This window comes from Maniola hyperantus, chromosome 8 (genome assembly GCF_902806685.2).
Source record: "Maniola hyperantus chromosome 8, iAphHyp1.2, whole genome shotgun sequence".
NCBI classification, from domain to species: Eukaryota; Metazoa; Arthropoda; class Insecta; order Lepidoptera; family Nymphalidae; genus Maniola; species Maniola hyperantus.
This window is the reverse complement of record NC_048543.1, coordinates 10,989,156-11,277,513: the sequence shown is the minus strand read 5'-3', so window position 1 is coordinate 11,277,513 and position 288,358 is coordinate 10,989,156. Positions and strand designations below refer to the sequence as shown.

Sequence of the window (288,358 nt, the reverse complement as noted above, 5' to 3'; positions counted from 1 at the left end):
TTATTTTCAACTCCCATCGGCGGTGTTCCCACTAGATTACAACATGGGGTTATTCAAGGGGCGGACCAACAGATTCCTAAAAGGCCGGCAATGCATCGGCGGTTCCTCTGGTGCTGCAAATGTTCATGGGCGGCGGCACTTAACATCAGGTGACCCGCCTGCTCGTTTGCTCGCTATCTATATTTAAAAAAAACGTATTTGTCTTAATCTCTTAGGAAGTTCGGTTGACAGCGAGCTATTGTTCCCGTCCGTACCCACCGTATTGGTTTAATTTCTCGACCCCGTAGATCCAAAAACATTGTTCTTTTTACATTTTGCAAATTCAAAGAAGAGATTGAGATTTTAGTTTTCGGAGTAGATACCTACTTACAATTTTTGCATCAGTTATTCTTACAGAAATACAGCCTTGCCAATAATTCTAATGGGTAAAAAATTTAATTACTTACAGGAAGTTATAAAAGGAATAAAGAAGGCCTGCCTGTGCGAATAGAGTCAATAGAGTATACATATATCTGCCTCCCTTCAAGTCAAGAGTGAATAGGCATCTTCTAGGCAGGCGCGCTCCATCTTAGGCTGCATCATCACTTGCCACCAGGTCTGATTGCAGCCAAGCGCAATTCTATTAAAAATCCCCGTAGTTGGAATCCCAGTCCAAAACTGCGTCAAAGTAGGCGTTCTACTACTTATTTATACGACTACTATGATTAATACTACCATTTCTCGAACAGAAGAGCCGGTTGTAATTTGTTAGTTAGAATTTTTAGTTTGATGAATGCTCAACACTGTCTCGTCTTAAAAATAATTTGTTTTTTGAACAGAATTTATTGCAGCAATTCATTACACTTTCAATTTACTCTGTAATGGTAAGAAATGTTATCAAGCATATAATCAGTGTTTCACGACTGAGACAGGGTGAACAATGAACATGAATGAGATGACTTATAAGTTTAAATGTTTACCTACATTTTGTTTAAGGATTTCATTCAAAAACTTTATTGGTTTGATCAATGATTTACAGTAACAAAATAAGGCAGGTTAGTTTCCTGATTATTGTAACTAATTCTTTATTTTTACATATTTTTTATCGATAAATTTTAGTTATATTAACATAATATTCTCTATTTATAATTTTATTTGTTATAAAGAAGTTTTTTTAACTTAAATAATTAAAGTAATTATTAAATAATTTGGATGAAAAAATAAATATTAAGGCTAACAAACAAAGTTATTTATCATAAATTATCGCTAAAAAATAAGGTAAAAAAGAACTACTTTTGGGCGCTCAAAACCTTTTTCAAAGCTGCCAATTTATCACAGATATATTATTAGTGTAACTTACATAATATATTATACTTACTAAAGTCTATAAATTTACTCGATCTGATTTACAGCGCCCCTTTTATAGAGTACGGTTACTTTCCCGGAAAAAGGTAAAACTCTTTGTAACGTTGTATACTAGTGAGCTCTGACCCACTAAATATTTGGGGTAGAAAACTCTTTCTTATAAACACTATTATATTACAACTCTTATTAGAACTAGTAAAGCAACCAGATTTTTATATTTTTTGCTAAATAATAATTTAAGTAATGGAATTCAACAAAGGTGAAATCTTCATCTGAAATCCATTGTCAGCCCGTCTCAAAAAGTCCTTTTTATTTAGGTTCATAACTTTAGGTTTGCTCCCATTACAACGATATTAAGTAAGTATATCAAAGCAAAGACACAAATATGTGACGGTAGTTTTTATCTTCGTTAACTTATGGACTTCATTTTTACATAGACGTATGTAGGTATACTACTCGTAGGTATATAATCTCGTTGTTGTTCAGCCGTGATATCAGTGGTTACGACATCCGCCTCCTATTGTGAGTTCTCCATAATGTTCTTAAAGGAGTGTGAAGTTTGCCATTCCGCACTTGCGTGCCCCAGCGTGGTGTACCATGGCCACCATACCCTTCTCATACTGAGAGCAGATCCGTGCTCTGTAGTGAGCCAGCTATACGTTGCTCATGATGACTTTATAAAAAAAACGGAAGCATTAACTATTAATATGCAAAGTAAACCACATTCACATAATATTAGAGTCTAGAAAGATGTTAGCGTTAAATGTGGTTTGGTGTTTAGTGAAATTCAACTAGGAAATAATATAAAGTAGAATAAATTTAATGCTAGAGACATTTCTTTTGTAAAGTAAAATGTGAGCGTTGGTTGTACCTCCATTTCTGAATACCAGTGTAGGAAATTTGGCAATTCGCCCGCTCGCAAATCATCAGGTTTGCGCGGTGCACTTGAAATCATAGATTAGGTGGTGTTTGTGTGTTTAGGATTTCTTTTGTACTCGTATTTTCTTAATAGGATTAGGCGGGTAGTTTTATAATAAACGCGAATGCATCAATTCTCGTGTCATCCATTGTACCTGTACGCACGACGGAGCGCTGACTTGTTTCGAGGAACGATGCAAAAGTTAGCAGAATTTTGAGCCGATCTTTATAATTTTATACATACATAGACCGTAACTATAATAATTTTTGATCTTCTAGATTTAAAAGCTTTATCATCATTAAATCTTCCTCAACCTGGTTGCTTGGTAGACATTGCTTCAAAGCGATAAGGTCGCCAATTGTGTTTCTATTTTTGTTGTTTATTGTTTTACTTTCTTGTCCTTCTTTTTATATTGGTGTATAATAAAGCATATTTCATTCATTCATTTCATTTATTCATTCATCATATTATAAGTATTTCCATTGCTTCTTTATTTCACTTTTATGAACACCTAGCCGTGTAACCTGTGAATTCGCCTGGTTGGATTAGATTTTCCGAGATAAAAATATCCTAGGTCCTTTTTTAGGATACAACCTATCTTTGTGCTTATCGCCAAGGTCGGTGCAGTGGTTGAGTTGTGGTTCATCATCATCATCATCATCATCATCAACCGATAGACATCCACTGCTGAACATAGGTCTACTGTAGGGACTTCCACACGCCACAGTCTTGCGCCGCCTGAATCCAGCGGCTCCCTACGATCGTCTGATGTCCTCCATCCACCTTGTGGAGGGTCTTCCAACGCTGCGTCTTCCGGTGCGAAGTCGCCATTCCAGATTGGGACCCATAACGTTTATCGGTTTTCCGAACTATGCCACTTCAGCTTTGCAACCCGTTGAGCTATGTCGGTTACTCTAGTTCTCCTACGGATCCTCATTTCTGATTTGATCACGTAGAGAAACTCCAAGCATAGCTGTCTCCATCGCCCGACTCTGAGTGACTCTGAGCTTTCTTATGCTGTGGTTATTATGTGCATAATAATATAGGCCCACTAAAAAACCGATATGGAAATATAGGGCGGGGTGGTGGTAAATTTTATACAATGCTTTGTGATACGCTTTATGGTCGTCCGTTTACAATCTGCAAGTCGTAAACGCGCCGATCCTAACATTAACTGCCATTTTATTATTATTGACGCCCCAGCGAAGAACTGAAAAAAATGGTGCACGTACGACTACTTAAATGTTTTAATAACATTTAGTAAAATAAATAATTTTTGGGCTTTACAGAAATCTGCTTACTTACCTGTTTATTTAGCTTTCTTTGAAGGGAGCTCCACACCGTTATTTAACCGACTTCAAAAAAAGAGGTTATGACGTAAACGTTTTCTTTCTTTCTATTCGGATCGTATATACAATACGCGACATGTCGAGATGATAATCGGTGTGGGGACGCCCCGCACACCCGTACAGCCCGGTGCGGAATAGTGCGGGCGCTGTGCGAGTGTGCGAGGTGTCCTCTCGCCTCATACCCCGATTGTCATCTTGACCTGTCGCGAACTATAATATGTGTGCACTGAGCATGTTCACGATTATCACAATATCCAATGAATTTGATATTTTTTTCAGTATCGTAGTTTACATACATACAGAAAGATTTTACACCTAGGCGAGTTCTACATGAAAATTATTGAGTCGAATGGGGAATAAGACCTTATGACTTTGACTCCGATGTCTCGTTCGTATATAATTTTATCGTGGCTTGCGAGGCAAGGCACTAACATTAACAGTCAGTTACGTTCTTAAATAGTCGTATATTTAAATTATGCGACAGTGAATGAAGCAGCCATGAACCTACGAAATTATAACGTCAATTAAACGTTCGCTATGTTGGCTGCAATGATTCTCAGTTGTAGTAAAATACAACTTAATTTTTTATTTTTATTTTGGAATTAAAAATAAAGTGAAAAACTGTATTTATTTCATGTAGGATACTGTGACGCTTATAATATGTCATGGACTAAGAGCCAGCGCGTTCCAGAGTCCAGACCTTTGTAAATAACAAAGGTCTGGAACGCGTTGGCTCTTGGCTGAATTTAGGCAAAAGTGTGTTTGTTCTTCTTTCACGTATCAACGTAAAAACAGATCGACGTGATTTTATCCTACTGTATAACCTAAACATACGCTGTTACAAATTCCCCTGTACTCTCCAACAAAGCATAAAGCTTATGCTTAGAGTAGGTATTGTACATTATATTGTTTGGGATTGGCTTATTCCGTTCATCCACCCTAAAAGAACCACCCTAGGGTGTCAACTCGGAATCGCGTGACCATCTATCTATGCCGGACAGGGTGGATTAAAAGAATTTGTTTTTTTTGTCAGGGGTGGATTGTACTCACGTTTCCGAGTAGTCACCATATGGAGTCTGTTTTGGGGTGGATGAACGGTATAAGCGGTGACATCTGCCAATTTGCACTAGTCCACCACGCTGGACAAGTGTAAAATTGGCAGACGTCACACACCTTTGTGAACAAGGTGAACTCTCAGACGTGCAGGCTTCTTGACGATATTTTCCTTTACTTCACGGTCAAAGTAAGTGATATTTAACTGCCCCACATAATATGTAACTCAAATTTGGAGGAGAGAGACGTGCCCCGAATCAAACTCCCTATCTCCCAAATAGGAGACCGATCAATTAATAGCTGTATCCTCATCACTCACGTACTAACTCACTCACAGAGAATTCAACCTCAAAAGTACACATAATATGCAAGGTTTTGTATTAAAAAAAAATATCGAAAAATAATGGTGGGGGACAGGAGAGAAGCTTTGTTGTGATTGGTGGACGTAAAAGTCACGTATTCAAGACAATGTGCGGAATGAGGGTACCAAACGGGCGTGGGTCGACTTTTATGCTAAGCAACTGCCTAAGCTTGGCGATCGGGGGTGTGCGGCTATTAGGCGTCTATAGGTGGAGGTCTGTGGACTCACTTCATCTCCTAAAACATTGACATAGGTACAGATTCTTGGAATCTTATTCACTACAAGTGAAGGTTCGTGTACTCACTTAAAAGTTGATGTAACTCAATTTTCACAGCTACAAAGTAGTTTAAGCAAAACGTAGACATTGGCTAAATGCCAGCAAACTGGTTGGTCGAGAAGCTTCAAATCTGCTCACTATTAGCAGGGTTCAAGTTACCTACACTAACTTAAAACTTGCTCAAAGAAGATAAAAAACCTAGATGTTCCTAATTAACTTTGACGCCTCGGGCCTCAATTAATTCGGTCTTATCTTCTCGTTTTAAATTGCTCAGTGTGTTAAGCTTTATGTAAGTATTACAAATACCTTTTACTATTGCCCCTTTTCTGTGTTAAGCTGAGTTAATACTGCATGATTCGTTCTAACATTATCCCGGTATTTAAGTAGGGTCTACTCGTTTGTAGGTAGGTACTTGCAAGGATCTAGGAGCTCATTGTATACTTATCTCAAGAAACCCCCTATTATTACGCGATTAATGAAAGTAGTCACAACACTCAGCATTGTGGACAATGACACAGTGGAAGAATCGTACCCGTAAAACCTTTCACGCGCTACGTAGGTAGGTACCTACTACCTACGTATATACAGATACAATCGTATACATAAATACATAAATAGGCTAATTTAAGAGTGGACTCTCTGTCACCTCCATACAATCGTAGTTGTAGTTTGTATTTACATCTCAAAATCGTTAAGCTGCTGCCAAGTGAATTCCTCTTAAACATCAATCTTTACAACTACTTACAACCAAAGACTTGTCACTGAGTACAAATCAAAAGAGCTTATCGACTTTTCCTTGTCCTACTTTTCGCTTCTCGTAAAATAAATTGCCGTAAACTTTTGTACAAATGTAAAGATTAACTACTCTTGGACTAAGTTTGTAATTTATTAAGCGGTTTTAAGTTAGTCTAAACTCAAAAGAGTCACAAACTATTTCACTTAAAACTCAACGCAACGTTTTTATTTAAGGGATTAATTTGGCTTAACAGTTCTGGTTTGAGACTTGAGTTTAAATTAATTAATGTAGTGCTAGTATAGTCAGGTCGGGATATTCAGTGTAAAATATTCATTTTATTAAATGTGACTTTACATTAATAAATTAAAATACAAACGTTGGCTGGTTTTGACTTTGTCTTTTAGAAAAACTTAAAGGGAACGGACAGTAATTTAATTTGTTTCTCTATTAAATGGAAAACAAACATTGGCGGCGAAGTGTCATTCAGTCATTTATCTCTTAGTTCATTACAATGTCCACGGCTTGTCTGAGGCATTGATAAATATTTAACAGTGAAACATAATTCATTTAAATTAATTGTCAATAGCTTAGCAGTTGGTAGTTAATCGCCTATTTTTGAACAATGTATGTAAAATTAAATTTCAATGAAAGTGATAAATACTTACACTAATAATTAATGTATGTCTAGACGTGTGCTGCGCGTTATCATAATAGGTACAACGCAATTACGCGATCATCGCAAGTTCGCGCGAATTTGACTCGTACGAACGCGCGATCAAACATATCTCGAATAGGTGTGGCATTCGCGCAATGATCGCGTATTCGCGTACTATAGACGCAAGCACGCGATGGTCGCATCGCTCACTCGCACGATATAAGGCGTGTTCCTAATACAACGCAAGTAACCGATGCGACCATTGCGTGTTTGTGTCAAAAAGAACGAGAATACGTGATAATCGCGCTTATGCCTATTCGATATCAGTATGTTTGATAGCGCGTTCGCACGAGTAAAACTCGCGTGATCTTGCGATGATCGCGTAATCGCGTTGTATCAGGACAACACCTGAAGACGACGCCTAGGCCGTCCATCCGAGCGGGAGTAATCGCCCGTTGCCTTCGCTAACTAGCTCATAGTCCAGTGACAAACTATCCTACCTACATACTTACTTGTTTCTCGTTCGTTCGTTTCCGTTCGAATTTCCGAAATTCAATACCTTGGTGTATTTAAAAAAATTGAAAGATTACAAATTAGCTTGTTTGCGTAACATTTCTGTCTTATCGATTTGCCGTCAAAGCCCCAGGTGTACAGGTGCCGAACACCTAAAATTATCTTGACGTTTTATTGGCGTATCATTCCCCTTAATTGGTACGTGCCCGAAACTGCCAAAACTAAGCCGGGGCTGAATTAATTAAGTATGGAAATTGTGTTGTATTTTATTTATTAATAATATTGTCAATGAAATAGTCAAAGTTACATTATCAAACTTTGAATATATTAAGTTGCGGTTACAATTAAAAGTTTCAATATAATATATTAAGTTGCAGGTATAACTAGATATTTTTATTCCGAGTAATATTAATGGTCAAATAGCTGTTCTAAGATCGAATCTTTTAACTAAAATATCTGGAAATATACTTACATAACTACCACTCGAAAAAACAATTAGTTCAGTAGAACAATTTAAAAATATTTTTTCAGAAAGAAAATATTTTTCCTTTAACATAATATTATCCGTGAAAGCATGTTTGTTAGATACCTACGAGAATTGCCTTACCCGTAGGTCAGACCGCTTTTATCTTAACTAGGTAACATCATCACATACTTCAAGTACGTCAGTACTATGATATTATTATATTCTGTGCTTCAAGTCATAACCAGGTTAGATCGCAGTCATGAGCTTATGGTACCTACATCAAATAAAGTAAAATATCGGCAAAAGTTATTGAGTGAATAAAAAGGCAAAAGTAATTGAAAACTCCATTCATGCGTATAATTCACCAATTTTCGGCTTCCGTGCAGCTAAAAATGTGTACAGATTGTATTTGAGGGTTAACAACTGGTTTCATTTGTTTCCACGCATTGAATTGAAGCATTTTGTTGGTAAAGAAATATAATTAATCTGAACAAATCTTCGAATGAATTAAATTATAATGAAATTGACAGAAAATAAAATGTTACATATATTAATCACTATGCATGTTGTCTCGATGAATTAATAGTTAAAATAATGCAACTTTTTTATTTTTAAACTTTTTGATTTTGATGCCTACTGGTTAAGACGTTGGCTTTCTTTCCCCGGAAGGACGGGGATTCGATCCTGGCTACGTACCTGTGATTTTTCGGAACTATGTGTTCGGAATTATATATAACTTAGGTACTTAAACGGTGAAAGAAAACCTTGCGAGGAAACCTGCACGCCTGAGAGTTTTCCATAATGATGTGTGATCCAGCGTGGCAGACTGTGCCTAAATACTTCTCGGTCTTCGGCACACCGGTTCTCAGTAGTGGAACGGGTTGATCATGATGATGATGACTGTACTTTTTGTTTGATTAGACTTTTACGGTAGGTACGTTATACGATCATGTATGTGGTGGTATACCATGAGAAATCCCACAAAAGCCATGATAACTTGCCATATTCGCAAGAAGTGAAAGACCACGCATTTTTCAATACGTAAAGGCGTAAATATTATACTTACACCTCGAAACCCAACCCAATTGACTCGTGTAGAGTCAAAGAACATCGCAGTATTTTGTATGACCTGAACCAAATATAAACAATCGATGCGACGTGGCTTCGCGTCGCGTGGCATCAGATCTAGTCGCGAGTTATGATTATGTATTCGCCCTTACTTTTAAGAGTTCCGTAAGTAAAAGATGTCAACGGGAGTCTCCGCTGTCCGTCCAACCGTCCGTTCATCCATCCGTTCATCCACCCGTCCGTCCATCCGTCTGTCCGTCTGTTAGTGGGCCGTCTCGTGAACCATATACAACCCTCCACCTTCCATAGGGGCACCAATCTCTCGGTTATATGGGCCAAATCGCGAGAGGGCTTTTCGTTACTTGCTCTTGACGTTTTCCCGGGGTGTCTTCTTGACTTCCTACAAATTATTTTATGTCTCCTCCTTGTCCCTTATCCTCACTGTTATTGTCTCGTAAACCGTAAGAGGTAGAGGTTTGAAATTTTCAGATATGGTGTATTTCTATTACCGCTATAACAACGAATAATAAATATTCCAAAATGGCCGCCATGAAAATTAAAAAAAAATTTGAAAAGTTTAATTTCTTGTACGATGGTATGGACTATGGAACCCCTCGTGTGCGAGTCCGGCTCGCACTAGACAGTTTTTTTATATCATTGACATTACAACCCCCATAAGGAATCGTGAATCAAGGAAATGGGTACCGTTTCCGTTCAAGCCATTCGCAAAAGCTGTGTTTTGTTAAAAGCCTTTCTTCGTTGCCTCGCTTACGTGGTTTCACCTCCGCTTTTATAAGCGAAAGGAAAAAGCGAATAAATCAAACCGAATGGTTTTCATTCCGAACATTTTGCCTATACTTTGCCTATTAGGTGTATGGCAACTAGATAAAATTACTGGTTCCGTATCGGAAGTCAACATGCTTGATAAAGTTTAGGAGGTATAAGTAGATAAAGATACTTATAAGTGCGGTCTCATGTTCGAAGTCTTCCAGTGCCTACCAGGGTAGACACCGAGATTGCAATCAACAAATTTAAGTAGATATTTAAATCATCAAACTAGAAATAAAATCTTGTATCTGCGCTACAGCCTACACCAGAAAGACAGTAGGGTGGAACAGAATATCTACAGTAAGTAGGTATAAAGATGCCGATTAGAGGTGTTCATAAATTAACTTTTTAATGTAAGTTTTTGCCAAGGCTTTTTATTTTTCTTTGTTATATTTTACTGATAAGATTCTTACAGCACGTGATGATGCCATAAATAAAGGAATTAGATATAATCATACCACTCACTCACTCCTTAGGGGGTGAAATGAGGGTTGAAAGGTTATATTTGAAAGTCCTGTTTTTGAAGTTACAATACGCTTAGTATAAGATTTTACGTATCACCAAACGTTTCTAGAATTCCAGAGTCGAAACACAATACCGTCAAAGTAAAATGGACCTAAAGAACCTTGAATTGAAGTCAAAAATTCAATGGCACTGATTTTGGTTTGTCGTTTCCACTTGGAGCGCTGGCTGTAGATATGTAGACAAACTTGAACTTTAAAACAATGTCATTAAGATCCAGTTTACTATAACTCGGAAATGTTTTGACACTCGAATATTATCATCGTTGTTGAGACGTAAAATCTTATACTAAGCGTACCTACTGATATAAAAAGCAAATTTAGGTATTCTGGGTTATGGGCCTTAAGGTGAGACTGAGTGAGTAGGTAAGTGAGGCCTTTTGCACCGTGAAAATTTCTAATCTCATGAGAAACCAGAAATTTTACGCTGATGAAGTCGCGGGCAACTGCTATAAATAAAACTTCAAATACGATATGGTGACACTGCATTTAGTGCACTTTATTATTAAGTACATCATTATTGTGGATTCCTCTATCGCATAACGTAACCATAGTGTAGCATGGAGATACAGGGTGTAAAGAACATGTTAACGAAAACTTTGTGAACGCACTTGGTGCCTATCACGAAATCACAAATAGATACCTAATAATAATATAATCTTGAATTTGATGGGTAACTGATAATATTATAATAACTATAATATGACCCTTACAATTATTGTAAGGGTCATATTCCAATTTTTGAGCACGTTATGTATCCCAAAAATACGATCACATAACATCAACTACCGTTCGCTGTCCGCCTGAGCTTCATAGTGGGTACGGTATCCATACTTAGACCGAGTCATGTCCCTTCCTGAACTCTTGACAGACAGCTGATAGGGCGGGCGAGAAAGTTTAAAATAATTACATACATACATTGCTATTTTGTGTCAAATATCACCATTTTGTGTTGTTTTTATATAATAACAAGTTGAGATAGATTACATAGACAAAAGTCATGTAAAGATCGATGAAAAATTCTAACACTGAGGGACTCAGAATCATGTTCTGAATCCCTGGTTTAAGTTTTCGTTAGCATGTCCTTCACACCCTTTATATCAAAGCCAGTGGCTTTCGATTATTCGCACAGTAATCGAAAGCCAGCGACCTTTTGCAATGATGATAAGCTGCTGGCTTTGGTGACTCTTTTTCACATACCGGGATTGAAAATCTTTTGCTTTTTTGTGAGTGGCTACACAAGTTTGTTTTTGCTTACATTTCAACTTTTTTTTTATTAATTTAATTTTGTTATTTTTAATCTTTATCAAGTGTGGCAAGTGTAAATAGTAAACTTCAGAAACCAAACTTTATATACCTACCGCTTATTAAATTTATTACACATATTATTTTATGGTTACGTTATGACTTATGTTACAAAATGGAACGTATATTTTTGATGTCACATAATTTTAACAATCCATCGACAATATTTTTATTAGATAGGTACTATAACTACATTAAAAATCGTGTATATATATCACATGAAGTATGTTATATTTTGATATCATATATTGTAACTATTTTGTGTTCACTATTAACATTATATTGATTTCCACGGCATTGCCGGCAACAAAATTCAGAAACACATCAAATAAAACATAAGATTATAAAAACTCATAAAATGCTTTTTCACTAAGTAGTAAGTACCTATTTGAAAGTTAGAGAGAGTAGGTAGTTACTAACTGCTAGTTACTGCTTGAATTTTATATGCTTCAATTATAAATTATATAAAAAAACGAATCATTTTTTTCAGTTTTTTTTTACTTTGAAACTGGACTTTTCCATAAATAAGATATTTTGGTCAAGGAGCATGTTGAGTAAAACGACCCAAAAGTTTGGAACACATGTTTTACATTAAAACTTGACTCTTAACAAAGTGGAATGTATTTTGTAAAAGAAACATTTGCGTTTAATATCTTACATACACATCAAACATTGTTCAGTCCTAACTAAATACTCATTAGGCATTTCTTATTCTACTTCTAACAAAGAGTTAGTATATAATATAATCTACTGAACGAAATAACAGAGTTCATAATCGTGGGTATTTATTTTACAAAAGTGTTAAAATTATTATGTATTTTGTTGTATTATGTTACCTCAAGTTTCCAAGATTTCTCTTGCTTAGCCTTATCCCGGATTTGAAATTTCGAAATTATCTTTAATGTGTATGTAATATTCAAAGCATTTCGGGTTTGAAGGTAAGTTAACGTAAGTGAAGAAAACGTACGTGTAGGTTTTATTAAACTTTACAAAAGTTTAATAATACTTTACGATAATATTCATGATACACAATATTTTATTAATAATAATTTATGCATGCATAGGCACGATTTAATTGCCAGCGAATCAAAGGGAATTTCCAAAGTCTACGAGGGTGGAGAATGGAAATAGACGTCAATATTCTATGTAAAATTTTAGAAATTCTCTTCGTTTCGCTGGAAGCTTAAATCAACCTTTAGGAGCTTACTAGAAAAAAATAAATAAAAAACGAAATAAATTATTTTATCCAATACAATACAAATTTTATTTATACAACAGTTTTAACACTTTTGTAAAATATATTCGACTTAAGTTTTACATATTTTTAACAAATTTTTGATTTATATAATATTATATCAACTTAAAAATACCATTTATCAAAAAATGATATGAGAAATTATCGTAATACAGATACGTATTGTCTTTTCATTATTATAGTAGGTATGCATTATCCTAATAATTCTAATATTAAGTATACAACTATTGCTAACTATAGTAGCTCAGTTTCTATTGTACGATTTGTTTGACTTAACTAACTAATAAATAATAAAGTCTGATAAGTATAAAATTATGTGTCTACACCATGGTAGTGAGAGTGTGTTAATCTTTTTTTAATACTAACTACAAATAAATTTTGTATAGCTACTATACATACATTTAGGTATATATTATAACAATAATTTTACCTATTATTCAGTCACATCCATATTAAATAAGAATTTACAAAAGTATTTGAATTAAAATCAAAATTTCCTGTATTTACTACTACAAATTTACAAATTATATGACATAACTATATAAATAAACTTTTCATTGGCTAAAATTTGTGTAAAATATAATTTAAAATACATAAATTAACATACATCAACTTTCTTTGTCATCATTTATGATATAATTTAATTGAGTTATTTATTAACCAAATTCTACATCATACAACATTATAACAATTTTATATCGCTTTTTAATCTATGTACGTTTATAACTTATTTTTATTAAAAGTTCTCTTCATATCCTCTCAGCTAGTTACCGTCACTTGAGTCCCGTGTTTTCACCGTTTTAGTCTTACCATATGAAATTTAATTAAATCTGACTAATTGGTAAAAAATCACTACGTTTTTTGACATCTACAATTTCATAAGGCTTCTTTGTAATAAACTCCTACGTTGATCTGAAACAAATGAAGTTGATGTATATTATTAGTAACATACCATTACCAAGTATTCTTGCATAATTATGTTATTTTACACAATTTGGTGGGTGCGAGCTGTGATAGCCAAGTGGTTAGGGCGTCCACCTTCTAAGCGGAGGTAGGAGGTTCGATCCCGGGCACGCACCTCTAACTTTTCGGAGTTATGTGCGTTTTTAAGTAATTAAATATCACTTGCTTTAACGGTGAAGGAAAACATCGTTAGGAAACCTGCATGCCTGAGAGTTTTCCATAATGGCGTGGTAGACTATAGCCAAAAACCCTTCTCACTCTGAGAGGAGACCCGTACTCAGTGGTGAGCCGGTCATGGGTTGATCATGATGATGATAGTGGGTGGGAAAAACTATTGTTTCACAGATCAGTATGGCATACATAAATGTGATTTTGATTGACAAGATGACTCTTGCAACGTTGTCCGCTTCCGCTTAGATTTTGATTTTATTTAATCCCGTGGGAACGCTTTGATTTTCCGGGATAAAGAGTGGCCTATGTCCTTCTCCGGGATACCAGTTATCTCTGTATCTATTAGATTTCTTCAAAATTGATTAAACGGATGAGCTGTGATAAGCTATAACACACTTTACCATTTATAATATTAATATCATAGGAATACAAAATATGGATTGCTACTGATGCTACTATGCTACTGATATTTTGTATACTTTGCCGTGTTCGGTTCGTACCACGAACGGGCCTTCCACCCTACCACCTGTGTGTAACAATGAAGAGACTTGGACGCTTTAAGTTGGTTAGAAGAAAATTCAAATTGTAAACTTACATATCAGTACGTGTATACTAAACGACGTGTATTGGACATCCATCCTTCGACCTAACATTGTGCAGTGGCGGCGGTATAACCACGTATGTATCCCGACTGGTACATGCCTGTTCGTCATCACCCGCGAACAGTGGAGGCGGAGGAATAACGTCACTGTCTACTTCTTCCTCTGTCACCTCTTGCCGTCTCCTTCCAGGCATGTAGTTCATTATACAGGTTACAGCGATTAGAAAGAGAAAGAACACGAAAACCACGTCAAACATGATGAGAAAGTTCACCATTACTAGTTGCATCACGTCTGGACACTCCGGTCATATTATGCGCCTTCATACATACAGCGTTGTAACTTGTATCCTTCTTGTTTTTTCAGGACATTTTAGGTGTTCGTGTGGGAATTTTATTGACCTGTAACAAAATGATACAAAATTAAATAGTGGCATCTGCATGTAACTGATGTGGGTACCTTTAAGTGAAGAGTGAATTGGCATTTTCTACGCAAGCGTTCTCCATCTTAGGCTGCCTCATCACTTGCCAGCAGGTCTGATTGCAGCCAAGCGCTAGTCTAGATATATTAAAAAATAAGACATCACACTTCCAACTCCCAATTAATATTGATTTCTAAATAGAATGTAATTTTAATAACGAAGGGAGATCTTAAGTATAGTCAGCAATTTCTTTGGTAATGATTGAATAACGGATTTTTGTACAACAAGGTGGGATATTTAACCAGCAAAGCCAAAAGTAATCATGAATCATTGAGCTCGTACCGTAAAGAAGCACTAATATAATAAATAGACTTGTTTATATTTGAAACTTTTTTGTTTATATTAATTTTGTGAAGAATAATAATTTATATTAAGGTATATTTTAAAGTAAGTAGAATAATGAAGTTGAAATTCAAAATTGTATACAAATTTCGTTTTACTCTCAGTTTAAGTTTGTATGCGAAAGTCACTGTTTATTTCCCAGTCCCTTTGTTCCTGAAAACCTCATAACTAAGCAAATTCATTGCCCGCTCTACAAATACTTTTGGTCCAAGATCCCAGTGCCGCCAGATTTTCTGTGTACTTTTAATAATATTATTGGCTAGCTTGTGTCGAGGCCAATATGAAGATATCAGCTGCTAAATGTACGTAAAAATATTACTCACTTTTTTTTAAAGTCTGAGTGCTATTACTAACAGCAGAGAATTACTAGCACTCCTCTATCCCATACATGTTTCTCAGAAAATATGTGAAATCTGGCGGTCCTGGGATCTTGCTCTATTTATGTAAGTACCACGATGGAATCAGTCCGTATTGAAGGAAAGCCGCCTCGATTCGTCGTATGGCAATTTATATGAGTGCGTTTTATACGAAAAATTATAAAGTGTTTAAAGTAAAACAGAACAAATTAAAAAACAAACCGTTTTTAAGTTTAATTAAGCTTTATTACGTCCCTACAAGAGACCTATGTCCAGCAGTGGATGTCTATTGGTTGATGATGATGATGATGAAGCTTTATTACAAAAAATCTACCTACAAAAATTCAATGACGTAAAAGTTCCAATAAAAGTAAGAGAAATTACAAAACATCCAGTGACGCAAATGTTTCAAAGTAAAACGGATAAAAGTAAAGAGAATTTCTAAACTTGAAATCTGTTTAGTGGATTACATTTTCTGCCAGAACAGACCGCGACTTTTAGAGCTTGAGATTGGTTTAAAAGACACAAATGGTTGCCTATTGTGTTGGAAATTACAATCATAGAAACTTTACTAACTTTAAATTACTTCGAATATTAAAACAGGCTTTGCTGAGTATAATGATGGGTTTCTTGATAAATAAAATATATGATAAAAAACCGGCCAAGTGCGAGGCGGGCTCGCGCAACGAGGGTTCCGTATTACAGTCGTATTTTTTCGACATTTTGCACGATAATTCAAAAACATCATACACGTAAACATAAAAATAAATAAAAAATCTGTTTTAGAATGCACAGGTGAAGACCTTTCATATGATACCCCACTTGATATAGTTATCTTACTTCGAAAATTGAAAATACTAATTATTAGTTCATGACCACAATTTTTTTTTTGTGTGATATTACCACAATTTCACGTTTTTCAGATTTTTCCCCTACAAGACCTATACCTACCTACCAAATTTCATGATTCTAGGTCAACGGGAAGTACCCTGTAGGTTTCTTGACTGACAGACAGACAACAAAGTAGTCCTATAAGGGTTCCGTTTTTCCTTTTGAGGTACGGAACCCTAAAAAAAGCATTTGTGACAAAATAGTATAAAATAGTATACCTATCAAATCCGGCCCGGAAATAGCTTGGAGACTGAAGAGGGTTCCGTTCCATACGATGAATATGTATGTTACAATATTTTCTAATTAAAAGTAAAAGTAATAAATCTGAATAAAATTATTCACACAGTCCATTCTGAACCATAATACTTAAAAACGTTTCAACTGTAGTAATCATGAAAAAAATGAGCACATAATAATATATAAACAGAATATTTTCCGATGTTAAACATAAAGATTTATCTCTAAACGTTGAACGGCCTCTCCTTTTAAATTCGCGGCGTAATATCCGCCAAAAACTCGTTTCACTGAAATGTGGCCTAAAAATCTGGGACGAACTTTGTTCTGAAATCAAAACCGTTTTTTATTGCCTCTGATTTGTTTTGAATGACTTGATACTTCTTCAATTTTTGCGTTTTCCCTAAACTAAGCTTTGTTTACTTCCTTAATATTATTTATTCATTTTTTTTTAGAAAATTCGAGGTATTTTTATAATCATTGAAGCATACGAGGAAAATAATATTACACAAAATACATACCTATATATAAAACATAAGTTTCTAACTACATACTTAATCGCTATACATTGTACCGTGCTATTTTATTTTCCAAGCTTCCTACATTCTCTAGTGTTTAAAGAAACGGGCTCCATTATAATAATTTAACTTTACACTAAGAACAAGAGCTTGTACTTATTTATTTAGGTACATATTCAACATGTTATGCGTGACCGAATTTTTCCTGAAGGTAAGTAACATTCATAAATTTTGACTTGTTTAGTTTCATAAAAACGACAGTACGCGTTTGTTATTTAAATCGCTGGGTTATCTTATTTGACGCAATTATTAGTATATATTAGGTATTATTCTGAAGCACGTTCCAGTTCAGAGTTCCAGGCGGAAATAATGTGAACCAGCGTTTTACCACACGAGTAGATAGTGGTTTTACTTTAAGTATAATAAGTACTGAATCCATTTAGCAATCTAATCATGGTCTACTGGATTAAACTAAATGCATTGAATTAATTAATAGGGTCTTGGACTGCAGTAAATAATAAAATGATGTGATTTTTTGGATAGCGGTAGCTTATGGGGCTAGAATTCATTATTAAAAAGTGATTTTAAAAATCATGATTTTTAACATAATTCATTGTTAAGGTTACGCTATACGGAAAGCGAATAATGACGTCACAATACGTACACAACAAATACGGCGATGGGTTGAGATGATGACGATCATAATTTGTAGAAAGACTTTGTATAGATGTGTGGTAATTGTGCAAATTCATGTCAATCAATTGCGATTCAGGAACTGGATAGGTGACCGATTTTCGAGGTTCAAATTCAGCCTTTTCGTTTCCTCCGTACCTCGGAGAGCATGCTAAGCCGTAGGTCCCAATTACTATAAAGACCTTAGAGTTGAAATTCTGTTCTTTTAGTTGAGTTCTATGTGGAAGGATCTGGCAACCCACCTCATTATTTTCCCAAGAAAACTCCAACTATTATGTGATTAATGGAAAGGGTCGCGACGCTCAACGATGAGGAATACGACGAACAGAGATAATTGCAAGTCACCGACGGTTTCTATATTGTGATAAATTGCCGGAGCGATAGGCGCAGCCATTAGAGGGAATTTGTATAGTTTCCATCCTAGAGGAGGGCGAAGCGGTTTAACACAAAGCTGATGATTCAATTTAACAACTTTTGGGCTTGCACGGCCTTCCGGTGGGCGTTTATTGAATAGCCTATTAATAATTCTGGTTTGGTTATAATAACAAAGTTGGATACATATTATCAGCTGTTAGATAGTTAAGGAATAATAAATGAATCAAAATACTTTATTAACTATCCCTTTACAAAGTAGGTACTAGCTGATACGATTTTACAATGTAAAATATCTCCTTGTTTTTTGCTATTGTATCGAGTGGGATGTCAACATGTCAAATGAAAGAGGAAATATACTTAGTTCATAAATATAAATATAAATATAATTCAATATTATAATATACCAAGCGACAGAAATTAAATTTTACTATATTTCAGCGTTTATTAAGAGGATCGTAGTTGGGTTTTAGTTTTGTTTATAAAAAAGTATAGAAGTATTAGATATAGAGTTAGATTTATTTCACTGCCATCTCTTGTTAATTCATATCGCGCCTTATCACAACGAGACAAGAAAAGAATTAGTAGTTAAAGGTCAAATTGCACAATATTCTCTTTGGCACATTTTGCGCGCCAACTGGAGCATCCCTCGGATGTGGACCTACGGAAGATTGCAAACTTTGTGTCTTCACTCTTTGCACTCAAAGGCGCTGAAACTTGTAGAGCGACGACCCTAACTTTTTGCATAATATAAGCCTTCTTGTATGTACCTATTTTTATTAAAAAGATTTTCAGAGAAAAAATTTCAAGATGAAAGTGATAGAAAAGTTTCAGTCAGTCGGAAGAAGTCAATCAATGCATAGATTGCATCAAAAGTTGGACAATACCTACATATTGCCTAACTTTGAGAAGGGTCTGCATAAAAGAAGTTTCTGGAAACACCAAATTGAGAAGCTGGCGAATAAAATAAGTTTCTTGAAGCACCATATTAAGGAGATGGCAAAAAAAATCATGCAATAACACCAACATGAAATAAACTTTTACAGGTGGACCCAAAGTTTCAGTGAAAATTATTGACACTTTACTGTTATTGTACCGTTATGATCGAAATCACGAACTTTTGACTCAACTTCCGTAAAATTTTAAGCTGTTCTGCTTGGAAATGAGTTTAGATTTGTATTCAGTTTGCCAAAAAGTCTGGATTAAAGCAAAAAATAAAATCAGAAGTGTAATTACACCGTTTTACTCGCCAGCTCTTCAATTTATTTCTCTCATTATATTACTAACTAGCTTATGCTCGCGACTTCGTCCGCATGGAGTACACAAGTTTCAAACCCCTATTTCACCCCCTTAGGGGTTGAATTCTCAAAAATCCTCTCTTAGCGGATGCTTACGTCATAATAAATATCTGCACGCCAAATTTCAGCCCGATCCGTCTAATAGTTTGAGCTGTGCGTTGATAGATCAGTCAGTCAGTCAATCCTTTTATATATTTAGATTATGATAAAAGGGATATTGATACAACCAGTTTGCTTAGTATGAGATTTTACATCTGGGTGAGATGTAAAATCACAAACTTAGCACACAGTATAGTGATGTATATTATATTATGTATATCGAGAATGTAAGTGTACAAACTACTATGTTGATTTTAATAGTTTTATACTTTTAATGACTATACCTTCCTATCAAACATCTGATAAACTCGTTAAGAAACTTCGATAAAAGTCGGCGAAAGGAGGAAACGGGAAATTTTCTTCTTTAACGCAGAAGTCCCGCAGAAAAAAAAGTAGCTTTAAGTACCAATGGCGGTTCATTTAGGTCGCCTCGTCGTTCTACGTAGTAACATAATAAGTGGAACTGGATTTATTTACTATTTCCTCTACTGTAGCCCAAGCAAAATCGCATTCTCGCAGGTTTTTCATCGACAAAGCCGCAAGAGAGATTTGTCACACTGGTTCTGTACCCGTAGTACAAGATTTTACGTCTCACCACACCAAACCAAATTCGAGAGTCGAAATACTTCCGCGTTACAGTAAAATGGACCTAAACAGCCTTGAATTGAAGTCAAATATTCAATGCCACTGATTTTAATTTCGCAATGTTTCCGCTTGGAGCGCTGGCTGTAGAAGTGTAGACAAACTTGAGCTTTAAAACAAGGCATTTACGATCCAGTTTACTGTAACGCGGAAGTATTTCGACTCTCGAATTTGGTTTGGTTTGGTGAGACGTAAAATCTTGTACTACGGGTACTGTCCGATACCCGAGCTAAAGGTATCGAGCGTATGGACGTTCTATTTCACGATGACCGCTCAGCCTTGATTGTAGCTTAGTGAGTGTACCTACTGCCAAGCTAGTATGCATTTTTGTGCGTTATATAAGCCGCATCCCGGTCGAAATTGAACGCAACGCACACATAATATGTACGTGTGCACTCACAGAAAAATAGCCAAACAGTCTTCGTGAAATAGAACATCTATACCAATGTGGCTAAAAATTCCATGTGAACCCCTGAATGTTTATTGTGTTCTTACTAGTAGTTACAGTGCTATGAACTTAAAAAGTTGAAAGTAAGTACTTTTTCCTCTATGCAAAAATTATACTAAATTACAACCTGGAAATTCTGCCATTATGAAAAATCAAATTCCCGTATGTAAAATCTTCCGCTCCATGGCATTTTTCTAACGAGACTCCATTACAATGTGAGGAAAAATGTAGAGATTGCATGACCTAAGCATTTTTATAATTGTTACCCATTCGTTGCCCCATAACTCCAACAGAATGTTACCAGAATGTGTGCCGAACTGAGTGGAGTGTACGGTCGTTAACTTTTCAACAGGATTTAAAAAGCTAATTTGACTTCTATGTACCTACTGTTCACTATACCTCTAAGGGATGAGAAGTAAATATGTCTACTATTTACTGATGATCCAGTTCCGTCTACATTCAGAGCAGATTTCATCAGATCTTCCATAACCTACTGAATAAAACAATATACCTAACCATTCAAATTGTCACAGATAAAATTTTATGCGTGAACATCAGCGAAACATAGCCGTATCTGGCTACAGACATACATATATGGGGTAAAAACTATGTAAATAATAAGTACCTACTTTCTATTCATACCTAACTTTCTGTTCAGGTACAGGTTTAATTAAAATAATATAATCCGCATTAGGCCAGCGTGGCAGACTATGGCCTAAATGGCTTCTCACTCTGAGAGGAGACCCGACCTCAGTAGTGAGCCTGTAATGGATTGATCATAATGATGAATATTATTGTAAGGCAACTTTATAGTAGCGATTTTTTAAAACGTTTAATCCAGTCACAAATACGAGAGAGATCTACGTAGGATATTTTCATCAAAACTCAAAAACTTTCTTCCCACTTGTCAGACAATCATCATTCATAAATATTGGACAGGGTTGGGCTAAAGTCATTACAAGAAAATAGGTCAACAAAATATTTTAATCATCGAGAAAAGTATTGGAAATAAACCGGTAGTCTCGAAATGCATTTTAAAATATTTTGCTTTTTATTTCTTTTAGAGAGGTTAAAGTTTTAGTTTAGTGAACAAAACAGGAAAAGGGAGGAGGAAACTTCATTGTTGAGAACAATTATTAACGATCCGGAGTTTTGTAAAGGTGGAGAACTTTAAAGCTTTAAACAAGTCGCTTCGTCCCTGAGAGATTTTATTATGATTATTTTAAAACACTTTTTGTTTACTTATGTGCAAAGTCGTGGCGGAATCATTATATTTTTTTGGGATATAATAAAACGTTCGGAAAGCAAATAAGTTGGTGGTTGGTGAATGGGATAGGTTAATATTAAAGCGAGCGGTGTTCAAATATGTTTGCGAAAAATTGACATATCCGGCGATAACCCATAGAGTACATGAAATAAGTAAAATGTGGTCATGAAAGTGGGAAATAATTAATCTAATCTTGTAATGAAAATTTCAAGTGAATGAATTAAAAACTAAAGCGTCCGAAAAAAATAAGAAGTGGGCGAAAACGATACAAGTAAATAACTGCATAATCAGTTTGAGTAATTAATATATGAAGCATTTAAAAAAAACCTTTTGGGATATTTTTTGTACTGCGGTAATAATATTATTTGAGAATCTTTTTCTATTTTATGTAGGTTCAATTTGTGAATCACCAGAATGGTTTCCAAACGAGATAAATTGTCTACACCTTCTTTAGTCATCATCATACACTAAATCTAGATTTTCACAGGGTTTGAGTTTCAATTTTAGGAGTGTGATAAAATGAAATACTAGCTTTATTGCAATTCCAACGAAATCGTTTCTTTGAAGCAAAAGTTTCGACGTTCTGAAGAGTGAACGACATATTGACATGATCTTGTCTTGTAATAAAGTTCAGCTATGAGTGGATGTGTAGAACGTACATGGTACCTATTTAACTAGCTTATTTCCCTGACTTCGTCCGCGTGATCACGACACTTTCAAACCTCTATTTCACACCTTTAGTGAGTTGAATTTTCAAAAATTATTTCTTATTGGATGTCTACGTTATAATAGCTATGGGCATGCCAAATTTTAGCCCGATCCGCTTAGTAGTTTGAGCTGTACGTTGATAGATCAGTCAGTCAGTCAGTCACCTTTGCCTTTTATATATATAGATATAGTAGCGCTAGCTTTAAATGCTAGCGACTTATATCAAACCTCTATTCCACCACTTTAGGAGTTTAATTTTCAAATATCATTTCGTAGCGCATGTCTAGTGTCTACGTCATAATAGTTATGGGCAATGGTCATACCAAATTTTTACCTCATCCGTCCAGTAGTTTGAGCTGTGTGTTGATAGATCAGCCAGTCAGTCAGTCTGTCAATCGGCTTTTTTATATATTTAGACTATTCAATGTTAATTAACAAATCGTTGTACTATTTCTGTCTCAAAATTGTCGGTGGGTAAATTCTGAAGAGGTGAAGTTTCCGCCCGTACAAGGTTGACATTTCGCCACCTTGTTTGCTATTCCGCTGAAATTGGGGCATGATAGGGTTCTGAGTTCCAATTTTAGGAGTATTACAAAATTGAATACCGGCTGTATTGCAATTTCTCGTACCTTTGAAGGCAATTTTCGATCGTACACAAGATGAAAGTGTTCGTGTGATGTGAATGAAGTCAAGCTACGAATGGGTGAAACGTACTTAGCTGCAAAGAGATTTTCTGCTATATCTCTCAAGTCATACTATAAAGCTCAAGATACTTGGGCGTTGAGTCGAAGTAATAAGTGTATATTTGTATTTGCATATTTTAATTTCTAAAATAGTAATTATATCTTTAACTCCACTAGTACCTTGGTATTTTTAACCAGCGGAAAAAAGGTACCACCTCATAAAAATACAAAGTAATAAAAAATTCTTCCTTTATTAAAAGGGTACCAGAAGCGAGTTAAAAATCAGACAGAAAGGCAGGGCATTATAAGCTATTTTTGGATTGGTTACTGGAATGTCGTCTCTTTTAAAACTTGCGCACATTGATCACACGCGTAGAGGTTCACTGAGAGGTTTAATCTTTATACTAACCTAACTACTATATTAAACCTGATCAGGCACAAGATTACTATTACATCCAATCAATTAAAATGGCGACCTAAACACAAAAGCATTTAACAGTCGAATGAGACTGCGGTTGAACGCAGGCTGGCTTTAAAACCATGAACAACCCGTATTTATACCTTTGACACAAGATGCTGACGCAACGGATCACGTGATTTCTGTCAGAGATAATAAATTATAAGTGCTATCATCAATCATCATATATATATATATATATATATATATATACTTATAATAAAACTGTAACAGGTCAAATTCTGTACATTGAAGATATTTTGAAATTTTTTTTTCGAGGGCACTCTATAATCGATACTGAACCCAAAACTGTAGTTTTTTTCATTTTTGTCTGTCTGTCTGTCTGTCTGTCTGTCTGTCTGTCTGTCTGTCTGTCTGTATCACGGCCGCGCATCACGCTGAAACTACTGAATGGATTCCAATGAAACTTGGTACGATTTGAGGTCATACTAATTTCTTTAATTTCTGATAGTGAATTGATATTTAAAAAAAAATTAAAAAATTTGAATCGACTGTTAGGCGGAACGAAGTTCGCAGGGTCAGCTAGTAACAATATAAAACCTAATTTTTGTATACCTAGTGGTTAGATTTGGACACTGGCAATATTATTAATGGAAGATCGATCCATTAGGGACATAAATTGAATTAACCTCAATCGGAAATTTACGATCTCGTCGCGAGCAGGTGTCGGTAATCGTGTTGCTGGTTGTGTCATCTTGGTAATATATTAATTTGTGGAACCGCTCACCGTAATGTTTGGCGACCCCTGGCTTAAAAGCAATTAGACTGAATTCAATTCTCATTTGAGTTCATTGCCCGATAGCCGATAGTTCAGGGAATTTAAGCAAACAGTCGCAAATTCGAAAAACTTTTAATTCGAAAATTATTGAAAGCGAAAAGCTGTTATATTAACTTAGTTCAGTATTATAATTTTGAATAGAATTTTTTATGGTATCTGTATCATAGTCAAAATTTGGCACACACCCTTGAATGGGTTAAATAAACTTAGAAATCAGCCGTTTTTCGAAAAAACTATCGTTTACGAAATTGGAGACCAAAGTTTCAGTATTAAGTGAGTTGCATACTGTCCTCCTCCCTAACTCCCAATCTATGAGAACTAAATTCATACTTTGATACTAATATTATAATTAATACTAATGAATAGTTATAATAATGAATAATTTGACATAATTTATCATGATGCCCTTCATCAGTCAGCTTGAGAGAATTTATCACGATATCCATACCAAACTGTTGGACCGTGAAAAGATAGCAGACAGACACACTTTCGTATTTATAATATTAGTATGGATTTAAAAACATACAAATATATGTAGGTAAATTTACTACTATATACCATATTATATACTATAAATCATATTTATAAATATATATTTTATAATTTATGATTTATTTATAATTATGTAGATAGAAATTTTACCACGCGTGTGAAGTAGGTACCAATATCCGAGCGCGTAGATTGCAGCTTTAATTAATACATAATTAATTTCACTTATCGCTAATTGAGTATAATTTAATCTTAATAATTATCATCATCATCATCATGATCAGCCATCGTCGGCTCACTACTGAACACCGGTCTCCTCTCAGAATGTGTGGGTTTGGCCATAGTCTACCACGCTCCAGCTCGGCTATCATCCAGTGTTAGACATTACATTAGTGAATCGGTAGGCAGGTTAACCCGCTTTCATCTTAGACTGCATCCTCACTTAGGTATCACTCGAAGAGATTACAATCATGGGTTAAATTTAATCCGAATTAAAAAATATAAAATGAAATATATATTTAACATTTATAATTATATTTTCAAAGTACCTACTTCTCTTAAAACTCATTAGTCTCCCTTAAAACTATTTTAAAACTCATAAACTTAAAAAAAAAAAATCTTTAAAAATAATAGCGAAATTTAAAACCAAAAGCTCTTAAATCGTATGTTATTACCTTCGCAAAAGGTCCAACAAAACAAAGTCACTGAAACATTTTCCAATCGTCAACACGCGAAGTTTCTGTACCGTAATGTGCGAAACACCGGGCGATCACGCCGGCCGGCGTCGAGCGGCTGACTGACTGAGCCCCGCACCCTTACCCACGACACCCCTAGTCTTCATTCAGCGTGGGGTCACATCAGCTACAAGCCCCTTGGCAAAATGTCGCTGCACCCACCCCAATACTTATGAAAGCCGACTGAAAAACAGTATCAACGAACATAACAGCTAAAGCTAAAAGTCTATTTGGTATTTCAGTGGATATGTATAGGTACTTACTCTTAAATTAGCTGTACCTGAAATGCAAATTATCCAACAAATAAATTCTTCTAATGTGCTACTCTGTGGACTAACCAAGTGATGGCATTTCCTGTTTCTCTTTTATATTTTTAACTAGATGATGCCCGCGACTTCGTCCGCGTTGATTTAGGTTTTTAAATATCCCGTGGGAACTCTTTGATTTTCCGCGATAAAAAGTTGCCTATGTCCCATGGCATGCAAGCTATCTCTGTACCAAATTTCATGAAAACCGGTTGAATGGATGGATCGTGAAAAGTAAGCAGACAGACAGACACACTTTCGCATTTATAATATTAGTATGGACGAAAGTAGTGCTAAGCTAAACGCTCTGGAGGCAAGCGGAGCGGATATTATTGCCGCCTACGTAATTTGCAAAACATCCGGTTTTTACATGATCGACATAGTTATAAAGTTATATCTTATTATACTTATAGATATATTATAAGTATAATATTAGTATAGTAGTGATAATAAAGGCGTAAAGTGTTAAAATTGCCTTTAAATACCTAGATTTGATTCCTACAGAGCTACACGTAGGTGCACAAGGTCGGGAGCAGTCGCAATCGTAACGGATATTGTTTCCGCCTACGTGAGTGGAAAACGTCCGGTTTGGAGAGTTTTATGAAAGCGAAGTGGACTTGTGTAATATAAAATGAACTCATTTCCACGTCCAGTATCATCTAAAACTCTCTGTAAACAAGTGTTAATAGGTTTCTTTCACTGCAGTTTGATATTTGCAATTGCGATAGCTTGACCTTAGATTTTATAAAACTATACTTATTACGAAAGACACGAAGATCTATCGGTAGGCCAAAACTGTGCTACATAGATGGAGTTAATCGAAATGCTAATATCATCGTATTCATGATTTTAAGCTTATTTCGTGGTTTAACGAAATAATATAATGTAGATATTGTAATGTAGATGTCGATGTTTGCCGGACAGCTCGTGAAGTTCCAGCGATAAGAACAAGAAAGAGGGTAGTTCGCTACTGTCCTTGCCAGCTCAAACTTCATCTCTCTCAGCACATGCCGCTTGCTTCCAAATCCTGCTAACATTCCTAGTTGCATTGGGATTTGAGATCGGTATGTACCTAACGTGCCAGTGGGACAGGAGTGGAGAAGGCGGGTAGAGAGGTGCGAGGGGTGCAACAGATCGACATGATTTTTTCATGGATATAGTTAAAGTAATGGAGAGTGAGATAAGCTACTTTTATTACGGAAAATCAAAGAGTACCCACGGGATTTTTAATAACCTAAATCTACGTGGACGAAGTCGCGGGCATCAGCTACTCATCATTCTATAATATACTCCATAATATTATTAAAGATGTCTGTGTATTAAAGTGACCTAGCATACGATATTTATAAGACTAAAAGGAATATGAAAAAAATATCAGGACACTGCATTAATTATTATTGTTGAAACCGCCTTCGTCCATAAAATGCTGGAAAAATTCTGTAAGATGCGATTTTCGTTTTAGTTAACTGCGTAGTATGTACCTTATCATCTCGACGTTTCTACCTTTATCGGAAACTGAATCAACCTTTTACATTGCAATATTTTGATACGGCCTCTTTCGTGTTTCGCCTTATCTTCACGTGCAAAACTTATTTTTTTAAAGCTTCCAATTTTAATACATTGTTTGGCTTCGCTCTCGTTTAATGAACTTGTACCTATTCATCTTCCTTTAAGTAGAATCTTTTCTATTGTCAAGGGTCATCGGTAGAGAGAGATCTCATAAAGAGATGTGCTTTCCTGTCCACTTCTTACTCTTTTTCTATTTTAAACTGACTTCCAAAAAGGAGGTGGTTCTCAATTCGGCCCGTTTTTTCTATTGAAAGTAATAACGGTAATAACGGAAAATTCGATTTCTTACTTTAGTATGAAATCGAATTTTTCTGTAGGTTAAATTAAAAACTAAAATTTTCTTAGTAAAATAAATATTTATTTAATCAAAGTAAGTGCCGAAACTGCCGAAAGTGCAGAGCTCTGTGATACAGAAGTAATAAAGTTTGTAAAGGCATATACTATTGCTTATTTTTTTTCTTGTAGGATGTTTTTTTTGTAGGTATCTTCTAATTATTAGGGTCAACGTTTTCAGAAAATTACTCGCAATATCTCAAGTCTGGATACGCGTTAAGATTTAAGAATAGACTATAGAAGAATTTTGAGAATCATAGGATTCTCAAAATTCTTCAATAGCGTGCTGTTTGAACTACAGTTTATCTGAGTTTATCTTATTGTGTACGAAGAGGATATTATATGTAGTTTGTAGCACCGGTTTGTAAAGGTTGTCTGAAAATCCGATGTTGTAATCAATTTGAGATAGATAACAATAGAGCAGACAGTTCAAAAGGAGATAGAACAATAGCAACAAGTGTCAACAAAATGACCTGAGGTTCCCTCTTTGATGCGTCGCTTATTGTTTAGCTGTTTCGTATTCATTGTGCTTTTGATAAGGTTTTCTTTGACAATGAATTTCTGCGACTTCATTATTTATTAATTAAGATTTATAAATTTTGAGCTTCTGCACCAAAATTATTATTATTTGTACGCTTTTAGCATTTTACCTACATTAATAATATTATTTTACTTACTTAACAAAATGATTTTGAAGTTACAGTCGATAAGTTTTCCTTTCAAGTAGGATTTTATAACAGATTTTGAGAGTCCATAGTCTAGACTCTAGTCATATACGAAACCATTTTGCACGCAGAATAGCTCTTATTTTGGAACTTTTCTCTTAAAAAAAATATACTAGACATATTGTATCCTAAATAAATAAAATTTATTATTTTGACTACAATAAAATTTTGTTGCTCTTATAAATTGTTGTGAATATTTATCATTAATTTGATAGAAATATATTTAATCAAAATGTGATATAGAACAAAGAGAATTCACTGGGTTCAAAGGAGAAGAAACAAAAGCAACAAGTGCCTATAAAGACCCTCATCTGTTCGTTAGATGCCCTCTTTTTATGTGACGCGTTTTATTTAGTACCTAGTTTATTTCAGTCTTCATTATACTTTTGAGGATATTCTTGCCTTCATTATATTCTTTTAAGAATACTTGGCAATCGTCGTGAGCTGTGAACTTTTGCGATTCGGCAAGATATTAGAGTCGGTAGGTAGGTAGGTAACTAATCCGTACAAAACAATTAGATTTCTGCGTGAATAATTTATTTCTTAGGAGAAATACTCCATTCCAGTCTATGAAAAGTTTAATTGATTAGAGTAAAGGGCCTACACTCTACACGTCAAAATATTATACTTATTTACTTATTTTGAGAGAGATTTGCGTGACCAGCAATATTTAATTTAGCGTTTAAACCATCGTGAGTGATTTCCATTATACATATATCACACAACGGCTTAACTCACGAGCTTATAAGTCGACAAAAAAATAACTTTAATTTTGTATTGCACCCCTCTGCGAGTGTAAGTACTTACTTGTATATGCCCATTTCAATGTAGGCGTTGAAAAATATTTGTTTTGTCGCTAGAAATAGGCAACAATAACACTGTGGTATTTGCTTGGCTGTGATAAAGCTTTCGAATAGGGGAAGGAGTCAGAAAACACGTTTATTCTATTTTTCTTACCTAGTAAATTGAAAAAAGTTGTATTAGCAGACAGATAGACACACTTTCGCATTTATAATATTAGTATGGAAGTATGGCTATGGATTATTAGGATTTGGACTAGGTATCAGTTGCTACTAAGCTCCATGCATTTGAAACATAGAGATAGTACTTATTAAATACTCATACTATTCATGCATTTCCGTTGAAATTTCTATAAGTAGGTTAAATGCTTATCTCTGTTTGGAGATAAGCATTTCCAATGTAACTTAATTTATTATTACTTTGTAAATACAATTTTGGTACATGAAAAATCAAAATAAATAAATAAATAGGTATTTCACATTAATACATAACTCGCACATTCCGAAAGAAAGTTTACATGCAGTCTAAGGTTTTAGTAGAAAATTGTTGATCGAAGACGAAATTAGTTTGTTTGTTGTATTTATCCCGATTTTCATTTTGTGTCATGCATTGTTCGTGAAATTTAATGAAATGCTGTTTGCAATACTGCTGGGCCACATTTGTGTCCCATTGAGCCTAAGGCCAAGAAGTGGCGCTATTCTCTATCTAGCATTCGCTTCCATTCATAAATTATTATAAGTTATATAACTATAAACGATTTATATAATCTCGCGTGTTAAAAATGTTGAAAGATAAATATAAAATATTCGCGAAAACTTCTTTTTATATTTCGTTCCAAGCTGTTTTACGCCGGAGCAACAACATGCGACAATACGACATGCTACATAATATAGAAACATTATTTTTGCGAACTGAAGCAGCATGTGGCAGTCTATTTTATGGCGAGACAACATCGTGCTGTATAATCTTGCTTAATTGTACTACTTATGCAGCCCTGTTGCAAGCTGCAATGTTGTAATCGCTGGTATGTTGTATGCGGCTACGAGTATTTTGATCTGGCGTAAATGAAGCTTTAGAGTTAGGTTCAAGTAAAATGTATGCCAAGCAGCGAGCGACAGTTATTTGTATCATGCGAGCACAATATGTGATGAATGCTGCAGCACGTATGTACCCTTGTCTGCGTTTTGATGTATCAGCTTTAGATCTCATACTTGTGTATATTTTATAAAATATGCGTCTATTTCGCTGAGCTTAAAAAACTGTAATGCGTATAATAAAGTGTGCAAACATTAATATGCGTCAGCTTTTATTAATGTTGTGTCCCAAAAGCTGATCCACGCGTCAGGTGACCCCAGAGCTGGCGCTAATATAACTCAACGACTAAACCTAGCCATCCAGTAGTGGGCAATAGAGTCTAGAGAGACTCTAGACTCTAGTATTAGAGGGTGTATTGGGTATAAACTAGCTTATTCTCGAAACTTCGTCCGCGTGGACTACATAAATTTCAAACCCCTATTTCACCCCCATAGGGATTGAATTTTAAAAAATCCTTTCTTAGCGGATGCCTACGTCATAATAGCTACCTACCTGCATGCCAAATTTCAGCCCGATCCGTCCCGTAGTTTGAGCTGGAAAAGGTGACTGACTGACTGACTGACTGATCTATCAACGCACAGCTCAAACTACTGGACGGATCGGGCTGAAATTTGGCATGCAGATAGCTATTATGACGTAGGCATCCGCTAAGAAAGGATTTTTGAAAATACTACCCCTAAGGGGGTGAAATAGGGATTTGAAATTTGAGTAGTCCACGCGGACGAAGTCGCGAGCATAAGCTAGTACATAACAAAACAGCAGAATTATTTATTTGCATAATGTGTGTAGGCACATAAAGTGTTAAATTTAATAAACATAGTCCAGCACATTAGCCATGTCAGCCTACAAGTATAGTAGACAGTTGAGAGTAAATAAAAAAAATTAGCATAAATAAAAAAATTATAAGATACAGGCAAATCATAAAATTAAACTTAGTATGAGTAATTAGTATACCATAACATTTTACATTTTTGATAAAAAACAATAATTGTAAATGTCAAAAGCCAAGCGAAACATTGTTTCAAATAATATAGGTACGTACAGGTAAGTAGTTCCAATAAAACGTTAGAGCTTTATATTATACCTTGAGTCTAGACAATCAAAGAACTTTTCTTAAATCCTATAATAAAAGTTACTTATTTCTTTATCTGACCTAGAACTGTATTTAAAAACCTTTTAAAGAATATCCAATCAAGTAAATATGTACTTTGCCTGCGAAATGTAGCTGCACATTTTCAGTACAAAATTATAGACGACACTACGTAATGTAAACTAAATGTAATTTATCAACACACAGAAAGCGGATTTACTGGAAAATTCAGTTTGCATTTTTAAAAATCTCGTGGGAACTCTTTGATTTTCTGGGATAAAAAGTAACCAAAGTCACTCTCCAGGTCTTGACCTATAAGTACCTACCTATGCAAAACATCACGTCAATCTGTTGCTCCGTTGCGCCGCGATTGTAGGACAAACTAACAAACCAATAAACCAACAAACATACATCCGCATTTATAGTATGGGTAGTGATAACATGATTGAAAGAGCAACCGCCGAGTTTCTTGCTGGTTCTTCTCGGTAGGAAAGGCATTCCAAACCAGTGGTAGATGCATCCGACTATTCGTAAGTACTTGTAAAAGTTTATACGAATAAAAAAGTTTTTTTTTTATTGCTCAAAAAAGGAGTATAATGTTTTCAGGCTTCATGCACGTGATTTTTTTTATTCCTCCACAACTTCTAAATGCCTGAACAGATTTTAAAACATAACATAAACATTTTACTCGCAAACAATAATACGTTATCATAGGTAGATATCCAAAATATGATCCATTTCCAACTGTTGTGTTGATTATTAAAACGGAAACCTTCAGCACGTGACTTCCGCCTGTTTCTGAAATTGGGTCGCTCTCGATGCTCTATAGATAACATTAAAAAGCTCTTCCAATTTTATTTTATCGATAAATTTTCGACAGCTTTGGCGATTTTATTATTTTGTCGTGTTATATTTTGACTGACACAACCCAAATGGCGAAAGGTCACTTATCAGCAATTTAGTTTACTACATTTTATAAATCCCTACCAGAGTGTACTAGAGTGAGGGAACTCTCGGTTTGATTCTGAATCGATGATATGTCAAATATTAGGCCAAGTGCGAGTCAGACTCGCTCACCGAGGGTTCCGTATTGCAGTCGTATTTTTTCGACATTTTGCACGATAACTCAAAAACTATTATTTATAAAAATATATAAAAATCCGTTTTTGAATGCACAAGTAAAGCGCTTTTATATGATACCCCACTTGGTATAGTTATCTAACTTTGAAAATTGTAAATACTAATATTTGTTCATGAACACATTTTAAATAATTTTTTCTGTAAATTAACCACAAATTTACGGTTTTCGGATTTATTCCTTTACTTGTGCTATACTAAGAGCTACCTACCTACCAAATTTCATGATTCTAGGTCCACGGGAAGTACCCCATAGGTTTTCTTGACAGACACGACGGACAGACAGACAACAAAGTGGTTAAGGGTTCCTTTTTTCCTTTTGAGGTGCGGAACCCTAAAAATAGGGATACTTTAGGCCTACCTACCTGAAGTAAATTGAGTGTACATACTTACATTTAACGCCTGCCAGTGACGTCGAAAACTCTACGTTTTGTTTGAAGTTCCGTAACTGTGGTGAACTGTGTACCTACTAATATTTTAAATGCGAAAGTGTGATTGTTTGAAAAGATAGATGTAATTTTTTGCATGGATTTAGTTGAAGATCTTAGAGTCTAGACAGAGACATAGGCCACTTTATATCCTGGGAATTAGTATCCATTTGGTGTTACTTAAAATAACGAAATAGGTAGATCTTATCCATTTACCAGCGGCGAAGAGTCAATATAACACGATTCCTATCGGCTTCCCTTTAAGAATTGGCATAATATAGCGTAAGTAGGTACTATTCACATAAATTCCGTAATACATTCGTAAATACAAAGGTTCGATCGTCACAAATGCTAATTTTTTTTTTGTTGTTATTAAGTACTAATTTAAGTTAAAAACATAACAGCTAATGTAAGTAACATACACCTACAGTCCTACACCGTACAAGCCGTAAAATATCGGATTCCCTAGTTAGATTTTTGCTTAGTATTTATCTCTTTCATTTCCCTAGCGAAAGCGGAAGGAACGAACTAGGTCTGTCTCGCTCTACGGTCGACTAATAAAGAGCACACCAATTTAGTCTGGCCCAGTAGCGAATACGAATTTGGAACTCTGACAGGTCAGACAAATTTGACGTAAATAACTCGGTTGGATCCGAGTTACCCTATAATACCTCCAAATTAAAAATTATATTAATACTATTGTTTTAACAGGTACATGCTACTATTTTGAGTATTTTGTATTTTGAAGGGTGATTTGATATTGATACATTTGTTTTTGTGAAGCGGCCATGCTTGTTTGTTTAAGTTGTTAGTGGTGTTTTATTTTGATATAATAAATTGGGGATGTGATTAATAACTTATAAGTGGTAAGTTCACGGTAATTTTGATTCAGTTTGGTAAGCCAAAATCAGAAATGGCCTTAATTCACATAGATTGTTGTTTAACAGATTTCTTGTTACGTAACGATAGTAATTTTTCTAAATTAAGTTTTGAAAACAAAAATCGAACAGCTGATATATATAGTTTGTTGATAGTTTAGTTGTTTGCGTATTTTATTTTTATAATATACTGTACTAGGTAAATCGTCCGTGACTTCACTTGTTAAGGCTCCCACTGAAAACCAGCGCTGCAGCTTGCTGCAGCATGATGCTGAGTGGGAGACCTATATTTGGTCACACGTACTTGTATATATATAGGTATTATTTTTTATTATTATATTTTTTTGTTATTAGTTTAATTATGTAGATTAACTTAATTAGCTTTTAAGGTTTATTGTAGTAGGTATTGTGATCAAATAAAAGTTTTCTTTCTTTCTTTCTTTCTTTCTGATATTCTTTTAGGTAAGTACGTTTCCGGCTTCCCTTTATCAGATTTTCACCCTTCGCCACTGCCATTTACCCACATTTATCTAAGTATTAAGACGTTCTAAAGTACAGAGAAAAATCGCTGAAAAGATTGGTAAATAAAAAAGCATTTCAGGAATTTTTCATACACTATACTTTAAAAATTTTGAAACCTTTATGAAACCGGCCGGAATGGGTATAAAAGTTCTAAAAACGCGTGTTATTTTTTAACTTTAAACTTTAAATACTAGAAACAAACAATCTAGAAATTACTGCAGGTAATGCTTTTCTGTGTGTTGTAGTCGGTTTACTATTTTTCAATTTTTTTTCAAAAAAGAGGCATCCATTTTCACAGTTTTGATACTTGTAACGTAGTAGAAATGCCATGCTTCCGTACGTGGTTCTAATGAATGGCAACATAAATCCTGTAAGATATTTTCATTAAAATTTTGAAGGGATCATATTACCTGCTCTGAAAGTATGTAACTTTAATGAAAGGCATTCCACAACGCGTGACCCATTCAGAAGTGTAGGAAGTATTTTTGTATAATGTTGGTCGTAGACCTGTACTAGGTATTCATTTTCAGACAGATTTTGACGACCCCCTGACGCAGTGGTAAGCGCTGTAGTCTTGTTAGGGGGAGGGCCCGGGTTCGATTCCCGGCAGGGGTTTGGAATTTAATAATTTCCAAATTTTTGGTTTGGACTGGTGGGCTTTGGCCGTTGCTAGTTACCACCCTACCAGTAAAGCCGTACCGCAAAGCGATTAATCGTTCCTGTACGATGCCGTGTAGCAACCAAAGGCATCCCCTTCCAGGTTAGCCCGCATCCATCTTAGATTGCATCATCACTTACCACCAGGTAAGATTGCAGTCAAGGGCTAACTTGTATTTGAATAGTAAAAAAACTATTATCTATAGTTTAGGTTAGTTAGGTTCTAGTTATGTAGTACATATATAATTAGAAACAGTTCATATTGGTACACCATAATTATCTTCATAAACGTGAATCAGTAGGTATCGAGTTAGTAGGTAAAAAGGATAAACGGACAGGCTAACACATCAATGTACCTACAGTTAGAAAAACTTGAGATGTTGTATAATTAATTATAAATTTTCTTTACGAAGACCCCGACTAAGAAAGAATTTTGTAGAAATTCTACCCGACCCAAGCGGGGCAGGGTCAGCCATTTTGTAAGGGCCCTCGATGTCCTTTTATTTATTTCTATTTAAGAAGAAATTTAAAATTTGGCAGTGAAGTCCCTGATATGGTACTCTTAACTAACGTCTCCCCGTCCGAAGGTCTCTACTCCTATCTGACAGCTGCCTTAGTCATGCACTTATGTGGGAGAACTAGCGCAACCCTCAAGTGACGACCTCCCTGGCGCAGTGGTGAGCATTGTGGTCTTATAGGTGGGAGGCTCCAGGTTTGAATCCCAGCAGCGGTACGTTGGGAATTTATTTATATTTTCTAGACGGGCTCTGGTCCGGTCTGGTGGGAGGCTACGGCTGTGACTAGTTACCACCCTACCGGCAAAGCCGTGCCGCCAAGAGATTTAGCGTGCCGGTACAATGCCACGTAGAAACCCAACCAGGGGTATGAAAACTGCTGTAACCCTTCCACGTTAGCTCCCTACCATCTTAGACTGCATTTTCGTTTACCACCAGGTGAAATCGGAGTCAAGGGCTAACTTGTATAGGAATATTAAAAAAAAAAAAAATCTGTTCATCTCAAGGAAAATCTGCCGCTTGCTACCCACAGTATTTCTTTCTTGAACTATTTGAGATTCAACGAAAACGTCGTCAAATCTGAATATGTGCTTAAATAAAACGAGAGCTCAAGCATCTCAAATTAATTTAGCAATAATCTTGAGCACGTGTTGAGCACCTTCCTAAAATCCATTTTGATCAAGACATAGGTAACTTTGAGCACAGTCAAAAATACACCGAACCTTTGTCATAAAATCCTAATATTCAGGTGGCTGTGCACAAATAAAACGCGATGCTTTTAGTGTGATTATGTCGTTGAATCTTTGCTTTCTGCTCGGCGCGAGCGTTATTAGAAGTCATTCCATCCGTATTCCGAAAGGGAGAAATGCGCTGTAATGACGAAGTAACCGTAGTGCTCATCACGCGTAGGCAGGCTTAGTACAATACGCGGCAGAAAATATTGTACATCGACCTTTAGAAAGAGATAGCGGTTTCGTAGAGCGTTGTCTCTTAAGTTTAACTTAAATTTTTAAACTTTGAGGTTGTCTGGCAGGGGGTTGCCGTGATTTCTAATAATATTCCGAAGAAAATATAAAAAAATATACTTCATACTTTGTCGTCAGATTTTTTACACCTTTATTCCCTGATATCTTCCAAAGCCACCATGATCCAAAAAAAAGAGTTTTAGGGGCAATACGCAGAGAAACTTTCAGCTTTTATAAAATAACGAAGGTATGACACGCGCTGCCTCTTAGTCCACAAGGATAACAGTGTGGCTAATTCCGTTGTACACAATCTCTAAACTAAACTAAAATGGAACGTCTAAATCTATTGCTATCCCTTTCATAATTTTGCCTGCAGAAAAGGATAGCACTAGACACTATATATTTAGACCTGTTAATTTAGTTTAGTTTAGAGATTGTTGACAAGGGAATCCCCCATAAATACCTAGGTAACTTTAACTTAAAGAAGAATATAAAAAATAATTATGTAGGTACTCTTATCAGTGTTAAGTTCAAACTTTTTGATGTAAATAATATCAAAATTGCTAAATTATTCGGATAATTAGTGCGAATAGGCGGCAATGATGTAATTTCGCAAATTATTAACTGTTGCCCGTTTTCATTAATTCAAAATTGGGCGCCTCGCTGAAATTGTAAGTGGAATATATTTTAGTGTTTATTGCTCGTGTATTGCACCAGGCGTTTGTTATTTCTGACATTATTAACTTTCAAGTTTCAAGTTTGTTTCAAGTTCAACAAATAAATAATACCAGTGCGTGTCAGACCTTCGTTAATTTATAAAAGCTGAAAGTTTATCAGCGTATTGTCCCCAGCACAGGGAGGAACGATCAGCGACTATGAAGTTTGGAATTTGGATCATGGGTGGCTTTGGGAGATACCAGGTAATAAAGGCGCAAAAGTCTTACCTTACGTCAAAGAAAAAGTTTTATATTTTCTTCGGAATAGTATTAGAAATCACGTCATGCATTGCCAGACTCTTGTGTCGTGGCCACGGAGTAGGATCGTAGCTACCTTCTGCCAGAAGACCTGAGTGTCCTTATCCTAGCCTAGATGTTGCTTTTTGAAAACGATACCCAGACCCACTGTCCAGATACTTAACTACTGATTTTCTGATAGTAGAGTCATGTTGTTAATTTTTTTTTTGACTAAGTACCTACTTCATCATCATCATCATCATGATCCATCCATCACCGACTCACCAAGGGTTTTGGCCATAGTCTACCACGCTGGCCATGTGCGGATTGGTAGAGTTCACACAACTTTGAGAACATTATGGAGAACTCTCAGGCATGCAGGTTTCCTCACGTTTTCCATATTTAATTACATAACCTTAGTATGACTTAAAAAAACTTCAATCATATTTTGAAAATACGAAATGATTTTCGTCATAGATACCTTAGCACATACCTATCCGTGAACCGATAGATAGTCTGGTCTGACATATTGCTAATGCCAGTCGTATTAATTAGCGGAAATAATTCCATTGCTGGTGCGAATCGGCTAAATGGCGGCCAGGTCGGCGCCAGGGATACGAATCTAACATGGCTAGACGATTGACCGCCGACCCCGGGACCGTTCTAGCAAATAATCACTGTTTACTTTTGTAGCTAAATGTTAATTATTTACTTGAAAAATACTATACAGACTTATCCGTAAGATATGGTATAAATGTAACCTCTTTACAATAGGTATATTTACATAAATGGCTGACAATTGTATAATTAAAACGCAAACTCATCGCAAACTGAACGTCTCCGAACAGACGAAGTCTATATACTCGTTATGGTGGAAACGAAACTGGAGCGTGATGCTCGACAGTGGTGTGTCTGTCTTGATATGAAAGAAGTGAATGACGCTCTCGGAGTTCCACGAGATCAGCAGGATTTTCGACTGCATTCCAAATTTGATTCCGAGTGGCTGCTGCAATATTTTCTTAACAGCTGCCAGCCTTAGAAGAGGCCGTATGCCTCTACACCTCATTCATCCATTCCACTTGTCCGTCCATCCATCTTTATGACAACACTTTTTTTATAAGTAGGTATATTACGCGACAGGTCAAGATGGCAATCAGCTATAATAACAACACAGCTATGTGCCTGCACCATAAACTCCTGATACACAGGTCGTCATTGTTTGCCCTTCAGAACAGTATTCGCTCCAAACATGCCCCCGTCCTGTCTAAGCAATAAACCTCCGTAATTACGAAATAGCTTCGTACCTGGACCACGGGACTATTTATTTAATCACTTTGACGGGAAAATAATAGGCCCCGCTGGCCTCCCATCAAAATTGTTCGAGAGCAATCTATCGCATATTGTAGCCGCCACGATGGAATTGTGCTTTCCGCGTTTAATAATTTCGATACTTTGACCTGTTATTAGAATATTGCATGTATGTGTAAACTTGCACTTAGAGCTTCAGTGTAAGTTTTTATGTTAAAAAACGTGACACCTAATCATACAGTATGTATAGTTTATTGTTGGCTCTTCTCAGACGGCGCGATTGGAACCCTCGTAGCTTTAGTTTTGAGATCGCGTAAAAATTATCACCGACCATTAAAAAGTGTAATTTATTACCTATTTTGAATAAATTATTTGACTATTTGACTATATCCTAGGAAGGCCTAAGTAAGAACGGATGATGAAGTGATTTTTATTTGTATTTTACTTCTAAGATGCTCGAATAGCGACGAAAAAGTGCAGTGTTGGTAGACCGCTCATTAGTTGGAGACGACATCAGGTGACTTTGGGCACAAGAGGGCTGGGCACCTACCTACTACATCTACTTAGTGTGGAAATAACTACAAGAGATAATATGCCTACTCACCTAGTAATATCTACTTAACTGGTTCATCATCATCAACCCATCGCCGACTCATTACTGAGTACGGAAAGAGTTTCCTCTCAGAATGAGAAGAGTTTGGTCATAGTCCACTACGCTGACCAAGTGCATGCAGATAGCTACGATAGCTCAACAGTTAAAGGAGCGGACTGAAAACAAACCGAAAGGTCGCCGGTTCAAATCCCACCCGATGCACTATTGTCGTACCTACTCCCCGCACAAGCTTTACGCTTAATTGGAAAGGAAAGGGGAATATTAGTCAGCAATTAACTTGGCTAATATTCTTTAAAAAAAATGTAAGTGAATTAGCAGAATAACCGATTACGCACAGCAGATAACTAAAAAGTTACCGAGAGCTTCTAGGTCGCTCCAAAATACCGGAAGAAATGTCACCATACGACTGCAACTACGGGTATAGTGAGTATTCTTTTACATAGATTCTCATCGAACACACAGTGGGTATAGACAACACGACGTCCTTTAAATATTTATGTTCGGTTCGTTAATAGCCGCGAGTGGGTCCGCGTCCCTACAAGGATAACGATGCAGTGTACCGTGATTGGAGCTATGTTCTTTTTGATTCCTTCGCGATCGTGCCTTGCTATCTTGCTTAGGAGATTCAATTTATTAGAGCGAGTTCACACTATCGACAAAAATTAAATTATATTACCTACTAAGACAGTTTGTTTTGACCGCGTTACTGTGATGGCGTATGGCGCTGAGACGTGGACACTGACAGTTGGCCTTGTCCAGAAGCTCAAAGTCGCTCAGCGTGCTATGGAGCGGGCTATGTTGGGTGTCCCTCCGAGGAAATCCGTCGGAGAACCAAAGTGACTGACATAGCTCAACGAATTAGCCAGCTAAAGTGACAGTGGGCAGGCCACGTCTGCCGCAGAACCGATGGCCGCCGGGGCAGACGAGTTCTGGAGTGGAGACCGCGTATCGGCAAGCGCAGTGTGCGACGACCTCCAATCCGCTGGACTGACGACCTTAAGAACGTACCGGGAAGTGGATGAGGAAGGCAGAGGATCGTGTGTGGTGGCGCGCTCTTGGGAAGGCCTATGTCCAGCAGTGGACGCAAACAGGCTGATTGATTGATTGATGTATCAATTATTAATTAATTAGTATTCGATGAACATATTACAATAAAACTTAAAGCTAGCCTTATCTAATTACATACAAATAATGCCTGCGTGGAATGATGCTAAGTATACTGGCTGCATTTCCGCGCTGGAAAAGCCAGGCTGATCCGTTGCACAAACAAAGAGCCAGCCCTTCTGTCACCAGATGAGGCTATTAATCGCGGTGAAATGTCTTGTATTATTTTAAACACTAAGACTCCATGGCCCTAGGGTCTCCACGTCAAACAGAATAAAGTTGTAACTCTCGATAAGAGAAGCATACTTACGAATTAGGATTTGTATTTATTCATATTATTTTCCTTTTGTATTCAATTCAAACTGTGTCGTGTCGTCACGGCAGCACGGCATGCGTGTAAAGAAGGTAAGGGCAAACAGTTTTAAAACAAAAAGTCTCTAGTGTGGTCTTTATCCTTGGCATGGTATATCTTTCGATAGAAAACATTCAATTTTGCGCTTTATTGACTTGAGCTACGTTTGAATTTTGTTTAAATAATTTAAGATATGTAGGTATAATTGAAATTATTTTTATGACTGTAGTCCATAAACACGTTATATGATATTATGTCCATGGAGGCTTATGCAAAAAATCCTTTGCAACATAACACCTTGATTGATTGGCGCCATGAATGCGAGAAGGCTCTCCTTTGTTTTTGTTCGAAGGATCGTCGTTTTTTGCATGACAAATCTTTTAGAAGTCTTTATCAATCAATGCGATACCTTACATCTAAGTATTATTATGATAGATATATAATCATACTATGTATACATTGTAGGTGAGTACGCTAAAATAATATGCGATTGACGACGATTTTTTCCTTGAGCAAAAACCAAAAGAAGAAGAAGCAAACTTGATCATCGCCATTTTGGCGCTGATCATCAGTCATATGAGCGTACTCGGAACTCTCGAATAATGTTGATGAGGATGTTAACGCCATATTCACTACTATCAAGTGCGGATTGGCAAACTTTACACACCTTTAAAAAGAAGAAAACATTAATTAAATGGATATTTCACAGGCAAGCTGGTTTCCTCGCGAAGTTTTTGTTCACCGAGCAAGTGATATCATAACTCAGAAAAGTTAAAGGTCCTACCCGGATCCTACCCGGGATCCAACCATGGACCACTCGACTAGAAGGCCGACGACGTATTTACCATTATAATAATATCACCTATTTAGATGTTTTTGGGTACCATTGTACACTTTTTGATTGCCAATTGTGGAATTTGGAAGATGTATCTAATGATTAATGGTGATAATTAATTACGTAGACTTAAAACTAAAGCTACGAGGGTTCCAAACGCGCTTCCCTATTGAGAAATATTTTACTTCCATACTAATATTATAAATGCAAAAGTCTGTCTGTCTGTCATCAAATTTCATCAAAATCAGAGATTTTGATGAAATTTGATGAAGAGATAGTTTGCATCCCGGGGAAGGATACAGGCTACTTTTGATCCTGGAAAATCAAAGAGTTCCAACGGGATTTTAAAATCCTTTAAATCCACGCGGATGAAATCGCGGGCCTCATCTAGTAGGATATTAATTTTTTTGACGCACGGTACCTATTTTTGGCGGAGTCGCATGAAATAACTGGCTACAAAATTAGTCAATGTTATGATGGTAAATTACCGTAGGTAGTTAATGTTAATAATATTAGTTAGTACCAAAACTCTAATCTTAATAGAGATTACACTCTACAGTAATTAAAATCTGTAGTAAAATTTAACAGCCGACCTTAAAATCAGTTAGTTAATGAGTTAATGATAATTTATTATTATTCACTTGGCATCTTTTATCTCATATTATTTACGAGCAATAATTTACAATAGAGCTGTCGAACTAATTCCCTCGAAGCCCGTAAACTATTGTTGTAGTTAATGAACTGTTTTGTGCTTAATTATGTTTTTTAATGATTTAAAGGTAGATGATGAACGTGTGAGCAAACGAAGCGGTGATAACCTAGTGGTTAAGACACCGGTCTCCTATTCGGGGGTCGGGGTTTAGAAAAGCGGTTGTTTCTATAAAAGTTTGCTACGTAGGACCAAACAAAAGCTCTGGTCCTTCTTTTTTAGAAAAAAATAAATTTTTAAACTTCCTACGTTTTTGGCGATAACTCAAAAACTACTTTTTGCAGTTATCTGCTTTAAAAAAAGAAGGTTCTGTTCAATTTTATGAACACATAAGTAACATTAATTGGGTTATGAATTTTTTTTAAACACATGGTAGCACCTAGGTACTAGACCTGCATAAAAGGAGGTACTTACATACCTACACCTACATCTATAATAAAAGTATTGGCCAAAAATAAACTAAGTAGGTACTTAGTGAGTTAACTTTGCTAGGTATATAAGTACAATCTATTTGAAACATAAATAAGCAAAAACAACATTATTTTTAGAAAAGCCCAGAATAAAGTAGGAATAGGAAATAGATGTAGCGTATAAATTTCTGTTACCGCTACGAAGGATTTGTTTTACCATCGGTAATCGATTTATAGTTCGACGCTGTAAAAATAAACGAGTAGGTAGGTATAAATACAAGAAAAAAGACATCCTCTTCTTATTTGGAGGTCGGGGGTTCGATCCCGGGCACGCATCTCTAACTTTTCAGAGTTGTGTGCGTTTTAAGTAAATTAAAATATCACTTGCCTTTTAAGGTGAAGGAAAACATCGTGAGGAAATCTGCACACCTGAGAGTTTGCAGTTGCAGTGTGACTTTATAATGTTCTCAAAGGTCTGCCAATCCGCACTTGGCCAGCGTGGAAGACTATGGCCAAACCCCTTCGCATTCTGAAAGGAGATCCGTGCTCTGTAGTGAGCCGGCCTGGAGGTCTTCCCGCATGTTTTTATGGGTCCAACTAATACACACAATACGTACCTACTACCTTGTAGATTTCCCAAGATAGTGATAGAATACGTGGGTAGAATACAATAGTAGAAGCTTTGCAAGCCTGTCAAAACTACATTATCGGAACAACGGCAATGATAAATACACCACCCCGTAGCACGAGTAGGTATCTCTACATTTCAAGCGATTTAAGCGCTTTGTAAATGTATAATGGCAGTCGTTAGTGTTAGTTGTAAGCACTGCAGCACTGCTTAGTGCTTGCACCTGTGCCTTGTTATACAGCGTGATCATCAATCGTTCATGTAAATTGACTGCGCTTATTTCTCAGACGGATGTAAAGAGCTGTGAGATGTGCCATTATTTTGGTGCCCGAGAGGTTATGATTTTACTTATATAATATTATCTTCAAAGGTGCATATAATAACGTGTTTTTAACTGGTTTAGACCTCGGCCTCCTATTCAGGGGTCCGTGGTTAATATGGGATATAAATAAAATATTACCTATATCACTTGCTTTACAAGAAAAACATCGCGAGGGAACCTACATGTCTGAGCGTTCTCCATAATATTTTCAAAGATGTGTAGCCTGCTTAATGTCATCCGTAATCGGCCGCATCCTAATCCACAATTTGTTTTTTGTTGTCCTAGGGCGTTTGTGCACTTATCCGTATTCGGTTCGTATCCGTGGCTCTTCGAAGGGGCCTTCATACAAATACGTACATTCGATTCGTATTTTTTGATGGATCCGTCAAATCACGGATGAATCATGGATCACAAACGCCCTTGGGGCGATTACGCACTACATCGGTAGTCATAGAACTATTTGTATGGTAGCTTACGCACTAGATCCGACTTCCATCATCCGAGTACCTACTCTCCGTCAACCGTGAGAATATCTCGGATGTGCCTCGGGTTGAAATCGGACATAATATGCCTACTGAATAGCTTCGATTTGGATCAGAGATCTGATTAGTGTGTAAACAATACCCGAGTTCGATCCGAGTTTTTTATAACAGTATTCGGATTGGATGAGTGCGTAACCGCTCTAAGAATATTGTTATTATACTAACCGGTTTTGTCATAATTAGTGATAAAGAATGTTTGACTATCCTAACTATTATTTGCTTTTCGAGTTAGCGGCTGAGTAAATAGCGTTTGAATAGAATATTCTCTAATTGTCCCTTGACTCCGCTATAACATATTCAAATAGATCTTAAGTTTATTGGATTAAGAGTTTTAATGCAGCATCCATTTTAGTGAGTTCTTCTAAGAGAGCTTCCAAGGACCCTTACAGGTAGAGAGAATTATTATGTAGTTATGCATAATTAAATCTTTTTGTAGTGCCGTTTATTATTGTAAGAGCAGTACTTAATGTGCACCGTGGTCACAGAAGGTCCTGGGTTCAATTGCCAGCTGGGTTAAGTGATTTATAATTTATTGTCCCAGGTCTAGTACCTATCTATGGTAGGACGCTTCGGCCGCGGCTATCTATCTAACCGGCAAATAAAATACGGACGACTTAGTTATCTAGCGTTCCGATACGATATTATTTCCAAGTTAGAGGCAAAACAGCTGGGTTGGGCTTTTTTGCAATAGTAATTCGTATCGATTCTAATATTTTTTATTTATACGGACTCGTAAAAATAAGCTTCAAAATTGTTGCAAATCACAAAATACCTATAGTACGCGACAGATCGAAATAGCAATCGGGGAGAGAACGCCCCGCACACCCGCACAGCCCCCGCGCTAACCCGGTGCGGGCGAGCGCGGGTGACTTGTGGATGTGCGGGATGTCCCCTCCTCTTATACTTCGATTGCCATCTCGACCTGTAGAGGACTATAAGTGCTCTTATACATAGGTACATTGATTCGATTCGTAATAAATACGAAACTAAATTAGTAGATACATTTTGTATGACGACCACTTTTCCTATTTTTAAAATACGATGCGATGTAGCCGTCATTATATATACGAACTAGCGTCCCACGCCGGTTTCGCATGGGTGCAATGTAACTACTAATGTGGTGACAGTGAGGAGTGATTAAAAATTCATACCTATCAGTTGACAAACCAATATCAAACTATACCTATAAACCTTCCTCTTGAATCACTCTATCGATTGGTGAAAACTGGTTAAAATCCGTTGCGTAGTTTAAAAGATCTGCGCATTCATACATACATACAGCGGGAAGCGACTTTATTTTATACTATGTAGAGATATGAACCGGAGTGCACAAAAGCACTTTGGCAAAACAATTTCTGAAAAAGTAATAAGTACATACAAGTACAAGTAGTACATTGACATTACATTACTGGTCGTTACATTGCAAGTAGCCCAAACTGAGGCGACTTCGAAGTAATCTCAAGTTGACATCATGGCAGGCAGCAAGCAGGCTCCAATAAAAGTCGCCGGTGTTGATTAACAGGCGCGTTTCGTTTTTAACGATGTCGTCGTCATTCCCTAACTCCAAATAGTTTCGAATGACACCGATTTCAGTGCGCCTACCATGAACCTCAAAATCGATCACTTGCAGTTGCAGTGTTCCTTAGTTTTCTAACTTTCATTCGTATCTACTTTTTGTTTCGTCTGCAAGCAGGGCTTATCCCCTAGTTATTTATCTTCTTCATTTTCCCTTTTTTAGTTATTTAGTTTGTACCGAAAACTATAAAATATATCTTTTGTTGTATTTCTCAAGTCGCGTCTGCAGGTTCTAATTAAATTAATGGTGATTACTTTATGAGTGACAGTACCTACCTACTATGAGTTAAACTTTATGCCGAGAGTTTTAGCTTTTAAACTTAGGTATAAATATATCTTGACGGCTAAACTCAACTTTATGAAAGATACTTCCTTGACGCCGCGTCGCGAGCGGATCCAAAGGCCCTTTGGAAAAGGACCTCGAACGAGTCGAAACTAGTCAGACATAATATTCCAACTAATAACGTGAGTTTATATTTATATCGAGAGTTCATGGTAGGTCTCCAAGCAGTACAAATGAGCCGTGTTGGCAATCGCTCTTTATTAACGGTTTGTTTTTAAATTCAAGGAATGTCGTATAAATTGGAATTCCTGAGGATGTTCCATATGGAACATTTTCTTGGTAATAAAGTCTTGTATAAGATCTATTACGAACTTGTTAAGGTGTGATGTTCAAGTAGGTAATGTAGTGGTTGAACTCAATTTTACCTTTCGCAGATTTTCATACTTGTGATAGCCTACTGGTTAAGATATTGGCCTCCTATTCGGAGGGTCATGGGTTTGATCCCGAGTACGTACCTCTAACTTTAAAATTCTGTGCGTTTTTAGGCAATGCTTTAACGGGGAAGAAAAATATCGTGAGGAAACCTGCATGCCTCAAAGTATAATAATCTCAGAGGTGTGTGAAGTCTGCCAATCCAAACTTTGGAGCGTGGAGGACAATGGCCTAAACCCTTCTAATTCTGAGAGGAAACTTAGTAGTGGGCCGGTGGGTGGGAGGAAACTTAGTAGTGGTGGTTTTTTGTGGCACTTTGGCCTCTGCTAGTTACCTACCGTCAAATTCAATGAAATTTTGTAAAGATACCAGATAATCTGCTTTGTGATTGTCCCGATTTCCGCATCAGGTTAACGTGGGTGCTGCCCACCCCGATTGCCATCTCGACCTGTCGCGGACTATAGGTAGGTACTCTTAAACGACCTCGTTTATTTAAGTATGCGGACAGACGTCTGATATGGTTACGTTATTAATTGTTATTAATATAGACAATGTGAGCCCATGACAATTAGGATCAAATGTTGCGGTCGTGATAGTCAAGCTTTCACTCTCGTGCCTGCCTCGCGCATCTGGTTCTTGCATAATATGATACGTACCTACTTGACGGACAGGGCACGTGGCTCAATACAAAGCAATAGCTACGAATATAATATGACTATTTATTAATGACTGTGCCTCATTAGTGTAGTGTAGTGGTCAGCATGGACTTCGGATGACAAAGTTCTGGGTTGGACTAAAAATATTTACTGGGCTTTTGTGTCAAGACCACTCAAGGGACAGTCTCAGTAGGTCGCACAGAGTTAGGAAGTTCGGTGTTTTGTGCCTCCAGTCGTGTCGGGCTGCTGTCCCATCAGACTACAATGGAAGAATATAGGGTGATATCTGTTTTTGCGCATACTTTTGCACTGTCAATTTTCCCACGCAGATGGCTTATTTCTGTGCGAAATCACCACCGCGCCACGACCGCGCCCGTGGCAAAAATTCGGTCGAAACTAAAAAGGGTAGGTATTATTATCTATGAGTAAAGGAAGAAACTGACTAACAGACACATTAACGTACCCACAGCTCTAACTACTGGGTCTAAGCTATTTGGAACATCTAGGTATAACGTAGATTTCTACAACGAAAGGATTTTAAAATTTTAAAAAATCTAAACCCACGCGGTTAAAGTAGCAGGAAAAGGCTAGTAAACGTATGCTGGTGTATTTATAGGTGTTGATAATCTAAGTGGGTAAGTTGCTTGAAGCAATCTCCAAAGTAAATACCGATTTGATAGTATCGATCAAATCAATTATTACTCACGGTGCATAATTATAATAGTGATGGGGAGATAAGTTTCAAAACTAATAGTTGGCACCTCCATTATAATATACACGTTTTCCAATATTTGTTTTGTTATTTTAAATGTTTCTAACCGCTTGATTGCGATAGGAATAAATTATTACCATTTTTTAAATAAATTGTTAGGTAGGTACCGAGATTAGGTATCTACAAAAGTTTTATTAGAGGGAAGGTACCTACTAAATATTATTTGTCTGAACTGGGCAGAGACGATAAATACTCGTAAGTGGGAGTATAAAGAATAATGCTCAGAAGCTGAGTTACTTTTCGAGTCCAAAACGTGATACTGGAGTTGCTCATGTGCCAAAACCGTATGGATGAAAGATCTACATTTACCCCTTCATACAAAAATGTCGGCTTTACGTGACACACATGTCACGTTAGTTGACTGAAAATTTACACTAGGGCCATTTTATAGCCTAAGGGCGTTTGTGCACTCATCGGTGAAATCACGGATTGCGTAAAAATACGAATCGAATGAGTAGGTACGTATTTGTAAAACAGCCACTTCGAAGAATCACGGATACGAACCGAATACGGATGAGTGCACAAACGCCCTTTGATTCGAGTACCTAAACAAACTCGTTACCGAAGTTACCTCTAATAAAGTGATTTGGTGCAAGTCTTATATCTGATTGAGAAAATGCGGATTTCTTTCAAAAAAGTTTTCAAATAACCCCTTACTGCGGTTTGCACTGCATCTTTTTCAGTCCGCACATCCACCATTTTGACTTTATAGAATCTTATGTATGGGTAGTGACACTCGTGCCAAGACGAATCTAATAACGTATTTTTATCAAAATCAGTTGAGCCGTTGAGTAGTTACGAGCGGACATAAGAATATACAGAGCGGTCAAAAATATAACCTTCCTTTTGGGCTTCATCGCAGTCGGGTAAACAAGAGAGCTTTAAGCTAGCTTTAATTTTTTACGTGTTTACTTACTCAAAAACTTTACTCTCAACTCTCAAGATGCTCTCAAGATTCTGACCTAATACGAGTAAGTAGGTACCTACTTACTTAGAATTTAATCACGGATCGAATTAGTCATGTTTTTTGGCCAATACCTGTCACTAAAAATAAGGCAAGGTACGCTCTTGTTTCCGGACAATGTTTGATACGCTGATTTAGATGCTCAAGCGAGAGTCCCAATTATGTGAAAGAATTCTACAGTGACAATTGTTTTGCTTCACCAATTGCAGGACGGCCGTGACAGTTGACTATTGTCAAGGCCCCAAGGGAATCAAACCTGAACCAAGACACCCGAATTCAATCCGGCTAATGCTACAAAAAACCCTACAAAAACTGATAGAATTATTCATGCTTTACAATTTAGGTGACAACTTTGAAGTGCATGACAAAAAATGAAAAAGAAGAAAGAAAAGACAACAAAAATCAGTAATTAAAATTAAATGAAAAGGGGCCACAACATCTCAGTTTTTTAATGTCTTTCAAAAATGCTAAATTTATACCTAACACTTACACTGATAATATTATAAAGAGGTAAAGTTTGTGAGTTTGTTTGTAGGGGTAATCTCTGGAACTACTGAACCGATTTTGAATATTCTTTCACCAGTAGAAAGCTACATTATTCCTGAGGGGCATCTAGGCATAGTGACATATTTTATTAAAAATTAGGTAAATTAGGTAGGAAATTTGTAGGTAATAAGCAACCCGTGCGAAGTCGGGGCGGGTTGCTAGTTATTAATAAAATAAATCTTAAAAATAAATTGTGAATTTTTCAAAATATACATGAAGTTTCTGTTGTAGTGCCTATCCTATTGTAGTTTAGCTGCGGGTAATTTATATTGTAATGTAATTTTTTCTCTCAATTATAGGTCTCATTAGTGAATAACTCTCTCAAAATATTTTGATCCAATTAGCTGTATTGTAATCTATTACCACCAGCCCAAGCATTATCTGTGTGACAGTAATTTTTTGCAGTTGTATATTCAGAAACGGTTGCAAAAACAGTGAGAGAGGTTTGTCACACTGATTGTGCTAATCCTGCTGCCATAATAAGGTAAAACAAGCAAAAGCTTATGCATCCTTGTTAGTATCAGATGTGTAACGAAGCCCCATTTAAATCATCTCGTGTCTGAAGCCGGGTACAGACGAGTGTAACATGTAATGTAATCCACCGTGTAATGTAACACGAATTCTACGTGTGGACGGCACTACGAACATATCATGTAACGCTCGCACCGGCGCACTGTGGAAAATCGAGGTCTGTTTCGGATCAAAAATCGATAACTTTTTTATTATAAAAGATTATACTGTGAAATTTTGCACTAATATAGATTAGTATATAAGGCTTCAAATGTAATGTGTTTTTCATATAATTCATTTTTATAAAATATATTAAAAATTAAAATAAAATTCAGAGTACAAAAATTACCTTTATTTTTCTTTTTTAAACTATCAATACAAGTTATAATGTGCACGAAACCTAATTATTTTATTCTTAATTTCAAAATACAAATCAATACTAAAGAAAAATATAAAATATATTGCTCTAATGTTAAAATTATTATTTATAACTCTTAAACAAAAACTGAAAGAAATAAATTGAAAATAAATTAACATGAATTTAAAACATTATATTTTTGTCGTAAAACTGCATAGTATAGTATTGCACTACATTTTATTTTGTAAACTTCGGGATCTGAAATTAATTAGCTCACTTTCAAAAAACACTTTCAAATAATCTTCACGTTTTACGGTTTTATTATGTTGGTTATGTAGGTACGGATTATAAATAGCATTCTTTCTTTTTTTGCTGGATTATGACGAGTCTGTATAAGATATGCCCGGTCTTCCACGTTTTCCAGAAGAACTAGAAGGTGTGGAGTCACTTGTAATATCTTTTGATATTGATAAAGTTATTACATATTCTGAGTCTAACCAGTTACTGTTGTTATTCATTAAAACTCATATAAGTAAAAGTCGATCCTTTTTCCATCATTTACTAAAAGCAGGAATAACATGTCTTTAAATAACACTGATGATAAAACATAATACTATTATGCTGTCATCAGACGATATTTTCTTTCGAAATTATTGATCATGCCTCAAAAGTTTTTCTCCTTGAATATAGGAAAGTAATTTTTTTTCGAATACCTACTTGATACATTGAAAAGAATTAACAAAAAACGTAAGTATATCATATTTGTAACAACTAAACGTCTCGTCTGTTTAATTATAATTAATAATTACAAACTGTAAATAAAGAAATACATGTCTCTTTATATATATTATTTGAAAAATTGTAGTGTGCATTTTGATTAAATTTGACACTCGTAAATAAGTTCAAAATATGTTAAAAGTACTAATATAAATATTTTTTTTATTATAAGATACAAAAAAAGACCGCAAACTATTGATATAAAAAGTCTACATTCTAAGCCGCAATAGAGAAAGGGTTTCCGTTTTCTGACTTTTGTCACATTTTTATCGATAACTTCGAAAAGCGCAAATATGCGCAGCTAATTTTAATAAATGTTTTTTATGATTAACTAAGCTACAAATCAACATCAAATGTAAAGCGTGGGGAAACGTGGGTAACTATTAAAAGTCTCAACGAACCTAAAAAAATCCTTTTTTTTTACGTTATTTTATTTTACAATTATTTTAACGTTAACGTTAACATAAAATTATAAAAATATTAGTTGTTTAAAAATGTTCAAATAATGAGCTTTTCAGAAATGTATAATACTTTACATATATTCCTACAAAGTTTAACTTTAAAATCACTTTGAATGTGATGAAGTGAACTGGCTTAACATGGACGTCCGTAAAAATAAAAAAGTTTGTGGCCTTACAAATAAAAAACTTTATATTATTAGTGCAAAATTTCTACATTATAGTATAGTTAGACTCTTAAACTAATAAATAAACTAAAAAAAATATGAAAATTGCGACATTGACAAAAACGATTTTTGATATGGCGTTGTACTACCATTTTCCACAGTGCGGCGCCCGGACTGATCCATCGGCTGTCGGTTTTTTGCGCGAACACAAAGGCGCTCGCAGTGCTCGCAGTGCTCGTTTGCTGCAGTTTCGTGTGCCGTCCACACTGTTGACACTAAATTACAAGTAATCTTACATTACACGTTACACTCGTCTGGACCCAGCTTTACTTTACAGGTAATATTATGTTACAGATGTCACATAAGGATGCCGAGTGTGTTTTCAAGCTTATTTGACACTACGGGATATAAATTATATAATTGTCGTTTCCAATGTACGAATGTTGGGAACGCCAATTTTTAACGCCAATTTTTGGGGAACGCAAATTGACGGGACTATTATATCATGTATATCCCGTATTTTGAAACATACTGAATGCTTATTTTACTTATTCGAAGATTTAAACACAGAAAAGTTTGCGCTCTTATGACACGTAAACTGATTTGTTGCATAATTAATTTTTCTGTGTTGTATTTACGGACATGCGATCGTCATTCCAGCTTTTTTGGATCTTAAGGTCTGAGCTATGTCCCATTAGTGTGGGTCCCAATGTTGGAGACTTAGTGGGCGGACCTTGAACAGACGACATCACTCTGCCCTACGTTTTCTGAAAAAGCGGTTAATTTGGTACTTCAAAAAGTAGTTATTGAGCTATCGTCAAAAAACATGAGAATTTTTAAAAACTTATGATTCTAAAAAAGTTTTTTTTGAAACAATTTTTTAAGAAATATCAATTGTTTTCTAAATTTCCATGTTTTTGAGCCAGACTCTTTTACTCCATGAAAGATTTCATCGAGATTGCTCGAATAAGAATGATAGATAGGTTCGAAGAAGAAGAAAAGGACTACATTTTTCGTGTCACGAAGGGCGCGTGAAATCTACCGACCGCGTGTATAGTTTGCGACAGGCGACATGGCAATCGGAGTGGGGACGCCCCCCAATTAGTCACAAACACAAATATTTAATTATTATTATAAGTCGACTAAATATTGTCCTTTAGCCAAAGCAATTATAAAAGGTCCTGTAGAGATGTTTACAATGTTAAATAATTAACCTAGAGACATATTATACATAATTATCCAACTAATGCGGTAATTCTCACTCCTGCTCTATTCGCGCAATTATGTCACTCCTAAAGTCCTTTCACATTACATTTGTGAACGCGCGGTAAAAATTCGGGAAGAATCTGATTACGATACGATATGCGTCAGATTTATCCCAAAGAGACATAAAATATAATATTTAACATTAGCTACATATTAGATATTATATTTTTATATTATTTATATGTAAAAAGTAAACAATTAATCACCCACATAAAACGGCCATTTAAAGGTGTAATACTGCCCAGCATATTGGAAAATTTGCTTTGACACCAACTTTGCAGAGAATTGGATGATGTTTTTGGTATAAGTAAAATTTTATTTTTATATTACTGATTCTTCAACATTGTAAGAATAAGTATATTTTGTAAGAAGAAATATTATTCTCATAATAAGGTTCACTTGCACCAACTACTTGTTTATGTTGCATTTTCTGTATCTGTCCTTTTCTTTCTTTTCTTGTAAACCCTGGAATAAACTTGTCAAAGAGTGATATCATTACAAAATTTTACTAAATGTAAAAAAAGTATGGTCCTCGTAGGCGTTACAGTTTAAACAGTACAGTAACATACATTTTTTACATTATAATTCTAAAAATCTACGCACAATGTAAATGAAAACAAGTTATATAAAATAGCTTATGAATAGAAGTTAATAATAGATAATAAGAAAATAAATTTTGCATGCCCACTGTATGGCGGATTGTAACTGTAAATAAACCAATGTAACACCATCATTGTACCTGCAATCGTGCAAATAAATGATTTGATTTGATTTGATTTGAAACTTGGTTTGTAAAAAATATTGTAAAAATATAAGGTCATTTAGAGAAATATTGAACCAATTAAAAAAAAGTCGCATGCAGGCGTATGTATGTATGACACAGCTTTTTGATGTTGTAGTTAAACTTTCTCGGATGTATTGCCACTCTAGTTTGACACCATTAACAAAGGTGAAACTTTGTAATAGAACATTTTAGACACCACTAAACTACTGCTGCCGGGAGCAGTTTATTGTGAACTATGACGTAGTCGAGAATTAGGTTTAGTTGATACTCTGTCAGTTAAAGATCATAGTACTCGAATTTAACTACCAGAGGAACTAACTAACTAAGTTAAGATTAGCATATTGCTATAATCGCAAGTGTTGTAATTGGCGGAAGAAATGACAGTTTTGCTACACTTTAATAGGTACCTTCTAGCTTGTGAATAACAATATCTATGCGTAGTTTCTAGCCAATAGTGATAGAGTGTCATGGTGTTAGTCAATCAATAGCACGGTACGCGGCAGAAAGTAATATACATCGGCCTTTAGAATGACATTTCGGCTTTGTAGAGCGTTGTCTCTGTCACTCATACCTTAGATAAAAAGCCAGTTTCATTTCATTTTCACACAGATATCGAATTCGCAAAAAAAACGCTCAAACCGTACCTATATAACGACATCTGACTTGTTTTACCTTTTAAAGAATTTTGTTTTACTTTGAAGTTATCGCAGTATTAAGATCAATAACTTTAGAAGATAATTTAATGCCCTATTAGTAAATTGCTTCGGTAGCTTTGAACAGTTTTACGTAGTAAATTACACGCTTATATGGTAAAGTTTGACAACAATTATGTTGGTTAGGACAAAATTACAACGAATAGTACAAAGTTACGATAATAAGTATGATGATTGACGAATCTCGAGATCAGAAATCCAATTTATAGGTATTGGTACTAATTACTATAGACTAACTTCCCTGTGTGTTCTTCGTAGTTCAGTACGCAGATGACATGCATGGCATGAAATTTGGCATGCAGATAGCTATTATGACGTAGGCATTCGCTAATAAGGATTTTTTGAAAATTCAACCACTGAGGGAGTAAAATAGGGGGTTAAATATTATGAAGTCCACGCCGACGTAGTCGCGAGCATAAACTAGTATACAATAAGGAATTAGATGTATAAAATATTATGTAATCTAGTTGCTATCAAGTATTACCTCCTTATTATCTTTTGTATCTGTGTAGATTAGGGAAATATGATGAGAAAAGATAGAGTTGTTACCCAGCTTTTGCGATCAAGTTCATAGGTATTTGATATTATAATAAATAAATAATAATAATAAATAATTTTTATTTCAGGCAATGAAAATACAATCCATAACAATATACACAGTATGAAGCGGATTAAATTAATATTAAAATTAAATAGAATAGAATGTAAATGTAAAAAAAAATGGAGCTAACAATTTAAAAAACTAATCTAAGTAAAGGTGTTATTGTCACACCGATGCAGGTTGGATTATTATGTAAAGTGAAATTGTTTGTACATACTTGAACAGAGTTTTGTCCTAAGAATGTTACAAAGTCAAAACTTGGCAAATATATTATTATAGCGTTCAAAATTGAAATGACTGCAGGGTTCGTGAATAAAATAACTAGGTATGCTTTCTTGGCATGTGATTCTTTGTATTATCGATACTAGGGATAAGTACGGTAATCAATAAAGACAAGTTCTAAAAGGTTACCGTGTTTTCATCCCAAACTGCATTATTACCCGTACCCACCGATGTACCGACAACCATGTCGTATAATTGATACCATTATGTCAGACGACAGTCTAGCGCTACCTACCATTTTATCTGGAAGATACATATAAGTCATTGTCTGGAAGTGTGAATTTGATCAACCTTAAATAGAAACAAAATCAATTTAGATCGCCAACAAAAACTAGTTGCAAAATACCAATCGAGTTGAGAACAAAATACTGCTGAGGATTTCACAACAACTACTGACAGACAAAATAAAACAAAGGTAAAAGTAAGGAACGGAACTGTGTAGAGGTTATTGAGGCAGTTAGTGTAACATGTAACTAGCCCTACAATTGCGTGAACGCAACAAAGATGGCTCCCATAAAGCCCCTTTATAACGTCCGATGGAGCCGAAATAATTTCAGTTTTTGCGAAAATTACGAAAATTATTATAAATATTATTTATTAACGAGCCGTTCTCCATCTTTGTTGGCACTAATCAATACTAATATTATAAATGCGAAAGTGTGTCTGTCCGTCTGTCTGTCTGTCTGTCTGCTAGCCTTTCACGGCCCAACCGTTAGACCGATTTTGACGAAATTTGGTACAGCGGTAGCTTACATCCCGGGGAAGGACATAGGCTACTTTTTATCCCGGAAAATTAATGAGTTCCCACGAGATTTTAAAAAACCTAAATCTACGCGGACGAAATCGCGGGCATCATCTAGTATCTATATAAGTTCGTAATGCGTGGATCTAAAAATTTTAAATTAATATACGATAAGTGGTTTTAGGTTATGATGCGAGGATAACATGATTAGACCAACTTTCCCTATAGAAAATAAATCAGAAGTTCAGACTTGAAGACTAAAGTCTCCGAACAGTGCGTGTTGCCAGTGATGACATAAAATGTATCCGAGACATAGTCGCTGACTATGGGCTCATAAGAAAGTTCAGCGGGCAATGGAGAGAGCTATGCTTGGAGTCTCTCTACATGATCAGAATTGATAAAAATTCTTGACGAATTGAAAAGTATGTGTGTACGGTAGTGTAAATGGACTTTCCCTAGTGGAAACGACCTCTGGGAACTCATCCGGGCGATGTAATAAGGAAATCGTTGTGCCCCGCTCGAAAATCGCTCCACCGTGAGTGCAACTTTGGGCTTAGAGTTGAGGCCTAATAGTACTTAGGTACCTACTTTTTATTTTCAGAGTTAATCAAAGCATAATAAATAATAAACATAAAATCATAAACCAACTAACTAATATAAATTGTAAACCACTTTTAAATTGATTAAGATAATGAGAATGAAAATTAAATTTTTATTTTAGTAGTCAACACTTTATTTCAATTTTTGCCATATCAATACTGTTATGAGAGTTTTCGCATAGGTCAGTATACACGGTAGCTAATTGTGTTCACGGCATCCATTATCATATTACATCGTTATGTTTATAGCATAAACATCGTTAGTGTCCTCTTCAATTGAATTAAATTGTAATTATGCAGCCGTAGGATCTGCCTGTATGTTTGTTTCATTGATATCTATTAGAGAGGGAGCCAGCGCGTACCAGACCTTTGTTATTTTATAAAAGCTGAAAGATTTTCTGCATATTGTCCCCAACATTGGGAAAATCATGGTGGCTTTGGGAGATAACAGATAATAAAGGTGTAAAAAATCTTTCTTGATTTGAAGGATTTGAAGGAAGGAAGGAAAACTGATGCTGGAAGGTCCTAATATATCATATCCTAATTCCTAATGATTTGAATTAGAAACGGGGAAGCAAATCGCTTCGTAACGTGTTTAATTTCGACTACGTATGGATGCAGACCGTGACGATGACTTGCAGTTCCTATACGATAGCAGAAAAGTGAGGGAGGAACCAAACGTTCCTGGGCACACTCGTTATTTGCTTTGAGTGATTAGTTTCGTGTTTCATATTATGGACACAAATATTTTAATTAACTACTGAGGAGAATTTACTTTTAGATGTTTCAAAGTTATTACTACTTTTTCTTTAAACAGTGGCGCAATGTGGCTGTCGGCGATTATATCAGGACTAACACCATTTTTGTGTCAAATATTTCATTTGAATTCACGGAATTGGCCTTTGACTTGTTAGCGAAGAGGCTTTCCTAGAACCTGATAGCAGCGCAACGGGAGGGGTTAACAGTGAAATATAGTTAAAGAAGTCCCTGATTCAAATCCTAAAGTATATGTTAATGAGCCATATATACTTCTGTGGGCATGTTAGGCTGTTAGTATTATTCGTATAGGTGCCATGATATCGCCTTATATTGCAAGGCGGTGGCATTGCCACCAGAATGTTGACGAGGACTTTTCGAAAAAGGACTTTAATGTTTTCATTATAAGATCGAAAAACTACTGTTTTGCATGCACAATAGGACATGATGCCGGAACTTTGACGCCTGAAGAGGCGATGCGGTGAAGGAAGCCTACAAACAGTCTCGATCTGCGCGTCCCTTCCCGTCGTGGGAAACGGCATTTGAATAGATAGGCACTTGATCTATGATTATCATTTGCATGTTTACTAGCAAATTTTTTTGAACTCATATAAAATTACAAACAACTACAATTTCCATTCGGTTGAACGATTTTCACACGTTTTATTTGCGTCTTTACATAAATATGTTTTAATAATTTAATATTGGTGCACCCTATTCATCTGTGGTTATGTACAATTAGCCACCATTCGATGTATTTAAATACGATTGATTTTAATTGCCTATTGATTCAAAATAATTAAAGTAGTTGCACTCCAATGATCCATGAGTTTAAATGAATCTAAATCCATTCTTCCATACTAATATTATAAATGCGAAAGTGTGTCTGTCTGTCTGCTAGCTTTTCACGGCTCAACCGTTCAACCGTTTTTGACGAAATTTGGTACACAGATAGCTTGCACCCCGGCGAAGGACATAGGCTACTTTTTATCCCGGAAAATTGAAGAGTTCTCACAGGATTTTTAAAAACCTAAATCCACGCGTACGAAGTCGCGGGCATCAGCTAGTAATATATAAAAAGAAAAGTTCTGACTCATTGCCTTAGTCATCAAAGCCTATCTCAAATCATTGGACCTAGAAAGCTGAAATGCGCATAGTTTTTTTTATAATATCGACAAGGAATAAGCCCGGATTTTTTTTAATTCCCACGGAAGTGAAGTTGCAGTCGGTCACTAGTAAAAGAAGAAAGAAGAAGAAAGAAATGCATTTATTTGTTGTTGGTGTCACAGATAAAAACTAAGTAATAACTAAAAAATAAATTGTTGAAGCAAAATAGAGTTATTTTTCGCAATAAAACTTTTAGTCTACCCAATTAGGTTTGGTCAATCAAGTCTGGGGAGATGTTAGTCTAAGAAAGTTTCAAGGCTATCTTTTCATAGCCTAGAAAGAGGTCAGGGTCGACGTCCGTACAGATGCGACTTATCAATTCAGACGGATGAACAAACAGCGGTTTTGGAGTCAGAATGTCTATAACTTATATACTTAGTGATGCCTGAAGCGGTAGTTTTTCTTGATCTTTGTCTAGCTCTATTTTTGACAGTAAGATAAGATAATGACCTTGCTATTTTTAAAGTTTTTCATTTAAAAAATCATATCATATCATTTTCACCCATCGTCGGCCCATTACTGAGCACGGATCTCCTCTCAGAATGAGGAAGGCCTAGACTCTAGAGTCTAGTTCGTAGCCCGCCACGCTTGCCAAGTGCGGATTGACAGTCTTCACACACCTTTAAGAACATTATTGAGATTTCTCAGGCATGCAGGTTTCCTCACAATGTTTTCCTTCACTGTTAAAGCAAGTTATAATATTTAATTGCTAAAAACGGATATAGGTAACTCGGAAAAGTTAGAGGTTTAGAGGCCACTAGGCTATCACGACAGGGGTTGAGTTGAGATGGCAAGTAAGCTCCTGTCTTCAGCAGAACCTGGATCTTTTCGAACCAATGGTTAGTACGGATGCAAGGTAAGTTAAGATTTTTTGTAAAAAAATTGTAAGTAATAGTATGCTACGCTAAGTTTACCTACTGAAATAAGATTGCGCCTTTAAAAAACTACTTAGAAAGAAAAACTCAAATGGAAAATGAAATATCCCTGTCATAGTAAAGATACATTGAGAAATGAAAAAGCTGCGAACGCTCGAGGCATCTTCCGAGGGTACTCAGACCCCAATATCACTTGTTTGCTTATTCATCTGAGTTGAGCTTTGTATTCACGACACATTACACTGGCCTTGACCTGAAGGTGAGCTCTAAGAAACTGGCGCTAGAACCACTAGAACTTGTATTATCTCAGTAGCTTATTCCCGCGACTTCGTCTATATGGACTATACAAATGTCAAACCCCTATTTTACTTCCTTAGGGGTAAAATTTTCAAAAGTCATTTCTTAGAGGATGTCTACGTCATAATATCCGTCCGATCCGTCCAGTAGTTTGAGCTATGTGCGTTGATAGAACAGTCAGTCAGTCAGTCACCTTACGTCGTACAGTCGTAGTACAGATCATTGTTACAATACACGTGGATCGTGGGTTCCTATGTACGGTATCCATGACTTTGTTTGCGTGGAGTTTTTCTTTGTGAGGGTCTACGTTGTCGGGAGAACTTAATAAAACATCTAAAAACTCAAGTTTCTAGACACAATTTGTGATGTAGATAGGAGTACCTACCTATACGGTACGTTGATATGTCAGTCAGTCAGTTTTCTTTTGTAATGTAAAATGTGACTTATTCTGCTGTGCGCAATTTTTGAACTAGGTAAACTAAATTGACAGATCTAAATCTAGTGATATCCTATTCTGCAAGGAGTATTCCTAAATGGATAGAAATACATGTTACACAAGCTTAGAGATTGTGAACAACAGAATAAGTCACAATAAAAAATTGAATGGTGATGATTCAATGACATTTTGAATTCCAAATTAAAATATTGACTGTAAAAGTGTTCTTGTTTAATTGTGTTTAATTAAGATACATTCAGCAATAATAAATATAGTTAGGTACCTAGAACATTCTAAATAATACATAAATCAATTATTATTATTATTATACGCATTGAAAGACCGATCGGAATCGGTATCAACATCTAATTCGATTGTCAAACAAGTTGATACATCTATCGGAATCGGAATCGCATTTAATTGCAATCAGCTGACAGCGCCGCAGGTTTGTTGATTGTCAAAGAGTTACTGTAATTTGTTTTACAATAAAATTTGGTAACTGAACAAGCCTAGTATGTTTATTACCTCTGAAATCTAGAATAGAGCTTTATAGAGTTGATTCTAAATTTAGTCAAAGTGCACGAGCTTTGAATTTCGAAAGCTCTAAACAAAGCAATTTTGAAATTGAATACTAATAAATAATTGAATACTTAAGTAGACCTTGAATAGAATCTTGTGTTGAGTAATTATTATTTATTTTATACATACATACACCATAAGTACATACACAATTATGTCGATTTAAGTCGTACCTAGTTTTAACTTTTAAGATGTAATGGTTTACTATCCCAAATAAAAAAACACAAAATAAGTTTCGTTAAATACGTGCAGATCTTATTTAATTTTAATTACGCAAAAATAACGTATAACTTAATAGGAAATATACCAAATGCTTCACCATCTTTACTGTAGGTATTCTGTTCAATCTTACCACTCCTCATTAAGCATCATCCAAACCTGCGCGACCAAAGCTGCTACTTAGCGCAGCGCGGCGCGCGGCGGTCGCCTTTCACGATATATTTTAATGGCACCTCAAACCTTCGCGACCACTATACCTGTACCCGTAGTATAAGATTTTACGTCTCACCAAACGTTGTTAGAATTCGAGAATCGAAACACTTCCGCGTTATAGTAAACTGGATCTTAACAGCCTTGTTTTAAAGTTTGTCTACACATCTACAGCCAGCGCTCCAAACGGAAACTTTGCGAAATTAAAATCATTGGCATTGAATTTTTGACTTAAATTCAAGGCAGTTTAGATCCATTTTACTTTGATGTTATTGTGTTTCGACTCTCGAATTCTAGCGACGATTGGTGAGACGTAAAATCTTATACTACGGGTACTGCACGTAAAGATTCACGTCGTGGACTCTCCCCCATCGCGTTCTGCATCCCGTGTTCATGACGCGCAGGTGTGGCCATAGCTTACTTAAAAGATTGATTTTTAGTACATGTTGCCGTATAGCAATAACAGTAAAAGAATTACACTTTAGGTAGGTATATTATTATTTATTTTCCATCTTTTAGTACCTACTACTCCTTCCGCTTTATTTTAAAGTATTCTGTGCTCTTTAAGGTTGCCTGGAAGAGTTTATTACTGTAAAAACTATCTCTGTATGTTGTATAGTAAAGTATAAGTATGTTATTTCATTTTACTTTACTTTACTATCTAGGTAAATGACATTAAACTAAAGTGACTTAAGTCGATATAACACCTTTATCAAACAATGGTTAGTCCTAAAGTAAATTTCTCGTGTCGGTCGTTTCCATTAAGGTGCCTACGCTTTACTGAACTTATGTTAAGAGATAGAGGAATTATTAACAAATATCTATAATATGTACCTGAGTTTATGTGCTTCGAAAGACAATTGCACATTTAAATCAATATCATTGAGTCTAAATTTATTTTGAAGTTCATTCTCTATTTCGAACCGCAATAGGTATACCTATTGCATAGGTACCTCCAAATCAAGAACAATTAGTATTTTTAAATGCAATTTGAGCTCTTCCTTAGCCGTCATCAATATTTGATTACTTGCCAGCAGGTGATTTCAGCCAAGCGCTGGTCTATTAATACATAGATTTGAAAAATATAATAGAATAAACTGATAGAGTACATGTCAAAAAAAATCCACACAAAGAAAAATATTACATGTTAAAATTCTGCTAATAAATAAATATTAGGTATACAGTTAGTTAGAGTGCCTATTCACCAGCAATTAGTCTTTTCATAATTGAAACCACAATCTTCATAGGAATCTCTTATTAATTTTAATCTATATTTAGCAGATATACAAAGCAATTGACTCCCCGACCTTTGACCACCAAGGATAATTACGTAACACGTTAGAACGAATTTATGAACTGATCAATAGAATTATGGTACAAGAGCTGGTCGAAACGTCTGAGGAGCTACTTAATAAAAGCTGAAAGTTTCACTTCACCTAGCTCTCCGATAACTTTATACTCAGGTAGGTAAACTTTGTCTACTAGGTGGACGGACGATATCAGGTGAGTCGCAGGGAACCGCTGGATTCAGGTGGGCGCAAGACCGTGATGTGTGGAAATCCCTACAAGAGACCTATGTCCAGCAGTGGATGTTTATTGGTTGATGATGATGATAATGATGAATCTTTGTAAAGTCCCCGCGATGCAGTTTCCTTTGTGTAGAGAAAATGATTACCTACTTCTCAATAAAAATATTTTTTATTATTTTATTGTCAACACACAAAACACAAGAGAAACATAAATCCATCCTATTTAATCTGTCTATTTCCTTATCTCATCCATTTAACCGATTTGATGAAAGATTCAGAAATAGCGTTCATTCCGGAGACCAACAATGGCTTCTCCTATCCCGTAAAAACGAAGTACATCAGCTATTTATCTATATACCTACTAACTAATATAATAAATGCGAAAGTGTCTATCTGTCTGTTACCTTTTCCTCCGTCTATTTAGGTAACCGATTTTGACGTCGAAGTAGACGAAAATTTTGATCAATTATCTAGCTCGAAAATTCCCACCAGTTCTCCTCGTATAATTGATTTTATAAGTTATTCCTTTTGTATTGTTTAGCTTCAGGCAATATTGGCGGAATAAATCATAGAAAAATTTGTTTTTTGTTACAAGGCTACGATTGTATATGTAGAAAAACGTAAATCTTGATAATTCATACTATTGGATTATGAATAATGGCTTAACAGATAGATTTACGATAGCCAGGTACTTAATTGTTTGTGCGCGTTGGTTATTTTAATTTCATAAAGTCATGGCCTGACACCCAATAAAATTTATACTTATTATCATTACTATCATCATAGAGTCCACCAAATCTCAATTTAAAATAAAAAATCTGTCTTTTCAAAATCTCAAAATAGGACGTTTAAAAGAGGATGCACCGAGGAATTACCGTTCAGCTCGCAGGTGTTATGTTGAAATTGGCTGCTCAACTATATTCACGTAGGTACACACCTGTGAGCTGAACGACTCATAAACACTCCCTTTAGCTCACAGGTGTGGATCCTACTTAGGAGTCAACTCAAATTGGTGAAGAGTCGAAGAAAACCACTTAATGCGCCTTCCCAAAAACAAAAAAAATAAAATATGCCGAAGTGTTTAGCAAAACTTTAGAAAAAGTAGGTAAGTAAAGTAACAGAACCAGGTACATTACCTAGTACATTACGTAGATAGCTATGGAGTTAAAGTTCAGTTTACTTCCAATCCAATCCAATCCATCAGCCTGTTTGCGTCCACTGCTATACATAGGCCTTTCCAAGAGCGCGCCAAATTGGCGCTGCTCATTAGAAGTAGTGGCCATACTGACCACGCTGGGCAGGCGGGTTGGTCAGCGCAGGGCTGTAGGCTATTTCGCACCAGTGACGCTGCTGCCCGTCTCTGGTCTGTATTATTTAAAGCCAAGCCATATGGAATGGTTATCCCGCCATTCTTTGGTCGTCACATCCTCGTCCGCTGATTCGCAGGGGGCACCACGTGCAGGTGAGGTTGACATTTGGGGTGCTAAGATGTTAGCGCACCCCCTTACCCCCCTTCAGTTTACTTAAAGAAACGTATTTAAAAAAAGACTCATTACAACGTTTCGATTCTGCGCTAATATACCTTGAGCTTAAGGCATTTTCCCAGCAGTAGGTAAAAAAATGTCTATCATTGTCTGCATCCATTCTCCATCAGGCGAGATGTCAAGCTTTGGTCTGTTACATTAATAAAAATAAAAACTGAAGATTCTTAAAAATGACATCTGGATGTTATATATTTTAAATAATGTGTCTATAAAACTAAAAAGCATAAGTAGTTGACCCGAGTTTATTTTACTTACAAATTATGGTAATTCAGCATCTATGTGTAAGCGTGGTGAATGTAACGACGCCCCCTATTGTAATTTTATACAAATTTTTATTTTTACGATTGGCCGTAACGTTGAGGTGACGATACTGTAACGTTTGTTTCATTTTATTACACACGGGATATAAAAAATATAAACCTATTTCGATATAAAAAGACACATCAAATGCGATGGCTTAGATACTTAACCTTATCTACTCTATAACATCGAATAGGAAAACGTGAGGAAACCTGCATGCCTGAGAGTTTTCCATAATGTTCTCAAAGGTAAGTGAAGTCTGCCAATCCACACTTGGCCAGCGTGGCGGACTATGGCCTAAACTCTTATCATGCTGAGAGGAGACCGTGTTCAGGAGTGCGCCGGCGATGGATTGTGTAAGTGTGGTAAATTGGGCGGAATAGAAATATACCCGGATACGGAATAATCTACCACCTTACAAAGATTAGAGGAAAAAAAAATAATTTACTTACTTGATCTATCTACCTAGTAAAGAATAGAAGCTAGCCGTCGACTCCCTTGTAATGTATATGAGGTGTTATAAATGAAATTTGCTAGATGTTAGGCAAAATTGTTTTTAATGTAACTTTTACCGGGGTCGCTTAATACATAGTGATGGCTAATAATGCTTAGTTATTCTAGCTTAATGCCAAGACTTAATTTAGATACATTAGAATGCCTTAGGTAGATAGTACATAAAATCTATGTTTTAAATTTAAGATGCCATTGGCATGGAATAGACAATGACACAGTAAAATTCATAAAATTGTTTCAAAATAAAAGCTCAGTAGTAAAGACAGGGTTCTTACTGTACACATACACTAAGAAGGTTCACTAAACTGTTCCAGGATACAAACATTTGCTTACTTGTAGGTGCGAAGACTGCAATGTAGCTGGACGGCATCGGCCAAGATCCAAAACTCAATTTAACTTGATTCTTCACAACCGAAATGTTTCCTTACAAAGATTTTCACCAAGTCTTATCCATAGAAATTAAGTTGCCAACGTGAATGTGCAAAAGAAATAAATACGGAAAACGAAAGCAAAAAAAACGGAAAACCGAAAACTAAAAACGGAAACGCAAACGGAAACGCAAACGGAAACGCAAACGGAAACGCAAACGGAAACCCTGCAACAAAGAAAAAAAACAAGATTATAATTTGTGCTGTGTGAAAATTTCGACACGTGGAATTTTCCCGATCAAACACAACTCACCTATTGAACTCCTGGCCACCAATGGTTTTCAGGAGTCCACCCACAACCCATTATCCTCATTTATTTGGGAAGGTAAAATAACTGGAACTGAAAGGGAAATCATGAAATTAGGATTTTCTCTAACCAAACCGCCATTTTGTCGAATCCACATTACTTGATTTTTCACTCACCATAATTGATGAAACATTGAAATACGTTAGGATGACTAAATTTATAACTATTGTATTTTCCCAGGCGAAGCCATGGGCGAAAAGGAGTGAGATTTTCCTGGAACGAAAAAATTCGTCTTCACATGTTGACTCCAGAAAAATTCTAAATCTCACCAATCGGTGTTGCCAGACGCAACCCGAGTGTGGCCGCTCTCAGTTAGATTGATCATGAAGCCAATTCATTTTTGAATATTTGCGGAACCTAAGGATATATTATAAGAACCGTTTTGTTAATGACTTAACAATAAACAAATGATATTATGGTTTTATTTAATTATTTTGTTTTATTTTTACGACAATTGACAACGAAGCAAACGCCATCTATTGTGGCTCGAATGAACTCTGAACATCGACCCACGCGTAGTTCTGCACCTTGATGCTAGGTGGCACCAACATACTTTGAACAAAATTGATTTTTATTAAAAGCGAAACGCTAGTTAGTAGTTCAAAATTTACAACGTCACAATACTTCCCCTCCTACGAAAAGGTTCAACAGGTTGAACCACGCTGCCCTCAGCGTCATCCAACAACTACTAACAATTTGCCTGAAACAAACAAAAAAAACACAGAAGTTACGCGTGAACGCACATCTACTACTAACAAGGAAAATTGTCTAACAAAATAAATATACTGAAAACAGTGTAAGGTTTTATACGTTATACTTAACTACACAACCCTAACTTCTAAAAAGAATATATACAAAAAAACTTCATGGTGTCTAAGACACTTGAGTGGAAACATCTTGGCATCATTCTTCAGCTGACTGATAGAATGCGTCTAGGCCTACGGTGGTTCACTCTTTTAAACTACCATCGTAATATTTGTTACTCAACAAATACGGAAAATCTGGTTGTGAACGGGTCCATCTGATATGGCAACCGTTCTCTATCCCATTCGGAAAAATAAAACCGAATCACAATCGGAATATGAGAAAAAAAAACGAAATAACTCTCCTAGAAAATAGATCTCGGAACAGAATCGGAAAAATAACAGAAATGATCCATTATCTAGAAGGAAAACGAAAACAAAACACAAAACCCCCCCCTTTTCGTTATCCCCAAAGTACGATATTTGCATTTTTACTTTCTCAACCGGTTGGTCTACCACAAGCATTCCAATCATCACATATTCATCCCTACATACATCCACTACATTCCTCCTCAACTGAACCATGGTAATGTAACTGTTAACTCAGAACATCACTACACTCATTCAAATTCCTAATTGAATATTGATAACTTAAATATTCAAACAGTTTAGACCAAACTAAGTAATGGCAAATATCTACTTCTTAATATCCTTAATATGCCAAGTGCCTATTGGGTGGTTGTCAGCTACTCTAACTAGTTCGTAAACCAAAGGTGACAAAACCTTGACAACCCTGCACTTTTCATACTTAGGTGCCAGCTTAGCTGCGAAAAAATTTGTAGCGTCGCTTTGTGGATAGGTCTTTTTCCACACTATATCCCCAACAGAATAGCTTGCAGACCTACGCCTTAAGTTGTAATGCGTTGCATACTCTGCATGAGCCTGAAACAAATTTCTCCTAACCTGACCAAATATGTCCTCCAAAGATCCAAACTTTCCTGCGTATTCCTCCCTTGGAATTCCGGCCTCGTACTCCTTATCCGTGTCCTTATAGAAGGAACCATTTAAGACCGGTTCTCTAGCGTGGACAAGGAAGAACGGGGAGAATCCAGTGGATTCATTAACCGCACTGTTTATGGCGAACTGGACCTTGTACAGGTTTTCGTCCCAGGACCTGTGGTTATCTTTCACAAAAGCGGCTACAGCAGTCATAACAACCTTATTGTACCTCTCAACAAGGTTAACTTGCGGAGTGTACAGTGGTGTGTAGTGTAATTTCGGAATATTATAACGCTTAATGAGATTACGGAATTCAGATCCTGTAAATTGGGACCCATTGTCCACAATCACAGTCTCTGGAACACTATGGTTCAAAAATACAAAATTCTCTAGCGCTTTAACAACAGCGGCACCTGTGGCACGCCGTAACGGAAACAACATTGTATATTTCGAAAAACAACACGTCACCACAAAAAGAAATGTAAATCCTGATTTAGACCTAGGCAAAGGTCCGACTAAATCAGCCGAAATGACCTGAAAAGGTCTCTCGCAGACTTTAGGCTTCCCAAGCAGACCTGGAGTGGCTGATGTCGTGTGTTTATACGCAGAGCAAGTATCACAATTCTTAACGTACTCAACCACGTCCTTATACATACCACGCCAAAAATATCTGAGGGATAATCTGCGATGAGTTTTGAACACACCAAAATGACCTGCAGTTGCATCTGCATGGTTTTGTTGCATAATTCTAAGGATGTCGTTCTTGTGGACTACCTCTTTCCAGTCGAACTCACTGAGAAGCTGGTATTTACATTTACTGTAACGATATAGTTTATCGTTCAAAATACAAAAATTCGGAAAATTTGCTGGATTGATTTTACAGCCATTAAATGTTTTGTCATACCAGTCATCTACCAAAACTTGTTGACTAGAGTTATCATTACGATCACCAACTACATCTACGTGTATGAGTCTCGACAAGGTATCCGGAACTACATTATCACAACCCTTCCTATGTTCGATAACAAAATTATACTGTGATAATCTACAACCCCATCTGGCGAGTCGTCCTGAGGGATTTTCTAAATTTAAGAACCACTTTAGGGATGCATGGTCTGTGATAATTGTGACTGGCTTGGAACCAAAATAAGCCTGAAATTTCTCCACTGCAAAAATCACAGCTAGAGCCTCGCGTTCCGTCGCGCTGTAATTCCTTTCGTTTTTATTTAGGCTCCTACTGACATACGCAATGGGATGATCGCAACCATCGGTTTCTTGCGTCAGCATACCGCCAACACCATATGCAGAAGCATCACAATGTATTTTGAATGGTTTTTCAAAATTCGGTACCGCAAGAACAGGTGCGGTTACCAACGCATTCTTCAATGTATTAAATGCTACCTCTGCCTGTTCGCTCCACTCAAATTTAGGTGCGTTCTTTCCTTTACTCGTTAGTCTATTGAGTGGTGCAGCGATGGTTGAAAAATTCCTAATAAAGCGCCTGTACCAAGAACAAGTGCCTAGGAAAATCTTTACCTCCTGTGCAGTTTTTGGGGTCGGAAAGTTCAAAACTGCGGCAACTTTTCCAGGATCTGTGCGTAAACCAAATTCATCCACTATATACCCTAAATATTTCAAAGAGTTTCGAAAAAAATTACATTTATCAAAATTTATGGATAGTTGAGCCATTTTTAGTTTATCCAGAACTCTGTTTAATAAAATTAAATGGGTTTCAAAATCAGCAGAACAAATAACAATATCATCTATATAACAAAATACTATTCCATTTTCAATATCACTACAAAAATTTTGATTAAATAACTGGTCCATTAACCTCTGCTGTCGTGCTGGTGCACCGCATAGGCCAAACGGCATGACTTTAAATTTGAATAACCCTCTACCAGGAACTGTAAAACTGGTTTTTTCCTGAGAGTCGTTAGCTAACTGGAATTTGCCAGAAACTTGAACTTAAATCAATCGATGATAAAAACCTTGCCTCTTTCAAGCTATCTAGAATTTGTGGAATGTACGGTATTGAGTATGAATCCCCCTTTGTCACTGAATTTAGTTTCCTGCAATCTAGGCAAAATCTCCAGTCTCCATTTGCCTTTTTCACTAAAATTGCTGGATTATTCCAAGGGCTTTCACTCGGAGTAACTACGTCCATTTCCAGCATCCTATCTAACTCTTTACTTAAAGCTTCCTTCTTTTCGGGAGAAAGTGGATATTGTTTTATTTTTATTGGCAAGGCATCACCGGTGTCAATAACATGTTCAATTAATTTTGTTCTACCCAATCCAATTTTCTCTGAAGAAATATTTAAAAATTTATTTACTACAGATTGGGCTAATTCTTTCTGTTGAGATGATAAGTTTTCAAAAGAAGTGATGGTATGAATTTGTTCATTATCAATCGCACAAATATTGTAAAATTGAGAAGGTGCCTTAATTAATTCTAAATTATCAAAAATGCCAGGGGCTAACTGAAATGTTTTCCAAAAGTCACAACCAAAAATAACATCCGCTATTATAGAGGGTACTACAAAAAATTTTATTATGTGAGTTACGGAATTATAAGTAATCGGAATAAACATATAACCCATGCAATCAAGTTTGTCTCCATTTGCCACTGAAAATGTGGTATCAATACTGCTATGCAATTTATAACCGAATCTCAAAAAAACCTTGTGCGCCTGGTTACCCAAAATTGACGCGCAAGCACCGGAATCTAGTAAACCTGTAATCTCAAAACCGTCAACAAAAACCTTTAAATGTGGCCTAAAGTCTCGTTTATCCACTGAATACAGAACTGTGTCAGGTAAAAGGGATGTTTTGTTGTTAATGACCAAGTTCTTTACTTGTGTCTCTGCACAGTTCTTACTAATTAGTTTTTTGAATTTTTGTCCGGAGCGGGTTTACTAATCGCCTTTTTACTACAACTTGGACATGTCTTTACTGTAAAGTTCTGACGTCCACACGAAAAACATCTAATAAATTTCGGAACTGTCCTGCAAAATTTAAAGGAATGGTTACCCTTGCCGCACTTGTAACATAGTTGTTTATTTGTTTTCGTAAAATCAGTGCCTTTACTTGTATCAACCTTAGGTGCAGGTGTGACTGAAAGTGTGTTTATCTGTTTTGTCACTTGTTTGTAAGCAAACTCTGAACTTAAAGTTGCCTTACTGTTAGTAGGCTCAGAAAATAAGGCGGAACGCTGCCTCGCAGCCTCTAGTTTGCGACACTTTTCCTTCAACATTGCGACAGACTTAATGTCAACAAGAGCTAATTGTTCTGAGTAAAAAGGGCGAATATTATGTAATAAAATTTGTAACTTTTGTTCTTCGGAAAGTGGTGTTGACAACCTTGAAAACATGCCAAACATTACAGCGAAATAGATAGACACAGGTTCTTCAGAGCCTTGTGTTCTTGCTCGAATTTCACCTAGCAACCTGTAGTCATAATCTACTGCATCAAATTCCTCTAAAAATAAAGTTCTCAATTCTGACCAAGACGAAACTTGACATTTGTTGCCTCTGTACCATAACAATGCTCGGCCTGTAAAAAGATGAAATGCAGAAACAAATAATTTTCCATCTGAAACGCCATACGATCTTTTATATTCCTCAACGCGTTCGATGAAACTGCGCGGATCACCCTGTCCGTTGAAATTTAACTTCCACTTGGCCACATTTTTATCACCAGTGCAGTCAACGGCGGTACTCTCGGAATCCAGTGATTCGTCGTGAGACGACTCATTGTCAGCATCTAATCTGGAAATCAAACTCTGCAACTTTGTATGTAATTCACTCTTCCTACTTATTAAGCTGAGTTCGGAACACTGTATTCTCAAAATTCTAAAGTACAAATGTGAAGCTAAAGCTTTAGACCTACAGAGGGCATGTCTATCTTTAGTGTCAGAACACTTTTTTAATAAATCTTCTAAGTCTTGAAGTTTTTTAGTAATAACCCCTAACTCACTTTCAGAAGAGAAATCTGTCTCTAAAATTGATTCAGAAGGAATTTCCTGAATTAATTGTTTTAACTGTTTCTTTAAACCTAGCACTGTAGGTGCTGGAGTTTCGGAACGAATGGATACCTCATAACACAATTCGTCCTTCAAAAGTGAATGAAACTGGGCAAAAGTCTGTTCCATTGTGTTAAGTCAAAACACATTTAACAAAATATCGAGCTTGTGTAACTGTCTATGTTTAGCCTTATACCAATTGGTTAAACACAAACACAAAAGAAGTTATTTAAACTATTAAATATACACAAGCAAAATACACAACAAAAACAATATTCTTAAGTCTATCCTAACCTATTTTATCAATTATGTTCCTATTCCAAAATATCGTTAATAATACAAGCACATATTATTACTATAGTAAACAAAATATAACAAAATAAACTTCCCAAAATTGAATAAATGATTGTAAGGTGCAGTATCACCTTTATGAGTACACAGTGTGTTACAACCTTTACAATTACAAAAGTAAACAGGCAACAAAGTTGCAATGAACTCTGACTAGCATATTATCTTTCAAAAAAAAACAAAGAGATTGTGCAATGGTTTGATGACTGTTACTTTACACTTTTAACACATAACCTAAAATACAACAAAATCTGTTTCTAAATGTCACTTTAAACTACCAGCATTCACTTAAACTTAACATGTTTTGTGTGTGAAGTAGCTTTTATCATAACCTTAACACAGCTCTAAACAAAATTTCAACAAAATAATGAAGTATCAAGTCACTGAAAAAAAAATTGTTCATAACTTCATACTTGAACTTAATGTAATCTCTGAATATAGTTTATATATTTAGCTTCACAAGTTGTAACTCTTAGTATTTATAAATGTATGTGTGTAACTAGTTAACGGCACATAGCGTGTCAAAACTTTAATTATACTAAGTTACCGGAATTTTCAAACATAAGATGTACTTACTATTGAAAGCAATACCCAACAACAACTCAGTTAAGCAATGTTTATTACTAAACTGAAGGCAAACATTCACTTATACACCTCCAAGGTAAGTCAAATAACATAATTGAACGGCATAAGCACCATTTATAATGTGTTAATTAAATAAGAAAAAAAACCAATGTTGGACTATACTCAGAAAATTACTTAAACTATCAAACAAAATTTCTAACTATTAGTTATTATTTAGTTAGTTAACCATAAAAACAGCTTAGTGCTCTTTGCAATGTGTCACTACTTAGAAAATTGTACAATCAGCGGAGTACATTTCATAAAATTCACAAAATTTCTCAAAATATACTGAAATAACTATATAAAAAAACGTTCGGGCGCCATTTGTAAGTGTGGTAAATTGGGCGGAATAGAAATATACCCGGATACGGAATAATCTACCACCTTACAAAGATTAGAGGAAAAAAAAAATAATTTTACTTACTTGATCTATCTACCTAGTAAAGAATAGAAGCTAGCCGTCGACTCCCTTGTAATGTATATGAGGTGTTATAAATGAAATTTGCTAGATGTTAGGCAAAATTGTTTTTAATGTAACTTTTACCGGGGTCGCTTAATACATAGTGATGGCTAATAATGCTTAGTTATTCTAGCTTAATGCCAAGACTTAATTTAGATACATTAGAATGCCTTAGGTAGATAGTACATAAAATCTATGTTTTAAATTTAAGATGCCATTGGCATGGAATAGACAATGACACAGTAAAATTCATAAAATTGTTTCAAAATAAAAGCTCAGTAGTAAAGACAGGGTTCTTACTGTACACATACACTAAGAAGGTTCACTAAACTGTTCCAGGATACAAACATTTGCTTACTTGTAGGTGCGAAGACTGCAATGTAGCTGGACGGCATCGGCCAAGATCCAAAACTCAATTTAACTTGATTCTTCACAACCGAAATGTTTCCTTACAAAGATTTTCACCAAGTCTTATCCATAGAAATTAAGTTGCCAACGTGAATGTGCAAAAGAAATAAATACGGAAAACGAAAGCAAAAAAAACGGAAAACCGAAAACTAAAAACGGAAACGCAAACGGAAACGCAAACGGAAACGCAAACGGAAACGCAAACGGAAACCCTGCAACAAAGAAAAAAACAAGTTATAATTTGTGCTGTGTGAAAATTTCGACACGTGGAATTTTCCCGATCAAACACAACTCACCTATTGAACTCCTGGCCACCAATGGTTTTCAGGAGTCCACCCACAACCCATTATCCTCATTTATTTGGGAAGGTAAAATAACTGGAACTGAAAGGGAAATCATGAAATTAGGATTTTCTCTAACCAAACCGCCATTTTGTCGAATCCACATTACTTGATTTTTCACTCACCATAATTGATGAAACATTGAAATACGTTAGGATGACTAAATTTATAACTATTGTATTTTCCCAGGCGAAGCCATGGGCGAAAAGGAGTGAGATTTTCCTGGAACGAAAAAATTCGTCTTCACATGTTGACTCCAGAAAAATTCTAAATCTCACCAATCGGTGTTGCCAGACGCAACCCGAGTGTGGCCGCTCTCAGTTAGATTGATCATGAAGCCAATTCATTTTTGAATATTTGCGGAACCTAAGGATATATTATAAGAACCGTTTTGTTAATGACTTAACAATAAACAAATGATATTATGGTTTTATTTAATTATTTTGTTTTATTTTTACGACAATTGACAACGAAGCAAACGCCATCTATTGTGGCTCGAATGAACTCTGAACATCGACCCACGCGTAGTTCTGCACCTTGATGCTAGGTGGCACCAACATACTTTGAACAAAATTGATTTTTATTAAAAGCGAAACGCTAGTTAGTAGTTCAAAATTTACAACGTCACAATTGATCATGATGATGATTATCTTCTTGATCTCACAACTAAGTACTAACTGACTTGTTCGGTGTCCCCGCATTCGAAGGTTTATTACATACTTGCTGATGCCCGCGGCTTCGCCTGCGTTGATTTAGGTTTTAAACCCGTGGGAACTTTTGATTTAACAGGAAAAAAAATTGGCCACTCCGTAGTAGCCCGTCCCCGAGATGCAAGATATTATCTTGCATCCGACTTAATATTATTAGGTACTTTGGTAAAGGGCTCGTGTTTTAGGGTTCTCCGAGATTTCTAAACCGATTTGAGTATTTTTTTTAAGCGATAGAGAAACTTTGTAAATTGCGTAAAAACATTTAAAAGCATGATTCTGTATAAGTCCTGTGGGATCACCACAATTTAAGAATGCAATTCCTCACAGCATCAAGGCTGAGGAGTGGGGTCCTCGAGTTCAAAAAGTCTTTATTTGGTAGGTACCCCCAATATCAATACATAACCGACAGTTTCTAAATCCTATCAATTTTTGTGATCAGGTCCCGTACAGCATCAGGATTCAGGAGTTGGAATCCAAATTTTTTATGCGACAATGTCGCAAAGTTTCTCTATCGCTTAAAAAAAATACTCAAATCGGTTTAGAAATCTCGGAGAACCCTAAAACACGAGCCCTTTACCAAAGTACCTAATAATATTAAGTCGGCAAGTTTAAATGACACAGTTAGAGTAATAAGTAAATACTATAATTCGGTTAATATAGTTTACTGCCTGAACCAGTTAAACAAAGAGAAACAGAGCTTATAACTAGTATGCAATAGTAGGTATCATACATGGCGCCAGTGTCAAGACAAAACCATTAGCAGACGGCGTTTGAATATCGCAACAACAATATATTAGTGTTGTAACTGTTAGTAATAAATAACTATTTTAATAAGACCTCATTATTTTTCGAATTCCTCTGGGTAGCTTTAGAACTAGAACAAACCAAGCAATAAGCAACTCTGTGTTCAGTTATTCACAAAAAGTAAGACTTTCTTCCTTTTTAGGGTTCCGTAGTTGAGAAGGAACCTTTATGGCTATAAAGGCAAAAGCTAGTAATAAAATAAACTTAGCGAACTTTATTTTGTTACTAGCTTTTGCCTGTGACTTGGTTCGCATGATATTATTATAGTACCTGGGAATAACGTAACTATAGTCCGCGACATGTTGTGATGACAATCCAAGTTTGAGGCGAGGAGACGCCCCGCACACCCGCACGTCACCTGCGCACGCCTGCACCGAGTTAGCGCGGGGGCTGTGCGGGTGTGCGGGGCGTTCCCTCTACGATTGCCATCTCGAGCTGTTACGTACGATACATCTACAAAGGCATCTTTCATCAATGAAAGAATAATTTTCAGAATCGGATCATTAGTTCCAGAGATTACGCTCTACATCAAAAGTTACAAACGTTACCTCTTTATAATATACCTAAGTGTACCTTATATATTATGTATTTAAGAGGATAATTATTTTAATAGACTTATTTCAGAAGAGGTTGCCGTTTGTGTTTTTTTTTTTTAAAAATAAAACTATTGAACATAATATTGTAGTTATGCTAAAGATAATAATGTATAAGTACGATTAACCATGAAGAAGTATAAAAGCAAATTCAGCTCTAGGACTTATCTACTAAAGTTTAACTACATCACGATCTAAACAAACTTTGTAAACGCTTGATAAGTTTTCTATAATTCAATATCATCCGAGCAAGTAACAACAGTCACGCTGATACTAAATGAGAAAGGCCCTCCGATCAGATTCCCACAGCGAATAAAAGGTGTGAGTATTATAATCTAAAGAAACATTGTTTCTGCTATTTACATCGACATTTCGCCTCGACTCAGCGCCACACTAGCGCACTATTCATATTGCTTGTCCAGTACCGCACCGCCCACGGCGAACTAGCTCGATGGATCCGAGCTCTTTTCTAACCAAACAATCCTCTATCAACGCCTTCCATTCTAAAAACAACCTTCAGATAACGGTATAAATTCAACTTTTCCTTCTTACATAAGTTGTGCTTAAGATGTTATAAATTAGATAGGTAGCCACATACAACAAAAATATGAAACAATTGCACAATCCACTTGGACGGACAGTCCACGACTGTACAAAGTACAGAGGCGTACACTGTACAGAGGCAAATGCTGACCTCTGTAACTAAACAATAGGATTTATTATGTATCTACAACTTAGCAGTAGCATGGAAGTTAAGCTTTATGTACGCAATGTCAAGCTAGGACTAGCAAAGATGCGGAGTAACGAAGATAAGTACTGTGAAACCTACGAATAGAATCGGTACATTTTCATAGCTGATTTGTATACCCTTTTTCACGAGAGTTAAGATGAGCTAGGTGTGATTTTTTCATCTAATAACCAAAGTTAGGCCATGAATGCGATTTTAGCTGGTGGTAAGTGATGATGAAGTCTAAGATGGGAGCGGGCTAACTTGTAAGAGGTGTGTAATTTTATTAAATCCTTAATATTCCTTATCGGTTTCTACACGGCATCGTAAGGGAACGCTAAATCGCATGGCGGCACGGCTTTGCCGCTACGGGTGGTAACTAGCCACGGCCGTAGCCTCGCACCAGACCAGCAGCGCAGCGGGTTGATTCGCTAACTCTGTGTCTAACACTGAATGATAGCCACCGAGCTTATATGACAAATGTTTGATAAATATTTTAAATACAATACATCAAAAATTTTGGAGCCGGCAGGATTCGAACCTACGTCTTCTGGGTTCTATACTATCATAAAAAAACCGGCCAAGTGCGAGTCAGGCTCGCACAACGAGGGTTCCGTACTACAGTAGTATTTTTTCGACACTGCACGATAATTCAAAAACTATGATGCATAAAAATAAATAAAAATCCGATTTAGAATGCACAGCTAAAGACCTTTCATAATATGATACCCCTCTAGATATAGTTAACTTACTTCGAAAGTTTAAAATACTAATTATAAGTTCATGACCACAATTTAATTTTTTTGTGTGATGTGGTTACATCACACAAATGCACGGTTTTCGGATTTTTCCACTAATGTCTGCTATAAGACCTAGCTACTCGCCAAATTTCATGATTCTAGGTCAACGGGAAGTACCCTGTAGGTTTCTTGACAGACCGACAGACAGACAGACAACAAAGACGTGATCCTATAGGTAAGGGTTCCGTTTTTCCTTTTGAGGTACGGAACCCTAATTATAAAATATATAGTAAAAACCTTCAATGGATTGAAAATAAATGTCAAATGAGCTCATTCAGTATTAGACACTAAGTTAGAGAATCTTTCTCATAGAAAACACATTCTAAGTATGGAACTATTAGAAATTTATAAATTCTAAAACTGCCGGGAATCGAATCCGAGACTTATAAAACCACACCACCGCGCCAAGAAGGTTCCTCTCCTTGATGATAAGGCAGCTATAAGCTTGATAAACGTTTCCTCATATCGTGTGTGTCCCGCTTCAAGAGTTTGTTAATTGATACTCGACGGGGTATTATACGGAGTACATAATTGAGTGGGGAACTTCATGATATAATTACAGTATCAAGTTGCACCAGCTCGGGAAATTCAGTGTGTTCGTTATAAGTTCTTGCTACGGCACTATAGCTGTCTTTACTTACCATTCTGACAAATATTAAGATTACTAAAGCATAATAAACATGTCGTTTTCGATAGATAATTTGGAATATGATATTATTGGCGTTATTATAAACTTTACATTGTGGTAAGTTATATAGTTGTGGTTTGATTTGAAACATAGATCTTAAAAGCACGGATAGAAGTATTACAAGTAATCCTACTCTATTTACAGGTGCTGGGATAAGCCTTTCTTTCTCATAGAAAAAAACATTCTAAGTATGGAACTATTTCTGTGCTGGTTAGGTCCTAACTCTTTACTCTTTTCTAGTGTCTGATCGTGATGGCCCAGTGCCGGGGTTCGATCACGGGCAGTCACCCCTAATTTTGCAGAGTTAGGTACCTTTTTAAGCACTTAATTATTACTTGCTTTAAAGGTGAAGGTGGTTAGGTCCTAACTCTTTTCTAAACGTCTGATCATGATGGCCTAGTGCCGGGGTTTGATCACGGGCAGCCACCTCTAATTTTTCAGAGTTAGGTACATTTTTAAGCACTTAAATATTACTTGCTTTAACGGTGAAGGAAAACATCGTACATGAGTTCTCCATGATGTTTTTTTGAAGATATGTGAAGTCCACATTTAGCTATCGTGGTTGACTTTGGCTTAAACCCTTCTCATTCTGAGAGGAGACCTGTTTCTGTGTTATACCTAACCTACCTATAAGCAATTTTTTATGACATCTAAATTAATCTGAATAAATAGATTTGCTTATGTACAGTCAATTTCTCAAGTATTAGTTAAGTATTATCTTCTGTTAGGCTGCCTGTTCACTGGTGCGGAGCTAGGTAGCGGAGCAGAGCGAGAAAGTAATGCGGAGCGGAATTGCGGAATGTATCTGTCCATAGACAGTGTCTGTTGCGGACTGTGTTCTGTGTTTTTCCAGACGTGGAGCTAGCCCTGCTCCGCTCTCCCGCTCCGCTTCTCCGCTCCGCTTCACCGCTCCGCGTTAAAATGTATGATGTTTTAAATTAGTCCGCAAATCCTGGTCCACTGAAGCGGAGCGGGAGTTTTATTCAATTCAATTCAATTCAATTCAAATTTCCTTATTGCGAATATGGGTAAACAGTGGAGATGTTACAAAAACAAAAAGGTACAGCTGAATTCTGCCTATTAGCATGCAATATGTTATGAATTATGATATACCTAACAACGTGTACATAGTTTTGATAAAATTATTCACAAATATACAATTATATTGGTTAATATTTGCACAACTCCGCTCCACTCCTTTCTTCTCCGCACCAGTGGACAGGCAGCCTTAATTTAATCATAATGTGACACGGAGATAGATTAATTTAATTTAATGGCATTTCGTATGGCCGTGGTGCTTTGAGCTTCCGTGACTAACACTATTATGACATAAATCTCGCCCACTTGTGGGAGGCTAGTAGAATATAAATACCAAACTTAATAATGATATAATAAACCTCTGAGATAAATAATGTACTTTTTTAAATATATCGGTAATGTTTTATATTGTTAATATTTTTTTTTATGTGTCCATCCATAAAAATAAATGAAATTGAGATGGCACACAGAATCCAGCTAAGGCGAAATCTGTTCTGAGTATTATAGGTAAGATCTAAGACAAATTCCAGCAATCGATAGCTATTGGCGATTTACAATTGCGGAACCAAACGGACCATTACCCGAGCTCCGTGTTCCCTAGTTGCGTGACTTCAAACATTTTGTAAACCTCACCTCTAGCAACTATCCCTAGAGATAACACGGGACCTGTAACATTAGTACGGACTGTTAATTAAAAGATTGTCGACGTTCATTTAGATTTGTTTGGTCGTATTGTCACGACTTATTGTGATTTACCGGAGCGGGCCGTTTTATTTAATTTGTGGGCGCAATTAAAGTATATTTTTATGTTTTTTTTTAATTTTATAGACTAGCGCTTGGCTAGGCTTTGGATGCAGCCTAAGATGGAGCGCACTTGCCTAGAACATATGCCTATTCACCCCTTTGCTAAGGTTAATGGGACGACCTTCTTAGCGCAATAGTAGGCAATGTGGTTTTATCAATGCGAAAAGAGATGCTGGCGATTCCCGGTAATTTTGTAAATTTATCATTTATTTATTGTCTATGGTCTTATTTGTGAGAAGCTGCAGTTGTGACTATCCCTACAGAGAATAAACATCCTTGTCGTCAACCGAAAGACGTCCAATGCTGGACATAGGTTACTTTTAAGAGCTATCTTTGTTGCTTGTTCGGAATTGAGACAGGTTGAGCTCCATGCGACTAGTAGGTATGTCGTCTGATCATGCAGTGGGAAGTCTGCTAACGCCACGTTTTTTTGGTGTGAGGTTGCCATTCGAGCATCTAGAGGAAAGACGTATCTACTGCCAAGCGATTTAGCGTTCCTATGTATTAGGTATGCTGCGTAGAAACTCATAAGAGGTATGAGTTTAATAGAACTGCCATGCCTCTTCCAAGTTAGCTTGTTTCTATTATACGTTGCATTTCTTGCTACGTTGACACTATCCACTAAAACCGTAAGATCACAGTCAAGGCTATCTTGGTTTTGTCAACTCATAAAAACAAAAAACCGGCCAAGTGCGTGGCGGGCCACACGCAGTGTAGGGTGCCGTAGTCACAATCCTTGAAAACCAGATATAACTCCTTAACCTGTGAACCCTACTTAGCCATGATAGTTTTCCTTTAAAATTGATTATTATACTACTGCTGTGAGTTTTTTCACGTTCCTAAAAACTACCATTTGGCTGATAGAGGGGGGGACACTTGACTCTAATAATAATTAGCACTTTAAAACATCGTATTTTACAAACGTATCTAGAAATCGAAAATGATGTTCCCACACCCACAGTATTTTTAAAAAACCTGTTCAACGATACCCCACACTATGGGGTAGACGAGAAAAAAATCATCCCCACTTTACACGTAGGGGAGCTACCCTAAAAAAAATATTTATCACAATTTTATTTCACCACTTTGTCGGCGCGATTAATATTTATACCCATGCCAAATTACAGATTTCTAGTACTAATAGACGGACGGACGGACATGGCGAAACTATAAAGGTTCCTTGTTTACTACGGAACCCTAAAAATGAGATCAGGTAAGATCGAAAGTTAAGATATAATGTAAACGTGTCACAAAAAGAACCAAAATGCAGCTACATCTATCCAATTTACTCGTACCACAGACAAAATAGATAACTAATAGCCACGTATAAAATCATGGAAATGTTTCCCCCGCTAACATACCAGTAATGACACCGTAATGCTTCCCATAAATTTGAAGAGGCGTAATATACACCACTATAAATATAACCCTAAAGTGGTGATTTACCCACACTGACCGGTTACAAAAAGAAGATCGGTAATGGGCCGTTTTACTCTAAATGGTTACAAAGGTTTTTATCTTTACACCAAGAGCTGACTGCATGGGCATGTTTATGTTTATCTATTTATGTCGATGAGTAATTCTATTTGAACTTTTATATTGTAGTTAAATGAAAAATTCTCTTTCTATGTCATATTTTCTATTGCTATGGGTTTTGGCTCCTTTCCGAAGCCTTTAAGAACCCGTGATAGCGTGGCTGAGACGTCTGCCTTCTATTTGGAGGTCGGGGGTTCGATCACGGGCATGCACCTTTAACTTTTTGGAGAGAGGTATGTGCATTTTAAGCAATTAAATATATCACTTGCTTAAACGGTAACAGAAATCATAGTGAGGAAACCGGCTTGCCTGAGAGTTCCCCATAAAGCTCTCAAAGGTGTGTGAGGTATGTCAATCTGCACTAGGCCAGCGTGGCAGACTATGGCCTAAACCCTTCTCATTCTGAGAGGAGACCGGTGCTCTGTAGTGAGCAGACTATGGGTTGATCATGATGATGATGAATTAATTTTCAAGTTGAAATCTTTTTGTTTTCCAGTTTGATCTTTTTATTCAAAGGAATCCTAGTCTTTACTGAACGTCCTAATATTTTCCCCTCAACTATACCTAACTATGTGATAAATATTCTAATTTTATAATGTCTAAAATATACAGGTGAAGCAGTTTCTTTACGCTACGGATCTTTATCTATAGGTACCTAAATCAATTTGGGTAGTTATCGATAGAACAAATCCTTTGTTTGAATATTTTAAAATATTGCACTCGGGTCAGGGTGAAAGTTGTTAGCTAAATGATACGTTTCGTGAAATAACGACTTAAAGTTTGTTTAAAACTTAGCATCTTCGGAGCGATCCGTGCTTGCAAGTTAGATTTGTTCACATAATAGCACTTTGTAAATTGTTTTGTTTTGAATAAATTAATTCGTGCACTGCATGCTTTTGGAATAATTTAAACCTACCAAAACGAATAAATAAATTTAAAAGCTCTCGTAAAGAATAATGCGGCAAAAAGGTAGTAATCTAAATATTTAAAAGGTGAGGTGACTGAGTGACTGACTGACTAATCTATCAACGCAAGTTAGATTTGTTCACATAATAGCACTTTGTAAATTGTTTTGTTTTGAATAAATTAATTCGTGCACTGCATGCTTTTGGAATAATTTAAACCTGCCAAAACGAATGAATAAATTTATTAGCTCTCGTAAAGAATAACGCGGCAAAAATCTAAATATTTAAAAGGATGAGGTGACTGAGTGACTGACTGACTAATCCTTGACTAATCTATCAACGCAAGTTAGATTTGTTCACATAATAGCACTTTGTAAATTGTTTTGTTTTGAATAAATTAATTCGTACACTGCAAGCTTTTTGGAATAATATAAAGCTGCCAAAACGAATGAATAAAATTATTTGCTTACAAAAAATTGCTTGCTTACTTAATAAAACGCGGAAAAACGGTAATAATCTTAATATAAATAAAAGGTAAAGCTGAATGACTGATCTATCAACGCACAGCTCAAACTACTGGACGGATGGCTGAAATTTGGCATGCGGATAGCTATTATGTCGTAGACATCCGACAAGAAAGGATTTTTGAAAATTCAACCCTAAGGGGGTAAATAGGGGTTTGAAATTTGTGTAGTCCACGCGGGCGAAGTCACGGGAATAAGCTAGTATCTATTATAAATTCAAAAATGTGTTTGTCTGTTACCTTTTCTCCGCCCATCCTCTTAACTGATTTAAACGATAGGTTTAAACTGATCTCAGTAGGGTGGTAGATACCAAGTATCGCTATAGTAGCTATCTAGTTAAAATCTCGGAGATGAGCATAGGCTGCTTTCATCCTGAAAAATCAAAGAATTCTCTCGAGATTTGTAGAAACCTAAATCCACGTGGACCAAGACGCATGGCATCAATTAGTAAAAAAATACATATTTATCAGCCCTGTCTTTTATGTGCGTATAATATATTATTATTATACGATAGGTTTTCGATATAAATAACTCTTAATTTATAGCTTTATTTTCAACGAAAGTAATAACATGGTAGGTACCAAATGAGCCTCATAAAACACTACTAAAACTGCTTTTAAAGCGGTAAAGTATGTCAAAAGTAGTAGCGATGGACAAAGTTTTCAGTGTTTAGATAAGCGTAAAGATAAGTGTTCATGTTAAGTACCTAGTTTAAAATATTTAAGTGCTTTTTAAAACAGGATAGTTCATTTTTGGTTAATTTTTTAACTTTCAAAAATTATTTCCTTCAGAGTGTGTCATTAAGGTGACGCAGTACTCTCGACCAAAATTGGCGGCGCAAGTGGGTAACCTATTTGCTTTTCACCTGACATTGTATGAGAAAGGTGAGAGGCACGATGATTTTCACCGAAATCAAGCGCGCGAAAAAGGGTTAGGAAAAGTATTTTTGAGAAAAAAATGCTAAAGGTATGTTTGCAAAGTAAAAATATTTCAACTAATAAATAAATAAACTATGTCTAATGTTAAATTGTTTTAGAATTTTCACACTCCTAATCTTATTTATGTAGGCCCAAAGTTTTCATAAATTTAGTGTTTCGAGGCTCACAACTTTAAAATCAATATTTTTTCAATGTTTTATATTTCAATAAACCTAGATAATAGCTAGACATACCGATATAATACTTAGTTTTGCGCATACAATATAAAATAATGTAGTAGTTACACTTCTGAGTTTGTACGAAGAAAAACACCAAATTGCGCGCTCTTAAGGACACTATTTGATGACAACTTGAGATATCAATAGTTGGATCAAACCTGCAACCATATACTGGCTTGATTTATTGCAAATAAACTGCAACGATATGGTGAGGCGCGAAAATTGTACCACAAGACGTCACACTGACCGCGCGCGTACGAGTGTTCGATTTGTACTACAAGGAACTATATTATGAAGCCTATCTACTGTAAAGCGCTATGTAGACGACGCTTGACTTCGCAAAAATCAACTATTTACTGAGTAAGGTGCATAATGCATGTGCGTTTGACACTAGGTTTTTGAAAAGTCGAAATCTACGTGGACGAAGTCATAGAACACATCTCGTAAAAAATAATTAAAACAATGCTTTCGTATATAGATCGCTATGTGCAGCATTGGGCACGTTCATGTTGTGTATTTTTAGCTTTAAAATCGAAAATTTCAGTATGGAGGACGATCGAAACAGTATCTCAGTCAAAAAGCACCGCCGGATATTTAGCCTAAAGGTATGTTAAAAAAGTAGGGAAATAAAAGTTAAAAATTCCTCTTCGAAGGATACAAATGTGTTCACTTAAGTTCTTGTAAGGTAAATTTCGAATAACATTTAAGTCGACGGACCTTATAAAAAAAGGAATCGATTCCCATCAAGTCAAGGGAATTCTTGTACAAAGACATGCGCTTTTAGAGCCAATAAATATTCAAATGTCGGATCACAGACAAAAAAACTAAGAAAAAAAGTGATAAAGATTGACCAGCAAGCCTTTCCGATCCTGGAACTGGTTCCCTAAAGGGTGCATTTTATTATTTGACTGAATTCTTCCCGGTATTTTATTTTACCACAGAAGATATTCATTCATAAGTTCAAATTGGCCCATTATCTTTTTTTTAAACTTTATTGTTACGATATCTCATTGTTTTTAATGCAAAATATGAATAAAAAACCTATTCTGAGCTACATTGTATGCTTCTCTCCTAAATTTTCAGGAAAATTTGGAAGCTCTTTGTTTTAGAATAATATTTTGTAAACTTATGTATGAATCTAAATATTTAAGTCATCTGTTTCATCAATGCCCATAGGAATATTAGCCCAAACCCATGGACCTAGAAAACTGAAATTATTTACAGAGTTTGCCTTTAGAATAGAATTGAATAGAATAGAATAGAATATTTTTTATTTAAGTAAACTTTTACAAGTGCTTTATAACGTAGACAAGGAATAAGGGCGGGAGTTTTTTGAAATTCCCACAAGAACGAATCCGGTAGATGGTCGTTAGTTATTTATAAAAATTTAATGAAAATAAACCATAATTACCTACCTCTTTTCAAAGTTATAGGAATACACTTTCATTTGTTAGTATAATTATACCTATTCTAAGAGTTTAAATGCTGTCATGTTTGCATAAAGCTAATAAACAATAAATAATTTTAAGCTAATACCCCATCTAACTTCTTAGATAACTGTTTCTAATTATTCTCGTTTGGCTCTATACTTAAGCCTACGCATCAATAAGTTAAAGGATTTATTTTCGAAATGCAGATTTACTTAAACAAACTCGGTACACGAACATTATGGACAAATAGCCAGCGCGTGCCAGACCTTCGTTATTTTATGAAACCTGAAAGTTTATCTGCGTATTTTCCCCGTATTTCGTATATTAGACGCACATCATTACGCGCTTCGAAGCAACGTCGCCAGACAGAAAGTAGGATTTACAGTAGATATAAAGAATTTAATTAAAATCTGTTTAATGACGTTATAGTTGTAAGTACCGGTAGTATTTCTTTAACGAGCTGTGAATACTGCAACTTCTGGTACCAGCGTGCTAGAATCTTTTGTATGGGTGATCAAGCTAAGGGTGTCTGTTAGTTAAAATTCCGTTATAAAAAGCTAAACATTAATATTACAATTAGGTACCAGCTGATGTCTGCGACTTTGTCCGTGTGGATTTAGAATTTTTAGGGTTCCATACCTCAAAAGGAAAAACGGAACCCTTATAGGATCACTTTGTTGTCTGTCTGTCTGTCGGTCTGCCAAGAAACCTTGACAGAAAATTTGGCAGGTAGGTGGGTCTTATAGCTAGATAACTATATCAAGTGGGGTATCATATGAAAGGTCTTCACCTGTGCATTCTAAAACAGATTTATTTTATTTTTTATGCATCGTAGTTTTTGAATTATCGTGCAAAATGTCGAAAAAATACGACTGCAGTACGGAACCTCACTGTCAACCACGCTGGCCCAGTGCGGATTTTCAGACTTCACACACCTTTGAGATTATTATGGAGAACTCTCAGGCATGCAGGTTTCCTCACGATGTTTTCCTTCACCGTTAAAGCGAGTGATATTTTAATTACTTAAAAACGCACATAACTCTGAAAAGTTAGAGGTGCGTGCCCGGGATCGAACCCCCGACCTCCGATTGGAAGGCGGACGTCCTAACCACTAGGCTACCACAGCTTCCATCGTAAGTATGTAGGTACGTTCAATCTCACTGTACCACTTTATTACTTGTTTTTCCTCAGTAACACATAAAAACCTGAAGGAATGCGATATGCATCATTCATACCCATCATTCTTCCATTATTAATATTCGTGTGCATTTTTACAATTACCGCTAAGTAATAAGTAATAAGTATTATGTCAATTAGCAGACGTTTTTACTTGTAGCGGACTATATTTACATTTTATTGCATAATTTTTTGCATTTTATATTAGTGGTTAGTTACTTATTTTTCCTACATCAATCTATGCATTAAAGATGCTAAGTAAACTATTCAATTCCAATGAAGTGTACATACCTGCCTAGTATGTCTAGACGAAGTTATTTTTTTTTGTTATTTTTGTTCTACCAGGTATGTTAAATTATTATTGCTTATCGTATTGTATAATATAGTTATTAAAATTATGTAATTCAGATAATTGGAAAAATTTAAACTATGATTTTGTTGACGTTGCTACACACTCATAAAGCCTCAATAGCTTAACCGGTAAAGGAGTGGCCTGAAAACCGAAAGGTCGACGGTTCAAACCCCGCCCGTTGCACTATTGTCGTACCTACTCCTAGCACAAGCTTGGCGCTTAGTTGGAGAGGTAAAGGGAATATTAGTCATTTAACATGGCTAATATTTTTTATAAAAAATAAAAAATAAAAATAACACTTACCTAAGTTTTTTTTGCACAATAATTGAAGGAATTTTATAAGCCGGGGCGCGGGGTTTGGAAATGCCATCAAAGGCCTTACAAAGAATGTAAATTCGTAAATAGTATATGTATGTTAAATGAATAAATAATGAAAAGGTTTATGGTCGTAAAATATCCTATGATAATATAATGTATGCTATAAATCGGTGTGATATGTCATGAGTGTGTTAGATGGGAGTGATGATGGATCTCTCAGAAACCGGTTTATAAGTTTGGTCCAAGTGTTTGGTATTTAAGGAAGAAAGAAGGAAAGTTGTGAACGTACTGGGATGTAATTTTGGGGTGGAAAGTCTCATAGGTGCTGGAGACAAAAAAGAAGTGTTTGGCAATCCAAAAATACATGAAAGATATAATGACAAGAGAGGAAAAGAATGAAAAAAAGGGAAGATGAGTCAGGGCTGTGACAGTATTAGTGATAGGTCAGCAAGACTGAAAGACTAGGTACGAGTACTTAATTCTTGGAGAAAGGAAGGGTTTAAGCCGGTAGGAGTCCGGCACTATTGGATCCAGATATCCATGAGGATTTCCTCTCCTACGGAAAAATAATGAGTTTGGTAATGAACACTTAGTGAAACTATAGCTTTAGTTTTAAGTTTGCGTAATAATTATCACCACTATATCTTATAAATCCAACATCTGACCATCAAAAAGAGTAATTTATTACCTATTTTGAATAAATCATTTGACTTGACTTTGACTTTGACTATTTAGGGCAGTGCTGTGGTGCGTACTTGGAACATAGAGATTGTAGACAGCGATTAATAAAATTTAAGTAGATCCAAAGCCTGTGAATTTCCTATAGAAGATGTTACTAGAAGAAGACAAGACCGTTCAAGTAAGATTTTCTGCTTCATGGAAGAAGCGCTACAGACTATGACTTAAGGCCCTACGTTCGTCCATCATTTCGTCTCTTCACACTTAAGAATTCAATTAATCTCCCTGTTACCGCTGCGCCGCTGTCCGTAACAACTTTTTATAACAAGAACTTAACATCCCGACACTATAAAATAAGAGAACCATAGTTACGGATCCCGAACAATGAACCATGATATCGACTTATCTGTAAACAACCCAAGGGACAATTATAATATAAGGCCAGGGCCATCAAGCAACAAGTCTAGGAATAGCTCTTCTCCGAAATAAAAAGCACAGAAAACTTAATAATACGTCCACCGATGCAACGCTCAAAGAAGATAAACACATCAACTTTATAATCTTTCTATCTTCAATTTGATACACTGAAATGGATCTAATATACAAGTACGCTGGAAGATGATAGTTATTTTTTGTGCCGATTCGAAACGCTCCACCGATCGTACCGGGAATTAAAATTGACAATGTGGCAAATGGTCTTCGTTTAGTTCTAAGTACGCTCACATGACGCTCACTGCTGCATTCAGCACTAAAATTAAGTTGCTTCAAAAACAGACCGGCAATCGCAGGTTCAGCGTACTTGTAAAGGTCAGTGATTTGATGGCACATTCACTCCTTTTTTGACCCAGCGCGTGGTATTTTAACAAAAGAACGTTACTGTTGCAACTTGCAAGATCAATGTTTTTGCAAAAAACGGTCAGCAAATATCACGATAATGTGGGCTGCTAAGCACAATATCAATAACGGATCTCGATTCGGATATTTAAGAACATCCGGATAGATCCGGCGCAACTATATTGACATAAACCTTTATGTCAATATAGTTGCGCCATAGTCAATACGATCAATATTGTCTCAAAGATCAGTCAGATTGTCTAATCCTAGCCTAAAGTCTCTCCCCTTGAAGAGATGAAGTCGTGTTGCTTTCCGATCATAACCCATCCGAACCACCATAGCATCACGAGCGAAACAAAGGCGATAACTAACAAGCGATAAATTACAAACAAGATGAACGCCTATCATTCATCATTGGGAAATTAATTGTTCCCCGTATCGCCTAGAGATATTTCAATATCGTACAAAAGAATCCCATTTATTTGAACTGAACCTGCCGACTTCCCTTCATATTTTCTGCGGGGATTACAAAGGGTCGGGCGTGACCTTAGGGAACGTGCGCGGACGCAGCAAGTAAAGGCCTGGTAAGACACAAAGCGTAACTGCAGCATGACAGAATTGAACACGTGTTCGTTTTATAATACATCTTTGTGCTATCCAAACTTATCACCATAAATGCGGAAGTGCGTTTGTCTGTTTATTTGTTTGATAGCTTTTCACGAATCTGTATAACCGATTTAAATTCAATTTGGTGCAGGGATAGCTTGTATCTCAAGGATAACAAGCGATAAATTACAAACAAGATAACGTCTATCATTCTTCATAGGGAAACAAATTGTTCGCCGTATCGCCTAGAGATATTTCAATATCGTACAAAATAATTCCATTATTATCAAAACTGAACCTGCCGACATCCCTTCATATTTTCTGCGGGGATTACAAAGGGCCGGGCGTGACCTTAAAGGAACATGCGCGGACGCAACAAGTAAAGGCTAAGATACCTAAAACGCGACTACAACATGACAGAACTGAACGTGTGTTCATTTTATAATGTACATCCTTGTAGGTAACTCTTACGTCTAAGTAGAAAGTCAAATTTATTTATATTTTCTTCGGAATAGTATTAGAAATCACATCATGAATTGCCAGACACATATAAAGCCCCCTGCCAGACACCCTTAAACTTATATACTTTAAAGGCTTAATCCATTATTAAAACTGCCAAAAAACAATTAGTCAATCAATATCCGGACACACGTAAATATTTCACTGAGACTCATTTAACGCTTTAACCCTTTTCAAAAAGCTAATTTAAATATTCCCATCAGAAAGCTTTCCTTACTCGTTTCAAGTTGCTCGAAAGCACGAAAAAAACAACGTTCATGTAGCACGCAAATGAAATCGAAATACGTCGGGACCTCGCCAAGGTCTCCGGTGTAAGATATGGCCTTTTGATTAACCATTGTCGGGCGTCGGCCAGAGAAGACTCTCGGCGGATTCTTTGATATTTTTTTATCTACATCTCTGTCGCAAAAAACCTTATTTTAAACGGCGATTTCATGCAAATAACTTTTGTGTATAGATGACCTCTGAATAAGGAATTCTAAGACGACTTTTGAAAAGATTTATTTGTTTTATATTTACGAAAAAATATGCCTATATTATTATACTTATACCTACTCGTAGTAGTAATACCAGTCAAAATTAATGGTGGACTTAGAACAGCTCATTATTTTGAACTACGAATATTTTTAAAAAGATTTATTACCAAACGATGCTTGCGAAGTCATCCGCGTGAATTTGGGATTATTAAGAATCACGTATTGAACTCTTTGATTTTTGGGATCCCAAAAATTAAAGAGTTCAATACGTGATTTTTTACGAGCCTTTGTCAGTCTCTGGTATGCTGTATGTAAGCTACTTACACCTTTAATCAAGAATGTTTAAGCGGATAAGCCGTGAAAAGTTAACAGAGAGACAAACAGAAAAACAGACTTTTGCAACTTTCTGCGAGCTAAGAAAAAAAAGACATACCTAATCAAATAATTGGAAAATAAAATATTCCTTTGACAAACCAGAATAACTAAACCAGTAAAGAAAGTGCAAATCCATTAGATAGTGAAACTCAATAAGAAAAATAATGACTGTTATATTGAAAGCCAGTTTCGCATCTCAGTATAATATTATTTTATATGCAAATTATTACTTAATTCAAGCTCCAGCATCATTTGCATAACTTGTATCATAAAAGGAGAATTTCGTTCGTCTTTTTCCATCGAAAATTCCTACGTTAGTAAGTATGACATAATAATGTTTTGTTTTTATTCAGCTTTGATAAGAACTTGCTTTGTTTTGAACGAGAATATTACGATGTCAAGTTGTTTTCTGATTTGTATCACATTATTTTTATCATTTTCATTGTAGATTTATGATGTTGTGATGTTGATCATTATTTATAAGCTCTTCGCATTATTCTAAAAGTTATTGCTTGATAATGAATTTAAAAAGACTTGAGGAAGTGATGATAAGTATAGACTTTGACATACCATAATTAATAGAGAGTTATAATTTTTTTTATTAGAAACCATTCTTTCTTTAACTTACCATAAAAATAACGATTAAACAAATTCCTTCCTCTAAAATCTGATTACATTAGGGTTTTCCGTAAGCCCCCCTTTTATTGCTCTATTCCTTATATTAGTTGCTTCTGACGAGGGTCTGCATAAGTCACGCTTTCGCTCCACTTTGCACGTGACGATAGCGAAACGATACCGCATCCGAGAGTCGTGATATAATATTTTATTACGCGTCGAAGATAGTAACGACAAAGGAAGACTGGTTATTGTTTACATTTTTATACTCATATTATCAATAAGAAAATTTGACATAAACGACATAAAATCAATAAGAATAGCGAGCGAAAAAGCTGGCGGGTTTTCTGATATGATTGCGTCATTGGTGGACATATTTTGTAGAACTGGGGGAACCTCAACAACCAACATTCATAGCAAGCTGAAGCTGAAGGCTGTGCCGTCTTTCTTTTTCATCGACAAACCGCCTGATCGTAGTTTTCATGGTTCTTGAGATACAAATAGGTTTTAGATGTATAAAATTTGTAAGTTGTGGCACTGCATTTTTGTCAATATCATGACACATAGTACCTATTATATTTAGCTGTTACCTAACGTATTTCATTGTAAAGGAGGAGCAAACTCTAGAGTAACGGAGAGCACTAGATACAGTTAAGCTGGTGTCAATAGTTCCCATTTTCTGTAGTTTTGTTGCATTGTCCTATCTGCCGTTGCTATAACATTTAAATATCCTTGGTGCAGGAACTAAATCGCCGCGTAACTCGACGTTATGTATGACGTGTCTAAGATTATTAATTAAGATTGAGAGCACTGTTAAATCATGGGCATATCATGGGCCATATTTATTATGCTGCGTCTTTGACAGATGGAGATAAAATGTAACTGGATTAGAAATGTTATTAATATTTAGTTACTAGGTACCTTCTATCTATCAAACTTATTGCAAGATCTTAATTCTCTATGTAGAGCTTTTACGAGAAGTGTCTGAAAACTTTGAAATAGAATATTAAACCTGAAACAGACAATGCCAACGCCTAGTAAGTCCTAAAGTTGAGTAAGTGTGTATTTGAGTAGGAATTAAGGCTTCATTTTTACTATAGATACTAGTGTTATCTGGCACCTCTAACTTTTCGGAGCTATGTGGTTTTAAGCAATTAAATATCACATGCTTTAACGATGAAGGAAACAACGTGAGGAAACCTGCATGCCTGAGAATTTTCCAAAATGTTCTCAAAACAAAAGCGCAAAGCGCTCACGAGCACGAAGAAACTAACATTGTAAAATTGTTTTTATTTTTGTGGGAAAAAAAAAGTTTCTGAAATCTGCCAATCCGCACTTGGCCAGCGTGGTGTACTTTGACCAAACCTTTCTCATTCTGAGAGGAAACTCGTGTGCTCAGTAGTGAGCTAGCTATAGGATCATGATGATTAAGTAAAGTGAAAAACTCTTATATTTTTATCTACTTAGTCGTTATTAAATTTTATCATAATATCGTTATCGTGTCGTATCGATGAAAAAACACATTAGTCGCCGAAAAGTAGCAAAACTTCGTTTTCTTGATAATTATACAAGTTGGTGGTGTTCACCCCATACTACGCACGCGATGAACGGCGTTTGAAGAAAAATATTTATTTAAAAGAAAAAACTATTTGCTCAGCTAAGTCACTACTTTGTTTAAGAGCGATTTGTTTGTATAGTAGGCAAGTTATGTCGCGATAACTAGATAGCCTATGGTTTACATTTATAAAGCTAGACGTACAACGTGGGTATCTTCTATCCACAGATTAGAGAAGACTTCTCTAAATACATGTAAAATACTTTGACAAGAGGTATTTAAAGAAATATAGTTTTTAAGCTGAATGTGTATAATAACATATTTTTTTAAATAGACTACCTAAACTAAACTAAATCAATGATCTAACTTCTATTGGTAATGTATAATTACCTAAAAAAATCACAATTCTCGTTTGTCTGTGTATTATTAATATACCTAACTACTAAACTTATTTGCGTATATTAGATACTGTAACTTCAATATTAAAAAATCACAATTTTGCTATGTCTGTGACTCTACCAACGGAATGCAGTTTCCACTAAGAAGAGCTGGTAAGAAATTCAGCAGTAAGTCTTTAATAAATGTGCAGTTTCATAAAATGCACAACACACAATATGAGACACGTCACGCGAAGCCGGAACGAGTTGTATTTTCCAGATCAAAATAATACGGCTAATCTTACCAAGCAAAATAAAATTTACGATCATACATTTCCTGCCTTGATGTTTATACTATCGTCTATCACTGATCATATTCAACAATAAATACTTGCTTGTAACTCGCTATGCGAACTTTATAGCTGACCCTTGACAATGTACCTACTTACGTTGTGTGAAAAGTTTCCTATCGAAATTTGTACTTGCAACTTAAATATAAGTTGTACAGTACTTAAGCTTACAGAAAATACTAACAATACAATAGAAACAATGTTAAAGATTCGAATAACTTTAGTTACTCAAGCAACAAGCTTTTGAAAAGCTTTTTGTTTTTTAGTTTGCAACAATTTTTGAAATGAGCCTTTCAAAACTAAGTGTTTTCTAAAAATTAAGTATACCTAATGGCGTCAGGCTATCAAATTAAAACTAGACGATGACCGTAGCTTCGCTCGCATGGATTTTCAAAAATCCCGTGGGAACTTGTTTATTTTCCGATGTCCGTTCTCGCGATATTCAAGTTTTGTCAAAATCGTTAAACGGATGGACAATGAAAAGCTAGCAGACTGACAGACAGACACACTTTCACATCTGTAATATTAGTAGGCCTATAGAGTATGGATAGAGCAAAAAATATTTCTTCATGCTGTACTACCTATTAAGTATTTGAAAGCTATTAAAGTTGAAGTTAGGAACTCTTGTGAAAAGGGGCATAATTCGCCTCGTGAACTTATGTCCATGTGTACCGGCTAGGTGAGGTGAGGTCCGCCGTCCGAGTCGATGGCTTGTCCTCAACTTGTTGGCCGTCGGTCGCCTTAGTTCTACTAGTTTGGTACGGGCCCGATCGCGTGGCGGACGCCCGTATACTCTCCTAAAGCGGCGCGCGCATATCAAACAAAAACATACAAACATCGAACTTTGTTTCACGTGTGTCGACTGTGGACTGTGAACTGAGTGCACAAAGGGTGTTTTTGGGGTGCCAGTGGGGTGTTTTGGCGGGGATTTGCAAATTACGTAACTGATAAAAGCTTTCGTAACACCCGTGATAACAGTAAGTACGATTTTGATTTACTCTCGATTGCCTCTACGTGAAATACGAGTTCCTTTCAGATTTTGTTTTAAGCTAGCTCTAGTTTCGTTCAGCTTAATTGTATGAGAAGCTTGTATTGTAGAGGTTGGTAGACACCTTTTAGATAATTTGAGCTAAAGCAACATACAGTTTATCATAATCTAGTGATTGTTGTTTTGCATCTAGCCTAAGTATTAATTAAGTAAGGGGTTGTAGATGCTTATTTTATTAGAGCAGTTGATTCTTGAATTTATTTATTTTTAATGAAGTAATAATACAATAGTAACTAGTATTATTTTGCACCAATTGCTGGCTCCCATTAATCTGAAAACTGGTAAGTAATCTAATAAGAAAATGTATCTATTATTTTTCAATTAGAATGAAAGACTAAATGGAAATGGGTATTTAACGTTAATAATTAATAACTCAAGATTTGGCTTCAAGATACCTACCTAACCAGTGAAATACTCGCATATTTTTATCGTTTTAAGCCGGAAAAAACTACATTAGGTAAGTATTTAAAAACATAAAGTTTTTGGAACTTCTAAGGTAAGCACAAAGTTTCTATAGGTAAGTAAGTACCTATATTATTATCGTAAATAGCTTGTTCTGTCAATCCGTACTAACATCTCTATGCTTTAACCTCTCTCGTAACTAAACAAAACTTGTCATTTCCTGGGGCTTATTTACGACCTCATAATATTGAATCAGACCATTATAAACTACTCCTTATGATCTTCACTAACTGAAGCAATTGAATTCCTATGAACTCACTCGGAAATAATCCGGATTAGTTACAATTTTTTATTTCAGTAACTATTCCTAAGTTTATATAATCCTACAAAAGTTTATAAGATAACGTGCAAAGCTATTTTACATTTTTTTATTATTCTTATTGTAGTTTTAAAACCAGTTGTATCACTTTACAATACGTAGTTTATACTTGAGCAAATTATTCAGCTAGTTATAGTAGACTAGCATTCAAGTTATGCGTGTAACGAAGCTCAAACATAGACACGACGAGAGGCGTACTCGGAGAGGCGATCACGCATGCGCGATTCGTTGAACTCTTTCGTATGCAGAACATGCGCTTGCGCTGTATAATACCGGACCGCACAATATAATGCTTTGTCCGGTATAGCTGGAACAACATAAAATTCATACGTAATTTTTTTACAAACTAACAGTTTTAAGGCTGAATTAACATAGTTGGTTCTTAAGCTAATCATTTGCTTTACATTTTATGCATTAATTATAAAAAAAATCTTAATTATTATTGGTTGTTATTTTATATAGGTGCCTAGGTTTAGCAGCCGATAATTTATTAATAATATATAAACTATAAGCACATTACCTTTCATCAGATGTTAGGTACAGAAACCTCACAAAATATTTTAATGTTCCAAATTCCAAAATCTAAAGTACGGTCTAAGTTTATGGTTTACGTTTATATTGTAAAAGAAGTTGTTTAATTTTAATCAATGTAGGCTATTGTCTGTTTGCACTATAATTTAGGGATCAAGAGGAACAATAATTAGTTATTGCCAATGCAACCTATTATTAGGTAGGATTTACCTACCTAAGCAATCACATTATGCTTAGTTTGTACCAACATAAGTTTCGCTACTCGGGGCTTCTCATACAAACACAGTTTGCGTCTCATAATACGTCCTAGAAAACTAATATCTGTGATTTGCCAGATTTCTAAAAACTTCATGACATCAATTTTTTTTTTATTCAGATACAAGTTAGCCCTTGACTGCAATCTCACCTGGTGGTAAGTGACGATGCTGTCTAAGATGAAAGCGGGCTAACCTGGAAAGGGTATGGCAGTTTTTAATAAACCCATGCCCCTTCGTTTTCTACACGGCATCGTACCGGAACGCTAAATCGCTTGGCGGCACGGCTTTGCCGGTAGGGTGGTAACTAGCCACGGCCGAAGCCTCCCACCAGACCAGACCAGAAATTAAGAAATTATAAAATTCCAAATCCCCGCCAGGAATCGAATCCAGGACCTCTCGCTAATAAGACCACAGCGCTTACCACTGCGCCAGGGAGGTCGTCAAAATATCACAACAATCGGTTGAATGGTCAGCTGTAATAAGAAGTTGTGTAATTTTCTTTCACACACGCGTAGATAAAAATATAAATAGTACAAATTAGTAGGTATGTGAAAATCGTGAGCCGCATCAGGCTATTAAGGATAATATGGGGCTGGAGTATAGCACTATTAGAGAAAACGTACTGGCTCCTTCAATAGCCAATTACAATAGGAGTCTTCCTAACTTAGAAGCCATTCCTTTCTGGTTCCCTCCGGCTGTTTCTTCGTATTTCGCGAGGCAATTTAAAATAACTGCCGGGAATATTTATTTGAGATTGGCGAGATTATATTTCTGTATTATTAAGGTAATTCCTGCATTTTTCTGCCCATGTTTTCCACCATGTTATAGGTAAGCAGCAATTTGTTACGCTGTGTAATGTTCTATTGTAAATTGTAATGATTGACAGGTTTGTAATTTCTACTACAATCATACATGCGGTAGGAAAACTCTAATTTATTTTATTTTATTTGTGGCTCTATGATAGGTAAATCTTGACTCTACTATTGGCTAAGATGTTCCTAATGATTGTAAAAATTGTACTGAAATTAATAAAAAAATAATAAGCTAATACTTAGGTACTCAAACAGGCGTCAACTGTAAACTGTGTTTAGTACTATTTATTTTCCCAAGCGTTATTATCCGGAAGAAAATTCCTACCATTAAATTAACGATGTCACGATCCTCAGCAATGATTACCAGGTGTAGAAAAAGAAAAAAGAAGAAATATTTGACCCTGGCTTACTTAAATACAGAGAACATACTCGATCAAGAAGAAAAGGTAATTACTTTTGTATCAATATAAGAAATCAACAAATTAGCCATTATAGGCGCCTACTGGAGCCGTTATACTCAGGTAAAAAGTAATAAATAATGGCCGAGTGGTCAACCCCGCTCTGGTTTTTGTTGTGGTAAAGTAATTACGGTAGATTTATTTCGTTTTTGTCGAAGTAGGGTAGGTATATTCCGGCCTCGGGGATCCTATTGGGAAATAAATTGTTAATTGATTTAATTACACTTTTGTTTTGGTTGGGCCTTTCAAGTTATAGAATTTATGATCCTAATTACAGTAATTTAACTGTGAAGATTGAAAAATAAATTGATTTACTAGCAGATACCTTAGAAAAATGTAAAATATTGTACTTATACTATATTTTAAGAAACGCAACAAAATTATTTTTAAGTAAGTACATATATAAAAGCTACCTGAGTAGGTAAGAAGTTATAAAGTTTCTTACGTAATTTGGCTGAAATGCTATTTGATTTCACATTTACGTGTGCCAGCAACATTAACTCTTCAAGTAGTTCCTATAATAAAATTCAAAGGAAAGGTCAAAAGGCTTTCAAGAAAAGTGCGTATAAAAGAAAAACTCGTTGAACCAGCAATTTGAGAGCTGTGATCAAAAATAACGAGCTAGGTCCAATCGGACCTAGATGTAGGTCGGTTTGTACGTGTTCTACATTATTCATTACTATAGCTTGACACAAAATCGTTAGTAGTGACTCATTAAAGAAATTCAAGCGGCCGCCGGCCATTTTCTGGTATTTTGTACTGATAAACCGTGACTCAATCGCTACAACAATTGAATATTATCAGCTACTTAAATCGGTCTAATTTTTTAAGAGATATTACTGGAATTTATTGCCGAATTATTGTTTGTTAACTTAGTTTAACATCTAAGACCTCGTTCACACTGCCAGCGGTATCTACACCGCAGATTTCTGGTATCGCCCAAAATCTGGTAGCCCGTATGGTGTCAAGCGAGAATGAATGGCACAGATACGGTCAGATGCTGAGAGCCATAATGATGAGAAGGGAAGATAGAGAAAAACAAGAAAAAAAGGAGAAGAGCAACCAGAGGGTCAGCACGAAGTAATGTTACACGGTTCCGTGCTGATCTCGCAGAGGGGGAGGTCTTTTTAGTCCGTGCGAGTCGGACACACCCTGTCGATAGACAGAAGTCCATTCGGGATTTTTCCTCCTCCTAGAAAAAAAAAAAAGATTTGAGTTCAAAGTTGTATAAACTCCACTAGGTACAAGTTAACCCTTGACTACAATCTCACCTGGTGGTATTGTCTCAGATGGAAACTAACTTATAAGGGATGTGACAGTTTTAAACCCCAACCCTTTATCGGTTTCTGCATTGCACCGGAACGCTAAATAGCTTCGCGGTAAGGTGGAAACTAGCCACGGCAGAAGGCTCCTAACAGACAAATTAGAAATTAATTTCTAAATTGTCCCTGCCAGAAAACGAACCCTAGACCTCCCGCTTATAAGTCCATATAGCGCTCGCTACTGTGCTTGTGCTTTTGCTTTGATTAGATAGTTTTCTGTGTAAAAGTCTAAACCGATACAGGGAACATGGAATGCAGAATTTTGCAAAAAAAAACTCAAACTGAACTTTTGCTAAGTGGGATCAAAGTCTAAAGAAAAATAAATAGTTTTTTTATTCAAATAAACTTTTACGAATGATTTTGGATGGTCACAGGAATCTTCCACTGGTTCGGGATGCCAGCTTCCTACCAAGAAAAGAATCAGCAAGAAACTCGGCGGAAAACTTTTACCCTTTAAATAGAGTTCTCAGAATAATGACACTTTGTAAAGACGTAGAAGGCGTAAGTAACTTGTTTGTCTCATAAAAAGTTTACAGGATCTTATTCATAATATTCAGTACAACAATCTTAAACAAGGTCATGTTTTAATTAGCAAGTGGAATTTAAATTAAATAAACATTGAACTCACTTTCTTATCTCAGTTACCTAATTTATTATGCACGCACGTTCGTCTTTTTATACACGCCTCGACGATTTATCGCTTAAATCACTTATTATCGATTTCTCGGTCGACCCTTTGCTATAGATCGCAAGTGATGATTATACGTACGACTAAAAAAACAAGTACGAGTCAAGCCTGCATGCTGGAGCCATCGACAAGATTTATACACGACATGACACGGGAAGAACATTATTATACATCAGTACGCGGCAGAAAATAATGTACATCGAACTTTAGAAAGAGATAGCGGTTTTGTAGAACATTGCCTCTGTCGTTGGGATCGACAAAACGTCACACAGAGACAACGCTCTACAAAGCCGAAATCTCATTCTAAAGGTCGATGTACATTATTTTCTGCCGCGTACTATAAGTATATTTGCTTCATACATTTTCAAGCACAAAATAATACCAAGAATAATATTGATAGCATAATGAAAATCAATAGGCCGAAGTAAAATGACTAGAAACTGAGTGAGTAAGTATTATGTTGTTTAACTTGTTTACTGTTCAAGAAAACAATATTTTTGGGGCACATAGGACATATTCAGTTGTATCTGGATGCCAACTCTCTGTACAATAAGCTTGATATAAGATGGTAAGATTTAGCTATGTAAATGAGCCTCGATGGCTCAACGGTTAAAGGAGCGGACTGAAATCCGGAAGGTCGCCGGTTCAAATCCCACCCGTTGCACTATTGTCGTACCTACTCCTAGCACAAACTTTACGCTTAGTTGGAGGGGGAAAGGGAATTTTAGTCAGCATAATAAACTTGGCTAATATTCTTCAAAAAAAAAATTAGATGGTAAGCTTTGACCAGGACTGACTGACTGACATAGTCAACAGTCAACACACCACCTAAACTGGTTGACTTAGAAATTTGTTTGGATGAGATATTTTCTTGAGTACCCTATTTATACCTTGAGTAGAGTTGCTTTGAGGAAAGATTTTGAAAGTTGTTCACAAAATTAAAATAAATGTACCTAATACCACGCGGACAAAATCACGGTAATAAGATATGTAGCTTTATTTTAACTGTGACTTTACACGTGTATTTTCTTTAAAAAATACTTTTACATGATATGAGTAGGTTTACACAGCTTATCATTTTAGAACCTAGGTACTTACGAACACAAAAAAAACATGGGAAATGATTTGTTGCACCATTAATCTTGCTTATGGCCAACGGCCACCGACAGTGAGAGCGAAAGTATTGAAGAGTAAATTAACAAAAAACGTAAATTTGCCAGATAAGTATTACGATTCTTACCATTGATGTATTTTTGCCGCAAAGAAATAAGAAACTCTTGCAAACTTTTCTTAACGTTTTCTTGCTTAACATTTTCGTCCTGATTTGAAATGTGTTTTTGCTTTTTGTTCAATTTAGAATTACAAATTAATACTGGGTATCGAAACAATCTTTGGCGATGTTAGAGGTCTATATCTATAATATACCTAATATATAAATTGGTAATAGCACACGGATTTACATATAACTGGATGATTTCCGGGATACAAATTAGCGTAGGTATGTCAATCTCCAGAATGCAAGCTATATCTGTATAAATTTTGTTGAGTGGAAAAGTAGCGCATAGACATAGATAATTTATACTTTAGCATTTATAACATTGTGTTGATTTATTTAATGACTCATAATCAAATTGACAATGTTCACCTTGGGTATATTATGGCTTCGTATTTTTAATAAGCATATGATTTATAACTTAATTTAATAAAATCCAATTAAGTTTTTATAGGAAGTATAATATCAAAGCTACACAACGTAGGGTAATTACTAAATTTGTGCATATACATAAATTGGATTGAAACGTACCTGTATGGTTTAATAATAAAATTAATTATATTACACAATGAGCATTTATGGTCCGCGACAGATTGAGATAGCAATCGGGGTATGAGGCGGGGGAACGCCTCGCACACCCGCACGTCAACCGCGCTATCCCGAGCCGTGTTAGCGCAGGGGCTGTGCGGGTGTGCATATTGTCCCCACCCTGATTGCCTTCTGAACCTGTCGCGTACCTACTATATTTTTTTTTACAAAGCAACCATACTATAACCCATATTTGATAGTAGATACCTACTCATATCGTTTATATAACCAGAGTGAACTACACAATAATATGATCCAATCAATGAAATGAATGTGTCATATCGTGTGTGTATAATAATATGATACAGCTTTGTCACTTTTATTATACAGCTATAAAATTATTACTGTAATTACGTGAAATCGATTCAAACCCACGCTCATGGAACAAAATCAAACATTAGAAATTGTTTCAGCGTATCAGCACTCAGCAGCCATTGACTTGCTCTTGCCCTTGAGTGTAAACGGTCGATAACACGTGTTATAAGGTATAGAGCCAAGCTGAACGTTTTAATAAATCAGTACATTAAATAGGCATTTAATTCCAAACAGTAAATTCATAAACTTAAATGGTAGTGCTCATGATAAGAATTTAATGCGTGAAATATTTTAAGGATAAGGCGGAGGGCTGTGTGGTGGAGCGCTCTTGGGAAGGTTTATGTCCAGCAGTGGACGCAAACAGGCTGCTTGATTGATTGATTGATTGCGATGCCTTTATAGTAAAAAATCACATTACAGCTAAGCACAACACACAAAACAAAAATCTCAATAAAAATGATAGCAAATGCATAATTTATTCAGCATAATTTATTCAAAACTATAGGCACCTATAATGGAACCCACTTCTTTTATTAGATAATCATTTAAAACTTGTCTAAAACCTAAATAGGTACGGTTTACTTAAAATACTATTTGACTAGTCAGCCAAATAGTATTTTAAGTAGGTATGTCGTCAGATAAAGTCTGTTAATTGAGGTACGATTAAATGATCAGCAAAGCTTATGAATGATATGGCCATCTCACCGTCTCATTTTCTTTTGTTCAATCACTCTACATTCATCCCATTATTCAATAAAGAACTAGCCACAAGTAAGCACATAATTATATCGATGCTTCATTGTGTAACAATATAAATTTTAACCCGTACTACACAGATAGCATCACAGTCATTTCGTAACCTTCACCTCAGAGTGGTTCATAACACGCGAGTGCGTCACGAGTTAACCTCACCTGCTTGTTTCAAGCACCCTTCCTGTTGGTACTTTTTACCCCCAGTCTCATCGCTTGAGAAATCACCACATGAGATCATAGTGCATTACATTGAATCCATTACGTTTTTCTGGTTACAGTTAGTTTTAAGAAATTGTAGGAATCACTACCCATATTATAAATGCGAAAGTGTTTGTTGGTTTATTGGTTTACTAATAATTAGCATTAATTATTAATGCCCGCAACTTCGTTCGCGTGGATTTAGATTTTATAAAAATTCCGTGGGCACTGGGATAAAAAGTCAAATAAAATATATCCATTTAAAAAATCGGAGTAATCCGTTGGTCCAATGCAGGCTGAAGCGTAATTGAAGGACAAACCAACAAATCATTAAACTGACAAACCAACAAACAAGCACATTTTCGCATTTATGATAACGAGCAGTGGATCGTTATAATTTTTTCCACGGACATAGTTAGAGACTTAGAGAGTAGGTATAAAATAGGCTAATTTTATCCCGGAAAATCAAAGAAGTCATGGTATGTTTAAAAACTAAATCTACGCGGATGAAGTCGCAGACAACAGCTAGTATTTTTTAAAGAATAAAATAGTAGGTACTTCGCGCAGCTAATTCGAAAAGATTATAGAGATTACGATAAAAGTCTAGACTTTATTTTAGTGGTTTTTAGTACAAACTACACCTTTTTAATTAAAGTGAAAATTGTTGCGTGTTTCGAGGTGGTAGCTGATTTGTATAAAATTTCACTTTACCTACTATAAAACTAAATTTATATTCACAAATTGCAAAGCTTTGCGAAACTGATTTTGTTTTGTTTTTTTTGTTTTTAATTTATTTATAACAAGCGTACACCAATTAATACATAGTTTTTCTCTCACCAAACTGGTGAGCCAGTTTGATACAATAATCTTTGATACAATCTAAAAAATAAGTTACTTGGATATTTTTTAAATTAAATAAATACTTATACGAGGTATATTGTATCACGTAGCAAAGTTTCCCTCAAATTTTTGCATAATTCATTCAATTTAATATAAATCGTGAACGCGAATAAATTTACGAACTTTTGCAACCATTGTTTCGATCGAACGGTAGGTATTACAACACTGAACCCTACGTAGATTTCACTGATTTGTTGCAAAGATTTTGTCAATGTCAACGTGTTACGTGGGCAATAAACTCTGGTGTAGGGACTAGGGATGTCTGAAGTGCCAATAAGTATCGATAATATTATATTACTAGCTTATGCTCAACTTCGTCCGCGTGGACTTCACAAATTTCAAACCTCTATTTCACCCTATTAGGGGTTGAATTTTTAAAAATCCTTTCTTATCGGATGCCTACGTTATAATAGCTATCTGCATGCTACATTTCAGCTCGATCCGTCCAGTAGTTTGAGCTATGCATTGATAGATCAGTCAGTCAGTCAGTCACCTTTTCCTTTTATATATTTAGATTTTAAATATCAAAAGAAGGTAAGAATTTTAACGATTGCAAATAATAGGTACTGTATTTTGCCTAGTCTATATTAACAAAGTCAATGACAAGCGACACGGATCATGGGTACTTTTTTACCGCTCTGAATTTTTATATCTGAATTTAAGGTTTAGTTCAGTAGCGACAGGAGCGTTGCTATTGGAAAAAAATCGTTTTGATATTTTTTCGATACCTATGTGATATTTTATATTGATACATTGAAAAGTTATATTATATCACCAAAAAAGCAAAATGTCGATATATCGATACATCGGTATTTTTTGCCCAAGCCTGCTCTGGTGTAGGGTTGATGGTAGACGATAAGGACTGGAAATTCACAAATTGCCTTATTTTTCCTATTTTATAGCTATTTCTCTAGCCTTTGGTAACTGGGCCATAATATGACCTTCGGACATGCTATTAGAAAGGGCTAACTTTGCACGGACCTAAAAACCATTTTACCAGGGACAAAATCTAGTGATAACGATATAGCACTCATTTTAAAGCTGGTTTGATATATTGGCGACCTCTTTTGCACAGCGTCGCCAGTGTCTACCTTGTAAGACTTAGTTCGACTCTTGCCTAATCTTAATAAAATTGTAGGCCACGATTTATTGTAAATCGGCTTTACATAAGATTAGGTTGAAAACTGTGATAGTTAGGACATCCGCCTTCTAATCGGAGATCGGGGGTTTGATCCCGGCCACGCACATCTAACTTCTCTGTAGTGAGCCGGCTATGGGTTGATGGAGGCAACCTTATCTACGCTAAATAAATATTCAATACGTACTTCAGCAAAACTAAACTATGTCGTAATGAATAGATTCAAAGAGTAATGAAGCGAACAAATCCACAAGCCAATAAAATTATCCCATTTGAGCGTATAGCTATAAAGTCTGTTATAAAGATACAATCGCCTCAAATTATCAGTTGCAGCGCCCCGGCGAGCTCGAATTGACATTTAATTATCTACTACTGGAATGAAGTGCACGTACTTTGCTCGTAAGATACGCAATGCATCTCAAAATAGCGTATAAGATAATTCGTAGCGACATGGATGCATTCAGGCTACTTGTACTTTTATACACCCATGGTTTCAGTAAGGGTTTATAGCATTCAAACTTCAGAGTAATCATAAATGCAAAATCGTTCTGTCTACTAGATTTTATCCCGGGGATGTACATAGGCTATTTTTTTGTTGATGTACATAGCTTACTTATTATCCAGGAAATTCAAGAGTTCTTACAGTATTTCTAAAAACCTAAATCCATGCGGACCAAGTCACCAGCATAATATAAAAAAAATAAGTCAATTTCTCTGATTTTTATGGACAACTCACGCTTGACCAAAATAATGACTATACCAAAATTGTTTTCACAAAAAGCTGAAAAAAGCTGAAGTTTCCTAAGACAGTTTCCCTGTGCCTCTTATGGTTTTGGATTTCCCCATGCTGTCCCAGGTAAAAAAACACACTATAATTCGTGCTCGTTCTTGAAATCTACAAGTATCTATTTTTGACTATTAAATGCCATTGTTCATAATATACAATAATCATTATTATTAGATTGATTAGTTATTTAACTTTTTACTTATTTGCTAACGCAGTATAGTTTACGATGGGGCATGTGAAAATCCCTCATTTGTGGCAGAAGATGGTGAGAATCTTTATGGTGTGCAATACCAACTGATTTATACTAGTCTTTCTGTGTATTCTATTCTATACTAGAGGCACGGTATAAATTTGTTTCGTAACGGGTACATGAGACGCTGCGTGTTGTAAGATAAATGTAACTAGAATATGCCGTTGAAAGTACATTTCAGTACCTTTGAATTATAATGTAGAGCAAACCTAATTCATTTAGTGCAGGATTGGAAATGTTTAATAACTTTATGTTTACTATGTTCACTGTTAGAAATAGCTTCAGGTTTAAATACTTTAGAGTACTTCAGGATGCTTAGTACCTGTATGACATTATAAAGTTTTATCACCAGCTGGAACTAATCTCCAACTTTTTGGGGCTATTTACGTCTTAAGTAATAATTAAGTACCTATCACTTGTTTTAACAGTGAAGGGAACATCATCGTCAGGAAACCTGCATGCTTGAGAATACCTCTTAATTTTCTCAAAGGTGTGTGAAGTCTGCCAATCCGCAATTGGCTAGCGTGGCGGACATAGTCTAGCCTAACCCCTTCTTATTCTGAAAAGAGACCCGTGCGCAGTAGTGGCCGGGGATGATGATGATCATAATTATAATATAGTTTTGTCAGAGCAATATTAGTAGAAGGTAGAGTATGTAAATGTGTGCATAAAAACATACAAAAATATTATCTAAACTCACACAAATGTGAAATGAAACAAGCATATTATTATAAAAACACAGGCTCACAAATATAATAGTATTTAACACGCAGGATCCCACTTAGCATTCCTTAGTACATAGTTAACGTATGTATAGGTTCTCGTTAAACATAATACCATATTTAGTCTAAATAACATAAAATTGTGATAAGCCTTCCCAGAATAACGGACGTCGGACGTCGATTTCAAAATGCGCATGCAAAATAATCTTACCAATAAATATCTTAAGAATTTGTTCGGCGTCGTTTCTTAGATCGATAAGTAATAAAACTTTTAACTATTTCTTCATTTGGTTTGAATTATTCAGGAAAAGCATCTTCTAGTAGGCCGACTGCATAAGCGGCCATATATGAAAACTTAGTTAGTCGTAACATCCTCTATCTAAAAGGGTCTTTATTTCTAATGAGATAGGGATTATGAAACAAACTTCGTTGGTGGATAAGATAACTCATTCATATACGTAGCCATAAATGGAAAACTAGAAATATTGCCGGCCGGCGGTGTAAAACAACTCCGCAAATGCGGACAGCATCATAAGTTTCATAAAAAGTAATCAGTTTTACTCGTATTGAGTAAACTCGACATGTTTACTGTATCTATTACGAAACACTGTCTGTACTTAAAGACGAAGAATAGTGAAGAATATTAACGTAGGTTGGACCTGTACGTAACAATCATTATCACATTTACTGTGAAATTGTTGAGACTTCAAAATAAAAAATGGTTTCGGCCTTGATTTTTTAAGAAAAGAAAATTTTTATTTACCATTTTTTGGTAACTATGATAAAACATGCTTGTCGAATTGAGAAGTTGTTTTTTTAAAGGTACCTATGTTCTAGTTTTTTCTCTATGGAAAGTTAAGTAATCACATCTTTTAGTTACGCTTACCTATAGTAATTATGGTTGGTAACAGGTGAAAGCAGATAACAATGAAACCACAAGGCACGAAACACATTTCAAAAGAAAATCTTTTAAGTATTAAGTTTCTTTTACGTTCCTAGGTATAAATTTAAATTGAAAAGCTTAAGGTTAGCAGGATAAAATATACATAATCTAAAACAATTTATAAACAATACTTATCTCTTTAACAAATCACATAAAATTGTCACAGTTTCATTATTATTCCAAAACTAAGATTAAATCAGATAGACGCCAAGAAATTTGTTTTAAAACTTCAAGCCTACTTTACTTTGTACATTTAAAAGAAATTGAATAGACGTAGGTATATTCTGTACTCCATGAACACATAGCTATAAGTATGTAGTATCAGGTACGAAACGAAGAAATTAAGTTAGTTTTCCTAATCTTCCGAACTGTTTCGATTACTGCAACAAAGACTATAAGTATAACGAGTTCTTCTACGAAAGTATAATATTTAACATCTATGGGAAAAACAATGATGTGAATGGCATGAATATAATATTATTGTTTCCATTTCTTCGTTGGCAGATCAGATTTTACGAAAATGGATCATCAATAAGTCAATAATAATAAACCAATGTAATCGCCAATCATGATTTAAATCTTTCGATGAAATTTAAATGGGACGCTATCTAACAAGACGAAACATTTATTTTACAATGCAACGGAAAACAATATGGAACGATCTTAATTCGTGACTCTCGATTCCGACAAAATACCCAATATACCTACATCCCAACAATATGTCACGGTGCAGGATCAGATAGCATGTCGCGATGGCAGTAACGGTCAACTGCGACATGGGATTTATCGCGCACAGGCCCTGATAATAATTTTGTTCTCGATATTGGATCGTGGGTGCGCTGCATAAAGCATTTGTCCACGGTGCCTTACATTACAGTTTCAAGTTTGATGGTTAATTGGACCTAGATAAACTTAACCTTTGCTAAATGAACTTACTTACATTAAGTATTATGTATACTGTAGTCTATATTTAGGTATTTAGGTAAGAATCTGACCTCTACTAATTTTTTATATAATTATGTCAATTTCTGTGACGGCAATAGATTTAGTCCTATCAATTTAGTCTTGTTTAGAAATTGTGTACAGCACAATTAGCCACATTAAGTAGGTATATAAAACATTCTTTATTTTAGTTTCGCTGGTTTCCTGTTTTGATATCTTCAACAGGATTGTAAGCAAAATACAGAAACCAACTATAAATTTATCTCCATTTTACAGCCTTTGAACACCATCCAAATATGCCGCGTAGACGTTATTTCTCCTTAACTGCTGTATCTGCAACAGGCATCTTTATGCAAATATCTACAACGGTAACCAAAAACAATTTTAGGAAAATGTCCGTATCTGGTTTATGTGCAGACCACTTGTTAAGATAACTCATCTTTTTGAGATCTGCATACGGAAATGTCTCTGAAACTAGTTGTAGGGTACAAGTCGCAAATACGATAGCGTTGTAAATGCGAAACAAGTACATTTTTGAATTACATAATAACAAAATGTTAACGAATAAGATTTGAATTACTTAGAGTTAAGACTGCGTATTAAGGTCTATTAAAGGAAACAGTGATGGTTAACCATTATTCTTCTAAAACTTTGGTCTCCTATTCAAAAGGGGGTTCGAACCCGTAACTTTTTTCGGAGTTTGGTTTCAAACAATTATTATCACTCACTTTAACGGAGAAGTAAAACATCATAAGGAAACCAGTATTACTCCGTACAAATTAACTCCTCACGCGCCATTTTAACTCTATGTGTCAACTGTCATGGCAAAAGTACCTCCGGTTCACCTTTAAAATAAGAACTATAATCGTACTTTTGACACATAAAGTCAAAATAGCGCGTGAGAAGTAATTCTTTGACGCATTATACCCGAGAGTTTTCTATAATGTTAAAAAGCTAGACAAGGTTAGTTCATAATAAAAGTGAATTAAATTTACTTTAAATTAATATTTATCTCAAATAATTTCAAGTTGACTTTTTTGGTAACCTCTCTAGTAGGTATAGGTAAAGTGCAAATAATCTCAAAGTTAGAATGAGATCCGTGTTTCGAATTCCGGTGAGATTTTTGACATATTGATTCACTATTCAAGCAAAGCCCTACGTGGCTACGTAGGCGTGAAGCCCATTAGGGGTAAGGGTCTATACAACTGCCATACCTCTCTTTTGGGATAGCGCGACCTATCTTTGACTTCATCGGTATTTAAAATCCAGCTATGCTGTTGGATCGTCTACAATCTAGACGATCCAACATTACAGTACGGGTTTAGGAATTATTGAAAACTAACTGATGCCTGCAAATCGGTAATCTGACACGATAATCAAAAAACTATGATGCGTAAAAATAAATAAAAAATCCGTTTTAGAATGCACAGGTGAAGACCTTTCATATTATGATACCCCATATGATATAGTTTTTACTTCGAAAATTGAAAATAATAATTATTAGTTCATGACCACAAATTAATTTTTTTTGTGTGATGTAACCACAAATTCACGGTTTTCAGATTTTTCCCCTAATGCCAGCTATAAGACCCACCTCCCTGCCAAATTTCATGATTCTAGGTCAACGGGAAGTACCCTGTAGGTTTCTTGACAGACCGACAGGCAGACAGACAGACAGACAGACAGACAGACATACAGACAGACAGACAACAAAGTGATCCTATAAGGGTTCCGTTTTTCTTTTTGAGGTACGGAACCCTTAAAATGAGAAAACAGTATATTTTCTAATGGACTAAGATATTTTTGGGATAAAAGTCTACAAGATACAAGAGTTTTGTGGCTTTCGTTAAATTTCGTTCATCGGCTAGGCCGTGAAATAGTAACAGATGAGCAGACAAACTTCGCAATTCTATAAATACTAAGTACTAGACGATGCCTCTTACTTCGCCCGCTTGGAAAATCTTCTCTTGTGCCAACTCATTAATTTTCCAGGATGGAAGCTCCGCCCGTTGTCTTTTCGCGGCTGGATGGGCGGCGAGCTGTAAAAAAAGATAACAGACAGACGGATACACCTTCGCATTTATAATATTAGTATGGAAGTATGGATTATTATACATTACTTAATTCAGTATAACAACTTTAGGTTGGCATACACAGTTTGAAAGCCGACTGCCTTTTTGCATCGATACAAAGCCCGTCGGCTTCAATCCAGCAAACTACAGGCTTTGGTATGTTTTATTCATTAAAAATCTTATTGATTACAATGGCTGGTGAATGACATAATGTGATGTAAAAAATTAAAATACACGAAAGATATCAAACCGGTAAAACCACAATCACTTGATGCGTACTTTAAGTACCAATGGCGGGTCAACCCGCCCGGAGACGCAATCGCGCGTTCATTGTATGAATGTCTGAAGTATTTTCTGACAAATAAGGCCTTCGACATTTGTATAGGTAACTGAAAAAAAAGGAATATTTTGCCACGACGCAATACCTAGATAACAGTGATTATAAAAATGGCTTACCACATAAAGTTTGCATATAATTAATTATTTGTGCATCGTAAAAGAACAGAGTCTGTTTTGCTCATCAGGTCTTCGCCTAAGGGCCTGTTTCACAACCATCAGATAAACTTTATCTAACGGATTTTGTCAGATTGACAGATTCCCAATACAAAAACTGTCAAAACGTCTAATTTATTCGTTAGGTGGCGAAACAAGCCCTTAAGTGAAGAAGTTGTTATCAAAAATGGTAAAACATTTTATGGTCGATTGTACCTATTTAAAAAAAACTATGCATCAGTTTAAAAATCGTGTGCACAACTGTACAATGTACATCCCGTGCGATCATTGACGTATTTGTGCGATTGAACGCGCCACGTCAATCTACAGATACCTACGCTGATTAATTATTCAAAACTAAACTCGTTATATGAATGTCCATACAGTAAATATATTATTGTAAAAACAGGCTGTTTTGATAACACAGGTTGTACAGCTTTCATATGCTAGGATTTAGGGTCATGTTATTAAAAGATTGTGAATTAACGATTGCGTAATTTCTCACAGAAATGATTGGGAAGCACAACCTAATTTTAGAGTATTCGCACCCTCTTCTTACTATTGTAATATGAAAAGGACAGAAGCAGTTTGACATTTCTAAATTTAATTTTTAAATGGTAAAACCCGTGATTTTAGCACGCACTCGCGAACCTACTGTTTAAATTTGTATTGTGCACTAAAATTTAGAGTCTTTAAATGTGAAAGTCATGTTCCGTTCCTTTTTTAGCATTAGTAAAAAGAAAAGGATGCAGATACTCTAAATTTAGTTTAGAGAGAGACTAGAGAATCGGGGCCTAGCTTCAGTGGATTAACACCCTTAAAGTGGATTTACGTATTTAGATACGTAAGTCATTCTTCAGTCAGTTCGTCATTCTTCTGCTTTTATAATACCTAATATTTAAATTTTATTAAATTTATTTTCTATTTCATAAGTATTAAATAGGCATCTTGCAATAAGAAAGTTTAATTATATTAATTATCAATTAAAAATTAAACTCAAAATCAATACAGCTTATACAGTATTCCATACGCATTGCGATAAAAATATGTAAAAACTTTACCACAATACCATACATACAAATAGGTACCTAGTTAATAAAGGATCGGTCAAAAAGTTAAAATGACAAGGTTCTAACAAAATATAAGGGTCTGATTTGCATATTTCCTGGTAGTCCAGCGGTATTGTTCGTGTGTGGTCCTTCGTTACCATGACTACTATCATCGAAGGCTCTTAACTGATGGACATAGCTAATTGTAGTGCCAAAGAGCAAGAAGACACGCTTCTAAATGCCGGTCACCGTTAGCCTTATTTGTTATCTATTTAGTACGAATTAGCTCCTTGGCTTCTTAAGTCGCGACCCCCTTATCTTGGTATAAATTGACATTTATATAATTAGTTTGAAGCTGTTAGTGGTTAGGACGTCCGCCTTCTAATCGGAGGTCGGGGGTTCGATCCCGGGCACGCACCTCTAACTTTTCGGAGTTATGTGCGTTTTAATTAATTAAATATCACTTGCTTTAACGATGAAGGAAAACATCTTGAGGAAACCTGCATGCTTGAGAGATCTCCATAATGCTAGCAAAGGTGTGTGAAGTCTACCAATCCGCACATGGCCAGCGAGGTAGACTATGGCCAAAACCCTTCTCACTATGAGAGGAGACCCGCGCTCTGTAGTGAGCCAGTGATGGGTTGATCATGATGATGATGATGATGATAATTAGTTTAATCCATTTGCTATAATTAAGTTTCGAACAAAGATATACCTACCTTAATTCCTTACCTCAAATGGGAGTATTGAACTTCTACTACCTACATACATACGTCTTGTTGCTCTCTAATAACACAATATACTTATCTGACATCCGTCTGTTTCGTTAAATGTTACAATACTCCCACGGAACATATAAAATAGCACTACTGTTATATAGCATTACTATCTTATGCTCGCGACTTCGTCCGCATGGACTACACAAATGTCAAACCCCTATTTCACCCCCTCAGGGGTTGAATTTTCAAAAATCCTTTCTTAGCGGATGCCTACGTCATAATAGCTATTTGCATGCCAAATTTTAGCCCGATCTGTCTAGTAGTTTGGGTTGTGCGTTGATAGATCAGTCAATCAGTCAGTCATCTTTTCCTTTTATATATTTAGATTAAAACTTACATATTTCGTGTAAATAGCACAATTTAAATAATGAAATACATTGATATTTATAATTATTAAGAACGTAAACGAAGATATTATAAAGTACATCATAATATCAAAGCTTAAAATTAAGATAAATTAATTAAAATGTCAGAAACATTTTTCCATAAAAATAGGGCGATGAAATTTTAATGAACAGAATAGGCGTGGAGCTCCTTCGAAATGAATTACTTGGGATTGTTCTGAGATAAATACAACATCTCTCTGTTCTCCCGTATTCCTTATTGCTGAGGGTTGAGACCTCTTTCCATTAATTACATAATACGGTATTTGCCTTAAATCATTTCTCAGTGATTCTTAAATAGATGGTCTTCCAAAAATCCACGTTAGTTTTAAGTGTGATAACCATTATAAATTATTAATTTAACTAAAAAAGCACGTCAAATCATTGTGACGTCACATGCCAGTATCTTATAGGAACTTGCATACTAAGCGCGTGTTTTGACGCTTTATAAAAATACTGATTTGAATAGTTGTCAAATACCGGATTGTAGAAGTTTTCTTGAGTTAATAATTTGGTGAGCATCAAGATCACGACTCGTCTGAAATAATTAATAACTGTCAATTAGTTACTTAGCAAAGTTGTTATCTGTCAAAAAATATCATAACATTTTTAACTAATGGCAAAGTTGCTACGGAACTTATGGACATAAAATAAATATTTTTTTATTGATTTCGGTCACGCGATTTTATTTCAACTCTTCTATTTAATATTACACCTACACCTGTTCTGATTTTCATACATTCAACTAAAGCCTCTTACATAAAAAAATTAAATTTACATTAGTTATATTATAACAAATCAAGTCAAGGGATAATGTTTTAGTGAAATAAGGCCTCAACTAATTTTGTTTCAAGTTAGATTTAGTGGCTAAATCCGGTTAACTACAACTAGTTTATAATTAAATCTTGACTTTATGACCCGAATAGTGTAGTAGTACCTACTATATAAAATCACGCAACAGAGGTTAGAGGCTCGGTACTAAAAGACCGGACCGGTTGTGCCAGACCGGGTTATTTGTCTAAAGTCATATGCTTTATGGTGTTGATTTTTTTTAAATATATTTATACAGCAGGGGAAAATCCTCATGGACACCCGTAGGTACAGCCGGACTCTTACCGGCTAAAAAACCCTGCTGTCTTCTTGTTGACCGTGTACCCGCCTTTCAGCCTACAACACAGCAAGATTCTTGTCTTTCACTTTTTTCCTCTCTTTTCTCTTCTTCCTCCTTTTCCTTCATTCATTATTATTTCAGCGAAATTGGTTATGGCTGTCCAGTTTTCTTCATTTTCTAGAATTTATTTAATAGATTTTCTACTGCTAGGTCTCCTATTCTAATTTAATTATTATTGATAATAATAATTGAATAATTATTGATATACTCAAACTTTGCAGTGCCTCGACAACATTAGTGAAATGTCCGACAGAAAATCAATTTTTAGCCGAAGTCGAAGCCAATTAATCGGCTATCGCCACAACCTTGGCCGAAGCCTAGGTTTAATATTCTTCCTCAGAAATTCAGTTCAAGATTGGCTATAAGTGAATAAAATAAGGTTTTGTTCAAGTTCATGTTGACTGTTGTCTAAATCTATGCTGTTGACTAAATTTTTTTACACTTGTTAGAAACTTTTGGTTTCGGTAAAAACTTTGGCCCATATGGCTGAAGCTGAAAGGCTATAAAGCTCCTTTTTTTGGCCGGAGGTGGACAGCCGAAGCCAAATCCAATTAGACACTAAAAATCTTATACTTAGCCTACTGTGCATATACTATTGACTTGCAAAGACTTGTCCTAAGTAGATCAGGCTTAAATCAGGTAATCGGATTTCCAATCGCCGGGGAGTTTGCGGCCGGCTTAAGTATAGCGTTCGCATATTATACCTACTAGTAAAACCTTTTTAGGTCACTACAATTAACTATAGCTAGCTATTAGTAATTAGACCGTCGTTGTTCACGCAAAACACCGGTAGCCCATGCTGGTAATATATTGTTTTAGCGATTGCTTGTTCGTGTTGAAAAAAGCTAAAATCTGTTTCAAATATTTAACTGGGTCAAATACGACTGTTTTGTTTATATATATATATATATATATTATGTTTATATATATATATTATGTGGAGGACATGTGACATCATATTTTTGTTTGATTTTGAATAGCCATGAACTATGACATTGTCTGCATGTCCCACTGACCTCTACTAACACAAGTACTCTGGGCTTGCGATTGCCAAAATATTTTTGAAGCATCTTGATTTTTGCTATTTTAGCAACAGTAAGTGCTATGTAAGCGCTACACCTAACTCATTCCGTGGAACAAATAAGTAGTTTACATGAAAAAATAATTATTGTTCATGACACTGTAATTATGCAGGTTGCGTTGTTCCGTTTCGATTATCCACGTCATCTCTAAGTCGTACCTACATTCAAGGCTAACTTACTAAATATTAGTCACTATTAGATATCTCAAAAGTAGCCTTATTTTTGTTGGTCACAAGAATTCCTTGTCTTGAGTTTCGCAACGAGAAGATAAATTAACTATAATCGTAAATCAAAAGCAGTCACAAATGGCGTGAGCAATGCGCTTTAATTGGAGAAACTCATATACTATTTATTCCAAAGCGTTAATTTTATAAATTGATGGATGTTTTTAGACCGTCCGTTCCATGTTCGTTCTGACGCGATTACACATATCATCTTTTAGTTGCCTGTCAAACTTCTTGCTACTGGGTGACCTTTATGTTGGGTGCGGTTGCATGAAGTTACGTCTTCGACAACTACTCGATTGTAACTGAAATGATTGGACGCTAATTATGTTTTCTTTATTAATGATCGATGCCGAAACCTACTTCAAAGAAGTCGTAGAGGTGTATGATGTAACTTTTAAAAGGGGCAACACTTTAATCCGTTGGACTTTGTAAACGTTTTCTGATTGCTTACATTTCAGCAATAAGGGTATCCCTCTGTATATATATGTATATTATATGGTACACTAAATGATAATCGTTGCGTCGCATGGATTTAGGTTTCTACAAATCCAGAGGGAACTCCAGGGATTGAATTTCCGAGATAAAAGGTAGCCTCCAGGATACAAGCTACCTCCGAGTAGGTATGTACCAAATTTCATCAACTCGGATCAGCTATCAAAAAGTTACAGACATACAAACAGACTCACTTTCATTTTATTATATTAGTATATAATAGGTATATACTAAACTTTGATCTTTTTGCTATATTTTTAAATTTTAACTAGATCTGTAACAAACCATCCGTCCGCGCGGCCGCCGAATGCTTTCCCACTCGCACACTACTAACTGCACTGTTCTACAAACACGTCATCGAGTAGCCGCCTACGCAAGAAGCGGGGATCCGCGAGTATAAAAGAGCGCGCCCGCCAGTCCGAAAATCATTCTTAGCCTAGCGGCCGGTCTTAGAGCGATAGCCACGCAGTCCTCTAAGACTGGTAGGGTTAAGGAGTGCGGTAGTTACCTACAGCCCACTCCGACACCCAGTCGAGGTCACGAACGCGATAGCGCCAGCAGTCCGTTCTTCCACCTCCAGCTTAGGATCCGATTCTTAGCCTAGCGGCCGGGCTTAGAGCGATAGCCACGCAGTCCTCTAAGACTGGTAGGGTTAAGGAGTGCGGTAGCTACCTGCAGCCCACTCCGACACCCAGTTGAGGTTAGAATCCGACTTTCAGCCTAGCGGCTGGCCATGGAGCGATAGCCTAGCAGTCCTCCAAGACCAGTCCGGTTAAACAGTGCGGTAGCCACCTGCAGCCCACTCTGACAACCCGTTGAGGTGATGAACGCGATAGCCACGCAGTCCGTTCATGCACCTCAATTGAGGGAAAGTCACTGGCGCCAACGTGGGGCCCAACGAAAACACCACCCCTTATAATTGGCGCCCAACGTAAATACTATAAAGAAGAAGATCGTTTGAATATGGAAGCAAATATGCTGTAGGAGCAGCTTTAATGCAGGGGGAGGATGCAAATGATCATCCTCCCGAATATGCAAGTCGATCATTTACGTCAGCAAAATTTCCACTTCGCCAAGACGGACCATGTGTAATTATGGAAAAACACGGAAGTTCCAACGCACATTGTACCCATTCAACGACGAGGACATCCAAGGAAAATTCAAGATGTTCCTGGTGCTCTTACGGGACGTTAACGAGCACCAGAGGGGGAGACTGTAACAAACCATCCGTCCGCGCGGCCGCCGAATGCTTTCCCACTCGCACACTACTAACTGCACTGTTCTACAAACACGTCATCGAGTAGCCGCCTACGCAAGAAGCGGGGATCCGCGAGTATAAAAGAGCGCCCCGCCAGTCCGAAAATCATTCTTAGCCTAGCGGCCGGTCTTAGAGCGATAGCCACGCAGTCCTCTAAGACTGGTAGGGTTAAGGAGTGCGGTAGTTACCTACAGCCCACTCCGACACCCAGTCGAGGTCACGAACGCGATAGCGCCAGCAGTCCGTTCTTCCACCTCCAGCTTAGGATCCGATTCTTAGCCTAGCGGCCGGTCTTGGAGCGATAGCCACGCAGTCCTCTAAGACTGGTAGGGTTAAGGAGTGCGGTAGCTACCTGCAGCCCACTCCGACACCCAGTCGAGGCCACGAACGCGATAGCGCCAGCAGTCCGTTCTGCCGCCTCCAGATTAGGTCATTATTCACCAAGTTTATTTTGTTACCTACGTGTATTGTGTAATACTGAATAAGTGGAGAATACAGATTTTGAAGTCAACCCTCGAGTTTCACTGCTACCACCCCTTACAGATCTAATTTCTAATTTGCTTAGTATAAGTAGAAAAGGTAACCAAATGAGCCAAGAAAAAACGTATTTATTATGTTTTGTATAAACAAAACTACAAATTGTGATCACCTTATTAATAATATTAATTTTGATGGGAATTTGCACAAGTTATTAAATTTAATTTATCATTATTGGTACTGGTACTTCGTAACTACTTACGAAGATTAATGTTATTATAATATTCGGGTGGTTATTTAAAAATTATTACTATTCCAAGAAAACTTCTAGCATTATTTGATTGGTGGAAAGGGATCACAACTCTCAGCAATGAATAGCAAGGCAGCGATAAACCTAATGAGAATACGACGCAGGGACGGATAGAGAATTTAAAATGATCTTATAGTATTTTCATAAACTACTAATTATGAAAAAACAAAATACGTCGGTGCCAAAGACTCATTTTACTTTAGAGACCAAACTTTAGTAGGTATCCACTAAAATACAGAATCCTTGTAGGTAGATACCTACTTTATATATCTTCGGAAGCCGTAAAGCTGAAGACCAATTTCGCAAGAAATTCTTAAATATAATATAATGCAATTATCAAGGGCTGTCAGTTTGAGAATAGGTACTTGTCTCATTTTTTCGGTCGATTTCGAAATCATAAAAATCATTGACAATATCGCAAGAAATACAATACATATCTATACCTTCGTCAAAAATAATATCTATAAAATAAATTCAATTCAATTCAAAAAACTAACAAACTCACACATTGGAATTCTAAACGGGTCTATCATCGAAATCGTTTCAGAACATGCAAAAACATACACTTTCATTGAGAGATTTTTTGTGTCTATTGAGTTATTTGCAAAGTCATCTATTTTATTTTTGAAGTTTTGGCAACCCTGCCCGTAACTGTCATAAGCTCTTTTATTTTCGTCCACTCGGCGAGCCTAAATGCAATTCGGTCTGTCTGCAGCGTAAAATAAAGGTGATCGCATACCAAGAGACGAACTACAAAACCCGCAAAAGGCGCAAAGCATATTTTTTGCTACGTTCTCGAAATGCGAGTTATTACAGTAGAATTGGGCTTGCCTTGAAAATGGCTGAGTAGAGAACAAGTCAACGTCGACTTCTGCTTGCATTATTAGCATTTCTTGACCTAATGCTGCCGAATTTGTCATTTTACATATTCTACAAAGAGTTTTCAAGAAATTGTTCTGAAATAACTAAATATATAGATAACAAATACATAAACACACGAAGTCATATAAACAGCCTTCTAATCAATCACCCAATGCGTTGGGCCAATGCACTCAGTAGACTTATTGGTTATATTAGCCACGTGCAGCCAGTGATGTTGGGATTGTTAACTTTTCTGAGTTTTTATACAAATATCAAGAGAAATTGGCGCAATTTGCAAACACTGTTTACACATTGGCCAGCTCTTGTCAAATGCATTGAGCTTATGTTTGCTAGAGACAAAAGCTTTACCGACTCTGTTACAACATCGAGCGTAAAAATGCATTTTGTATAGGTGCGGCTTGCGGCCGTATGCGATCTCTTTTAAAAGTCCTATAAAAAACTAAGAATGTTGTAGGTTATGAGTAACAGAAACACCAGGTATATGGTATACGTTGATAAGGGTTAACATTTAATTAGTGCTAGATGAAATCGTTTTAAAATAAATTGCTTCGTCATTAAAACCATCATTTATTATACCAGTATCCCAGTTTGACGAAGTTATAAAAAATGGGTTTGTTTAAAATTTTTTTTAAGCATACGTATTGTTAAATAATATATAAGTTAAAAAAAGGTTGATAGACAGATTAGGTAGGTATTTATCTTAGAATACCAGTCTGCTCATCTAAATTCTAAACCTATTTACAAGTTTTTATTTATTTATTCGTGTATCGAAAACTTAAAATTTAAACGTACATAGTTACAATAAAAAGGTGTGTACAAAGAACATGAGCTATATCTACTGCAGATATTAATTCCAGCGGCCTTAAAATGTAGTAAAACTAAATTTCGATAATACTGAATAAGTTTTCTATAGATTAGAAACCAAATTTTCGGTAAAATTTTAAAGGAATCAGTTTTTGTCTGAGCACCCAGCAATAAATTTTGAAGCTCCATTTTAATTGTACAAACTGTATTCTAAGATCGTTCTTAATCAATTAATGTAATTAGTAGAGCTTTACTTGTGAGCCAAACCAGTACTATTTGTAGCAATGTCTTGATAACTATTGTTGGGGTAAACACTAAACAGCTTAAGTTTAATTAACATGCAACGGTTATCTGGATGCAAACGTGGAACTTTTAATCAGAAAGGGCCGGGCGGAGCCGGGTTATTTGCATAGTTTAACAATTGCTCGCCACGTTGTTAGGGATTTCACATCTAGATATTTGTAACGGGAATGTCAATCGGATACTTAGTGGTCCTAGGACTTAGGTCACTGCGGTTAAATCGGGGTTCCTTTTGGGTTTAAATAAGCTTCTAACAGTATCTGATCCGAAAGGTCTTAAAAGTACAACACTACTTTCATTATGATTGGAGCTAATATAAAAAGATAGCTTAAATCTGCTGATTTTTGAAGTGTTTTGTCCATACAAAAAATGACAAAAAGTCATTGGAAAGGCTTATGGCATGATTTACAGTGCCAGAGTATTCTCAAGCATTCTCGGGATTTTTTTGCGCGACTTTGGGTTTTACGACGATGGAAGTGGTGATTTGCTATTTATATAATTTTGAAAATTCCCCTGGATTCGCTGCATATGTTTACTTAGACCTAATCTGTGTATTTAACTATTTAAATCTACATATAGTAGCTTAGGTACTTTCGTTCTTATATGTAAATGTACAGGTTCAAAGCAAATGCGTTACAATGGTACACAGAATTTCAGCAAACCGAGAATGCAAAACTTTATAAATCTATAAAAATTATAAAACCGGTTGAGATAATGAAATAATGCAATGTGTAATTCAAATAATAGATAAGCGCGAATTTTAACATTTCTAGGAACCACAGCAGTAAAGCTCTCAGATGGTCAGCTCTAAAGCTATCAGATGCACTGTCAGATATCACTTACCAGACACCCTATAAAGATAACCGATAGTCGAAGGCGTGTGGTCAAAACGTCCTGATCGTAAACTTGAACTCCCGGCGGTCGGCCCGTCACACGTTTTTATGGCCACATAGGTATTTTATATGGACAGCATTGCACATTATGTGAAAAATATCTTTTATATACCTTTCTACAAGAATCATTATTGATACTCATACCTATAGTACCTAATGGTAGATTATGGCCAAAGTCTTCTCATTATTTAACTTGCCGTGTTAGTACCTATGTGGTAAAATCTTACCAGTCTTACCAGTTCCCCTCAACCGACTGATCTGAAATTTGGAACACATACCCATGTAACTTCGATGACAATACAATAATATGGTCATTGTCATCATAATCATGAAAGTTGGAGATGATGATGGAACTGGTCTCATCTCTCCTCTTCTCCTCTCCTCGACTTTTCAAAATAACTTTGTAGTGTTTGGACTCGTTGGATTTGTCTTATAATATTCATTTTACAAAAGCTTTTTTTTAAAAAAGGTTTTCTTTAAATTGAGGATGGATTCAACTTAATACTATAAATGCAAGTGCATGTGTCTGTCTGCTAGCTTTTCACGGCCCATCCGTTTTTGGTCCATCCTATACATAGCTTAAATCCCGGGGAAAGATATACATAAGCATCCTTTTTATTTACGGAAATTTTACTATTTGTTTCTACGGGATTTTTGAAAACCAAAATCCACTGGGATGAAGTTGCAAGCATCATCTAGTTAATGTTTTCCCACCGTTAATTAAAGGTACATCTTTAAGCCTCTATGTTTATACAACCGCAAAGTATAGTCGATCGTTAAGTTTTTACACAACCTGTAGCCGCTTTTAAGTAATGCGATAAACCGGTTCGGTTCACTTTTTTCAATTATTCCATTCATTGGTTCAAGTTCGAAATTCCTGTGTTGTTTTATGTTCTTTTATCGCGGTCTTAAAATTTACCGGACGTTGATGGTCTCGGTTAAGGTCAATCTTGTTCGTTTTTTTAATTGTTCTTATAAAAGTAGCTTAACATACATATTCCAATGAACAGCCAAATCACAATGAATACAAATCACTCAATTTTCTTTTACTACATTCGATAAAGATAAAAAGCACTTTTAAACGATTTGTCTATTAACGTCGTTTAACCCGATAGATAACTTCTGCTGGCTATACAATGATATTATATAGGTACCAAATATGTATATTAATTCATAGTACATCATTACATCATTTGGCAATATAGTGAAGTATAAGTGAAATAAAAAATACCAAACATTATTATGTTCCGCCGCTGTGTTTGAAACATTTTTTTTGTCAGCTTCTATGGTATCTTTACACAACTATGTTGGCCAAATGTATCTTGCACGGATTTCCTCAGCACATAGTCTTGTGCCGCTTCTATCCAGTTCGATTAAAATCCGTCGGCCTATTACTTATCATCATCATCATCGTCATCATCATCATCATCAACCGATAAATGTCCACTGCTGGACACGCAGTCTTTTGTAGGGACTTCCACACGCCACGGTCTTGCGCCGCCTGAATCCAGCGGTTCCCTGCGACTCGTCTGATGTCGTCCGTCCACCTAGTGGGGGGTCTTCCAACGCTTCAGCTCCTGGTGCGAGGTCGCCATTCCAGCACCTTGGGACGCCAACGTCTATCGGTTTTACGAACTATGTGCCCGGCCCATTGCCGCAACCCGTTGAGCTATGTCGGTTACTCTAGTTCTCCTACAGATCTCCTCATTTCTGATTTTATCACGTAGAGAAACTCCAAGCATAGCTCTCTCCATCGCCCGCTAAGTGCTATTACTTATATTTAGATTAAATTAAAAATTGGTTTTTTACTAGAGATTTTTTTATGACCCACGAGACGCTGATAGAATTGAATAAAATTCAAAAATCAAATAAAATTGCATAGTAAATAGTACTTACCTAAATCAGAAAGTATTAAACTTAAACCTAAACTATAAAACCATATTAGGTATTATATTTAAAATAAAGTTAAATCAACAAAATCATAATAATAGTAAGCCTGTGTAATCATTTGCAGTATAATGGTATGTTGTGTATATATTTGCTATTAAAATTATTTACTACTCTACAAAGTGATGCATATTATTATGAACGGTCAAAGTTATTACGTACCCATCAGTCGACGGTTTAATTAATTTTCGCCTATCAACTTTAATATCAATTTTGGAATGCAATCATCGTCATAATTATTATTTGTGCGCTTCAATTTACCGCACAAATTCATAATCCATTCCTACCCATAATATAGACATTAAAAAAAAATCAAAATCAAAACTCAAACAACCATTTCTATATTGGCATGTAGGCTTTTTTTTATTCAGATATAATCTGACCTTTGGCTGCAGTCTCACATGTTGGTAAGTGATGATGCAGTCTAGATAGATATAGATAGCAGTTTTTATTAAACCCAAACCCCTTTGATTTCTACACGGCATCATACCGGAACGCTAAATTTCTCGCACGGCTTTGCCGGTAGAGTGGTAAAGCCACGGCCGAAGCCTTCCACCAGACCAGACCATAAATTTATAAATTATAAAATTCCAAACCCCTGCCGGGAATCGTACCCGGGACCTCCCACTAATAGGACAACAGCGCTTACTACTGCGCCATGAAGGTTGTTTTTAAAAATCAGTACCCTTATTATAAATGCGAAAGTGTGTTAGTTTGTTGATTTGTTGGTTTGTTGGTTTGTCCTTCATTCACGTCGCAACGGTGCAACGGATTGACGTGATTTTTTGCATGGATATAGATAAAGACCTGGAGAGTGTTATAGGCATTATTACTTTTTATCCCGGAAAATCGAAGAGTTCCCACGGGATTTTTGAAAAACCTAAGTCGCGGGCATCAGCTAGTTAGATAATAATACAAGTTCCTTTTGTAATCCCGATATCTTAGAACTACGGCATAAGTTTTATTCCCCACGTACAAACTCGAGGTCGATAGCTACCTATAGTTAAAAAAATTATTCCAAAATATGACCACAAACATTTTATACCGTATCGAATTTCGATACAGGCGTGAAGAGAGCTCCATGAGAGATTTATAATTCCGAATAATACAGTCCAAATTTATTTTATATTATAGCACCAGAGATAATATAAATTTTACCTCTGGCGGCGGTGCTGTCAATCAAACTAAATTAGAGCCCAAAAATCCTCGCAACAAAATTAGTAACAGACTTTTTTCTTGAACTGCATATAAAAATGAAGTCACGGTTAATCTTTCGTAAAATTAAGTGCCAAATCTGTACAGTAGTTATTTCGAAATTATGGAATGTCAAAATGATTAATTTTTAAACTAAGTACTAGACTAACTAGATTTTAAAGATTCAGATTGACAAAATTCTAAATATACTAATCCATACTAATATTATAAATGCAAAAATGTGTCTGTCTGACTGTCTGTCTCTCTGCTAGCTTTTCACAGCCCAACAGTTCAACCGATTTTGATGAGATTTAGCTTACATTCCGGGTAAGAGCCTCAATAGCTCAACCGGTACAGGAGTGGACTGAAAACCGAAAGGTCGTCGGTTCAAACCCCGCCCGTTGCACTATTGTCGTACCTACTCCTAGCACAAGCCTGTCGCTTAATTGGAGAGGAAAGGGGAATATTAGTCATTTAACATGGCTAATATTCTTTTTAAAAAAAAGACAGGCAATCCCGGAAAATTAAAGAGTAGACACTGGATTTTAAAAAACCTACATCCACGCGGACGAAGTCGCGGGCATCATCTACTACCAAATAATGGAATACGGATTGGTTTGACGTCTTCTTACACGTACCTGCATTAAATAAAAGATACCATAAAATGTATTCATCTTGAACCGTTTGAAAATATATCTAAATTGAAAGAGCCTTATCTTAATTTAATTACCGAAACTACACACCCAGTAAACAAACACGAAAAAACAATTAAACTCCAAAGATAGAATCACATTAAGCAGCATTAAAGTGAGTTCATTACTCTAGTCTCATTGTGTAGTTGACAAACGTAAAGCTTTCGAGAAGTACTAGCACAGTTTAACAATCATACAGTGGAGCCCCCTTGATCACTAAGTAGGTACGCTATGGTGTCGCCCTGTCGGTAATTAAACATTTCAACTTAATACCCATTCGACATCTGCCATGTACACTGAAACAAACGTCATAACAGCTCTAACAATGACAGTTGAGACTGCAAAGTCATCGGCATACTGTAACAAACTCTCTAGATTATCTACAAGTAATTTTTTGTAGTATTTAAGCAATTAGGTTTTTAGTTGTAATCAGAAATCACAATCCCAGAGCATCTCATGGTAACTGCCTAGCTTTAAACTTGCGTAAGGCGTACTCTAATGTAATTTATTGATCGGCCCATAACGTCAGCTTTACTGAAAATCCCAGCCAATATTCTGCGTAAACACAGTCGTAGACCAACTGTATGTCACTAAATTGTGCTGAAACTTTCGAGCTGTACTCCATGTGCGTATGTTTGCGTGGGCGGTCGATGTATAAGGCACAATATGGCGGCAGTGTAATGTGAAGCTAGATTTATTTCATTCCTAAGCTGTAACTCAGGCCAATACGTGACCGATGCTCACGCCTACTCGTACTAATATTTCTTACGAGTGAGCACATAGACAGTGTATTCCAATAAGCATATGTTATTTCTGCACCTCACGCCGATCAAATACCACGAATTTCCAATGATTTTTGACTTATTTGCTTAAAACATTCGTGAAATATTGGAACAATTATAAATGACTAGCTGATGCCCACGACTTCGTACGCGTGGATTTAGTTTTTAAAAATCCCGTAGGAACTCTTTGATTTTCAGAAATGAAAAGTAGCCTATGTCACTCTCCAGGTCTTACAATATCCATGCAAAAAATCACGTCGATCTGATGCTCCGTTGCAACGTGATTGAAGGACAAACCAACAGACCAACAAACCAATAAAACAAATATTTAACATTACGTCTTATCTTTACAAAAATATTAAGTTTGAAATGGTGTGAAGTTCGCCAAAATGATAGAAACTAAACCCATGTAGGTAAATGAACGCTGTATCTAAAAGGCACTTGTTTATTATAAAAGTAGGACACTCTTAATGGAAGACCATATAAAACATAAACAAAATCAATACCATTACAACACAATGCACATAGCTATTCGCATGAGCATGAAAGAAGCATTCAAGTATCTTATTAACGAGATGCTAAACAGCTGGGATGCGAGTACCGCCCACTGTACTCGTTCACGCCTCTATAATTTGCGCTTGAAATTATATCATAGAGAAATGGTAGCGATTTTCACATACACTACCGGGGTCATATCAGACCACTATTAATGGTTAAAGGTCGCTTCGAAAGGTCAGGTCCTGCTCAGCCCACTTTCTACAGCTCCAATATTAAACTAGTGCAATAGCCGCTGGCCGTTTGAAATGTCGACAATTTTTTTGCTATTTTTAATGAATAAATTGTATTGCAATAGTTCACAAATAGTTCATTTATTAGTGTCTAAAACCAAAATAATAAGTTGTGTCCAAAATTACTACGTTCCAAAATTATGCTGTTTTATATTTTTAAGGGCGCCACCATCGATTTAAATATCTAGATTCTAGATCAATGACCGCCACAATTCAAACTTACCCGAGTTTCTATAGGGTTCTCCCAGCTTCTTTCTTCCTATATCCGTCTTCACGGCCACACTACACAACTATACTAATTTAAGAAATTGGTCAAAATAATGAGTTTGACGTGAGCTTCTCACAAATTAGTCATTATTTTGACTAATTTCTTAAACTGGACACTTTCAAGTAAAGATTTTTATATAAACCTGTGAAGATGATATTGCTAGGGGCGAAAATTTAATGCCATAAGTCCACTTTGTCGCATTAGTTTACAAATTGTGAAAAACCAAATTAAATTTGAATTTCGCAGGCAGACCCGTGTCTTGGGCCTTAATATCATTTTCGTGAAACACATAACATGTCTATAATAAAAAAAAACAACGAAACAAAACGAAAAAGGCATCCCGGAACCCGGAAGATTCGTAATAGCTACACAATTACTGATCAACGTGTAGCTAAAAATTCATCGAAGCACCCCAGGTTCTCTGGGAACGTCTAGTCTACAATTTTACGGCATTGATTAGGTACCTGATAGACGCTATGAGAAACCCTGAAGCGCAGCGGGTCCACACATAGTATCATAAGTGGACATCGACATTAAAGGACTGCGATCCAACTATAGCCAAGTATTGCGTTGTTCGCCATAAATGGTCGACTTTTTGTCACAATGAATTTCATACAAGTTAAACTTTCTACTGTGAACGATTACGCCTCCGCGCTTTATCTCGGTTGTGTCATTCTGGAAATTACTTCGTAAAAGGGAAATAAATGCAACCATCTCTGATTCGACCTCAATATAAGATTTCGTTCGCTGCACATAACTTCTACTTAGTGTTGCTGCTAGCAATATGCTGTCTGTCTGTCTGGTTTTGACGAAAGGCACAAAGATTGCATCCCGGGGATGGACATAGGTACGAAGTAATAGGCCTAGGTCAATGGACATATCAATAGGTTACTTTTTATCTCGGGAAATTAAAATGTTTGAAAAGCGTCAAAATTTGAATCAGAATTAGAAGACCACCTGAGTGGTCATCTAATAGGGTCTTAGACTGAAGTAATTTGAAAAATTGAAAAAAAATTGTCGTTTACGGATTGTGACGTCATAAATCACCTTCCGTACAGCGTGATGTTAAAAATAAATAAAAATAATGTTTGTTGTTTTATTTATTCTCTTTAATAATGCTACCGCTATACAAAAAATCACATTATTTTATTACTACAGTCGAAGTATTAGCATCTAAAATATTATTTCAAAATTTGCTTAGAAAACTTAACGCAAAACTAATCTTATAAAGTAACAGTGTCATAATCTGTTATGTAACCAAACGCAGCGTATGTTATGTATTTTAGTCGTTGCCTGCATTTGGCGGGAAGTAAACATTTGTAGAGCAATGACCGTGTACATAAATGTAAGTAATGACCAAACACAGTGAAACAGGAACCAAAGGTTGCATAGACTTGTTTGGTGGTAGAGCTAGGCTTTCGAAAGCGGTCCTAGAAAAACTTTTGTGGTAACAATGGGCTCTTGAATTAAAACCTACTAAGTAGGTTGGTATATTTACAGTAGGTAGTATTATATAAATGCGAAAGTGTGTCTGTTTGTGTGCTATCTTGTCACGGCCCAGTTTTGATGAAAATTGCCACATCTATATAGGTAGCTTTGGCAGAGTTTACAGCCACAGTACATAGGCCATTTTGCCCCGGAAAGTCAAAGAGTTCCCACAGGATTTTTATAAAACCTAAATGCACGGCGAAGAATTATCTATTTGGTACAGAGATAGGACGAACCTCCGGGTGTAAACATAGCCTACTATTTCCCGGGAAATCAAAGAGTTCCCATGGAATTTTTAAAATCCACGCATACGAAGTCGCGTACGTCATCTATTATCCCATTATAAGTACAGTAGGTACCTACGTGGTAGAAAGTAATGTACATCGGCCATTAGAATGACATTTCGGCTTTGTAGAGCGTTGTCTCTCACTCATACCTATGTGACGTTTTGTCGGTCTCAACGACAGAGACAATGCTCTACAAATCCGCTATCTCCTAAAGTTCGATGTGCAATACTTTCTGCCGCGTACTGTATTAGGTATATTCCGGCTGAGAACCGGGCGGAATTTTCGCAGTGCAATATGTGATGCTTAATATAAATGCGGAAAGGTCGGCAATAATATAAATCGGTCTAAATTCGGGCTTAAAATTTGCATCTGTCGGGTTTAATAGATCGAATTTCTCAATCGATAAGATCGGATAGATGGTAACTTAGCACTGAAGATATATCTTATAGATGTTTATAGCTCTTCCGACATGTAAAGACCACGTTATCGAATTAAGTAGATCAGTTTTAATTAATCAGTTAATTAAATGGATTCTATTCAAATCGTTTCCTGTTTGCACTTGGCTATTTCATAATAGCAGTTTAAGTAGGAGTATCTTTAGTAAATAACCGAAGGAGCTTAATTTACGATCGTTTTACTGTAGAAATGACATCCTATTGAAAGGTAATTTTTAAGATTTTTGGGTACACTTTTTTACGAACGTTAGCAATAGAACGCCCTCTAGCTTAGTCGCTATTACATACTAGAAAGGTAGACTCATCATACCGGAATGTTAATTGCAACGTGAGAAAAATTTCCGCAGACCAAAGAGTGGCACAGCCTTCTAGCCTGCTGGACCGACCTTAAAAAGTTGTCAGAAAGTGGGTGGAGGAGGAAAGCGGAGGGTTGTGTGAGGAAGCGCTTTAGGGAAGGCCTCAATAGACGCAAACAGGCTGATGATGATTATGATGATAAACTAGGCAATAATTCGAGATCTCATGTTTGAAAAGTTATCAATTTTACGCCAGAAAGCTTGGTTCTAAAAAAGTTTCTAGGGGGTAATAATTTTGCTAGCAAGCAAAAGTGAGATTACCCGAGGTCTAATGAAAGTGATTATAGACTCACGTCACTTGTAAAGCCAGTTCACACGCCATCGCCGCCGCAACCTAATAAGACCCATTACACACTGCAATAACAGCAACATAATATTAGCGGCGATTTCACAGTGGGACAAATAATAGTACAAATAATAGAATATTACGGGAATGTCCCACGCGCATTAGTTTATGCACTGATGCTTCTAGAAATAATATACCTACTATTATATAGTTAGTTTCAGTCTATTACGCTATCTAGAGTTTACGAAAAATTATAAAGAAATAAATAAAATAGAGACCTTTTTGTACGGAGATACAGCCTTTATAATTCAACGGAAAGGAAAGTATAGTACCTACTCCACGAAATTAAATTAAACTAAAACACGAAGAGAAAATCATGCCTTTTTCATGTTTTTTTTTTTCACTCTGATACCTATTACTTAGGTAAAAGTACAATGTGAAAAAGTGAAAAATATCACTAACTAGCTTATGCCCGCGACTTCGTCCGCGTGGACTACACAAATTTTAAACCCGTAGTATTTAAAATCTCGTAGTTAAAGATCAACCCTAAGGGTGTAAAATAGCACCCTTAGGGTTGATCTTTAACTACGAGATTTTAACATGTGAGCTTAATAAAATATGGTGACTGGTGACAGAAGGGCTGGCTCATTTTTTGCGCAGCGGATCAGCCTAGCTGTCCAGCGCGGAAATGCAGCCAGTATTCTTGGCACCATTCCACGCGGTCATGATTTATATAGTAATTAGATAAGGCTAGCTTTAAGTTTTATTGTATTAAAAAAAAAAAAAAAAATATGTCATACTGCTAATTGCAAAAATTTATATTTTACAAAATCAAAGAGTTCCCACAAGATTTTTAAAAACCTAAATCCACGCGGACAAAGTCGCGGGCATCAGCTAGTAGATGATAATTATGTGTGATACCTTCTGCTGCCGTGTTTGCAATGGCAACAAGAACAACCTAAAGGTCATAAAATGCTAACAAAATGCGTAAGTACTAACGCTTCTTATTGAGGAAAGCTGCTTGCCTTCGGCTGGCTGCACTCGATCTTTATAGCCCATGCGTAAATACCAACCAATATTACGCCTACATAGTATACACGCGATATTGATTCTTATCTCTTTATATTTAAAGGGTAATTTGCTTTTACAATGCGTGCAGAATCGTGACGTGTAGTAGATTCTCAGAACGGTAGTGGAATAAATAGAACGCTCTACGATATTATGTATAGTAGTCGGTGGTTGATAGTTACGTAAGTAAGGAAGTTCACATCAAAGTAACTTTCACTATTGTTTTAAATAAAAAATCACAGCATTTAATTTTCTAGTAAGGTGCAATTTACCTATTACTTAACTTTGCTTAGATGGGCAAAACTCTTTAATAGAGCCTCATTTTCTTTTCTTTTTTACCTTTCCTTTAGTGGTAAGTTATACCTACGCGAGGAATTGTTTTCTGATTTATAGTAATTTGAAAAACGCTTTTATCACTATTGAATGTTCAAGCCAAGTTATTAGAAGTCGTTCGATATAAGCGGCTCAAAACTGCATGTTTTGTGGCGATACTTGCAAAAGACCTATAATATTATGTCCAACTGTAGTCGGTAGGTATCATAATATTGTATCGGTTATTGGTTGAAGCGACGATGACGAGCATGAAATCTATAAACTGGTTTTTAATCGAATGCAAAATTCTAAATCTATGCTTGGAGTTTCTGATAGATGTTTGGATCCCAAGATGCTAGAAAGGTGACCTCGCACCAGAAAGCTTAGCGTTCGCATTGGTAGATAGATTCAAGCTGCGCAAGAACGAGGCGTATGAAAGTCCCTACAAGAGACTGCAATGTTTAGCTGTGTACGCCTATCAATTGGCGATAGTGATGATGACGATATTATTAGACATCAAAAAAAAAATCTCTACATTGCAAACCTTTTTTACATACTTATAAATCCATTTTGAATCGCTACGCTACCAACTAAAAAAAAGAAAACTTATCCTAATTTTCTGTTTCTGCAGTTTAAAGCTTTTGGAATTATAAGAATAAAATAGAAATATTTTTATTCAAACAAACTTTTACAAATGCTTTTGATAAAAGCACATTCTCTTGATCGTTGTTTCTCGTCTAAAGAATAGAACATGTTTTATATTCGCTTAAATTACTGATCATCAAGGCCGAGTAGCGTCCGCTATTGGCAAAGTTCATTGAATTCTTGTTTTCTTACGAATACCATAAATTATTTATTCACTTTAGGAATTTCAATAAGGCTAAAGCTAGGTACACAATACGCGAGGTTATTTATTGAAGCATTATTTCTGAAGTTTAACTGCAATTACTTTCGGTTAAATGCTTTTATTTCATACATTACTGACTTAAAATTCGCTATAAATCGATGTCCACTTTGATTGATAAATGAGCTTTTGCACGGACAATGAGAATACGAATAAACAGTAATTATTTATTTTCAACATTAAAAGAGCTTTGCTAAAGACTGATCTAAATGGGCTAGAATAATTTACAGGCCAGCGGACGTTACCTAGGACTGGGACTACGATTACTAATGCAGACTAAAGTCCAATCTATTGAATACTTTGTTAAGACACCCAGCCATCTTTTGAATTATTATAATAATCGTAAAGAAAACTTTCATTTCAAATCATTTAATATAATGAAAACTAAATCTATTTTGCAAAGCACTGTCCATTAGAGTAATCTAAACATTGTGGCTAATTCCATTGTACACAATCTCTAAACTAAACTAAAATGTCACGCCTAAATCTATTGCTATCCCTTTCATAATGTTGCTTTCGGAAAAGGATGGCACTAGATTTAGACCTGGTAATTTAGTTTAGTTTAGAGATTGTGTACAAGAGAATCGGCCCCATAATCTTCTGTCTGAACTCTGAAGTGACCGAGATATCTGTACTTTTAAATGGCAATGTGAAGTGGTGATCGTACTATCTACTATAACCTTCTTCGGTCTATCATGCTTCTGGTATTTAAACCAAGGTCTGCATATTTCTAGAGGTCAGTTAAATTTGACAGATTATCGATTAAAATGGAGATACATCGTAGTTTGACCCCCGCGTCACTCACTGATTAGCATAATTTTAAACTTCTGATGATCCTCAATTGTTATAATATATAGGCGTAAATTTGCGGAAGTCCACGATATACAAAGAACCATAAGCTTAATTTGCTATGCGGCCCGAGATCGAACCTCGGAGCCACGACTAAGAGGCAACGACTATCTTAATCACTAGGCTATTACCTACCGCTTTTTCTATAACAATTAACAATGTTCCTAATTTAACAAAATATATATTTCGTCTACTTGTTTCTGTAACCCGTACGTGCTAAATTAAACGAAAGACAAACAGCCATTATCATTCGACAGAACACAAAACTTCTACTTCGTTATCTACATTGCGGCATATCGTTTAAATAACCGGAAAATTAGTTACAATCGGGCGGCCACGCTTTATTGGTAAAACTCGAATTTATTCCCATTCCGATTGTAAATAAAATAGGATCGTGGCAATCGAATAAGTTGTAACTTGTAAATCGATTAATAATTTTGTGGAAAGGTAACCTGATCTTACAGTTTTCTTGTCGACAGTAATTTACCATAGACAATGGTAATGGCGTCTGGTCATAATGATTTAATCCAATTCATAAGATTGTAAGAATATAACTCGTCTAAAGGACATGATACCTACAATCTATACTAATCGTTCAGGGCACACCTATAGACTATTCTTGCTGAAAACGAAATATCGGAACGCAGAGGACTCTTGCTAATAAATATTGTACGTAGGGGCAAAGATATTTTTTTAGACATTCTCCCTGGCGCAGTGATGAGGAGGTGGTTTTATAAGTTGAAAATCCCGGGTTAAATTCCCGGCAGGGACAGTTTGGGAATTCAGAATTTCTAAACTGTCCCTGATTTGGCCTGGTCGGAGGCTACGGCCGTGGCTAGTTACCACCCGACTGGTAAAGCCGGGCTACATAGCGGTTTAGCGTTCCGGTGCAATGCTGTGTAGAAACCGATAAGGGGTATGGGTTTGATTAACACCGCGATAACCCTTCCAAGTTAGCCAGCTTCCGTCTTAGACTTTGCTGCATCATCACTTACCACCGGGTGAGATCGCAGTCAAGGCTTATCTTGTAATGGAACAAGAATCTGCTACTTTGAAAAGAGTAGCTACCAAATAGAGAGTGCTACTGTTTTACTAAACAAGTTATAAAAATGTTGCAATGCTTGAAATAAATTATAAAATTAACTAGACAACAAAATTACCATTATTAACTTAAGTAATTGAAGCTTTTTGATTATTATCTAATTCAAATAAAAAAATTATAACTACATGCTTCTGAAGGCGTAACGTAAGCCCAGGTTCTGTTGTTGCAATAATAGAACGGTTGCGAAAACTGAGCTGTCTATATCTTCATCTACAAAACTGGTTGTCTGCGGGTTGGGGTTGCGAAAGTGACGCGTAAATCGCGATCGATCAACAATAGGATTGCGCTATTGTTAAGAAAAACCGGTCAATTGATGATTGATTAGTGTAGTGAAATATGACATGATAGCAATTAAGCAATTTGCCAAATGTCCCTAGTGTGCGCGGTGTAAAAAATTACTTTTTTACATGGTTGTAAGCAGATCTTGGTTGGATAGCCCAGCACTATCAAGACAATAGTGATTTCTAGTTATCATTAACGTGAGGCCGCGTGAGTTTAGTATTCCCGTGGGAACTTTAATTTCCCGAAATAAAAAGTAGCCTAATATGTTACTCTCCGTCTTTTCAACTATATCTATGCCGATGCGAAAATCAAGTCGATTGGTTGCTTAGTTAGGTCGTGAAGGAAGGACAAACAAACAAACATACTTTCGCATGGCAGTTATTAAGAAAACTTAGAGGTGCCTTAGAATCTATGGCTTTTAGTTTTTATAGCTTTTTCATCGTTACTGTCGATCTTACATACCTTATTTTATAACACCCTACAGCAAAAAGTTATTGCAAAACTGCAATAAAGTGTCAACATAAATTCCAAAAAAGGAGTAACAAAATATATATTTCACTATATTGCAGTTTGTCGTAAAATCGTGTCCACGAATTACAATGTAAACAGGGCACCGCCCACTCCGCATTTATTATCAGAACCACTGACACTGCTTTTCATACTTTTTAATCTCGCACACACCACAAAAAATCTCCATTAAATCTTGCTCACGTTTCGCTTGTTCTTTACCTAGTTACATAGTTCTTACTTAAGAGTCAAGATAAAGTAAAAAAACTGAAACTGAAGGGTATGGAAGTACGAAATTCACATATGTAGGTATTACTAGATGATGCCCACGCTTTCATTCGTGTGGATTTAGGTCTTTAATATCCTGTGGGAACTCTTTGGTTTTCTGGAATTAATAGCCTATGTCACTCTCCAGAACTTTAATTATATCTGTGTAACTAATCAGGCCGATCTGTTGCTCCGTTTAAGGTGATTGAAAGACAAACAAATAAACTTACAAACAAACACACTTTCGCATTTATAATATGGTTAACAATAATTATTATTAAATGCGACAATTAAAACTGAAGAATAATATCTCCTAGGTACTGAAGTTCGATAATATAGGTATTCACAATAAGTATTTATTACCCAACCAAACTCGACATCCAACATTTTAGATTTTCCATAATATTAAATTAACATTTATCAAGTGCAAAACATGAAACCGAAGCCTACCAAAGTTTATCAAATAAGTATTATGTATTAGGTGATAAATAATACACATACAAAACTGCTCAAATCATATACCGATTCACCTTTTCTTGGCCGTAGTCGGAAAAAAAATCTGAAAAATCTTGCGCACGTTCCTCTCGCTATTTAGTTCTTACACATAGATAAAGCTTTGTTCATTTTTGAACCGTTATGTTTGCCTTCATTTGGGCATAAATTTAAAGTAAACAAAACATCCGTCCGTAGCCCTTAGGCGAAGGTATGAAGAATGCTTATTTTGTACAAATATTAGGTCTCCCTATCGGCATTTCGAACTTTGAAACAACCGCTAGTTCCCAGCAATGTTTTAGTAACAACACATTGTTTTATCTTCATTATTTAGCGCAAAAATAAATTAAAATTATGAATACATATTAAAAATTACAATATCCATGAAAACTTATTAGATATTAGAGATCGTTGATGACACTAGTCGGCTATATCATCATGATAAAAAAGCAAATATCGCTAAGGGTTGGTAATATAGATCGTACTATTATTATATCCACTGTTTTCCACAGGAGTTTTCAAAAACTTATCTATACAAAAACTACTTAGATAATGATCTAGTTAAACTCGGATAAGAGTTTTACTTGAAATCTTATTGATTCAGATTTATATAGGTACTTGTATGAAGAAAACTACAAACCTTACGCAAATGCACGTTTTAATTTAAATCCAAAATAATAAGATAGAAACTATCATCATCATCATCACGATCAAGCCATCGCCGGCGCACTGCAGAGCACGGGTCTCCTCTCAGAGTGAGAAGGGTTTTGGCCACCTATGAGAACATTATGGAGAACTCTGAAGCATGCAGGTTTCCTCACAATGTTTTCCTTCACCGTTCAAGCAAGTGATACTTAATTACTTAAAATGCATATAACTCCGAAAAGTGCCCGGGATAGAACCCCCGACCTCCGAGTAGGAGGCGGACGTCCTAACCACTAGGCTATCAGAGCTTATAGAAAAGCTATAGAACTTAACCAAAACATAACAGTCTCTTAAAATCATTAAACAACGATAATGTACTATGCAGATTCTATCTGCTTTGCTATCAGGAATCACAGACTGAGCACAACAAGACTGATGAACGATAACATCGATAAACTACCCCAGCTGGTATGTTTATTAAATTAAAGCAGATCAACATCTTAATCCAAGTTAAGTTTTGTTGTTTTAATCTATATCTGTAAAGGATTGTGTACATTAACGCTTTAAATATTTTTTTTAAATTGAAAATATTACAATGAAACTCAAAGCTAGCCTTGTCTAAATACTATACAAATCATGCCCGCGTGGAATGGTGCCAAGAATACTGGCTGCATATCCGCGCTGGACAGCTATAGGCTGATCCGCTGCGCCAAAAATGAGCCTAAAATGTCTCGTAAAAATTCCACCGCGAATAATTAAAAAACAAATCTTGTGAGATTTAAGACTTTGATATGAGATCTTGTGCACTTGTTAGTTAATTTATCTTTGTCTGTTGCATTGAAGTATATGTCGCCGCGGAGACTTCACCGGCATTCAATAAACTTATCTTTTTTATAAATCCATTGTTACTGATCAAATTCTACAATTTAAGTTATTTATAAACTAATATTTTACTTGTTTCTAAACGAATCTTTGTATGCTTTGAAGTAAGTAGGTACTCGTTTTGTTTCCTATTTGTTTTTGTGTAAATGTTTTGCTGTTCAGATTGCTGGAGAATCAATGTTAAAATATTGAGATAATTTAAGAAGCTGTTTAGATCCGTTCTAAGCTTAGTTTACTTATTTGTTACTAAATAAGCATTCAAATTGTTTGTTACTATCCAAACAAGAGCCAATCGAAACGCGTGCAATGCGGTCCGGCCAATGGGAGCTGAGTATGACTGTCGTCACGCAAAGCGAGAAAATGGTGGGACGTTGTTTGCTTGGACGCGTTTCGATCAGTGAGAATTTAGGATTAATTTTTCGGCTCGCGCTAGGGAAGGCTAGTTGAAGAAAACTCTGCCCAATTTTAGTGCCAAAATAGAAAATAGACGACTCTGTGTTGGCTAGGTCTTATTAGCTCTAAATAGTACTTACAAAGTAGTTTTGAGTTGTGTTTAATGTGAGTTGCCGCAATCCTTGAAGCTAAAATCAAAAGCAATGTTTCCTTTGACTATTTATTGTCGTAATAAAGTGATTGTGAAAATAAATTAGATTTAAAGAGTGTTTGCTCAGTGATTTTGAATTGTGATTAATCTCAGTGAGTAACTATAATCATTGAAGCCAAAATCACAATGTTTCGTTCAACTCATTATTGTGATCGTGATAAAGTCATTGTGAAAATCTAGTATTGCTCGAGATTGCGGTTGCTTGCATTCATGACAATAATATTGTAAATCGAATATTTGAAAAGACCAACCGCTGAGTTTCTTGCTGGTTCTTCTCGGTAGGAAGGCATTCCGAACCAGTGGTAGATTCATTTAACGGTTCTATAATAAAATCATAACGCTAAAAATGTTGGTATTTGTGTGCAAAATCCAGTAGTAAATTATACCCAGAATTCTAAGCGGGTAGGTAGTAAAGTTATCGCAGGAACTAGTGTTTCCTTACAATTATTTGTTCCGTAAGAGAGATCCGGAATCCATGGTTCCGGATATCTCAAGGAAAAATAATAAAGCAAAATTTAAATCAAATGAACGATCGACGATCGATCGAAACGATCTTAGTCCGGTGTTTGGAAGACTTGAGTAATTATAATCGTAATGTTTTGTAAATTACCTTCAGTGTTAAATTAATTTACTACCTACATCTACCATCGTTCGGTTTTCTTAACAAATTAAAATTGTGATGTGATTGGGTGGTTTTGTGAACTACCTTCGGTGTTTAATAAATCTACCTACCTACCTTTTCAAATCAGTTTTAGTTCTTTGTTTTAGTTTCTTTAGTTGTTTCTTTTAGATTCGCTGGTAGCGATGTCATACGAACGGGTTAGGGTCAAATTGATAGCAGCTTACAATTAAATAAGTTTTAGGTGTTCGGAATAGTTTTTGAGTAGTTTTTCTCTGGGCTTCTATTACGGATAGTGACGGCAGAACTGGTGATCCACGTGAGATCAACGGTTCTGCCCTTTTAAAAAATAATAACAAGACCGTTTTTCCGATATCAGAAGTGGGATCGCTCCAGCGATCCCTTTCTGCCGCTCAGTATGTTACAGAACCTGGCTTTAACGAAGTGAATCCTGAGGTACTACCTGGTGGTGCGCATGGTCGGAAAACGCCTGCGCGAATCATGCAGAATACGAGTAACCCTGCTGTCCTGCCACCACCGCCGTTCCAGACATGCGCCAACTAGGTGACAAAGTGAAGATAACCGAGTCTTCCTGCCTTTTTACGACTCGGACGGTAACGTGGGAGTACGTGAGTGTGTGTGCGATTATATTACTACAACTAAAAGTTATCTCACTAAATCGTTTAGAAATGAAAAATCGTTAGTTTATGATGGATTTGTTTCACTTAGTACCAATGGTTATCTTTCCTCTGATCACTATTAAAATATCGTGGTAGTTCATTAGATGGATAATTTAATGCTTTTAGTTCCAAAAGATTGAAGTACTTATGGCCCCTTTGTTTGATACCTCATTATTTCCTAGGCCAGATATTTCCTAATATTTATTGCTCTTCTCTAACTTGATTAAAAAGAAATTACTTCAACCCCTTACCAGCGTTTAAAATATTAAAATTAAAAAGGTAAGCTATTGAATTTCACATCCATGTCGGAAGCGCAGCTTCCGGACTTCGACTAATTCAAAGTCGACAATGGTCGATGCATGTGATTACTAACGCTGAAAATCTGCTGTACCTGAGGTTCTTCAACACTTTGGATTCATGGGCGTAAGTTCACGGTAATAGGTACCTAACTGACTGCAAAGCACTGTAGGAGTCCAATCAAGGTCTTCTACGCTGGGCGTGTCTTGAAAACTTCGAGTATAGACTACAGGATGGGCGAGCGTTAATTTAAAACAATAGGACTTCTTTATTAATAGTCCTTACTTAGCAACAGCAAAAACCAGGCCTCGCTTGGTTTCAGATTTAGTTTGTTAATAATAATAAATTCTCGCTTAATAATAACCACGGAAATAAGGCCTCGCTTGGCCTCTAATATAATGAGCCTTGTAAGTTTTACAGAGTTCTCTCATGTGCTGTATCCAAGCGCAACCCTTCAGGCGGCCATGTCGCCACAAGATTATCAACAGCAACCAGCTTAGTTGTGTCACTAGTGGTTGTGCTGGGTGGAAGACCTACGCGATGACCAAAGCAAGCTTGGATCTTATGCCCGGTGACTGTATAATTTACTATCTTTCTCAAACTCTTGTTCTTACTCATCTTATTACTCATATCACATGGCAAACAAAAAGAAAAGAAAAGAAAAGAAAAAAAGAAGAAAAAAAAAAATTAATAATGATGAAATTGACATTCCATTTTGACGTTGACTTTGACTTTGACTGAAAAACAAAATGAAAAATAAAACAAAAGATGTACGTTGACGTGTGGAGCCGATCAACGACCAATATATTTAAAATAACTATTGACGTGTGGAGCCGTTCAATGGTTAATCCTATCCGAAAAGAATTATGGTCCCCTGTGATACACGGCGCTCAGGACCGCTCAGAGGCACAGCATCGACCTTCCCAACTTCCTATCCATTCTTCCTTCTTTTAGAGCCTTCTTCGTGGACCTGTCCCCCTCACATCCTGTCACTTAACACTACATATAACTGTATTCATATGAAAATTATGAGCAGTGTCTTGTGTGTTAAAAAGAAAACTAAAAGCTGTTGTCATGTGGAATGAGCAGCTAAACATAATATGAAAATGACAGTTGACTGTTGTCATGTGGAATGAGCAGTTACAAACTATGAAATAATCTATTTACTTAACTGTTGTCATGTGGAATGACCAGTTACACATTACATAAAAATAATTTATTCACTCAACTAATGCCATGTGCTATGTGTAAATAATAACTTTATCATTTATTCCACTGTTGTCTGGGTAATGAGCAGATAAACACAAATGAATTTACTTTGATCTGTTTTCGCGTAGAACGAGCAGTATGAAATAACAACGTCTTTACAGTTTAAATATGAACTAAGTTTTTCAACACTTAGAGTTCTCCTTGGTCTAAGGAAAAACCTACATTGCAAAAATATTGCTTCTAAATAAATAAGACAATAAGAATCTATAGGTCTAGGTTTACTGTGGAAGTGCCTAGCTTCAAAACTAAATTTTTGTCTACAGAACTGAACCGGGAGAAAAGCGCTGCAGAGCACGCATCGCCCGCAGAATGGCCGTGTCGCCGCGGAGACTTCACCGGCATTCAATAAACTTATCTTTTTTATAAATCCATTGTTACTGATCAAATTCTACAATTTAAGTTATTTATAAACTAATATTTTACTTGTTTCTAAACGAATCTTTGTATGCTTTGAAGTAAGTAGGTACTCGTTTTGTTTCCTATTTGTTTTTGTGTAAATGTTTTGCTGTTCAGATTGCTGGAGAATCAATGTTAAAATATTGAGATAATTTAAGAAGCTGTTTAGATCCGTTCTAAGCTTAGTTTACTTATTTGTTACTAAATAAGCATTCAAATTGTTTGTTACTATCCAAACAAGAGCCAATCGAAACGCGTGCAATGCGGTCCGGCCAATGGGAGCTGAGTATGACTGTCGTCACGCAAAGCGAGAAAATGGTGGGACGTTGTTTGCTTGGACGCGTTTCGATCAGTGAGAATTTAGGATTAATTTTTCGGCTCGCGCTAGGGAAGGCTAGTTGAAGAAAACTCTGCCCAATTTTAGTGCCAAAATAGAAAATAGACGACTCTGTGTTGGCTAGGTCTTATTAGCTCTAAATAGTACTTACAAAGTAGTTTTGAGTTGTGTTTAATGTGAGTTGCCGCAATCCTTGAAGCTAAAATCAAAAGCAATGTTTCCTTTGACTATTTATTGTCGTAATAAAGTGATTGTGAAAATAAATTAGATTTAAAGAGTGTTTGCTCAGTGATTTTGAATTGTGATTAATCTCAGTGAGTAACTATAATCATTGAAGCCAAAATCACAATGTTTCGTTCAACTCATTATTGTGATCGTGATAAAGTCATTGTGAAAATCTAGTATTGCTCGAGATTGCGGTTGCTTGCATTCATGACAATAATATTGTAAATCGAATATTTGAAAAGACCAACCGCTGAGTTTCTTGCTGGTTCTTCTCGGTAGGAAAGGCATTCCGAACCAGTGGTAGATTCATTTAACGGTTCTATAATAAAATCATAACGCTAAAAATGTTGGTATTTGTGTGCAAAATCCAGTAGTAAATTATACCCAGAATTCTAAGCGGGTAGGTAGTAAAGTTATCGCAGGAACTAGTGTTTCCTTACAATTATTTGTTCCGTAAGAGAGATCCGGAATCCATGGTTCCGGATATCTCAAGGAAAAATAATAAAGCAAAATTTAAATCAAATGAACGATCGACGATCGATCGAAACGATCTTAGTCCGGTGTTTGGAAGACTTGAGTAATTATAATCGTAATGTTTTGTAAATTACCTTCAGTGTTAAATTAATTTACTACCTACATCTACCATCGTTCGGTTTTCTTAACAAATTAAAATTGTGATGTGATTGGGTGGTTTTGTGAACTACCTTCGGTGTTTAATAAATCTACCTACCTACCTTTTCAAATCAGTTTTAGTTCTTTGTTTTAGTTTCTTTAGTTGTTTCTTTTAGATTCGCTGGTAGCGATGTCATACGAACGGGTTAGGGTCAAATTGATAGCAGCTTACAATTAAATAAGTTTTAGGTGTTCGGAATAGTTTTTGAGTAGTTTTTCTCTGGGCTTCTATTACGGATAGTGACGGCAGAACTGGTGATCCACGTGAGATCAACGGTTCTGCCCTTTTAAAAAATAATAACAAGACCGTTTTTCCGATATATAAATAGGTCTCCTGTAAAGCAAATTGTTTGCGTAAAAAAGCTATGGGTATTACTAAGTTGACCGAATTTGAACCGGTAGGTATAATTTTTACTTTCAATGCAAAAATTTCATTATGTTTTATCGGTTTTAACGGAATGACAATAACTGACGGGTACAAACAAACAAACAAAGTTTAGATAGATAGTTGATTTATGATTGTTGATTTTCATCTAGTAGCAAATAAAATGTGTTGCATTTGTATAGCTGCAGTAGCTTATTAACATTATTTTATTCTTAAGTTAGGTATAAGATATGCAAGCGTTGGCGGGCGAATGGTACGAGTACGCACTCCCCCGGCACGTGCGCTGTACCTAACATTAACACTCACAATTACATAGTAGGTATAAGCTAAGTCACGACACGCTACAAAAGATTGTGTTGATATTACATTACTACTGGCTGACTGGAATTTTCATTCAAAGTGGTTCAAAATGATCCGAGACAACTGTTGCTTTGATCTGAATTAAGATACCGAACGTTGTTATACTTGTTACTTTCAAAATTGTAAATGTGCCTTACTTTATAATAAGTGTAATTTACTCTTGTTCATGATTTATACTTAATGCAAAGTAGGTAGAAAACAAATGGCAATTCGTTAATGTTTGGTTATTCAAAAGTTGTACCTACTACCTAGTTAATTTAAGGGTTCTGTACTCCGATTTCCGTCCGCCCGTCTGTACGTCCATCCTTCCGACTGTTTGTCAGCGTGCTGTATCTCGTAAACTGTAACACTTAGGTTGAGAGTTGAAATTTTCACAAAATGTGTATTTCTATCGCCGCTTATAAACAACACATTTATAAGTGCTATTTCTTGTACGATAGATATGTATAGAACCCTTCTTGTGCGAGTCCGACTCGCACTTGACCGAATTTTAAAAAGTTTTGTGTCCACTAGAGGCGGCTGCAGATCTAAGCAGCTCAATTGAAGAGCTGCCTCATCTTAGGTATCTCAGGTCGAGCCATAATTTTTCATACCATAATATTATTCGCGTTCAAAGTAGCCTCAGTCCGAACCCTGCTTTTAGAGGCGATGGACGTGCAGTTTCAGGCCGAGTAGTAAATACATCATGTTGAGACTAAATCGGCGTGGATAAAATGGCGGGCATCAAAGATAGTCATCTAGTAAAATAATAATAAAGTAATATTAGTCCAATAACAAAACAAAAGTCTAAAAGAGGCATCTGCTACATTTATGGGCAATATGTGATTCATATGGCGACGCAACAACTGAAAGCTTTGCACATTACTGGTTCTGAGCTTTCGCCGCATTATCTAGGTATCGGAGCCAGAGACAATGGCTCGCGCATGCGTAATGCGTTATCTCAGATCTACCTCTTGCCACATTCTGCTCTCCTAATGAGGAACGCTGTTCCAATTCTCGAGCTATGTGCTAATTGAAGACTAACAAAAACGGGAAATTTTGCCTTCTAATTGAACCTAATTGAACTTAATTGAACTTCACTCGTGAGATATGAATGTGGATTGATACACGTTTTCTTTTGCAGGTAGAGGATAAAATAAAGGCAGTGCTTTCCAAAGGATGAGGTGTAAGCATCGGATAGACAGATTTATCGGGCCAGACACGCTGCAGCCAACAGGTGGGAGCTAATTTAGCATTATTCGCTGGTTTAAGTTAAGCTTAAAGATAAATTTTATTGTAGCGTTATAGTATTGTAAGTTGTAACCATTGAGTTCGTTTACCATGAGGACATATTTTTTACACATTTTTCAATACTGCAAAAACGTGTGACATCTCTACTTACGCAGTATTACGGGAGCCCGATGCTGCTGAAAATATTTGGTAATTTTTTCTTCTTGCGGCTCTTACACCTCCTGCAGATAAGTATTGCAGGCCTTGTAGGTATTACTTCAAGACAGTACTATCCATGCGTCTGCTCGTGCGTTTCGACCCTAGTGAGAATTTTGTTATTAAGGGTCGAAGTGTATAAACGCGGTTACGTCAACGGCGACAACATGGCTTACAATTAATTTGTAATACTATGAGGAAACATTACCTATACAAATGACATGTTACATGATACGCGAAAATTGTACAATTTGCTCGTACCTTCATTAATAATTTGTCATATTATGATGAATCCGGTGACCGGTAGGTCGATTTCGTAACAATCTCAATTGTTGTGATTGTCTGAATTTGTGCGATTCTTGTTGCAATAATGCATTGTAGCCAATAGTGAGCGAGCGTCAACTAATTAGTGGTGATTGCGATCGTGACATTGTAGCTGTCATTCTACCGCAATCGAGCAGCTGGTTATCCGTACAGACGGCGTAGGTATAGGATATATACATCACAATCATACATTCAACGTGTATAACCCATGTAAAAGCAGTGTGCAAGTTTGTATTAGTAATACTGTTAATGTGTATTCAAATTTAATTTCTCGCTTTCGAAATATCTCAGTACACGTAGTAACCATAAGCGTTTGCACATTGTCATATCACACCCACGCCGCCCCGCGTATAATTTCGCGATTTAAGTGTCCCGACGAAATACATCTCGACGGAGTAGGCGATAAATAACAAACAAATTACTTTGTTGACACAAAATGCTTTAAAGGTACGGTTTCAATGTCAATTGCTTAACACGACATTCGACAGCCTAGATAAGCTTACAGCAGCGATACAGTATTAATGAAATTGACATAGGAGCCAACAGGCTGGAAGAGAACAAGCAGATTTTAATGACGTACTGGTAATTTTATTAGTGGCATTTTAAACTGCGATACCCTTTCGCGTCATCTTATATAGCATCGTTGCGTAATAACAAGTAAGATAGCAGTCAAGCGCTTGTTAGCAACATTTAGATAAATGTACAACTACTATTGAATTAGCTTAGTGTTGAATTGGTCGGTGTAGACTGTAATAACCTCAGGCAAATACCCCGAGGCACGCTCAATCAACCGACTATAAAAAAATATCTATTTCCAAATTATTATAGGTGTCACCTTATTGAGACGGCTTATAAGGTAGGGTGCAGTTTACGCAACTCACCCCCTCACAAGTCGTCTCAGTGAAGTGGTATTGTCTATCTTCAATCAAACTCAATCCATTAGCCTGTATGCGTCCACTGCTGGACATAGGCCTTTTCAAGAGCACGCCATCAAACACGGTCCTCCGCCCTCCTCACACGCCCCCTTCCCGCCACCTTCTTCAGGTCATCGATCTGGAACGGGCTGAAGGTCGTCCTGCATTGCGTTTATCGGTCCATAGTTTCCATTCCACAACGCATCAGCCCCATCAGCCGTCGGTTCTGTGACAAAGTGACCATTCACAGTCCATTGCCACTTCAGCTGGATAATCCATTGAGCTATAGCGGTCGCTTTTGTTCCGCTGCGAATTTCGTCGTTCCTGCCTGTCTTAACAACCTGTGTATCAGAACATACCTTTAACACGTGCGATGGTGACATTTGCATGCCGTTAATGTTCTAGCGTTTGTTGGAACTAGGTACATGTAGGAAGAGAATGAACATATTTAGCGAGGCGTGATCAAAGAGATTTTACGATATCAGCGCATTCCAAGAGGGTTTATAATATAAACCTATTACACTACACTACACATAATATCTTTATAGTGTACTCCACACTCTACCGGCGTATTAAGAAGTGGAATAGGTCTTATGGTACTAAAATAATTATGAAATGAATACAGTTATGATAATTTAGTGCTAAAAGTATTGTGAAGAAGTTCTTTTATCATCATCATCAACCCATCGCCCGCTCACTAAATCCAGTATTCTACTGTTAGAATGAGGAGGGCAACCCATAGTCCACCAAATGATATTCCACAGACTCCACAGGCCAGGTGCTGATTTGCGAACGTCAAACACTTTTAAGAATAATAAGGAGAAATGCAAAGCATTCCCTTCTATGTAGGTAGGTATATTCCTTTTATCACAATACTTGTCATAGTTATTAGTTTTTTATTATTGTAAACATCAGGCAAAGGCCGCAGAATCAAATGAGGTGTAAATTTCTCATTTTCTTTATATGTTATTATGTTATTAACAGACTTGAATACTGCTTTAACTTTACTCAAAATCGGTATTTTACGTCATGGTTATAATATATACGAGAATAATATGTTAAAGTTTTAATTTTGTTTTAAATATGTAGCAATCTGGTAGCAGTAGATAAACTGTAAGAATCATGATAAGAACGAGATCATTAGAAAACGGTAGATCTGATTGCATAATTTTATAGTTCTGGTGTCACACTTTATATTAAAGTTATTATCATTGATTTATGTTTATTTCTATATCATCCATTTTATGAGATGTAATAAGGTTATATGAACCATTCATACATAGAGCTTTAAGCGATAATTACTTACGGACGGCTAATCTCAGTCGTCAAAGAAAATGTACCTACTTTTAAAACGCTGTAAATCCTTTATGAGCGACAATGGAGCTTAAAATGGCATAATGGAATATAATGGAGTGACTTTAAAGAAGAAAGTTGAGACATTAGGTCGCCACAGTCCTTTCTTACTAAGATTTTTATCTGTCAAGAGTAATTTACTTGAGCATAAGGTGAAAATGTAAGTATCAAATTGTAACGGTTTCTAGAACATTTACTTATAGCGCTTTTACTTGAAGATAAATTAAATTATAAATTTATAGGTTTATTATTGCAGTTTAATAATAGTCTACTCTTTATTGCAGAATACATAAGCACTATCAATAATATAATTGTTACTAACGTTTCATAATTAAATATCACTTGCTTTAACGGTAAAGGAAAACATCGTGAATAAAATTTGTGTTTTTCTTCTCCACACTGTTTTGAAAGGTGTGTGAAGTCTGCCAATCCATACTTGTCCAGCATGGTGGACTATGACCTAAGCTCTTCTCATTGTGAGTATAGAGACCCGAGCTTACTAGTGAGCGAGCGATGGGTTTTACCTGCGACTTCCGCGGTACATATATAATTTAAAGCCTATGTACCTACTTCTGGATAAAGTAACTTTCTAATGGTGAAAGAATGATTAAAATTAGTTTAGTAGTTTCAGAGTTTATCGATTACAAACAAATAAATAAATCTTCCCTCTTTATAATATTAGTAGCTAGATCATCGATTCCGAATTTATCTTGTAAGTCACTTTACGTTTTTTTCTCTTCGAACCATTAATATTGTAATGGTACGTCTTTACCGGACTACTCATTATAAAACCTCTGACTCGTATTTCAACCTTTACTACCGATAAATCGTTTCCACTAGCTGGCGTCTGCAACTCCTGTAATAAATTTCCATCAACACAAAAGCTCTTATTAGTCAGGCATTTCAAAAATACTAAAAACATCTGAGCAAATGATTTATTTTTAAAGTATCCAATAAATAAGGCCTCAAGTGCGGAGAACATAAGTTCTAAATATAGCATAACTAACTGATGACTGTGAGTTGTGATTTCCTTCAGTTGAATTTAGTTTTTAAAAAATCTTCGATTTTCCGGGATAAAAAAAAGCTTATGATACTTTCCAGGTCTTTAGCTACACCCAATTACCCATGCAAAAATCACATCAATCCGCTGCCCCATTGTGAGGTGATTGAAGGACAAACCAATAGACAAACACAGTTTCGTATGTATTTATAGTATGGGTAGTGATAAATATATACCCTTAAACTGCGGGTAGAATGTAAAAAAATAAACGCTAAAGAAAAAACAGGCCATAATATCTTATCGATCAAACTTCCAAGTTTAAAAAACAAAAATGACCCGTAATTAACGGCCTCAAACCTATTAATAAATCTTGAATCGCACAGATAGATTTAAATAAAGAGCGATGATGCAAAAAACAATAATTTATACCTTCAAAATTATGGTTGATTTATTTGATTAATTTTAGGGGTTTTGGTATCATTAAAATATTTACAATCAATATTCCTATGATAATATTTTGACTACCAAGAGATGAGAGTTTTATGTTCCATTGTTTTTTTTTTATTTTTTTGTACCAGCTAATTGAAGCAAAGCAGTTTTTATGGTATTTTTAGTCCGAAATGTACAGTATTTAAATCGAACTGATATTATAAAGAAAGAGTGCGAATTTTGTGAATTTGTGTGTATCTATTTATATGGAGGTATCTGGAACCACTACACTACATCTATTTAAAAGTTTTGTCAGCATTTGAGGTCATTATTCTAAATAGACAGGCTACAGGTTACATCAACCCGGGTGAGGTCGGGGCGGGTTATTAGTTATCTCATAGTGAAGCTAAACTAGCTAGCCACACTCCTATAAAGACTCTTCGATACTACTTATATTATGATTCAAAATCGATTCTAAATAATACCTACAGTTTTTATAAGTTCAACCAAGCTTAAACAAATAAGTACTACGCGTCATAAATATTACGTGAGTGAGCAAACGTGATTAGAATTCTACGTTGCTTTAATAGCCAGGCAGACACTTTTTTCTTACATTATCATTCAGCCGCTCATAGCTTTATAATTAGACCCAAGGTTACGGTAAAGGCCATGGATTCTAATGACCCTTATTTTTTATTACACTAATTCGCCGTAAGCGTGTAACAGTTTTTTTGTAGTATTTAACAAAAACTTTCAAGAAAATTTTAAGTATTTTATCCGTGTATTTATTTATTTGTATTTTGCATGTCCGTATGGTCTCAAATAAAGAATAACATTCTTTTACTTTAAATACTTCGATAGGTACCTACTCCTTTGATATCTTATCAAAGTATTCAAAATGTTTTTAAATTTGGATTTGAGCTGCAGGCCAGCTCGTTCCAGCAATGCGCGGGACTGCAATTTTTTTATAAGTAGCGAGACCAATAATTAATCTACGTATGGCACAATATTGTAAGTAAGTATATCAAATCTTTGAAAAGAGCAATCACCGATTTTCTTGCTGGTTCTTCTCGGTAGGAAGGGCATTCCGAACCAGTGGTAGATGCATTTGACGATTCAAAAGTACTTGTAAAAGTTTAATTGAATAAAAATTATTTTTAAAGTTAATTTAAAGTTTATTAAGTATATCAAACTAGATAAATCTACTTTCTGCAAACTAGATAATCTTACATCTTCATTGTAGAGAAAAATCTTATTGATTAAATTAGTGATCGATTACCCGTGTTCTAAAGTTTTTACAATGGGAAAACAAAACACATTGTACACCCACACTCTGTTTCAGTAGTGAAAGCTGTTATTGTTAACTTTGATCGACATTTTGTTCTCCATGGACGTTAACACGTTACATAAAGTTACGTCAATATTAATAATTATTATAGTAAATTTATCGGCACTTTGTTATAAAATGGAATAATTGCTAGTTGCAATGGTGGTACCTACTACTACTGTAAAATAACTTTATTTATAGATTCAATATAGGAAGCAGAAAGTGGATTGTGTGATGTGTTAAATAGTTATTTCAGAAACTGTCTATTATGATTGTGATATCGAGTCAAAGGTTTCTTATTTATTTTTATTCTAAGTAAAACATCTACCAATATATGTCATCACCATCATCATGCAATGGTGGTACCTACTACTACCGTAAAATAACTTTATGCAATAATAATTACTTACATAAGATTTGATAGATTCGATATAGGAAGCAGAAAGTGAATATTGTGATGTGTTAAATAGTTATTTCAGAAACTATCGACTATGATTGTGATATCGAGTCAAAGGTTTCTTATTTATTTTTATTCTAAGTAAAACATCTACCAATATATTTCATCACCATCATCATGATCAACACATCGCCGACCCACTAGGTCCTAGGTACCTACTGAGTACGGGTCTCCTCTCAGATTGAGAAGGGTTAAGGCCATAGTTTGCCACGCTGATCCAGTATTGGCAGACTTCACGCATCTTTGTGAACATTATGGAGAACTCTCAAGGATACAGGTTTCCTCACGTTGGTTTCTTTCACCGTTATAGCAGGGGATATTTAATTGCTTAAAAGTCTTAAAACACACATAATTCCGAAAAGTTAGAACACTCGACCCCCCCGAAAAGGGCTATCTATCACCGCTTATTAGCGATAAATGCTATAAATTTAGTGGTAAAACAATGGAAATGTAATCTACTTACATTTGTTTGGTTTTGTATTTCTGCGTTACCTTTACTTTAATTTACTTTAAGTATAGCAACTTTAACAATCTTTATTTATAACTTCTGTCGCTTAGTGAAACTTAAAATGTTCTCATTAACTTGCTAAGCCTTTAACAGTGTCAGGATTGATTATCTCATCTGAAACAGATTCCTAACGGAGATACTACTGATGTCTAAATTACGTTGCCTATTATTTTGTTCTCGGAATTCTAGCTGAGCCGATGGACACTTATTTTTCTACTTATACATCGCCGTCCCCGGCGAATAAAATGGTAATCGGAAAAACTCAACTATTCAGGAGAAATAAAAAACTGATTTTTGACAATTGTTCGCAAAGCAATTGTCTCAGAATAGAGATAGATGGCTCAAATGAGAGCTAATTTTTTTAGCTTTCGTTATGTTTTGGTAAATTTTAATTAGATTTAATATTATTAAAGATATTTCAAATTTAATAAATTAATAAAATTATCATGTTGTCTAAATTTACTAATGTACACTTACCATTTTATTCGCGTAACATTGTTGAGACAGTAAATATTGCTATATTGCTTTACAATTATATTCTATGCATACTCGGAACCAAAATAATGAAAATAATGATAGCTTGCCATTTTATTCTGGTTCATATTGAATATGTTTTGTTTAGTATTACATCCTTATACGTTTATTCCGGTTTAGTCAATAAAACAAAATTATGGTAACTAGCTATTGCTTTGTTAAAAATTTAAAACAAAAAAGTTAATCCTCTTGATCTTCCTCATCATAATCATTAGAATTGCAATCAAAACTATCGTCAGTGGTAAAGGAATCGTAAAATACATGATAATAATAACTGGGGATGACTTCTATCCTACAAAGACTCATAAGATCAGCGTGTAAGCTGCCTTGCTTAGTGGCAGAGGTCCACTGTAAGCTACTGTTTTGGGTTGGAAGTGGCCCAAATTCCACCTTAGTGGCCAAAGTCAACCTCACCTGTCCGTGGTGCACCCTGCCAATTATCTAACGAGGCTCTGGCGCTGCCAGTCCCATTTATGGGTCGCTGTGTTTAATACCGCACGGCGTAATCTCTAAGGTATGTCTGCTTCGTGGTAGGATTCTACCTGGCTGAGTCGCCTGGCTAGGGACCACACTCCAGTCCTATCCAGCCGCAAAGCATTCCATGCGTTCCGGCTGCGAGCTGGAGAGACTTTCCCATCTCCCGAATGGTGTAATTACTGTGGCCATTGGTTCCATCGTGGAGATTAATTAATCCTTCTCGTATTCATAGGCGCGATATATTGGCACCCGATGGGAATATATTGGTGACCCTTCCGTCCCCCGTGCCAGTAACATACTCTACCAACGTAATCGAGAGCGGCTGACTCCATGTCTTTGACCAGGAGACAACCATTGCTGAATTATTCGCTAACCCGGTCAAATAGTATACACACATGATGCCAAAAAGTAGAAGAAAGAATCGTTCTACAGCGGTGCCTCGTTCCACACTCTGTGTGAACTTTTACAACATTAGAGGGTTGCACTCCAACCTAAATGCCGTTCGCCACCACCTTGAAACGGCAAAACCATCTGTACTCTTTCTAACTGAAACCCAAATCTCACCCCCGACGATACTTCTTATCTAACCTACCCCGGCTAAAAACTGCAACACGTGTTTTTGCCACGTGCTGGCGTGTATGTGTATATTAGGGGAATATTTGCGGTCAACGCTTCTACAGCCTAGAGGTTGGGGACCTGTCTCTTCTTAGGTTACGCGTGGACTTCGGGGTTAAACCCGAGTCTACGCGTGCCTGTACGGATCCTATAGCGCGGTAACGTAGAGACGGACCGACTCTTTGACCGCGTCAAAATATCGGTGGACTATGTATTGGAGCATATTCCTTCCGCTGAGGTGATGATCCTAGGTAACTTTATTTCCCACCGTGTGGAATGACTACGATCACGTAGGATACTGATTATACCGGGAGGTGTGCGCATAATCTTGTCCTGACTATCCAATTGGTTACTGTACCAACAAGGTTTCCCGATATTGCTGACCACAAACGCTGAACCTCTGTTCTCAATCTTTCCCTCAACACTCACCCTAACGGCTACCAAGTTAGTGTCGATGCTCCACTAGGGACTTTTGGTCACTGCTTGGTACAGACCATAGTGCAGCTTCCATCATCCGTTCGTACGCGTGGTACCGGTAGCCGTAGAGTATGGCACAATAAATCAGCTGACTGGGATGGTCTATGGACCGACCCCGAATTCTACGCCTCATACCTATGAGGGCAGCTTTGTTTTTCTGAAAATGACCCCAACATCTGTGCTGTAGCCGTTGCTTCATTCCCAACTCTTTAACACGTACCGGGAAGCGAGCACGGAAATGGTTTAACAGAACTTGTAAGAGGGCTGCCAACCTTAACCAGTCCTGGTGTTCAGCACAATGCAACTACCACCCAAACCCCCACCAATCTAAAAAAAATTAATACCCGCTCTAGATCCTCAAAAATACCATTGCCAGGGCAAAACTCAAGCACGTTGATAGAATTGGTTGCATTGCCTCCTGGTTTCTACGCGTTCTGGTCCCTGTCGAAAGCCATACAAGGCAACTTCTTTCGTTCCACGTTTTCATCTTTGTGCAAACCGGATGATACACTGGCCCACATTGCCAAAGAGTTTCTGACTGATTTTTCTACAACCGCACCGCAAGCCACCGTAAGCAATTTCCCCCTCACCACCTGGGTGCCTGGTGCACTTCGACCGCCCGTTATGCCAAATCCTTTTTTCCACTCACATGCAAACCGAGTAATCAACTCCCTTCCCAATAGATTACAACATGGAGTTATTCAAGGGGTGGACCAACAAATTACTGAAAGGCCGGCAACGCTTTGGCGGTTCCTCTGGTGCTGCAAACGTTCATGGGTGGCGGTAATCACTTAACATTAGGTAAACCGCCTGGTCGTTTGCTTGCTATTCTTATTTAAAAAATGTATCTAAGTCAAAAAATTGCTTATGCATGTTATCGAGTGTACTAATTAGCGTACCACAAGCATTACCATCATCATATCCCGCTATCACTATCTATCGTTAATCTAGTCTGTATGACGGAAAAGTATGGCAATATATTTTGCTGCTCAGTACTAATGAAACGATTTTACTAAAGAAATATTAGTCGTCATACCTAAACTTTTCTTTACGAGAACAAAATGATAACTGCTTTTAGAAATTATTTTGTCAACTCGTTGAACGAGAATATAATTGTAAAAGCGTTTGCCATGTGATAAGTATAGAAAAATTTTACTAACACTGTCTTGCAATTTACACAATGTACTAGAAAAAAATAGGAATAATGTTGTATTTTTTAATAACTTTTTAAATAACGGCAGAAAAATTACCAAAAAAATTAGGTAGATGTATTTGGCGCCGTAGACCTCAAAAATCGCATAACACTAAAACGATGGTACAACGGTTATCATTTTATTCGCCGGGGACGGCGACATACAGATGATAGCTACATGGTATGCGCAGGTCGAATTCTTTCTTTGTTTGCTTGTTTTATCTTTAGGTATTACTATACTATTTATTTTAGTTTAGGTATTAGGTGTGTAATATGTTGAAGTATGTACTTAAAGCACCGAAGAAGTGTAAACAGTTTTTGTGTTCTACGAACTCTTCCAGGGGCGTATAAATAGATTTCTTAATCCATACTAATATTATAAATGCGAAAGTGTGTCTGTCTGCCTGTCTGCTAGCTTTTCACGCCCCAACGGTTTAACCGATTTTGATGAAATTTGGTACAGAGGTAGCTTACATCCCGGAGAAGGACATAGGCTACCTACTTTTTATCCCGGAAAATCAAAAAGCTCCCACGGGATTTTAAACCTAAATCCACGCGGGCGAAGTCGCGGGCATCCTCTAGTTTTTAATAACAAATTACGAAAAAATAAAGCAAGGGGAAAAGTAGGCTAGTGCAGCTACACACGATCTTTAGACTAAAAGTACCATACTTAATGCTTTTTCAGTATGCTTGGTTTCCATGTTTATCACAATTTTAACTTTAATCTAGCAAAATTAAAACATGTACAGTACGCGGCAGAAAGAAATTTAGAAGGAGATAGCAGATTTGTAGAGCATTTGTAGACCGACAAAACGTTATATAGGTAGGTATGAGTGACCAAAACAACGCTCTACAAAGCCAAAATGTTATTCTAAAGGCCGATGCACATTACTTTCTGCCGTGTACTGTAAATACTTTAATAGTCTACATTCTACATGCTCAAACTGCTAGAATCAATTTTATAACGCCCTGCATGTAAGTAGGTATACGCGCCCCACATACACGCGTTGATTCATAGAACTACTTAGAATTTATGAAGAGATATCAACTTAATACCATCATTTATCGATACTAATGCCCATCGTAAAATATAACATCTTTCTTTAAGAATTATGGTGACTCTAACTAAGGGTCTGGACAGATACAAACCGCCACGACTGCGATGTGTGGTACCTGTAGGTACGCAAGTTCTATACTTCGTAATTACGGTATGTGACACCAGCAACACAGTTCTCTACCTATATTGTTAAACTACCCATACCGTTTAATTTTTAAAGGTTCTTAAAAAAGGTTGCCTGACCCTGGACCACCTGGTGGTAAGTGATTTACTTAGAAGAGGTATGGTAGTTTGATTATTAAATTATACCCTTAATTGGTTTCCATTCAACATCGCTAAATCGCTTAGCAGTACATCTTTGCCAGTAGAGTGGTAGCTAGCAACGGTCATCGCCTTCCACCAAACTAGACTTCAGACAATTTAGAAATTATAGACTTGAATTAAAATTCGAAACCTACGACTTACCTATAAGACCGTAGCAGTCATCAATACACCAGGGAGTTCGTCAAATCTATACACATCCTTTTTTAACGTCTATTAACAGTTCCTACGTTCTTATAATAAGTACGATACCTAGGAGCTGCGTTGGACACTTGCTTGCCCCGTCACGCGTTTTATTTGCCCCAGACTTACATCCTAGCGAATAATATAAAATGTAGCTACATTGCGAACCACTAGGCTATATTGCGAACCACTTGAAACTAAACAAGTCTTGTTCGAACGCATCGGTCAGCTACATGTGACTGTCATTGACAAAGGATATTGAATCCGCAACGGACGCTCTTTGAGGCGGATAGAACTTTAATGCGTTCTGAATAATAAATGTTAAATGGCATCATATTTGCATTGCCTAGCCCTCTTGCAGGGGTAACTGAACTGCATAATGCTACATTAATGACATTAGAAAACACGTTTCGAAAGACAATTTTAGAAGGATATAAGAATTCTCTTAAACTTTACAACCTACTAAGAGAAGTAAGATTAAAAGTTCCCATGGAAACTCTGAAAAAACCCTAATCCACGTCGACGAAGTCGTGGGCATCATGTGCTTGGTACAAAAAGAACTTGCACTCCGGCGACGGATATAGGGTGTTTTTATCTTAAAAAAGCAGAGTTCCCACGAGATGTTTTTAAAAAACCGAAACTTAAGCGGACGAAGTTGCGGGAATCATCTAGTATGATTACAGTTAATGAAATAATGGTACAGCAAACTATTGAGCCGGTTGAATACGCATTCAGCCAGAGTACTAACGTGAATTTTTTGTTCCTTTTAAAAATGTTCGCTTATAACGGAATCACGAAGAAATGCCAGACAGATTTTATCACGATTATGCGATTAAGCTTATGCGAGACGGCGTACGCGAGTCATCTCGGCATGCGAAACGTTAAAACATTTCATAAAATGTTATTATTGGAGATGTTATTATTTGTTCAAGAAGAGAAGTTCGATTAACGTTTTGACGATTCAATTTTCTGTGTGCCTCTCGCGCCACCTATTGTACGATGTCAGAAACCTTCCCGCAAGTGCCAACAACTGGGCACACCCGGGCAAGGAGGCCATGCCTCGAGGCCCGTACCCCCGTTTTGGCCCAGGTCAAACGGAGAAGACCCCGCTGCAACTGTACAAAATATTAACTCAATCGGATGAGCAGTCAGTTCTGTTGTTGTCTGTTGAAGATTGAGCGACATAATATTCCTATTTCCTATCCACTCTCTGATGTTGCGAAACATGACTTTTTTGTAGCTTTTCTCCCCAGTTTTCTTCTCTTTTACTTTTGCCCTTCATACGCCCAAGGTTGCTAATTTTCTCCCTTTTTACTATCTTCCAAACATCACGCTAAATTCCTATTCAGTACTGGACATCACAATCCATAAACTACAAATATTTTTCAAATTTTTATGCAGGAAAATATTTTTATAGGTATGTTAAAAAAATTGAAAAATATTTGTCGTTTACGCCTTGTGACGTCATTAATCGCTTTCCGTATAGCGTGACGTAAATAATAAATTATTTTAAAAATTAATAAAAATTATGTTTATATAAAATTATTCTCTTTATTACCTATAATAAATTCCAGCCCCATAAAATACCGCTTTACAAAAAAATCACGTCATTTTATTACTACAGGCCAAGGCTTCATTATTATGACGGAGTGTAGGTATGCATTATGCAGAAGTTTAGTGTGATTCACTAACACTCACCGAGCTGACGTTTAATTTTGAAGATTTTCTACGAAAAATTACTTTCATATCACTCAGTGAAACAGCAATGTAGCTAAACTAGATATCAAATGAGTTTGGTGGCTATCATTTAGTGTTGATCACTGAGTTACATAGCGAATCACCCCACAGTGGTGTTGCAATAATTAAATTTTATATACACCTGAACACATTTAATATTAAGTAGTAAAGTTTCCATTTAATACAAACCACCATTTCCTTCTAATAAGTAATCTCTATCATTCTAACGGCAAGGATTATTATAAAGATGACCACCGCTCGTATAACATCGGTACCTAACTGTAAAAATACAGCACGAACTTACGGAGACTGCAACCACGCTAGTCACTACCTACAAGAGTTGATGTTGCGACTTTTTTAGGGTTCCGTACCTCAAAAAGAAAAACGGAACCCTTATAGGATCACTTTGTTGTCTGGCTGTCTGTCTGTCGGTCTGTCAAGAAACCTACAGGGTTCTTCCCGTTGATCTAGAATCATGAAATTTTACAAGTAGGTAGGTCTTGTACCTGACATTTAGGGAAAAATCTGAAAACCGTGAATTTCTGGTTACATCACACAAAAAAAAAATTGTGGTCATGAACTAATAATTAGTATTTTCAATTTTCTAAGTAAAATAACTAAATCAAGTGGGGTATCATATGAAAGTTCTTCACCTGTGCATTCTAAAACAGATTTTTATTTATTTTTATGTATCATAGTTTTTGTATTATCCTGCAAAATGTCGAAAAAATTTTGTACTGTATTACGGAACCCTCATTGCGCGAGCCTGACTCGCACTTGGCTGGTTTTTTCTTCTTAATCATATTATTGGATAAGTATGAACATAATAATATACCAAAGGTATTCTGAGGAAATCCGGGTTTTGTAATTGAGAACATTGTTATTTAAAATATGATGTACTAGTATTAGAGACGTACGAAGATAGATATTTAGAACAATTATTAATTTACTTAAATTTAAATCAAATTAAAACCGGTTAAATAGTTTTTGAGAAAAACATACAATGGACAAAAATAAACAAACATACAGCGATAACAATACAAGGAGTCCAATTTGAACTTGAAGCATAGTATGACTACGCAGTGTATTTAAAACCAATCGCCATCCAACTTCAGATTGGTTTACTTATTTTGGGATCACTGTACAACTTTTATACTCTAAACTAGCTTATGCACGCGACTTTGTTCGCGTGGGCTACATAAATTTCAAACCCCCATTTAACCCACTTAGGGGTGTAATTTCGAAAAATCCTTTCTTAGTGGGTATTTACTCTTTACAAAGAATGCACATGTCTGTAATACCAGCGGTTTAGGCTGTGCGTTGGTATATAAGTCAGTCAGTCAGTCAGTCAGTCATAATTTCTCTTTTACTAAATACATTTCATATTGGAATGACAATAGTAAATACTCCAGTCCAAGTCCAGAATAAGGAAGTTTGGTCAAACCGTATATTTAATGGAGTGTATCATTTGTTGCTTAAAATGTGTGCAAAATGGTGAAACATTGTCACGACTGCTCGAGACGTTATGCCGTAGTGTGCCGTGACCCTAACTCTACCACTGTAAAGGTTAACATAGCGCGTACATCACTAAAGATACAAAACTGATTTATTTATCACGATTTACAAACTTAGATTCTCTGAATTGAGATGTTATTCTCTAAAGCACTGTACTCGTTCTTGCGCTAGTCTCGACGATAAAATTATTTATCACTAGCTAATGCCCGCAACTTCGTGCGCGTGGATTTAGATTTTTCAAAATCCCATGGGAACTCGTTGATTTCCCGGTATAAAAAGTAGTCTATGTTACTCTCCAGGTCTTTAACTATAGCCATGCAAAAAATTACGTCGATCAGTTGCTCCGTTGCGACGTAATTGAAGGACAAACTAACAAACAAACACACTTTCACATCTAAATATATAAAAGGAAAAGGTGACTGACTGATTGACTGACTGACTGACTGACTGATGATTATACTACTACTGAGATTATACTACTTAGTTTGGGTGATATTAAGTAAAATGCTTTGGCATCGAATAAATAATAATTTCAACGCTGAGTCAGCGTTGAAAATGATGCTGTTTTCATTCTACAAGTTTAGAGAATAGCACTTCAGGGCAAGTTTATGCCGCGTACATATTAATAAGATGCATTAGCTCAGTCCGCATATCGCATACAATTACGTAGCATTGGTTTGAGTGACTGGATTATTGACTGGGATATCCTATTTCCGTTTGATGTGTCAACATAATGAGAGTGTAACCGCATGCATTGACTGTCCGTTGAACCGTTGATCCGATATGGACTAAGAGCCCGTGAGAGCCAGACCTTCGATACTTTATAAAAGCTGAAATTTTCTCTGCACATTGTCCCCAACAAAGTGAAGGACGATCAGCGACTATGAAGTTCGAATCATCGTGGCTTTGACAGATAACAGGTAACAAAGGTGTATAAAATTTTTCGTCAAAGTATAATTTAATCGTAAGTTTTTTTAATATACCTAGTACTTATTAAAAATCACGTCATGCATTGCTACTCAGTATCGTTGTAACCCTCTGCCCGTAAACTTTAATAAATTGTTAAAGTTTAAGCGTAATTAGCAATGTCACCTGTTATCTGCCAAAGCCAGGGATAATGCGCATAGAAACTTTCAGTTTTTTATAAAATAACGATGGTCACGCCATCACGGACGCTTAGTCTAGTTGATCCGACATAATTGCAACGCGGGTTAGTCAACAGCTTATTCAAGTCGTTGGGTGAAATCATGCTCGATAATGGCCGGTCAATAATCGCATCCCGTACTGTTGTTCGGGATAATTTATACACGAGTGAATCTTGGAACACAATAGACCTCTATACACTAGAGAGAGAGAGACATTGTATTGTACTATTGTAGAGGTATGCGCGTAGCTTATCCAAAGCTTTCCCAATCACTACCCATGTTATAACTGCGAAAGTATGTTTCTTTGTTGGTTTGTCCTTTAATCACGTCGCAATAGAGCAACGGATCGACGTGATAGGGTTATGTGCGTTAAATTATATCACTTGCTTTAACGGCGAACGAAAAAATCGCGAGGAAACCTGCATGCCTGAGAGTTATCCATAATGTTCTCAAAGGTGTGTGAAGTCTGCTAATTTTCACTTGGCCAGCGTACAGCCATAACTTAGATACCTACACCTCAATTACCTACTGTGCGTTTTATTTACTAGGTAAATTTCCTTGTAAATAACTAATAGATGCAATTACTTCAAATCCCACAGTAAACGAGATTATTGTAAATCAATTCAATTCCATTATCATGTATACCAACCAACCAACATAAATATAAACTGGTAACCCATAAAACAGTTATGGTTTAATTTAAATGGGTGTTGTATATAAATGAAACCGGTGATGTGCGAGTCGGACTCGCACACGCAGGGTTCCGTACCATCGTACAAGATAATCTAACACTTTTAAGTAGGACACTGGATTTAGTAAATTATTTTTTTCGTGAACACATTTTTTTACAAATGATGTAATCACAAATTCACGGTTTTCGGATGTTTTCCTTTACTTGTGCTATAAGACCTACGTGCCTGCCACATTTCATGATTGTAGGTCACCAAGAAGTAGGTACCTACCTACACTATAGGTTTTCTTGACAGACGGGCAGACAGACAGACAACAAAGTGATCCTATAAGGGTTCCTTTTAATTCCTTTTGAGGTATGCACGAACGGAACGAATTAACATAAATTTGATATCTTTTATAGCCGTTTTTAGAGGGCATGCTCAAAACCTTCCTATACGGACCCTACGGAACCCTAAAAATGAATAATACAAATCGATATTAGTTGCATCGAGAATGAAATCTGAGAACGGAAAGGTAACAAATTCGTCGAGCGCTCGTTTCTAGCGATCAGCATACATCATCTAGACCACACAGACTGTTTCGAGAATCCAAGAGCTTACTCGTAATAAAAACTTTAGTTTCGCAAGAACTCGCCCGCGCTGCTGTCACGATGCTGTCCAATTTGCTGTTTTCGCAACACGCTGTATATTTCGATAGTTTGCAAACCAGAAGGCTTAGTGCGAGTTGGCATTGACCAATATTGATAGATCATTTCGAGCATAGGAACGTCACATTAAACTCAAGACACATAACCACGACACAAAACGCCACGCTTTTGCTACGGTGTGTGACACCGTCGTGAGTTCACATACCAGACGCCTGTTTCAGTAAGTAAATTAATTAAACATCAATCCATATCGATTTCCAATTAATTATTACCATAATAATGCAATTAGGTCAAAGACTATCGGATCTGGTAGCTAATTATTTTGGTTACCATTGCTTATCTTTTAAAAGATTCAAATTCTTACATTAAACTTTGTGGAGGTGTTATCAAAAATCTAAATTAATTTGACATTCATGGACTAACCGTCTACTTTTTTATCGTTACTCTAGTTAAACTTATAGGCTTTGAAACACACTTTTTATATTTTAATCTAACTTTATAAGAGAAGAGAGGAATATTTAGGTTTAAATTTTTTTTATGTAACGCTGTGCACACAAAGGACGCCTAGACGGGGCATGGCCACGGCAAAGCCACATTATAGCATTTAGGTAAGCCCCATGATGTTATATTGACATATAGATGCAAAATCTAACTTTATTGGAATACAAAATTTTACTAAATACTAGCTAATCTACCACCGTTTTGCTGCAAAAAAACCCATTTTTTATTGGAACTTTACGTTAAAGAAAGAACCTACAAGCAAAATCTCAAGTTTCAAGTCACAGCGCAGCAGTATGAGCTACACGTTCATGTATTAGTCGGTTAGTTGTTAATCCATGTTTAGATTAACATATTAAAGAGGGTAAGCGAGTCTTCCTTATCAATAAAGTAAAGGCACAATATAAACGAAAGACATATATAATACATCTCTATAGAGTAGTGTAAAATTGGTATTTAAAGAGTTATTGGTACTGACCAAAACTACGAAATATTGCCAGGAAGTAAAGCATGAATGATAATAGTTGGAATAATTGAAAAGTAATGTAATCGCAGGGCGGGTGATAAATTACAGCGAATTCAGGTGTCTTGTTCTAATGGAATAAAGCAATATTGGAGCTGTCAGCGAACTACAATACCCTTTGCGTAATTTCTATTATTTGTACGGAAAGCACTTTCTAAATCTATTTTATTATATTTCACATCTACAATGACTAATAATTCTCTAAAATATCTACTCTGTTAAATATTTTGGAGATTTAATTGAGTAACAGTAGAAACTTTGTAAAAGTAGAGCACTTACCTAATAAAGAACTTTATGTTGGCATAGAGCATTTATTCGCGGTGAATAACAAAAGGTATCGGTTTATGAATTTGCATGTCGTACTATAAAACTATTTGGTGGTCTTGGTCGCAGGGATTTGAAGTAGCAAATACATTCTTTCGTCTAGGGCCTAGGGGTGCCCGAAATTTTTGCCTTTGTGTCAAGTGCGTATTTTCAAGCTAATAAATTCTTTATTCAAATTTCTTTATTCAGTATATAGTATTAGATCCCGGTATAGAACGACCTTCACCGAGCTGGTTAATGGATGAAACGTATTTTATTATCAATTTAATATGTCAATAAATATATTGCATATGGGTTGCCTAAAAAATTTCAGTCCAGGATGATTAATTAATAATAATAAAAAAAAATTTCAATATTAAATTAAATATAAAATACGTTTCATCCATTAACCAGCTCGGTGAAGGTCGTTCTATAGCGGGATCTTAGACCAATAGGCACGGCACATGCTTGACTATGATCACACCTACGCGGTGATCCACTAACTCAGTGTCTAACGACCAACACTGAATGATAGCCACCGAGCTCATTTTAAATTGGTTAGTTCTGCGTTGGTTATTGCTGCTTCACTGAAGGATATTAAAGTATTTTTTCCTAGAAAACCTTCAATGGAAATAAATATCAAATGAGCTCGGTGCCTATCATTCAATGTTAGACACTGAGTTAGTGAATCAGTAGGCTGGTCGGAAGTAATCGTCTGGCCTAACATGGACTGCGTTTGCCTAAAATATGTCTATTCAGTATTCACTGTTATTTTAAAGTTATGTTAGTACCTACGAACCTTTGCTCACTTTTTTGGCACGACCTTGTACAGCCTAATATACCTTGTACAAGTTAACTTGTTTTACAATATACATAATTTGTACTTGCATAGCATAGTTCCGCATCTAAAAAAGCAAATAAGAAACCCTTACGGAGTAAGCTTTTTATACATGACGTGTGTCCCTTTCCGGAATCTTTATTCACTTTGATAAAGGTCTATTGGTTACAGCATATGCCATATATTTGCCCGTTTTGGAAGTATTTTTGCTACCTATATGTATATTTTTAGGTAAACTTTTTGGATAGTTTATCATTACGTCGATAACCTGAATTTTTTTAGCAAAAATACTATATCAAACATCTCTAAAGAGTGTGTTATATAACATCAGCATATAGCTGAAACCATTGGGTCTCCTAACTTGAGATTTCATACATGTCTGCTTTCTTTGTAGACCCCCAACTAAAAACCTGAGTGAGGTCAAACCTGATTAGCTTGTTCTGAAATAAATTAAAAATAATATTGCCTTGCACTATTTAATAAGCCATCAAAGTTATCGACATCTAAGTCGCATTATATTTTATTTTATTACAAAATTGTATTCTTATTTAATTGAATGTCAAATTTATTTTTATGTAATAATTTAGTTTGATATTTTGTTTCCTGTGCATTGACCATTCCATGACCATTTGATTAGTCAATTTTAATTATATACATCCGCTGCTTTTGTTTGTTTATAGTTGACACATAGAGTAGCTATGTGCCAGTAAAAAACCGGCCGAGTGCGAGTCAGATTCCCGCACCGAAGGTTCCGTATTACAGTCATATTTTTTCTACATTTTGCATGATAAATCAAAAACTATTATACATACAAATAAATAAAAATCTGTTTTAGAATGTACAAGTAAAGTCCTTACATATGATACCCCATTTGGTATAGTTATCGTACTTTGAAAATTGAAAATACTAATATTTGTTCATTTACACATTTTAATTTTTTTTCTGTAATGTAACCACAAATTCACCAGTTTTTAGATTTATTCCTTTACTTTTGATATAAAACCTACCTACCAAATTTCATGATTCTAGATCTACGGGAAGTACCCTATAGGATTTATTGACAGGCACGACTGACAGACAGACAACAAGTGATCCTAGAAGGGTTCCTTTTTCCTTTTGAGATACGGAACCCCAATAACATAACATAATTTTTGGGAAGTGCTTATACAAAACTTTCAGAACTACAAGACTACACAAACTTGACTACAAGAGCTGACTAACACAAGTTTAGTTTTATTGCAAATTGTAAGTTCGCAAAGAAGCATTACGTCTATCTGAGTGGATGTTTTTTTTACTTGAAAAATAAAGGTTTCTATAGGATTTTAAAAAGCAACTTAATCTTTACAAATGAAGTGCTTGGCAAAAATTATTCGTAGCTAGCCCAGGAGAAAATAAACAACGTTTTGATTGTTCAACTTTCATATTTTTAATATCGAACTAGTATCATAACGACGACGAGACGTCTTAAAAATAATGAACACCAGTTACGTGATCTGTCAGTAACCTTATATCAACAAATCATACTCTCAATCACCTTCAATTATGTAAGTTAGGTAGGTTGGAGTTCTCAAATCATCTGATTTAGTTCTTCATAACCAAACGACTACGACACGACCAGGAGCATAAACAAAAATAGGTATACGTGACAGGTCGAAATAGCAATCGGGATGGGGACGCCTCGCACACCCGCACAGCCCCCGCGTTAACCCGGTGCGGGATAGCGCGGGTGACGTGCGGGTATACGGGGCGTCTCCCGCCTCATATATCCCGATTAGCCCTTAAGTACCTAAGTTGCTTACAGAAACAAGTCGATTACAAATCATCAATGATAACTAAGCTAAGCAACACTGATATAGAGAAGGTTATACTTATAGCATATTATTACCATGGGAAAATATATTGGCTAAACAAGATTTACTTAGTCACATAGTGATTAAAAGATCCCAAAAAATTCAGAATTAAAAAAAAAGTATAATATAAATACAAAATTTTTAAAAATATATAGGTAAATAATTTTAAATACATATCAAAAATTGCGTAACCGGCAGGAATCTGCATCTTCTGGGTTCGCGCCCGATGCCTTGACCACTAGGCCACGGTTTCCTATAGATACACGGATAGGTTCGATTCCTGCCGTTTACGCAATTTTTGATATGTATTTAAAATTATTTAGTAATTTCATTGAAGTGTAGGTAAAAACACTATCATAAAATTATAAAAATATAATATATAGGTATCTACTCAAAATTAATAGTTACGAGTTATGACAGAGTGAACCAATTGTGATTCGACTTGTCAATAAGTGACCACGTTACAGACTTTCAGTTTTTATCAAGAACCTCCTCAAAACTTCGTACGGGTTCTTGTGACATTGATCAATAATATAAATATCGTACATTGTAAATACGACTATTGCCTGACCAACCGGACTAGTAATAGACAGACACAGTATTTCATATGAACGAAAATTATAATGGTGGATAAAAATAATTCTCCATAATTTATAAACGTCAAGCTATTGTTACGGTATCCGTTAACGGTTACCTTTAACGATTTTGCTTAGACAATTATAGAAAACCATTGATAACTAATCGGTTGTGAACCATTGTTAACAATTTGTGAATGTGTGATACCGTGGCGTAGCCGGAGCCATAGACAATCTCTTAATATTAAGCTGTCTAGCCTCTAAAGTCTAAAAGTCTAAAGGGTACCTGAAGATAAACGGAAGCTTCTCCTAATAATTTTTGAGCTTTTTAGGTGATATCCTCATCTTTTATGATCTTGCTGACTTAGGGTGACTGTCCACTGAAGCGGGAGCGAAGCCGAGATGTATTGAGCAGACGAATCACATTATTGGTAGATGCTGTGATAATTTTATTCCATCATCTGGCAAAAATTTAATTAGTCAACTATACACGTCTCCGCTCTGCTCCGCTTCAGTGGACAGGCACCTTTATGAAGGAAAGGATTAGATTGAGTTAATAATATAAACTCTTCTTCTAATTTCTTCCAATTTCCAATGCTCGTTGTAACGGTCCGTAATTAGAGTTACACGGGACCTGTAAAACTGATTTTTGTATAATTTGGAGTGTGTAATTCTGTGGGCTGTTCTTGGACAAATAAAATAAAAATAAATAAATTTCCAATTCCGAAGACAACTGAAACTTCTCTGGGTAGAGAATGCTTGAATCTTTTTTCCTGTGTTCTAACAAGTTATAATAAACAAAGATTCCATACACGCCTTGTTCAGAAAAACAAACAACATCTTATAATCAACTAACAGATACCTCAAAAAAATATGTCGACAACAGTTGTGCTATCTCCATCAAGGTATCACCAGTTCCCATGAGTAATGATACTGATTGGTATAACGATATCGAGATCCGCTGAATCAATAAGCAATATAAAATTGCGTAAGAATATCGGCTCGTTACAAAACCAATTGTAGTTCAATTTTCCTCGCGAGAGCTCTGTGACCCGTCCTTTCATTTGTCAAATAAGTGGAACGCTGGGGCGATTGCGGTTTCGCAATCGGAATCGTTTATAATAAATCCAATTGTATAATAATATCATGTACCTACGATTAGCAGACCACAATAACTTGAGTTATTTGATATGTTACCCATGTTATGTATGATATGAGCTTACCCATGGAAAATTGGACATCAGTATTCTAAATATTCTAAATCAAGTATTCTGCATTACGTAGCAGAAATGTGGGACGAAAATGTTTTTTTGACACATTGGTCGCATTTCATATAAGAGAGATAGCATCAAGATCGGAAGCCGCAGCAGAAATTGCTGAAACTGGTAAGCGGCACAAGTATGCCTCTCATATCGAGAGTAACTTGATTATTCCGTTAGCCGAGACCCTTGGATCATGGAGCCGTGTTAAAAAATTCTTACGAGACATTCCACCAGCGGTTAATTTCTTCATTGGGTAAAAGAATAGCTGTCTTTTTTTGTGTAAAGGATTAATTTGGCTGTTCAACGCAAATATGCAGCCAATATGTATTCATGCAAAAATATTACCCAACTATAAGTACGCGAGAAGTCGAGATGGCAATCGGCATCACCCGCGTTATCCCGCACCGGGTCAGCGCGGAGCCTGTGCGGGTGTGCGGGGCGTCCCCACCCCAATTGCCATCCCGATCTGTGGCGTACTATAATATTCTTCTTCACGTGATTAGTTTTGTTATAAATATGGTAGATATTTATTTAACTTTAAAGTTGTTTGTTGTTAGTTCTAAAGTTGTGTTATTTTTGATAAGTAATAAAAGCCAAAAAATTTACCTTCACAGATCTGCGCAAACCTTCATTTTGTGAGTAAAAAGCTAGGGGAGGCTAAAATTGAAATGGATTTCCATTTCAATTTTTCAAATAAGATCCTAAGATCTTTTCACTAACCGGATGCTCTTACTTTCACGTGATTAGTACAGACTCGGTACTAATTAAATAACAAACCTACAGAAGCATTGCATTAGAATTCATTAGATTATGAATATCGAGAGCGAGATATCAACACAGGGATCGTACGGCGTAACATAGGTGCGTTTAATCGAATTTACTGTAAATTGCTACAGCCGCTAACTTGTTAGACTGGCTTGTACGAATTAGTTCTAATACGGTTACTACGGTTACTGTGAATCTATATTATAATAGATACTAACATAAATTATCGAACTTAGTAGCATCGTAAATTGAATACCTAAGACTTAGCGCCTGCTTATCGTATTGATTAATTATTATCCATAGCTGCCTTTATATGAAACTCAAGCACAAAGACTGTTAAATATTAGGTTAGGTACTCCATCATCATCGTCATTAAAACGCTACAGCCCTGGTTGGGGATCGGTTTGGTCAAGCAAACATTGCCATCGGAGATTAGATGCAGCTTTTTCCCAGCTTCGAACCCCCAAAGCCCTTTTCCACTCCGTCGACCGTCAATCCACTGACCTTTAGGTCTTCCTCGGTCTCTACAGCCCTTTAGTTTGCTGTCCGATATCTTTCTCGGGATTCTTGTGTCGTCCATGCGTTGCAAATGTCCTGCCCATCGCATTCTCGTATCATCATACAGTTCGTTATTGTAACGAGCGTGCGTACAATTGTACGTATTTACTAAACATAAATAATGACACTTGCAGGAAAAGTGTCTTAAGGTGATGCCCTCGACATCGTCCGCGTGGATTTAAGTTTTCTAAAAATCTTGAAGGCACTCTTTGATTTTTCGGGTAAAAAAGTAGCCTATTATAATATTAGTATAAAGAATCGAACATTTTCTACAGAAAAGTAACTGAAATAATTCCTGCTCTGATTTCGAAACGTACGAGTAGAAGCTACTTGTTTAATTCAAACGAGTTCACAGAAAATGTCTTCTGGATTAGTGAAAATGTAAAGCAATTTTAATTAATTTAACATTCAACTAGTAGGTCACCTTATTCTATCGAAACCTTGGGCCACGTATGTGACAGTAATTGCTGAAGACATATTAAATTCATGGATTAAATTGAGAACAGGGCGCCCGTATCCTGTACCTTTGGTACAAAGAACTCTTTATGAATTTATTTTAAGAATATTAGAAACTATCGTACCAAATAAATATGAATCGAAATTTCATCATCATCATCATGATCGACCCATAGCCGACTTACTACTTACTGTTGAGAATCGTACCCTGGAGCTCTTATACCCAGAAGTACAGCGCTCTTCACTGCGACAAAAAATGGTCATAATTGATGTTTGCATGAAACCTCACAAAATTTTCTCGGATTTGACTTAGATAATTGCTAAATTGGAAAAAATTGATGACGCTACCTAAGTATTGAGTCGTAAAAACTTTGATACGGCAATCGAACTCAGCAGCACTGATGCATTCAAAGAATTGTCGGTTGCTAGTACTATTATACTAAAGTGTACGAAAGCCCTAAATGACATGCTAGATACCGGTAAGGGTATGAATTTGCATGTCAGTTTTCCAGGAAGACAATAAGCTCTCACAGTTGAGAAGTTCGTGACAGTCCACTAAGAATACATTACAGTCCTGCTTTGAGAGAGGTCAGAGTGGCAAGTTTTAAGACGGGAACCTAAAACTGGCGAATATGGACGTTAAAGTACCCGTCCGAAGTTATGTTAATCCGTATGTTATCCCCATCACATAAAATGCTCAGGGGTATTTCACGTCATGATCGTCCAACTTAAGGTACTTGTCCCACCGCCGACGATTAGCAAGCAAGCTAAAAACTAAAAATGAGTTTTCAAGCAATGAAAGCGAGTGTGTAGTTGGGAGTTTTCTCGCTGGGCTATGAGCTAGTGTGCGAGTGTGACGGGCTATTACTCGCACGGCGCTGTGCAAACTGCGCGAGTGTTTTGATCACCATGAGAGCATTGCTGAGCGAGTTTTTTCTTTGATAGCTCTTGTAGCTGCAACAAACTAGTGAATCAATAAATCTGTTACTTATCACTTCTATGGAAAGGAATTATACATCGTTTGTACGTTTCTTGAGTGAGAAAATAGTCGATAGCTAGTCGCTTCCTCGTTACGGTGCGACAAGTGCCTAAGGCTGGATATAAAAGACCTAAAGACGATTTGACGACCTCCCTGGCACAAACCTCTATGGCCATATACCTATATATAGGAGTTCCCAGGCTTGATTCTAGTTATGGTTATATTAGAAAATAATTTCTAAATTGGCTTAGGGTCTGGTTAGAGGCTTCGGTTGCAGTTCGTTACCACTAATAAAATTCAAAGTTCTCATGGAATTTTGGTTTCAATTTGTTTTGCTCTTGATACTAATCTAGTATTTTCCCACAGCTTCGTCCGCGTCAATTCAACTGTACTGTCTTTTAGGAATACTTACCAAACTTGGATATGATAATAGCAATGCTTCAGATGGCTAACACCCTTTTAAGATCAAGACTCCAATTTACATTTTTAGCAAGAATACTTTAAATTCGTACCTATCTAATTTTATAAAAGGAAAAGGTGACTGACTGACTGACTGACTGACTGAACTATCAACGCACAGCTCAAACTACTGGATGGATCGGGATGAAATTTGGCATGCATATAGCTATTATGACTTAGGCGTCTGCTAAGAAAGAATTTTTGAAAATTCAACCCCTAAGGGGGTGAAATAGGTGTTTGGAATTTGTGTAGTCCACGCGGACGAAGTCGCGAGCATAAGCTAGTTCACAATAAAGCGGTGATAGCCTCCAATTCCGCGGTGAACTATGGTGACAAGTCACGTGGTGGTAAGTGACAATGCAATTAGATAACCTTATAGGAATATAAGGGTTCCTTTTTTTCTCTGGGTGTACGGAACCCTTAAAATTCTAAAGTTTTCGCGAATCATTTTGAGAAATGGTCTGTGTACCAGCATTAAGAGCACAATGATAATAATCGGGGCAACCGTCATAACTCATGGTAGCATATTTAAATTCGCGTTTGCACATCGAAGCACGCAACCCGTACCTACCTAACGAGCTGATAGTTATTCTCACGCGAACTCAGAGCTTAACATGTGATTTTACGGTAGCGAATGTATGGTAAACACAGCCCATCCGTGTCACATGTCTCATTATTAAACGGTTAAATATTTACCTTCCTTTTTGTGTTGTACAGGTTACGTTTCCTTTCTCGGGATAGCTGTGACTTGTGAGGTATATTTTTAGAAATATAAATACTACTCTAATAAACCGATCGTCTTTTTAGAATCATCATCATTATCATCATCAACCGATAGGCGTCCACCAGCTGGACATAGGTCTCTTGTAGGGACTTCTACACGCCACGGTCTTGCGCTGCCTGAATCCAGCTGGTCCCTGCGACTCGCCTGATGTCGTCTGTCCACCTAGTCACTAGTAGGGGATCTGCCAAAGCTGCGCTTTCCAATGCAAAGTCGCCATTCCAGTACATTGGGAACCCAACGTCCATCGGTTTTTCGAACGGGTATATAAATGGCAACTCAAGTTCGAAACAAACTTGATATATTTTTAAACAGATTTCAACAAAAAAGAAAGAAAGAAAACGTTTAATTAGAAATTGCGTCATACATAACCAGTTTTACCTATAGGTAGGTTATTCTAGGCTGGCGGGAAGTGGCTGGATGAGGAAGGCTGAGGACCGGGTGTGGTGGCGCTCTTTAGGGAAGGCCTATGTCCAACAGTGGACGTCCACAGGCTGATGATGATGATGATGATGATGAGGATGTCCCAAGAAGTAGAAGCGCTGGAGAGGTCACAAAGCTGCTAATAATATGTGTCGCATGGGCTGCTGAGGTTATTGCTGTCATCATATTTTTTTTAATACAAATAGCGAGCAAACGAGCAGGGGGATCACATGATGTTAGCTATCAATCTTGTATGTAACTTGATGTGATATTGTAACTATCAAACTTAGATACCTACTAGGATTACTAGGCCTACCTTAAAGCTGAAACGTCAAATATTATACAACTTGATATACACCGTTATTTTGTCAGCAATATATCAGTATTAATTTAACACGAGCATAACTTAACTTCTGACTTGCAATAAATAAGGTTATTGAGGTTTCATATTACTAATAGTCGCGATAGACTTGTTATTCTGTCCACGAAGCTAACAATGCGCGGGCGCAGATAGAAGGCTGATATAGAGCGACTGAGGACCGCCTTCTACGCTCACCGAATGATAACAGTACTTGTATAAGAGCTGGCGACCGGTATATTGTAGTAGTTTGAACAGACATCTTCATCATCATGATCAATCTATAACCTCCACTATTGAACACGGGACTCCTCTCACAATGAGATGAGTTGAAGTCACAGTACACCACGCCGCGCTGGCTAAGTGCAGATTGGCAGATTTCAAACACCTTTGAGAGCACTGCGGCATGCAGGTTTCCTCATGATGTTTGCCTTCACCGCATAGCAAGTACATAGAGCAAGTACATAAAGCAAGTAAGTAAAAACACATAACTACAAAAAGCTAGAGGTACGTGCCCGGGATTACACCCCCGACATCCCGATTAGGAGGCGGACTTTTGTCTGACAAAATAATATTATGGTTATTAGATATTAAAGAATTTACGATAAAATAACTTATAGGAGTGGATATTAAAGACTTTTTGATACCTACAGATATAACACAAAAAATCTTATTATCATATTATTACTTTGGCTATTATAAATATTATTACTTTGGCTTAAAAATACTTTTAGGTAATAATAATTGTGACCATAATTTAATGGAATGTCTGAGAAATTAATAGCATTCGGTTAGAATTATTAACGCCCAGCTCTTAGTCTACTACTAGAACCTATACTAGATGTCATAAACTTTTCCCATACACGAGCAGTTGTTAAATCACCGTATTATGTTCAACATGATTTCGTAATAGTCGTAGACCTTCCGCCATACTACTTCAGGTCAAATACTCTATTTTTCGAGAAATAAACTGTAATGTTAGTGTTATAATAGCTAGTCTATTTTAGTAAAACAATAAAATACCTACCTACAATGTTTAAACTTTCCTTTAGTATTAAATATGAAATAATATCACTATATACTTAATTCTTTTTCGTTTACAAAAGTTTGTTTCTTTTTGAGTCCATCCATCTATGTATCTCTCATAGGTGTGAATATGCTTAAAGAATAGGAAAGTGATAAAGGCTACTTTTTATACCGGGGAAACAAAAAGAGAATATTTTATTTTTGGAATGTTTAAATCTAAATCCACGCACACAAAGTGTCGGACAAAAGCTAGTTCTTATTTAACTACGAGTAAAACTTAAGTACCTACTTTCCATTAGAAGATTAATTTATTTTCTAGAATGTACAAAGCACTAAAGCTAAGTTTTAAAAATAATTGATGTGAACAATGCTTAAAATTAACAATAATATGATGACAATAAATGCTCCCACGGAATTGGGAATCAGCTCATTACTATAATAACATTTAACGACCTCCCTGGCGTAGTGGGAAGCGCTGTGGTCTTATTAGTGGGATAACCCGGGTTCGATTCCTGGCAGGCATTTGGAATTTTACAATTTCTAAATTTCTGGTCTGGTCTGGCTACGGAGTTGATTTAGCATTCCGGTACGATGCCGTATAGAAACCAAAGGGGCATGGGTTTATTAAAAAAACTGCCATACCCCTTCCAGGTTAGCCCGCTTCCATCTTAGACTGCATCGTCACTTACTACCAGGTGAGATTGCAGTCAAGGGCTAACTTGTATCTGAATATTAAAAAGCATTTGGTGTGTGCGTGTACCGATCACCGGCTCTCGATGTATACTGGTACAAGATACCATAAATTTTTCCCATACATGAGTGGTCGTTAAATCGCGGTGTTATGTCGAGCATAGTTTCGTAAGGGACCTTCCGGCACGCTGCACTGTCCATGTCCACTTATCAAGTCTCAACTAATCGGCGATCACGATCCACACGGCTAGATTATGATCAGCAATGTATTATATCACAGAAATTGGGTCTAGAAAAATCTGTCGTTCTCACTGTAGTTAGTAAGGTTAAAGTTTTGCTATGATTTTTTAACCGACTTTTAAAATTCGAGGTTCTGTATTCAACCCGTAGGTACATATGTATACTATATGTATATATATATTTATGTGTTGCAACCGCCGAGTTTCTTGCTGGTTCTTCTCGGTAGGAAAGGCTTTTATATTATATCTCGGGGATAGAAGAACTACTAGAGTAAATAATTATAATGACCCGAGTTCAGTGATCCATTGCTAATAACTAATAAGTACCTGTTTAACTATACTTACGTAAATATGTAATTTGTAATTTATGTAGATTTAATTACGTATTACCTACAACTCTAACAGTGAATGAGTCACAAATGTAAATTTGTTATGAAAATAATGCAAACTAAATTGCTAGCAAATGCAAATAGATACAAAGCACACACAAAGCGGTTTGTTGCTTGAGCATAAATCAAATTTAGACACGTGTATTATTATGTTAGTTAATATAAGTCCCGCAAATTGCTAATGCGCGTGGCCGCCATTTTAGTGACGTCAGCACTAGACTGAAGTTTCGAGCTGATGGTATATTTTCATTTCAGCTGACATCAAAATGACGTCATTTCGATATTAATGAGACATAGGTCCAGCGCAACAGCAATTTGCGGGACTTATGCCCCGATTGCCATCTCGACGATCACAATCTTATATGTCCGTCTTCAGGATGCAGTAAGATTTGATCGTTTCATCGATTGAGACATGGAAAAGTATCTGACGGACATATTTTTGTACTTAGGAGGATTAGCACATAATACACTAATAATATTAGTGTGGATATAATGTGACGTAAAACCGCTAAGAAGTAAGAATGGTTATGTAAAGTATAAAAACTAAACAACTAAAAGCAAGCGTAGAGACTACTCTAGTCTCGTTAAAACTTTTTTTTTATTCATAACTGGTTTGCGCCGACCACGGTCAAGCCGGATGGTAAATCATGATGTGGTCTAAGATAGAACATCCATACCTGGAAGTGGTACACGAAGTCGAAATAATGTATGATAATTTGTGGAAACACTGATTCTTTCTGTTGAACATCTATTGAATATTTGCCCTAACTTTGAAAACTCACCATAGTGTAGTAAGATAGATTCACGTGAACAGTCTTCACGTAAGTTTACTTAAGTTTTTAAGTAAACTTACGTGAAGACTGTTCACGTGAATCTATCGTTAACTATGACAAACTTACGTTTACACTTTAAACAACTCCATAATTTAGCAGATTTACGTAGATACCGCTACGTAAATTATAACTTGATAAGTAGTAAGGCCCTAGGCCAGGATTTACCTACTGAAATCATATTTATACTTAAGTAGACTTAAGTAAACTACTGATTATAATTAGATGACCGCTTAAATCTCGTTATTTAACTATAAAAATATAATTATTCTTTTTAGGGTTACGTACCCAAAGGGTAAAACGAGTCTGTCTGTCCGTCTGTCACCAGGCTGTATCTCATGAACAGACATCATCGTGACAGTTAGACAATTGAAATTTTCACAGATGATGTATTTCTGTTGCCGCTATAACAACATATATTAAAAATAATATAATAAAATAAATATTTAGGGGCTCCCATACAAACATGATTTTTTTGATGATGATAATGGTACGGAACCCTTCATGCGCGAATCCGACTCGCACTTGGCCGGATTTTGATAACAAGCGTGTTTAATACTTATACAATACTTGTATGCAACCTAATACAAACCATGCAACCGAAAAAGTTTTAGTCTTTGCCAGTCTAACGAATGACGTCATATGTATGGATAGATCAAGGATCTTATGATATTATCTCATGATGGATGTATATGGATGAATTGACGTTTTTATGTGATCCAATTTAGAATAGCTCTGTTTTTGGGGCCACTGTAAAAACATTCTTAGCTCGACCTTCTTCGAATACGAATCACGAACTACATTCCGGCGGATCTCCCAAACAAACACAGAGATTCTTTGCATTGTAAAATGGTCAAAACCAACTTTCCGACTCCCACGTTCTTGCGTAACCTATGGTAATAATATGTAAAACACAGCCAGAATTGTGTCACTTCTGCCTGCGTAATTTAATGTGTGGGTAACGAAAGCTAGGTGAACTGTGAACTTGGTATTATATGCTAAAGTAAAGCTAAAGGGGACCTACAGGCTACAGTGTGATAAGGTTCTTGTGGTGCGTAGCCAAAATCGGAACTAACGCCGCCATCTTATGAAGTGTCACGCTGTTCCCTTATACCTATGTGGTGTTGCCAAGTAAAAAATCTGAAATTCACTGTTTTTGTTAACGTGAATGAATTTTCAATATCGGTTCAGTAGTTACAGAGATACAAACAAACAAACTTACAAACTTACCTTTTTAAAATATTATAAATATTACTATAGTGTAAGTATCATTAATGATTCTTCACAACGCTAACGAACTTGCAAGGAACTTTAAGCTCAAGAATTGTGACGAACATCGCTATTTGTATACGTCTGTCTCATTAGTATCTGACCCCGTTTAGGATTTCCCAAGGGGCGTAACAAAGCGGACCCGAACATTGAAGAACTCATAAAGCATAATAATTAATAGCTTCAGTTTTGGTACAGATGCATTACATAATGTAAACTTTCATAGTTCATATAACAATAGGTTGAATTAGTCTGTGCTTAAATGAACAGCTTACGTAAATCGGTCGCACGATCTAGTTTTAATAGGCGCTTATTTGGAAAAATATACAATTACAGTACGCGGCAGAAAATAGTATACATCGACCTTTAGAAGCAGATAGCGAATTTATAGAGCATTGTCTTTGTCGTTGAGACCGACAAAACATCATATAGGTATGAGTGACAGAGACAACGCTCTACAAAGCCGAAATGTCATTCTAAAGGCCGATGTACCTACATTACTTTCTGCAGCGTACTGTAGGTACAGTAGTATTTTCTTGATTTATCATCAGTACCGTCTAACGTTAGACGCTCACTGCTGAACATAAAACATAATAATATATAACAAGTACTCCAAAGAAAACTCCAAATAAATGCTCCATAAGAAAAAATATTATACCTATATTAATTGTATTTTTTTTGTAATTAACAATCAATTTTTGTTTCAGGTAATTTTCAGAAAATGGGATATAAATCTTCTGCTTCTTCATTTAAAACAAGTAACTGTCGAGGTATGATTATAGGTTTTTAGATTTTTACAATACGATTTCATTATATTTGTAATCTAGTACTATCTAGATCTAGATCTAGTAAATCTAGTAATCTAGACTACTAATATTATGTAGAAAGTGTACGAATTGTGTGTATGTACTTATATGTTAAGAAAATAAAAATAAAAGCTTCAGGTCATCGGTTAAGGAGCGGACTGAAATCCGAAAGGTCGATGGTTCAAACCCTAACCGTTGCCCCGTTGCACTATTGTCGTAACTCGTACCCACAAGCGCAAGTACTAGCACAAGTCTTTTTTAGGGTTCCGGACCTCAAGAGGAAAAGGTAAACCTTATAGGATCACTTTGTTGTCTGTCTGTATGTCCGTCTGTCCGTCTATCCGTCCGTCCGTCCGTCCATCCGTCCGTCCGCCCGCGCCCGCCCGTCTTTGCGCCCGTTTCTTAAAACTAAAATTGTAGTCCGTAAAAAATGACTCCTCACGCCTTATTTTAACTCTATGGGTCAACTGCCATGTCAAAAGTACGGTTCACCTTTAAAATAAGGACTAAAATCGTACTTTTGACATGAAGACAAAAAGTCAAAAATTACGCATTATGAATACAAATATTTTTCTAACATTTTCTCTTGATTAACTTTGATTTGTGATGAAACCTTTGATAGGCGTTAAGTAGGTTGGTATCCATACGTTGACAAAGTCGGTCCGGGTAAAAGTTAAGCTACTTAGTGTAGAAGCGACTTGACCCTAATCACCGTTATGTAACTAGATAAGTAAGTGTGAACGTATTATCTATTATTATTAAGTTAGATTTGCTAAATGACCTCGTGAGCATTTTTTTAGTCTTAAAAAAATTCATACCTACCTACTATTTAATACTAATACTTACTAGGTAAATGATGCTCGCAATTTTGTTTACGTGGATTTAAGTTTTTTTTTACATTCCGTGGGAACTCATTGATTATCCGGGGTGAAAAGTATCCTATATCCGTCTCCAGGATGCAAGCTATCCCGGGGGCAAGTTTCGTCAAACTCGGTTAAACGGGTGGGCCGTGACTAGCTAACAGGCAGACACCGTTCAACTACTGAACCGATATTGACGGAATTTGGTACAGATGCAGCTTGGCATGCTGGAGACATACTAAAGATACTCGTAATATCAGCGTTCACACAGGATTTTGAAAAACATTCAAAGACGCCTTCAAAAATGCCGCGCGGATGCAGCGCTGCGGCCGCGCTACTTTGTAAATCCATATAAAGAAAAACGCGTGACTGCAGCGCTACATCCGCGCTGCGGCCGCGCATCAGTTCATCGATCGAAATTATATGGATTTACAAAGCAGTGTGGCCGCAGCGCTTCAGTCGCGCTGCCTCGGCGCGACACTTTGCGGTAAATTTGAAGACGCCCTAATTCTGCGCGAACAAAATCGCGGGTTTCATATAAATATTAAATAATATTTTAAATAAATTGATTTTTTATTTATTTATTACGTAGCGAAACAATATAAAGGACATTAATTATTTGCGAAAGTGGCGCCAATGAATTATGAAATACAGAATAATGAATCTTAATTATATTCGCATGAAACACACCCATTAGCACAATTAGAAGACAGACACAAAACATATCTATTACTAATATTATAAAGAGGTAAAGTTTAATTTTGTTTGTAGGAAGTAAGTTTGTTTGTTTGTTTGTTGTAAGGTTGTTTGTTGTTTGACGATTTTGAAAATTCTTTCACCAGTAGAAAGCTACATTATTTTTGAGTGACATAGGCTATATTTTATTTTCAAAAAATTAGAGATCCTTCGGAAGTTGTAATAAGCTACCCATGCGAAGCCGAGGTGGGTCGCTAGTTTTAGCTAGTCGCTAGAGCTTTTAAATTGTTATAATAAATTCAAATAGCTGGCAATATAATTTGATATGGCGGTAAATGTTGTCGGGCGCCACTCAAACAAAATATATTGACGCTCATATTTCACGCCGTGTTGACATCACGTATATTTATTAAATTAAAATGATTTGCGACATCATTCTAAAGTATTTTCAACTAGATGATGCCCGCGGCTTCATCCGGATGATTCAAGTTTAAAAATCTCTTATTATCTATCCTGAGTAAAAAGTGGCGTATGTCACTCTTCAGGTCTTTAGCTATATCCATGCAAAAAAACAACCGCACTCGCGCACTGAGGGCCCCGTACTACAGTCGAATTTTTTCGAATTTTGTGAAATCAAAAACTGTTGTGCATAAAAAAAATAAAGATCTGTTGTAGAATGTACAGGTAAAGCCCTTTCATATGATACCTACCCCACGTGGTATATTAATCTTACTTTGAAGGTTGAAAATGTTTATTATTGGTTCTTGAACACATTTTAATTTATTTGATGTAACTACAAATTCACGGTTTCCGGATATTTCTCCTGACGTATGCTATACATATATAAGACCTACCTACCTGCCCAATTTCATGATTCTAGGTTAACGAGAAGTACCCTATAGGTTTCTTGACAGACACGACACACAGACAGACAGATATACAGACAACGAAGTGATCCTATAAGGGTGCCTTTTTCCTTTTGAGGTAGGTACTGTAACGATACTCAACTGGCATACTAAAATATTATAAAATTTTAATATGCAAAATAGTACAAAATTTTTGCTATAAATTTTTCGAAATTAGGTTAGTACATATTAGTAGTAAGGTATCTCCACATAAGAATATAAAGGTTCACTTTTAAGAGTTTCAATTTTAACTCATAACGCATAACGTTGGCAAACATTGGGAATCGAGGATATACGCCGCACGGGTTATCGGGAGCGAAGACAGACAGCGATGCGCGGGGCCGCGTCGAGGCGTTGTGTGCGCGCCGCGCTGGTTAAAGCGTAATAGCGCTCGGAGCGTTCATTGCTGAACTAGCGTTGCGTGCGGCATCGCGCGCGTCGGTCGAGACGGTGAGTGTGCGCGCTCGTCGTTGCGTAGTGGCGCTCATAGCGTGCTCTATTCAAACGGCGATGTGGAAATAGAAAATATAATTTACTTATTGTAACTTATGTGCTGGGGCGACACATGAAGTTTATAATAAAGAATACTAATTTGAGAATGGGACCACTTGAGTACAAAGATACATTTCTTATATTATAGGGGCGATACTTTCTAAAGTCTGGGAGCGATTTATGTTTGAACTGGTAATGTGGCCGCTTAGGCGAGATGAATCGCGCATCCCTCGGGATGTGTTCGGTGAATCTTTGCTTGAGATGGCTTTCAGTGTTGATAGTGAACTATCTGACATTCGTCGGAAGACTTCTATCACTCCGTGGTGATCGCAAATACTTACAAGGTACATAAATGCTGAAGATGGGATTAGGCCTGTGGATATAGTCTCCTTCGCTTCGGCGTTTGTATCGCAGTGCGCCTGGCTCTGTTTGACGTCTGACTATCAGTTAGATGTTAGATAGGGATTAGGCCTGTAGATGCCATGGTGAGCCTTGTTCATTCTTGACAATAGTTTGCTATGTTTGAATTTGTGATTACATCGGCGTTCGTTCACACATAGTGGGAACGTATGTTAATGGGGTTGCATTCAAGTATAGTGGATGTTAGATTGAGTTGTAGGCCCATGTACTAAATCTGCAGTGAGCCTGGCTCGTCTTTAGGATTTAATTACATTGGAAACTAGAATAGGATTGGCTAGCGATGGCAGATCATACGGCTATTTCTGGTTTTCTCTTGTTCTGGTATCCTGTGTTTACTTTTGAATTATTTGCTGAGTTGATTCTAGCATGCTTTAATAGCTACCAATCACAGTGGGCAGGTAATGCTGCTGTTCTGTTTGTACTCTGACATTCGTTGGAATACTTAACCACCTTGTGGTGTTTACTGAATACACGCACAATATAAATGCAACATTATTATACCAATATAAAAAATACCAGTATGCTTGCATACGTTGCGCCGTTTATCAAATGATGACGTTGTGGGGGGGGGGGGCTACTGTTCGATGGTATTTTATGTACTTAGTGTCATAAGATACTAAGGGAAGGCAGAAGCTCACCGTACATGGCGCGGTGGGGCTATGTACCATCATTTACTTTTTAATTCCCCAAGTAAATGATGCCATCCTTCCAAGCTTCTATCCCAAAGGGGTTAGCAGTTTGGAGCAACAACTCCGTAAAGTCGTTGGCTTGATAAACGCGGTTCAATACTTGAACGCACATTTTGAATTGCACCAGAACGGCATATGCCTTGTCAGACATACTCGAATGCCTACTTCCAATATGCGAACTCCGTAAAGTCGTTTAGGCCTGATGAACTCATTATTTCCGATACTCTAAAAGTTCTTGGTTTATTATGGACACAACATTTCAAGGGGTCGTACTGCTATACGATACACGTGCCACTTTAAGGGAATTAATTTAAACCGTAACCTTTGGAAAGATTCGAAGGAAAAATAGGGTAGAGTTTTTTAGGACCTCGTCAGGTTAGTTACAGTACGGAACCCTAAAAACATCCGAGTTGATTCTTCGTCGTTGCTCTGTTGCGGTGTGATAGGACACATAACAAAAAAAAAATACCTTCCATATTTATTATGTGTAGTAATTATATTAGTACCTAGTGATTTTTCTAATATTTTTATGGACTCTTTTGAAGCACTTTAATTAAAGAATAAACCGGGCGCATATATTAATATTAAACAATCACTTAAACCTGCTTATGTGTGTTGGCGTCTATCTGGCAAAGTATGGCCAAACTTTCGTGACTTGACATCTCAATACTGGCAGATTTACATAACTTCGGTATCACGTTTTTACGTATTTAACTTAACAAACTCAGAGTTCTGTAATTTTTTGAACTTTGCTAATTCATTTGAACATTTTCATTTTGTATCAAACTTACTGCGACCAACTAAAGCAACTGAGTAGATAATCACTACGTTTTAAACTAAAGTTACAAACTTCGTTGTGCTGATGTGGCACTAATAAAAGCCATAGAGCAAAATAAGAAGAAGAAGAAAGGTACAAACTGCGAAATACCTTTATAAACTTCCTTATTATAGACTGAGAATTTCTACTTGAATATTGTGTTTCGGGTATTTTTTCTGTTGCTCTATTATTATTGAGAGAACATCCCTTTCCATCGTTTTCTTTCCATTGTGAAAGGGATGGATAATCGCATAAGCTGTTTCCTGCCAGCGACTGGCACTATAAGCTCCTTAGCCCACTTGACCGTAGTTGCGGTCACGCGGTAGCTACACTATATGTCTGCAGTTGTGGTTTGGATGTTGTAGTTTGTTGTTTTAAATGGCTTAGTTCAATTCACCACATGTCTGAATTCAGTTCATTACACATAATGTGTTATTTGCAAACGCCTAGTCTGTATAAATTTCATCAACATCATCATCATGATCAACCCATCACCGGCTCACTACAGAGCGCGGGTCTCCTCTCAGAGTGAGAAGGGTTTTGGCCATAGTCTACCACGCTGGCCATGTGCGGATTGGTAGACTTCACACACCTTTGAGAACATTATGGAGAACTCTCAGGCATGCAGGTTTCCTCACGATGTCTTCCTTCACCATTAAAGCAAGTGATAAAATAAATGTAAACGCAATCAAATTTTAGCAAAGTGGAACCGTTTTATATCGTCAATACAGATATACGTCGTTGCCGAACATAGGTCTCCTGTAGGGATTTCGACAATCTTGCACTGCCTGAAACCAGGGACTCTCTGCGACTCGTTTGATATCATTTCTGCAATGTGGGGCTTTCAGGTGCAGGATCGCCATTCCAGCACCTTAAGATCCCAACGTTTAGACGATACCATAGTAAATGAATGAAACTACTTGCTCAGTACTCAATAGTATACCTACTTTTGGTACCTATTAAATTAAATGATCAAAGAAATTTTCCGACAATTTACATTTTAATTACACCAGCAAGCCCTTATTGATCTTAAACGGCGGTAAATTTTCAGCACACCTTACTTACATAGAAGACAAAAATCTATCTAATAAACTTGTACCTAGCTTGACTAGAACCTTAATATGGATCGGCCTTAATCTTTTTTTTCCTTATAAGCCAAATTGAAACCTTAGCTAGAAATCCTTTAATACTATTAACAGGCTCGCTGCGTCTAAGAAGCTAAGGTAGCTAGCTAACTACGGTATTCTCAGGCACGTTTATATCATGTCGGCTATTTAATCTTATAATTGCATGTAAACTGCAATCAAGGATGACAGGTTTTTATAATAGCCTTTTAGTTCTTTCTAACTTGCCTTTTTTAATTCAACTTATCATGGATCCTAGGGTATAGATAGAAAAACTGTTATTATTATTTATTGGATGTGTACGCCATAGTTAATATTATTTACTGCAAATCTACGCCGTAAGAACCTACATGCAAAATGATGTTCCTATACTCATTAGTCAGTCAATAGGATTTCTTTTGATATGAATTTGGAATTGTGTATGTCGCAAACTAGATGATTACTATTTACTAGAGGCGATTATTTTCGTCATAATAATTTAATTATTGAAAGCGGCATTTTTTTTTCCAAAAAAGACTTTTGAGTAGTAAGTTAAACTCAAAGCCTAAAGCTTTAAAGTGGTTACTAATGGCGTCAATTGTAGCAGTTATACATGAAGCAAAGAGATGGAAATGGAACTATAGACTTAGTACATTCGCAAAGCAACAAAGCTTAAGACTAGCTTACGAGATATATCCGAAGGTTACGACCCGCGAGATAATAGAACTAATGCCAACAGTTCATTTTGAAAACCATCACTACATATTAAGTATTACTACCCATATTATAAATGCGAAATTGTTGGTTTGTCCTTTAATCACGCTGCAATGGAGCAACGGATTGATCTAAAAATCTCCATGGATAAATTTGAAGACCTGGAGAGTGACGTAGGCTACTATTCATCTCGGAAAATCCAAGTGTTCCTATGGGATTTTTGAAAACTAAATCCAAGTGGACGTAGTCGTGGAAATAAGTTAACTAAAGCTTTAAAATGGTTAGCGTTAATAATTGAAGCAGCTATACAATGAAGCAAATGTAGATGGAAGGTATTCGCAAAGCAACGAAATGAGTCGTAGATACGAGAGAACGTACCCAGAAATCTAACAAAGATATATCCGAAGGTTACAACTCACTAGATAATAGGAGAAATGCCAACAGTTCATTTTCAAAACCATATGGGAATAAGTATAGTGACAAAGTACAATACAAAGGCGGAGAAGATAGCAGCCGTACCATCCGTCCGCTAAGCTGATTTACAGAGACCTAAAGCCTCTCGCTATAAAAGATATCTCTTAGTGCAAGAGACGGCCGTAAAATTCACATTGAATTGAAAGCACAAAAGCATTTTCGGTCAAAATGTTGAAAGAATAAAACAAAATTCATTGACAAAAGATATTGAATGTTGTGAAAAGTTGTGAATCGGTTATAAAAAGGTTAGTAAATAAGCTGAGTTATATCTCACCGTTATATCTTATATTAGTTAGGTGGCTACGTAAGGTAATATACCGTAGGAGTAAGACAGCTTTGGCACGTGTTATAATTACAAAATAAAGGCACGTATTTGAAGAAGTTGCGTCGACTTAAAGTAAATGCGTGCGGCTTTCAGGTCGGTTTAACATTTGTCAGTCCCTGGTTTTGGTATATCTTTTCCATAAACAAAGTCTTTTTAAGATTTTGATGTCTTTTTGGTTTACAAAAACATCAAATAGATCAGTGTCGTACATGGATTTTGAAATCTGAAGTTTTGTAAATATATAGCTGCGGTACAGCAGCTCTATTACTGGTTCCGGCAGTACAAGAACTTGATCCTCACCTTCGAGGAAATATCACCGCCATCTCTCAGTCTATCAGCTTTAAGGATTAAAATAATTCAGACTTCAACTGCAAACGTGCGCTCTGTGAGGGCAACGGTGATTAAATAATACCCAGTGGAGATTTATAAGTATTTATTTCTAGTGCGGGCCCTCTCCCAGAGCCTTTGTGCACCAGTCTTAATAAAACGTTGTTTGTCCTAAGCGAATGTATTGTTACAAGGGATGTGAATGTACCGAGTGAAAAATTTATTGCTGCTCCTTGTGAATAATCGAATAGACTCGGTAAATATGAAATGGATACTCGCTATTTAATGTTCTGGAACTGGTCCAATCAAAAGTAATAAAACCGGTAGAACTTCAGTGGCTGGCCATTAGGCCCATTAAGATTGTCACGCAATTTATCGACATCATCGTCTTTACACTCGTTGACGGTGGCATAACATACCTACGCCACCGTCAAAACTGACGTCTGTGAAAAATTACTTTTCACACGCCATTTTAACATTTTAAATTTAGTACTAAATTCGTACTTTTAACTTTAAATTTGACACATAAAGCGCGTGAAAAGACATTTTTTACGTATTATGCCTACCTTGAGTTGCACGCGTTGACGGAAAACGCACACCTTAAACTGCTGAAGCAACGTTGCAGATTTAATGAGGAATTGGAATTTGGACATTAATATTCCCTTTATCTGGTTCATGATATGCAGCCTGCTGACAGACAGACGGACGGACAGCGGAGCCTTAGTAATAGGGATTAGGGTCCCGTTGGCACCCTTCGGGTAGGAATCTCTAAAAAGAGCGTAGATACTAAGTAACGTGAAAAAAGGTTTTAGTAAGTATCCTTCTATTATTTCTTTTTAGCATGTTTTTGTATGTTCTAATACACATTTGACAAACTAGTAACCTTATAACATTGTATAGGTAGACCAGAATCTCATAAAAATACGGAGATGAAATTCCAGTTAAGCCAAGAAAATGGTAATAAATGCCAGAAAGTTAGCAACACTGTACCCTGTGAATATCCTATGTATATAGTACTCTGTGGTGAATATTGTGGTGAATTATTAATATTCGTCACAGAGTACTATGTACATAGGATATTTACAGAGTACAGTGTTGCTAACTTTGGAATTTCATTTCATGAAATTCTGGTCTACCTATATCTACTTCGAAAAAATGTAAAGCTATGTAGGCGTGCCGTCTTGTAGTGGGTCTTGTTACCATGGCAGTCAACGTTGCCAACCGGTTGTAGAGCAATAGAGGCAGTAAATCATATTCAATACAACAATGAATACCTACCCCATTCTATTGGACGGTCGTAAACGTGGACCTTATCAAAATCTCTTGCACTTATTCTTATAAATGGGGGGATAAAATTTACTGGTAGCCACATAATTTGTCAGACACACAAAGGGTTATGTCTTGTGAATTATAAATCATACTGTTGGGCACACGACGGATTACGAAACTCTGGTAGGTATAACTACAAAGCGAAACTAGGTTGTGCCGGCTGGCAGGCCCTAATTTACTGTCCAGTAATTCGACATTATTACCACTGGATAATATTCGCCTTCATACTTTGAAGGTTAGCTGAAACAATTGAGCTTAGAGATCTAATAACAATGATTAAAAGACTGAATGTCGGAACTGACTAATACGCTGGTATAGTTTAAAGTCAAGAGAAAGCAATATAATATCCTTAAACATTTCGTTAATTTAGTGATCACAGAAAATACAGATGTTGTTACTTGTTTGCAAATAATTATGTTTTCTCTTCTAGGAATATAAATTCAAGGAGTTTATTTAGAACTGCATAATGAATTTGTGTTTTTCATTGACTATCTATAAGCGAATGTAACTTTATACGTAAATAATTTACTCGTACTTCCTATAGTTAATAACCACACTATCATCATAAACTCGGGATTTAAATTGCTTTTATAATAACAATGTAGTTTTATAAGCGAGTTTAATCCCGATATTATAGCAATGACATATCAAACACTTCACAAAGGACTACGTACATTCGTAAGTATTACTTACAAGTTTGCTACGGATACTAACATCATCTGATAGCATATATAAAGGCTGCATAAAGGTAGATTAGTATTTCAATGGCTATCCCCATTAAGTCCATTAAGATTGTAGAAGAGCACGCAATTTATCGACATGAGAAGTATCCCTAGCACATTCCCCAGCGCTCTCCATACCAACGTAGTTTGGTTTTCATTTGAATACTAACCAATTAAACTCAATACAATTTTGTAGACATGCTTTTGAAACAAATATCCGTGTTTGTGGTTTGTCTGATTTCCGTAAAAATTTATAGTTTCATGGTTCAAACATTTCTACGTAATTCACTGAGCTCGTGTTACTTTGAAATTTTATATTTTAACTAGCTTATGCTCGGGCGCGTGGACTACACAAATTTCAAACCCCTATTTCACCCCTTTAAGGGTTGAATTTTCAAAAATCCTTTCTTAGCTGATGCCTACGTCAATAGCTATCTGCACGCCAAATTTCAGCCCGATCCGTCCAGTAGTTTGAGCTGTGCGTTGATAGATCAGTCAGTCAGCCAATCAGTCAGTCCCCTTTTCCTTGTGTATTTAGACAGAAATCACCACAAATACAGATAATAGTTTTTAAAACATTACAAGTTTGATTGAGCTGGATCGGTTAATATTCAAATGAGAACCAAACGACGTTCGTATAGAATGCGCTATGAATAAACTTCTCTTAACACGCATTTTGACGGCGTATACGTTGAGTGGTACGACTGTGATATATCAGACAGAGGGTAAGACTCTTAAACCATGACTATCGGATTGTTCGCACGCATATTAGAGGCACAGGAGAAGCCTCGGGCGCGAGCTAACAGTACCCGCCGTGATTAGACGCCACACGATACGAGCCAGCGATATAAATGTTTCACTAGATGGGGCACTTCATAGTAACGATATGTTCCAACGAACATCGGTGTCCTGTCCGCAGTGGGGTGATTCGCTAACTCAGTGTTCAACAGTAAATGATAGCCATAGAGTTCATTTCACTTATTTTTAATCTATACGTTTCCTACAAAAAATTATTTTAGTATCACTTAGTGAAGCAGCAATGTAAAGCCAACTAGTATCAAATAAGCTCAATGGCTATTCTATCATTCAGTGTTAGACACTGAGTTAGCGAATCAACCCACGCACTGGTCTTGTCAATCGCAATTCACTTAAACGCAGTTCGATATTCATGTTAGATGCAGTTCATTTGCATTGATAAATTAGAACAAACTGTATGTACTACATTGTGTTCTCAAAGATGTGTGAAGTCTGCTAATCCGCAGTTGGCCAGAGTGGTAGACTACGGCCAAACCCTTCTCACTCTGAGAGAAGACCACTGCTTTACCTAGTGATTTGTGTGTTTTGTCCAATCTAGTGAAACATCTATGTCGCTGATACAAACCATTGTCGGTACACGATCTCAACTTTGAAATTGCGGAAATAGCTTACTCACAAACAGCGGGACGTTTCAATCGCCCGGCAAATATATGCTCGGATACAGCGGTCATGTCCCTGTGGAATTAATTACTGGCTTTACTGATTTTATAATCATTTTGAATGAAATGTGGCTACGAGTAACTGATTGTGCATAGATTATCGTCGTTCGTCTGTCGTGTTTAACTCGTGAACACGCAGCTTTTAGATGAAGGGGACAGATTTAGTGGCATTGTTTGATTTCAAACTAAAATATTTCTCAATATTCTTCTATTATCAGCGCCCCAGAGGCTTCGGTCTGCGAAAATATGAATCCTCTTTATTCTATATCCCGTGAGAATTATGAAAGATCCCGCATTATTCCTGGTCTACATTATAAAGGAAAACTCTGTCCAAATTTCAGCTTTCGAGGTCCTAGGCCTGGCCGTTGATATCAGTGAGTCAGGACTTCTCTTTTTATTAATTTAGATTAAGACTAGCTTAAGCCCGCGACTTCATCCGCGTGGACTACACAAATTTCAAACTTCTAATTTACCCCCTTAGGGGTTTAACTTTCGAAAATCCTTTCTTAGCGGATGTCTACATCATAATAGTTATCTGCATGCCAAATTTCAGGCCGATCCGTCCTGTAGTTTGAACTGTGCGTTGATAGATCAGTCAGTCAGTCAGCTTTTCCTTTTATATGTTTTGACTAGCTTATACTCGCGACTTAGTCCACTTGGACTACACAAATTTCAAACCCCTATTTTACCCCCTTAGGGGTTGAATTTTCAAAAACCCTTTCTTAGCGGATGCCTTACGTCATTATAGCTATCTACATGCCAAATTTCAGCCCGATCCGTCCAGTAGTTTGAGCTGTGCGTTTATAGATTAGTTAGTCAGCTTTTCCTTTCATATTTTTAGAGCAAAACTGACCTATATATTTCTTTTCCACGACTAAACGACGAATAGAAATAAATTATGAGAGTCTAACAACAGAAATGGTTTTAGGTTCATATCTAGAGAGTTCACATGCGTTTCACCGAATTTATTACATTTCCATTACACCGAACATTCAGCCCATTCGACAACTTAAAATTGTTGATAGTCGTTAAACTGTAACGTGAGGACATTAGTAAGCGTCGAAGTGTCCTTGTTTACGAGCCGCCTAATGAGAAATACCATCGCTCGCGCGTGACTAACTAATGCCTCGTCCCTCCTGAGCGCTGCCTGCTGCGCCCTTTAATACCATAACACTCTTACAGCTCTTGAATAGAACCTATTATTCCGAAACATCGAAGCGTAAAGCTTATAAGCACGACACGCCGCTTAGGCAGTTGTCCCATCGCTGACGAGGAAGCGACTAGCTATTGGCTATTTTTTCGCTGCATGTTTCCGTGCTAATTATCTCCACTAGTTTGTCGCAGCGACAAGAGCTTAAAAAGAAACACTCGTTCAGCTATGCTCTCTTGGCGGTCGAAACACTCGCACAGTTTGCACAGGAATTAGATAATAAAATAATATAATATGACTCGTGACTCTCGCCCGTCGTACCTACTCGCAGACTTGCTCATAGACATAGCGCAGCAACAAAACTATCCCAATTACACTCGTGTCTTATTGTTCTGTTACTCGTTTCTAGTTTTTAGCTTAACTCGTTCCTCGCTAATCGCCGGCGGTTGGACAACTGCCTTACCAGGAACTCAGCTATAAAAGAGTCGCGAATCAATTTCTCAAGGCAAGTGACGTTAGTAACAAAACTCGTGCATCCATTTCGAACTAGACACGGCGAAATCTGTTTTTGTCAAGGAAACCTCCTGCAATGGCTTCAATATTGCGACCGTTATAAGATGGTTATAAGGTTATAAGTGACATATCACATAACTGTACGCTTTCATGTTTACAAGGATCGTCTGTTTGTTCATAAATCTATGACAAAGGAATGCGAGAATTCAGAAAAGAGCTCCGAGCAATAATCAGGAAAGCGTGGTTCGACTACAATTGTACCTCGCAGGCTTTGCGATGAAACAAGAATTACTGGCGATCGATGCTGAGAATCTATATCGCTACGACGGCATCTAAATAACATTAAGTATAGGTAAGCTTTTGTGATAAGTATAAAAGTGCGCGGTGATTTGAAAATCCTTGGAATTTCGCGAACAAAAATCTAAATGCATACAAATCAAAGCCCTGACTTCTGACTGACTCATTAACGCTTAGTTCAAACCTTTGGACCTAGAAAACTGTGCTCATTGTGCCCAGGCCGGATTTTTCTAAATTCCCCCAAGAGCGAACCTACAGGGTTACTACATTATATAAGTAGTATTTGAATAACGTTTGAATAAAATTAATTATAATAAAGCAAATGCTTGCTATAAAATGTTCACATCCACTAAATAGGTACACAAAAAATTAATATTGTTCCTTCGGAAAAAGCTGGACTTTAGCCCTTGGTATTTCATATTCATTGCTTCATTATTGTCAGGAAAAATGTTGCCCTACCTTTTCTTTGAAACTGTCACAACAAATATCTCAATCCAAGCATATAATATAGCTTTATACCCCCTTAAAATAGTACGAAGGTGTTAAAAAATAAAAGAGAACCTTACGTAACTGTCGAGTTTAACCCGTGAAAAAATATTTACACTTGAAAGCAATCAACAAAAACTCCCACACCACATAGAACAATCAATCTTCCGAACTCTGAAAGGAATCTCAATCAAAACAAAATGCGGAGAAGCCGGGTATCGGATAAAAGGCCCTATAAATCATAAAATCAAGCCTCTATTCAAAGCGGTTTATTTTGTGGTGGTAAAAAATATTTGACCCTTAGCTGCTTTTGGGATTGTTAGCCGAGGTCCAGAAGGGTGCATCAATTTGTGTCCTGCATTCAAATAATCAACCTATCGAAAGTTATTTATGGTCTCATTAAAATTTCCATAATCACTTTTTTAACACTCACCCGATAGATATTTTTAGGGTTCCGTACCTCAAAAGGAAAAAACTGAACCCTTGTAGGATCACTTTGTTTTCTGTCTGTCTGTCGGTCTGTCAAGAAACCTATAGGGTACTTCCCGTTGACATAGAATCATGAAATGTAGCAGGTAGGTAGGTCTTATAGCAGACAAAAGGGGAAAAATCTGAAAACCCGTGAATTTAGGGAAATCAAAAAAAAAAAAATTGTGGTTATGAACTAATAATTAGTATTTTCAATTTTCGATTTAAGATAACTATATCAAGTGGAGTATCGTATGAAAGGTCTTTACCGGTGCATTCTAGAACATTTTTTTATTTATTTTTATGCATCATGGTTTTTGAATTATTGTGCAAAATGTCGAAAAAATACGACTGTAGTACGGAATACCTTGGTTCCGCGAGCCTGACTCGCACTTGGCTGGTTTTTTTAATATGTGGGCTGCAGACTCACCAGTATTATTCACATCGTTCACGTGTCTGTGCCTTGTCTGTGCGTAGGACGATATAAATTAGATTTCGTTTTAATTTATTTTTTAGATAGAATTTCGAAATGCAACTTAAAATATTTCATTTTTATTTATTTATTATAACATCGAATTATTAGTTATGACGTGATATTTCACGCCTCTCATACCTACCTAACGTTGACTGGGAGATAAGATTCTTGAGCCCTTTTTGTGTAAGTACAATAAGTAAGTGCAATAAAGACAGCAAATTAAAAATGTTAAAATATCATAAAACAAAATAACTCATTCTAAAATATGCCAAAAACTTAGTAATTAATATTGTGACATGCATAAAATTCAATTAATTTATTGCAGATATTTATGGCTTCAAAATTGACAGTTCATTTCAAAATACATATGTTATTCTTATACTAGCGTAAACAAAATTATCTCAATGATGCAGATTCTATATAAGTGAAATACCTTATGAGACGTGTTACTATAAATATAATAATTTATTGCTAAATGAAAATTCTTCCCTGCATTTATGCGAATTAATGTTGATAAAACTTGAATAGCGGGGGATAATAGGATATTCCTTGAGAAAATTACGCCATTCATCAAGCGATGTGTTGCATTACGCTATAATGCTATCAGCAGGAACTGCCGGTCAGGGGCATCGTGATACAGTCTGGCCACGTATTGGTTTCTACTGAATATTTATTGAGGATGGTAGATATAAAGCTTTCTATCCATTAAAGCAAGCAGCATTAGGTTTAGGCAGCTTCGACTTGAAGCAAACTGATGCTGCTCAAATGAAAATTGGAAAGTCTATTCTTTTGTCTTACACGGTTGGGACTAAGACTTTGCTCTTGACTTAAATTTCAGTTATCAGTTCATTCAGTATTCAGTTTTATGCCAGCAATAGGTCTCTGTCTCGTTTTAACAATGTTTTAAGTCTGAGTCAAAGTGCACTCTAAAGATCTTAAACTTAGACTATCTTGAGGATTTTTTATTTTCAAATGGAGGTCACACACAGCCACAATCATTACCTGCACAATATGATAGCTCATGGAAGCACATCATGCACGACGTAGGTACACCTACAATTTGTTACCCGTTACTACCCAGCGGCGTTAGTGTAACTCTACCTTAAATTTGGTGCGATTAACCTCACGGATCCCTACGGTTATTCTACTCAATTACGCTGGCCTGTCATGAACCATGAATCTACACACAATTTATTTAATACCTACTTTATTTTACTCTGTTTGGCCATGTCATAACTGTTATTGAATTAGGTATATACTGCCTTTTAGCCTATTTACTGTGCAGGCTTTGTATATCGCAGAATTCATGTAGGTAGACGTTTTCAGGAGTGAACCGAGAAAACCGCGTGATAAGCGCAGTGTGGGATGACCTCCAATCCGCTTGACCAACGACCTTAAGAAGGTGACAGAGAGTGGGTGGTGGAGGAATGCGGTTGAATGTGTGTGGTGACGCGCTCTTGGGAAAGCCTATCTCCAGCAGTGGGCGCAAACAGGCTGAAGATTGATAAACCCATTTTCCGTCACACCTTGTAGAACTTTTCAAATGTCTATTTAATTTGACGAATTAATAATACAGGGAACTTTAAAAAGCTTTAGAGCCTCAATAGCTCAACCGGTAAAGGAGTGGACTGAAAACCGAATGGTCGACGGTTCAAACCCCGCCCGTTGCACTATTGTCGTACCTACTCCTAGCACAAGCTTCATGCTTAGTTGGAGAGGAAATGGGAATATTAGTCATTTAACATGGCTAATGTTCTTTTAAAAAAAAAAAAAAAAAAAGCTGTTAAATCAGGGATGGACAAAAGCTTAAAATATGTTTAAAATGGTTTTTTTTTTTTTAAACCACTTGTTTTAGGCAAAAAAAACCTATGCAAAGCGCGATGACGATGGGCAGGCGACTACTTACAGGAGCGAAGCTTGTACGCTTGCTCTGCAGTGAAAAACAGACCTACAGCTGTTCATAGTACTTTCATACTTCATTCATACTAGAAATTACGATGGACACATTTCCATCACACATTGTGTGCGTCCAACCCTTTAAACCTTCAGAACATTGAAATCCTTTGAAGGACATTATATATCAATGGTTGAATTTGATTTAAGTGACTTCCCGTTAACCTCGCCACTGGCCCAACCTAACAAACTATTGTCTGAAAACAGTATATACTTTCCATACATTAAACAGATCTGTATCTTAATAGAACAACACCATTTTAATCTGAATACCAAAACAGACAAAGGTCGGAGCGTAAATTCTCCAAACGTCATCCCGAAGGGAGTCGTAGTCCGTTATTCTCAAGTCCATATCGAGACTGAGATAGGTTTATGGTGATTTGATACCATTCACTTGGAAATTGGCGTTTAACTTGAGTTCCATGAGCCGACTCGACGTGAAACGAATTGCTTATCTGGAGTGCATCATTTTTCTTTACAAGATGTGACTGGGGTGTTGAATATAATAAAAGCAGTGAGGTCCCATATTAAGAGACAGTGATATCCCACAAAATGGCTTCAACTTGACTGGTAACAAGAGGACTAGTCATGTTTTTTTTTTCATTTAGGAAATTGGTGCTAAGCTTGTTGTTTGCTTTTACTGTTTGATAGGTAGTAACTAGTAAATGAGCTAGCTTAAACTTGGACTATTTAATAGATACCTAAATAAAACAAGTTGAAGTCTGGGTACGTACACAGTTAAGTGGATTGATCAGTGATTTGGCCTAAGTATAAGTGGGAGGTTCCGGGTTTGATTTTCGGCAGGGACAATTTGGGAACTTGTAATTTCTGAATTATCTCGTAATTTTTTCTCTTGTCTTGTCTTGTAATTCATGCCAGCTGTGGCTAGTTAGTTAGTAGTTAGCACCCTATCGGCAAAGACGTGCCGCCAAGTGATTTAACATTGCAATACGCGAAGAATTCGATTTGGGGGAAATTTTGGATGAGTTATTAGGTAAGTATACATCATAGAGCAGAAACAAAGAGGAGATGTTGTATTAAGATTTCCCTATGAAATATCGAGTGACATTTTGCGGGGTGAGGGGTTGTGGAACGCCGCCCACTTCTCAATTTTCCATCTGCGGGTTAGTAGCAAAACTACTCGCTTAGCGACCTAACATCGATATATTGATGTCACTACATAGTTCAGCTATCTCACACTAGATGTCAATAATCTAGAACTATTTTAATAATTACGTATAAAATTACTTACAAATGAAATGTGATACCATTCATAGCATCAGAACGTCTGTCTGAATAACTTTGACACGATAAAACACAACACTTCATCCTTTTGTTCTTAAAAACGCGAAAACACACCGATAATACGAGTCTCAATATATGTGAACCTGACGAACGCAGACAGCATACTAACTAAGGCCCCGCCCACAGTGATGACGTCAGGACCTAGTTGAAAATCACAGTGCACAGTTGCTTAGGCCAACTCCTCTTTGTTTCTGCTCTATGGTATACATACGCAATAGCTCATCAAGGTTACCCCGCTACCTTACAGTACGCGACCAAAACTAATGTACATCGACCTTTAGAAGGAGATAGCAATTTATAGAGCGCTGTCCCTGTCGTCGAGACCAACAAAATATAGATATGATTGACAGAGACAATGCTCTACAAAGCCGAGATGTCATTCTAAAGGCCGATATACATTACTTTCGGCCACGTACTGTATACTGCATAATAACTTACCACCAAGTGAGATTGCTATATAAGCTTGAGAGTGAGATATAAGCTGTGATAGCCTAGTGGTTAGGATGTCCGCCTTCTAATCGGAGGTCGGGGGTTCGATCCCGGGCACGCACCTCTAACTTCTCGGAGTAATGTGCGTTTTAACTAATTAAATATCACTGGCTTTAACGGTGAAGGAAAACATCGTGAGGAAACCTGCATACCTGAGAGTTCTTCATGTTCTCAAAGGTGTGTCAAGTCTACCAATCCGCATATGGCCAGCGTGGTAGACTATGGCCAAACCTCCTTCTCATTCTGAGAGGAGACCCGTACTTTGTAGTGAGCCGGTGATGATGATGATGATGAAGTGAGATTGCAGCCAAAGGGTAATGCATCATTGAATAAAACAAAAACTTAAAATGCAAAGTTCTAAGAATGTGATAGGCGTCTACTGTCTACTGTGCAAAACCAAATTAAATATTCCAAGACGCTGCAATCGTTGCAACTTGCAAGGTGACAACTTTGATGCATAAAACCAACACAGCGCATAACAATGAAGCTGTTACAAGTCTAGCTTACAAGCAATATTCCACGTAACGACATATCCATCGGCGAAATGATATTTGCGCATGCGAGCGAGCAAGATTCCCGACCCTGACCTCAGGTCGACAACCCCGCTCGTGACACTTCGATTCTCTATCGATCACGACTCGAATCTCGCCATCCAATCGATATTTTACTCGATATTTTTATCCGCTTATCTGATCTTGTACCGGCCACGAAACGCCGTGACTTAGAGTTGCGACCACTTGCCGAAACCAATGTAATCACAATGAGCTAAACAGTTAGCCTTTTAGGGTTCCGTACCTGGCTATTACTAAGTCCGTCCGGCGGCGGTATGTCTTTCGTAAAACTGTTGTGATAGGTAGAGAGTTAAAATTTTCACATGAGTGTGTATTTGTAAAAAAACCAAGATGGAGAATTTCAAAATGGCTATATATACCTTCTAGCAAAATAAAATAAAATAAAAAGTACATACCTACCTAGTACATAATTATGTATTTGAAGAAAATCTTAACTATGTAATAATGTAACTCGGTATGCGATTTGGCGTCGTTGTAGGCATACCGAAGATATTTCCTAATAAATCAATAATTAAATCTTGAACGATGGTACGGAACCCTTCGTGTAAGAGTCCAACTCGCGCTTGACCGGTTGTTGTATTGTTATTTTAATACCGTTACCATCTCGTTAGCAGGTGTTCTTTGTCTTCTCCGAATAGCCAGGTACCCAATTACGATACATGATCTTGGAAGAGTTATAACATTCATCGGATTTGGCTTCGGTTGCGAATGATTGCTACGATTTAGCAACAAGAATAGCTTTGCTCTTTATTATCTCGTTAACTATTGGTAATTCACGGTTGTAAAAAATAGATAAATGACATTCTGCTAGGAAATGATCTTCAATTGCAGGAATATCGTGACTGACCTACTGTAGCGTGATAAAAACGTCCAACCGGTCAACTAACAATGCTAGTCAATAAATGTGATTGATATAAATACTAAATGACGTCAAAGGTCAAATACTATTCATAGTCATAGCTATACACTGAAATGGGCATAATATACAAGTAGGTACGCTGGAAGAGTTGTGCCGTACAAAATGGCAGTTATTTTTGTGCCGGTTCGAAGCGCTTTACCGAGCGAAGCTACCGGGAATTAAAATTGACACTTAGAGCTGCGTGTTGACACTGCGTTGATAGATGTCATTTGTCACTCCCATGACTTTCACTACTGCTATCAGCGTCAAAATAACAAAAATCAAGTTGCTTCGAAAACAGGTCGGCAATCGCAGGTCCAGTGTACTTGTATTAGCAGAGGTCAATGTAGCTATATAATAGCTATCGAAATCAATCGATTTGATACGAGCTTCCTATAATAAATTGATTGAAATTACAAATTAATTTAATTGACTTGTTTTCGAATAGAACTTTAATTAATTACCATAGACTAATGACGAAGTGGTTTCAGCATTAGTTGCTAGTTACAAGTGCTGAGTAAAATTTTCAGTTAGAAAAATAGAAAATGATAAATTCTACGTTACTGGTCGCAAAAGTACTTCCGGCAGTGCCTAGTTACCAAAAAACGAATCTTGTAGTCCATACGATCCTACGCAGAAAACTATAAAAAGTAGATATTGGTCTCATAACCTAGAGAGCAGAGGCTCATATCCATTATAATTATGTAGTAGTACTATAGTCCGTGTCCGGTTGAGATAGCAATCGGGGTATAAGGCGGGGGGACACACTGCACAAAAGTAGCATAATGTCACTCATCATGCAAAAAAACACGTCGATTCGCTGCTCCATTGTGACATGATCGAAGGACAAACCAATAAACCAACAAACTAACAAATAATCACTTTCGCATTTATAATATGGTAGTGAATAATATGTCCAATGATATATTGATATATTATATATAAAACAGCCTGTGTCCGTGTACTTGTCTCTAGAAATACCTACCCAACATATTTCAGTACCAATTAATCTTATGATAAATCGACGACAAACTGGATCACCTAGGAATTTATTAATATTTCCGTTAGTTTGTTTATATCAAAACACTGCTATCACCATGTCAAGTGAAGGGCATACCTTGTCCAGCTATAGGCGGGATCGAATCTATGTGTTTGTTAACAAATAAACCAATCCGCAGATAGTCCCGATGCTATCCCGTACTAAAAGCCTGATTGCTCAGGGCTCAGTGAGTTAGGTGCTCTTACGCACATTTCTTAGGCTCCCGATTGTAAACCCTGATACTGTTTCTTGGAAGGTAGCGGTCAAATTTAAGACCTTCGATATGTAAGTGGCAAAGATATTTTTCCATATAAACCTACCTTGTAATTTTCTAAAATTGTCTTATTTATCCGCCTTGCGATCTCAGTTTTTAATCAAAGTCTACTTAATTATTATATTAAACGTAATTTGTTGGACAACCAGTTTTTATTGAGGACAAAATGAGAGCATAATAATTGCTTATTACTTCCATCGTATTTATTATCGACTAGTTGACCCGTCCCGACTTCGCACGGAGAGGTATTCCGTAGACAACGCTATATCTGTGGCTATATCAGAGAATGCATCATTACTCTTACAAAACTTGAGGTCGCAGTCAACCTCAAACCTGTTATCAATAAAGACCTACCGAAACTTTGTAACAATCAAAAAAGAAAAGCGAAAACTAATCGGAAGTGTTTTGAATTCATTAATCAGTCTCTAGATACGCTCAATAGAAAGCTAGACACAAAGCGGATTAATGAGCAGCATTGATTGCAATGCTCAGATCGTAATTTGTATCGTAACAACAACAATAAGACGACGCATCTTAAGAAGCGTACCCTGGGCTGGTTTCACCCACGCAATCCTCTCGAACCCATACCTCTTTCGACACTCAAATAAGCAATAAATTATAATTTTAAAAATCATCGTGAAGCAATATGCATGAGCCAGGCAGGCCTTACTCTAATGAATAACTACGCTTCGACGTTGTCGCTTTCTTAATGTAGAATCTAACACGTTTTTCTATACATCGTCAAGTATGTTCCAACATTCAAGCATTGAGTTATGAATCAATTCATTATTCATATCTATTATTTTAAACATGGAGTATATTTTTGGACGTGAAAAGTTACAACATTATAGGTATTTGTAGTAACAATATAAAAAAAATTGGAAATATAAAAAAGAGAATAAAAGAGAAGAGAAGAAAAGAGATGCGCGCTCCGACTTAGACCATGACACGACATGACATGGCATCATTGTCGTCAAGCGCAAGCTTATCCTGCAAGGAAAAAATAACAAATAGGTACTGATAATTAAAACAGAATTTAAACAAAACATTTAAAAAAAATTGTAAGTCATTTAACCAGAAACTACTGAGACGTGGCTTCTTGCACCAAAATTATTTCCTGAAGCAAAATATCTCCAGATGAAACAGGAACCCGCAATTATTTAAAATCGTAGGAACATCTGTCAGTTCCAAGATAACTTCGTAGACAACTTATATAATGTTTAAATCCAGCGATATATAAATGTTTCACTAGATGCGGCGCTTCATAGTAACCACATGTTCAAACGAACATCGCTCTAAACGAGTCCATTTCTACGATCATACTCGTAGATAAGTCAGAACAGACTATAGGCACCTATACCTACTAAAATAAATGATAACGTAAATTATAATATTTTAGAGTTATCGCGCAAGTTTAATTTTTACAAACGGATACGTCTAAAGCGGATTACGATTCACAGGAATGCGGACACCGGCGATGTTCGTTGGAACATAACATACCTATTATTGTTATGAAGCGCCACATCTAGTGGAACATTGATGTCGTTGGTCAGTCCCAAGATAACTTCGTAGAATACTTGTATATGTTTAAATCCAAGTGGGAAGGGCCCCAGGCCAGCTCGTCTATTGCTTTGATTGTACCTTACGACGACAAGCTCTATGATAAGTATTTATTACCTTTGCTTGTTCCTTCGTAACAGAACAATGATGGATTAGAAACAGGGGTTTGGGCCGAACTTTTGACTATATTTAAGGTTATAGAAAATAGTTTGATTAACTTCCGTTCGTGTCTATGTATTCCAATAATTCATGTAGGAGTACTGTGAATGTGATACTCTATTGAGTCTATATTTTTTCCCCTAGGCCTACTTATGTTTACATTGTACAATATCAAGTACTTAATAAAATAAACGCGCTTCTATCAAATGACAAAAATTACATATCATGTTGAAAAAACCGGCCAAGTGCGAGTCAGGCTCGCGCAATGAGGGTTCCGTACTACAGTCGTATTTTTTCGACATTTTGCACGATAATTCAAAAACTATGATGCATAAAAATAAATAAAAATCTGTTTTAGAATGTGCAGGTGAAGACCTTTCATATGATACCCCACTTAATACAGTCACTCACTTCGAAAGTTGAAAATACTAATTATTAGTTCATGACCACAATTTAATTTTGTGTGATCTAACCCTAAATTTACGGTTTTCAGATTTTTCCCCAAATGTCAGCTATAAGATCTACCTACCTGCCAAATTTCATGATTCTAGGTCAACGGGAAGTACCCTGTAGGTTTCTTGACAGACAGACAGACAACAAAGTGATCCTATAAGGGTTCCGTTTTTCCTTTTGAGGTACGGAACCCTAAAAATTAAATCCCCTAAAACAGTATTGTAAGTTTTTACATTATGTGTAGAAAAGACCTAAAGACAAAACAAAAAGAAGACTTTTCAATGTTAAAAAATCATTCTTTTTTACCTTTCTGAGTATTATGATTCAAACCTTGAGTTTTGGTTTATTTTCGACAGGAAGAGCCCTTCCACTGTCTTATTGTTTGTGAAGATATCGATCAGAAATGCGTTTTGGCCTTCGAAACGTTTCGCTATCGAGGTTCTTGGCCATGAGTACAAAGAATATGCAGCAAAAAACAACAATAATCTCCCGCCGATAAAAATGACGGGCCTTGCCATGATTATTAGCAGGTCGGAGGTCAGATGGCTATCTTAAACGAGGCTTCAAAGATGAACAGAATAATGACATTCCATTTCACAGATAATCATGAAACTCGGAGAGTTTAAGCCAAACAAAACTTTTAGGCAGGATATCATAACGAGGCTCTTTAGGAAGTTGTTGTTCAAAGGTCACCAAGAATCTTTAAAAGAAATGACGCCTTGATATTTGATCTAGGTAGTACTTAATTATCAATACCCATATTGTAAATGTGAAAGTTTGTTTGTTTGTTGGTTTATTGGTTTATCCTTCAATCACGTCGCAACACGTGATTTTTTGCATGGGTATAGTTAAAGACCTGTAGAGTGACAAAGGCTACTTTTTATTCCGGGAAATCATAAAGTTCCCACGGGATTTTTAAAACCCTAAATCCACGCGTACCTGCGAAGTCGCGGGCATCAGCTAGTATTTTTATAAAAATAGGTTTTTTTTAAATTCGATAACAAGTAAAGATATCTAGTGTAACGGATATTGGAAGTAACGGCATATATTTGGTGTAACGGCAGATATAATCAAGACATCAGGTATCAGTCAAATGGCGGTAGGTATATAACAATCTCGCGTGCTACCGCTGTCAGTGACCTAGGTTCAACCAGTCCTTCTTAGGCTTAATAATACATGGGTTAGACGTAACTGCGAACGGGTACGTTCGCCCTCATTAAATCCACTTTTAGGTCAAAGAGCTGGTTGGAATTTTGAAGAGGTGGTTCATAAAATCAATATGGTATACGCAACGCTTGATGAACTTAAATACTATATCTGACGACTGCAACACACACAACTCTAATACACACATACCGTTGAAAGTCTTATTTCACTTACCTAGCTGATAATTAACTTGAAACAGTAATTTTTCAGACTCAATTAGTTGAAGCTCGCGATGTCGTCTACTTGGTGTTATGTTTATAAGAATCCTTCTCAAACATGATTGTCGTCAAACGTATAAGTTTAACTCACAATTTAAAAAAATCCCTCTTATTTTCCGGAATAAAAAGTAGCCTATGTCACTCTCCAGCTGGGCTAGTCTTTCATTATATCCATGTGAAAAATCACGTCGATCCGTTGCTCCGTTGCGGCTTGATTGAAGCACAAACGAACGAAAAAACACACTTTCGTTTTTATAATATTTATGTGTAGTGACAATGAAATAATAAGTAGATGTACAAACTAAAATTCATGAAACTTCATCTTGGACCAATCAACAGGCCTAAGTTTCCATACACATTTGTCGGGGACATGCTGAGATGGCAATCGGGGGTTGTGCGGGTGTGCGGGGCGTTCCCTCTGCGATTGCCATTTCAACCTGCGTACTATACATAAGTTAGATCTTGCAAAATTTCAGCTTCTATCAAGCATCTCCTCAAAATTGGCCACCAGCTTTCCGGCTAATAAGCTGTGATATACCTGTTTCGCTCCTAAGAATTGCATGCGAACAATATCGCTCATTATAGGAGATCACGGATTTCTCATTTTATCGTGTGTGGCGCGGCATTAGCAGCTTCATTATGGCTTTTTTGACACGAAACTCTTCCCTGAGGGCTTAATAGTAGAGGCAGTGAACGCGACGGCAAGGACCTACATGTCTCTCATCTATCCTGCCTATCTTTTGCAGATTTCTTCCCAATAAAACCGTTCACGTAGAATGTTTCTCCGGGAATTTTCTGATATTACTGAACAAATAGTCATTTTTTTATTTAACTTGCGGAACGTATTATCATCATCATCAACCCATCTCCGGCTCACTACTAAAGACTGGCCCTTCTAATTCTCCCAGAATGAGAAGAGCCATAGTCCACCACGCTGGTCAAGTGAGGATTTGCAGATATCATACACCTTTGAGGGTATTATGGAAAACCCGCAGGCACGCAGGTTTTCTCAAGATATTTTCCTTTACCGTTAAAGCAAGTAATATTTACTTGCTTAAAACCCGACCCGGATCGAAACTCCGATCCCTCGAATAGGAGTCGGATGTCTTAAGTCTCAATCACTAGGCCACCACCGCTTAAAGGTACGTTCTATTATACACCTTTGTTAATACCTATTATATCTTTTAAATAATAATTTCTTTAGTAGCTACAAATAGCGGTTAACTTACTGGACGAAGTCAAGAAAACCTTCCCGTCGTAAATACATTTAAACCGACTGCAAGTCAACCGAGATAAGACGTTCTTAGCGTATGAGAATCAGTGAGCCTCAAATCTAATCTCCTTTACGATGGTATAATCTACACTCCCTATCGAGATCGACAAAAACGTCAACAAAAAATCACTTAATACGGAGATACTTGTTATGTGATATACATGCGACATCGAGCATCCGGTACCATTGGCTGCGATGACGACTTTAGATCCCTTGCTACGTCCTTTGTTAATTTCTGATATTATAAGGATGCCAAAGACTTTTTTATTCCGATACAAGTTAGCCCTTGACTGCGATCTCACCCGGCGGTAAGTGATGATCTTAGATGGAAGCAGGTCAACTTGGAAGAGGTATGGCAGTCACATTGAATCCACATCCCAGGTCAGTTTCTACGCGGCATCGTACCTGCGGTAACGGTAAATCACTTGGCTTGTATAAGTAGGTACGCGACAGGTCGAGGTAGCAATGGGGTAGTGCGGGGGCTGTGCTGGTGTTCCATCCCCGACTGCCATCTCAACCTGTCACGTACTTGATTGGCCAAATTTTATGAAAAAACGCAGAACCGTCAAGATGTGAGGAGTGAGTCTCTCTCACTGGGCGTGACTTTATTAGTCTTTGTTACCTGTAGGTAAAATGAATCTATCACCTGTCCAGAATGTCGGCTCTGCCAAAAAAGAAGATGATTCAATTTCATTTACCTACTATTTTACACTTTTTATAAGCCGTTAACAAAGATCACAAGCCGTTAACAAATCACTTAACGTGCTTGGTATCTTCAAAAGATTCAATTTACACTATTTTGTAACAAAAGTGATGCAAAAGTGTTTAAAAAAATATTACGTTTCAATTTTGAAGTAATCTCCATTCAAATTGACAACACGTGAAAAAGTGTACATAGTTTGTGAATAATTGTATCTGAATTATTTTTTTATGCTGGCTTCTTTTCTTGTAGGTCTATCATTGTAAAAGGTTACTTGACCGACAAAAATTTTGTTACAAAAATGACATTATTTACATTATCAATCCCATAGAAATACAATTACCCTTCAATGAATTTGAAGGTGATTTCAACTTGTATAAGAAACTTCAAATTTGCTTAAAGTTAAAGGGTAATTTTAGGCTGATCTTCAAGAGAAGCTGGCGCGCTCTCAGGCGGTTTCCATACAAAACATAGTTTGGTTCTCAAAAACTCAATGAAATTTTGTAGAAACGTTTAACAAATTGGTATATATGTGTTTGTGATTTGATTTGACAGATTTCCGTTAAAAAAATTTAGTTTTAAAGTTAAAGTTAAACTTAAAGGTTACAGTCTTCAGGCCGGTGTTACTTTGACACAACAACAGATATTTACTTCAAAAACTTTTTTACAAAACTTCATTGAATTTAATTGGTTATTCCATGTAGTGCCTCCTCCTAAAGTGAGGAAATCGAAGTTTTGGGTAAAAATCGGTTCAATAATAATAATTACTTTGAACGGTTTTAACGCAAACGATATTTCGGAGCGTTGTAAAATCGAACTGTGGACCATTAATGTCTTCCGAATGAGAAATGTCTCCCATTCCATTAGCTAGAGCATTCCCACGGCGGGTCTAAATGTCATATGAAATTAATAACCTCGAGAAATATACATTATTATAATTGAAACTGGTAGTAATATAAAAATCTGTGTTTTAATATCTTTAAAGCTTACTTTTATAATAAGTCAGTAATTTTTACAGTAGGTAAGCATATTTTTATACTTGGATGGCTGAAAGTTTTTCATAATGTTTTAAAATGCAATAAAAAAAACTTTATATTTCTATTTCAATACACACAGTCTCAAAATTCTAATAACTATTGTAGATAATAATCAGTACCTACCCAAGTTACGATATTCGTAAAACACGAATGCGGTCTGCATCAGTTTGCCATCTTGCTGTGGTGTGTGTGGTGTGGTGGTCTTGATGTATCATCATCATAATCAACCCGTCGCGGCGCACTACAGAGCACGGGTCTCCACGCTGGCCATGTGCGGATTGGCAGACCTTTGAGTCCTATAACCACTAGGCTATCACAGCTTGGTAATGTATAGCGCGTATCTACTAAAAGCAAAAGCTGACTGACTGACTGACTGATCAATCGCACAGTTCAAAATACTGGACGGATCGGGCTGAAATTTTACATGCAGATAGCTATTATGATACAGGCATCCGCTATGAAAGGATTTTTGAAATTTCAACCTCTAAGGGGGTAAAATAGGGGTTTGGAATTTGTGTAGTCCACACAGGTAAAGTCGCGAGCATAAGCTGGTGTTCTATAAGGTTTACACCTGCTATTACCATTATTTATATCATCCAAAACTAACAGTAGTGTAGTTGTTTACAAGTTATATCTCATTTTTATTACGTTTTTGAACGATAACAGCCTTCAGCACGCACGCGGTAAAAAACGTTAAAATTTCGTTTCTTACACAGTTACTACGTGATCCATCTGTAACGGTGTCAGCCTATAAATAGGTACCTTAGAACTTGTTACAAAAAACTCTAGAACCCTACGAATGGGAATACGAACTTTATTCAATCGACATACAGACGGTAATAGCGTGACAGAGTCGTCTTATTAGTTCTCCAAGAGTGTACAAAGGCCCTAGTTAGCATCGCGTAATTGAAGATATCAAAGAGGTATTGTGTGGGCTACCCTCTAACGCTTCTCGGACGCGTTTCGGTCCTGATTGCGATCTTGTTTCGATTCGAGATGTAAACAAGATGCAAGTTGATTGAATTCGAATGTTTGTTTAGGTACTATTGTGCTGTTTTGGTTTGTAGAATCACAAATTTTCATGAACACCACCAAGATCCTAGTAATTTACTTTAAAAAGTCCTCTTTTCTTCAACAGAATCTATACTAAATTGCACTGTGTGTGTGACCAAGGAAAAACATTATCTTAACGGCGATTATGCACTGCACTTCCGTCATACGAGTTCTATCCGTCATCCGTGAGAATACCAGCGACATACGTTATAAGCTACCATACAAAACAAAAAGGAACGTATTTTCACGGACTCGGATCGGATGAGTGCGTAACCGCCGTTAGATCCCATAATAAAACATTTCGATACGTACTACTGGATGAACTTCATTGTGCTTATAATACTGTTAGACAAACGATCGTAAGCGAGTCACTATGCTGTCACTTCACAGAGTTCACACTTAGTACATGTCAAACAGCACAAGACTATTTTACGTGGAAACTATCTGTCAGTGGAAACTATGACAATGACGAACAATTTATAAATTAAATCCAAAGAATTTGCAAGTACTACTACGATGATTAAATCAGCGGGTTATTCGCTCAGTCAGTGAACACTAAAGCCATCAAATCTCATTTGTAACCTTGCTAGTTTACTGAACATTAAAAATATTGTATCGTAGCAAACCTTCAATGGATTAAAAATAAATGTCAAATGAGCATGGTGGCTTTGATTCAATGTTGATTGACCACTGAGTTAGCTAATTACCCAGCAGTTCTAAGATAGGCATATAATATACCTGTTTATAATAAAACTATGGAGCATTACACACAAAACATACCTAATGAAAACACCATAAGCGATGTAAATTAAAAACATTGCGTCACATGAGCATTCAATGCTATGTACATATTGATGTCAATGTTAGTGCACTGTTATTCTGCCGTTCTGTATCAATAACATACCGGTATTGGATATTGAAGCAGTACGGGAATCATGAATAATAAGCACCATTCTGCTAACACCTAACTACAATGCAGATAACTGTAAAAATCTCAAAATATGGTCGAGAAACAGTGAAGTATATGTGTTAGGTACATAAAAAAGTTTTTTCAAAATCTAATTAAGTAATTAGTTTTAGTTGTAAAAATAATCTCTAACTTTTTTCTTAAAATATTTGTTCTTTTTTGGTCCAGCCTACTATTGTTTAAAATAAAAATATATGTAATGCGTTAAATAAATGCTGTTATACTTGACTTAAAATCTACAAACAGTAAACAACATAATTCTACGATTTTAAGCAGGGAACAGATAAGAGAATTTGCTGCTTTATAAAATGGTGTCACATTCCTTTATCTTTTCAGTCAGCCAGCTGTCTGTTACCTTTGCAACAATTTAGCAACTCTCAGTTGCTACTGAGTCACGATATGTCATTATATAGTAAACCGTCACGGCAGCGATTCACAATTCACATGTCAGTTTTGTATGACATATATGACAGTATGCGACTTTTGCGCGAGAATCACTACCCATATCATAAATGCGAAAGAGTGTTTGTTTGTTGGTTTGTGCTTCAATCACGCCGCAGTGGGGCAACGTATCAACGCGCAACGTGGCATTTTGCATTAATATCGTTAAAGACGTGGACAGTTACACAGACTACTTTTTATGCCGGAAATCAAAGAGTTCCTACATGATTTATATAAAAAGATAAATCCACGTCTATAAAGTTGTGAGCATTAGTTAGTTGCTGTATAATTTCAAAAATAATTTATATTAGATAGTTAAATGGTCCCCTGTGTCACAAAGCACAAAACCCAAAATACTCCATGTATGACTTAGCTGCTTTTGGACAAAAGACAATGCTCTGCTGCTATACATTTATACTATGGCAATGCTTAGTTGCTGGATGCTGTTACGACACATGCAACTGTAAATTAGATTACCCGATAGATAAGCAAAAATGTAAATACAAAATGGACAGAGTTCTCATTGTTTTAATTCAGTGAACAATGCGTATAGCAAACTCCAAACTTGTGAAACACTTACATAATGAGATGATGGTCAAAGTAATTGTGTAATACTGTACTGGAGCTGTTAAGAACCATCTCTCTTTTGAGATCAATTACTGTGAAGCTTTCGTAATCTGGAAATCTTCAACTTTCGCGCTAACCGAGTATGTTGGCAAATACTTAATTACGACAATTTATTTGTATCAGTGTTCGAGAAAGCCAGAAAACTGTCATACATATTACTAGAGCCGCAATTTCTGATGGTGTAGATACAAGTTCACTAGTCTTGCTCTTTGGTATTCAGTAAGAGCTGAATTTGGATTATCTATATAATTACTGTACAGTTTTTCTTAATCTGTAGGTATGTAAATCTTCAACATTCATCATAACCGAGTACTTTTCAAAATGCTTTTTCACGACAATTTTATTTGTACCTATTAGTGTTTGAATAAGCCAGAAAGCTATCATTATATTACATGAACATTATCATTATATTATTCCTGACGGTATATACGGTCATCAGTCTTGCTTTTGCAATTCAGTAATTTAGAGCAGCTGACCTTGGATTTCATTTTTACCATTTTCAAGCTTACGTCTTTGTAATCAAAGTGGAGGAGCTTTTGACATTTTTGTTCATTTTTACATTTTTCAGTGTAGAGTACTTTATGAAAGACATTTTGATATAATTTTTACTTAAATTACTATATAAGTAATTTTTGTATTAAACAAAGTGATAACCAAGTGTCAAAATTGTTGTTAGACAGAAAGCTAGAATCTAAATTACTTCTCGAGTATTTTATCATAATATAGATGTAACTTGACTCCAAATCACTTGTAAGTGATAAATGCTCTGTGTTACCAATAGTTAAACAATTACACACAAAACCACATTTGCGGTGATGAATCAAATGCTTCACAAGCCTCCGTACAACTATGTACTACTGACTACCACGTAATAGTCTGAACAGTATGATGTAGAAAATAACTAAGTTGGAAGCAAAACTTTACACAAGCCGCACGAAATGTAGGTCGGTGTGTTCGTGCAAAATAAATTGAGTTAATCAAGAGGAAACATTCCTGATAGCATACGCAACGTAGGTACATCGTATTGAGATCGTACCAGACTTATACGTGACCGGGGAAAGTGGTCCAGTGCGTGCCATACTCTATATTATTATAATAGAGTAACAAAAGTTATTCGTGTATTGAATTTTTTGTACACCCTACTGAGATTGTTAATTATTTTGTATAATGGATAACGTGAGCTATGTGATTTATCAGAGGGGCATTGATGAGTGTATCTAGGTATGTATTGTAACTATTATTATGCAGATAGCTGATAGGTGGTACATATAAAAGTAACCGCTGGTATGCAGGTCATCTAAATATATAAAAGGAAATGCTGACTGACTGACTGATATATCAACGCAAAGCTCAAACTACTCGACGGATCGGGCTGGAATTTGGCATGCAGATAGCTTTTATGACGTAGGCATCCGCTAAAAAATGATTTTTGAAAATTCAACCCCTAAGGGGATGAAATAGAGGTTTGAAATTTGTGTAGTCCACGCGGATGAAGTCGCGAGCGTAAGCTAGTCTCTATTAAAATAATAAAAAGTTCTGATACACTGACTGACTCATCAACTCCAGGCCAAACTCTAAAAAGCCATTGCTGCTACTCAAGCACAATCATATGCGACAACGTTTTCTCACGGCTTTTTCCCGATTATTACATCAACAAAGCGTTGCAAAAGCCGCAACAAAGCGCACTGATTGTGTTTTGACCCTGTCGATGTCAAAGTCAGACATAGACCAATGTTTATCGATCTTCACTCATAAATCTGATCAATCTTATTGTAGGTGGTAAGGCAGTCTAGTCCACCACGCTGGCCATGTGCGGATTGGCAGACTTCGCGCAATGTTTTCACACACCTTTGAAAACATTATGTAGAACTCTCAGGTTGAGATCTATAGAGCGTAGGTACTTTGCTCAGACTTAAGATTGAGTTTAAATGAGACAAATTTATGTGAGAGATATAGCTCTGTCTCGTTTTAACTCTGTCTTAAGTCTAAGCTAAGTCAGAGTGCGCTCTATAGATCTCACCCTTAGGCATGTAGGTTTCCTCACGATGTTTTCCTTCACCGTTAAAGCGAGTGGTATTTAATTTCTTAAAAACGCATATTACTCCGAAAAGTTAGAGGTGCGTGCCCGGGATCGAACCCCCGATCTAACGAATAGGAAGTGTATGTCCACTAGGCTATCACGGCTCTCCAGACCAATTTATTCATCCATAAACTAAATGAGGTACCATTGAAAAGTCGCAACACATTTTTTAATAGATTTAATAATAGATTTGATTACAGATCACTTCGAAACCTATTTAACGGACAAATACTGATTAATCAATCCGTAACTATTACTCACTTTGTGGCGATTGCGATAATCGTCAATGAAGTCGCGAACAAAAGCTAGTCATTATTAATGATGTAGGCCGATTGCCGGCTATCATTTATAAAACCGATCCAGTTGCCAACACAAATGTAGAAAGTAAGAGCCGAAGACAATTATTAGGAGATCATATCGACCACGTCGTGACAAATCTGACGAGTGGTTGGTACAATGAGACACTGTAACATTCTTGGTCACTGTGTCAAGTAATGATTTAACCCGGCTGATAGTTTCTGAGGTATTCATGCTCAGTAGCAATACAAAAAGATTACTGCTTCAATAGTTCTATGATAAGTAATAAGATCCAAAAGCACTTGGTTGGGCTTGGTTATTTTACAAGACGTAGGTACTGCAGTGGCCAGTCGCCGACGATTAGCGAGAAACGAGTTCAGCTAAAAAGTATGCGTGGTCCAGAGTTTGTGGTGTTCGACTTACTTAGGTCCAGGTCATCCTAGTATTGAACAGACTTATAGAATACTAGATGATGCCCGCGTTTTTGATAATCCCGTGGGAACTCTTTAATTTTCCGGGATAAAAAGTAGCCTATGCCCTTCCCTGGGATGCAAGCTATCGCTGTACCAAATTTCGTCAAAATCGGTTGAACGGATAGGCCGTGAAAGGCTAGCCGACAGACAGACAGACAAACGGACAGACAGACACGCTTTTGCATTTATGGATTAAAATATGTCTTTGATCTCTTGTTTGCGTCTGATTCCTCTGTATACCGACGTATGTCCTACCAATTACAATCTGGGTAAGTATCTTACTATCTTTAAAACAAAAGTGAATTATTGGAAATGGGAGGACGACATCTTCTAGGCAACCGCATCCCATCTTAGGCCACCTCATCACTTCCTACCAAGTGTGATTTTAGTCATGCGTGTGCCTAAATTTACAAAAAACTTTAAAAGCTTGAAAGAACTTGCACGAATTTAAAAAATATTTTTAATATCTACCAAGAATGCATAACCTTTACAATGTCACAAAGCCATTTGAATATATCATCCACACAATCTACTCCCAGGAAAAGCAATACAATACAAATCCCGATCCATCACAGTTGATTACCGAAACCCGCTCCTAATTTGCATAATTCTCATTTAGTTCAATCCAGTCCAACACTACAGCTATAAACTACCGTGTCTAATTCTAATACATTAAACCCGTCTGGTTTTAAAAAATCTTGATTAACCTTTCAAGTTAATGGAGTTACGTAAGTCAGTAACTGTAACACTTTAGGGTAACAAAGAAAAATGGTGGTTATTTACATAATTTTGTTATAGTTATGGATAAAGCTTTTGTCGGGTTTTAATAGTTTTCTGTGAAATTAATCCTAGTTAATAACTTTTACAAATCAACTTGGGCCCAAAAAATAGATTTTATTTTTCTGAGCTTAAAAATTATAATAATTCCTAATTTTCAGATCTATCTAATTATATTCAAGACAAATTCTTCGTTTATATAGTATCCAATCCAATCCATCAGCATGGATGAGTTTACTTTTGAATAATAGGCTCTTTGCGGATTAGCAGACTTCTTGGAGAACATTACGGACAACTTTCAGGCATGCAGGTTTCCTCAGAATGTTTTCCTTCGCCGTTAAAGCTAGCGATATTTAATTACTTAAAACGCACATACTTAACTCAAAAAAGTTAGAGGTGCCTGTAATCGAACCCCTGACCTACGAAGTAGGAGAAGTACGTCTTGACCACTAGGCTACCACGGTTCTTTAGTATGCTATAAGCACAAGAATTATGAAATACTTAGACAATCGCCTCCTTATTTTGGCTACAGCTCCAATGTAGTTTATGGACTAAAGTCAATCTGTTCGTTGATAAATAACTCATTTTATTCTACGTCAGACAAAACGAAAATTCAGACACATTAATTTTCGTTATCACCAAACAAAATTACAGTGCCATAAGAGTATTGAGGTCAACTTCGCCATATACGATCGCCGTTCAACGTAACACTGTAAGGGTCAGCTCGCGTGATCCTTGCTATAAAGTTAACTTTTTGTACGGGCTCACCGCACGATACCACCTTATAAGGGTCAGGGAGTCAAACACCATGTTAATAAACCTTAATAAGTCACTCCAAGATCCGAGATTACCACGGCTACTCTAGAAACCTTATCTACCTAATTATCGAACGGTAGAATAGAGGAATTACAGGGAAGCGAGCATTAATAACAATTACAATAAACCAATAAAACTATAAACAGAAATGAGGTTTGTACTTTAAGTAATTGGATTGGTCCTAGTGAATGCAATGTATCTATGAAGGTAGATAGATTGAATGGAACTTGGAAACTAAATGGGATATTTTCCTTTTTGTAGAGAGATTGAGTTTGTTCCGTGACCACTTGAAATTTTCTTCTAATATACTTACGAGTTATTTAATTTAATTAGCAAGATGTTAGAAATAATAGTTATTTCAGTGTAACGTAGGCATGTAAAGCGGCATTTTTAGTTCATAACCTTGTGATAATTTAGCCTAATTTATTAGTTCCTGAATACACAAGGCCATTCCAAGGCTTTTTTTGCTCTGCCATGACCAAGGGATATTTAGGACATTTCCTTTAGCAAAGGCTCGTTCACAACGGCCACACAAAGTCACGAAATTGGCGTTTTAAGTGTATTAAGTGTATGACCATTATTGTGTACTAAGTCTGAACCCAGATTTAGTACACAATAATGTTGTACAATATTAATTTGTCTTGATTTTTACCATGAACATTTTGTAGCATTCAGAATTGTTTGATTGGAAAAGGTTCTTTGTTTGGTAAAAACTTGAAATTTCTGAAAATATTTTGTAACTTTTAAGTTTTAATCCATTCTTGTATGCGTCCACTGCTAGATATATACCCTTTGGAAAGCCTGAAACACGGTCCTCCGTTCAATAATAGGCAACTTAATCAGATAAATCATTTAACTAAATGATAGTAGTGTTCGGTTTATACAGTTCAACTTGTAATGAATATATAGTACATGTAGATAACCTACATAAGGTGTATTTGACGGAAAATCAATAGTATCTATTGACCAGTTGGTACCTAATACCTATACAACATGGCGTGGGGGAGAGTTTTCGGGGGAGCTAGACAGTAATTTCATTTGACCTTTAATTTCCTATAGCTCACTTTACTTAACTTATAGAGCAAAGTAAACATTTTATACATAAATCGTTAACCCTGGTAGATATACGATATGCTATATATATTACCAGCTTATGTCCGCGACTTCGTCTGCGAGGACTACACAAACTTCAAACCCCTTTTTACCCCGTTAGGGGTTGAATTTTCAAAAATCCTTTCTTAGCGGATGTCTACGTCATAGTCATAATAGCTATCTGCACGCCTTTCAGCCCGATTCGTTCAGTCAGTCATACACCTTTTCGTTTTATGTATTTAGATTATGTAATGTAGGTAGGTAAATATGTATTTTCGATTTCTTAGTTACTGGTATCTCATTAATCTCTTGAATATTAAATAAAATTATAATTGGCTTCAGCTTTAAAACATTGGGATTCCGAAAAGCATAATGAAGTGAAACTTCATTACATCAAACCGGGATTTTATCCCTACCCAATATGGGATTAAGTTAATCTGCCGCGTGATACCTTTAGCTGCCATACATCGTATAGAAAGCTGTAACAAAAAAAAACGTCAAAAATGAATTATTAAAAGTGTATTAGGAGCAGCATTTTATGAGCTTCCGACAGACTGACCTACGTCTGACCAATATAACAGTATTGGCTTCATCACGCTATATTTTTCGAGAACCTCTTTAGTTAAATACCCACCTTTTCATCATCATCCTCATTATCATGATGACTCACTACTGAACATTGGTCTCCTCTCAGCATAAGAAGGGTGTGGTCACAATCTACCGCGCTGACTAAGTGCGGATTTGCAGACTTCACACACCTTTGAGAACAATATGGAGGACTCTCATAGGCATGCAAGTTTCTTTCACCGTTAAAGCAAGTGTAATTTAACGCACATAACTCCAAAAAGTTAGAGTTTCGGGATTGAATCCGGGCCCCCCGAAGAGGAGGCTAACGTCTTAGCCACCAGGTTATTACCGTTCTGCTATTACATCTTACTGAATTTACTATAGTTGGAAGAACCGTTAGGCGTTGGTGCTCCAAGTTGGAATAGAGACCTCGCACCGGAAAGCGCAGCGTTGGCAGACCCACCCACTAAGTGGACATATGACGTCAACCAAGTCGCATGGCACTGTTGGATTCAGGAGGCACAAGAGCCCACGTGTGGAAGTCCCAACACGAGACCTATGTATGTCCAACAGTGGACGGCTATCGGTTGATGATGTCAACGACAACTTTTTATAAAGGAAAGTCATCTACGGTTTATCTTAGAAAAAGAGTATTTGTGTGGTTGGATTGTCAAATAACTGTTAATACCTAGATTTAATTAATGGTACTAGGGCGTCATAACAAAAAAGGGCATACTATATTAAAGTAGGGTCAATACGACGTCGTGCCGCCTTACCTCCCGCTGTTCAAATGAACCGCGGTCACCCCGCAATAACAGAAATGGTATGATAGATGGTACTTCACTATGATCGCAACACCTAGTTATTCGTGTTTCCCCTTTTGTTGAGTTGATTGACGATTGATGTGATTTGCAATTGTTGTATCTACGATCGATTATGCTTTTGATGGATGCTGATCGATTATATAATTTTGTGGCTATTCATACTCTTTTTGGAAGGATTTCCTATAGAGGCAGGAAAATTTACGAGCGAGTTGAAAATCGAAGCTGTTATAGATAGAAAATTAATGTAATAGAGAAATTTACTTTATTGAGATTCTAAAATCTCATCTTCTGTAAAATTAGGGTATCAAGAATGCGATTTGCAGCATGTGCAATGGACAATGGCATAGGAGCCCTAATATAGTGATAGGTCAGTACCTAAGCTCGAAGGTCGTTGATGCCAAGGAAAACTAAAGAGTAGAGGGGTTTTAGAAGTTTGGAGTTGGAAACAAGCTTCTTCTGACCATCCTTAATGGTGTATTGTACTAAAACAAACTAAGATATAAAAACTGTGGTCTAAAACTTTAATGATGGGAAGGTAATATAGGAAAGGTTTCGCTCTAGTTCATACCAACCGACAATTAATTCATACTACCTATTAGATTAAGTAATATTATAAATGCGAAAGTGTATCTGGCTGTTTACTGACTATTCATGGCCCATCTGTATAACTATGTTTTCAAAATTCGTTACAGAGACAGCTTGAAGGGCATTTTTACTTTTTGACCCGGAAAACCAGAGAGTTCCCACGACTTTTTTAGAAAACTTAAGTATATCCACACGGACTAAATCGCGGTTATTGTCAAGTAGAGAATATTTAGAACATTCCTCTTTGTATTCATCATACTTCTCCATTAAAACTTGCAAAAAACCCACGATCTCCGTTCCACAATCACAATAAATGCTAGTACTAATCTGCAAATGGTCACGATCGAAGAGTAATAACAGCCTAGAAATTATATCAGCGATCATCAAGCGATTGAAGCGCTTACGGAAAAATGACAACTTTGCGCAATATTTTACAGCAACGTTGCAGTGCTGGGTGGGTCGATCAATTTGATTTATGAGTAGGGATTTGGTTTAGGACGACCGTGTAATTACGTTCCTTCGGTTTTCCGAATGATCGAATGACTGTAATTGCTTTCTTGTCGGGCCTAAACGAGTTTAATTGGCACTGTTGTTTCAAATCACACTCATATTTTAACGTAGCAAAATATTAAGGTAGACTGATGTTTATAAAGAAGGAATATCAGATTAGTGTAGGAATTAAAAAAATATATTGATGGCAAAAACATGTTTGCAAAAAAAACGCTGCGCTACAAAAGTTGGTATGTCTGCTAGCTTTTTACGGTCCATCCATTCAACTGATTTTGACAAAATTTGGTACACACATATCTTGCATCCCGGGGAGACTGCTTTTAACCGATCTTTTTTATTGTTACGGAAAATCATAGAGTTCTCATGGGATTTTTAAAATAGGTATCTACTTAAATCCATGCGGGTGAAACCGTGGGCGTCTATCATCTAGTTAAGAATAATGGATGATTATATATTATTTATAAGTGTATAATAAACTGCTTCATATAAAATGTTCGTGATATTTTGAATCCGTGCCTGCCACTTGCCACGTGTTAGCTTAAATCATCCCTAAGATTTATGCAAAATTATTCCGGTTTTAACAATGGCGTGCAGATCATCTGTCTAGACTTTAGAGTCTAGCAAAGACGTCGATATCAAAAGATATAAATAAAGATCACGCGCACGCGACAAGTCACTAGGTGACTGGATAGAACATCTTGGATGGCGCTTACGTAACACTAGGTATATTTTATCTGTGTGGCGCCATGGAAACGAGCTGTTGTGACCGGCTGAATCGCAATAAATTACTCTACAGGCTACCTATATTCGTCATTCCGAACCCTTGTCAGATATCGAGAGACTGAACAATAAATATCCTTAGATAAATGAACAACTAACCAAGAAGCAACTATAGCGCCATCCAAATAATAATAATCCTAGTTGATAAATTACTCACTAAGCAGACTACCATTTTATTTGAGGACCTCTGCTGATTTCGCTTGAGGAATTTTTGTGGAGGAGGCGCTGGAATAACCAACTCTTAGTTATAAGATACTAGATGTTGCCCGCGACTTCGTCCGCTTGGATTTAGGTTTTTAATCCCGCGGGAACTCTTTAATTTTCCGGGATAAACAGTAGCCTATGTCCTTTCCCGGGATATAAGCTAACTCTGTACCAAATTTCATCAAAATCGGTTGAACGGTTAGGCCGTGAAAAGCTAGCAGACAGACAGACACACTTTTGCACTTATAATATTAGTATGGAAGTATGGATACTGTATGGCACAATTTAAAAATCTCTTTCTGCTTTAAGAATCTTTCTTTTCTGCTTTAATCTGTTTTTTTGAATTTTGACGTCGTTAAACTAGCTTTTTACCACGATTTTGTCCCCGTGGATATTTTAGGGTTATTGAAAATATTATTGAAATCCTTATAATTTTAGCAAGAACATAATATAATGCATAATCGCAAATTTCAATCGCAAATTTTCAACATTTTGAGCTGTAAGTACGCGACAGGCTGAAATAGCAATCGGGGTGGACACAGCCCCCGCGCTAACCCGGCGCGGGATAGCACGAGTGACGTGCGGGTGGGCGGGGCGTCCTCCCGCCTAATACCCCGATTGCCATCTCGATCTGTCTGTACAATGTAAATTTTTTACTTAGAGCAGTTAGTTTCACCGAAAACGCTGAATTAAATGTTAATCTCTAACACTTAGCTCGAAACTAAAAACTACAAGAAATTATTTCTTATCTAGCACCTCAATTATCTTCTTACTCCATTAAAATAGCTCCAATATGAAAAGTATTTAGTTCATTAAAATATCACAGATACCTTACGCAATAGAGCAACCGGCTATAAGATATCAAAGGTAAGTATGCTAGAAGGGTACTTTCCACTGGCATTCTAGTTACTAGTGCCAGTGAACTTGTTACTTACACAACACGGAGATAAGCTGGGTTTAACATCTGTCTATTATTAAGCTCGACGCCTTTGGCACAGATCACGTTTGTTATCGCAGATAGCTGTAATTTATGCGCTGTTTTCACATGCCAAGGAATGGGGCTTTTATTTTGCGACATTACTTTTAAGCTCACTTTATGTATTCTACTGCCAGACACTTTGAAGATGTCTGGCAGGGGGTTGCCAAGTAAGTAAGTATTTCTAATAGATACTATTCTAAAGAAAATATAAAAAAATTGGACTTTATACTTTGCCGTAAGATTTTTTACACCTTTATTACCTGTTATCTCCCAAAGCTACCATGATCCAAACAAACATCCACACAAACGTTACTCCCAGTGTTGGGGACAATACGCAGAGAAGTTTTCAACTTTTATAAAATAACGAAGGTCTGTCATGCGCTTGCTCTTAGTCCATGATACCCGAGGTGTCACAGTGTCGTGACAGGGTTAGCCAACCTTTTAACCCGGAAAATGTGCAGTAGGAGATTCAATTTTAATTTCATATCTGATGTTGGGCGCTTTATTCGCACGAATGGATGTCAGTTCCAATTGCATCGAACAAAATTGAAGCTTGTTACCAACGCCAGGAGTAGGTTTGGTTGGTGTAATCTCAATCGCTCACGTCTTGCCTCATTTTGCGAAATCAATGTCAACTTCGCCGAGACTCGCTCCGGTGAGCTATTGCACGTTATGATAAACCGATACCCGAGGTGTTAGAGTGTCGTGACAGAGTTAGCCAACCTTTTAACCCGGAAAATGTGCAGTAGGAGAATCAATTTTAATTTCATATCTGATGTTGCTTTATTCACGCGAATGGATGTCAGTTTCAGCCCGAGCGGGGTTTTGTTGCTGACAAGCGTTGGTTCCGTTTTATTATCTTGAAAGATTTATTATTTGAGCTTTTATCTGAATGTATGTAGGAATTGGAGAGTGTTTCCTACTACACATTTTAAACTGAATTGTTCAGTAGGGATTATATTTTTTCTGCTGTATATATGCCTATTCAGTATTAGTACCTATACCTCCTACATGTGTATCACCCTTCCACTACTGAGTACAAGTTTCTTTTCAGAATTAGAAGGGTTTAGGCCATAGTCCACCATGCTGGCCAAGTGCGGACCTACCTGTATAATCTATTTATTTTCCGGTACTTATTATACTATTACTTTTGAGCTGTGCGTTGATAGATCAGTCAGTCAGTCAGTCAGGTTTTCATTATTTAAAATATTAATGGACATGATTTCGAGCACAAACCTCAATCATGGAATTCAGGAGCGGATATGAACGCAAAATTGGACGAAAGCCTGTAGTAATAGAACTATAAAGTGGTAGGTAGCTTCCTGGTGCAGTGGCAGGCTTAGTACAGGTTCGAATTTCACGACAAACATACATATATTTCGATTGTCGAAACACGACAAAGTAACGATATGAACTAAACTGCCTTGTTTGTAAAAGGTTCGAGTTCGTAGGTACATTTGGTGGTTAGAGTCACAAATGTAGCATAATAGACACTGCACTGGTACTGATTCTGAGCACAACCAAATTTTAGAGTATTCGCATCCTCTTCTTAGTAATGTTATATGAAAAGGACAGACGCAGTTTGACAGTTTTAAATTTAATTTTTAGATGGTAAAACCCGTGATTTTAACGCAAGCCTACTGTTTAAATTTGTAGCGTGCACTAAAATTTAGAGTCTTTAAATGTAAAGTTCATGTTCTGTCCCTTTTTAGAATTGTTAAAAAGAAAAGGATGCAGATACTCTAAATTTAGTTTGGAGAAAGACAACGGAATCGGTGCCACTATAGCTGTTATCCGAAGAGACTGCGACCAAATTGGTACAATTTGCAAGATTCTTAGGGGTGTGATCGACTGCTCTGAACTACACAACAAGCTCTGCTGCGTTTATGCAGCCTCTAATTACAGCTATTTCCGCCACCGAACCAAATTTTTCGTAAGTCTGTTTAGTCGCACGTTAGCGCGCTCCAGATCACCCATACCGCGCACTTTGGCTGCGCTCAACGCACTGCTGATGGAGTCCCCTCGCTGTGACATATTTGCTGACAAATGGGCTGACCTCATGGGTCAGATCTTGCACTTTTGTGAAAATTTATAATTTTTCTTTTTAAAATTTATAATTTTAACAATTTTTGTAAGTATGTTTATGTTAGTTTGTACTCGTAGTTTAATTAGTGTAATTGGCTTTATGGCCGTTCTAATTAAATAATAAATAAATAATAATAATAATAATAATCCTGCATGAAATATAGGTATTATTTTTAACAGCCAACGCACCAAGCGAAACCTCTGCAAAATAAAAATTGGTACTTAGACTTTAAAAATAATGGATTTAGCTCCATTTTACTCTGTTGTTACCGTGTTGTGTTACTCGAAATGTATTAACGTGGCGAGATTTGCTAACTTGTAGGTACAAAGGGTACAAAACAGATTTCATAACACAATTTTCCCTTTCGCAACTGGGATTTGTGGTATTCAGAGATATGAGTAGTTTACAATTGATTATGCCTCGAGCTTTCCTCGTTCTTATGTTCAGGTTCTAATCTTGTTCTAATCCAATTGTCTATTTTCTACCTTGTACCTACTACCTACTACCTACAATAATGATTGTAATTGTACATGCAGTGAAATTATTTTATCCTTAAAGATTTTTATAACTCACTAGCTGACGCGCCCCGACTTCGATCGAGAGGAATTGTCGAAAATCGGCAAGGGGGCAGAATTTCCAAAAATTCTGAAACACTTACCTACTTCTTCATTTTTGCCCGAAAGCTCAAGTACTACTTTTCGTAGATATAACTTGAATAAGGACGGGCTTTTGTACACACTTTTATCCCCTGGTATTCTGTAGTTGTTATATGCTATATGATCTACTAATTCTATTTTTTTTAATTCAGATACATACGCCAATGGTTGTTAGTGTTATAGTAATTTTTAGTAAAGGTATCGAGCTTTTAAAACTTACTCGTTTTCAAGTTTAAGTTGAAGTTCTAATAAGAAAGAAAAACACTACTAAAATTATTTTTTCTAATCTTAATATTCTATGATCGTTAGATAAGTCGTCAGTCACGGATGCCATCACATCGACCGGATTATAGTTATGTGATCGTTAACACCTTCAGGAATTTATTTATTAATCATGACATTGTACTCTTAAAAAATTATAGAGAGAGAGCCTTTGAGGGCCTGAGAGACCTTCGATATTTAATCAAAGCTGAAAGTGTATATGCGCATTATCCCCAACACAGGGAGGAACGATCAGCGACTATGAAGTGGCTTTGGCAGATAACAGGTACCTAACAAAGACGTAATAAAACCTTTCGTCAAAGTATAAAGTCTAATTATTTATATTTTCTTAGGAATATTATTAGATAGCATCGTGGCAACCCCACACTTAAACTTTAACAATATTATATCTTGGGTACGTTCTTGGATGCTACTCTGCATAAGTTTGAAGTTCTTATTGGATTTAAAAGAAAATGGTTTCGATAAATAACTATAAAAATATATTAGTCGACGGCTTTACCCGCGTGGTATTTTTAGGTTTTTCTAAAACCCCGTGGGAATACTCTGATTTTCCGGGATATGTAAAGCCTATGTCCATCCCTCAAGGTATCAATAGGTATATCGTACAAAGATAGCTTACATCCTATAAGCTATCTTTGTAGTTAATTTTGTGAAATCTATCAAAGGGGTGGGCCTTTAAAAATCCCTTGGGAACTCTTTTATTTTCTGGGACAATTTCGTTTAAATCGATTAAACGGATGAGCAGACAGACACATTCATATTAATAATATTAGCATAGATATGGATTTATATAATATTCATTGTTTGCGGAAACTCTATCGCATTTAAGATTTCCATAATTGAAAATTCAATAAAGAAAAGCTCCTTTTCTAAAACGGGCCGTCTTAAATTAATAAAATTTATGGAAGCTCTGAAAAACGTCGTATAAAATTAGCATAAGTAATTCCGTTACGATTCTTAAACACGGTTTTCGTAAATAGTATTTATTTCACAAAAATAATATATTGTTTAGGGGAATAAACGTCAATTTTCATCGTCTTATTTATTTTATTAGTCTTCAGTTTCAACGCAAATTAGTGTTTGCTCTGCCTATAACATAATCTGTAGATTGTATTATTAGATACTTACTAATATTATAAAAACGTGAAGTTTGTATGTTTCGATGTAGGGGTGACTTCCGGAACTAATGATCCTAATGATGACTCATTAGTCATTCTGAAAATTCTTTCACTAACAGATCGCAGACAATATTATCTCCGAGTCATAATATAGGCTATATCACGCGAACGAAGTCGCGGGTAAAAGTTAGTAAACTGATAAAATACTGAACATACATATATAAAATGATCTGTTGAATACATAAAATTTCGAACCACATTTTTGTAGAGTTTCTAATATTACTGATAGTTCTTTTTGGGACAATTATTTAAAAATATACGATATATTCAGTCTTTCCTTTCTTCTCGTCCGCTTGGTTTGGACGTAATTTATCGTTGCTAGTTTTACTTGTAAAGTGGACATAACAATACCTAACGGTACAGAGATCGACCTACGATCTTATAAAGTCTAACTCCCGATACGAAGATTAAAGCCGAAACCTAAATACTGTTAATATTGTACTCGAGGCTTATTCATACATATCATAGTTTATAAATATGATACGGAGTTTTTTTGTAATTTCACTTAAGTACTATGGCGCCACTATAACAAAGAAAGACCAAAAGATTTGAAATCCTATTGTCGCTATCAGCTTAGTTACACAGTATTTACATAATTCAACACAATAACAAATGGAATAATCTGTTTTTCTATTACCCAAGATACTTAAAAGTAGGTATTAGATTTTAAAAGTAAACATACGAATAATCAGATACCATCATGATCCAGTTTTTACAGCGCCGTAAACATGGTTATTTAAGTAAATACGAAGACGTAAAACATTCCCGTCTAACGATACGCCTTAAGTAATATTTACTTCAATTTAATGTAAGAACGGTTCGGTTATCTTGTAACAAAATATCGTTAGAGAGAATTTCATGCATTCCAAATTTCTTGTCTGTTTCAAATTAAATTAAACGGAGGGCATAGGTTATCAAAAAATCGCCAATAACATTAATTCACTTTAAAACTTTGAACCTATCAGATGTATTGTCCAAAGTGTTCTCGCGGTGTCTTTTTCCTCAGCCGCGAGAAATCTTTTTGAATTTATTTTAAGAATAATACGAGTAGAAACTTAAGAAGATGATGTACTAAGTTAAGATAGATCGATATTTAATTAGGGTATTAACGATCTGGCATAGTAACATAGTGATTAAAAGATCCCAAAAAAAATCAGAATAAAAAACCTTTAATCAATGAGTATGGTGTTATAGGTACATACAGTGAGATGACGCCCTTGAGGTATGCCAATAATCAGACTTTACGGTCCGCTAGTAAGCGAAATAAGTAGTTTGTTTTGAAAACTTCGGCCGATCGGTCTTATTCCATCCCCCGTCTCGCTGTTGTGACTACGAAGGATTGCTGTCAATAGACATCATAAAGTATCTCTTTAGGTAGGTATAGGTCTTAAAAATTGAGGAACTTCAGGAAACGTAGAGTATAGAAGTAGAATAGCAGATTCTGCAATACTTTACAATGCTGTACCTATTGCGGAAGGATCCGAAGACAAAAACCATCATCAGATCATTAGGTTTAGGTGTATGACCAGAGTGCGCGGCCCTTAGCATTGAGGGAATATAACACAGAAAGAGATGCATCCTGTCTATTGAAGATTGGAATTTCGAAAGCATAGTACTATAAGACTACAGAACAGTTTGATATATTTCTAACATCAACTTTGTTCACCAGGATGACGTTCGCGGCGGCGCTGGTGTTGCTCGCGATGTGCTCGACGGCCCACGGCGGCGACCCGGTGTTCGACCCCAGCACGCTCATGCGGCTCGTGCTGGTGCCGGCGGACGCGGCCGTCGGCTCCGTCATCTACCGCGTCCGCGCCTCCGACCCCGACTTTGACTACCCATTGCACTTTGAGCTCATTGGTAAGTTCCTCAAAGCCTTTTTAATTCGTAATCACTATCACTTATTATCACTACCCTTATTATATCACTATCCTTATTATAATTTGTCCTTCAATCACGTTGCAATAAAACAATATACAAACACACTTTCGCATTTATAATATGGGTAGTGATATTGAAAAAAAAACCAATTATTAATAGCTTGAAATTTAAGGTGTCTAAAGGGTATACCTTAAATTTCAATTTGGATGCCACTTGACATCCTACAAAAATATTGAAAATTGTATCTGATCTTATCATTATTTTCACTGTAAAAGTACTAAACGTCTTGAGACGTAATCTTCTTTATTTTTCTAAGATCAGTGTTCAAGTTATTTTTAGATGATAATTGTAGCATTTTGTTGTACATGCATGTGTCTTTATGTTAGCTTATTTTTTTACATAATCAGGGCAAATGGGTCGTCTGGACGTCGGCATCGAGACGCTCCCTTGCACACGCTACAACTCCGTCTGCCAGGCCAACGTGATCCTGCTCCGGCGGTTGGAGCCTGGCCGATACGTGGACTTCCGGCTGTCAGCCCGTAACACCAGAGGGCGAAGTGCGAGAATTGCCTGCTCCATCACCGCCACCAACGCCACTACGCCAAGAGACACGATATTCCCTCATCAGCCCGGCATAATTTTAGTTCCTGAGGTAAACTATACTAAGTTATTTGTGGAACCAACTAGTTCATTGGACACAAAATATCCGGGACATCTTCCAGCACAAAATATGATCTGCCTAATAACCAAATTTACTATGCTGTTTCGCATTCTTCGAATAAGTATTACGCTGCGCTGGTTTCTGCTGCTACTGCTACTGTGGGATATGAATAATTATAAAACTAGTTATATTTAAATCAGCAAAGTATTAGTAGATTAAATTGATTTTCAATTCTGAAACGCGTATACTGCAATAATAATCTACGCAATAGTCAAGAAATACAAACGCTTATCAAATCAAGTTGGTATCATTTTTTAGACATAATAATTAAACATGCAGCACTTAAAAGATACAAATTATACAGCCAAAAGAAGGATCACAGGACCATGAATTCAGCTCCTTACGAGTCAAACCAAGTACAAAAAAGAAGACAGGGGAGAAGAATTAGACATTATGCTCACCTTCTCCCGCCTTAGGTATTGGGCGTAAACCTGTGCCGGTTCAACGTCAGGACGTCTCAGTCGCATCCGATATCCGGGATCCTGAGACGCCTCATACTTGACGCGGACAGTTGCGCTGGGGTTTTTAGTGGGTAAATGGCTGGGTAACTATGGCTGTAAAAATTGCCAGTGAGTTTTACATACCCGCTCTTTTGCGGATGCGTAATTGTATTTTAACCAACGCGACGGGGGGAAAAAGGTACCGCTGGTTAAAATGCAATTCCCTCGCTTACAGGCGTAAATAGCTACCTAATACCTATAGATTTTTTCACCAAAGCCCAACACGATAAAAGGGCCGATATCTTCCCAATATTTACGTCATTAAATGAAGCAGCCTCGTCCGCCTGCTGCGATGTGATTGATGATGATGGCAGGCAGCCTCGCTTCGGAAACAAATTTCAGAATTAACTGCTACGCCTACGTAACCCTATCAAATTACGTTTGGCAGTATGAAACTATTTTTCTTGTAAGTTATATTAAGAATAGATCACCAATCTCAATAAGTAAAGTAAAGTAAAGTTATCATGCTAATTAATTAATGGAAGATTTTACCCCATTGCACCTACAGGGTTAAAAGATACCTACTAAAATTACCTAACTTGCTTCATTTTCAATTTTGCCTTAAAGCGTTTTATATATTCCATGCCTTATAAAAAAGTTCCATGTCACTAGATACGATACTCCTTCACTACTAGCATAAACTAAAACCAAGCATTTTTGAACTTTCAAGCTTTTTTGTAAATAAATTCGTAATTAAAAAAAACTGTTGAAGGCATTAATGACCATGTTTTTAATTCCTAATCTGAATTTTTATGAATTGTTCCAGGATGCAAAGCGCGGAACAGATCTCGAGATTGTGATCGCAAGAAAAAATCAGCTATCACCGAAGCCTCTGGAACTCGAACTCTGGGTATGATTGCTTCATTTGACTTGCAAACTAGAGATACGAGGTGATGATTGGATTTAATGATGCTCCTGTCATGTCGTGTTCAACACGCATTTCCACGTAACCGCATAATGAAGTTTCGCTGCCACCGCTAATAGGTCTCATTTTCACCATGGAATCGCCAGCGATATAATGTTTAGCTAGATGGGGCGCTTGACACTTCATCCATACTAATATTATTAATGTGAAAGTGTGCCTGTCCGTCTGTCTGTCTGCTAGCTTTTCACGGACCATCCGTTCAACCGATTCTAATGAAATGCTGCAGAGATAGCATGCATCTCGAGGAAGAACATAGGCTACTTTTTATCCAGAAAATTCAAAGAGTTCCCACGGGATTTTTAAAAACCTAAATCCACGCGGATGAAGTCGCGGGCATCATCTAGTCTAATATATAAAAGCAAAAGCGGACTGAATGATCTGTCAACGCACAGCTTAAACCACTGGGCGGATCGAGCTGAAATTCGCTAAGAAAGGATTTTTGAAAATGCAACCCCTAAGGGGGTAAAAAAGTAGTTTGAAATGTACTTATATGGTCCACGCGGACGAAGTCGCACGCATAAGCTAATAGTACCTACATAATAACATCTTTCAACAAACTCTTGTGTCAATGTAATCCGCTTTAGTCGCAGTTCAATTCTAGATAAATTTCGGATACCGATGTTCATTATAACATGTTGTTAACATGAAGTGCCCCATCTAGTGGAACATTTTTATCGCTGGGAATCGCGTTGACGGAATTTCACCATTATAATCCATTTACTGTTTCACTTTGAGTGAAATTTAAGTGTTTTGCCATTTCGCTTGATGATAATAGACATTCTGAACGGATTTCGTTGAGGAAAGATTAAAAAATCTTTGCTAACCAGTAGGTCGATGCCAGAAAACCTGCATCAATCATTATTACAATCGCAATTGTTGTGACTGGCTGAATTTACGGTATTCCTGTTGCAACATTGCATTGCCACTGTAGCCAATAGTGAGCGGGCTTCAATCAATCAAAGGTGATTGCGATCGTCACACTGTAGCTTTCATTTTAACGTAATCGAGTCCCTGCCACTGTGCTACAAAATTTTAGTCAGTTCACTCGTTCCTTCTGCCCTTACTTCAAAAATTATAACATTAGAACATATCATTAACCATCAGTACTATCACCTGTCTTCGTTTTTGCCAGTGTTCTGGTTACATCCTGTATAGTTTAAATATCTTATATTTTTTGGCGATTAAAAAATCAAGGATAAGCCATTGTATGATGAATGTTTAAAATGTTCTCCTTTAAGTTATAATTTAAGGAACGTTATAGGTACAGCTAGCAATATTATGTACCTATACGAGTAACTAAACATAAAACACGTAGGTACCTATTTTTAATCAAAGCTCTTTATATATCCAGCTCAAAGCCTACGGTTTCATTTCAAACAACCTGTGCAAAAGTACTTTCTGTTCATAAAGGTTGATTAAAACCCCTTGTCACGTCTACAGTCATTGTTTTCATTCAGGGTTCGCCGCTCTTCGCAATAAGGCAGCGTCGTGTATCCACCGAGAACACCGAAGGCACGATATTCCTGGTCGGCCCATTGGATTTCGAAGCACAGTCTATGTACCACCTGACACTACTCGCTGTGGTAGGTTTTATAGTATTTTCTAACGGATTAACTCACAATGGATGGGAAAGCTATACAGTTTTATGTTTACAATTCTCTAATGCTCTTTGTTGCTAAGCAGTATCAACAATTTAAAAATACTCTTGGTTTTCGTGCAGCATTCTTTTTCACTGAGTACCTAGGGAACTGGGATTCAGTTTAGCTACAGGTTTTGGTGCCGTTGAAGACAAAATCTTTGCTTTAATTGTCTTAATCTAATCAATGTGTATACCGCATTCTACTTATAGACTATACTTATTTATACAATCATTCATAGTAAGGTGATTCCTTATGTTTGATATTTAGCAACTCTTAATTGCTCCTCGATCGCAAGATGTTATCTCATACAAAAATATACGAACAACTTTAACGCGAAAATTGTCAAATTAAGGAAAATGTTTTAATTTCAGAAAATAACCTAAAAATTCCACTTTTCATAAAATGAACGCCTACCGAAACAATTTTCCAGGATCCCTACGTAGAACTGGGCAAGGACACTCGAAATATTGCGGGTCTGGAAGTGGTGGTGGTCGTCCAAGACGTCCAGGACATGCCTCCAGTGTTCACATCAGCGCCCCCTATCACTCATTTGCCGAGACAAGTGGCTCCTGGTGACATGGTGGTGAAAGTCAGGGCAGAAGACGGAGACAAGGGGGCTCCCCGACAGATCAGATATGGGCTGGTCTCTGAGGGGAATCCTTTTACGCCATTCTTCAACATCAATGAAACTTCAGGTATGTTTTTTTTCCAGCATTTTTGAATGTAACAATAGCAAAACATCGCCCACTATCCATAAATAGGTATCGAAATTCTAACTGGAATAATATAGTGCAGTAATTTCTTGATTGATTTCCTACTAGCTAATGCTCCCATTCTGAAATTCCCGTACTTGGATCTCTATTATTTTCCAGGATAAAAGTATCCATAAGTCCATCTCTGAGCTCGATTTCAGTAAAATGACGGCTTCTGATTGGTCGACACTCTCTCGCTATTCGCTAAAATGGATTGATGCAGCAAAAATAACATGAATTTAGCCAATGGCAAAAATTGAGATTGTAGCAACGACTGATGCAATTTGTTTGTAATCGAACGGCTGGATACGAGTACAAGCAATGTTTGTGTAAAATTTTGTTAAGATCGATTAAGTGGCTAAGCCATGAAAAAGTAACAGACAGACAGCATACAGTGTAAATGGATAATAGACATTTGCTCTAGTATGATCACAAAGAAATATTCCTAAGAAGAAATGAAGCATAATTTTATTATTGTATGCAAAAACTATGCATATTGGACCGTATCTTGATACAGGCCACAGCTCACTCCATTAGCTATTTCACGGAAAAGCTTCGAGAAATGAATAATATCAAGATTGTCTTCTAGTGCACTCATGCAATAGTGCAAACTATAATACTATCATACGTTTTGGTGTCGTTTATCCCAGCTCATACATAATGTAACGGACATAATAACCTGATCATTTAAACATGAAATATTTCACCGACACGATATGTGTTATAACTAGAACCCATATTTTGGAATACAATTCCTATGCACGCGTAACCTTTTGATAATATCTATTCAACCTTAAAGTTTTGCGTAAATGTATCGTTTGTATAATGTTATATGCATGTACGGAACATTCCTCCAACCATTTGAAATCCAGATATTAAAATCATGTGTTATGGTTTTCAAGCTATAAAATCGATAGTTTCAGGATTTAACCCTTAGTTTTGATTTTCTTTGTGTGCGATAAATAGCTATATTATTTCTATTTTTATTGTGAAAGATCAACGCAAAGAGAACCAAAAACTACTCTTGCATGATCGAGCTTTTTCCCCGCTGATTTATACATCATCCTTATTTAAATCCATTAGAGTTACAAACAGTTCATAAAGATATTCTTTCTTAGGAGTGGCACCCTACTGAAATGTGCTATATATATATATCTCTTTTTAATAGTTACCTACTAGACTGGTTCGAATACTTATTTCTTTATTGATTTTAGTGTAAAGCCTAACACAGAAGACCACTTTTTGTCTGAGCTGGATTTTTATCCAACAAATCGGTTCGGGGTGACGAAAGTTGGTCATACTTTACTTGCTACGATTGTTGTAAGACCGCTTTTATAAGACGTCTGTGTTTTGTTTTTACACGAATTTTCTATACAGGCACACAGAACCTATCGCTTTTTTCTCGCTGGCTTTTGCTGGATGGTCTATGATGTCGATGGTCTGTGAAGAGCGCCAGAGACAGCGGGAACGGGATTCAATCCTTGGCGTAATTTTGTCCACTGCTCAAATGTATATTGTCTGTTTTACGGATTATAGTGAACTAGCTTATGCTCGCGCCTTCATCCGCGTGGACTACACAAATTTCAAACCCCTATTTCACCCCCTAAGGGTTGAATTTTCAAAAATCCTTTCTTAGCGGATGCTTACGTCATAATAGCTATCTGTAAGCCTTTTCGATCCATCCATTAGTTTGAGCTGTGCGTTAGTCAGTCACCTTTTCCTCTTAGGTACATATATTTAAATATTGAGGTTCCTTGTATCGCTTAAATAGAATGCTGGACTATTATCCTCTGCGGACAATAGTCCATCGTCTGCGCTGGCCTTATTAAGTAATAGCCGCAGAAGGGTTCGCAAATCGCTATAAAAAGTGTTGATAGGTTCGTGCGAAATCCTCGCGTGTCGCCGGTAGCGCTTATGTTTATGACTTTTATGGTAATGTGCATCACATTTAAATGTAAATAGGGTGCTCGTACAGCTCGATGTCCTTCTTACGTAATGGACTAAGAGCCAGCGCGTGCCAGACCTTTGTTATTTTATAAAAGCTGAAAGTTTATCTGTGTATTGTCACCAACACTGGGAGGAACGTTTGTTTGGATCATAGTGGCACAAACATCCAAATAAACGGTCCTCCCAGTGTTGGGGCCAATACGCAGAGAAATTTTCAGTTATTATAAAATAACGAAGGTCAATGCATATCCCCAGAGTAGGGTGGACAGAGCTGAGTCTTTTTGAAAAATGATAACAATAGTAAACTCAGCCTTTACAATCTATGACATTTTTGACCACCTCCCTGGCGCAATGGTGAGCGCTGTGGTCTTATAAGTGGGAGGTCGTGGGGTTAATTCCTGGCAGGGGCAAATTGGAAATTCAAAATTTCTAAATTGTCTCCGATCTGGATGGCATCGGCCTTGGCTAGTTTGGTAACTAGCCATGGCATACGGTAGGGTGGTCCCTACCGTACCGACGAAGCCGTGCCTCCAGGTGATTTAGCGTTGCCGTCTAGAAGCCAATAAAGGGTAAGTAGGGGTTTAAAAAACTTCCATACCCCTTCCAAGTTAGTCCGCTACCATCATAGACTGCATCATCACTTACCATCAGCTGAGATCGCAGTCAAGGGCTAAAAAACACACTACCTACTTAAATTAGTATAGGTAATAACAAAACACGGAGGAGACTTGAAAGACAAGCAGCACATCACTGGGCGCCCCTCGTACTCATCCTGAGTCTAAATATGTATCCCGGATACTTCCAGTTTATAATGTCCAGAACCGTTAAAGTTAGTAAAGAAGACACAAAGAGACATTCAATGGGTACAGACTACAGATTAGCATGTCGAAAGCCACAAGTTGTGAGGATCCATTTGAATAAATTGAATCCTTAACGTCCATTTTGAAAGTAATGGATTACCTCATTTCAATCCGCCGACATCGATTTGCATTGAAAGTAGCTATTAACAATTGCTAATAAACATTAGTACTTATATAGATATTCTTTGCTTAACTTAATTTTTTTTTAATAATAAATAGCAAACCCTTAGGTACCCGCGACTAATAAGTGCGCGTGGAATATTTTTTTTCCCCAGGGGACTAAGATTTCCGGACAAAAACGCTTAAAAATCTATTTTTTTAAAAAGCTAGGAACGGATATTTATTACGGATATAATATTTAGATATTGCAATTTTGGTATCGGATTGTATGCTTTAGGTAACTATTACTTAACTATTATAGAGTTCGGCGGGGTGATTACGTATCTCGCGACAGGCTTGCGACAGGCGTATATCTCGCGATCATTGCTGTCAAACGTCCGGCTAGAGAGAGACAGCAAAAGCCACAAAGCAAAATAAGAAGAAGAAGAAGAGAGACAGCAAATGAACTATCGGATTGCAACTGCTGTCGCGTTGCTGTCGCTACTGCAAAGTTTTACGTAATCACCCCGCGGGACTTAACGAGCATTTTCCATCGTATTTTATAAAAATAGTTCCATTCCTGCATAGTTTTAATTTTTATTAAAGCATCACTGTGTACGTAAGGATGCATTTTTTTAAACATATTAATCTGATTTATAGGCATGAGACCACTTGTATAGAACTAATTAAGACCAAAAAAGCTAAAGATCAAGTTTTTGTTGATTACCATGACATTATGCCGAGCATTACGGTATAATACCAACGTTTAATACATATTTTTCTCCATAAATAAGCAGCTGTTTCCGTTCACATTCTCGATACTAGGTCAATGTTTTTAAGATACTTACTTTTTAGGGTTCTGTACCTCAAATTGAAAAAAGGAACCCTTATAGAATCACTTTGCTGTCTGTCTGTCTGTCCGTCTATCTGTCGTTTTTGTGAAAACCACCTATGGGATACTGCTCGTTGACGGAATAATCAAATTTGGCAGGTAGCAAAGTCTTAGAGCACAAATAAAGGAAAAAATCTGAAAACCGTGTTTTTTTTTAATAGATATAGCGAGCAAACGAGCAGGCGGGTCACCTGATGTTAAGTGTTTACCGCCGCCCATGAACATTTGCAGCACCAGAGGAGCCGCCGATGCGTTGCCGGCCTTTTAGGAATTTGCTGGTCCGCCCCTTGAATAACCCCATGTTATTTAATCTAGTGGGAACACCGCCGATGATGGGAGTTGGTTGGGTGGAATTTGTGGATACATGGAAAAAAATTTGTCCACGAAGAAATTAATTTATTAGGTAAATCACATATTATAGATAGCGCAGTGAGCAGTCCGTCATTAACTTGCAATGTTCTACATAAAAGCGTTAGGTCATATAATATCTCGTACGATGGTACCGGAACCCTTCGTGTACGAGTCCAACTCGCTCTTGACCGGTTTTTTCAATGTGATTCATCACGGTGTCCTTCGACTTCCGTAGGATATCCTAGTTTTTATCAACCCCTGGTCCCACCACTTGACCCCAGTTCACGCCGCATCGCGTGCTCCACTTTACTCAAAACACAGATTAAACTAACAGTCATTTTGACCAAATTAAATCCAACTCTAGCACCCAACTTTAACAATTAACCACTAAGCTGTGCTTATTTCCTACTACCAACTGACGAACTGAGTGAATTCAAAAGCCAAGTAAGTAAACCAAATTAAACTAAAAACTTGCGAAATATTTCACTGCGGTTAGGTAATATTCTCATCTAGTACATAAGGGCTGGCTCGTTTTTTGCGCAAAAGATCTGTCTGGCTGTCCAGCGCGAAAATTAAGCCAGTAGGTATTCGTGGCACCATTCTCCGTGGACATGATTTGTACAGTAATTAGATAAGGCTATCTAATTGTACTGTACAAGTTTTATTGTAACATTTTCAATTAAAAACAATCAAGTAGATATCATTCTTTTTACATACAGATGATTTAATTTACATGCTTTTCGTAAAATATAATCAGAAATTAAACTATAAGGTATTAAATTAAAAGCCTGATATTGAATCTATAGATGTACCTACCGTTTCACTATCACCTAGATCACACAGTAGGTTTTTTTTACAGTTCATTGTTTTTGTGAATATACCTATGTGTTAGCGGATTATCAAAATTAAAAAGTAAAAATTAGTATTGAACATTATTAAGTAGGTAATATGGTAAAAGAGGCCCCGTTGGTATTTGCAACATAATATTTAGACATTTAGTCAGATCATTAGACGTTGTACAAAGGTGTGGTCGCCCGGCCGCTTGAAATTGAAGAGCTTTTCTACAAATGCTAACATTTTGCAGAGTTACCGAATAATACCTCATTAGGCCATACCCGCTGTCGCTCTGTACCCATTGTTTGTGCGCAAGCCGCCTTATTTCATAATATGCCTTATTTACATTGGTTGCGATGTATAACGGGTGCAAATAAATACCACTGGTTTAGGAATAGAATACTGGCCAGTCTACAATTTGAGAACCATGAATGCAGTTAGCATTTCTTGGTTCACAAAAGTAATGGGCCCGACAGCTATGGAATGACTGAATATGCTAAACTAGCTTATTCCCGCGACTTCGCCCGCTTTGACTGCACAAACCCCTACTTTACCCCCTTAGGGGTTGAATTTTCAAATGAAATTCGTAGAAATAAAACGACTTTTAGCGAGTTCCCAAAATCTTATACGTATACTAAACAACGTTCTAGAAGCAGATTTACGAATTATCTGTGAGTATTCAATCTCAAAAGTAGGTTGTTTCTATTAGGTTTTCACGAACACCTGTTACAGTCAAAGTTAATATGTTCTGGTTAACTTACCTAAGTATAACTAGATGTTCCATCACACAATACAAACAAACAAAACTAAAGTATTGTATGTTTCCTACTATGCTCGTGTTTCCTACTGTAAACAATTGCTGTCGTACAGCTGTTTTCATAATGGAGATACCAAGTCACCAGTTTGAATGGCATTCAGATATCCCGACGACAATAGGCAACTGTTCATGGTCTTTATCAAATGACTGCGCCTCCTTTAACCTAACCATTAAAATATGATAATGACAGAGTAGGTATTGTTAACACAGAGACAAGTTTATTTAGATTCGTTTATCAATACATACTAGGCTTGGTAACTAAAACTTGGAAGAAAGCAGATTTGTACTTATTAGGTTCTCAAAGTAGATAGCTCAAAAAACTCAACAGCGCGAAAATAAGTCAAGTAGCAAGTATAGTGAACTATTAGGTATAATATATAATATTATCTAGTAAAGTATAGGAAAAATAGGAAGTGGTGATAGGTTAGTGGTTAAGACGTCGGCCTCGTAGTCGAGGGTCCTGGGTTGGATCCCGGGAACGCACCTCTAACTTTCTGAGTATGTTCGTTTTAAGCCATTAAATATCACTTGCTTTTACGGTCCAGGATAACATCCTAAGGAAAACTGCATGCTTAAGAGTTCTCCATAATATTTTCAGAAGCGTGTGAAATCTGACAATCGTACTCGTAGACTATATGGGCAAACCCTTTTCATTCTGAAAGGAAATCCGTGCTTCGCAGTGAGTCTGCGATGGGTTTGGGGATGAGAATTATAGAGAAAATTGTTTTTTAAGGTCAATTATTGATGTTCGTACGTAATGTATAAAACATTCTTGCACTTGGCCGGTTTTTTTTAAATAGGTTCATAAAACATACTTAGGTATATAATATATATGTTCTTGTCAGAAAAGCTAACAATGGAGTCTGGTATAATGTACAGTTTCCCACAATAAGTTTTCCAGGAGTTTGTCTTTGACATGCGATTCATTGCTAACTTTTCGAGCGAAAAATAGCTTGGGAACGGATTTATTTCCATAGCTAAAGGGGTTACTTTTATATTGAACTCAGTTTCGATGAAAAAAATATGTGATGTAAGTAAATTAAACTAAATTAGTTTAAATTAAAATACTTATCATTTTAAAGTAGGTATTCAAAGGAGTTTTTTAAAAATGGCTTTTTCATGTTTTTATTAGGTTTAGATCAGTGAAGGATAATGTTGGATAGGTAGGTGTATAATTTCAGGTGGAAGTACTAGGTGGTGCCCGCGACTTCGCTCGCATGGAATTAAGTCATTAAAATCCTGTAGGAACTCGATCGACTTGATTTTCCGGGATAAAAAGACAAACCAATAAACCAACAAACAAACACACTTTCGTATTTACGATATAGTAAGGGATAATATTTTAGTAATGGTAGGTATAATAGTTAGTATTCTGTGTATACCTACTTATAATAAACTCTTGATCTCAGTAAGTAAGTACAGAACAAGAAAATAAAAAAATACAGATAACCCTTTGCCCTTTACAAGTTAACAGTAATAAAATAAAATATACCTATACCACGTCACTCCTCTTTTCTCATTTGTAAAAGTTATAGGATGACAATTTGCTATCCGAAAACTGGGACAGTTAAAAATAAGATTTTCGTATTCCATACTAATAAAATTCAAATGCGAAAGTTTGTCTATCTGTCTATCTGCTAGCTTGTCACGGCCCATCCGTTCAACCGACTTGGGCAAAATTTGGTAACTTGCATTCTACGGCTCTTAGCTAAGCTACTTATCGTCCCGTCCCTCGGGATTTTGAAAAATCAAAATCCATGTCGATGAAGCTGCGGGCATTATCTAGTGTCATATATTTGTTTACATTCACAATTTGAATTATTTCTGCATGAGTAAGTTCCATTTCCAGCCTTGCTTCCAAAATTTGTTTAAGGATAGTTAAATTTTATAATGCTGTCACTTTTTGTTTAAGTATATTCCAGGGTTGACAAGAAAAGGAGGGACAGTGATAGAAAATGTAACTTAAACATATTTCACAAGAAAATCGATCTAAGTTGCTGAAAATTGGCGACACGCTGTCCCAGTAAAAAACAACAGATACCATTTCTATTGCCTTATTTAGAATTCTGTGGCATCGACAAATCCCGATTCGTCCCGGTTTCGTTCTGCCTTGTATGGCGGCCCTACCATAAACAAAAACATGGGCATCATTATGTTTTATTCAGTGCCAACTGAGACTCGGGTGGAGAATTTTTTTTGTTGTCACATGAAACAATGAGTGTGACAGACAGGCGATAAGTAGGAAGCACTAGCAGAGTGTACTAGACTGAGGGGGCAAGGGAACAGATATTAGGCTAAGGGTAAGCAACGTGAAATCAAAGTTATCTAGATTCTAGACGTTTCATAGGTCAAATGTACATCTTAGCAGGATTTGGAAATATAATTCACTGCCCTAGGTACCGACCTACCGTAAAGGTCACGTAGTCTGTATATTTTTGGCAAATCGCTTTCTTACACCTACTCTCAATAGATAGTGGGACGTAGCATTTTCCATATTATGATTTAAGATAGGTGATAATATATTGACAAGAGCCAAATCGGATGCTCAAGATCGGGCAAAGTAGGCGGCAAAATGTAGGAGAGCGGACCCCACCTTGGTGGGACAACGCTATGTCGAAGAAGAAGATACCTACAGTACATGGCAGAAAATATTGTACCTACTGTACATCGACCTTTAGAAAGAGATTTCGTAGAGCGTTGTATCTGTGTCGTTGCGACCGACAAAACGTCACACAGGTAAAAGTGACAGAGGCAACGCTTTACAAAGCCGAAATCTCATTCAAAAGGTCGATGTAGGTACAATATTTTTTGCCGGCTTATGCTATAGATCGACACTGCTGCGTTAGTTAGGTACCTACCTATAAGTGGCTGATTTATTATGTTTTCGTTCAATAAGCAAATATTATGTCAAATAGGACTTGAAGCTAGAATTCACTGCCCTCGGTAGCATGTCAAAGGTTAAAGAATATAGGTACTATTATTATTTTTGCCAGATCGCTTTCTTACTCCTACTATCAACAGATAGTGGGACGTAGAATTTTCCATAATAATATTATGATTTAAGAATGAATTGGCACTGCGGTAGTAGGAAGCAGAATTTATTGTTTCCGATAGATATACGTAAGGGAGCTTGTTTCTCATGACACCTAACGTAAGTTATGGCGCCATTTAAAAAGGGTGGCCTTACGTCTCGTTTTTATAAGTTTTGCCCCTCTTTTAGAAAAGTACCGCTATTGATGGACTTTGTTTTTAAAATCAGGTGCCGCGAATATAAGTTGTTTAGGTATAGGTATATGTAATAGTAGTAAAGAGGTATGAGCACATAAAATTTTAGGGACAAATCTAGTCCAATTCTGCAATATGTAACGGAATTGAACTTAGTCGATAAACCACGATTCGCACGCAATTCTGCTGGATTATTCCTAGACTAAATCAGCCGAGTAGGTATTATTTTCGTCGCGCTCAAGTAAGCTCGGTCAAACTTGACTCTTTCTACAAAGTGAATGCAAAATTTTGTTGATGTAATAAAAAGTTTGGGTTAAATAAATTGTGGTTCCAATAATTCTAGTTAGAATTTGTATAGTAGGTACAGACTTTTACTTATGTCCTGATAGTAAATGTTTAGTTCAAAATATGGTAACCATACAAAAAGAGAACTCAGAACAATAATGTGGTAATGAGTCATTATAATTTCCCTTTGTGATCACACTATGCGTAGGCGGTTGTTGTTATCCATGGTGTAAATAATAAAATAATGTCCATACAGCATCATCATGATCAACCCATCACCGGCTCACTACAGAGCACGGGTCTCCTCGCATAGTGGGAAGGGTTTTGGCCATAGTCTACCACGCTGGCCATGTGCGGATTGGTAGACTTCACACACCTTTGAGAACATTATGGAGAACTCTCAGGCATGCAGGTTTTCTCACGATGTTTTCCTTCACCGTTAAAGCAAGTGATATTTAATTATTAAAAACGCACATAGCTCCGAAAAGTAGAGGTGCGTGCCTGGGATCGAACCCCCACCTCCGATCAGAAGGCGGACGTCCCACCGACTAGGCTATCACAGCTTTTTTACATACCGCATACTCCATACATAATACATAAAGTGCTTCTTGCGGTAGGTATCAGCTTATCTATCATTAATTACTGAATAGGCTACTTACAATGTTAAAATTACACAGTCCTGATAGAGACGTATTAGGTACTAATTATTCATTATTAATGCATTGCTAGTTAAAATGATAGAAATTGTATGATAATTAATTTTACCTCAAAGCTAATCTAACTTCACTAGGGGCATGATAATATTTTTTTAACCAAACGGCTACTAGAGTTGTGGCCGATTTTTGACTATCCATACTAATATTATAAATGCGAAAGTGTGTATGTCTGTCTGCTAGCCTTTCAGGGCTAATCCGTTCAACCGATTTTGACCAAATTTGGTAGGTACAGAGATAGCTTGCATACCGGGGAAGGAAATAGGCTACTTTTCATCCCGGAAAACCAAAGAATTCCCACGGGATTTATAAAAACCTAAATCCACGCGTATGCAGTAGGTACTTTTCAAATTGCAGCAGGTAAAATTTTCTTAAATTGTAAAGTGCCATCTAGTGACGTTTCTAAGAACTAGATTGACTGAGACCGTCTCCGAACCGCAGTTAGTCGGTGGTACGGCCTACCAGGCATCGAGTCTAAGCTGAAAGAAATAGTTGGACAGTCTTTCAGTAGATGTCGCTGTGTGTATTAAAAAATCTAATTTAGAAAGTAATCTCTGGACTATCCAGTTATTATATCGGACGCATTTGTTATCAAAAGAATGATTTACAATACTATAAATAACACATACCTACTTGTACATTTTAAGATTAAGAAAAAAGTTGTCTATTTTAAAAAGTTTTACCTATTAGCTTCACTTGATGCAAATATTTCAATGAATTTAGATACCTACCTATTGAACCGATTATTTTATAACTTTTACCTGAATTATTCATAAAAACAGTATGATACATAAACATAATGCTGGCCTGCCCCTCACCAGTATCTGCACTATTGAGGAGTAAAGTGGTATACCTAATAAGTTCCATATTATATCGATTCCAGGCGAAGTGACCCTCCAACGGCCGATTGAGGAGATCGCAGCAATATCTCACGCGGGGGCGCCGATCCTGCTCACCGTGGTCGCGGAGGAAGTCCGCCTGTCCAGGGAGGAGCCTGAAGCTATGTCCTCGACTGTCCAGCTTGCCTTCATACTGCCTGAGCGGGATAATTCGCCTCCGTACTTTGAGAATGAGTCGTAAGTAAACAATAAATAGTCCATTATATAGATCAAGGGTTTGCTCACCCATGGCCATGGGTTAATACGACGGGGTGCGGTTGTAAGAAATGTACTTAGTAGGCACGATATTTTATGATTTTATGTAGATTAACAAAGCCGTGCGGGTGCAAATCTACCTGTCGACAATAATTTCAGGGCCGCGGCAGTGTCTACGTCATGCTGCTGCAAAGAAGGGTGGGCTATGCTATGGTATGGGCACGGGCACCGGGACCATATTATTTATGTTTGAATCGTGCCACGCAAAGCACCTTCGACGATACTTTAAAATCATTGACATAGGATATGCTTAAAATCGATTATTGTGACATGTACCTACTATCGAGAATTCCCACCATCACCAATCTAAACGAATGAATTTTATCAGTTCCTGAGCGACAAGGTCAGTCCTAAGGTGACTTTAAATCCACTGAGAATTTAATGTCATCTTTACCAGCAATTGCAAGGAGAATAGAAAAAAAACTGTTGAACTATTATTATAATTACACTACTTAAAAACCTAACATCATATATCATCAAAAAAATATTATATTATCAAAAAATTGTTTTTTCAGCTACATCACTTATTTGGATGAGAATGCACCTCAAGGTACGGCGTTAGTGTTCAACGATCCGTACATTCCTCAAGTGAATGACAACGATGCAGGGAAAAATGGCGTGTTCTCTCTCTCGTTGGTCGGGAACAACGGTACGTTTGAAGTATCGCCAACGGTGGCGGAGAGGCATGCCCAATTCATCATCAAAGTGCGGGACAATACGATGCTGGATTTCGAAGCTCGCAAATCAGTGATATTTCAGGTAGATTTACTGCAACAAAAGTCGCCAATTTTGCTCATTCCTTCAAAATACTAATGTTTAGCAAGAGGTTAAAATATTTATATTTTGATTATTGTGTTTCAGATTTTGGCCCAAGAACTCGGTCCAGCAACAAACTTGTCTGTTACGGCAAATGTAACCGTCTATTTAAATGACGTTAATGATAATGCTCCCGTATTTCTGGCTCTCTCTTATGATGTAGAGCTACCAGAGAATGTGACAGCTGGCACGAGAGTCGTACAAGTTGCTGCAGATGATGTAGATACGGGAGATTTTGGAAAAATCCAATATACTGCCATATTAGGATACTTAAACACGTCAATGAATTTGGATCCTATATCGGGGCTAATAACTATAGCAACTAATAATCATGGCTTTGATCGAGAAGCCATGCCAGACTTGCATTTTTTAGTAGAGGCTAGAGATAATGATGGTGTAGGTTTAAGAGTAACAGTGCCATTAATTATTAAGTTATTAGATGTAAATGATAACCCACCAGAATTCGAAAGGACGTTGTATGAGTTTGTATTATCGCCAAATTTGAATAATTTTACTTCAGCGGCGTATGTTAAGGCAGTTGATAAAGATGCAGAGCCACCAAATAATGTAGTCAGATATGAAATAATAGAAGGGAACACTGAAGGAAAATTTGCGATTAATGAAGAAACGGGTATGTATATAACTATTTTTACTAATTTAGGTAAATAGTTCATTAGCACAATTCCAAATTTGAACGTTTTCTTTCTTTTCAGGTGAACTTTACCTTTTAGAAGCACTGAAGAGGACAAAAAAGCAAAATGTGCACAGACAAAAACGACAATACGATAGTGAACAAGAAAGTGAAGTTTATATGCTAACCATAAGGGCTTATGACCTCGGGGTCCCAAAAAAATTTTCAACAACAACAGTAAAAATTTATCCTCCTGAAAGCAAGACTAGGACAATGTCATTTATCGTACCCGGTGCAAACCCCGACAGAAAAAAACTAGAAGAGGTTTTGAGCACTCTTTCTGGAGGAAAAGTGACTATTGTAGATATTAAACCATACAAAATGAATGACGATAAAGGAACAGAAAATATCGGTGGCCAAGACTCTAGTCAAGAAAAGTGCGTGCTTAGAAATAATTGTATTACTTACACTATGAAATAATATTTTAAGATACGAATAAATTGCTGACTATAGATTATATAATTTTCAGAAGTGTGGTTACTGCAGTAGTTCGAATGGCTGGAAACACTGCCATAAATGTGGCAAAACTTCAAGAACAATTAGCAAAAAATGTAACGATTTATTCAACAACTAATGTTCAAAAAGATCAAACCTCAACAGCTGACGATAGCAATTCGGTAAATATAAACTTAATTTCTTTGTTGACGAAAAAGTATTAAATTGGAAATAATAATTTGTTTTCTAAAATATTAATATTTTTTGTTTTAGGGTGTATATAAAGCTGAAAGCCGATTGTTATTCTGGCTATTGATTTTGCTTGCCATTTTAATAGCCCTAGTATTACTTCTTCTCATATGTTGCTGTATCTGCGATGGTTGTCCTTTGTACATGCCACCAAGGTAATTATGAAATTATTCTGTAACAATATCTTCAAAATTAGCGCTTATAATAAAACTTGCTCATAATTTGCTGCTTCAAACAAACTACAAAATGATCAGCTGTTACAACGTACACTTAATTTTTTGTATATTTCTCACTTGTATCATATTATGAAAAAAAGCACTTTTACACCTATGTTGAAAATTAATTAATGTAAAAAGAACCTAGATCCGATAGGTACATAGATATCCATTAATAAATTCTAGGAAAAGAGTGATACGTGTCAACTCCACAGAGGACGACGTGCATTTAGTGGTTCGCGACAAGGGAGTTGGGAGAGAAAACAAGTCGACGCAAAATATCGAAAATAAATCTATAGAAGCACCTGAGTGGAGAAAACGGGAGGCCTGGAGCGCTGAACAAACGGATTTGAGGACGAAACCAACACAGTGGAAATTCAATAAAAGACATTATAAATCAAAAGAGCCAAATAAACCAGCTTCAACGCCTGGCGGAATCCGACATGAATTTGTTCAAACTGCCGCTGACAACGATTATAAAGATGACACTAGGCAATCTTTCCGACACAGGTAATATTTAATTAATAAATAACATATTTTTATAAGATGTGATGTGTGGCACAGTTTGGAAAATAAACGTCTTTTATTTCTTTCTTTCATTCTTTCTAATAGAATAGAATAGAATAGATTTTTATTCAAGTAAACTTTTACAAGTGCTTTTGAATCGTCAACTAGTTTAATTTACCACTGCTTCAAAATGCCGTTCCTACCGAGAATATTAATACTATATACTAATATTTCTACATTAAACACTTCTAAATACACGAGGAGAAAATAGTACAGGATACGTTACCTCTAAAGAAGGTGATAGGCAGTAAATAGTTTTTGTGAGTATTAAAAAGCAAAACTCTATTCGATTGTCTTTTTTTCAGAGATGGCCCAAATATAATTTATACAAAAGAAATGCAACTTCAGGAAGCTTTTGCAAATAAACACAAAGAATATATTGAAGATTTAGAAAATGGCTATGATAGAATTGCAACACTGCATCATGAAAACAAAGAACAAGATGATGATTCAATGCGAAGACACGAAATAGATCGAGGTTCTGATGTTGGGGGCTTCCTCAAGTCTGATGCTGACAGAAATTTACAAGATAAAGAGGAACATAGAATTAAACGTGAATACAACGCTCCAACTTCCCTAGGTAGAGATCAATATTTTATTAAAGAAGGCAATACTGAAATTTTGAGGCTTGTAACGCGAGGTAAAAATGACGATGAACGCTATGTAAACCTTCCCGTGCAACATCAACGACCAGTGACTTTAATTCCTCGCACCCAATATGTAGTCGTAGACAATGGAAAGGAACTTTTAATGGAACGATTTATTCGCGAACAAGGAGAAGAAGCCAATAATATAAGAGAAAGAATGAATAACGTTGTTACCGATTTAGATAATATTTCAAATGACAAAGATGGTAAAATTATAGGTCAAAGGTCACACATTGGAATCGATCATCAAAATCAAATGCATGATTATTCTAATTTGCTACCTGACGTACCTGGTACTGTACCTTTAAAATCTGACTATTTACAATCAGCTTTACTTGAAATGCAAAATAAATCTTCTATTCATCAAGAACTTCTTGAATCATCATTAAGAAAACAGAATGAACTTCTTCATCAAATACTAATAGAACGGGAGAGAATGTTACAAAACCAAGAAACGGCATCACAAGGTGAAAGTAAGTTAGAGACTCAAAGTTTGCCAGGACACTCAGTCATGGCCACACAAACAGAATGTCATATTGGCACACAAACAGAATCTCTTTTACTCAAAGAAGTTATTAGAAAATCTCGAAGTGACAACGATTCATACAGTGAAGATGAATCTCAGATTACTTCAGATAATTCTAAAAAAGTTACTTGGATAAAAAAGAAGAAACCCAAGAAAAAAATAAAATACAAGGACCCTAGGCGCAGTATTCGTATTTATGAACTAAAGCGAAAAATCAAAACTCCTATAATTGAAGAAAGTGACGTTTCACCTTCCTTAGAAAGCGAAAAATGTGTTAAAATTAGTAAAACAAATGAGAGAGAAGAACGAGTAAAGCATTACGGGGATGTGACCAAAAGCACAGTTACAACTTCTAAAAATGAAATTGTAAGCTCAACACAAATTAAAGCCTCTGATGGAGACAGAAAACCAAAATCACGAAAAGAGGTGTTAATGGAAATTTCGGATTCACTTGATGAAAAAATAAAACAGAGAACAGAGAAACAATTACCTGCGCCAAATGAAGGGATTTCAAAAGAAATGTATGTACAAGAAAGTGGTAAAAGTACAAGCAGTTCAGCAAGTAAAGATCGAAATCTGATATTTTCACGTCAAGGATCTTCAACAGAAGAACGTGAACGTATTTTTGAAAAATCAGACAGCAAGGTACAAATAACAGACTTAGACGAACCAGAAAACCCCATAATAGCTAAATCAGAAGCGTTAGTTAGTAAAGACAGTTCAAAAAAAGCACAAAATTATTCTTTAATAACATCAGATAAAAGCAAACCAGTACAAAAAAGTCTACCTAGGTATATGCAATGGTATGGCAAAAAATCAAATGTAAATGGGAAAACTACCACGTCCGATAAAGTAACACCAGATAAACCTAAGAGACCCTCAAAAATTAAGAATGATCAAGAATCAAAAGAAAAAAGTGGTCGTTATGGAAAAATAATCAGCAAAGAAAGTCAAAGCCAAGGAAGTGAGGTAAAAAAAAACTTCAAAGAAAAAGAAAGTGAATTTATACACCCTCGATTGCTAAAAGAAGGGAGAGTAACACCTGTTCCTGAAGGACCATTGCCTGATGTTCATCCTTTGTTGCAACACTCGGAACATAGATACGAGCACCAATATGAAAACCAAAATCCTTTATGTTATATTCAACCTACTCATATACCAAAATACTTAGGTGCAGCATCTAATGTTCCAGCTTTACCACAAAGACAATCCTTAGAACATCAACCCATTTATGTTAACCAAGACGATGTGAAAAACAAAAAAGAAAAACATAAAGACGTTTCAGAAAGCGCCTTAACCCATAGTATATCCATTTCAACTAACTATGAAGATGATAACAGAACAACATCCGAAGTGCATGTGTCTAAAATAAATATCGGTGGAGATGCTGTTACGGGTCAGAGAACGGTTAGATCGAAAATAGACGATAATGATTCTGGAATTGCTATGAGTACGTTAGTTCAGCAGGCCGGTAATATAAAGCGTTTGCCTATAACAGAGAAAAAGAGTGTTTTTACTATAGCTTATGATGATGTTCAAACTAAACAACTTAGGCCAGATAGCAGTTCCACTTCGTACTAAAACTTGTAATATTAATAATAAAAATATCAGTATTCATTCATACAACGAGTGCCTTAAAAATATTTTTTGTTGAACTGAATTGTAAACTATTTGTTCCGTCCTATTTATTCATACGACTTCATAAGATTGTAAATAGTTTTTTACCTAAAGCTAAGATTGATAAAAATCAACTGCCTTTATTTAATGACTGTTCTATAGGTATTTTATAATTATTAAAATAATGTAAGAAACATTATATTGTAAATAAAAATATTGTTTTAAAGTTCGTATTATGTATTTAAATGTAGCTTTAATAAAATCTATTGTAAATAACTATTCATGTATTCACAATAGCCGTACTGTTTCAGTATGCAATTCTATATTTGTTATAAAATATAAAGTTATATTATACTTTTAATTATTTGTTTTATTTTTATTTCTAATCTAAGTACCTACCTACACATGGATAGTCAGAACCAAAATATAATGCATACATTTTGAGATCTCACTCGCCATTTTAGCTCTATGTGTCATATCAAAAGAATGGCGAGTGAATTCTCAAACTTTATGCATTATAATATAGTTCGAAACTAAAACCACTCTTAAAAATATTGGGTGGGTCTCACTATTCCCTCTACCCATTGCAATGGTAATAGGTACTGAGAGTGCACGTTTTATTCAAATCAGTCTCACTTATACCCATAGACTTAAGAAACGAGGAATACAAATAGTGACATGTCCTCCTTCAAAATGTCTCTGTATTCCCATTTAGAGTTTTTTAAACGCCTGGTAAAAATCCAAATCGACTATATCTTACGAAAATAGCCACTACAAAACGTAATGAAATATCTGAAAACATATAACTGTCAAAGCAGGGCACGTTATACGTAAATAGTCGCGGTATAAAAACGCAACGGGAATAGTGGGACCCATCCAAAATATTACCCACGGACTGATGAGGATAAATAAATACTATTCATACTTCCATACTAATCTATACTAATACTAATACTAATATACTAATCTATAATATATAATTATTATAATTATAATTTAATTTAATATTATAAAGATGTAATGTCGTTTGTAGGGGGTAATCTCTGGAACTACTAAACCGATTTTGAAAATTCTTTCACCAGTACAAAGCTACATTATTCCTGAGTGACATAGGCTATATTTTATTTTCAAAAAAATTAAAAATTGCAATAAAGTGAAAAAAGTCGGCTCATCTGTGGCGTAAACAGTAAACAATGTTGGGTAGAATTGTTCCTCTTAAACAGCTCTTTCTGAGAGGAGATCCGTGTCCAATAATGGAGGCCGGGCGCCGGCGATGGGTTGATATTATGATGATGATGATTCTACCTACAGAAACAACAACGATAGACGATGAATAGATAGATGAAACTGCTGACTGCAGTGTTCAAATTATTTATTTATTAAACCGGTTTTAATCCTGGTTGTGAATACTGAACAGCTGTTGTGTTCGGATGATCAAACTTTAAACGGGGGAGATAATGCAGGGCAGTGCGAGCGCGTGACGGTCGTCTTTGATGCTCGCTCGCTCATACTCATCATAGCCGCCATTTGTCGGCTTATGGTTCACTAGGTATTAGGGCAGCAGAATACACCAAAAGATGCACCTGCCCAATCACACTGTTTTTAGCTATTCGCCAATAGATGGCGCTTATTGATTAGATACCACGAAGTTATGTAACTTCGTGTTACCTACACCAACCCAACGCATATTGTGTCATTGTACGCGGTACCCAGTGGCGGTACCTATTTAGTGTATTAATTTATCATGATTGTACGTAAGTGAAAAGTTTTGTGGATGTGATGACGTACAAGGCTAGATGATGTCTCACACTATATTATAAATTATAATAGCCGCAATATTATAATAAACTAGCTGCCCCGGCGAACTTCGTACCGCCTAACAGTCGATTCTTTTTCAGGCAATTTTTTAATTCTTTCTCTCCGTAAGAACCATTTTTTCTAATATTCCTTGAAGTACGAGGATCGTACTTCAAGGAATATTATAAAAAAAGAATTAGCGAAATCAGTTCAGCTGTTCTCGAGATTTGCGATCAGCAACACATTCAGCGATTCATTTTTATATATAGAGATTATTTGACAAGCGAAATTATAATAAGTACTTAATTGCACGGACTTTATTCCAATAGTTTCCATTTCATCGGATCATGCGGACACAGTACCTATTTAACTAATTGAAATAAATATAGTCTTTTTCACATAGCATCGCTAAATTACATACTCCGTCTATGAATGCATACTATATGTATAAAGCCAAAGAGTATATAAACATGCAAATAAATTTTTTCTATGACACTGTTAAATACCACATTACCCATGCCAATCTAATCTAACAAACAAATTAATCTTATAAATTAAATAACTAATCTAAACTAATCTTTACAATACTTATTTGCTAACTTATCTAATATGTCTAGAGCTCTTAATACTACTGCTTGCCACTGCATTTGAGCCCGCACTTCCATCTCCCTGATCCTATTTTCCTCTCTTCTCAAGTCCATGTAGTCCCTATGCTGTTCTATTTTGAATTTTCTCCAAAATTCTTCTGCTCGGAGAAAATGTTGGGCTGCCTGCCTCAGTTTTTTTCGTTGCGATCGTCGAGCTTGTGTTGGTCTTGCTCGGCGAAGTGTAGTTTGCCCGGATAGAGCAGGCGCTGGCCAAACTTCATGGACTTGAGTTGAGTGCCTAGTTAAAGGGCGCATGCCCGGATCTGCAAAAAATTGTTATAAAAGTTATGATAGTAATGAAATTATTAAAAAACCGGCCAAGTGCGAGTCAGACTCGCGCACTGAGGGTTCCGTACTACAATCGTATTTTATCGACATTTTGCACGATAAATCAAAAACTATTATGCCTAAAAAATAAAATAAATAAATCTGTTTCAGAATGTACAAGTAAAGCCCTATCATATGATATCCCACTTGGTATAGCACCTAATCTTACTTTGAAAGTTGAAAATAGCAATATTTGTTCATGACGACGATTTAATTTTTTATTGTGTGATGTAACCACAAATTCACGGTTTTCAGATTTTTCCCCGAATGTCTGCTATAAGACCTACATACCTGCAAAATTTAATAATTCTAGGTGAATGGGACAGTAGTAGTAGATTGTACAGTGTAGGATGTTGATGGCCCTGCAGTCTCATCCAAGGTTGATATCCTAAAATGTTTAATCATAATAATATCCAATGAACCAAAAGCTTAATTTGCTATAATCCACAGAAACAACTACTGCGCTGGCTGTTTCAGCGGATTATACCTAGCAAATTAAGCTTTTGGTTCATTGTATATCATGGACTTCCGCAAAGTAACGCCTACTTCTATACAACATAATCATAATGTCCTTTATTTGCTTGAGTACAGTTACAAAAGGTGGTACAAACAATATTATGTAATTTGTGATAATGATTTTTTTTTAAGTTTATGGTGTATGATTTCTATTATTTATATAGAAACTACTAGATGATGATAATACTAGATGATGCCCGCAACTACGTCCAGGTTGATTTAAGTTTTCAAAAATCCCGTGGGAACTCTTTGATTTTCCGGGATAACAAGTAGCCTATGTCCGGGAAAGGCCACGTGATGCAAGCTATCTCTGTAGCAAATTTCATTAAAATCTGTTGAACGGATGAGCCGTGAGATAGACAGACATACAGACAGACACACTTTCGCATTTATAATATAAAGTATGGATGTCTTACCATGAACTTCATCCTCTATAAAGCCCAGAGGCGGAGAAGACACAGCTCTCCTCTGTGATGGTGGCCCTGGTGAGGCAATATTAATTAATATAATATAAATAATTAATAAAATATAAATTTTAGTAACTTTCTTCCATTTCTCAGTAGTTTTAATGTCACCACTGCCATCACTGTTCAGTAGCTGAGCCAGTTTCTCCCACTTACTAAGATTGGAGATCCTGCCTCTTGCATTCGAGGATGGTTTGCTAAGGTCCCCATGCCTAAAAAGCAATAAACTCGTTTCAAAGTTCACTCACTTATAAAATAAAGACACTAAACACCAAATAACTTTAATTCCACTTACTGCTCCATAAATGTCACCATTAAATTGAATGAGACTGACTCCTCTTCATTTTATGGTATTGGTATTTTAAAAATTTTAAAGCAACACCTAATTTGCAAACGTAGAACCGCCGAACGCGTAAACATAAAGTATAATTTATGAAACCCATAATATATTACAAAGTACCTACTCTGTGGTAGGTATAAACAACAAAACTGAAAACCATAGATGAATGACGATAAACCACCTTAATTTCGATAGACATCTACTTCCACTAAGTCTACTTCACAGAAATGTCCATTCTAAATTGGTTGGGTGATAACACGACGCCAACGTGAATCATGAATCGTGATACCAACATAAGAAAAATAATAACCCCACAGTATATATAATGTACTCTGTGACCCCATTCAGGTGAGCACACGCGTGATGGTAGCTTCGATCAGTGTTTCCATGTACACGGTAATTACCGTAGATGCACCGTAATTCAGTCCAAATCTACCATCAAGGTAATATGCCCATTACCCTGACCGTGTCACCGTATACAAAAATCACGTTAAAATTCATAATATACTGCGTTTACGAGTACGAAGCTCAGTCACGTTAGCATATTTCGTAATGGCAACATTCTCTTGCTCTCGGTTAAGCATCAAATCTCAGCGATCTATTTTCGTTCTTATTCAAGTAATTAGGAGGAATGAAATGTAAAAGTAATGAGATTTACAAATATTAATAATAATAAATCCGTTATGAAAAAGAGACATTGCTATGCTAGGAGGTCAGATTTAGAATAATATTAATAATTGATTAAAAAGCAATCGTGACTTTTTTCTTTAAAAATGACACGGTAATTTACACGGTATTCTTTTAGCTAATCCACCGTAATTAAATCTAGATACACCGTAATTTTAACCCTTAAACACGGTAATTCTCGATTTACATATGGAAACACTGGCTTCGATGCTCACAGTCTCACACTCACACTCGCTTGCTCACGAGTCACGGTTCTCGATGCGATTGATAAAATGATGTTAGCTCGATTAACGCGAAGGTGAAGTCATTGGAATGATTTTCAATGGCTAGGCAGGGCACAGAGGCAATTTATTTGAGCGCACATGGTGTGCACTTATAACAATATTCTGTGCTTATTCAAATGGAGCGCCATCTAGATTGAGTTTAGAAACTACGGTAGAAACTGGTTGAAAGTTAAAGAATAGCCATCCCGGTCGCCACTAAGCAGCTTATGGTTCCATAATTACTAGGACTGCAGATAAGACTAGAAGATGCAACCACGCAAAATGTACCTACCTATAATTATTACGCGACAGGTGGAAATGGCGATCGGGGAGGGAACGCCCCGCACACGCGCACATCACCCGCGCTCACCCGCACCGGGTTAGCCCCCGAGTTAGAGTTCCCTCGCCTCATACCCCAATAGTTGCTATCTCGACCTGTCGCGGATTATAGGTATTTTCCACAGAACAAGTTGGTGGTGGGTGGTTCCGACCAGTGTGTGCGTGGCGTGAGTGTGGTTCCGACTTCCCGACATCAATCGTAGGTAATCTGGCTGGCACCCCTCCTCCTACTCCTCCTACTCCTCCTACATCAATGATTACAATCTACCTAGGTAAAGTACCTACCTACCTATGTAAGAAACATTAAAAAAACAACAAGAACCTCCTCCTTTTTGAAGTCATCAAATTTTCAATCATCATCATCCTCATCGTCAACCGATAGACGTCCCTGGATAAAGGTCTCTTGTAGGGACTTCCACACGCCACGGTCTTGCGCCGCCTGAATCCAGCGGCTCCCTGCGACTCGTCTGATATCGTCCGTCTGTCGTCGTATGTCAGCGTCGGGGAGTCTTCCAACGCTGCGTCTTCCGTGTGAGGTCGACATTCCAGCACCTAGAGACCCCAACGTCTGTCGGTTTTACGAACTATGTGCCCTGCCCATTGCCACTTCAGCTTCGCAACCCGTTAAGCAACGTCGGTTACTCGAGTTGTCCTACGGATCTCCTCATTTCTGATCTGGTCCATCGCCCGCTGAGTGACTCTGAGCTTTCTAAAGCTGGGGTCCCACGGCCCGTGTTATCACAGGCCAGCAGGGTTATGCTGTATCTCAGTGGCACACTAATTTCGTGAAAATTTCTAATAATTAAATGTCAACTCAAATTTTCTATTCGCTAACGTCAGTGTTTAACCAAGATGACGTCATAGACAATGACTCTCGATCATAGCCATTAATGGGATGTAATAGAAACCGGAAACAGCTTTTTCACGTATGTTTTCGTATCGATAGTTTTTAAAACTCTATTCACTAAGCAAAATGACAGTTTGTAATTGGAACTTTATTAGGTGGCAACGATCGTTTTAACAACTAGTCGGGACCAGTTGTTTTGCGACTCTCCACTATAATCCGTCCGTTTTATAGAGGTAATAATTTTTTTGCAATCTCAACGAATGTAGAGATGTTTTAATTTCGAAGGATTATTACAACATCGACTCAATTCAGCCCGTTTTTGTTAATAAGTAATTGATAAAAAATATTAGTAAATAGGTACCTATTAAAAAAGTAATACTTAGGTACCTATTAGTAGTAAATAGGTAATAAATATGATAATTCAGTGTTGTGAGTTCAATTATTATTTATATTTTGTGGTTATGTTAATATTGTAGATAATACCTAGGTATCTAATTAAAATATGGGTCGTGAAGTTTTGATGGGGCAAGACGAGGAGCAGCGCCAGCAAATTACAAAACGCGCTACAGATACACAGGCGCAGGCTGCGCGATATGACACAATGGAGCTGCCAGAGAAGAGTTCATTGTGAACTTTTGTCTGAGAAATTATTGGAAGAACTCAAGCCTCACCTCCAAGCCGTTCGACAGCTGTTCGCAATGAACTAAAAGTAAGTCTCATGTACTACTTAACTCTAGTCCTAGTCAAAACCATGTCATAGCTTAATAAATAGGTAAGTACTAAGTAGGTATTTATTTAATATACTTACTTATGATCTTTTGTAAGACAATGATTAGCTTTTGCCTCCAATTAAGTACCTATCACATTCATAACAACCAACAAAACAGAAAATTACTTACCATTACCTACCTACTTAGAATAGGTACTTTTTGTTGTACCTATTCTACTCTGTTTACAACCTCTCACACTGCCAAGAGTCACTGGTCAAAATCTCTAATAGAAATAAGCGCTTCCCTGTCCACTTTTACTGTCTTTTTCTCTTTATTGTTACAACTTTCTGGGTACAAAATCCATACTTCCATATTAATATTGATTAGATGATTGATTTTGATGAAATTTGGTACCTACAGAGTTAACTTGCACATCCCGGGGAAGAACATAGGCTACTCTTTATCTCGGAACATCAAAGAGTTCCCACGGGATTAGTTAAAAACCTAAATCCACCATCTAGTAACAAATAAAAATAAAATTCTGCAATTTAGTATATTGAGGAGTTAGGAAAATATTGAAATTAATAATTTAACATGAAAATTTACTAATATTTGTTGTAGATCCTGGCAGCTCTGCATGTTTATGCAACGGGAACATACCAGCGCCCAATGGGGGCATCTATTTTAAATAAAATGTCCCAACCCACCTTTAGCCGAAGTCTGAGGTAACCGATGCACTCAAACCTCAATGCTTGGGAAGTACTCACTAAGTACTTAGTTTCCTGCATCCCAAAGGGAAAGGAAAATAGTTATGCAAAAGTAAGTTAATAACATGAAACTAATTAGCATATTATCTTCTACACTAATATTATAAAGAGGAAAACTTTGTTTGTTTGTTTGTTTGTTTGTTTGTTTGTTTGTTTGTTTGATTGTACTGAATAGGCTCAAAAACTACTGGACCGATTTTAAAAATTCTTTCACCATTCGAAAGCTACATTATCCACGAGTAACATAGGCTATATTTTATTTTGGAAAAAAAATAGGGTTCCGTAAGATATTTGGGTTTTTCGGACACAAGGTGTAAAAAATCAACCAGAAAAGTTACTTATTTTGCGTACGCTGCCTAAACTATAAAAGATAGAACCATAAAATGTTCTAATTAATTGTAGATCTTATAAATATCTACAAAAAAGTCCGCGACACACTATACCCATCTATGTCGAGTGAGGCACAGGAACCATTTTTTTATTTAAAAATCTTGAATTTTTTTTGGACTACATTTAAACGCGTTTATTTTACTCATGCTATTAATCCTTAGCAAAATAAATGATTTCATCACTAAGAACAGTTTATGGAGATAATATTTGGTCTTTGAATGATTAAAATTGGACGTTTGGTTTTGAAGTTATGGCGAAATTAAAATATTACGATTTCTGCTGCACGGCCCGTTGTATCTACACTAATATTATAAAGAGGAAAACTTTGTTTGTTTGTTTGTTTGTTTGTTTGTTTGTTTGTTTGTTTGTTTGTTTGTTTGTTTGTTTGTTTGTTTGTTTGTACTGAATAGGCTCAAAAACTACTGGACCGATTTTAAAAATTCTTTCACCATTCGAAAGCTACATTATTCACGAGTAACATAGGCTATATTTTATTTTGGAAAAAAATAGGGTTCCGTAAGATATTTGGGTTTTTCGGACACAAGGTGTAAAAAATCAACCAGAAAGTTACTTATTTTGCGTACGCTGCCTAAACTATAAAAGATAGAACCATAAAATGTTCTAATTAATTGTAGATCTTATAAATATCTACAAAAAAGTCCGCGACACACTATACCCATCTATGTCGAGTGAGGCACAGCAACCATTTTTTATTTAAAAATCTTGAATTTTTTTTGGACTACATTTAAACGCGTTTATTTTACTCATGCTATTAATCCTTATCAAATAAATGATTTCATCACTAAGAACAGTTTATGGAGATAATATTTGGTCTTTGAATGATTAAAATTGGACGTTTGGTTTTGAAGTTATGGCGAAATTAAAATATTACGATTTCTGCTGCACGGCCCGTGTATTATATAAAGAGGTAATGTCGTTAAGTTTGTTTGTAGGGGGTAATCTTTAGAACTACTGAACCGATTTTAAAAATTCTTTCACCAGTAGAAAGCTACATTATTCCTGAGTGACATAGGCTATACGGGATCTTTAATATTATATATAAAGAGGTAATGTCGTTAAGTTTGTTTGTAGGGGGTAATCTTTAGAACTACTGAACCGATTTTAAAAATTCTTTCACCAGTAGAAAGCTACATTATTCCTGAGTGACATAGGCTATACGGGATCTTTAAAAACCTAAATCTACGCGGGCGAAGCCGCGGGGATCAGCTAGTCTATATATAAAAAGAAAAGCTGTCTGACTAACTGCTTAGCTGTATCATCGCACAGCTAAGCTACTGGAAGCTACAGCTAAGAATGGAGCTTTATTAATGTCATTCTGCTATCGGTCTGTCTGTCAGTTTGTTTGTACGTATGCCACAGGTGTCCTTAGCTCGTGGCACATTATTCTATTACATCATCATGATCAACCCATCGCCGGCTCACTACAGAGCACGGGTCTCTTCTCAGAGTGAAAAGGGTTAGCCATAGTCTACCCACGCTGGCCATGTGCGGATATGGAGAACTCTCAGGCCTGCAGGTTTCCTCACGATGTTTTTCTTCACCGTTAAAGCAAGTGATATTTAATTGCTTAAAAAACACATAACTCTGAAAGGTTTAGGTGTGTGCCCAGAATCGAATCCCCGACCTCCTGAGTAGGAGGCAGACGTCTTAACCACTAAGCTATCACATACTTCCAGTATGTACCTACTATAGCAGCTACTAGCTGACCCTCCCCGGCTTCGCGCGAGTAGAATTTTAAAAATCAGCGAGGGGTGGAGTTTCCAAAAATCTGTGTACCTACATCATAAAAGGAACCTAACCCAGTGGTTTAGTGTGTCCTAGGACTTAGTCTTTTTATATGTATAAGTTTATTATTATTGATAAAAATATCCATTATTCTATGGCACACCCTATGTACAGAAATTGTCATTATATAAATTAGCATGGAAGCTTTTTTCAGGTATATAATATATTGATTATTTCAGGGATGAAGATCAGAGTAACCAACATAGTTCAGCAAATGGTGAAGCAAAAGTGGTAATGCCACTCTCTATGAGACACTCTCAGTGTCTCTATGTGATCAAATTGGAATCAAGGAGAACTTTTAAAGAAGCAAAGTAACCAACATAGTAGACTCTGCCATAGAAGGCCTAGTAGAAATTAATAATTCTTAACTGTATTTGATGTCTACTATCTTTGCTGTTTAAATTCAGTATATAATATACCGAAATTTCACATTCCTAACTTTTGTTTGGTTTTTGAGATAGACGCTGCCACTGCTAAAAAATTAATCCATAATATTATAAATGCGAATGTGTCTCTCTGTCTATCTGTTTGCTAGCTTTTCACGGCCCATCTGCTCAATCGATTTTAACGTAATTTGGTACAGAGATAGCTTACATCCCTGGGAAGGACATAGGCTACTTTATACCCTGGAAAATCAGAGTTCCCACAGGATTTTTATAATATATTTGTAGTCTACTCAGTGAGTTCTAGACAATGATACCACACATGCTAGGGTATGGAAAAATTCCATGCCGCTTTTTCATATGTGTAAACCCCTGGTAAATAATTTAATTGAATTTCAAATTCAATATTCGATTTAGTTAATGTTCAACACCAAATACCAAAATTTCAGGTTTGTAATATGCGGACGGACAAACGGACGTACAGACAGCAGACTGACATCAATAGAGCTCCGTTTTTATCTTTTGAGTACTGAACCCTAAAAATAAATTTTTATTGTACAAAAACAAATTTGACATTTCTTGAATACAACCCTATTATTAAGGAGTGTTTTTTTATTCAAAAAGCAAGAAATAAACAATTAAATTTTATTGTTAAAAAAAATATAGTAACAATCATAACAATAATTAATATTCTAACTTTGATAATTTACAGTTATAAATTTTGACATAGGTAACAGTATTTAATAAGTCATAAGTATGTAATAGGATAATGTAATATATAACCTTATGGTATAATAAAAGGCACCACCCGTACCAGTCAAACAAGGAGTAAATTGTGACCTTAAGCCCCAGGTTCGATTCTTAAGCAAATGCGGATTGCTTTAACTGAAATCCCAGGTTTGATTTCTAAACAAATGCCGATTGAATTCCAAATCTAAAGTCTACACGCATTGTCTTTGATTTGGGATAGGTACCCCATCAGCCACTCGTTCAGCTTCAGTATGCTGCTCTAGACTAGAGCTGCAGTTTGCTTGCAGTTAGCAATTCTATTGAGAGCCGCCGCATGCCGCTCCTCGATGGTTAGCCGCCATGTCTCCAACTGGTATGCTCAGTTGGGCATGGTTCACATCCTGCTGAACTGAAATGAAAATGGTGAACTTTACGTAACATGAGATTTTGCAATCGCAAAAGTAAAAAAAATTATAATGTAAGTATAATATGACAACTAGATGAAGCCTGCTAATTTGTCCACTTGGAGTTAGACTTTTAAAATCCTATTGGAACTCCTATTTTCCGAGGCCAAAAGTAGCCACAAACTACCTCTGTACAAAATTTCGTTAAAATCAGTTAAACGGGTGGGCAGTGAACAGAGCTAGCAGACAGACTGACAGGCGTTTTCATGTTTATATTAAGTAAGGATTTAATAAAGTAAAAAAAAATTACAATAATCTTAATATTATAAACTTATTAAAAGTAAAAGTTGTATTTTTTCACTAACTAAAGGAAACTAAACCTGTATGCCATGTCTCCATAATGTTCTTTGTGGTGTGTGAATTCTACCAATCAACACTTGGCCAAGGTCATCTCACACTGAGAATCTTACTCAGAAGTAATGAAGGTGCTATCTATATGAAGGGATGTATGATGATAAATTAAATACTTACTTTGTCTTTGAAACTTCTTGTTGTTGGTCTCGAGCATTAAGTACATCCTGAAATTAATAAAACTAGTTAGTTTTTATAATTAACTAGCTTGTGCCTGCGACTTCGTCCGCGTGGACTACACAAATTATAAACCCCTAGTTCACCCCCGTAGGGATTGAATTTTCCGACATCTTAGCGGATGTCTACATCACACTAGCCATCTGCATGCCAAATTTCAGCCCAATCCGTCCAGTAGTTTAAGCTGAGCATTGATAGATCAGTCAGTCAGCTTTTTTTTCATATATTTATACTAGCTTATGCTCGCGACTTCGTCCGCGTGGACTACAAAATTTCAAAACCCTATTTCACCCCCTTAGGAGTTGAATTTTCAAAAATCCTTTCTTAGCGGATGCCTACGTCATAATAGCTATCTGCATGCCAAATTTCAGCCCGATCCGTCCAGTAGTTTGAGCTGTGCGTTGATAGATCAGTCAGTCAGTCAGTCAGTCAGTCACCTTTTCCTTTTATATATTTATATATTAAAGATTAATTAAGTAGCATATGCTTATCTGCATGTGTGCATCAAAATCACACACCACCCGTACATTGATATTCAAAAAATTTATATTTCACAATAGACAGGTTACTTGTGGTTAATTTTTGGATCTTATGTTATAGGTAAGGTGACATAACATAAACTGCAGCATGCGATGTATGACATTCAGTATTATAATGTACCTACCTATGAAATGACTAGCATGTTTTTTAAATACTAATAGGTAAAAATAACTCACTCTTTGCCAATGTTCAGCAGTTTTGGTCTTTGGACACACCTCCAACAGCGATTAGCTGGAGGGCAACGGTTGACCCTCAAGCGCGTATGGACAAGTCGCGTTGGGTCTGCGAACTCTACTAAGAGTTCGAACTGTCGGACCGACACCCTTCTAGTTGTATGTAGCCATCTATAAAGGCAAGAAGTCAGTTAAAAAGGGCAATTCATGACTCACATTCAAGTTCTATGCTGAAGAACTAATATTAACTAGGTATTATGCTACTGTACACAACAAAATCACTCACGAATACCGGTATTCTACAGTATAGTCATAGTTATTCTACATTAATATGTTTTTCACTTACTTTTCAAAACAAAACCGTAGATCAAATTAAGAAAACATCAGCTAAAAATTAAAATAAGTCTGTTTATCAAAACAAACATTAGGTCGTAACTCGTAATGTCAATGTCAAATGTCCATAGATAATAATGAAAAACTAGTGTAAGTCGTATAAATTAAAAAGTCTTACATTTCTACTACGCTACCTGTCAGGCAGAGATATTTAATTTAGGCATATAAAGTCGATAAAATATGCTAGTATGTTAATGTTGGCCAACTGCCAAGTGTTAGGTACTCGTAACTAGTTATCCACGCATGCGATACGGAATACAAAATCACGTGACCTAAATTTCATGGATTTCCAACTGGACTCAAAGTCTAACGAAAACTTTCAAAGATACAGCATAGCCCTGCAGGTCGGATCGTGCCACGCCCACGCCTGTGGCCTGTGCGTCTGATTGCGTATCGCGCAGTGCCGAATGAGGCCCAATAGTTAGCGACCTGTCTCGGAAGTCGGATCCATAATATGACGTCATCACTGGTAACACGCAAATTTTGAATAATAATAATTAATTAATTGTCTCATTAATTTCGCAATCTAATAAAGTCGGTTAGAATAAATAAAATAGCAATCAAACAAAATCAAAAAACCTAACAAAACATGACTTGTGGTTCCTTCCTCTCTCTGGCAGACTGGACTGGACGTAAGAACCGCCATTGTCAGCTTATGGTTCAATAGCTACTAGGACTACATAATGGACTACAATGTTTACGCATGTTCAAAATATTGTTTCTACCATAATCTTAGTTTCTCCCGGACTACTATTCCCTGACAGATGGCGTTTGTTCTGTGTCTGGCAGTTTCCTAAAACTTTCGAAATTCCTGGTTTTTTAGTAGTTTTCCTGGAGTAGTAGTCTTTTTACTCTTTGATATTCCGGGATAAAACCCTATGTCCGTCCACGGGATGTAAGCCAAATTTTATCAAAATCGGTTAAACTGTTGGGCCGTGAAAAGCTAGCAGACAGACAGACAGACAGACAGATAGACAGACAGACAGACATTACCTACTTTCTTATTTCTTTTTATAATATTAAGTATAGATTAATATCGGGAAATCATGACAAAAAATATGTAGGTAGGTACCTAGGGGAAAGGACCCGATTATCGGATAGGTGAGTAGTGTCATCTATCTAGCAGCCCGGTTACTATTAATACGCACTAGACTTCAAATGGCGTCGATACGGCCACGGCATGTTTAATTTTTGTCACGAGAAATATTTAGTACACCGTGGGTTTTAAAGACATTCCTAAAAAAGTAAGTGCTTAATGATATCATATTATTATCTTCATTTTCTTTGTTCGTTGCTAGATTACTTACTTAAAAAAGCAAATTTTAGTAAAACCGTAGGTATTTTCTCTCTATTCGTTTGAAATACTCTAAGATCCAACCTACCTGCTAAGCAAATTCTTTACGATTAGCAATCAACATTGGCGATATTACAAAGTTGAACATTGTTTCATAGCAAGCGCTCAATCATCCGCCTGAGCTGCTCCTTCATTCAGCTCATTTGCACAGACAACTCGCGCGGAAAATTATTTCTTTTCATATTCCCATTTTTCACGTCTTACTTAAAGTTTTCGCCCAATGACTGGGGAGTTTACAATTATTCCTCTGTTTATTTCCACTTTTTTGCTCTGCAGACGGATTTTTTCTTCCTGGTATTGTTTGTCTTCCCTAATTGCTTAGGTAGGTTAAACGATTCGCTTTTGTTATTACTGAAATTTTGCTAAAAACCAACTCTATTTTTTCCTGTGTAAATAATTATTGTAGGATAATAATTTAGGTGAAGGCAATTCAGGTATTATATTGGACGTACTCTTGAATCTACTCCGAGTATAATATTGCATATTATTTCTTGCGGGAAGGCTTTTCATTACCCTCAACGTAAAATAAGTGACACCCGAATAACATTGCAACGCATGCTAAGCTAGCTATACACGATCAAGTTTACCGTCGAATTTACATGATGTCATGCAACATACACCGTCAAGTATGCATGCATGCATGTTTGACCGGTAAACTTGATCATGCATGTGCTGGTTAACGCTAGACAATAAAGACAACATTGAAAGATATAAACTGGGGAGCTTTGTTTGACTGTCTAGTGTCCTGCTCAGTGGTTAACATATTCGATAGCGGATGACGAGGACCTAGATTCGATAGGTCGGGTAAAAAATAAATATTGCCTATTGGGTTTTCTATCAAGAAATTCTCAATACTGGCCCGCAGTAAGTTCGAGGAGCACCTAAAGCTGACAGTCCTGTATCATCTCTCTCCAGTCGTATGCACAAATTTGTCCGTAATATTTTGCAAATTCGGTCGGGAGGAATTACAACAGAGGACCTCTGTTCCGCTGAGGAGTTCATTGGACTGCTCCGTTCGCAGGTAGATGAAATTTAAAAGATGGTATTTTATTATTTTTATTATTGCCAACTCTCGCGGAACTTTTATTAAGAAAGTACTAGGGAGACAGAAACAGACATGAGGTATGGAAATTACGTCTCCCCGCGACGACTTGCTTTCACGGTCCACTGGGCTGATCATAATAAAAACTCGCGCCGTCGCCTTCGCGCGAAGTTTGACCATAAATTCGGTGGTCGCAGTAATCGCCCGCTCGCCGACGGCGAAATTCCTTCCCGACCCTAGATCTGCTTTTAATATAATAATAAATATCAAAGAATACACTACTTTTTCTGTAAAGTTTTTTTTTGCTCTTTGTTTTCCCCAAGGGTGAGCTGAGGCCATTAAAAAGGTAGGGGCAGGCGATATTTTATGCGATTTTAAGTGTATAACGGCCTTAATGGCCGTTGTATGGCTACGGTAAAATGTCTTATACATCATGATTCGTTTTAACAAAATTACCAAGGCAATAACACAATAATATAATAATATGAATTCGACTAATATTCGAGCTAAACAACTATAGTCCGCGACAGGTCCAAATTGCAATCGGGGTATGAGGTGGGGGAACGCCCCGCACACTCGCACGTCACCTCCCCGATTGTCATTTCGACCTGTCGTACGTACGTACCTACGTGCCTACTACGTACGTATACGTACTATACTGTATCTACAAAAAATTACAAATCACTGATTGAACTGAATAACAAGCATAAAAAATTTACTAGTTCTTGAAGCTTGATATTTTGCATGTCATAACTGAGACGATAGCCACCACTAAGAAAGGATTCCTCAAAATTCCACGTGGACTAGCTTCGTCCACGGGCAGTACAGTGCGACAAGGCTATCTTGGCGCGTGGCGAAAATCGAAACTAACGTTGCGTTGTCGTCAAGACGTGTCCCCTTTGCTCTTGTTTGAATATTCTCAGCCTTTGTTCTCCAACAGCGCCCCCCTGTCAATGTAATTCAAGTGCCAAGAGAGCCTTGTCGCACTGTAAGATAAATCCACCCTCACTGTGGCGATGTTGGAAGCTCGCGCGAGTGGCGATATCCCTCATTATGCCAAAGCAGCGAGAGGGTTAACTCTGAACTCTGAAGTATCATTGCCGTTTATTAATGGTCAAGTTCAACCCTGCCGCGAGCGCGCCAATTGAAACTGATTGCTATAAATGAATTATTAAATTGACGTCGTTCATTATGGGATGCCTTATTTTGGGTGTTCATTTATTAATTATTTTACAAGATTAGAACAGATTTTGATAACAATGAACACTTTCTATACGTTCGGTATTAGAAGATATTGTCGTCATTAACCCACAGACGTCCACTGTACAAGAGACCTATGGAGTGGGTAATAGCCTCATAGGTCTCTTTCTACGTTCTAGGTTTCAATCTTCACAAAATTTAGTCATCACTTAGGCTGAGATCTATATTCTATACCTAGGACGCACTTTGACTTTGCTCAGACTTTAGTTTTAGTTAAAAAGAGATAGGTAGGTTTATTTCATCGATATAACGCTGTCTTGTTTTACTAAGCAAAGTCAAAGTTCGCTCTATAAATCTCAGGCTAAGAGCAGTAGAGCACGCACTTATCAGATCTGAATCCGTGAAAATACGGATATAAAAAATATGTACGTCATGGTCAAAAGCTACCTACCATAAAAAATAGTTCTATCTACTTCGGAAATCGGAACGTATAAGTAATTCAGGACTCGGATGAGTGCGAAGCAGCCATAAGCCCTATCACAAAATTTATGCTTTACGTTCAAACGTCAATAAATAATAAATATTAAATACACATTTAACAGCATCCTTAAACGCTAAACCTAAAGCTATTTTTTACATGTGGCTAATTCTGTTCTACACAAACTCTCTGTCGAGATGGCAATCGGGGAATGAGGCGGGGGACGCCCCGCACACCCGCAAGTCACCCGCCCGCACCGGGTCAGCTTATTTAGGTTCCCCCCCGATCGCCATCTCCTCCTGTCACGTTATAGGTACATTTTGCGTGGTTGCATCTTCTAGTCTATCTGCAGTCCTAGTAATTATGGAACCATAAGCTGCATAGTGGCGACCGGGGTGGCTATTCTTTAACTTTAACTAGTTTCTAACGCAGTTTCCAAACCCATATATCTAGATGGCGCTCCATTTAAATACACACAGATATTGTTATAATTCCACATCATGTGCGCTCAAAATAATAGCCTTGCCTCATCTGATGACAAAAGGACTGGCTCATTTTTTGCGCAAAATATCAGCGTATTCACGCGGACGCAATTTGTAGTAAGTAGGTACCTACCTAATATATTTTTGTGCAATCATGGTCTATTGCTATCTCGACCTATCGCGTACTATAAATAATTAAAAGGTGTAATCTGGTGCTATAGGTACCTTTCGTAATGTTCTCTACGGAAAAGAAATTACCTTTGGGATCTTGAAAAAGACAACACGGTGGGTAATTCTGTTGCACACATTTCTAAACCAAACTAAAATGACATGTTTCATAATGCTCCCTGTGGAAAAGGGTAGTAGGTAAGGTAACAACATTAATCTGCGCACCAGGTGAGAGTGGGTACGTCGCGCCCGCTGGCTGCCCTGCAAACGCACCCGCTCCCAGCTGGGCCGCAGACTATAAGACCTGACAATTTAGTTTAGAGATTGCCTAGAACAAAACTAGCCTAGAGACGTTTCGTTATTCAGCCATGAATCTCCCTAAAATAATTAATTATGAGATTTTTATATTAATTGCTAACAACCTCGTGGGTACGCTTAAAATTGACACTTATTGCTTTTCTGCAAGTTTATCGCAAAAACCAATTAATCACGTCGCCGCCGTCCAATAAATTCCGTACGGACTTTAATTATTTTCTTATGATTTTAATTTCGGACCCCTCCCCCGAATCTCGGATTCGAACAACTGTCTCCACTCTGATTTTTTCGACTTAAAGTTCGCGACTTATATTAATAAAAGGAAGATAATTAATACTACTTAAATTTTGTTTAAGCATTTCCAAACTTAATTAGGATTTTTTCATAGTCAGCCGAAGCTTAGATTAAGAAAATGAAGTTGTGTTTTATGTTGTGATGTTTTATTCTATACTTTTAAAGGATAATAAAATAAGTGTTAAGAAAAACATCGAAAGATATCATAATCGAAGATTTTACGTAATCTAGCAGATCATCGAGGCCTTGAACGTTAGATTGTCGTAGAATCCACAAACCAAAGATGAGTGATAAAACCTGATGGATTGACCCTGCCCAATCAACGCCATTGACAACAGCTTAAATCGCTAGGTCTAGAAACGTGTCTACATAATTATTATAACTTCTAAGCTCTCTTTATAATGTAGACATCCACTAAGAAAGAATTTCCAAATATTTCCATTATTCGAAGTTGGGTATATTTGTGTCAGCTAGTAAAACTATAAGAATTCTGAGATAATTAATACTTATTCCCATTTATAACCATTGGTAATCGCATAGCGAACAATGATAAGGATTCGACCTAAAAACCGCGCAATTAAGCCGCCATTTGTCCACAACAATAGCGGGACCTTTTCGGGCCCCCTTTCTTGCGAAATTAGTGATGACTTCAATAAAAATAATTCTTGTCTTTTAGGCAAATTGCATCGCCAAGTCCAAGAAAGCCTTTAATTAAGGGTCGCCCTCCACCACCCCGAAAACAGCGTTGCGGCCGTCACCTTTTATTTTTGTTAATTCTTGGAGCTCTTTCTTCGCCGCATAAGTTACTTTCACCCCTTCCCCCGTGATTCTTTACGCCTTTTTGTCACCGTTTTGAATTCTTTTGAAGAAACCCCTTCCTTCCCATCTGCTACGCCCGTCAATATTAACTCCACGACGAGTTAAACTTTTTAATATCCGCTAAATTTTGTTACGCTGAGACTAATACCTTTTAAGGAGATTCCGGGAAAAACGCGAGCACTTAGTGACAATCTTGTTAAGGAATAAATTGTTGTAAAAATCTACATTATCTATCCAAAATGAGTTTAATTTAACAAATGAATCTTTCAGTCTGTTTATTTAAAAAATGCTAGATGTAAAAATAGATAATAGCATAAGCTGTAAATAAAAACTTAAGTACCTACTGTATGCGGACAGCGAAAGTTTATGACGCGAACATCGAAGAATGCAAAAGCAAACAAATAAGTATACTCTAACATTCCTAGGTATTACATGCAGAGCTTCGGGTGGTAGGTGCCTATAAACAAAACACCCTTAAAACATACAAATGAAACGATATTTCTTAAGATTCATTAAATTATTCACAAGGGAGAAAAGAAAAAAAAATGTAAATTAGATCGAAATGTTTTAAAAAAACTTGTTTGGAAACAAGAGATCGTGATGGGGCCGCGGTTGTAGGAACAAGGAATTTTTAATCCATTTCCTCAGTCGATTAATATTCAGGACTCGGCCGGTCTGGTTCATCTCCTTTGCCATTATTGGCTGGACGCCATTGGGTTGCACCTTCATTTTGATTTCAAAATTAATTGCCATCGGTAAAGTGCTCGAGGAAATAATTTTGTAAGAATACTAATGGAAACATATTATAATGTAAATCCTTATGTACCTTGAAGTGTGAAATATATTATTTTACATAATTTTTTTCGCGGAACTCCTTCAATTTATAATACAAAGAAAAGCGGCAGGCAGGAGTGGTTTGGGAATTGGGAAAACCTAATGATTGCCAATCTTCGTAAGGAGATATCACACTAAAACGAAGAAGATTATCAGAAAATACAGTACACGAAAGACCAATTTAAATTAGATTCTGGTACATCAACGCAATAATTTAGAGGGCTGACGTTTACATGAACATAACCCTATTTTGCATCCTCAGATGGCAATATTGTCGTAATATATTCAATATCCGTTAAAATGATAATTTACCGACGACGGTCGGAATCCATTATCGGTATTTACTTGACCTTAGCTTAGTGCTTACTAAGACAACAGGGGTGACCGAGCGCTCGAATATGCCTAATGTGGAGACTCCTCGAGAACACTCCAAATATTCACAAGGGACTAAAGCAAAGCAAACGGTTATAAATGTAATAGCGACGGTATAAAAACAAGGTGAGGTATAGCTTGTATTATCTTAGTCCTCCGTGGCTTTCTCGCCTTAAGAATACTACATTGTTATATCTATGTCTAGACGTTTAACTATAGTAATTTGGTTACGTTTCGTCATTGCCTCATGACAGGTTATTCATCATCATCATGACCAACCCCCGGCTCACTACAGAGCACGAGTCTCCTCTCAGAGTGAGAAGGGTTTGGCCATATTCTACCACGCTGGCCATGTGCGTATTGGTAGACTTCACACACCTTTGAAAACATTATGGAGAACTCTCAGGCATGCCAGTTTCCTCACAATGTTTTCCTTCACCGTTAAAGCGAGTGATATTTAATTTCTTAAGTCTTAGTATGGATAACTCTGATTTGAAGATACGTCGACGTATAGACGGAATTCATAAAAGATTTTATTAACCCTCATAAGCATAGACAAACATTGCGCCCGCAGCTGTCAATAAGAAAATAAAAGAAGATAAACAATACGAAGAAAAACAGAAAGGTGAATCCAGGGTGAATCGAAATTACCGCGAACTGCAGCCCAAGCATAATCAGGGCGACAACGCTTTCTCGCGACTTTTTCGTCGATAACCTGTAGGGCGATTGTCTAAAACCTGCATCAATCATTATTAGAAAGAAAGAAAGAAAAAACGTTTATTTTTTAAAGCTGTACCACATATTACCAGTTAGGTTATTACAATCTCAATTGTTGTGATTGGCTGAATTTGTGCGATTCTTGTTGCTACAATGCATTATAAGTCAATAGTGAGCGAGCATTAACCAATCAGAGATTGATTGCGATCGTGACATTGTAGCTGACATTCTCCCGCAATCGCGCAGCTGTTGGAAAAGCCGTGAAAGAGATTGTGTCGCATTGATTGTGCTGGGGATGCTGAATTTGGAATTCAAATCTCGCACGTTAGATTTTGCATCGCGTCAATGCTTTACTGTTGATACTTGATATTCACTTGTTCAGAATTTTAAGAAAATAAAATTTCTTTTATTTTTTGTTGTTTTTCTTATATTGAAAGTAAAATGTGATTTGCTAGCTTGTACCTACTTGTACCTGTACCCACAAATAATTCAACCTCAACAGTACGCATAGTCAAAGTTTTGTGTGAAAACAAAATAAAGTAAAGTAAAAAGTTGGCGGGGGACAGGGGAGAATGCTTTGTTGTGATTGGTGGTCTCAAAAGTCACGTAATTAATTAAGACAATGTGCAGAATGATGGTAAGTACGGACGGACGTGGGCCGACTTTTATGCTAAGCCACTGCCTAAGCTTGGCGATCGGGGATGTCCGGCTATTAGGCGTCTATAGGTGGTGGTCTGTGCTTGTACCTAACAAAGAATTGCCTAATTAGATGATTCTATCATCCATCGATAAGGAAGGCAGCCGACTTTACCTACAGGCGTCCTCCCTTTCTTAGAGCGATCCGATTAATTCTAGCCCCATAAACTACCACTACACAAAAAATTACTACACAACACACTATTATGATTAATGGGTGCCTCTAATGCAACTATCATCCGACCATCCGCAATAACACGATGTCTTCGCAGAAAATATGTTTATGGACGCGCGAAATATTTCAAGAGGGAAATCCGGGATAATCTATAAATATCGCCCTCGACGCCCGCCAAATTTTAAAGCGACAGTATTCCTTATTGTACCCACGTGAAAAATGTATGCATACCCCCTCGGAATATACGGCGAGCGAGGGGTTATTAAAATTATAAGCAAATAAAATTATTCAACGCCCTCCGTATATTCTATTCGTGGCTTGAATTCTTCATGTGTGAATCGTTTGTCTTCGTTATGGTATCTATAATATTAATAGTTAGCTGACCTGCCCCGGGTTTGTTTTAGTTTTAAGCTAACATAATATCAATAGCGCGGTAACAAGGCTTCGTCGAACAGCTCGATTGGTGCTATGCTACCCATGCGCCTGGACTATAATATCACGGTAATATTATCATACATTACCGTGATAATATGCATGATCAAGGTGCTTCCAAAAGTTAACGGGTTTCCAAATTAATCTCGCTAGGCTAACGTTTGCGAAGTAAAAGGTCGGAAAAATAGAGTGTAAAAAGTTAAAAATCTATTTAAAACATCTTGTTTTTATTATAATTAGATACCTATAGATTATAGATAAGAAACTACAAAAACGGAAAATTTGCTTTAAGGAAAACTTTATTTAATAATTTCAAATGTCTTTAGTTTGTTGAAAAATATTAATTAATATGCACAAAAAATTAACGTTGATGTAGGTACCTTGTTCAAGCATCACGCATCTCGCTCTTGAGTATGTCCCGCCCGTTAATGTTGATTGAAATTACGCTCAACTTGGAGCGACCATGGAGAGCACTCTTAAAACATGAAGATCACAGCTGCAAAGACATCAAAAAATACAATCTCCCGTTAGATCGCATGTCGACATTTTTCATCTATCGATATCCTTTAACCCCGTTCCCTTTATTTTATATTAAAGCGATAAACATGTCGATTCCTAGAGTCACGGCCTCACGCCGCTCACGCCTGGCCGCGCTCCCTCCCGAATATGCAAGTCATGAGAAAACGCTTATCACGAGGTTTAGATACCTCTGAGATAGACGTGAGATGAATTATGTTGCTGATCGGTGTTTGTTCTCCAGATATTTGCATATGTTGTCTAAATAAACACGGTATATTGTTGTTGTCATTAATATTCAATATATTATTATTATCTGTTATTATATTAACAACAGAACAACAATTATTTCCATTTGACTTCCAGCCAGATATTAGGGAACAAGCCAGATTTCGAAAAGCTTTTGTGTTATGGACCATTTCTATGGATATTACTCATGTACTTATATAGTACCTATAGTACGCGACAGGTCGAGGTGGCAACCGTTGCCCCACACACCTGCAGTCTGCACGTTACCCGCGCTATCCCGCATCGTGTTAGCGCAGGGGCTGTGCGAGTGTGCAGGGCGACCCCACCCCGATTGCAATCTCGTCCTGTCGCGTAGGTACTATAATTATATCTTTCAAACTCACTCATTATATTTTTACGAGGAGCTACTTTGCCAGTCATATTCTGTAAACATTCAGCACGTGGGATGCCTCCAAAATAGAAGTTTGATGAATGATTGACAGGTAACCTCACCTGCCAATATCGATGGAATCACGAGACTCGAAAATTGGTTTATTTGCTCATGTCTCAATAAGTAGTGGGCACACATTTTATTTTCTACTTTTTGCTCTCGTCTTTGCCTGTGTTTTCGGGAAACCGGGTTGTTTCGCGCCGTTTTTTGGAAATCACTAGATTGATCTCAAATTGTCCAGTTTTTTGTTCGATGCAGTTTTTTTCTTCTTCTATTTATTTGTCCGAACAAATAAACAGACGAAGAGTTCCAACTTTATGAATATGCCTAAAACTAAAACAATTTTTAACTAGCTTTTACTAAGTAAGAAAATCATAAATTCTTCGTCTTAATATTTTTCCCGTGGTCACTGAAATGACGCAAAGTGGTTCAATTTAGAAGAGTTTGGGAGATCATAAATTACACTTCGATTACTCTAATCCGAAGGTTCCTCGGTATCGGACACTTTAACAATGGCGTTAAAAATGAGCTCGCAGTTCAACTGTCGGGTCCGATGAATCACTTCACTGCAGGTGAAGAAATATGTACCTACTGTAGGTTATTTGCACTTTCCAAGTGGTGAAAAACATGATATTATATTTAAAACTAGATCATTCCCGCGATTTCGTCCGCGTGGGCTACATAAATTTGAAACCCCTATTTTACCCCCTTAGGTTTTGCATTTTCAAAAATCCTTTCTTAGCAGATGTCTACATCACAACAGCTATCTTCATGACAAGCCCGATCCATCCAGTAGTTTGAGCTGTGCGTTGATAGATCAGTTAGTCAGCTTTTCCTTTTATATATTTAGATCTTAAAAATTGACAGCCGACAGATGTGAAAACTAAAAACTATGAAATTAAAAAAGCAATACTGTTTTGAGTCCAACACGAACGGAAAAGTCACTAATCGACCTACAAGGCATTTCTGCGAGTATGTTATACATATCTACGAGTATATAATACATATTATATAATCTACAAGAGATGATAGTAGAACTCCAATAACCTTAAGTAAAAGTGAATGTACGTACAAACCTGTAGGTACCTTGTTCCTTATTAGGTAAGCATGTAACGATTAATTTTCCCGAAATTCTTCAATACTGTTTGTTTAATGGCGGCGCTTTTATTGGCAATAATGTATGCTGCAGTGGAATTCCCTTCAATAGCAAGTCTCATAAAGCAGTGTTGAACGACGATTGTGTGAACAAGCGGCCGCTCGGGACGCGAAACTTCCACAATTCCCTGTTGGCTTGTCGCGAACAGAGTTTTACGGCCAAATTAATATGGCAAATTAATGCGTTCCACAACCGTATAATTTTCGCGTATATGAGAGGGTTTCTTGCGACATCCCAGCATATTGAGCACCTTTCAAAACATCGTCATCCAATATCCGAATTCGTTCACACAAATGTGGAACTTATAGAGCTGGTTTTGTGATCCAAATTCCCGTGTACATTTTTGGAGATTACTGAAGTTCTTGCTTCCGTTGTGGTGAGACTACTAGGGCGAGATTCGTATCATTTTTCCATATGGAAATGATGTAACGAACGGAGCGTACAAGACAACAACGATATGCTAATTAAAGGAAAACACACAGAACGTTTTCCATGTTTATTTTCGGTCCACGAGGCGTAGAAAACGGCGATTGTTTTTTAATTTTCTCTACATTAAAAGACTACAACTGTCTAACAACACACTCCGAAAATATCGAATTCCGTTCCGCCACGAATGGATACTACGGAGTACGACGTACGTTTTAAAAAAGAAAGTATGTTCTGTTTTCTTAATTCACTTTCTGTTAGCTTCAGTTTCTGTTATCAGTAGGGTTTAAAATAAATAGTAAAACAGAACATCTTTATTTAGTGTTAGAAAGAAAAACCTTAACCTAGAAAAATCAAAGAAATATTAAGTTTTAACTTAGAATATTAGGTATATTCTAAGTTAAAACCTTAATATTTCTTTGATTGTAATTATTGTGATTACCTACTTTATTTTTAAAATCTAAATATACATATAAAAGAAAAAGCTGACTGACTGACTGACTGATCTATCAACGCACGGCTCAAGCTACTGGACGGATCGGGCTGAAATTTGGTATGCAGCTATAAAGGTAGCTATTATGACGTAGAGATAAGAAAGGATTTTTGAAAATTCAACCCAAAAACAAAAGGGGGTATAATAGTGGTTTCTTTGTGTAGTCCACGCGAACGAAGTCGCTGGTACAAAATAAAGTAACCACAATTAAAATATTTCATCATCATTATCATCAATCTCTCAGAATGAAAAGGGTAAGGCAATAGTCCTACAATAGTAGTCAGTGCGGATTGGCAGACTAAATTATGGTTAGTTGTAACTAAAACAGTAATTTTTTCTTTTAAAGTCAATCTTCTTTACGCACAAAATAACAGGAACAGACAGGACTCAGGAGACAATCAACTCTAAACATGTTTAATTATTACACACGTTAAAGCAGTTACAGTGAGTTTATAAGGAGCGTGTAACTTTATGATTGCGATTCGTCTCGACGATTGAACACGTGGGAGGGTCTCATGCACCTTCCATTTCTTGGAGCAATAAAAAGGTGGCACAACTTCGTTTAATTTTCCACATTCCTGCCAACTCATTTACCCCTGAGGTGTGTTAAGCAAAATTTATTTTGCATTCTAGTTTAATTGTGTCGAAGTTTTACTTTGTGATAAATAATACTGTAGACTGTAGTTTTTCCTGAGTTTGGAAATATTGTGTGCTTTACCATAAGAAATCAAAACTTGATTTATTGTCGATGATGTCTCGACCGTTCGACGTCCACCACTGGCCATAAGTACTCGTAGGTGATTTGTAGGGATGTGGCAATCTCTGAAAGAGACGTCGTCATATCAACGATGGACTTAGGTCCCTTATGTTTATCGAACCCGCTAGCAAGTGATGATAGAAGATGCCTTTGCATTCTTGACTTGAAGGTATCTACTCGTACCTATATTAAAGCTTGTATGGTATGCCACTTGTGTTCAGTGAGCCGTTATTTAAAATTAGGACGTATATAAGAGGCAACATTCTTCATGAAGGTACCTAGAGGTTCTGTAGACCGTAACAATTGAAGGCAAACTTGAGCTAATACATTCAATGTTAGAATTTCCTCGAACGCACACAGGTATACTCGTAAGTCAACATATTAGCTAAGAGAAGCATTTTGGGCACACATAATGAATACATTTAATATAACAACGGACGTCGACAATATCGAGAGCAAACAATTAGAGGTAAGTTAGGGTAGCGAGAGGAGGGGGGTGCCGATTAAGTTATACACATGCGGGTTAGAGGGTAACCCTGACTCAGGAAGATTAAGATTCATCGAAAGGCCCTTACATGGAACAAACATTGTATTACGAGCCGGTGTCTTGGCGATGTTTGCTAAAGGTAGGCGGATGTTAATTTGGTATTCAGTATTCACCCCCTTGAACGCCGTGCCCAATATTAATATTTTGGTAATGTCGCGTTGGTAAGATTTTCCTAAATGCTCTGTTGGCGAAATTGGCGAGTATGTTCATTCCTGCTAACTAAAGCTACTTTCTTGTTTCGTTGAAAAAATTATACGATTAATATTTTAAATGTGAAAGTTTGGATATTTAGACGATTATTCTTCATGCCACAACGACTGAACTAATTTGGCTGAATTGTAGGATGGAGATAGCTCATACCCCGAATTAATACATGTCCTACTTTTCATTCTAGAAAATCAAAGAGTTCTCGCGAGGATTTTTAAAAACGTATATCCACGATGAAGCCACGGGCTGTATCTTAGAAATAGTAAGAAACTACTTCATTTGTATTTTTAAGTAGGTGCATACGAGGATATCCTATAAGATAGTTCTTTTTTTTAATGGCTGGTTTTTTTGGATCAAGATTGTAAGAACAAAGGCAACCTCAGTTCAAAACAGAAAGGTAGTGCGTGAATCGAAGGTTTTCTTAAGACTAATTTGCGGTTACAAACAAGGGGAGGAGTGGGAAAGCTATTAATGTCCCCGTAACGCCTCCGGGCTGTCCACAGCTTGACCGTCGCGTCGGCTGGGGAACACTCCGCACTATTAAAGTGCTAAGAGGGACATTAATTTACCCTCTTGGGCTCTGTCATCAGAATAAATTAACGGTTTAATTGTCTCTATTATCTATAGTTTTCGAGGCTGAAGGTGACATCCGTTATTAATAAAACTTGAAAAACAATTTTTTGGTGTCACACTTCTCAGTGTATGTGCTGCTTTCTTCACAATGTTCCACTGAATTACCAAACACAAACAACACAACTCCGAAACTTTAGAAGTACGTGCCTAGGATCGAATCCTTGAGATCCCGAATAGGAAGAAGGCTGACGTCTTAGCCACTATGGTATTACTGTTTCAGGCACTCAGTAGACAACAGTGGCCCTACCGCGGTTGATGTTTGACAGCTACAATGTCGATCGCAATCATCTATGATTGGTTAATGCTCGCTCACTATTGGCCACAATGCATTGTTGCAACAAATTCATTGAATCGCACAAATTCAGCCAATCAGAACAATTGAGATTGTAATAATGATTAATGCAGGTTTTAGACAATTGCCCTACAGGTTTTGCTGTCAGTTTTGCCACAATCACTGCTATTAATGGTGGTTGGCTTATCGTTTCGTTGGTGTTTGCCGGACAAAATATACTTACCTGGTTAATTCTCTGTTCCATCAATCACTCATCACTCATGACGGATGGAAGTGATTGATGTAGAATCTATCGTCTAATGGTATACATATTATGTCTGTCATGAAGTTTTATCCGACCACCACAGAGGTTACTTCCTTTTTTATTCCTTCTGACCTATGTGTCCATTTTCGCTAATACCTCAAAACTGCCCGTTGTTCGATAAGCAAGTTAATCCGAAAGACAAATGTCATGCGATCATTGTCCACGCTAGGGGACAGTTGAATGATGCGTTTCTTTTGTCTCCCTCGGTCGAGCCGAGACAATGTAAGGAAGGACTTCGCGTCAGCAATCGAAGACCGACGTAGAGTTTTGACTTTGTAGAGTTGTGCAAGTTTTGATGCTGACATTTGCTCATCATGAGCCACTAAGTCCACGCTATGGGACAGTTGAATGATGTGTTTCTTTTGTCTCCCTCGGTCCAGCCGAGACAATGTATGGAAGGACTACGCGTCAGAAATCAAAGGCCAACGTGGAGTTTAGACTTTGTAGAGTTGTATACGTTTTAAGACTGGAACTTGACTTATGGGTCAATAAGTAAGTTTATCTGAAAGACAGATGCCATACAATCACTGTCCATGATAGCGGACAGTAGAATATTGTGTTTCTTTTGTAGACAACGCTAGAAGGACTACGCGTCAGCAAATGGAACACCGACGCAGAATTTTGACTTTGCAGAGTTGAGCAAGTTTTATTCATGATGATATAATAATGATGATTTCTTCACATTGAGTCCACGTTGATAAAAGTGTTTAAGAAAATACGCGAAAAAATCTGTCAACTTCAGTAGGTAGTTATTTCCGTAAAGAGCATCGTGCACGCCGTTCACCCTTTGAACCTCCTTCATGTTTTGATTTCATTATGCCAATTACAACCTGAAGTCAACGTCCATAAAGCTGAGATTGAATTGATATAAAAAAGGACGCTGCGCCTCAACTGCAAAGGAGCTTCCACTCTAGTTTGTGGGCTTTGCCCCAAGAAAAATAACCCTAATTAAAAAACTATTATAAATTAATGTGGGCAGCTATTTATTTCTTTAAAGAATATTGCGTGGATTTTAGTATTTCAGTCAAAGTTACAGAAATTTAACTCATAAATTAAAAAAGTAATTTCGTAGTAAAAAGTACAGTAGTTTAATTTTTTATGTTGCCATGTCTACAACATTTTGGTCCTAACAAATAGTAGCAAAGATCTGAGTTCCGAAGGTCCGGCACATTAAGTACAGACCGCAGTCCAGAGGTTTGTCGATCGGAGGGTGGCTTTATTTAAAATCACCCATTGTGTCTAAGATTTGGGCATTGAAGAACCTGATTTATTGGTTTCTGTATTTGAATTGAATAAGTAATAATTTGAATCTATTCCATTTTAATCCCTTTTTCTTTGAACATCTAGCATGATAAAATCTTGGCTCCAATCCAAGCGTGTATGACTTATTTTTAAATTAAAATAAAACATGTTTCCTTCAAAATTTTGTAGTCTATTTTCTATAAGCAAATCGCCCATATTATTGAACTAGCTTATGCCCGCGACTTCGTCCGCGTGGACTACACAAAATTTTAAACCCCTATTTTACTAACTATGAGAATATGAAATTTTTTAACTATGAGATTTTAACATAAGCTTAATAAAATATGTCATACTGCTAATTGCAAAAATATTAACTACAATACATCTTTATCGACACTTCAAAACTGACAGACTTTCATACAAACTTGAAACCCCTATTTTACCCCTTTAGGGGTTGAATTTTGAAAAATCCTTTCTTTGCGGACGCCTACGTTATAATAGCTATCTGCATGACGAATTTCATCGTGATCCGTCTAGTAGTTTGAACTGTGCGTTGATAGATCAGTCAGTCAGTCACCTTTTCCTTTTATATATATAGACATTGGGGAAACCCCCTCATTTTTATTTGGTCGCTCACATTCCAAGATTAAAATCTAAATGTATAAAGAGAACATAGAGATGTAGGATGTGCTGAGATTTGCGGACAGCGCCGGACCATCGGATAAATCGACCGGTAATAATAAAATGTAAGGGGTAAGAATGTAGATGGCTATTTAGATAATTGTTAGCTGCGTCCGCACTAGCCAGTGTATCGGAAAAGTCGTCAGATATAGGGAGGTTTTATTACCGCCCGAGGTGGTCATTTATACGAAAACTATCAGAAACGGTCATAGGAAATGGATGATCTCGTTTTGTTGTTTCCGCAAAACGGATGTGAGAAATTATTGTAGCTTTGGGCGTTTAATTTTATACCAGAGTACATTATGGATGTTATAAACTGTATTCCAAGTGTAATTTGCTCTAAGAAATAATGAAAGAGATATTATATAAAAAAATGTACAGTAGCATTTATAGTACACGATAGGTCAAGATATCAATCGGGGTGGGAATGCCCCGCCCACCTGCGCTTACCCGGTGCGGACGAGCGCGGGCGCTGTGCGGGTGTCCGGGACGTCCCCCGCCTCATATCCCGATTGCCTACTCGACCTGTCGCGAACTATAAATAGATGTAAGCAACTAAGTAAGACCAAATCTTTTGAAACATTTTTAAAAAGTTTTCAAGAGGTGCGAATAAAAAGTTACCACAGCACAACAAAAAAAAAAATTCTAAAACTTTTTACGGAAACTTCTCATAAAAATGCAAAGTCGCATACCAATAGATGAAAAACTAAAAATAAAGGACTAGGTCCCAAAGCCGGTACCGTAAAATTGACACTTTGTTTATTTGGTCAGAGCCTAAACAAGCGGCCGCCAGGTGAGAAGTGAAATGGCTCGCGATTTTTCCCTTTGCGCTTTCCACGTCGACTCTTACCCTAATCCTGTTTTCACACCTTCTAGCGTTATGACATCGCTTGTTTTAATAGCAAACAAAAATATTCGTTTAGTTATACAGCGCTGGGAAAGCGCTTTAGTAGTATCCAGGTAGGGAATGTTTTATGCGTCACTGAGCACATTCTGTCGGTCCCGACAACGGCCGAATTATGACGGTCAACTGACCACCCAACGGAGACGCGAACGGGTAATCAGATCGACAAACATTTACTCCTTTGATATAGATAAAGCATCTTTGTGTACGCCGCTTTGTTTTCAAACCAGCATTATCTAACAAAGATTATCATCTTTAGACAATTTCGAATCTACTATTGAACAGCTGAAACAGAAATCTTCATAGTTATAGTTAAAGACCTGGAGAGTGACATAGACTACTTTTTATCTCGGAAAAACAAAGAGTTCCCACGGGATTTTAAAACCTAAATCCACGCAGATGAAGTATAAAATATATTAGGGAGTCTCCTGGAAAACAACTTCTACCCTGCAATAAACGGATGCAGTATTCAGAATATGTATATTTTTAAGACAAAACACACACCTATCGATTAAATCAGAAGCATCACCACAGAACTTTGGTTTAAGACGTGACTGACATGACTCTATGCGCGTAAAGCTACTATTTAATAATGAACCCTAACTACAAAGACATAGAGATTAAAATAGATATGCTGCACAAAAAGCGTTACATTTGCAAGTTGGATGTTTAACACCACCTGCGTCGGCCATCGACTCATAATATTCGGCTTAGCGCTCCTCGTACCGCATGGGTAGCGTTTTATATTAAACGACTTGAACTTTACAAAGAATTGTACCTACTTGAGCATATTCGTACACAAACAAAGATCAAGGGGTCGTTGTATAATGGGCTACATTCTTTATTACATTTCTCTGCACTTTATTAGATACTCTGTTCTATGACTCTACTTTTCAAATCCACTAATTTCTGGTGTACCTACCAATAATATGAATCGGTTGTTATTATGTTACATAATTTCCTCGTTGGTCTAATGGTTACCATGTTCAACTGCGGATGAAGAGGTCCTAGGTTTGATTCCCGGGTCGAGCCAAAAATATTTATGTATTATTATTTTCTGTTAAGAAGTTAATAGCCTCAGTTTTTAATATAAATCCGTCAGACGTGCACCTGATCTCTCTCCAGTCGTGGCGAATATCCGTCCCATCGGGCTATAAGTGTGAGAGAATGGAGAGTGCATCTGCGATAGCACACTTGTGCATTATATTTCCCACGCAGATCTCTGTGGAGGTTGGCCAAGCCAATTTTAATTGAGAAAATTTTTAAGGAACACACCGAAGTAATAAATCTGACTTTGATGCATTTCATAATGAAACACCCTAACTTGAACATTTTAATATATTTAATAATAATACTTGGACTCTACTACACATTCCAGAAAATGAAGACGTTGTACCTACATTTTCGTAGACCGTAGACTGGTTCCGTCTCTCAACAAATATTATAACTGGCCACAGCTAATTAACTCTGAATGTTAATACAAAGACGCCTAACGTAATATAAACGGCGAAATAAAACAACTCGGCCGAAGTACTGAGCAAGTGATGCATGGGGCTGTTGAAATAATATTATCGTTACGACTCCATACTTACTCTCCAAGGAAAATCAACATAAAGTGAATAAAAGAAAATTATGAATCGCACGAAAATAAATTACCCCGTGTTGGCGGCAAAATAACATCACATTTGAATGCCTTTTATGCTTTATGGGCCCGTAACTATATGAAATAAGTCCTGCTGCTGGTTTATGAGACGTGGGAGCACGTACGCTGAATAATTTTTGTACTTTGTTTAGAATGGGTTTATGTTTTTCTTTTCATTGAGTTTTTATGTGATTATCGTTTGCTTTATTTACACTTTACACAGAAAATTTATTCTTTATTTCAAGTATCTAATTATTGAAAAAAAAGAGACGTAAGGTAAAATAAATATTCTTTATTGTACACCAAAATCAAAACAACAGAAATAAAACATAGATCTTTGCAAGTACAATTGACAATGTACTAACGGAACTAAAGCGTCATATCAAAACTTGTGAAAATAGCTGATGATTGTAACTTCGATTGCGTGGATTTAGGTTTTTAAAAATCTTGTGGGAAACTCTTTTATTTTCCGGAATAAAAATTAGGCATGTCACTCTCCAGGTGTTTAACTACTAACGGCAATCCGAACCAGTGGTAAATTAAGACTACCTGACTATTCATTAGTACTTGTAAAAAGTTTACATGAATAAAAAAACATTCTATTCTATTCTATTCTAACTATTATTAATACTATTCATGCAAAAAAATTACGTCGTTCCTCGCTCCGTACCAGCGTGACTGAAGTACAAACCAACTAACAAACACACTCATGTTCTACTTATATCGTTTTTCATCCGATACTCTATTCAATGCTTACTTTTTTCGCGTCAAACATTGAAATATGACAAAATTCCTTAAGCAACCCTCGGCAAGTGAATTATGAAAGAGTACAAAACTGTGTCCGATACTAATGTCCCGAGGAATGAGATATGGCGTGTGAACGCGCGACGCTTACAGACCCTGCCACTTAGGAGCAGAATAAATTTCCAATAATTACATTATCGAAAAAAAACCTCCCACCTCATCGCCGACAAATTTCTCCTACCTCGGAAGCCCATAATTCCTAATGACATGCAATAACCGTACCCCCAATTTTCGACATAAACCCGCCATAACAATATCGACATCAGCGAAATTTTTCCTCAGGAATTTTTTATTTGAGAATAAGTAACACTTTTCGGTGTAATCAAAATTTTTGCCACCCGTCGTCGGCCGGGTGTTTATCGGCCACTCAATTTGATTTTTACCACCGCACTGATTCCACTCCTTCTGAATGTTAAAACGTGCGAGTACGTGCCAAATCGCGGTGAATTTATAGGGTACAGTCCTATCACGTTATCTATTCTCCCCTTTTTAAACAATCCTCCTTCGGTTTCATACAGAGATGTACTTCTTTTCGTAAATAAACAATCTATATATATAAAAAGGAAACGTTGACGGACTGATCTATCAATGCACAGCTTAAACTACTGGATAAATCGGGCTAAAATTTGGCATGCAGACTAAGATAGGATTTTTGAAAATTCAACCCTAACTTAACTACTAAGCTTTCACCGCTTTTCCAATTATTTCAAATGTTAGGATAAGGTTCATTTTCCTCACATTTTACGATTTGCAAATCATCTTAAAGTCATCTCAAAGGATTTGCGATATATTTCTTGACGCCATCAAATTTTATATTCATCTTGCTGTCCGATGTCCACAGATCCAGTGGCGCGGAAAACGTATTTATATTCTGTCCGGTCCGATGTTTCAATTGCAGTGCCACTTTACCGCCATAATCCGGTTATTGGAAGGGTACGACGTAAACTTTTTTTTTTATTAAATTTGGACTTTACATCTACATGTGATATGAGAGATATGTACCTAGTGACGAACTACTCACCAATTTGTATTTGATTTGAGCCCACTCTATATATAAATAAAATGTAATTTTTTGATCTGAGATTCTAACTGAAAATGTTTAAAAATATTTTATGTATTATGGAATGTGCAGACGAGGGCCTATACCCTATATTGTCCGTGGAGGACAAAAGTCAGTTATGTTTGGTACTACGGTATTTCGCCTTACTATTAGTCCAGAGTGTGTGTTAGGGTCGATTTATACTAGCAGCGGATTGAAGAGAATTTCTAAAATTTAACATAGCATATTGACTTCTATCCCAACCACGTAAAACACAAACTTCTTGCCCAGATGACAAATTCGCGGGAATTCGGGCAAACTCGAGCGAATTTCATTTCAGTTTATTACTCAGTTGAAATCGGTGCTTTACCTTCTGAGATAGAGGTCAATATGCTGTGTTGAATTTTAGAAATTCGCTTCGATTCGCTTCCAGTGTAAATTGACCCTTATGCGACGTAGTTCTTAGCGATCAATTTTTGTCCTCCATGGACAATAGTTTCTCGTCTGTGCAGTGTGCACGTCATAATAGGTACTTATATAAAATATTTACAAACATAACCTATTACAAAAGTTAGTACTTATTTGCAAAAAATATATCAAGTCCAATGGATTATTTTATTTTCTAGTACTTATATTTGGTTTTTTTTACATACTAACAACAATAATTTTTCTTCTTCATATTTCTCATACGAGTACGTCCGTTATAATAATCTCTTTATTTTGCTTTCTTTATCGCAATCCAGAAACTCTTAAAGCTAGCCTTATCTAATTACTATATAAATCATGACCGCGTGGAATGGTGCCAAGAATACTAGCTGCATTTCCGCGCTGGACAGCCAGGCTGATCCGTTGCGCAAAAAATGAGCCAGCCCTTCTGTCACCAGATGAGGCTATTAATCGCGGTGAAATGTCTCGTAAAAAAATTTTAGCACTAAGACTCCATGGCCCCAGGGTCTCCACGGCAAACGGCACAAAAATGTAACTCTCTATAAGAGAGGCATACTTGCGCCGCTTGCCGTTTTCAGCTGTTTCTGCTGCGGCTCCCGGTCTTGATGCTGTCTTCCTGATATGACACGGGGCCAATGTGTCAACGCAAGTTGCGTCCCACATTAGCGCCCGTCCCCGTTCCCAGGGAACCAGCGTCAATCCATCAGGTCTCTTGCCATCATCCCGACTAATCCCTGCCGGCTCAATGAGCGCAGGAATATTTATGGTGGCAAGAGCTCTTTTAATTGTATTGTTAAGAGAGCCATGCCTAAACAGCCTACCAGAGCTCCTTTGGCAAGAGAGTCCGTGGATTCCAAATTTATCAACCTCTTTTCCACACGGACATCTGTGCTGATGGCACAGTGGTGTTCCCAATCTGAGACCTAGAGCCACACGAAAACTTTCGTTATCTAAAAGTGTGCCGAGATTTTTTGATGGCAAGGCATGCAGCCAATACCCAGATTCCTTTTCGGATAATGCTAGAAGCCTGGCACGATCTCTGTCACTTGTAAGATTTTGAACCAAATTCGTATGTGTCAGTTGAACCAATGGCAAATCCCAAAGTTTTTGTGTAGTACGTTCCCTCGGGATGTCGACATTGGGACATCTGACCTTTCAACTCTCTAGGGCCTCTGTGGCATAGGTCAATGATGAATTGGATTTGAGAATTTGAGAACTAAGCTCTTTTATACTATGCACAGAGGACAGAAAAGCCGGAAGAGCTACACTGGAAATTTTCCTCACGCCGATGCCACCGTACTTGACCGGTAAAGTTGCTTGGTTCCAGGAGTGCTCATCAAAAGTTAAATTTAGAATTTGTTCTAGTGTACTTTTAAGGGTGGCATCCATGTTATCGAGTAGTCCATGAAATTTCCAAATTGGGCTCGCGCGGAGAATGTAAATTAATTTAGGTACAAAAAGGCAATATTTTAGGATCGAAAATGCAATGTGAGAATTTAGAGTGCCCAATTTGTCGGTATTAGCCGAATTAGAAACTCTTGGTCATAAGATCCCTAAAAGAAAGATCAAGGGTTAAGCGTTCCATTTCCACATAAGGGCCCAGTCCCATAAGAACTCTGATCACGTCCTTTCCTCCTTATGACTAATGACCAGCTCACATGCCCTCACACCTCGCACTTTATATTCAAATCATATACCTTCCTTGCCCTGATTAATGCTATTTTCTTTATAACCGTTTGTTAAACGTCTTCGGTTCTGAACGTTTCCATTAAATGCGCCTACTTTTATCTTGAAAAAAGTTGAAACATAAGTATTTTTTTTAACTTCTAATTGTATCTTGGTATAACTATAGTGTTTTTTGTCATTTTAACCTTACTTACCTACCTACTTACGTTACCTACTTTCAATAGTTTCCCTCGGGGCACCTATACCTAGATAAAAACTAGCATTTTAGTCTATATTTTGATTTTGCATTGTCATTACTTTTAACTTTTCTTTAGTGATATTCAGCTTATTTAAATATTTAGGTGCATTTGTTTTTAAATGTTTATATTTGGCGCGGGAATCATCTAGCTATTACAAAAAAAATTAGAAAGGTTCATCATTACATGTTTTAGAGCGATTACGCACTCATACAAACATTTCTATGACTCGAGTCAACTCTAACCCTGAGATCTATAGAGCGCACTTTGACTTTGCTCAGAATTAAGACTGAGTTAAAACGAGACAGAGCTATATCTCTCACATAAATCTGTCTCGTTTTAGTTAAGTTTTTCAGATAGTTTTAAATAGTTTCGTGTAGTTTTAAAGTTAGTGCGCTCTATAGATCTCAGCCTAGGACTCGGATCAGATGAGTGCGTAACCGCCGTTAGGTTGCAAAGTTTATGATTAAATTAAATTGTAAAGTTGTGCGATGGTTGGCAAACATTTGCAATCTCTCATTTGTAAGACGTCTGGGTACGCCTTAGACAAATTAATAACGAGATAAAGAAACTCGGCGGGTCTTAATTCATTAATTAACCTAATTGTATTTGCCGCGGCGCCCATTATTATTGTGTTTTTGGGATTAAATGAACAGAGCAGTTAACCTATTAAACACACTTTGTCACATTACTATTTAAAAAACAGTAAGACATTTTACTGGTCATTTTATTATTATACTTTAAATTTTAGTGAAATAATATTATTACATACGGTTTGTTTATTCACTTAGGTACATTTAATTTCAACTAATGACAAGGTATCACTCTCTCAAACTTAGCGGATTTAAAAATGTACATTGTTATAGGTAGGTATCTCTTGAATAACTTTTTCTTATAATTATTTTTATAAAACTTCGCCTTTTTTAAGATTTATACCTCTGTTTCTAGTTGGTCTGTGTTAAGATTTCGGGTTTGTTTGATTACCAAAGAAAGGGGTGAATCGAAAAGTTTCAACAGAGAAAAATTTGGCAATTTAAAGAAACAAAATAAGCGCGGATTCAGCTGTTCGGAGATTTTTCACTTTCAAACATTAATTGCCTCTGAAACAAAATAAGTCGGCACGCTGCTTTTCGCTTTTTCAACGTAATCAATTAATTTTATTGGGAAGTTTTGTTTAACTGTTTAGATTTCAGGTTAAACTTTTACTTTAAGATTTTCGATTCGCAAAAAATTCTTTTATTATTTAGTACTGTAGGTACAGAAAGCAGTTAGGCAGGTACCACTTGCTTTAACGTTCTCTATAGGTAATGTTCTCAGAGGTATGTGTAAATATCCGCACTTGGCAAGCGTGGTAGAAAATGGGCAAACCCTCGCAGTACTAAGCCGTCGATGATGATGATGATGACTGTATAGAAAAATTGCGTTTTTGATAAATCTGTGGTTTTGTCTACATTAACATTTTAATTTTCTTTAATTTTTTTATGAAAAATAAGAACCCTATTTTTAATAGCCAAAAAATCGGCAAAATTAAAAAAAAATAACCATTGAGATTATAAGACAAACGTTATAGTTAAGTACAAATTGACGTATAGCGATCATTATTATATTTACCACTATCCGAAGCTCGCGACTTTGCCCACGTGGATTTGGGTTTTATTTTAATCCCGTGGGAAGTCTTCGATTTTCCGGCATAACAAGTAGCCTCCCCCAAAAAATCACGCCGATCTGTTGCTCTGTTGCGGCGTGGTTGAATGACAAACCAGCATACCAAAACACTCGTTAATAAAAATGTTATTATGGATAGTCAGGTATGATGTTCAGACACAAATAAAAAACAAATCGTGTAGGGGGTGAAATTGTTTTTTATCCATAATAATTTAGTGTTGCCATAACCCAACTTTGTAAATAAAGTGGTAACAAATTATTGCCGCCCCCGTGTCGCACATATCATAGGTGCAATACAGGGTGATAGTAAAAAAGTTGATATCGGCGTCGACCTACGCGTTATTTCCGAAGTTTTACGAATTGCTAGTAGTTTGCTTGCCATCGATACAAATGACGCTGTTTGTGATAAACGTGAAAGTATTATTATAGATTTCTTTCATATCTACTTCCTATGGCATTATACTTCATTCGCGTGGATTTACAAAAATCTCAAGGAATATCTTTGATTTTCCGGGATTGAAAGCGACTCTCCAGGTATTCAACATAAAAATCAGTTTAGTATACCTATTGCTCCGTTGCAGCGCGATTGAAGGACAAACCAACCAACAAACAAACACACTTTCGCATTTATAATATGGGTACCTAGTGATTAATTTACACAGAACAAAATAATAATTGAATTGGAAAGATAGAAAAATTTACTGGAAAAGGTTTGGACTCATAGAGCGGAAGTTGGACAAAATATAATGAAGACGAAAATTGAATAGGTACCTAATTTAGCGGTTGAGGTATCATTGTGGAAAGAGGTAATATAAAACACTAAGGAACTGAATTTAGATAGGTATCCTAAAAGGAAACAATAGACACCACATCCTAAAAGCATGCGGAACTAGCAACAACTGGCATTTTTTTTTCTTTTCCAATATATCTATCTGCCATCGGCTTTCTAGTCATAATCAGATTTTGGGTAAGTCTGGGTTTAAAATATATGAGTTTACAGGGAACAACTGGCATAAATTATAGTAAAACAATCCATTACAGAAGGACTATTCGCAATTTAGACCTCTAAATTGTTGCTCTCACGTAAAGACGGAAGACAAACAAAATTAAGCATTTCAAAGTTAAAGGGCACTTAATTGAGTTTGTTCAGGACAAAACAAAGAAAGCAGAACTTTTTAAATTGAGTGTCCGCGAAGTGTTACATGTTGATCTTTGCTACCTGCTGCTAAAGTTAATTTATTTTGTTTGGCAAAACTCACTTTAGTGGGTAGGCAGTGGCGTAGCTACCTAGAGGCTAGGCGGGGCAGTGCCCCGGGGCCCTCAAGCTCAGAGGGCCCTCGAATCCTTACCAGAAAATCACGATAGAACTGAACTTTTGAAAATTTCTCCCATTTTTAAAATAAATATGACTGGTTGCAACCCGAGTTTAATCATGTTAACTCAGTTGAGAGAAATTCAAAAGTTATACCTAGCAAATTCCCCTAAATACTTTCTGTGGGTTGGCAATATAGTCAATTTGACGAAAAGGCGATATGTGCGTTTTATTATTTATCAATGTGCATTTTATTGTGAATTTGAGTCGAGATTTTTTTTCGAGAAACCTAACCAGTTTAGATAGCAGTGGGGCCCCATTTTTCGATTTGCCCCAGGGCCCTTAGTTACCTAACTACGCCACTGTGGGTAGGACCTCTATCTAAGAAATACATTTATGCAGTGCAACCATATTTTGCTTGCTTATTATATTCTTAATCAAAGTTTTGACTAAAACGACAGACAGATGCAAAGGCAGACAGATAAAAAGCATTCCTGTAACAAGATTTCATGAAAACAAATGTATCTTATAACTTTACTTACTTAGATTAGACAATCATATCTAAATAATCAGATATTTTACATCCACTTTTTTTACATGTTTTTTTTCTTTATTTTATCGCATCACAAAACATTATAAGTTTCAATGAATATGCTGTTAGCTGCTTCTTCTCGGTAGGAAAGGCATTCCGAACCAGTGGTAGATGCTGTTGACGATTCAAAAATACTTGTAAAAGTTTAATTGAATAAAAAATATTTTTATTTTATTTTATTACTAGCTTATGCTCGCGACTTCGTCCGCGTGGGATAAAAATACCTACATATAAACCTGTTATTTTGGTTGTACAACAGAATTAGCAACATTAAGTAACCAAATCTGAATTTTAATCAACTTAAAATATAAATCACATGTAGTAGACAAATACATTTAATCAAACCGACAAGTAGGCAATCAGCGAGTGGTCCCGGAATTAGAATTGAATGTAAATGTGCGGGCTTTATCGGGATTATAGTGCTCGTCTGGGAGCGGGAGATAGTTGCCGGCCTTACATGCTACGACCAATATAGAGAGACACGGCTTGGCAGCGGTAAGAGACCCATAATATTAATTGCTTACTATAATAAACTTATGGATATTGAAAAAATATGTAAGTAGTAGTAGCATGTAAACATTGATGTAATAAACAATTGACTCACGATACCAGTTTGCGTGGTAAGTTAATCTTCGTGAGCATAGAGCACAAATGACCTTGAGTCGAATAGCTATTACTTGAGTAAATTAGTATCGATGTAAACATGTTCCTTATACAAAATACAAACTACAACCTTATAATGCGTACAAAATGAGTTTTCACATGCCATTTTAGCATTATGTGTCAACTGTCATGTCAAAAGTACGATTTTAGTCCTTATTTCAAAGGTGAACCGTACTTTTGACATGACGGTTGAAACATATAGTTAAAATGGCGCGTGAGAACTCATTTGTACGGACTAGATACTTATAACAGCATACCTAAGTAAAAAAGTTGATTCACTCGGTGCCATTTTGGCTGGGTGTAGACTTCTTAACTTTATGGCATCTAATATAGTAATATAAGTATTTTAACCTAACTTTCTTTAGGACTTTTTCAACCAGGTGGTTGATTCTATCGGCACGACCATGGCAATTGAATTGAATTATAACGGTTTTAGTGTGAAGCTGTCAGAAGATATCAATAAACCTAAATAAACAGGCATATCCGCTACAGCGGAACACACATAAATATAAACCTACATACATAATAATATATTGACTGCTAAAATCATAACCCTTCCTTTTGGCTTTGCCGTAGTCAGGTAAAAATGCAGCAAAATTACCGTACTTAGTTTCGTTAATGATTTCGATGCTATACTAGGGGTCACACTAGAATTGCCACACGTCCGCCGCAGGGCACCCGTATCCCACCTCTTTAACAAATTTTACTGCCAACTAATCCGCTCTTTTCACGGATACAACCCTTATGGTATGCGTACACCTCCACGTACGTGATTATTTGTCTTGCATCTAACAGGTCGCAAATTTTTTGTACTACTTTATGTACCGTGTACGATGCCAAATATGCGAAAAATGAGCACTGAGCATTGTCTGTACAAAAAATTTACATATTTGGTTTAGATTTCACAGGCGTAGAAAAGCTCAGGTTTTAGTGG

General features: G+C 36.6%; 2 protein-coding genes and 3 long non-coding RNA genes across 5 annotated transcripts; 3 read left to right on the top strand and 2 right to left on the bottom strand.

The window, feature by feature from the left end:
* The first annotated feature begins 94,997 nt into the window (after positions 1–94,997).
* Positions 94,998–246,281, top strand: Cad86C (Cadherin 86C). Its single transcript, XM_034970964.2, has 15 exons — positions 94,998–95,204; positions 144,425–144,517; positions 224,324–224,514; positions 224,943–225,187; positions 226,523–226,606; positions 228,139–228,264; positions 228,752–229,016; positions 239,980–240,172; positions 240,766–241,009; positions 241,112–241,697; positions 241,780–242,134; positions 242,227–242,374; positions 242,466–242,596; positions 242,843–243,166; positions 243,529–246,281. The coding sequence occupies exons 3-15, from the start codon at positions 224,325–224,327 to the stop codon at positions 245,975–245,977; spliced, it is 5,340 nt and encodes a 1,779-aa protein (XP_034826855.1). The 5' UTR covers positions 94,998–95,204; positions 144,425–144,517; position 224,324; the 3' UTR covers positions 245,978–246,281.
* Positions 137,437–142,204, top strand: LOC138402653 (uncharacterized). Its single transcript, XR_011237012.1, has 2 exons — positions 137,437–140,228; positions 141,190–142,204. It is a non-coding gene; the product is annotated as an uncharacterized lncRNA (long non-coding RNA).
* An 84-nt stretch (positions 246,282–246,365) lies between the features above and the next one.
* LOC138402659 (uncharacterized) lies at positions 246,366–250,194 on the bottom strand. The gene is made up of 4 exons (XM_069500232.1): positions 250,060–250,194; positions 249,921–249,976; positions 249,717–249,782; positions 246,366–248,720 (listed from the first exon to the last, which is right to left on the bottom strand). Exons 1-4 carry the CDS (start codon positions 250,077–250,079, stop codon positions 248,383–248,385), a joined length of 480 nt encoding a protein of 159 aa, XP_069356333.1. The 5' UTR covers positions 250,080–250,194; the 3' UTR covers positions 246,366–248,382.
* A 2,215-nt stretch (positions 250,195–252,409) lies between these two features.
* Positions 252,410–256,146, top strand: LOC138402706 (uncharacterized). The gene is made up of 3 exons (XR_011237049.1): positions 252,410–252,949; positions 253,572–253,769; positions 256,093–256,146. It is a non-coding gene; the product is annotated as an uncharacterized lncRNA (long non-coding RNA).
* Positions 256,147–256,927: 781 nt separating this feature from the next.
* Positions 256,928–259,206, bottom strand: LOC138402641 (uncharacterized). The gene is made up of 3 exons (XR_011236997.1): positions 258,734–259,206; positions 257,961–258,007; positions 256,928–257,434 (listed from the first exon to the last, which is right to left on the bottom strand). It is a non-coding gene; the product is annotated as an uncharacterized lncRNA (long non-coding RNA).
* Between the last annotated feature and the right edge of the window lie 29,152 nt (positions 259,207–288,358).

Coding starts and splice junctions, on each gene's coding strand:
- Cad86C (XM_034970964.2), top strand. CDS start 224,325: ATGACGTTCGCGGCGGCGCTGGTGTTGCTCGCGATGTGCTCGACGGCC. Junction 229,017..239,979: donor CAACATCAATGAAACTTCAG/GTATGTTTTTTT, acceptor TATCGATTCCAG/GCGAAGTGACCCTCCAACGG. Junction 243,167..243,528: donor AGGCAATCTTTCCGACACAG/GTAATATTTAAT, acceptor TCTTTTTTTCAG/AGATGGCCCAAATATAATTT.
- LOC138402659 (XM_069500232.1), bottom strand. CDS start 250,079: ATGGTGACATTTATGGAGCA. Junction 249,977..250,059: donor ATGGTGACATTTATGGAGCA/GTAAGTGGAATT, acceptor ATTGCTTTTTAG/GCATGGGGACCTTAGCAAAC. Junction 248,721..249,716: donor TATAGAGGATGAAGTTCATG/GTAAGACATCCA, acceptor AATTTTTTGCAG/ATCCGGGCATGCGCCCTTTA.